Source organism: Bacillus rossius, chromosome 5 (assembly GCF_032445375.1).
Source record: "Bacillus rossius redtenbacheri isolate Brsri chromosome 5, Brsri_v3, whole genome shotgun sequence".
Lineage (NCBI taxonomy): Eukaryota > Metazoa > Arthropoda > Insecta > Phasmatodea > Bacillidae > Bacillus > Bacillus rossius.
Genome location: NC_086333.1, coordinates 66,881,995 through 67,128,256, shown reverse-complemented (window position 1 = coordinate 67,128,256; position 246,262 = coordinate 66,881,995). Strand labels below are relative to the sequence as shown.

Genomic DNA, 246,262 nt, shown 5'->3' with positions numbered 1-246,262 from the left:
AGAAGTAGTTTTTCTGGTGTGTCACACGCACACCACAAAATGTGTGACTACCAAAATAAAGTAAATTTATTTTGACTGAATTGTTGGCCTGATAATAGCTCATGAATTACTTCTCACAATCAATGCAGCTATAAATTATGAGAGCTACTATCTAGCGGGTGGACTCAAAATTCCTTCAAAAATAACACATTATTTTCGTTTACAAACGCTGAACACCACACGAATTTGTTTACAAACACTATTTTACAGAACAACAGCGAGAGAAGGATAAGTAGACCACTGGTACTACTTTTGAAAAATGTCAAATTCGAGACAAGTTACGTGGCACAGTATGAACCTATCTCTTTCAAAGCTGAACACAGCTATTCCGGCCTGCGGGGAAGTTTAATCGATGCAATGGCTAATTATAACTCGCAAAGAGCGACGTTCCTCTTAGCATTTTGGCTGGACTGGTGGACGTGTTCTAAAGTACTGGGTTGTTGGTAGCACTGTTTATTGCCCTTTAACCATGGAGTTAGTAATCTTCATGAGACGGAATGCTGTGACGTGGTTGAAGTCACATTTTTTTCCTCGCCATTGATATATATATATATTATTCCACCCAAAACATTGCGGAAATGGCGCTTGATAACGTCAGATGATGGTTAGTAAGTATGAATTAGAATCTCCTTTGTTAAAAAAGTCATCTTTATAAAAAAAAATAATCTTATAATGTTTCCTTAATTCAAATACCTCACTTCGATCAATGTTTTGAGCGTCTAAACAATATGGCGCAACAATGAGCTGAAGGGGGGGAAAAACAGCTTCACACCGGATTAGGGAAATGTACAGATGGAGCATAAGGTCTGATTCTAGACGAGGGGGGATAAAGCCAAAAGCACATACTAATATGGTGGCCGTTTGTTTACAAATGTATCAGCTGTACCTGTATTGGAGGTTAAATAGGAGAAAAATGTCAACTCACATCATTACATTTGTATTATGAAGATTCGTTTCGGACTTTTAGTATATGTAAACATACTAACCAGTAATATTTTGATCTAATTGTCCTCCGAACAGCTTAACTACAATCATTAACAAAAGCAGGCTAGAACAGCTGATAAAAATATTGAAATAACGTCCGCTATATTGGTATGTGAAAATCAGAATAAAAATGGGGAAAAGAACGGCTTCACATCTGACGGGTAATGCTCCGTCTGTATCATTTCCTAATCTCTGCCTCACACACCGTGTAATCATGCAGATGTGGCCACCCTCTGCCTTTCACCAAAAGGAAGCCAAATATTCATTTGCTCCGATCATTCCCGAAAATATCCGAAGATCTTCGCTTGCTTGTGGAACTTTACGAATGGAATAAAAAAAGGTGTGTGTACTTATGTACGAGCGTTAGAAGTTATACTTCTTTTTGTTTTAAGAATATGAGCTCTTTTGAAATTGATTATTACAATAAATTAATTAAATAAATACTAAGTATTTAATATTAATATTGACATGTTTATAAAATTATTTATAATTTAGTATAATAATCGTAAAAGTTTAAATTAATAATTAAAATGGATATATATGCTGAACGTTTATTCTTATTTATTAATTTTAATTATTTATTAAATAATGTAATAATTTATAATTTAAAATGCAAATTAATTATACATAGGGAACATAAACTCACTTATATAAATACACCTGGAAAATGTAGCCTATATAAACACAATTTATATCACTAATATTCACAATAAATAAATGTTTTTAATTATATGGCCCACTATTCACTATCAATCCCTAAATTTCTAAAAGCGACTCGCGCGTAGTTCCGCACCCGCCGCTAGAATTCGCTACCGGAGCAGCCACGTTGACTATCAAAATATTTGATATGCAGAGCGAAAGGTTTAAACTGTATAATGATTAAACTGTGATTAAAACGAAAAATACTTTTAAAAATTCTAAACCCCGGCTTATACGAGTTTTTTTTACGACGAATTTCATTTAAATATTACCCATCTTGTTAAAATTCATTAAACAATTATAACTAAATCGTTTTCACACACGTTATATGACTATAAATTATTAAGTATTAAAGGATAGTTGTACTGTTATAAAGTTTTATTTTTTATTTCCAATGCGAATTCATGGAAATTAATTTCCTACAAACATAATTAATTTAAAATTACTTTAAGTAAAAATATAGAATAGGCTTACAGGCCTACCTAGTATGAAATAATCAATCCAATGGATTAAGCTATGTATTTAATAATATTATAACAATACTATAAACAATATATTTGCTTAAAGCACTATTTGTATGATGCAGTAATCTGTAATTTAAAAAAGTTAAGAAAATACCATTGTTGGGTTTCGAACCACGGTTCTTTAGCTTGTTAGCAGCGCCTGACTGAAGGTTGCAAGGTGAATGTATATTATAAACATTGTCCTTAGGATTCTTAAACCCGAAATTACTCTACTATTATTATTTTAGTCTAATAAATATATTACAGGGTAGTTTCACTATCATTAGGTTTAATATGGCATACCAATACGTTTGGCATGTCAACTAATTTGTATGAAAGTGAATATATATGGGTTTATGTTCATATATCTGGGTCCACCATCTTCCTGTGAATATTTCGTAGCATAGTTTGTGCGCATCGTAAGAATTCATTCACAATTTCTCCATAAAGGGCCTAAAGAAGTATAATTAAAAAAAAAGAGAATTCATTAATTTCCACGATTTTATATCAACCTATTTTAAATGTCACTGACCCAAACTAAACTACCTTTCATTTTAGTTACGGCCACCTAGAAGTGCAAAACCCTAAATTCCCGCAAATGAAACAATTTTTAACGGGATTTTTGATTAAGTGCTAGTCTTGACATAACCTACATTTTACTCTTACAACAGTAAAAAAGAAAGAAAAGGTGTGCGTATGCGGATTATTCGGGATTTTGATTCGGATTCGATGAATCTTAGGTTTCGTCTGTAACTAAGAGCTATAGCCTCATTTACACTCATTTACATTTAATACTCGCCTGCAAATTCACCCGTTGTGTCCAAATTCGTTCATTGTAATCACGGTGTCTTGTTAACTCGCAGCTCGCCTTGCTCCAGTGAGTAAAGTTGCGTTACGTAAAGTAAAGATGTGAGTTACGTTTATCGCCATTCACTTGCCATGTTATGTTTTTATTGATCGTCTGAGGTATCGAAAATCGGCACGTGTAACTCAGTACACTTGATAGAAGTGAAACTTCTTTGGCAATTCAAACCTCGACTCGTAAGTATATCGTGGGGGTGAAAAACAGCAGAGAGAGAGAGAGAGAGAGAGAGAGAGAGAGAGAGGACAGAAAAAAGACACTTTTATTAATAAATATGAATCAACCAAATTATTACTCACTTCTAAATAACTACTAAGGATAATATTTAATAATCAATAACTATGTTTAATTAAAATAAATATTACTCACTGTTAAAATAAACACACAATTAAGAAAATAAACTGTTTGTGTTATTGTTTCTTCAAACAATTCTGCCATTTGAAACTCGCAACATCTCTGAACGAAATATTAAATTCAAAAGTTGCACTATCTATGCGGGAAATGCAGGGACTGTCTCAGCAGCGCTCTCTACGCTGCTGGTTGAACAAGGAGGAACGCGAGCGCGCTGGTAGCCAATACTAAATTCAAGACACTCACAGCTGACTGTATAGGATACCTATATCTATTTTCTGAAACAAGCGCATACTCACACACTCTGTCTTATTCTTTCATTGATATATATGGGCAACGCATATAGCATAATGTTCTCTATATATCTCTTTGGCCAAGTCCTCTTGCATCAGAAACATTTCATTCGAATTCGGCCTTGAAATTTTACTCTCATCGCGCCTAAAGAAGTTACATTTCAATAACTTTTGAACTATGAAATTTAGAACGTAAGCTATCTGGGATTCTGAGGTGACGTTCGTGAAAATGATGTGCCAGACGTTTCGGTATGCTTTGCTGCAGCCATCCTCAGTTGTAACTTTTCCTTGAGGATGGCTGCAACAAGCCATGCAGAAACATCGGGGACATAATTTTCACATACGTGGCCTCAACTAGTTAACCATGTAACCTCAACTAGTTAACTATGTAACCTCAACTAGTTAACTATGTAACCTCAAGTAGTTAGCTATGAAATAGTTAAAAAAACTATTGTTTTTTAAATTGGAAAGGAAATAAAAAACAAAGTAAAATATGAAACACGGCTATTCAAGAACAAAAACAAACGATATACGAGAGAGTCTTTCGGTTCTCGCCAGAGATGTGAAGTATCTAACTTTAGTAACGAGCAAATTCAAATGTCCTCATGCTGCAAATACATTTTTAATACAAAGCTTGGACACGAAATTCAACGTAGACTTCTTAAAAAATAATGCCGAGCGTGTAAAAAAATATGTAAATTGTGTATTTAACTAAATCACACGAAGTTACCGCACCCGCCGCTGGAATTGTGTTTTAATACGACACACATATACACTTTTATACCTTTCCACCCGAGTGTTAGTAATTTATTCATTGGCTCTTGGAGAGCAAGAGATCAAATTTTACTTTCCAGCATTCTACCTGGGAGCTAAATTGGTTACTCTAGCATATATCGCCAGAGACTCTAAAATTAACGAGCTAGCCGCCATTTTGTCGAAGAAAATTTCAAACATTGCTGGTTGAATTATTTTTGGGGGAGAATACTATAACATACACACACATATATATAAATCTGTGTTTCTGGTCAAATTTCCAATACCCTCATTTCCTTGCCTCTGGGTCCATGCAATACTAAACATTAGAACCGATCCTGAATTACACTATAAAAACAATTCATTGCAAGCACCTATAAACATACTGGGTTATTGAGTGCAATGGACTGTTTTACAAAATAAAATCTCAGCACATGAAAATTAATTTATGAAATGCGCTTCCCATTATTCCTGTATAATGGGGACACACCGTCATGATCACAATACCAGAGTAACTGATTGTGCAAATAACTTAGTAGTTCTTAAGAATACTTAGTAAGTCTCAAGGGAAAACTAACAAATGCTAGTCTTAAATGTGCTTGTGTTTGCTTGTGTGGGACAGGCTATAATTACTTATCGCTAAGGTGGCCTAGAATGAATCGTAACACAGACCTTTCAGCGTTAAAGTGTTCGTAAAATATTGCACACAACACAACACGGATGCTCACTAAGTTATTCAAGACACGTTAAAGAGCGATCGTAAAAAAATATCTGGGACGTCTAGCATAATTTGCATTGCAGGAGTCGTGTCTCATATTTTCCACTGAAATTTCACATTTAACTGTGAGACATGCCGTTTCTCACATAAATTAACTCCAGAATAAAAAAAAAGGAAGTATTTGAAGGTGGAGTCACACCTTGCAAAATCGTTAGCAAAATAAACGAGGTAGAGTCAAAAGAGTCCACAGATAAATTAAAACAGTTAATCGCACACATAAATAACAGTGATTGATAGGATTTGTTTCACGAATACGAATGTATAGTTATTCAAATTTATAGGTTCAAAAAGTTTGTTATAATGTAGGTACAGTCGATTTCTATTTTTATTTATTTTCTTTATTTATTGAGCTTAGTATTACAATTTTAAAACTTTTTTAACACTGTAAAACTATTGGAGAGTTACTAATAAAAAGGAAATCCATAAATGACAAATAAAGAAAGCGAAGAGAATAAGTATATAAACTACGAAAAAGGGTGACTTCTGGCTGCTATATTGGAAAGGGATGGAGTTTTGGAGTTTGGTTGGAGGAAGAGGGGATAAAAAAAGTATTTAGTACCGCATAGGATACAACTGAAGAATTTTAAAACTTCTGTAGGCCTAAGGTAAAATGAGAATAATAACAACAAATTCCAATCTAATTCTGGTGGAAGCATGAATGCTATTTTATATAAAGTTACCTTAGTCAGACTTTTATTTTCTCGTAGTTAAACGCTACTTTAAATTTTATCAATATAATATCTCGTGTTAAAAAAATTAATGTGTTTAATAGCCAAAAAAATAATTTCATGTAAACAGGATGAAAGCAATTTTGTGAGTTCATGACTGGGATTTAATACAATGTTTTTACATACGCCATTGCAATTTTGTATTTTTTAAATATAAAAATTCAAAAATGCAAAATAAGAAATAAAAATGAAAACATAAATTTACAGAGAACAAATCGATGTCGAACTGATGGACACAACGATAAAACTGACGTACGTAAATTTTATACCATTATAGTTGTCCATTTGACGTAATTACAGAACAATGAAAATATTTCATTGCTGCAAAAAATAAAAGCAAACAAATTATCAGAGACTGAAAAATTACGCCGTTTCAGTGACCTTCTGGAAAGACTGAACAGTCTTCCTTTGGTGAATGTCAACGTCACTGAGATTGCTGCAGACTGGGAGGTGTCATAACTTAATAACCCGTGTTTCGATTATTTTCTAGTTGAAGTTTTCTTACGGCCTAAAGTTTTTCCCCGATAATCTGTGTGCCAAAAGTGGAAGCAGCTTAAAGGCACATGCAAACAGCTGATTTAGGCTTGTTCTCTATGAATTTATGTTTTTATTTTCGTTTTTTTTTATTTCGCATTCTTAAAAATTTACCACAACGAGCCAAACTGCAATGGCAAAACTGTATTTAACTAAAATTCCCATTGCATGAATTTAAAGAACACATGACTTAAATGTTAATTTTTTTTTTCAAATTCAATATGTAATGGTTTGTCTGGAAATTTTTGCTTCAAGTTGCCTGTGTACTAATTAATAATATAATTTTAAAAAGTATTTGAAAAAAAATTATTTATATTCCTTAATTCTTGTTCGCCAAATGGGTATATTTGGGAAACATCTAGTTAGCATTATTAATCAGATAAATTAGAGAGTGGAGCAAAACTTGATATGGGTTAATACTTGTTCCTCAGGCGCGGAGTAGGGGAGAAGCTAGTGGAATCGCGGAGTAGACCAGAACTCGCATGATCCCTCTACTAAGTAAACATTCGCGAAGCGAGAGCTTGTGTGTGTGTGCGCGCGCGCGCGGAATTTCGGGAAGGAAAACAACAAAAATGAAGCTTGCTTGCTGTTGGGGGTGACGAAGGGAGGGGAGGGATATCTCACGCTCGCGCTGAGGTGCTCTCGTACGCGAAGAAACGCGAGTGTGTGGGAGTTGGGCTGAAGGTGTGTGGTGAGGCGGGGGAGGGGGTGGGGGGTCGGGTCAAAGGTCGTGTTCGCGTCCCCCTCCGCCCCTCGGCGGCCAGGGATCAGGCGGGATGCCCGGGATGCCCGGGACACCGCGGGGGCGTACCCCCTGACATTTCGCCCCGCGGCGGGAGATGGCGCGCCCAGCGCCCACGCGACTGTCCGCCTCGCTCTCGCACCAGCTCCGTCGGCGGCGACAAGACATTTTACGCCAGTTTCGTTTTTAGATCAGTACATTCCAGCGTTATTTTACGTATACATCAAAGAAATACCACATATTGTAGCCGTTACCATCGTGTGACATTCAGAGAATTTTATATTTTTTTCTCGTTTCATGGTGCACAGAAAACCTAATACTATCGTCAACTCTAAGTTTATATATATATATATATATATATATCACATTTGTATGGAAGCTATAGCTGCCGTAATTATTCACAAATCACTTCCAAACTGATCAATAAAATCTAGTAGTGGAAAATCTGGGTCGAGTTCGTTAATGGGCAATATCCGACCAAAGGAGTAGAAATGGGGAAGGTTTTTTTTTTAATAACAGAACAATCGCTATAAAGCCCGTATAATGACGAATATTACATCAGTCTGAACGTTTTATAGCTCGTAGAAGTAATACCAAGATCCTTTGTCTAAAAAGTCTCAAAAATAATTCATTTAGACTAATAAATGAGGCACTTTTATAAGATAATACTTTACAATATGCATGTCTAACTATTCGTAGCAATAAAAATAAATGAGCAAGTATTTGTGTGTTTAAAAAATGTACCAACGACATAGTTTAAAAATGAGTTACTAATCATAGTTGCAAGAACAAAAAAAGACTCCAATCTATATTAAGTAAATACATTTTTGGTATAATCTACATGATATAAAAATACTGTTTTATTTAATTATATTAATTGCATTTTGGTGCTTTGTGGTGTATTAACTAGGATTTTCGTTTTATATGGCGCATTCGCGTGCTTTGCGATGTTATTTCAGATTTATCGCAATTCATCGTACAGCCTTTTCCCCATCCACATCATGCAGTGAACCAATTTTTAACAGTAGATTTACGATAAATATAACCTTGAAAAAAATAACAAAACATTGAATACCAATATACGCTATTTTATGATTACTTCGAGTATTTTATTCAATCTACTGGCTGAAGTACCCGTCGTTGCCCGGGCTGAACCCTCCAGTGGAGACGTCCCACCAGACGGCAGCCAATGAACAGTTGGCATTTGCCCGTGTGTACAGAGGACTGTAGAGTCTATCCTGGAGGTCATTGGAAACGCGAATTTTCCTGGTCCCTGTCCATAGAATGCTCGTTTGCACGCAGGCTAGCCGCGAGTGCTTCATTTCTCCTGATAAGTAGGCAGCGTCCCTCACTTCAGTGCTGTGAAAAGCGTATACCTCGTCTTGTTACCTTATGGCTTATACCACGATGTTATCGAACTGGTATGATTTATTACTAGAGACCGGAAAAATTCGCGGGTTCATTTCATGATATGCTAAAATTCAAATAATTATACCATTGTGCTGCTTCTGCTATTGGTTCACTGTTAATATGTAGGACTCTTGGCCAATTAGAGACAATAAATCAAAGAGGTATCCAACCACAAGTTGGACTTGAGACGCCTCATAATTCAGTACCCAATAAACGGGCGCCGTTTGCCCAAGTAGGCAGAGGATCGTGGAATCTATCCTGGAGGTCATTGAACTCGCGAATTTTTCCAGTCTCTATTTATTACACATTAATCACCCAATTTAAAACTTTGTACATATAAGCCATTGCTTACTTGCAAAGATTTTCCATAGAGATACCTCAGTAACGGAAAAGGAATGAATATACAAACACAAAGATAACAAGTCAAAATCCACCGATGTCAAAAAGTCAAATGCATAAACGGCACAGAAAATTCCGTAAAAGGAATTAGTCAAAAAAAAAAATACCACAGAAAAAAACGAACACAGTGGGCTGACAACTACAGAAAATTTTCAACAGACGACCTTGTGGACAACACGGCGACGAACAGAGGAACACAACTTTTGTTTTTGTGGGCACTGTCGTCGTTGTTGGCCCACTGGGCTCGCCTGCGCCAAGATAGTTATCTGATTGAGAATTCCTTCCTCGGGATTCTCTGTGCTGTCTATGCATTTAAAGTTTTCGAATCGGTTGATTTTTTCTTCTTTTAAGTTGGGTATTTTATTTGTGTTTGCGTGTTCATCGCTATGGAAAACAGCGTAAATCAGAAATGCCGTATGTTAAAAAAAAGTTTCTAATTCATATTCCCTATTGAAAAAATTATTCAAATTTCGTATCTCAAAACCGTTTTTGTTGGATTACTTCAGACGTATTTATTAGTTCGACAATTAAAATGCATTACTGATGTTAGTTGTATGTAGTAGCAAAGACCGGAGGAATTGGCGTATTTGTTTCGCGAAATCTAATTTTTTATTAAATTTATACGTAAATTAAGTTGCTTCCGCTTTTGGCACACAGACTTTCCCAATTCACACTCTTTGGTCCATTTTACCCATTAGCAAACTCTATTGAGATTTTAGATTTCTTTATTTTATGTATCTGCCTGTAAAGTGTATATAATATAGGCTGTCATAGTGTCTATTAAAAGTGATACATATAGTACCTGATGTATCGTGCTTCATTAGGGCAGTTTACAAGCAGAACTCTCACACTCCCCTTTACACATGCCGCTGCTCGAAATGCTCTAATGAAAACTCAACAAACGTACATAATCGATATAACTAAGATAAACCAAAGACGCCATCTTGGATTCAGCATTTTTAGGGTCATAAAATTCACTTTTATTTAATCAATACTGTGTCAATCAGAAGTCATATATAATTATTACAGGAATACTGGATTAAGATACTGAAATTAATAAAGCTTTTATAATGTAGTAGCCGTTGCCAGGAGATGAAGTAAGCACCAACATAATAAAATCCGCTGCTAGGAGATTATCAGCAAATCTGGACGAAATAAATATATACAAAAAAAACTAATTCCAATTTTGAAGGAAAAAATGCTTCAAGGTGGAAATGGATTACCACCCCCTTATTGTTTTAGGACATTCTACGTGCCAAATTTAACGACTGTAGGCCTCATCGTCTCCGTGCTACGAGAACTACAGACAGAGAAACAATTTCTCTCATTTACCATTGCATAAATACGTTTAAGTTGACGATGGACTTGTGAAATAGGGGGGGGGGGGCAATAAAACTAAAAAAAAAAAAAAAATAGGAAGGCCCATCACGGTAATGAGTACCTAGACTTCCATATATAACGACCTGAATTCTTGTAACACGCATGTGTCACTTTGTTAAACCACCTGATTCTTGAAAATAAAGGAACATCGCGATCTAACGACGCGACGGCCGCACGCGCAGAAGCCAGCCAAGGGCGTGTCTACATCGCCATTACTCTATGGTTCCTCCCCCCGCCTCCACGGCCGCTCGGACCAGCTGAAGGGGTAAAAAAAAAGGGGGGGGGCGGCCTTTCATCGCAGACAGACTGATAACGAGGTGCGGTCCCCCGGCGCCCGACCGACTGTGTAATTACAGGTTACGAGTTTGCAGAGCATGTCGAGGTCGAAGGGTTTTCAAGGGGTTGGGGGGGGGGGGGCAGACGGGCTGGCGCGAGGAGCGTGCTTCGAGTCGACCTTGGCTGGCGCGCGCTGTCTCCGCGCCTCGCCCCTGAGACTAGACTTCGTGCCACGCACCCGCCATATTGCATTAATATGACTAGAGACCGGAAAAATTCGCGGATTCATTTCGCGATAGGCTAGAATCTAAACTAGTTCAACTTCATGCTGCTTCAGTGATCGGACCACAGTTTACCTGAATGACCCTAAGGCCCAGGGGTTGGCAACCTTTTGAGTCGGAAGAGCCAAAAATTAAAATTTACAAAATTTTAATGTTTTTAAAGAGCCACAAAAAATTTTCTTGCCAACAATAAATAGTACCTACTTGCATAAAGAAATTTTTTGATAAAAAAAACTAATCTATTTATTCATAAGAAAAATTTATTCATATATAAGCCTATCTGTTGGGTGGGCCCGTAAGTACTCGGGCGGATGGATAGCTTTAAATGGATAATTTAACTGCTTGATGACATTTTGTTTAGTAAAATATAACAAGCGTGGAAAAAAACGAGACTTGCTACTGGTTTGTAATAAAAAAAGTATTTTCTGTATAAATGACCTGGTGATCCAGTATTTCTGGTACGAAACTAAAGAGCCGCAGTTTCACATCCAAAGAGCCGCATGTGGCTCGCGAGCCGCAGGTTGCCGACCCCTGAGCCAATGAAGCCTACTCAACCAAAAAAAAAAAAAAAAAAAAAAAAAAACAGCTAATCACGAGCATGCCAGTTGACAGGTGTCACGGATTAGTAGCCAATCAGCAAGTGTAATTTGCATAAGTACATGGAGGAACGTGGAGTCTATCCTAGAGGTCATTGAAACCGCGAATTTTTCCAGGCCCTACATATGACACGTATGAAAATGAATGTTTGTTTTTTTCGTTTGTCCCGTATGAGTGTCCCTAAACCATTCATCAGATTACGATGGATTTTGTACACTTGACTTTCGAAAGACGAGGAAGGTCACTGTCCAGGCGAGCTTTCGATGAAAACCAACCCTTATAGAAGAATTTAAGGTGGTGCGCGAGTAGTATAGGATAACTACCAGTAAGTATTTTATGACAGTTCCTCTTTTCTATGGTCCGAATAATAATAATAATAATAATAATTGTGGTGGTGCGGGAGTGTGTATATATAGACAGAACGATAGATAGAGATAGAAGGATATATATGGAGAGTTATTTAGTGATAGAGAGATAGAGATATTAATAGATATAGAGAGATAAGTTAAATGGAGAGTTATATGGCTATGTAAATAGCAGAGATAACTAGAGAGAGATGCATAGGAATATATATATATATTTTTTTTTGAAACATGTTTGTGCAGTTTTGATAAGGAGAATGAAATGGAATATAAAACTGGAAATTGTTTTCAAGTTTAAATTAAATTTTACTGACTACTATGTGGTAGGGTTTAATTATATTCAGAAAAAAAAAGTTTTTTTTTGTACCTTATTAATACCTCAGATTCTTGTTACTGCTGTCTCGTCGTTGTGTCCGTCCGTCTGTGCTGTTAAATGTTTTTGACTAGTTCGCATAGAAGAAGAACACATAAACATTATTTTTTATATACAAGACTAACTAATGCCCGGCATGCGTTGCAATGCTCCTTTCATTTTTTTTGTTATAAGTTTGAAGTAGGTACATACCAAGCATCTCTTTATATATATATATATATATATATATATATATATATATATATATATATATAAAGATTTTTTTTTTCCATTTGTGAAAGTTCAGCCACTCAAAAAGTAGGCAAGTTTAACCTTTGGAACGTACATGTAAAATAACGCCCTTAAACAGAAGGTTGCAGGTGGAGGGTAGGAAGTTAGCCGACGGAAGCCACCCGCTTCGGTCATCGATGGCGGGACCGGCGCGACGTTGCGCCGTCAGAGGGACGTAATTGAGTTACCAGCGAGGCGTGATTGCGTGCGGGCTGGCGCTCTGTTCGCAGGCTTCCTTCGCTGTCCGCCCGACTGCATGTTGCAGTCTGCCTTGCAACTCGAGCACCCACAGACACAAGTTTTGCTCGCTACTAACTGTCCTCTTGTTATCAGAGCTGGTGGGACAACACGATTGTTTAGTATACGTTTGTAAACGTTTGCGAAAAGGTTTTTATTTTCATTCTTTAACAGTGCAAAACTGCAATGGCGTGTGTCCAAAAAATTGTATTTAATCAAGTTTTTTTTATAAATTGGCTTTTATTGATTAAAGGAGCTCGTTCAACACTAATTTAATTTGCTTCTCATAGTTGGTGTTTTTTTTTTTCAAATTTAGAAATAAATTCATAATAAAATCATATTAAAATGTTTGGAATAGTTTTTTAATGTTATATGAACTTAAAGGCAAAATATTACGTCAGTACTAGAACTTACATAACACATTGTTTATTGTTTTGTATTATATGTTCGTATATAGCCTTCGTATTCAAACATTTTATTCTTTAATATATAATTATTTAAATCAGTAAAAAAAATTTTTTCCCAGAACCAAGAAACCTGAGTTTTTCAATGTTTTGTTTATTGATTTGTGAATGCTAATACATGTGGTACCTAATATTCCATTCTGCCAAATATTCTTATACATTCCACGGAATGAGGAAAACGGCCTTACTCGAAAAATTGTAATGTAACTAGCTTCATAGAATTTACATTTTTGCACACTGGAATAATTGAAGTAAATTGTAGATCATTATTTAATGAGTGTAAATCCAACGCAAATATTCAAGGATTTTCTTATGTAATGTTTTCTGTGACTCAACACAAAAAACTCAGTCTTCAAAATGTGTTTTTAAGATTCTGAAATGCGAGAGAAATATTTTTTTGTAGTGTAGTTTGTTGGCACAGGGCAAGCAGCACAGGCGCTCTAGGGGAGATATAGGCTCGTATATTTCGAATGTTGATGGGCTTTGCACATGCTTGCAGTATTTAAGTATTTTCTATATTAGAAAATAAAAAATATTACTATGCGTAGCATATTATCCTGCTTCAGTAAAACTGTCAGATCTAATTGAAATTCAGCTTTTGTGCCTTACAATACCTATAAACTAATTATGGGACATAAAATAACAACTAAAACACATTAACACAAGATATACACTGATACACATCAATGCGACAAAACACGAAACAACACAACACACAGATAGATAAAGATTGATAAAGTTCAGTTAAGCAATTGGTTACTTTGGTTTTCACAAAAATCTTAAACCGTAACTAAAATGGTGTATACAAAATAAATATGTAGATTACAAAAGTTTTACCAATGAACATTTGTAGATTATTCAAAAGGAGTTATAATTTTTTACACATTATATAGTTACTAATGGTTTTAAAAGTGTCACTAATTCTGTAGTTGCATGTTGGAATTATTAATCCAAACCGAGTCATTATGTCGAAACCAACAAAAATGGTAATAAAATGTGTATAATAAAAAGTGCATCACTGATCGAACGTCTAATAAATAGAAAATGCAAATAGGTTATATAGGAATATTAAAAATAATTTAAATGCCTGAAATTTTTAAATATCAAATAAAGTATTATTTCTGCATACTTTCAATTTTTTCTAATTAAAATATTTAGATGCAGAGAAAGTTTTAAATTTAATAAGACCTAAATATCTTCATGTGTTGCTAATAGTATTATCTACATGTTGGTGAAATAAAGCTTGACATCCAATATAACTCGAAGGTCTTAAAAGAGGACACCACGTTAAATGTCATTACTTACTATGTGATAATTCTGATTAATTAAATTAGTTTTTTTACTAAAGGTTAAACAATAAATGCTATCGTAATTCAGATACGTTTGTTATATTGAAAATCAGATCCGGACAACTGAAATATCTTGCTGAATAGTTTCACAAACATATTTCCCAATAATATTTTTTTTTTTCATCAGCATCTTTTCTTGATCAATTCTGATTGCAGTTTGAATATCATTTATTAAATATTAAAGAGTAGTTGAGATAAACTACTACTTTGCGGAACATCTAATACCATGAGATTGCATTTGCAAATTTGACTGCAAAGCTTCTATTTGTGAGATAATTAAAACATATATAGCACGCATTGCTTGACGAGGCCTAAAATTGAAAATTTTTTAATCATAAGATTATGTTGGAAAGTATCAAATGCTTAGCTCATGTTGAAATAAACAGAGTATTTTATTAACATCTGGATTTATACTGGTACAAACACACACACACACATATAAAGCTTGTGTTAAAGACGTTATTCCTGATTGAAAACTATGTTGTTTTACAGAAATAATATTTTTATGAATAAAATTCATGTGCCTATAATTTTTTTTGTCAAAAACTTATAAAATACAATACAATACAAAGGTTTCTGTATAAAATTTAACTTCAAGAAAATATATACCGATTAATGGTTGAACACACTGACTGATGCACACTTAATAAAAATATTTTTGTACAAAAGAATAATTTTTTTTAAATGTTTATTTGAGCTTTATTTATAACATGCTACAGTTACTAAAAACTAAAACGCTGCAAAACTACAAAAAATATTTTTGCAAAACTCCGTTCCCCCGGAGAAACCCCCGGAATGGCCACCGCATGGGGAGCCCAAGAAAAGAAACGGGCTCCCCATTTGGAAGCCACCTGGAAGGTTTTTTTCTGTTCCACCCACCGTTTCTTTGGTAGCCTGACTTGTTACAAGGGATTGTATTCCTACCAGAGAAAATGCCACCATTCTCTCTGGGCAATCCGCCTTGGAGGAGCCGGGGCGCGAACCCGGGTCCTACAAGTCACAAGGCAGGCGCTCTACCCCAGAACCAGAGTGGTAGAGCAAATACTTGCAGTATTCTTAACACTGACATGATGTTATTCCACGAGTTTACTGTAGTTTCGTGTGTCATTAACACGTGCAGTAACATCTAACCTTGGTAACGAACAAATTTATGTGTTCTTATGTTGTTCGTTCAGCATGAATTATGTAATTTCATAACAGTGAAATATAACTTGTATAACTAGTCTGGTAATTTTTTAGTTACTTTCCTGCAAACAAACTTACAATTCCGCTGTACAATAATTATATAGAAATATAGACTAGTAAAAACATAGGTATGCACTGTCGATGGTAAAGTTATTTTGAAATAAATGTTAGATATTAAAAGAGTGTGTTTAGTTAAAATATGCGTGTGCTTACAAGCATGAAGTTATTGTATGAACATTTTATTTACTTGGTTTTAAAGCCACAGAAAAGTTAACTTTTTTATATTACTTTTGGCTTTCTTTTGTTTTATCGTGTTTAACATGCACAGCTAATCCCTAGAAAGCTATTCAAACAACTGTTTGCAAATAATGAAGCCTTCTACGACACCATCATCCAATAGCCATGCCAGAAGCTGAATAGACCAGATCTGTAGCGTGTAGTCTACTTGTACGAGTATTTTCCGTTTAATGCCTAATAAAAACACTCTTGTTTATACTGAAGTGTGTCTATTACTTACCTTTGATACCAAAACAGGTAAAAATTAATCGTTTGACTTAATTTCAATATTAATTTTTAAAAAATCACTTTGGATTACACTAATTTATTGCATAAACCTCCTAGGTGAAAAATTTTCAAAAATTTATAACTCAAAAACTTGAAGGGAAAAAAATTAACAAAATAGATTATTCCAATAGCATGTTCTTGATTTGGTAAAAAAATATTTGAAGGAGACTAGACCTATACTTAAGCTGCAAAACAGTTTTTTTTGACGTGACAACGTCTAATAAATCGATGAACGCCGGCTGCACGCACGAAAAAGTGTCCCACTACGGATGTCCCACTACGGATGTCCCACTACGGATGTGTCCTGTTTGCTCATTGTACGCATGCGTGGCATCTCTCTTCATGCTCATTGTACGCATGCGTGGCATCTCTCTTCCACTCTATTGGAACAACCATCGATTTGACTTTTCAATCCTATTTTCGTCGTTTGAATTATTAATATTATGTAATTTAACGATCGTCCACCGATTTTCAGCACAATAGGTACGGTTATTTAAAAGTAATGTTGAATATTCAAATACGTTTTGAACCAACAATGGTGTTTTACAGTTACACATAATAATTCAAATTACACCCGGGATCTGCTGCACAATGTTTTAAAAAAATATTGTAACACATTATAAATAAGTTTGGTGTATTTGGGATGCGTATTTGTTATCAAATCGTGTTATTAAAACAAAATTATATTATTCCCCTACCCTGAAAAAAAGTTTATAAATATGTATATGTCATTTGAAACTACAAATTTTCATGTATGGCCTCGTGACAGTGCGGTGAGCGTCGCATACTTCCATTCCAACCCTCCCTGATTCTTTAAGTTATTTTGGGTCGTCTTTCGTTATATTCTGTTCCCTTTTTGTTTGCTGTACTCTGGGTTTTTTGTACTTTTTCCTAGAACTTTTAGTGGTGATATTTTGTACGATAGTGTTGTGTTTTTATTGTAATATGTATTTCTTTAAGCGCGAAAGAGCTGAGTTAGCTGGAGCGTGCTCTTTTATTTGCTGTAATGTTCGTTTATAATGTGTATTCATGTGTTGAATAAAAATCAATATAAATCTAAAATCTAAATCCATTCCAAAGGATGTCGGTTCGAATCCTGGTATGAGCAAAAAAATTTTTTTGTACTTGTAAAAATAAATACGGCGCACGCAACATTTCAATAGTAATAAATATATTTGAATTAATGAATGCAAATAAAATAAAATTTATTAATAAAATTGTACATTTCATTTCACTCCTTTGTATCCATACAATATAGTGATAATTAAATAAAAATGATTCAAATTAAAAAAAATTTCTTCCTCAATGAATATAATATTTTAAATGCCTAAATGGTTTGGTTTGCAAAAAGCCTATTACGGCTCAGTCTCAGGCCGAATATGATATTTCCTTTTCTTCTGGATCAATCATTTCATCAATGTTTTGTTATGACGTTGTCACGTTAAACTATCGTCCGTAAACCGACTTTACAGACAACAATTTTTTTTTTAGTTTTCCGAAAGTTGAAAAAAGCGCACTTAGGTGGTTTCTGAAATAAACGATTCAATTATAGATTAATAATTAATCTCACTTAATTAAGCTCACTTAAATCAGGTCTACTTGATTTAATTAAATCAATCTGATCATTTTTTGAAAATATTTATGCTGACAGCTGTCTGGTTATATTTTTATTTTGACACAATAAAAAAAAGTATCAAAATGAATGTCATTTGTTTTTAAGATAGCTTCTATTCTATGAACATAATCAAGTTATATAATACAAATAACAATAAAATATTATTTAAATTATTTGCAAATAAATAACCTATTTCAATTTAATAACTGAAAAACTTTAATATATTTACAAATTACAAAATTAACAATTTAAAAGAAAATAAAATTTCATGTTAAATCAAATAACCAAATATAAACCTACTAATTAAAATTTTTTGACCAATATTTTATAAATAATTTAATTTAGAGCAATTAATAACAAAGGAGACAATAGGTACATTATGACCTCTATAAATTAAATAAAATTTAATTTATTAAATTAATTCTAATTAATTGGTACAATTTATTCTTTTTCTTATGATTTTAATCTTCCGAACTTGAGATTTGCAAATTCAGAGGTTAAATAATAGTCAAAGAACGTAATAAATCGAAAATCGAGCATTGAAAAGGAGAGAAAATAAATGTCATCGTCATCTACGTGCGAAAACTGAACTTCAAGTTCAATTGTTCTATTCTCAGCAATGAAAAGCTACGAATAAGGAAAAAAATATTAGATAAGATATAACTTTGAATTTATAATGTAGTGATAATTATAAAAATTAATACTTGGTTAGCTAAAATCTTCTTAATTTTTTTCAAATACTTAAGACGCTGATTGAAATCAAATGCTAATGAAATTATTGACAAACAAAGAATTGTGGTTATGTTTTTTTACAACGCTTATTCAATTTCTATAACAAAATAATTTCTATAACAAAATAATATTTCGTTAGTTTAGTTTAGTTTAGGTTAGGTTAGGTTAGGTTAGGTCACTTTACAAACAAACCACTGTCAAAAAAATCCTGAAGGGCTGCCCATCCAAGGGGCAACAATTCAGACAACCTTTCAAAAACACTACTGTCAGAAAAATCCTGATGGGCTGCCCTTCCAAGGGGCAAGTTTTCAGGATTATTTAAACACTTAAAGAAACATGTTTTCAGAAATTGAATGGGCTGCCCTTCCAGTCGCTGTAAAAACAAACCATTGCCAGAAAAATCCTGAAGGGCTGCCCTTCCAAGGGGCAGCATTTCAGTCGCCCCAAATATTTAAGTTCTGACGAAAGTTAACCGAATTAGTGGTATTTTTATACACGTCCGCCAGCAACAAAGCATAATAAAGTATATTTCCCAAATATTCAATTTTATCAAATGTAAGGTCTGAAGAAAGAGGGGCGGGTTTGAGTCCTTCAATTTTTACTAGGGTTTTTTTACTACAGTTTACATTATTTTTTTACGATTCATGTACAATAATATATATTTTTCTTACAATTTTTATCCTAATGTACTCATGAGATTTGAATACACGTACAAAACTAGTGTTTATCGTTATACGAACAGAAGCATGCACTGATACAAAAATCAGTCTTAAAGATTTGTTCAAAAATATTTATGTCCCAGTTTTTTTAAAATTATTCTATATAAGTAATTTTAGGCATGTTCAAGATATCGGAGTTAAAAACAATAATACCAACTAAGTTCACGCAGATTTTCTATGTGTTTCAACGTCTCTCTCTCTCTCTCTCTCTCTCTCTCTCTCTCTCTCTCTCAATGTTAACACTCCTCTTGAGCGTGTTCCTGAAATGTTTCTGGATCCTTGTCAGGCGGTTGACATTCATAATCCAGTACCATAATCTTTGGCGGTTATGTATTTTTTTTCTAATTCCAATCTTCTGAGTTCCCACCGTCTGAATGTTAAAGTATTTGAAATATTTTTTGGACTTAATACCCTTGGCAAAGTTAATATTTTCATGACAAAGCATTTATAAGTATTAAAAAAAATTCAAACTTGTATGTCATTATTTGTATGCACCATTAGTCGAAATTGCTATGTGCAATTTCACGTCTGGTTGTACTAGTTTAATCTTACTTTATTGTGATATTTATATGAATCTGCACAGGCACCCTGGCTAAAACACATGTCTACTTGAATCAAGTTATGAAACCTAATTAATCATTACATAAAATTACATTATCATTGGCTTTATTGGTTAACCACTTATTCTTTTGGTTTGTATTAATTTTTATAATTTATATGTACTGCAGTCCCATAATCAAAGAGAAACTAATGTATTCGTGCTTAAAGTATGCTATCCAACGAACCCGCGAAATTTAACGTAAATTAATTTAAATTTGAAATTTAAAGTTTACTCAAGTGTCTGCTAAGAGTTCGATGCGAGAGCAGCTACATCGACAATCGAATCGTTTGATTTGCAGACCGAAATTTCAAACAATATAAAGTAACGGCTTCGATAAATTGAAAAAAAAAAAAAACACTAAACCCCGGATTTGGTCCTGATTTAGACAGTGAATTTGATTAAAAAACATTCCATCCTGTTCAAAATCATTATAAAGTTTGTAAACGATTTCGTTCCGTTTACGAAATTACTCCCACACTGTTAAAATTTTCATCTTCAATTAAAAAAAAAAAAAAAAAAAAGAACGTTTAAAAATCATCCAGAGATCTTCGTAATTTACGACGCCGAGTTAACTTAACTTTGAACTTGAATTCAAAATTATATTCTTGGTATATTAAAAAAAAAACATTTAAAAAAACTGGTTGTCCAAGTGTGTGTTCACCTTTGTTTTACAACTCGGAAGTGGAAATGCGGCGTGGTTATTTGCAGTCGCGGAGAACCCTTGGTTGGCTCGAGGTAAATGCTACGATGGAAACAGTGCACCGAGAGCTGAGAGGTCCCACGTGGAAGCACGTTACGCCGTGGGTGCGGTACTAGGACAGCTACGGTAGAACCTCCTGCGGCGCTGTTCCCCCGCCGGCCGCGGTGGAAATACACCGGGCGCGGTCCGAAATAGCGCCTCTCTCCTGCCCGGGGGTAGCGGGGCGGCGTGGTCGGAAGTCGCCCGCCCAAGGACGCACCCAGGCGCGAGGCCGTGGCGCCACGCATGAGGGTGAGGGAGGGGGGGGGAAGCCAGAGTTTTGCGCCCGTGTTTCAACCGCCACGAGTCATCTCTGGATAAGGTGCTTGTCTGCATGCAGTACTTTACAATATACATGAAGTTAACCATAAAAGAAACAGGAAATACACATTTGTATCTAAAACCGTAGCTACGCCTGAGACGCAGGCACAGTAAAGAGACGTTATGTACGCCGACTGCTCTATCTCACGGCGTGTGTGTGGTTAATTGATTTTAGTAATCCTTTGTCACGCAGCCTAATGGGTCGCGGTGATCACTATCAGGGTTGGTAATTAGATATAACAATCAAGATACATAATTTTGACATCCAACTAGTTTCACGGTCACAAATTTGAAAGAGCAAGCGGGCAACCACGGTGAGGGGTTTCCTTATTCCGGAGAAGCCCGGGTTCCCTTACCGGGATGTACGCCACGTATTCCCAGGGACAGCTCTTTCCTTTTCACGAATGAAACCCAAACGCTCATGCTGCATTGAGCGTACGCTTACACATATTTGAGTCGAAACAACAGCCACCAGTATTATATGAGTGTTATGGTCGAGGTAAATGTAATGTTTAAGGACTGGAAACAATTTCATAGGTTCAGTGACGTCCAGGATGGACTCCACGATCCTCTGCATGCTCGGGCAAACTCCACCTGTTCATTGGCTGCTGACTTGTGAGTCATCTCACCTGAGTATCTTGTGATTCATTACTTCTTTGTCTGAAAGTCTCTATGTGGCTAAAATTCCTCCAGATATACAGCGAATCAATAGCAAATACAGAAAACAATATATATATTTTTAATTTTATCATATCACGATATATATTATATAAATATGACAAGTGTTAATATTTTTCACTGTATCACGATGAAAGTTAAACAGATTGTTAATAGATAGCGCCTCCTACATGTTAAGTAGTTAAATATATTTTCATTAGGAATGCCATTAACAGGTGACATACCTAATGAAAAAATGCTTTTTATTAAAAGTTGTTCAATAAATTTTTAACAAAAACCTTAATTTTAATCTACTTGTCTATTTTTTGTCAATAGCGGGGAACACAAGCCTTAAAATCATTTTTGAATCACTACTTTTGATGAAGAATTAAGGGAGTTGTGGCGTCGGCACAAAAAATAAAACACCTTTGAGAAATTATATTACACTAGATACACTATATGTATATATATACATATATATATATGTATAAATAAATATGCTAATATTTTTCTCTGTACATAATTTTTTAATAATGTGACTTCCAATCAAACTATAATGTTACTTTTGAATTATAATAACAGCATTTCAGTAAACAATTTTACAAATGTTTTAAAGGAAAGTATGTAATAAAAAGTATTCATCAATCATGAAATAGTTGTTGATTGTAATAGATTAAATAAATTAGACAATGTAAGTGATACAAGTCAAGTTGTAATCCTTGATAATTTTAAATACATTCGTCAAAGATAATTGGGCTTCGCACGTGTCTATCTGATGGATATTAAATTTTAAATTAGACGTATAGCGTTTATGTGAATATTTTAGGAGACCTTGGGAAATGTTACGGGTTCCCATGTTTATTTTAATTAAAATTATTTAAAATAAACTTGTAAAACAAAAAAATTGAGTATGGATGTTTGCGGTATTTATAACCACCACTTTAAGATACGTCAAAATGTATGTTACTTAATTTTGGAGCCAAAAATATTTATCTCGAAACAAATAGGTTAACCTGGCAACATTAACGAATGCATTCCTTAATATGTAATATATATATATCTTTATGAAAATAATTTTCTTTTTCCAATGACTATTAACACATTAAAGTTCAGAAACTAGTTTTAGATATCGCACGGGGCAAAACTAAATAACCTTTGCTATATGCCGCGTGGTAGGTAGTGTAAGAACCGCAAGTGGCCCAAAGCTCTCTTCAATTTGTGCTGTTTGGTCGAGCCAGGCGTAAACAATTGTAATGCCAGTGTAAACTTTGTCGATGACTCGGTGGCGCGGCGAACATCGTCTGCGAGACTAGCTGGCATGTTGGGTTGGGGAGGAATTAAAAAAAAAAAAACACACACACATACATATACATGCATACATACATATATATGAGCGAGTTTTTCAGTACTCGCCAGTGATGTGCAACATGTAACCTCGGTAACGAGCAAACTCATGTGTTCTCATGTTTCAAATACACGTGTAATACGAAACTCGGGCCTCGAAAGGCGTGATAATTGTACGCAAATTGTGTTTTCAAATACATTTCTGGACGCGAATCACATGTAGTTTCCGCGCTCGCCGCTAGAATTCGCTGGCGGAGCAGCTACGTCGATTATCGAATCATTCGGTTTGTAAAAGCCAAATTTTTAACTATATAATGAAACGGCCCCTATGTAAGCAAAAAGACTTGAAAAAAAAATATACTAAACCCAGGGTTTTGACCTGATTTTCGACAATAAATTTTATTAAAACATTGCCCATTTTTTTTTAATTAAATAAACAGCTTTCCTTTGGCTTTGAGGACTTTTGTTCGCACCATACACCACAGATTTTCGTTCCTTGACTTCCTTCGCATTCACGAAATTACTCCCATCAAATGTTGTTTACCGAAATAGAAAGGGAGGGGGGAGATAATTTTGGAGGGGGTAGAAAAGTGTGGAGGGAGGGAGAAGATAAGTGAGGAGGGTGGGAAGGAGTTAGCTTGACGAGACAAACGGATCCATAACTACGAAATCGATAAACAAATGACTGGACTAGTTCAAGGGTTCAGCGACCTTTAGGATAGCCTCTGCAGCCTTGTACACTTTCGGGCAAAATCCACCTGCTCATTGGCTTACCGACGTATGAGACCTGTTAACACTGTGCCTATAGGTATGGAAACTTCGCGGATTCATTAGGTCGCAAGCTAGAATGTAAACATTCAGGTTCTTGCACTGGTACGTGTTTGGACCGCATTTATTTGGACACGTCCCTCTACGATAGTGAGCCCAGATAGAAGAAAAGTAAGCGAATCAGGTAGTGCTAACTAACAAGAACAAAAAATGTTCTCGTTAAGAAATCAGCCAATGTAAAAGGAAATGTGAGTAGAGGAATCATAAGGATTTGAATTTTAGCCTAACACCAAATGAATGACCAAAATTTTCGGGGTCTCTAATTCTGCTTGTTATTCGATGTTGGGTTAGCTGGAGTTTTTTTATTTTTATTTTCATTGGTTCAGAGTAATTTTAGATTAACTGTGACGAGAATATCTCGGTCTCTAAATATTCATTTGATCTATTTTCAGGATGTAAATACTACCATAAAACATATTTTATTAGAATACCTAACTATAAAAGAAATACCGTCTTTCCATACTAACGTTTGCTTAAAATTTTATTTCAAATTAATTCCAAACGGTTTATTTATTCTCAAGTTTGTTTTCAGTAAGAATGACTTTGGAATCAACAGAAACATTCGTTGCCTAGGCCTTATATGTCTCGCCTGTGATTAGTATTTGACCACGGGTTACTTTTAACTACAATTAATCACAATGAAATGCAGTCATAGAAAGACCACAAATGGATTTGTTTGGAAAAAAAATAATAATTTTATATATTATAGAGACATTAAGTAATATTTTGAACATTATAAGTCAACAGCCTGTAGAGGTAGGCATGAACTATATTTTTTGTGCGAATTTTTCTTACAATTAAATTGTCTATTACTATTCGGCATAAAAATTGGTACCCTAGAACATTTTAAAGCTATAATTTTGACGCATTAATATTCTCCTGTTGATAATAAAACACGACCACTAGGCATTATCTATATCACAAATAATACTAGAGGAAGACGTAAACCTAGGTTTACCCGAGTTAACTTAGCATTATCAAAAGGTTATAGGGTAACGTCCGAATAATCATTAAAATAAATTTTGAACCTGGCGATTTCCCGTGTACGTACATCTAGGTCTAGCCAACGCTGAATGAGTAATGTTAGGTGTAGGGTAATTTTTGAGCACATTAGGTTAGGCTATTTAATTAAGGAATCATTTAAATAAAGTTATCAATCATTTGTAAGCGTTGGGTAGACCTAGGCGTAATCGGGTAGAAGGAGAATTCATATTTATTTCAGTATTATCCGAAATTTACCCAACAAATTTGGATAATGCTTAGTTAACCCGGGCAAACATAGGTTTACTTATTCTTGTAGCATTACCGGTAACATATGTATTTTAAAAAAATACTCTTTCATTTGCTCAACAGTAAGGCCGTGCGTATATTTCACGATTTTTTTTGTAAATATTCCAAGGGAACTCATTCTCTGAATTATTCAACATGTTTTGCGCATGCATAGTTCTCCTCCAGCAAGACAAACTGCTAAGCAAGTCGTGAACGTCGGATGTTTCCCTCATTTCCTCCCCGCCGTTCCCAGCCGCGCGCGGGAACTCCCCGTTTGTCTCTAGCACCAGGGGCTCGCTCGCTGGCCGATGAAATATTCCCTCGGAAGTCGACGGCGCAGAATGAGTTCCAAGCCCAGAATAAAGCTGCGGCTGCACAGGGCGCTATGCTCGCCATGTTTGCGATGTTCGCTGGGCTTATAGTCTGTTTGTACCTGATGACCATGGCCTTAGGAGACTATAGTCTGTGCCTGATGACCATGGCATTAGGAGACTATAGTCTGTGCCTGATGACCATGGCCTTAGGAGACTATAGTCTGTGCCTGATGACCATGGCCTTAGGAGACTTGTGGGGGGGGGGGGAATCCCCGTGGCCACATTTCAAGACTTTTTAATGCTTAAGTTTATCCTGATAGGTAGAGACCTGAAATATTCGCGGGTACATTTCGTGTTATGCTAAAATTCAAATAATTATACCCTAGTGCTGCTTCTGTCATTTTTTCACTGTTAATCTGGAGGACTGAGGACCAATTAGAGTCCCTCACTCATAGAAGTGTCGAATCACAGGCCACCCAGTCGAGACGACTCACAAGTCAGCAGCCAATGAACAGTTGGCACTTGCCCGAGTGTGTAGAGGATATTAAGGTCTATCCTGGAGGTCATTGAACCCGCGAATTTTTTCCGGTCTCTACTGACAGGATACAAATCACAAGTCTGAAAACCCTAGGTAACTATATAGGCGTAAATATGCCCGAAAAAAAATTATTATAACAGATAATGAGTATGTGTATATATGTATATAAGAAGAGGCTTGGTTATCGCTTGATGGCAGAATGTTAAAAACCTGATAGGACAATGGAAAATCTGCCGGCCACGACAGGTGGTGTGTGAAGGAGACGTTTCAGAATAATGAGCGGAACAACTTTTGTTACAGCCAGTAACTCTGATTTATTTACGCTCCTTGATTTGATTTGTATACCTTGTTAGTTCAGTTTTAACATGTTACAGTGAGTACAGTGCACGCACAGTTGGCGAAGCATAATATAATGTGTGTATTTTTTTCAATCCAGTTTTTTTTTTCTAGTGGGCTTGGAATATTAATTAAAAATTTAAAGAACAAAGTTACAAAACCTTACACAAGGAACAGTGATGTGTATAGCTGAATAATAGGGTAGCTTAAAAATATATATGTTATGTGATATATTAAATATACACAGACTTATTCACAGATCTAGGGGAGGGGGGGGGGATCAAGCACCGTTATGTGATTCACAAGACAAACTCTGCAGCCCCTAAATTGTTGAACAATATATTGCTAATTTACTTCAGAATGTGTGTGGTCCCTCAAGCAAAAAAGATCTTTCAGCGTGCTTAGCAGAATAAAGAATTGCCTTAGATAAACAATGGGTCAACAGAGACTTACTGATCTAGGGACATCATACGTTGAATCAAGAATTATATTATTGAAACGTATGATATGAAAGCATGAAAAACTTATTTTCATGTGTTTTTGGTATTAAGTATGTTGTTTTTTAAGCTATTAAGTATTACGTAAATTGTTTAAGTTAACACGCTTTTATTAGTTTTACTTGTAACTATGTAATAAAATCTTTGAATTAGATTTTTAACCCACTCCTAATTGTAGTATCGATTTGAAACTTTGCAAGTATTTGTAATCCAGATAAAAATACAATAATTTCATGACTATTATCTGAAAATAGAGGGGGGGAGAAGGGTTATAGAGGGGAAAAAACACTACTTTCGAGCAATGGGTAATAACCATGCTTTTTGTCTATCCATGAGGCCAGAGCATGGTAGGAAAATTTTAGTTTTACTTGTAACTATTATAACTAAGTAACCAAACCTTGGAATTTGATTTTAACCTAGCTATAACTTTGCAAGTTTATGTAATCCGGATGAAAATGGACTAATTTTTTTACTTTTACCGGATGAAACATTCTAAATTTGAAAAATCGATTCTCTTTCGATTTGGAATGTTTCCGATCCAAGAGGCTGGAGCATGGTGAAAAATGGGCCCAGGGTTCGACAACCATTCCCCCCCCCCCTAGGTTTAAGTGAGGTCATTCGAAGGTTGATTTTGACGTGCTTTCGAGGCCTTCGGGCACCAATGGACCTCTCTGGAGTTGGGGGGGGGGGGGGGGTCAATTGCCTTGAAATTTCGGGACTGAAAATTGGTTGTGTGGTGTGTTTCGAGGAATTTAAAACAAATGAATTTCAATATGAACTAAACAGTAAAAAAAAAAAAAAAGCATTATATTTTTAAAAATAAAAACTTACTATTATTTTTGTATGAACTAAAAAGTAAAAAAAAAATTAATCTTTAAATTTAAGTAATTTGTTCAACAGCGTCAGAATGAACTACATCTCTGTAAAACGTATTTTTTTAAACTAAGTTTAAAATAAGAATTAAGTAATCAACAAAACAATTAATTATAATTTAAAAAAAAGCGAGGGGTCCTCTCATAGTTCGTTTTCATAATCACTCTGTCTTAACGAATAGTCATTAATGATAAAAAAAATTTACAACTGATGTCAAGCACTCTATGCTTTTTTCATTAAAATGAATTGTTTTGTTTATTACTTGATTGTTCTTTAAAGCTTAGTAGAAAATTTACGTTATACAGAGTTGTAGTACATTCTATCGCCGTTGAACAAATTACTTTAATTTAAAGAATTTTTAAATTTTTATTTCATGAAACAATAAAAGCGTGATTCTTTAGTTTTAAAAAATTGTTTAAAGAAAATTTTTGTCATATATTTGAAAAGATACAAAAGGATAAAAATTATGTTTTATTGAGAGATACATTTTAAAACTTTTATTAAATTTCTGTTAAAAATCACTTAGTGTTGTCCTATTTATACAGCTTTATAATCCATTAAATGTCTACCGTCTTTTTAATTTTGAAATAGCGAGGTTTTTGAAGAGTTGTGTATTAAGAAATAAGGAGGGGTTTGAAGAGTTGTGTATTATGTAATAGGGAGGGGGCCCGATAAAAATTAATTGCCCCCTGTCCCTTAATTTCTCTCTGTGGCCCTGCTGATGACGGCAAAAGATCTCAGTTCCAGAGAAGTCACAGTTGTTTCGTCGCAGAAAGCATGCTGAATTCGTCCATGTTGTCGTCGTTGTGTTGTCTATAATACATGTTTGCTTTCATTGCTTTCACTGCTGGGTTCATCTGTGCGTCTGTGTTCTCGTTGTGTTCTCTAGATTACCATAGTTGGGTCTTTCTGTCTGTCGTTGTGTTCTGCAAGGTGGTTGTATTTACTTTCCTCCTTGTTACTGTCTCGTCGTCGTCAGCCCACTATTTTAGTCTGTACTGCAATTATTATTATTTTCTTTTTACTAACTTCCATGGCAGCCAGTACAAACCAGCAATTGTTTTTTTTTAAATTAATGTTTAGACCTACCGTAAGGGTAGAGTGGCTCAGTTTCTATGTCCCGATGTGTACCACGCCGTCCATGGCCGGTGGGTGATTTGTAATTCGTAATGGCTTGTGGCGTAGATGTAGAGCGCCGGTGGGCAATGTAGATAACACCCTCTCTGTCTGACCCTTCCTCCGACCCTTGCTATCATGACCAGACTTTTACCCTCCCTTCATCCATCCTTCAATAGGAGCTTTGTGGATAATGGTTAGAGCTATTTCGGGAAGAGGGGGAGGAGGAAGGTTATAAATACAGCTGTCTCGGCACAGTAAGGCGCACCTAGATCCTTGGGATAAAGATGTGGGGTAAAAAAAAAACTATTATTTCGTAGCAGTATAAAGTGATAAACAAATCATTTTTATATGGTAATTCACGGCGCATATATAGGGTCGTGCATTTTTCGTGAAAACATATGCACGCTCATTAGACAGTAATAAGATATTATTTTAAAAAAATAAAAAATAAAAATTGGTGTAGGCTTTTTTTCGGGACACGGTTGCAAGGTTTTAACGTGGATACGTCTAGTAAAAAAAAGGCAGTAGTTCGAATCATATGTTTATAATTTCAGTATCGATGTTATTTCTGTTACGGTCTCAAAATATATTGACAATAATGAATTAATAAACTCAAACAGGTCGTCCAGAATCGAACGTTCGAGGAATTTGCCTATAACTCGTGTGTGTTTGTGTGTGTGTGTATATATATATATATATATATATATATATATACACGCACATATGCTCCACACGGATATACTATGCCCGGTTAAAATTTTATAGTGTTTCAATATTTATCCTATTGTCATCATGCTCCACTTTTAAAACTGGCATCCCGATTTATTTACCACGTATTCACGTCTAAAAATTTGACGTTTTGCTTTTCAACATATAAATATATTCAGTCGATATTTTTGTGCCCTGAAAATTGTGACTTAAAAATTAAGCAAAATGGTTTCCAACTAAAAGTTATCAAATATCCTAAGTGGGGTTCGCCTACTCGAAGCACTTAGAGACCCGCAGAGCTTTAGAAATACATGTGATAGGAAAAACTTAGGAGTATTTTGATGTTGGCTCTAGACCCGAATAGCGTTTGAGAAACTTAATTTTGAACTTACGCTGAAAAACAGTTATGTAGCCACCAAAAGTAATTTTGTAAGTATAAACTCTACACTGTAGTTGTTTTTAAATAGAACATAAATATTCATGTAAAATTATAGATATGTGTAAATTTGTACCTTTACATGAAAACAAGTGTATCACTAAACAATCGTGTTCACGGTAATACTGGTTTCCTGATTTTTACACGGGAATTTATGCTTTGTGTTATCCCAGTACCTCCAATAGTTAAAGTTATTTGTAAACCGTTCCGTGTATAGCGTTCCAGTATTAACTGCGAATATTAATAAGCATAATAAAACAATAAAGACAAATTACAAAATGTTCGTTTACCTTTGCCATGGTTTAAATAAATTATGCTTAATTTAAACATATAATTAAAAATGCGCGCAAATTTTTGTAAGGAATACTCGGTATTATCTAGGAAAAAGGTATTTCATGTATGCAAAAACAACCATAGCCATGTGTTGTACAAAGTTATAATATCTTTGTTGTAGTATTACAAACTATTTCTTGGCAACTGGTTTCCAAAGGAACCTTTTGTAAAATTACGGAATATATTCTCGTGTGTGCCAACAGCTTTTGAATTATGAGATGTTCTCAGCAGGATTGCCGAGGATTCGTTTCTTCTTTGTTTCTGACTGGCGTGCAGTCCTCGGCTGCGGCGTGTGTTACTGAGGCAGCACAAAGGTAAAAAATGGTTTCAAGTCTATCCTATTGTTGGAATCACAACCGGTCGACGGACGCGATACTTTGGGCGCAAATATTTTTTCTAGCTAATCACCTTCGACACACCTGCGACGTCAGCGTGACATTTATGACAGACTTCCTGGTTAGAAATATCAGCTGTTGTAATAGGGACAATATGGGAAATGGTAAGAAATACGCGATACAAGTGATGCCAGCGAACCTGGTGGCGTGGAGTGTACCTACAATTTTAAGAGCGTGAAACTGGTATACAGTAGTGGCATCTAGCGGCGCGTAGTGTAAAATAGCTTGAAAGCAATGCAGTCTCGCACTTCGCCAATTCTAATTGGCCAGATTTTCCTATATTGTCTTATTATGTTATTTGGAAATATTTTCTCTTTCCATCGCGTCACGGGAGCGACGTTTCTGTAGAGAGCGTCAGAACTTTGTTTTTATAAATATGGTCGGACTGGTGGATTGGTAATACAATAATTATTCATGTACTGTCAAGGTTTTGTTTGCAAACATTTATCTGTGCAAGCTCTGAAATATGTCCAAGAACAGTGGTTCTTTCCAACTGAATATTACATTTGTAGCCTACTAAACACATTTACATGTCGCATGTTTGGTACGTACGACGTACGTAAAGACAAATTTTTTTTTTAAGTGAAAATTGTTTACGGCTGGTAGAGCAATATCAGAATCACGGGGTAACGGAAGTGAGTAGGTAAAGGATTATGTAAGAATGTATGTAACGAATAGATACATACTCGATGGGGCGGGGGTTAAAAAAAAAAAAGCTTCGCATTTAAACATCTTTACAGCCGGTTACATATATGGAAGTAGCAGCGCATTATTTCTTATACTTTCCATTACTTTTGTAAACATTTACATTCATACTTTTGCATACTTTCGCAACTCGTAGTTCGCAACTATAAACTCTCGACTCTGGGGGATCTGGCGTTCGCATTAGAATTGTGACAATTTGTATAGGCATTTCAAATAAGGTTATGTGTCATACTTAACTATGAAAAATCCAGTAACCAATTCTTAGATCCTATTGAAGACATTGACCGTCACTAGTAAATAAAGGTATATTTTCAACGCTTGATTACGCGAGCTTTTAAATATTCGAGTACACTAAAAGTTTCCTGTCCCTCTTATCTTTGAAGTTTCTCTTCTAACGCGAACCCACATGTTCACATTAACGCGATATTTTTTGACGTGATAACGTCTTATAAATCGATGAACGCCGGCTGCACGCACGAAAAAGCATGTCACGTTCCGCCTAAGCCGAGCGTGCAAGAACCGGCCAACCACCGTGCGAGAAAATCTTCTATAATATCAAACAGGTTAGCTAAGGCGGGCTTTTTAAAAGCAGCAATTTAAAATTTTTTATTTATTTGTCCAATTTCGTCATTTCAAATTAACAATTTATTGACATTGATTTGATTTCAGTTTATTTCTATAACTAATTGTTTGTGATAATATTTAAACAAATAATTTAAATTAAATTTGCAAAAACTGTAAATAATATTTGAAAATTAAAAAAGTATGCAAATTTTTATCAATGTTTTCTTATGACGTTATCACGTAAAATTATCGTCCGTAAACCGACTTTGCAGACAAACACACACCCCTTTTTTTCTCTTTCGCGTCGCAGCCTTCGCGTCGCGCCGTCGCGTTGTTGCGATCACAGCATTACGCGAAACGAATCCACGCATTTCCCCCCTCCCCGCCCCAATCTTCTCACGTCGGCGCTACTTGTTTACGCGCATCCATTTCGGGTCTGGCCTGCTCACGGTGCTTCCCCGTGTCTCGCTTGGCAGCGTTGCCAAATTGCGCCGCTGCGCCCACGCCGCCACACCCAAGCCCGTCTAGTCGCGCCTTTCATCTGGGTCGACCTGCACGCGAGAAATAGCTCAGGCCCCTTTCTACAATGACACGCTTTATTTATAATCTTAAACAGCGTGGTCACATACACTCCTACTCCAAAAAAATTAGGCTGCCTTAAAATTCGCCAAAAACGATCATTAAACGCTCTTCTTTTATGTAAGTATACATATAAATGGATGCAGCTATTGTTTACTATCCCAAAGGTAGGTATATAAAAAAATGTGATTTTGATTTCCTGTCTCCATTTTGATGATGGCATTGATCAATCTATGGGAGGTCAGAGAAAACTCGAACGTATGGACACCACAACAATTTTTTTTTGGGGGTACGAAAAACAAATATTTTTTTCACAATCTTTGAAACCCATTATTATTATTATTAGGTTTATTTTTGTCAAAGTATGGCATATACATGAAGAGTTACTTGCAACGTTTTCAGATAAAGCAAACATATTCAAAGTCATTGTTATTCTATTCTATATTTAAATTGCAAAATAACTAACAGTGAACATTGAGACGAATTTAAATGTTTAAGGGAACAAAAGTAAAATGTAATGTAAAACATTAATATAAATAATTGCAACAATTCTTAACTAGGAAAAGCATATTTGATATTCATACAAATCAAGAATTTGAGTTTTTTAATATATATAGTCCTATTCACTAACAATTGAAAAAAGCACACAGTATTTATCAAATAATTTTTTTTATTTAACAGTTTGAGATGCAAATGCAGCTCATTTGTCATTTATTTATTCGCCAGGATAGGTTGCGTGCAACTATAGGGATGGCAACATTATATCAATAAATCGTAAATATCGATTGTGTATGTTCATTATATCGATAATTTTGTATCGATATTTTAGTGCCGATTATATCGAATTTGAGTATAATCATTGAATATATATAATGTTATATATATTCAATGGTATAATTAGTTTTTTTAAGTAAAATTTTTTTTAAAAAATATCTGTAAATAAATTTGGCAGAAAGATAATAAAAGAATAAAAGCTTAGATAACTGATAAATAAATGCTTCTACGTTTGACAAAAAATATGAATATATTTATGCTAGTTTCAGTTGATTAAAATTACATTACTTATAGCAGGTTTTGCTCTTACCTGCGAAATCAAATACAAATAATTATTTTTTTTAATTTTTATTATTCATTATTTTATTTTCTACTCTTTTTGCTTCTTTTTCGCCTAATATCTTCAGAAGTCTAAAACAATAGCAATCCATAAATATTACTTAAAATTTAAAAAAAATCTGGAGGAAAAACATACCTATATAGAGATTATTAAAAAAAAAATAATGTATTCACTTTGGCTAGACAGAGAATAACTTGCATTAGTAAATTCCATTTATTATCTTAGATAATAATTTTATATTAAGTAAGGCATTCATAAACGTTGGTTTATTAAAATAGACTGATAAATCGATTATATCGATTTTAAAGCGATATTTTATCAGTGTTGATATAATTCTAGCGATATATCGAAATACCGCGATTGTAAACAAAAAATAATAATTTCTAAACGATTCTTTATAACTTGTTAGCTCCATCTAATGTTAGCTTCTAAATTACGTAGCTACTTAACCCAAGTTTTAGTTTTTAAATTAGATACTCAACATCAGATACCAACCTTTATTTATGGTCTCTTTTGACTCTATAAAGCGTTTAATACTCTGCGCGCTATCTAGCTACTGTGTAAAGAACTATATGATGCTTCACGTTCGTATCTACGTCCTGCTTGATACAACAATTTTTAAATTAATTGTTAAGGCTGAGTTAATGTACTCAAGGACGCAAACCACATAAATCGCAAAAAGTCAAATGACAATTTTTTTTAAATATCCGTTTAAAAATAACTCAAATGCAAAAACAAAACTCAACTATCGGGCAACTTTCAATGTCTTGTGTTTCAGGTTGCGTTTCCACCTTTATATTAGAAGTAAAATACTATTCAGAATTTTTTTTTTAATTTTCAGTAGTCATGTGTGTAGGTTACAGTTTTCTTTATTCCACGTATAACCTTTTTTACGTATTGAAATATTTCACAGGGAAAGCAAATTAGGCTTTTAAACACAACTGTTACAAATTTCACAGGTGAGCATTATTTACAAAAAGAAGTCCGATAAAGAAATTTTGTTTCTAGAGTTTTACAGTTTCAAATAATTGGGGTTGGTAATACCCTGGGACCTGCTAGTTTTTATTAGAGTTTTTTTCTTTCTTTTGTTCCGTGTTGCGTTCTTGCGCTTTTTACGTTTCTTGCGAAGTTTAAATGCTTTTAGAAAAAAAACCACAGGGAAACTAAATGCATGGTTAAAAGCATATATGCTTACTTATAATTGAAATATTTATCTATAACCATTGAACACTAATGCTAAATGAAATAACGTAATATGTAAGATCTGAAGTTTAAGTGGTTACAATTCTTAAAATACTTAATACACGCATTTAACTATACATTTTGTCACAAAGGGCATTAGGTGAAAATTACTATTGCAGCTAAATGCATTGTAAAATGTATGCATGCTACCTCATAATGTCATAATATTTATCTTAAACCATTAAAACCAATACATACTTAATGGAATTTCGATATACAATGGGCCTTGTGTAATTAATTTAAGATATATTATTTATGATAATATTGTTACACCCTTAGGGAAGGATGCAACTGTTTTAAGAATAGGTACGCAAGTGGGAGTTCGTTACCAACAAATTTAGTGACATAACTTACAAAACAGAAATATCATAGGTACAATATAAATAGGTACCTAGACCTACTATAAAGAGACTTGAACATTATATCTGGTTCTAAGACGTGACGTCAACCACTTGGTGCTGTGAACATAGGAGGAAACTAAGTAACATAAGCAGATTAACAATTCAAGGACACTCATAAACTCTTTCTGGGCTTGCTGATTTAAAACAATTACATTTAAAACAATTTCTGAGCCTTGCAAAGATATCTTGCTAACGTGACAGTTATAGGCTCATTGTAATAAATACTCTTTAATACAAAGTAGTGTCCTCAGAATAGTTCTCTTAAAAAGGAGCTCCTCATTAAATATTAAAACAAACAATATTAAACGTCACGTTAAAGGAGCAGCAAAAACATGGCGTGCAAATAACACCTGCCTTTAATGGGGTAATACAAAATATGTATACGTAAAGACAACAGGAATTAGCACACCCATTATAAAGTTTGTACGGGTGATGACAGATATGATAAGTTTACAGTTTATCTTTAAATAAACCAAATTACTGTTGAACTCTAAATTAACCACCGCGATACATGCGGTTACATTCGCCGTAGTTGCTCGCCTATTCGAGCGAGTAGTCCACTCGTTCCTGTATCTCCTGTATCGAGTTCCCTGTATCTCCAGGGCCGTCCTCCGACACTGCAGTCCACTCGTTGCCTGAAGACAACTCGGACACCGAGAACTTCCTGTTCCAGAAAGCCATTACAAGACATGTTGAGCAAATTTAACAAAGTGCTATACGATGTGATGTAACAAGTGTAAGCCGCCGGAGTTTTGGATGGATGAAAGAGTAAATAGTATGTTTAAAAAAAAAAGGGGGGGGGGTTATCTGTGAAGTCGGTTTACGGAGGATAATTTTACGTGATAACGTCATAAGAAAACATTAATGAAAAATGCTTACAAACTACATTAACTTTTCACTTCACTTAATAAACAGTTGACAAAACAGTTCACGTGTAGGTTGTGTGCTGCCGCTGTCTCTCTTCTACACGGACGCATCGGCCGATGGAGTGGAAGAGAGATAGATGCGTCACAAACCGATCGTGCCTCTCTATCGCTTGTTGTTATCACGTCAAAAAAAATTAATGGAACCTTAGCAGAATGAATGATCAGGGTAAACGGGGGAGTAACCGAGAAAGGCCACCGGCCGCGGCAACATCCGTCGCGTTCCGCCCGAGCAAAATGTCCTTTTAGACCACGCCGGGAAAGGAATCCGGATCGCCTGGTTGGAGGCGTCATTGCGAGAGATGTTTTTAGAACAGATGATGTAAAGCCGGGCCGTACCGAGTCGGCACTATTTGGCACCGCAGGTCTCCGCCCACTGTTTGTATCTCCTTGTCCGACCCGAGCAACGAGTTTCCATCCAACCACGAAGCCGAGCTCGCCAGACATCAGGTCCGCACTATACATGAAGATTCTCTTGTAGCCTTAAAACCCAAGAGAACAGTAAGGATTAAAGATTTTGAGATGCAAAAAACATATCAAAATAAGACCATCAAGAACAGGTATAGTTTATTAAATAATGTAGAAGCTTTTCCACCATTACAAAAGAAAATGTATGTAAAAGTACCATCCTTAGACAACTGTATGAATACTAAGGTAAGAAGTAAAAAAGTGTTGTTTGCTGACAGCCATGGACGTGATGTAGCAGGAAAAATTCTAAATAATGTTAGTGATTGTACTGTAAACGGTATTGTTAAACCAAATGCTCCTCTGCGTATTGTAACAGAAGGGCTCATACAAAACTGTGAGAAGCTCACTAATAAGGATACTGTCATAATATTAGGTGGTGCAAATGATGTTGCAAAAAATGAAGGTAATGAAGTAATTACCACGTTAAAAAGAAATTTATTTAAATTAGGACATGTCAATGTTATTGTTGTAAACCTACCACATAGATACGATCTTATTGATGACTCTTGTGTAAATGTGGAAACAAAAAAGGTGAACCAAAATATTAGCAAACTTTGTAGTTCTTTTAAGAATGTTACAGTAATTGACGTAAATAACCTGACTCGGGAAAATCATACTCATCATGGCCTCCATTTAAATGGTAGAGGCAAAGATCGCCTTGCTAATGAGATTAGAAAAATTATAATGCATGAACAAAATAGTGCTCAATGCCTTGTAAATCTTAATCCACTTGCCTTGGGTTGGCATCAGTTCCCAAGTCAGGAAAACTTTTAGAGGGCCCCTTGCAATGTATGGATATGAAGGGGCCAACTATGTTAAAACCTATGTTAAAACCTATTTTAAAACCTATGTTTAAACCTATGTTAAAATCTATGTTAAAACCTATGAAATCGCATCTACAAGAATTATCAATATTTCATCAAAATGTATGTAGTATATTTAATAAAAAACATAATTTAGAACATTTGCTATGTCTTTATAAATTTGATATTGTTTGTTTTTCCGAGCACTGACTTGAACATAATGAACTTGACTATTGTCTTTTTTATGGTTATAACTTAGCTTCTTGTTATTACAGAACTATTAGTAAAGGTGGGGGTGTTTGTATTTATACTCTAAAAAATATTGTGAACAAGATCATTGATATATCTGAATACTGCTTTGATAAAATAATTGAATGCTGTTGTATATCTATAAACTCAATACATAGCTGTATTGTTGGTATATACAGACCCCCTGGATTTTGTCATTTTGAATTGTTTTTAAATTATTTTGACTTAATTTTAAAAAAAGTTCTAAGGATACAAAAATATGTGATAATATGTGGTGATTTCAATATAAATTTTAATGAGGAAAATAACACAAACAATATTTTTTTTGTCTACTTAGGCAATATGGTATACATAGAACGATACTTACCCCTATAAGAATTGGCAATACAATTAATACATGTATTGATAATATTCTTACTAATATTAGATGTAGCCCTAGTACTTTGTTTGCAGAAACTATTGATACTGCTATTTCTGATCATTTGGCTCAACATATAATATTAAAATTAAGTGACACTGAACTTAGATCTAATGATGATTCCACTACTCATTTATTGAAAAGATTGTTTAAACTTGATACAATAGATATTTTTTGTAATGAGATCGCACTTGTATTGTGGGAAGAAATCTATAACACTTGCAATCCCAATAAGGCATATAACTTGTTTATAAATACATATTTACTTTATTTTAATCAATACTTTCCCTATTTATGGATAAGCATTAACAATAAGTCCTCTCCTTGGATTAATAGTGATCTTGCCTCTGGATTTGAAATTTTAAATCATTATAAGGAGAAGCTTCTCCGCAACAAAAATTCATACATTCGAGATGATTATAAAAAATTTAAAAAACAATTTAATAAATCTGTTATAGATGCTAAAAAATTTTATATTGAATGTAAACTGTTATCTTCCACCAATAAAAGTAAAACAATGTGGCAAATAATTAATAATGATATGAAATGTTTCAATAATAAACATAACATTTCTTTAATTGATGATGATAAAAATACAATCACTGACAGTTTCCAAATTGCTAATAAGTTTAATGCATATTTTACGGAAATTGCATCCTCTTTAATAAAAAACAATTCAACCATTATAAATACAGGAATATCACCTAGAATACTTGATATTCATTTGCATTTGCATTCAATGTACCTAACACCAGTAGATGAAAATGAAATTACTCAAATAATAAGAGGTATGAAAAATAAAAATTCTGTTGGTCTTGATGATGTTCCTATTTCTGTAATAAAATCATGTGCAGAACACATTAAAAAGCCCCTTGTCTATATATTTAATAAATGTTTAGAAAATGGCATATTTCCTGATAGGCTCAAAATAGCGAAAATTATTCCACTACATAAAAAGGGTGATACAACCTGCATTAATAATTATAGACCAATTGCTTTATTACCAAATTTTTCAAAAATTCTTGAAAAGATTATATTAAAACGGTTGCTTTCATTCTTAAATTGTTATAATATAATTACCAGTAATCAGTATGGTTTTGTTAAAGGCAAGTCAACGGAACAAGCATTGTTCACTTTACTCAATAGTATTTATTCTCATTTAGATAATAAAGTCTTGACAGCTTGCATACTTGTAGATTTAACCAAAGCATTTGATTGTGTAAGCCATGATATTTTATTAGAAAAATTAAGTAAATATGGTATAAGAGGTGTTGCAAACAATATTATAAAATCTTACTTATCAAATCGTTCACAAATTACTAGTATTAATGTGACTTATAATAATATTACCACTACTTCTAGGTCAAAAATTTTGAAAATTGGTATTGGTGTTCCCCAAGGTTCAATTCTCGGTCCACTTTTGTTTTTGCTTTTTATTAATGATTTACCTTTGTTTCTAGATTATGGCCAGACTATCATGTTTGCAGATGATACCTCCATTATAGTAACAGGCCAGACTTTACAGGAACTACAAAAAAGAATTTCCATAACCCTCAACCAAATGCAAACTTGGTTTACTGATAATAGACTGATTCTAAATATTCAAAAATCTTCTATTATATATTTTAACTCTCAAATAAATAGATTAAATAATATTGAAGTGACTATTGGCAATAATATTCTTAATACTGTAAAAACAGCCAAATTACTGGGACTGAATCTTGATGAGAATCTAAATTGGACTAATCATATATCTTTTCTGTGTCGTAGACTTAGTTCTCTTTGTTTTGCCATAAAAACTATTAATACTGTAACTTCACATAAAGCAGTAATGGCTATGTATTATGCAAACATATATTCAATAATGAGATATGGTGTTATTTTTTGGGGAAATTCCTTAAATTGGCTAAAGATATTTAAGCTTCAAAAACGGGTTATTAGAATTATTTATAATCTTAGTAAGACAGATTCTTGTAGGCCTATTTTCCTGAATAACAAACTCTTAACATTTCCAGCCATTTATATATATTCGGTTGTCATTTATGTAATTCAAAATATTAAGTATGTAAAGAATAATGAAATACATAATCACTTTACCAGATCCATTTATAAGAATCATATTCCTTTTCATTCAACAAAAAAATACGAATTGAACCCTTTTTACATGGGCCTTAAACTAATAAATGTTCTACCGATATCCCTGTTAAATACAGCATCCCAATCACATACCATATTTGAACGACATCTCAAAGATTACCTACTACGAATAGCTCCATACTCTGTTAATGAATTCCTCAGTGCATCTACATAAATTGCTGCATTGTTTTTTATTATCATTTTTTATTGTATCATATATTATTGTGTTATAATGTATTTTTTTTATATTGTTTTGTTAGTGTATTATGATGTTGTATTTTATTTATAATGTTATTGACAAAACCTGGACATATGTACTGTCAAATATAGGACGCTAATAAATGAAAATGAAATGAAATGAAATGAAACCAGGGGGGAGGAGCCAGGATTAACTTCTGGATTGGGGGGGGGGGGCGGTTGTCTGGGCCTAGTTTATTACCTGTTTATTACTTCTGAAGTCGTATTATTCAGTATATATTTACCCTTCATGACAAGTGGGGGGGGGGGGGGCACGTGCCCCCGTGCACGCCCTCTAAATCCGCCTCTGCTTAAAATTGTTCGAAGTTAAAAATAATAAGTTTTCTATTATCATTTTGCTTGAATATAAATCACATATGTTTTATGTTAAACAATCGTTTTATAATCCTAACAATCTGCATTTTCCAGTTTTTCCAGAGGGAAATAAGACAACACTCCTTTTTTTTTTTCGCTTTAATTAATCTACTTAAAAAGAAACGTGTTTTACTAAACGAGTTCTAATAAACGATAAATTAAATTATTATATAGGATTAAAATTTTCTACTCTCAGTTAAAAAAAAATATCGTGTTATTCCAGCACTTGCCATGTATGTAATTAAATTAATTGTACGTCGCAATTGTAAATAAATATTGCATGTTTTAAATCAATTATTGCCAACCTTGATTGATAACCACATTGGTAGGACAACAAAGGTCACACCATTATTTACATTTTTTTAAAGTCTTGTTTTACAAAATAAGTTCATCGAAATTTACATTACCTAGACGCTCAGAGTTCTATCTTAAATTTCTTTCTCTGTTATTTGTAATTTAAAAAAATGTTTTCAGCTGAAGCTTGAAAGTTCCGTAACACCGGACGGCACCTAGCGTCAGACATTCGTACTATCTCGGCAAGTCACGCCGCATTCGATTCAAGAAGACGAAAGGGACGCGGGGGAACTCACTTAACAAGGTCGCGGAAAAGCGGTTCGCCAGTGACGCAACAGGCCACGGCAGGAGTGGTCCATTGCTGTTTCTGACAGGAAAACACTGCGTCGCATAGATCCAGGTGAGCGCTACTGCTAAATTATTTTGTCTAAGTGTTCGTGGCAATTGTTTTAAAAAAGTAGTGTTCATTACTATTAATAGACTGTTAAAAGTTTTTGTTGATTTCCAAACCAATTTTGACATAGAACACGTAATTTTGGAGATTTCCTGTCCCGTAGTACCGGACACAAAGTTGTCCCTTAATATCGGAAAGTGATGAGACAAACTAAAAATTATATAAAAAAAAAAATCAAACCTTTCTTACTATCAGATTTATTCGAATTTATTATAAATCATCTTAATATTATCTTAAACCTTGGTCCAGACCAAATTTTTTATACGGCCATGTATATAAAGGAATGGAAAATAGTGTTTAAAGATAAAAAAAAATCCATAACTGACGTAGAAGGCATAATTTGAAATTCGTTCTAAGTTATTAAATGCTGGATGCATTGAGTTAAAAACATTCGAAACATTTTCACTGCGTGGAATATGAGAAAATGTTTCAAAGGTAAGTCTGGAATATTGGAGAACATTTAAAGGATTTTATGTACATTAAGTTCTTAAAATCTTTCCAGGCGTTTATAGAAGTTTCCAGAACATTTTCAGAAGAAATAGGTGCCTTGAAATCTACCTACGCCTGTAAGCTGTTCCGAAAGGGATTTTTGCCTGTGACGGCCCGTGGTGTGGGTAGGGGGGGGGGGATAAGGTGTTATGTCCCGTTCCAGGTCATTATTTTATTCTTACGTTCCACACGGTTAAACTTGCCGACTTTTTGAGTGGCTGAACTTACGCAAAGTGAAAAGAAAAATATAGGTACCTATATAACACATACTTTTTGCATTATGACCTTGCGAAGTTGCTATTTGAACGTTTCTGTGCAGTATGGATAAGGGGAATGGAATGGAATATAAAACTGGAACTTTTTTGGTTGAAATTCAATTTTACTGGCTGCTATGTTCTTTCAGAAAAAAAAAATTAATTTTACCTGCCTTTTAAAATCGTCGGAATTTTAATGATTTTAAAAGACTGAATAAAATTAATATTTTTTTTTTGTGAAATAATTTGAAACCATAACACGCAGTAGCCACCAAAATTGCCCTTGAACCCAAAAATGTCCAGTTATTTATTACGTTTTAGTTCTCATTATCCATACTTCACAAAAACGTTAAAATTGTAATATTGCCAACTAATTATGCTGAAAGTATGTTATATACCTATATGTTTGTCATTTTTTTATGAGCCCGGGAACTCAAAACGGTGTACAAGTTGAACCGTGTCAAACGTAACAATCAAATACTGGCCTGGCACGGGACTTAATTCCGGCCAGCCAATCGCTTCCTTCCACTCCGCAGCTGGGAGGGTATCGAGCGGCAGGACTGGAGCTCGGAGACACTGGACACGACCAGACGAGGCCCATTGGCCCATCTGACCGGCCCGCTTGTTTCTGCCCCTCGGCGCGGGCAGCTGGCTGGTGTCTTGGCGGCGACCGGGTCCTCGCACGAGCGCAGACACGCGAGGCGCGCGTTCCGTTTCCCGGCGCGTGTTAGCAGTGGCGGCCCTGCACTTTGAGGGGCCATGGGGCTAACTACTTTTGCGAGGGCCTAATATTTTCAAAAGTGGTTTTACAGTTTGGGGCAGGGGGGGATAAACTATTCCTGTAATAAATTTTGTAAAACAAAAGCTTTAAATCAATATTTTCAATCCAACCAGAAATTTTTATTTTAACGATGGTTTTGTTAATTTATTTATATCTTAAAACTAAATAAATGAATAACGATTAAAATGAATTTAACGACATTAAGATCCGAATGAATTATATTTACATACTGTAATTAATATTGTTCTTCAATGAAATCAGACTGTAAATACTTCCTACAAACAAACTTTGACCTTATTGAGCTTATTTAACATTATTATTATATAATATGATTATATTATAATGTTAAAAAATAATTGTTTGTCTGTAATGTCAGTTTACGGACCATAGTTTAACCTGACGTCATAACAAAACATTGATGAAATGATTGCATACATTTATGAATAAAATTGAATCATTTTTTATTTAATTATCAATATTTTGTATGGATACAAAGAAGGAGTGAAATGAAATCTACAATTTAATTGATAAATTTACTTTTATTTGTACTCATTAATTCAAATATGTTTATTACTTTAACGAAGAGATTATTTTAACTATAACGTTTAATACGTGTTTCCTATTTAACTTTTTCCAATCTGTTATTCTGTTAATGATAGGACGATGATAGGAAAAGTAGGAAACGAATGGGAGTGTTTCAAGTTTAATGTGCCTCGAAAAAGTCAAAACGATGGTTCTTCCAATCGAGTGGAAGAGAGATAGATGCGGCGCAAGCGTACAATGAGAGTAACGGGACACTGCGTAACGGGACACTGCGTAACGGGACACTGCGTAACGGGACACGTTTCGTGCGTGCAGCCGTGGTTCGTCGATTTATTAGACGTCGTCACGTCAAAAAATACAGTTTAAAAACTTAATCCGAAATCAAAAGTACTTTTCGGCTCTCATTTATGACACAATCATAAGCAGAAGTACATACGCTCATAAGTGTCACGTTTTATTTAAAATTTTCACGTTTTGAAATTTTAGTTTGGGTACTATTGCCACCTACCTGCTTGGACCGTTTTTTGAGCGGTAGGGTGTGATGAAGGGGGAAGTTGCACAATTACACAGCTGTTGCTGGACACATGCTCAATTTTGCTTGATATTTTTTTTGTTTATTTTCTGGGCAATGTGGACGCTATATTGTTTTAAGGGTGATTTATGTTTTTGTGGACAGTACCATTTTCTTTATATATTGTGTGAGAAATGTTAATTATTTAAGATTGTTTAATCATGTTCCAATTTTGTAATGTTAACTACTCAGTTTTAATTCTTTTTTGTACGAGCTAAAACTGTGCAACGATTTGGGGCAATATAATGAAGAACTTTGAAGTTCATCAGATAGCCAAGAATTCGTACTAAACATCGTCTTTTGAAAAGATTTTTTTGAGTATGAACACTGAAACAGCCACTTTTCTGGGAAGGTAAAGGAGGAGGGGGGTAAGCATTTCATACCACTCCCCTCAGATTAAAAAAAATAGTCCTATAGAAAATATGTTTTCGTTATAGCTTCATTTGGCACTCTGTCCTCTGCCGCAAATCCTGGCAACGCCCATGGATAGGCCAGAGCCGTAACCAGGATTTTGTGAAGAAGATGCAGTGTATCCATTATATCATTTTTTATGTTAAGTTTTCTTTATAATTGATTTTTAAAAGAAAATCTTCACACTAAAATCTTAAGGAACAGCAGACTTTTAGAGGTCCAACTTTTCACGTAGAAAATTTAAGTAATTATTTTGCTCGAGGAAAGAACAATGAACAGTTTTTGGGTGTTTTTAATTATTCTTAAAAAAATTAAGAAAATTGATTGATGATTCTGTTAAAACAATTCATAAATTCATATAAATTAATGTTACTAAATACAAGAAACATTAGTGTTAAATTTGTATGAAATACATGCTTGCAAGTAACACGTGTCTTCACTAGGTTTTGTTCTTTTAAATCCTGGAAGGGAAGTAATCGGACCTCCCCTCCCTTCTTAGCAACGCCACCGGATATACCCTTGAAGGTTCCGCCGTTTGCTTTCCGTTGCGGTTCACGCCATGACCCGGAGGGGGGATGGGAAGGGGTGGAGAGGGGGGGGGGGGAATAACCGCAACTGTACAGGAGGAATACAGCCACAAAAATAACTGCGATTGAGAAATGCCAACATAAAAAATTAAGTTTTAAATATAAAGAAAACAATTGTTTTAAACATAATGACAAATAAAAAAAGTAATTCGACAAATAGGCCTATTCTTAGTTCAAAATTTATGGAGTGGGTTATTAACGGAGTGACGTATTGAGTATAATTGCAAAATATTAAACTTTTGGAAACATTTTTTGACAATTTTGAATTAAGTATTTTGACAGCAATTAAATAAGCATGTCTGTCACGTGCACATGTACAGATATGTGCACGCGTGTAATTTTGTGCAATTGAAACTGAAGTTATCATTTTGAACACACACTTTTTGATACGCAGTTTTTTTTTAAGTTTTGAAACCTAAGATAAAGCAATTTAAAATAGTTTTTTTTTGTTCCATATTTGAAAATAGAAAATGTGAAACATTTATTGTGAATATTCCCAGCAACGAACGATAAAAAAAAAAAAAAAAATGGTTTTTCAAGGTAGCCAACATTTTCTTTCTAAAAGTTAACGACTTTTAGGTTGTTAGGTTGCCGATGAAAACCGCGCAGTTGGCTGGTTTACAAAGAAAACAAGAGCGCAAGTTATGGCACTGAGTCGGGAGTTGCTCTGTGGCGGGTCGTTACCACAACCTTTGAATATATATACTGTATAGAAGTCGCCAGTGGATAGGATTTACTCTACGTTTTTCAGAAGCGTATGATGAGCAGCTTGGGAACTTCACCGCTGCAGTGCGCTGCCGTAACGCCCTGTATTGTCTTAGTTCTTATTTACACGTTAGAGCGCAGCACTGTCGCCCGCTGTCATTCCCCGCACCCCCCATCTATCATTCACAGCAGCTCAAGGTCGTTCAACGGGAGGGGGAAGGGGTGTTTGAAGAGTTCGACACTTGTCCGCTAGGGACCACCACAAGTCGATGCCCTAGAGATGGTGGCGATTGCGGCGGTGAATTAACCAACTACCTCAAAACCGTATTAGAAATTTAAACCTGGGCTGGCGACTTCTATACAGTATATATATTCAAAGCCACAACGCCGAAATACCATAACGCCGAATGTCAAAATTGACCACAACGCCGACAGGTAGAAAACTGCTGTGTACCACAACGCCGAAATAACAACTGAATGAATTTGTGTGTGTTTCTTAAATGTACGTTAACGCCGAAATACCACAATCAAACCTAACCTTACCTAACCTAACCTAACCTAGCCTAACCTAACCTAGTCTAACCTAACCTAGTCCAACCTAACCTAGTCTAACCTTACCTAGTCTAACCTAACCTAGTCTAACCTAACCTAGTCTAACCTAACCTAGTCTAACCTAACCTAACCTTTGTGGCAGTCCTGCAATGACTTTTTTCGGCGTTAGTGTATTTCGGCGTTGTGGTAATTCGGCGTTGTGGTAATTCGGCGTTGTGGTAATTCGGCGTTGTGGTACACAGCAGTTTTCTAGCTGTCGGCGTTGTGGTCAATTTGGCATTTCGGCGTTGTGGTACACAGCAGTTTTCTAGCTGTTGGCGTTGTGGTATTTCGGCGCTGTAGTGCGTCCCCCTCTGAGGCCGCGATAGTCGCCCTGGGCGGGCGCGGAGGGCTCGTCGAGAGAGGGATTGAAGGCGTTGGCGGGTGTCGCGGAGGAGAAGGAAGGGAAGACTGGTGACGTCACTTCCCCTGTCGGTAATTGCGCTCCTTCGCGACAGCCCTGCTGCGCGGAGGCGTATGCAGATGAGTCACGAGCGAGCAATTGTCGCCACACGCTCGCCGCCGGCCGTCTTCCGAACTCTTTCCTCGCGCGCGTTGCGTGCGCTCGTCCTGGGAGATGAGTCACTGAAATTGTTTGTTTTATTTATTTTTGACGTTATACTTATTTGGGTGCGTTACGAAAAAAAATGTGTGGATAAATTTTTCCAATGCGCACGGAGCGTGGATAAAAAAAAAGGTTAACATACAAATAAAAATTATATATGTGCTTAAAATTCATAAAACTTAGTGATTATTTAAGTATCACAAAGCTCCCACAGAGAATGATTGAAAGACACGTCAGGAAGTTAAAAATAAAGCGTCTGTAATTTTTAATCATTTTATTTTTTTTATGTGGCTCTCCTTCAGATTTACCGAAACTTGTTACGAAGCAGAGATACCGCGTCATCTGTGAGAAGTCATAAAAACTACAACGTTTTTTATGTTCTTCCAATTTTTTTTATCGATTATCATTGTATGATACCACGAAAGTGGTTGAATTCTCAGGAATTCCCACACCCCCTTTTCCCCATTTCTTTTTTTGATCTCGATACGCCCTTCAGGGCCGGTGCAAGGTAAATTGGCACCCTAGGCGAAACCCTGAATACCCCCCCCCCCCCCCGCCACCCGCTGGACACCACCCCAAAAATTTTTCCTTGCCTCAAAATACATCACGTATGCCTAAGATTTTGTCAACAATAAAATGTAATCAGGCTTGTGTTTTTTTTTACTTTTTTGCTTATTACAAATCATAAACAGGCACCGTGGACTTTAAATAATTACTTATATCAATATAAACATTTTAAACTGTTACAAAAATCAATTTTCATCTAGTTCCAATAATCGTTAAACATATGATATCAGCTGTTATGTGTCGTGCTGCGCCGCCCCCAGCTACTTGGCGCCCTGGGCGGTTGCCTAGTTCGCCTGTGTGGACGCGCCGGCCCTGACGCCCTTGCAACGCGGTAATACACTGTTAAAAACTGTGTCTTATGGAAAACCTTTTTGTGTATTTTAAAGTTTTCTGCTTATTGCATCCATGTTGCATGTAGGCCAAAATATGGGCAGTGTACAACATACAAGTGCCGTATACGGAAATGACGTGTCGGTCAACCTCACTCGCAAAACTCTCGGGCCTCGGGGTCTCTCTTCCCCTCTCCCCACCCCCAAAGGCGGTTCCCCCCACCCATTTTGTGAATCCTACATATTTACGTCCTTGATATCTACACTAGCGTAGGGACAATGCCAATTTCCACAAGGAAACAGTTCTAACTGTTGTTCCTGTAGTAAACTGTTTAATATTATTTGGGTGTATTTTCCTCAACATTACTTTTAAATGATCTAATTTCCACGGGGTTGTGTCTGGTTTATTTCATGACTGGTCATTCGTTCAAACTCATTCGTTTTTTCACACTGGCATAGAAAGTTTGGCAGCTCTGCCTTCAGGGGATGGCCACGCATGGATGCTACGTGAAGTCATTTTTGTCCAGCTGATGGGCGAAATGTCGTGTTTGCATTCTGGAAGCGATTTTTAACTGATTGCATTTAATGACAGCAACGGCGATAATCATAACCGAATCATCAGAAGGGTGAGTTCACAATTAAAAAAAATAACAGTAACAGCAGGTCCTGTGCACAAGATATGACCGCCATGTTTTCTGTCCTGATTCACAACAGCGCATAGGACGGTCGTGTGCACGGGAGGGAAATGAATATATTTTATTTCTGTTACGGATGCATGGTGCAACAGCCAGTGAGAGAAGAGTAGGGTTATATTTTGGCTGGACTTGAGAACAATTTATATTGATTAATAATATTGTGGCGAGAAATTGTCGAGATATTGCAATGTTCAGGCAGTTCCTGATTCAAAAAATAAATTATAGCAATTACTTAGAAAATTTCGTGAGTTACAAATGTAAATAAGAAGAACTAAAGAGAAAGTTTCGTGATTAGAAACGTTATCTAATCATTTTATATAGCCCAAATTAATTTATATGTTGAAATACTGCGTTCACAAATTGATGGTCAATTGCCATGGTATAATCATTTGGTAGTTAATGTAGTTATTTACTAGCACTACCAACAGACGTCAGATATATCGCGAAATTTCATTGGCTGAAATTAACAGTAATTGCGAACCGATTTTGTACAAGTCGTGCGCATGGCCTGCTGCGCACTCGCTTATGTTTTTTTTTTTTTTTTTTTTTCATTCATTGTGGTCCCAACTTCAGCCGTTGCCAAGCGCCATTTCAGCGATGTTTTTGGATGTTGCGATGTCACGCCTCAGCTACGTCACAGCGAGATATCTCCTAACTCCACGGTCTGTGCAAACCTATGATTCAGGCGGCCGTGACTCACTCCAGCTGGGGTCATAGCTTTACCGTCGGTGGTCTGAGTTTACAGTCTTTATCTGCGGAGTCCCAAGTCCTCTTCCATATCGCCAGTGGTACGTGGCTCCGATGTGGCCCGGCAATGGCGAATGTCTGTTAAAAGATATATTTCAGATTATCTAAACAAAAGACTTTATATGCTGCTTGGAATGTAACAATACCAATAAATTACCCACTTTGTGTAATTAAATATAGTCTTGAACGAAAGACACACAGGATACATATTGAGTATATCCTTATTAAGACTTTCAATGAAATTCAATAAAGTATTTTAAATATGCTTTAATCAAAATCGGATGTAATATAACCGTTTAAAAAGTGTATTTTAAAATTATGTTCGTAAACGTACATCACTTTGATATCTTGAAGAGTTTTTAAATAATGTATGTGTTCTTTTTTTCCTAACGCTCCGCACACCGTTTGCGCGCCCCGGGAGGCAAGGCCCAATTTCAAGTCATTATTTAATATCTAAGTTAAAAACTGGTAAACATGTATATTTCTTCAATGGTTCAACTTTCAATAAATGACCAATATATACGTCACATGTACAACAGCAAAAGTCCTGATTCAGAGGGGGGAGAGCGCGGATCTCAGGAGCTGAGCTAACCCCTATCCACTAAAATCGAGACTTTACGTGGGTCATAAGCACTGGTCTTCTTTTTTTTTTTTGGACTTTTTGCATAATTAGCTGCCAACATTACTTTTTTTAAAAACATTTTTGGGCCGGGTGAATAAGGAAAATCAAATGGAAAACAGGATAAAACCTTTTTAGCTTCTCATACTGGCGACTCAAAGAAATGGTTGGAATTGATTATTTAACTTTACCTGGTTTTTCAAATTTTGAGGATTTTGGCAGACAAGCTATATATATATATATATATATATATATATATATATAAAGACAAGATATATATATATAAAACCAACCATTTCACGAAGCAACCAGCAGCATTAACAGTTAAACCTCAATGAAATTCAGTTTTTTAAATCGATATTTCTTCACATTTGTTCGGCCCAAAAAAGTTAAAAATGCATCTTTGGCAGCTAATTATGCAAAAAAGTATGTGATGTGTATATATATATTTTCATTTCGTGAAAGTTAAATAATTTAAAATGCATACAAGTTAGTCTGTTATTAATGTGAATACAACGGGAGGCACCCTCTTGAGGCCCCGCCTACCCGGGCACACACACGGTGCGCAGAGCTTCAGGAAAAACATCTTGGGTTGGAAACAGCTCAAGACAGTGGGGTCTGCTTACGTAAGGAATTTAAGAATTCGCTGAGGGTTTGAAATTAGTTATGATTCCGGGTTAAGTTTCTAAACTGTATTTTTATAAGAGTTAAAATGGCTAAAAGTAGGGTTTTTGGAGTAATATTTAGGCATAAAACAACCGGTGCAGAATCTTGAAAGCACTTAAAGGGACTTGCATTACTCCTTGACCCTCATTTCTACGCCAGATAACGTTAAGGTCACCGCTCAAATTTCACAGTTGTCCTATGCATCGATGAGAAGACTGCGCGCCAGTTCAGAGGCAATACCGCGCTCATCATCCCGCCTCACTGACACAGATACACCCCTGACTGGGCTCGCACATAACCGCGAAATCGCAAAGCCCTGCCTTTTGTCTTCCTCGCCTGCTTCGTTTCCGCTGAAGGGGGCTTCCCCCCCCCCCCTTACCAAACTTTCCACCCACACGAAGGGCCACGCTTCATTGGAGCTCATCAGGCCAATTGCGGGTCTCCTCCCACTCGCTGCAGCGGTAACGAGATTACACTCGCGCAGCGCGCCGGAGACAGCGACCTGCCGTCCGACCCGGGAGACCTAAGATGCACATGAAGTTCTGCCATTCCCGATTACACCCGAACAATTCACCTTCGGCCAACTTCGGGATTTGTTTTATTTCTGCGCAGGAAAAATTAATTCAAATATTACAAGTTGTCGGTTAGGTTAGCTACATTAAAACACTTTAAAACACTATGGACGGTTAGTTAGGTTAGTATAGCTACATTAAAATAAACAGAGAAATATAAATATATATTAAATAAACCCGAGGTTGGCCGAAGGTGAATTGTTCGGGTGTAATCGGGAATGGAAGAACTTAATGTGCATCTTAGGCTTCCCGTACGATCCGCGATCAGACCCGAGCACACCCGAACCTACATCGTGCAGCTTCGCGGTCGAAATAAAAATAATACTAATTGAACCTACTGAATTAGAAGCTGTAGTGTCTATGAGCCAACAACCTCCCGATGTAAGACCACGACTAAAACTAGTCAATGAACAAACTCCTCACATAAATGTCGTTAAATATCTAGGCGCGTGCACGGACAGTTAAAACTACTATGGCGCGATCACAAAGACGCGAAAATAAAATCAGCTTCCACTATGCTCATGACCCTTTACCCAGCGTGAAATAATCAGTTATGTTCTTAGACCGGTTACAGATTGGATGGAACCTGTTAGTGAATAATAATAACATCATTAAATTGTAACAGTAACAAGGTAAAACAATAGTATAGATATATTTTTTCATGCCTTGTCTTGCCAACAATTTGGATAGGTAAATATCTCAAAACTAAAATTATAGCGAAAAAATGAAAAATCCACGATAGCAAGCCTAATGCACCTTTAACTAGTATATGCAAGTGCTCCTTAAAGTTAATTAAGTTATTCAGAGAGCCTTAATTTTTTTGTTTGCCACTACACAAAACATATTGTGGGTATTCACTCAGCAAAATACATAACGGTGGCAAAATAAAATCATTTAGTAAAGATCAGAAAATAATATTTTTTTAAACTACGAAATGTAACTGTGGCTAGCAAAATGGCTACCACAAAGTATGTTTGCAGGGTGAACGCCCAGAAAATATTTTGAAAGGTTACACTTTGTCTATTTAGCTGATATAATTTTGCAAAATACTTTTTTTGCCCAGACGCTTATCGCAGTAACATTTTTAGTACATTTTACAAGCAATTTATTTGGAAAATAATTGCCAAACTATTTTTTAGGGACTACTTATAATTTTAAAAAAAATATTTTAATATTTTCTCACATACTGATGGGGTACTTTGTTACCGATATATTACAATTTTGGGGTACTAATGCCACAGGCGTAATTCGGGGGTGGCCAGGGGTGGCATTTGCCACCCCAGAATTGTCAAACGCAGTATTTAGCCACCCTATTTTGAAGTAAAAATATCAATAATTTTACGAACAATTGTAAAATAATGTTTTACAAGCATAAAAAACTAACCATTTAATGCTATTTTTCAAAACCTCCTTCACGTGGGGACATCCCATACCCCCAGACCCCGATACGCATTGCCACTCCAGTTAAATGTTCAAATTACGTCTCTGACTGCACCCTTATTTATTTGCATATAATAACCATTTGAAGAGACATAAAAAAATTCTTATTATGTTTTTATAAATGGGCTTAGTTGCAAACCGTTATTCAATTTTGACACGCCCCGAACGACCATAAAGTTTGAAATGAACCAAATCATTGGACAGGAAAGAAAAAAACTCACGTTTTCAGTAACCTATAGGATAGACGCCACAGTCCTCGGCATTATCAGACGCATGTCGCAGGTACATTGGCTGCCGGCTGGTGAGACGTCTCGACTGGGTGTCTCGACTTGAGGGTGTCTCGTAGGCCAGGCTGTGTTCCTGATAACGGAATCAGCTTAGATGTTTTTAAATGTTATTCTATTGCAAAATGAATCCGATCCCTACAAATCGCATGCAATCCTGCCGGTACAAGAATACAACGCGAATTTTGCTGGTCTCTAACGATTAGTTTGGTATATTCCATAGAAATGGTATTATTCGATCCATTCTATTTGTGGATTTCCAAGTGAAAAGTAACATTCCCAAGAATGTGTCAGTTTGTTTGTGGAGTGAGCGGGCCCCGTCGGGGCGGCGCCGGGGGTTGGTCGCGGCAGGGGTTGGGGAGGGGGTAGCCGCGGAGTGGTGTGATCCGGCCGAACACCAATAATAGCTCGCGAACCTCGGCACCAACAGCGCAGTGAGCGAGCAGCATCCCGCGGCGAAAGAGCGCTTCGCAGAGGTAAGGGCTCGGCACACTGTTCAAACCAGGGTGTGGCCACTTCTGCGTACATTAGGTACATGGTGAGTGTGCGAGGCCGTTTATTTCCCTTCGGCCAAGTTTTGCGCCGTACATTGGTTAGACACCCAATACATTAGCTGCGGTGTTGTACTTGCATTGTTAAAAAAAAAAAAAAAATGTTAACGACTTTTCTTTGTAGGCGAAATTACAACAGCCCGTCGATCACGTGACCCGCAGCCGATCTGATGAGCCGAAAATTTCTATTTGTCCGTCCGTCAGAAACTTGGCAATCTCTAACTTTTCACGGACGGACGGACGGATGTATTAAATCTATGGTTTTGTACGCAGCAGTCAATTGTTGCCGGAACGTAGACCTGTGGTGTTTGTGCAGGTCGTTCAGATGTCTCGTGTAATAACATTGATGTTCTTCAAAACTCACGTCCGAACAATTTTAATCGCGACTCTGAAATTTTCCTAGTAAATGCAAATACAATACGCACAAAAAATTTTTTTACACGAATAGCAAACACCATCTGTACAAATCTCCAAGATAAAAACGTGGATTGTTGGCAGCACTTATTTGGGAAAATATTCTGACGGACGGATCAATGCAAGTTGTAAATCGCTTGGCAAGATGCGTGGCTTTGACGGACGTAAGAGTGAAGGACGAATTATGGGCGGAGGCGACGGACAATTATAATTCCGCCTTATGAGAGAGGCTGTTTTTAAGAAATTCCCACTTACTAACCATCATCTGACGTATTCAAGCACCATTTCAGCAATTTTTTTTGGCGGAACAATATGGCGATGGCGAGGTAAAAAATTGAATTCAACTACGTCACAGCATTCCCTTTCCTGACAATCCCAAACTTCATGGTTGAAACCTTTTAAACGATTCGCCTTGAATTTACCATGGAGGAAAGATGCGAAGGTGTTGGTTTTATGCAATCTTTGCCATGTTAATTATTCAAGTCAAAATGAAAACGATCACCCTGTTTGGATAGCACAACTTTTCTTATCATACAGTAGTATAATTTATCTTAGTTACAATTAAGTTTATCGCAAACTCCTTGCAGATGTGTTACTGACATATTCATGATGGCATTTTTTTAACGTTTGTTTTTAGCGTGTTCCAATCATGCTATAAAATAAACTTCAATCTTAAGCGTTTATACAGCTACGGTTTGATTCTTCTAACCAAATTGTTAAAGTATCTTTCGAATCTTTGTCTCCAACTATATTTGACAATAGAGAAGGAGGGGTAGCATTGGACACAAAATAGCTTCCAATTTTCTCCATAAAATATATTTGGATAATGACCTCAAAAAATGTTTTAAATAATTTTACACTAGCAAAGTTAATTTTTGGTCTGGGCTATCTCGAACTATTCGATTACAAACTAATTTTAAAATTAATTAATGATCATCATTCTGGATAGAATTTTTTAGACTTGTTATGCTTTATGTGAATTTTTTGACTTTTAAAAATCTGTACATTAAACTCAGTAAAATACTCGTTACACAGCGTTATATTATAAAAATATTTAAAAATTTTAAAAGTTATAACACATAATTCGCTTTTTACATATAGAATTATTTCGCATACGAAATTCGTTTTAACATTATTTTATTGTTTATAACTTTTTAGTCCTCTTTAATACCATGTTTTCTTCGCCATTTTTAATATTTGTGATGGAAACTGTGCTGTGCATTATTTTCTTTGGTTGATTGCATCCATTATATTTTATAACCCGTCATATTTTCAAAACTTGTGGTGGAAACTCAAGTCAACCAATTTGTACATGGCTGTGCTTTTGACGTTTCAGTGACGTCATAAACCTCCAACTTTATCTGAGAAAATCTTATGGACGGTGTTGAAAGCGAAAGTTTAACAGTGTGTCAGGGCCTTACCCAGGGTGATTTCAACTTTAGAAGAGACAAGCACACTCCCTGGACTTTTATCTCCACTAAATTCACCAAGAAAACAGGTTAAAAATTACCCAAGAATCTTGTTTACGGATATAGGCCTATTTGTAAATTTCCAGTTACTGATCGTACTTCCTCTGAACTTGAACTCACAAGATTCGTATTTAATATTAACAAACCTAAAAACAAACGTGTTGATTCTACGGTGAAAAAGTCCCAAACGATCATGTTTACGCTGTTTACAGCGGATCTCGTAACTAGGAGTTCGGGACCCGGTGTGGAATATAAGATCCTGCCATATTGAACAACGAAGTACCTTTTGTTCAACGGGGCGCGCTCTTCGTTGGAAAGCCCGTAATTGGCTGTAGTTTCTAACACTGCGAGCATCTCCAGTCACCTGCTCCGGAACGTATCTCTCAACTCAGGGGATTCCAAATTGTGCGCCGCGGAGTTTTTTTTTTTTGGCACCAAACAATCACTCACTCAATTGTCTGACCTAAATGTTAAAATATATTGTAATATTATTTAAAACTCACATTATATCTAAGGTTTCTGAAGAATCCGAACCAGCAAATTGACCGCACGTTTCAAGTATTCGTGATTTCGTTGATACGTATTTTACATCAGTTAAATATTTTTTTACAGGTTTCTTTTTCTTAATTTTTATTTCTATTTTGCACGTATGAATTTTTCCCAAGACATAAAGTGCAAAAACTGCAGTGGCATATGTCCAAGAAATTGTATTAAATCCTAATTCACCATCGCACGAATCATTTAAAGAACGTGTAAAATGACGCGCTCCTTCGGGAAAACATCCCCGGAAGAGAATATGTTTTTATTTTTATTCTTCGGTAGTACTCGCCGCTCTCGCTAGATGTCGGCTGCTCTTCGCTGAAGAGCGCCGGGAGCTAACGCCCAATTAGCGGCGAGGCAACTGCAGGGTTGGCCTGATCCCGAGTTGCCGGGGGTCAACCAACAGGCCCGAGTCGTCGGCTGCACGTGACCTCTCTGTCGTAGGAGGAGGAGGGGGGGGGGGGGCAAGTTGTGCGACGAGACAGGACTGGTCAAGTGGCGACGAAACTCGACACCTGCTCGTTTCAAGGCGCGCCCACGAGCCTTAATTCTCCCTCGGCGAAACTCGCGATGAATGCACGTTTCGTTCTTCTTCGCGCGCGTCTCACATCCCGTTCTCAAAACTACCCACACACTTGGCCCGGTATTCCAAGGGGCCTAGGTGTTGAATATTGCTAGAGCCCCGGAATTTTCGCGCATTCATTTAGTTGCAAGCTAGAATGCAAACCTCCACACTGTCGCACTGTGTTCATGATTGGACCGCAGTTATCTGGACACGCCCCTCTACGACCGTGAGCCAACGATGTCCAGCTAGGAGAGAAGTAAGCGAATCAGGTAGTGTCAAATAACAAGGATAAAAAGGTTCTCGCTAAGAAATTTAACCAATGGGAAAGTAAACATGGGTCGAGCACACCTATAACTTTGAATTCTATCCTGAGGCCAGAGGAATCCGCGAAATTTCCGGGACTCTAAATATTGCTACAACTGTTCCCTAACCGTATCCCTAGCGGAAACGGCCAGTCCTTTATTTTTAGGGAACAGATTTCGATGTCCTATCCGTAGAGACCGGAAAAATTCGCGATTTCAGTGACCTACAGGATGGACTCCATGATCCTCTATGCACTCGGGCGAATTGCATCTGCTCATTGGTTACTGACCCGCAGCAGCTGTTAACTGGGATGCTCGTTATTCGCTACTTCTTTTGTTTACATTTTTTCATTGGTCCAAAGTCCTTCAGATATACTGTGGCCCAATCACTGAAGCAGGAAAATTGCAACCTTTTTGGATTCTAGCCTATCGTGAAATGAATGCGCGAATTTTTCCGGTCTCTACCTATCCGTGACCTGCGTGTTGCCCAAATTCCGCTCATGCGCAGAGCTCACTTGTCCGTTGATTTCGTCCAGATGGCGGACCCACGTCTGGCGGCCTTAACTCGTATATTGCAATTTTTGTGATCATCGGGGGAACGTACCAAGCGTGTTGTTTGTGCCAAAAGAAACTTTACGATATCGAAACTATCATGGAATATATTTGGTACGCTTTGATGGTCATGACAAGAAATAATCGCAACTTAAAAAGTACTTGAGGAAATTAGAATAATACCGTATAGTTCGTGCGACGGTGCTGCTATCTCTACGATTTTTGCCACAACAATTGTATCTGTGGTTGCCGAACGTCTGCTGGATTGCGTTGGAAACCAGTTTCTAGCCTCGCGCAGGGAAACCGTTCATTAAAACCACTTCCGATCTGTTACCTTGCTGGGATTCCGTTTGGACACGTTCTGGAATACGGCCCGCGAGTTAGGTTACGATCGTATCCCAACAAGGCAATGCTTTATCGCTACTTTACCCGAACGTCTTGGAATACCGCCCTTAACTTTACTACGAAATCGACCTCGCAATACGCGACGCGATGTAACAGCAACTATCGTGTTTTTGTGAAAATTATGTTTTTAACCGCGCGCACTGAAATAAATTTTTGTATATTTTAAAAGGAAAATCCTTGGAAACCCTGTTGCCAAGGATATTACTTGTAAAACTACAAGGCAGAGCTTTGTACCATGTGCGATTTTGCAAGGCCCTGCCTTGTATTTTTGCAAGAAATATCCTTGGCAACAGGGTTTCGAAGAATTTCCCTTGTAAAAGTACAAATTTTTTTTAGAGTGCGGAAAACAATAATAAACGATAGTTTTTATAGCCACTACAAAAGCACCACACATATGACAGCCATCAATATATACGAATTTTTCAAATTACATGTTGGAGAAATACGTTTAATATAATATTTTTAGTTTAAAATTCATTCAAAAAATATCTGTGCGTGAACTCATTTCAAAATTTATAAGCACAACCTTTGAAAATGTACGATTGATAATAATATTACCCACAAAACAGAAAAAAACAACTTTCAAAAATAAAATTTTGAAGCTCATTTCAGTAAGGTCGCGCTCGCGATGCGATGGAAATACAAAAATCTTTCTTATCGGAAAGATTTTCGCGCCTACGAAATTTTATCGCTTTGAAGTCACCGTATGGTTGGACGTGATTTTTAAGGAGTTATTTTATTCGCGCTCATCGCGTCGCACCCGTCACGCTACTGTGATCCTAGCATAACACTTTAGTTCGAAAGTTCTATGAAGCCCATCTAGTCCAAGTAGCCTTTACGTGCCGTAGTTGGCAAGCGTACCTACCTGCCGTGCTTTGCTTTGATGAAGCAGTTGGCAACTGTGTTGCAGGGCGAGTAGACAATAATTGCCCAAATCTTTTAATAATTGCTTCCGCCAGTGGGTGACCACGTCTGCACGATTAATTTGGTACCTAAGTGTGTGAAACCGGTGTGACAATACTCACTTTATGATGGCATTTTTAACTCTTCTGTTTGTGATCAATTAACTGTATTAAAGTTTTAAATGTCTTCACGACATTTTGACACTGAGGTTAAAGAACAGAAGTCGGCATGTTAGACCCGTTCCACAATGACAAGGAAACGGAGACGGGTCACGTAAGACGGATTACACTGAACAAAGTTTCTACAATGACACGCAGACGGAGAGGGACCCGTACGGATAATGCTGAGCTCTTCCGTTTACGTTGCTCCGAGCTGAGTAGTTGGCTGCGGTGATAGCCGTGTTTTTTAAATACGTATAAAATATAAATAAGTTTAAAATACGCTTATATATGTGTGTAAATTCTTCCCGTTCTGTGACTCGAAGCATAATATATATTTTTTAATTAAATAAATATTTTGTAACCTAGAAATACAATTTATTTGGTTGCAATTTGTTATGTTGCCGTGCACTTTGGAAAGAGCAGAAGCCACAGTGAAATGTTCCGAGAGATCCGTTTCCGTTTTTGTGTCATTGCAGAAAGGGCGAAACATAACGAGAAAAAATAATAATAATAATAATAAGATGTGAACCACTACATAATGCAATAAGAAGATTGGAGAGGGAAACTTTTCCCGATTTTTGCAATAACATTTGCACCAGTTGTTCACGATAAAGGACGATAAAGAAAATTACGTCCGACGGTGGCGTGTGTACAGATGATGACGGCGGGCGTGGCGACTTGTGCTGGCCTTGTAGAACCGGGGAAGGACGCTCAAGATGTAGTTAGTGTAATGTGGCTTCACTTTGGTAGTTTTAGGGCCAGTAGGGGGAAAAAAGCAGCCAAAGCCAAGATAGTAAACTGTATGAAAATTTAAAAATTAGGTGTGCCTAAACAAGTTCCTTTAAAGCTTTTAAACAAACTTCTAGCATCAGCCTTCATGCAACTACGTTTCGTTTTGTTAGCCATTTGCTAAACATAGTGATTTCCAACTTAAGCACACTAACTGAATGGCAGCCTGTAGGACGAAGAGTACTGTCACCCGCCGCCAGGTGCGCATGTGTCACTGGTACCAACCCAGACGCGCACAGGCACCAATGCTGGCCGCAAGGTCCAAGCTCCCGACCCCAGCGTGGTTGAGACTTCCTGCCCCGACCAGCTCTTCAGCTGCTGAACCTGCCTGCTCACTGCCTGCACTACTTCACCCCGCATGAATGAACCCGGGGTTTTCCCTGTGTCTGTGCAGGTTTTACCTGACCACAACTTAACTAGCTATAGTCTAGAAAATGGCTGAAAATCAGCATGATTAGACGTACAGGCTTCGGCCTGAAATGCACTTAGTCTTCCCTAATCCAGACCATTCCCAAACAAATAAACTTAGTTTTAGTTAGATTAGGATAATAAAAAAAAAGACACCCACTCCGTAAGTCTACGTGTTTTTGTTTTTTTGTTTTTTGTAATGATAATACTGGAATTACATCAGTTTTCTCAGTTCGATAGCACTTGTCTCTGTGTGCTAAGCGCTTTCTGCCAGACACCATTGACGTCAGACCATTTGACGGGTACTTACGTCCAGAAGCCATTATTTTATTTATGTGGGGTTTCGAGTAGTCCTCACTTTATACTTACTTGTGCTCGTAACATTGCACGAATCCACGACGGGATTTTGTACGATGCAATAGTAAAGACCTGTAAGAATCGCGTCATTGGTTGTAGAGAGGCTGGGATTTCATACCATTATTCTCTTGAACGGCATTCAATAATTTATTTCGCGACAGGATAAATATCTAACATGTATAACTCTAACACAATTCCACTCAACTGTAATTATTTTTTGTAAACGGTACAGTAATAGTCATGTAAAACTACAGCTATTTGTAAATTTGTACATTTACACGGAACAAATTATCACTACAAACTAGTGTCCGCAGGAAACGGATTCTTATCTGGGCATTTGTGCTTTGTGTTTTCCCAGTACCTCCAATGGTTAAAGTTATTTGTAAACCTTTCCCTGAATAGCTTTCCAGTATTAACTACGCAACTTAATTAACAAAATAAACTCAAATTATTTAATATTCGATTATATGTAACCTTAGTTAAAAAATATATGATTCAATGAAATATTATTAAAATATAAAATTTTGTGCCAGTTTTCGTACGAAATACTCAGTATTATCTGAGAAAACTTATTTCATATATGCAAAAATAACCATAGCCATATGTTGTACAAAGTTCCGATTTCTTTTTTGTAGTATTACAAACTATTTCTTGGCAGCTGGTTTCCAAAGGAATCTTTTGCAAAAGTGCAGAATATTTTTCTTATATGTATTGGCTACGATTTTACAGGCAATACTCCTGGGAAATGAGAAACCCTCAACCAGAGAAGTGTTGAATCACAGGCTACCCAGCTGAGACAGCTCATAGTCATAAGTCAGCAACCAATGAACTGGTGTTATCTGCCCAAGTTTACAGATCACTGTGTAGTCTACCCTGAAGGTCATCGAAACCGTGAATTTCTTCAGTTTCTAGATATAAGTAAGTTATATGCGACTCGGAAGAAAATCCAACCAAATTTTTACTAAAGCTGTGTTAGTGTAATAAATAGTTATATTAATTAAAATGTAAAATGCACCGACTGAAAACTTTCTTATAATGTAAATCAGGAAAACAATCTAGTTTAATTGTAATAAAGCTTTTATACATGATTCAAAAAAGGGTAACATTTTGTCTAACATTTAGCAGAGATGATTATAGTTTATGTAAAACTGATGTTAATCATTTACTCACAGTTTATTGTCCATTGTCCTTAAGTTTCTGAGTTTTGCAAAACTCCCACACGTAGAATTATAAGGCAATTTTAGTCTTCTCTTACAATGTGAGGTACAATGATAATGTTTTCACTCTTCACTGACCACACAACAATAAATTAACTGTGGTTTAATGCACTGTAGACAAGCACAGACGTACATATAATGTCCATATTGTTTTTGTACGCCATATAAATAAATTTGAACTGAATTTAGACGAGCACAGAGAGAGAAATCATACTTAATGAAATTTTAATTACAGAACTAAAATATATCCGACATTCTATGTATCCTACAGTACAAATAACAATCTAAATTATTATTTACACAGTATTAATGTGGGTAAATATTGATGCGGCATTTGAGTTTTACTTTGGATTATTTGTAGACAATTTTTCGAATATTTTTAATAAGATTTAAGTTAGTTTGTTGTCATACCTAAAACTTAAGTGCAATTAGATTGTTGCAAATTAAAATTCATACGTAAAATATGAAGAAGACGAATTATTAACTTTGAATGCACATCTCTGGACGGATGCAGTGATACTTGGTGGACATATAGTGTATTTACGTCCACTGCAATTTAACTTTCTACGCTGACTGCGTAAATACTAGGGATAGAACAGGGCTTGCATACAGAAATTCTCTGGTTTCAAAAGAAAATATCAGCTTTTCTCTTTAAGGTGTAGGGTCAAAAATGTGAACAGTGCTAAAATTCGATTCAAACATAGCTTAAGTTGATTAGCCCAAGCTTTCTATAAAAACAAAATATAAAATAAGAAAAAATGTTTAAAGGTATGTGATGCAAGTATAATTTGTACTCTCTCTGTCTCAAAATATGCTAAATGACTATTTACAAAGAATTTGTAATCCTGCCGTATCAAACTTTTCCCCCCCTGCAAATCAGCAAAAAACTGAATAATTAATCTGGTTGCGTCACTGTGTAACGGAATGTCGGCTGAGCCAACATACAAGTTACTACACCGACCTTTGAAATCACACACGTTCATCGTAATTCATATATTACTGCGTGGGACATAAACTGAACTGTAGGAGTGAAGAAATAGGATGTGTGACTCAGCTGGACTGAGTCACGTAATGTCAGTGACAAAGGGATAGGAAAGGTACAATAGGTACCAAGGAGTTAAAATGGAGCAGGCTGTGTGTTTAAGTGGCACTAAGTCACGTAAGGTCAGGTAAAAAGGTTTCGCAAAGTAGTAAGTAGAACTGAGGAGAAGAAAGTAGCAGAATGTGTGACTCGGCGGGACAAAGTCACGTAAAATCAGAGACCAAGCGATGGGAAAGAAACAAGAGGTACCAAGGGGTTCGAGAGAAGAAGGACGTGTGACTCAGCGAGAAGATGTCACATAATGTCAGAGACAAAGAGATGGGAGAGGAACAAGAGGTGCCGAGGGGTTGGAGAGAAGGACGTGTGACTCAGCGGGACGAAGTCACGTAATGTCGGTGACAAAGAGAGGGGAGAGGAACAAGAGGTGCCGAGGGGTTGGAGAGAAGAAGGACGTGTGACTCAGCGGGACGAAGTCACGTAATGTCGGAGACAAAGAGAGGGGAGAGGAACAAGAGGTGCTGAGGGGTTGGAGAGAAGAAGGACGTGTGACTCAGCGGGACAAGGTCACGTAATGTCAGAGACGAAGAGATGGGAGAGGAACAGCAGGTGCCGAGGGGTTGGAGAGAAGAAGGATGTGTGACTCAGCGGGACGAAGTCACGTAATGTCGGTGACAAAAAGAGGGGAGAGGAACAAGAGGTGCCGAGGGTTTGGAGAGAAGAAGGACGTGTGACTCAGCGGGACGAAGTCACGTAATGTCGGTGACAAAGAGAGGGGAGAGGAACAAGAGTTGCCGAGGGGTTGGACAGAAGAATGACGTGTGACTCGGCGGGACGAAGTCACGTAATGTCGGTGACAAAGAGAAAGAGATGGGAAAGGAACAAGAGGTGCCGAGGGGTTGGAGAGAAGGAGGACGTGTGACTCAGCAGGAAGAAGTCACGTAATGTCAGAGACAAAGAGATGGGAGAGGAACAAGAGGTACCGAGGGGTTGGACAGAAGAAGGACTTGTGACTCAGCGGGACGAAGTCACGTAATGTCAGAGACAAGGAGATGGGAGAGGAACAGCAGGTGCCGAGGGGTTGGAGAGGAGCAGCGCGTGTGGCGTCAGGCGGCGAGCGCCGCGACGCCGGCGGCCAGCAGCAGGGACGCGAGCGCCGCCGACGCGGGGGCGGAGCCGGCGCCGCCGCACGTCTGGCGCACGTTGCTGAGGGTCAGCCCGCGCCGCTCCAGCATCTTGTTGACGCCGCGCAGCTCGACTGCGCTCAGCGAGCTCTCCGGGGACAGCACGATGGTCCACAGCTTCTCCTCGGCGGCCGAGCAGAAGGTGAGCACCAGGTGCGAGTAGACGGCCTTCATCACGTGCACATCTCCGGAGAAGTGCACGGCGATGCGCTTGCCGTGGTGGTCCGCCAGGGTCGCTGCCGAGCACACGAACTAGTACTACAAATTGGCATGGGAGAATTATTTGGGGCGCACTGTGCATGGGGTCCCAGCAGACGACAACTAGATGGTGATTGACTGTGGCGCGCTTTCTTTTGGCGCGCTCTCTGTGGCGAGAGTTGGTATTAAAGATGGCGGGCGTTCTCTCTGGCACACTCTGGTGGCGAGAGTTAGTATTAACTATGGCGGCTTATATCCTAGCTAGTTAACGGAGGTGGCGCCCTCTGTGAGTGTATGGCAGCTTATATTATACCTACTACTGTAGCTTATGTTCGTTATTTCTTTCTTTACTCTACAACTAACCTCCTAGTGTTTCAACATTTGCTGGAAATAGATTACTATTCATTCACTTCGAGTCTGTTGACCATACAATCCACTTTAGTATACCTTCGGAATTTTTAGTCATTTTACATATAAACGTAATTCTCGTGAAAACAGAATCAAATAAAACTTGCATTTTGTGTTGTTTTTTTACGGGTTAATGGCTCACTTAACAATTGAGAGTTAGGTGAGCACTACGGGCATTAAATAGGGGATGAGAATTTTGGAAATTCCCTTAGGGCAGATGGCTAGTACAAAATAAGACTTTAACATTATGAAGCCAGGTAGTCTCAATCTGGCAACAGTGTACGCCATTTACTCTGTACTGCAATCGAAGCGTGAGCCAGACCGAGGAGTATAGAAGTAAACAAAGATTTCACTCCCAGGTTAAACATAGTTCCTTTATTTGTTTTTCTGAAACGGTCGCCATCGATTCTGACACCACCAACCACACAGCGTAAAAAAAAACAGGTTTATTCCAGACTTTATCAGGATCTAGGCTGTCAACGAATTCTTAAGGTTCATGATTTAGGACCCATTGATGCATTTATACATTTTAATAAAATATAGTCAAATTTTTTATTTTCATCCCTTGATATTCACGCCGTTAAAATGAAGGCTTTTCATAAGTATTCATTAGAGACAAAACGTGGTGTTAGTTGATGACCTAAAATAATGATAGTTGTTTAACAATACTTAACAACCTTTGAATCGTAAATTTACGAAATTAATTTACAGAAATGCCCCTCTAGTTCAATACACACTAACTGGCTTTATTAAAAGTGGTAGTTATAAACACCGCAAATACGCAAAAAAGAATGTACTGTTAATTAGTATCTTCAAGAAAGAACTGATACATCCAAACACGTATGAGCACACAAAAATTAACATAAATGTTGGTATTTAAACACAAACGTTTATCAAGGTCTCCCGATTCCCTTATATTTAGGCGCTACACATTATTAACACATTTAAACATCCTAATACTAATTTTTTTAATACATGAGACAGGCATATTTAAAACACAGCCCTCTTTTAACGAGCACGATTCAAAAATCCAAGTACACTAACCTGACGGTGTAAAATTTGTTGATTTACAACTTTATTTTAAAAAAAACAGTTCGATTGTTTTGTCAACACTAAAATGTTGTTAGAATCAAAATTAATCATATGAAGAAAGTAAAGTTACCGTTTATTCATAAGTCACGTTTTTAAAAATTACTCATAATTTAGCTCTGAACGTGAATGACATTCTGATGTTGGTACGGACGAATCGTTAGCGTGCAATGAGCGAATCGTAGTCCCTGTCTAGTGACAGTCCCCTGAGACAGACCACCAGCTAGATTTGGTTGCTGGAGCAGACGTTCGATTTTCAGAGCGAAAAATAATGAAACGGCTCCGATAAAAAGCAAGTGGGGGGGGGGGGGGGGGACTTGTAAAAAAACTAAACCCCTTTGCTTCGGACCTGGTTTTCGACAAGAAATTTCATTAAAACACTGGCAATCTTGTGAAAAAAAATTCAATAAACCGTTAACAAAGTTTATCCTTTTGGCTCGGCGAACTTTTTGGTTCGCGCCGTCCGCCTCAGACGAGCAGCGCCCGCGCGGTCGCGCATTTCCGTTTCCGATGCGACTTCCGTTCCCGTTCACGCAATTACTCCCGCCGAGGGCTGAGATCATGTGCCCCCCCTCCCCCACATTCGATTTACAGTCACGTCCTACATTATAATTGCATGGATTATTTCTTACGTACACTCATTTTTAGAATGTTATTATGGATGGTGTTGTGTAAAAATGGGTCAACCCACAAACATTTATAAATCGGTAAATTCAGCTCAAAGTTGAACAGACGAAGGCCAGTATGTGGCAGTGTTGTTGAATGTTTGACCACTAGACGTAACAGTAAATTATTGGTTAAAATTATTTTTTGCTTGATACAGAGTGTAATTTTACCTACACAGCTATATGCCAATAACATTTGTTTTATTACTTTTGTTGGTGAACTCATTTTTGCATAACACCGTCCATTTAAGGGGCCGGCCTACCTGGTCACACAGACGGTGCGCAGAGCTTCAGGAAAAACAACGCGATTTCAAAACCACTCAAGATATCCTAGTGGGGTATGTTCACGAAAAGCATTTAAGAGTTCGCTGAGGCCCGAAAAGTACTTATAATTTTGGATCATGTTTTTAAACTGTATTTCTAGAAGAGTTAAAATGGCTGAAACGCATGTTTTCAGAGTAATTTTCAGGCGTAAAACAACCAGTACAGATTATTAAAAGCACTTAAGGGACTTGCATTACAGCGCTAAAATTTCACGGTTATCCTGTGACGACGAGAAGACTGCGCGCCAGTCCAGAGGCTACACCGCGCTAGAAGCACCAGCGAGCGTCGCGCTTATCATCCCGCCTCACTAACACACATACACCCCTGACGAGGCGGGCCCCTTAACGTGAGAATACAGGGCTGGATGTCCCAACTAAGCTTTGTTTTGCTTTGAGACGACCGCAGCGAGTGCGACAACGAAGAGGGCCGGGAGTCAGATGGAGGAGAGGGGCACTCACAGTTGGGCGAGCCCTCGGCGACCCAGTAGCCGGGCGTGTAGGCGATGGGCAGCCGGAAGTGGTACTCCACCACGCCGGCCGGCTCCTCCCACAGCAGCTTGAGGCGCGTCTCGCCCAGCCGCTGCAGCTGCACCACGGGGCAGCTGTCGATGCGCGAGATGGCGGCGCCGCCCGGCTGCCGGTGCTCCAGCACCTCCACCACGTACCACATCCGCATCAGCTGCGACAACCACACAACCTCCTACAGTACCACACGTGGGGACAGACAGTCCTCCTTGAAACCTAGGTGACACGACAACGGAACCAGCATCTGCCAGTCCAGCTATCGTCGGATCCACCAGTTCACGCGAATAAAACAGGCCGTGTTCTCTGCTCGCGGCGTCTCGCGGCCCTGGGACTCAACCCTAACATACAACATGTCGTATAGGGACCGGAAAAATTCGCGGGTTCAACGACCTGCAGGATGAACTCCATAGTTCTACGTACACTCGGTCAAATGCCAACCCGCTCATTGGCTGCTGTCCTGTGAGACGTCCCAACGTATAGCAGCCTGTGATTTGATAAAGCTTTGGTCCGGGTGTTTCTCATTGGCCCAGAGACATTTCAGGTGAGTTGAGATCCAATGGCAGAGGCAGAACTGAGGTATAACGATTTGTATTTTAGCCTATCGTGAAATGAATTCGCGAATTTTTCCGGTCTCTAAGCATGTGAAATTCCACACGTGGGACAGTCCTCCCTGAAACCTCGTGACACGACAACGGAACCAGCATCTGCCAGTCTAACAATCGTCGGCTCCACCAGTTCACGCGAATTAAACATTCTCTTCATTAATGCGAATAAAAATAAATAAATTAAGAAGTCAATCGACCGACGAAAACTTACAATCGTGCCTAAAATTGAAAATAAGTAGTTACTTGCCTGTCATAGCTAAGATTTCGAAAGCGATCCAACAAAGTAGAGCTCTACGAATGACTACCTTTTTTTTTGTTTACATTTCCTTTTTTTTTCCTTCTTCTCAAAAGCCTTTATTTTTAAGACTTGTATGTTGAATTTGTGAATAAAATACTTTGATTTTATATATTTTTTAACGTCTTAAAATACCATGTTGCGACTCTCTAAAAAGTTGGAGAATATGTTCACTTCATATTTGGCTTGTCTCAATCGAAAGTCTGTCGATCCCTGGACTAGGTACACTGTACTATTTTTTTTTATTTTTTAAATGGAACAGAAATATTCATGTAAAATTACAGATTTTGGAACATTTGTTCATTTACGCGAAAACAACAGTATAACTACAAAAACTGTGTTCGCAGTAGTACTGGGTTCGGATTCTTACCGGAGCATTTAGGACTTGTATTGTCCCAGCACCTCCAGTAGGTAAAACCGTTCCCTGAATAGCTTTCCAGTATTAACTGCGCACATTAATAAGCTTTATACAACAAAATAAAGTCAAATTGTTTGATAATCGCATATACTGATGAGATCTCTGCTTGACTTCATATTCACACCTCATTTCCTGAAACACAGCAAGTCGTGTCTGTAGCGACTGGGCAAGTGGGGGATCAGGAACGTGACCAGGAATCCGAGTGTGGTTATTACTAAATAATTTTTTAAATAATCTTTACAATAACTTTTAGTAAAGTTTTTGATAATGTATGTAAAAAGAAGGTTGTCTGTAAAGTCGGATTACAGACGATAGTTAAACGTGACAACGTCATAACAAAACATTGATGAAATGATTGCATACTTTTATGAATAAAATTGAATCATTTTTATTTAATTATCACTATTTTGTATGGATACAAAGAATGAGTGAAATGAAATCTACAATTTAATTCATAAATTTACTTTTATTTGCACTCATTAATTCAAATATGTTTATTACTTTTACGAAGAGATTATTTTAACTATAACTTTTATACATGTTTGCTATTTAACTTCTTCCAATCTGTGTTATTCTGTTAAGGATAGGACGATCATAGGAAAAGTAGGAAACGAATGGAAGTGTTTCAAGTTTAATGTGCCTCAAAAAAGTCAAATCGATGGTTCTTCCAATCGAGTGGAAGAGAGATAGATGCGGCGCAAGCGTACAATGAGCGTAACGGGACACAGCGAAACGGGAAAATGTGCGTTACGGGACACTTTTTCGTGCGCGCAGCCGGCGTTTATCGATTTATTAGACGTTGTCATGTCAAAAGATATATATGCGTCAAATTTCACATGATATGTCAAGGCCGGGACTCTGCGGCTGTATTTTTGAACAGTTTTACGGACATTTCAAGTCACCCGACCCTCAACCAGTAGCCAGCCCATCTCCTATGGGTCCGCGCTACAATCCCTACTCTCCCAGGGACACCTCAAATTGTCCCAGCTCAGCTCCACTGGCTGGACAATAACAACAACTCTCTCATCTCAAAAACAACACAATAATGCCTTACTGTTCCCCTGGAGTTCATTCCCTGAACACACAAATAAACAAACCTCACACTTTTCTTAGAGCTAATCCATTCTACTGTGTACCTCCTACAATTTTGAAATGCAAAGTTCAAAAAGAAATTAATTATTATTAAAACAAAAATAATTATAATGACAAATAAATAAATAAATAAATTGGCACCACGAGTATGATTGGTCGAGTCTTGTGACGTGACTCCGTCAGACGTCCCGCGTACACCTATACACATAGCAATAAATAACCTATAACATTGGGGGGTGGTTCTGTAGCTCGTTGGTAGGCATGGTACTCAAGACCAAGTCTTCTCCCTATACAGGAAGTGTAGGGTATAATTTATGTACTGAAAAGAAACATGATTAGTTCATTCAAGCACAGATTTTATTTATTAGGATAAATACTAGAAACACGATAAACAAACTCTGAAAAAAAAAGTTTAACACATGAATTAATAACAAATAAGTTAACAAATAGATTCACGAATAAATAAATACATTAAATACACATTAAAGTGAAGTCAGCCGGCAAACAATTATCGCTACAACAACATGGCCGTCGCCGCAGCTCCGCTGAGGAACAGTACACTTCCCAGTTAACACTACATACATGCTTATAACCAGACGTCGATTTTTCCCAAAACCAAATAATAAATAATAGGGATGGAATAATACTACATTATTTCTTAAAAGGTTAATACGAAGATCGTCCAAGAAATGGTCGTGGCGAACGAGCCATGGCCAACCACTTACCCTCTGACTTGAGGCGAAGAAAAGTTGTTTCAAACCGACGTGGACCCGGCTTCCAGAGAGGTCCCCAGGCAAAAAGCCTCGGCCCCTCCCTGGAAGGAGGTTTTAACTACAAAATTAGGCCATACCGGGAAAAAAAAAACACGAACACCGGGAAAACTTAGCCAGGGGGAACTCGCTGTCCCCCCTCTTCCACAAGGAAAAATGAAAAACAAGTGAAGTCAGCCGTTCCTTCTGCGCAGGCGCGAGCGAGTTTCCCCCTCTCCCTCTTGCGCTGCTCGATTGTTTTTTTCAGTCTACGTTTCCAAAGTCGGACGCCAGATGGCAACACTAATCAGGACAGAGTCCTCGAAACGAGTACACAAAAGCCTCGCGTGGCAGAACAAACAAAATCGACGTTACACAGCGGGTTTTTCTGGAACGGCGTGTTGCAACCTCTCAGCGGGCCCTGGCCAGCGACCCGCGAGAATTAGCTAACCACGCAGCCTCGCAAAAGCCCGCGGTGCCTGTAAACTAATGTCGCAGCAACCTATATTCCAAGACCCGCGTGTCGAAATCAACCGGCCGAGCCTGGAAACGTGCACGTACACCAACACGTAAACCTGACGAGAAACAAGTGTAAAATAAATTTAAGAAAAAAAGAATACTGAAATTTCCAGACCGCGACAATATAAATATATACATAATGATTACATTTGGTTTTTTTCCAAACTTTATGGACAGCTAAAGTCATCAAATTCGGCAAGCACATTGGCGCATCCAATTGCCAAATGCGTCCCAAATTTGACGATTCTAGATGCAATGTAAGTGTGGAAAAAAAAAAACCTTTAAGAAAGGTGGAAAATTTAAGCGTAGAAAATAATAAAATATTTTGAAAAATTTTTACAATAAATTTCCCAAGTATCCAAAAATTTAGCTCTATCTGAAGTACAACCGATGGAGATGCGACAAAAACTTTCATGGCCAAGATTGTAGATCTTGTCAAATCCCATACGACGGCGCAGTCTGTTTTTTTAAACGTCTTAATGTTTAGTCATAACAGGCCCCCGAAGAAATTTTTGCACCGACTTTGTAGTTGCGTCACCATTTAAACTTTTTTCAGGGTTGAAAATTGACAATTAACTTTTTTTGTAATTTTTCCGCCAGTTACAGGCTGAAAGCTACAAACTTGTAAGATACCAAATATCCAGCTTGTCTGGAAGTGGATTCGTATTTGTGTGGGAGAGTAGGCAGTTAGTGAGTCAGTGGATCGTAAGGGAGTTGTAAATATATACTAATATTATAAAGAGAAATTGTGGGGTTGTTGGTTTGTCCGAAGTAAACTCTAAAACTACTGGCCGATTTCAACAACCCTTTCACTGTTATAAAGCTGCATTATTCCATATGGACATAGGCTACGTTTAATTTTAAAAATATATTAAAAAAATTGAAAATAAAATACTTCAAAAAGTTAAAAAAAAAAACTTTATAAAAATTTATATCAAGAAGAAATAAATTTATATTAAAGGTAATTGGAAGTGCGGTTATAAAATGAGTATTAAACTTATTTTCGTTTCCTTTTTATTTGTTATAATGTTTCCACGGATGATAAGAAAATGTACAGAGCATATGTCATAAGAATTACAGCGTTTAGGATTTCTCATAGTATTACAACTTCACGGAAAAAATTCCACCCCCTCCTTCCCACTATTTACACAGTGTTCCTATTTCGTGATTTGTTTCTTTTAAAGGTTTAAAATACCAGCAACCAACCTGTTGCAAAAATTTTCAGAAATGTTTTTTTTTTTTTTTTTGCTTCGAAAGGTAGGTTCCCCCTGGATACGCCCATTGGTAAACACACTGATCACTGTTGGACACGCCCGTGGCCTGCACCACTGCAATACTCACTCTGATGTGATGATTGTCGAACGACAGACCTTTGAATGAGTTCCCCCCCCCCCCCCGGCGCACTTGTCGCACTAGGGCCCTCCGCCCTGCGACCCCTGTTGACCTGAGGACCGCTTCCTGCCGCAAGCGTCTCCCTCCTGCGCTAATTAGCCCTTATCTGGGCCAGTTAACCGCCGCATCCGTCCGAATAATAATTCATCGCCGTTTAGTTCGTTAACCGGCAACCCAAGGGGTCGATAAAAGAGCAGCAGCGGACTAGCAGCACTGTACACGAAGATATTCAAACTTCTTCGTGTTTGAAGGTCAGGCCTTATTCCCAAAGCATGACTCATAGTTAAGGTGGTGTCCTAATTCAAGTGCGCAGTTATGTTCTTGCGACCTCACATACGTAGCTAGACCCTGTAGCGTATTAGAGCGCCTCTTTTAACTTTTTTAGCCAGGTAAATAGGTTGTTAAGTTTATAAATAAAAAAAATCAATCCTAGAAAAAAAATTAAAGATGAAAACGGTAAACTTTTACAGTCAATTACAAACGCATGAGTTTATGGCTATCATTGTTTCGCAAGTTACGATCGTAGCTTCGTTCAAAATATTTTATAATATTAATTTTTCTTTGCCTTTTTTTTACCATATATTATTGAAAGGATTTTTAATTCAAAGAGTCCTACAGCGGAATGTTTCTATTCATCCCGCTTTACGGCATATGAACTTGAGTATTGCTGCCACTAACGTGGTCCTACGCCACCATGATATTTTAGCTCCTCAGAAAGGTTTTTCCATTCACGGCTTGAGACTGCCAGCCACGCCCTATGTTGCTTGTCCGGGCATCCTAGGTTAGTGGCGCCGATGAGCGCAAGTACTGTCGTTCCCTAGACCCCTCGCCGGCTGCAGTTAACCTTAGTTGCAGCTACGTCTTGTACGGATGGGTGCAGGGAAAGCGAAATTCGGGATGTTAGCAACACTTAACGAGCAAGTTGCTCCCTGCAAGCTGTCCAGCTAAGGGGCATTTAACGGTCGACCAATTTACAGCAACAATTAAGATGCTGAAGGGGGAGAAAAAAAACCATGGTCGACAATTGAACGTCGCACATAGTACCCAGTGGGAAAACTCTAAGATTCACATACCCAAAGTTAGGCACACGACGTTCGAACGTCTTCGTGTGCGTGTGTTTTTTTTTGTAACTGTAATGGGGAGATTTTTTTTCGCAAGTCTAGATTATCATATAGAAAATAAAATTTGTTTATTTTAGGTCAGTGACATTTAAAATAATCTAAAAATGCTAATAATTATGAGTTCTGACCAAATGATGTTTTTCCTCTTTTTTTCCGATGATCTTAGAATAGGTATTTCCGGAACTAACTGGAGGTCAGTGAATCTTTGGCGCATCGGGCTCGAGTGAGTCACGCCGACTTTGTGCGATGTATTCCCCGCAGATGACGCTTGGAGGCGTGACTCGGCGTGAGGCCTGGGTTCGGTTACCGCGCGGGTCAAGTTGTTTGTCCTTCGTTAAGAACGTGTTGTTTGGACAGTAAGTAGGTCAGTAAGTATGCATAAGGTTATTAGAAGGGTGTACAAAATTCCAGAACCGCCTAGAAGGAAGGAAGGGGAGACGAAATTCGCAGGGTTTGGTCACACGTGAAGGGGTTTTATTTCGAGATATATTTTAATGCGTAACTTTATATTGAAAACTAGCTGACCCGGCAGACTTCGTACTGCCTAATTAAATTGCAATAAAGTCCTGTCAAAACGATTTGTAATATGACATTTTTTTGTTCCTACATATTTTATAGTCGGGGCAAAAAATTATCCTGAACAGAACCGTCACCCTGGTGATAGGGTGTTGTGAATAAGAAATATAATTAAATAAAACATATAAATAAAAAGATAAATAAAAAATAAGTAATCTCTTTATTGTTAATCATGTGAAACATAATAATTTTTATTTTCATTGTAGTGCATGATTAGATCGGTAATTAGCTTGGTTTGTAGCATTTCGGGTTCTTCTACCTAAATTGATTCGTCTAATAGGAAGCATATCTATATTATATACCAATTATTTTGTCACATGCAATAATTAGCGATCATAGGTAAATAAACACTGCACAAAACACTATATAGGTAAGAATTTGTTTCGTGTATAAGTTGACAAAAGCAAACTCATTAGGGTAGGTAGCCTAAAATAAAAATAAAAATTAAAAACAAAAAAAAACACTGACATTGACAGTTTGTTGTTGTTTCAACTTTTTTTAAATTTGATATGACTTGGAGTCAAATCCTTCAAGCCGTATTTAAAATAGGGAAATGAAATAATAAAAACTTAAACTTATGAAATACTTTTGGTAACGCTGGTTTTGTTTGACTGATGTAATGACTTGAAAACTGATGCATTTTAAAGTAAAACAAATGAAATAATATCGCGAAGCCGACCAAATTGAACTATTCGATTTCGGTTTTTTTTTTTGTTTATCTGTGCTCCAACGCACACTGTTTTGATAGATATGATTGAACTTTGTACAGAGGTAATAAAGTGCAAATTGACTCTTTGACGTTAGGAACATACCTACATTGTTTAAACAACAATGAGTGCTCGTTTTAGTTAGAAAACGTTTGTATAGGAAAACGAAAATGACTGGTTTTAGGGTTTTTCCGGAAATTATTCGAATTTTTCTCGCCGTAAAAACCATCTTTGAACTTCAACGAACATTTAAAAAAAAAAAATTGGCCAAATTGGTCCAGGCGTTGTTGAGTTATGCGCTTACCAACACATTTTGCGATTCATTTTTATATTATAGATTACAAGTTGATTGCTGATATAATCCATGGAAACCTTACAAGTCATGCGATACGTGCAGAGTAATGGCCAAAGTTTACAGTCATTAGACATTTTTAAATTGTGGGGTTTGAAAAGTTCTAACTTTCATTGAGTAATGACTGTCCTGACTTCTATTGGTGGCCTCTCCAGAATAAGGAAAACAAAGAAAACCTAGAATAATCATGGAATCACGGGATAAAAATCAGGGAAATAGTCTGAGGTACATATAATATAAGGTCGGAGAATTCGAATCAAATGGCTAGACAAAGGCCCATTCCATATGTCTAAACCTATTAACTAAACCATACGTTTTGGTACGAGTGGGAAAACAGGTTCGAAAGGATAGCCCAATTAATTAGCTACATAGTTTTATATGTTTACTAATATTTACACTATTAATTAAATTATGACCATTTAATTGTCTAGCCACGAATTATTTACTTTTTCTCTCTAAGTCCACAATTCACTCACCTCCCTGGATCTGGGCTCGACAGTGGATCTACAATGCTCGTCTCTCACCGCGCAAATCTATCTCAACACACTACAGCGTACTACTCACTCGTTTCTGGCACATACAACAAGCGCACGAAGTCCATCGCTCGTCGCCCGCTATCGCTCACCAAGGGGTCACCCCCCTCCCCCCAGGATTCGCAAGTATCGCCACCAGATTCCGTCACGCCCTCGCCGGAGGCCGGAGACGTCTTGCGTACTTGAGAAGTCCAGGCCTCGAAAAATCCCTCCGAAGTGTCGCATCATCATAATCCCCGAATTTAACACTCGAAGCTCCAAGAACAATGGCGTTCTAGTTACGCCACTACATGCAGACGGGACTCTGCGAACGTGCCGAACCCCCGAGAGACAGGGAGAGAGGTGTCGCTCCTAATCGGATCACCGCAGAGGGACGGGCGCTACTTGTCCGGGAGATGGGGCCTCCCCTGGACCCCCCGCTGCGCTTGCCGCCTGGCCTGCCTCGTTGCCTCGCCTCTAGCATCCTCGAAACAATGTTGTATTTGGGTTCAGTTTTCGTTGCGTTTCTGTTGTGCCAAGAACATTTTTTGAGCAGGGTTGTATTATTTTTGGCATGGATACCACCTTCAATGGTGCTTTGGAGTGCGATGGAAGAAACATAACTTTGTACATGGTTTTCAGGCTTTTGGGTTCTGTGTAAACAGTTATGACATGACACTGAACAACTCGTTGTGTATACGTTGTGATAATGACAGTTTTAGAAAGTTGTTCAAAAATATATATTGTTTTTTTTCTCTATGGAAATATCACACGTTTTGTTCACAGGAAAATTATGGAAGATCTTAGAGAAGTCAGAAAACTCGTTTTGTGAAGTTTTTCCTGGAAATCTTGTTTGAAGTCGCGTCAGTTAACCGACTCGCTAATGAAAACGTTCTCTCGCAACAGTGTGGCAAAACAGTTTGACTGCTTTATTACCGTGACTCATATTTCGGCACCAAGCAATAAACCACTTATTATTATTATGCACATAGCTTTACTCGATTGAAACATATACCGAAGTGACGTAGTGCAGGGGAGAAATTCTGTAGGATTACCGTGGCGGAGGTGGGAGGGGGGAATTGTGATAACTTCTATCATTCCCATTCTATTTTGCAAGCGAAAGTGCCACCCCCCCTCCCTCAGATATTTTTATTCTAGCCCCCCCCCCCTTCCCCCTTTCGAAGGATCTACGCCCATCTGTAGCGGTAAGAAACTGGAGTTACGCCTCCGGGTCATAATCTCCCCAACAATTCTATGAGTCAGTTTTCTTTACGTTTGAATTTTAAAAGAAAATTTAATGTCACACAAAAATCTCAGAGAATGGTGGACTTTTTGGAACGCCGATGTTTACACACAAAATAAGGGCTTGAAAACTATATATATATATATATATATATATATATATATATATATAAACTTGGTTGGAAAAATATTAAAATCACTTAATATCTCTATAAAAAAACCAAATCTTATAACGATATATATTTTTACCATTGCAGTAAATAAATTTTAAATAAGTTAAAATTAGCTTAAAACTAGCTTAAAACTGACAGGGGGAAGTCTTAACCCACGCTATGCCCAGGCTGACTTCCGTTTCCTGTGACTTCTCTGGAATGCTGGGATATGTCCTGTACCGTCCTCACTTTCCTTGAACTGCGATGGCGTCGTACGTCACGATGATGTAGCTAGCGACTACATAGACGTATAGAATAAAAAAGTAAAACTTTTAAAGGATTACATATATTTATATATTCAAACACGTGTTACGTAATCGCAATAAAATTATAATTGAAAATTTTCAGCGAGGACCATTAAGTAGGGGGAAGGTCAAAGTGACAAAGTTTCTTGTTAGGGACAAATTAAAACACTGGGTCGCAGTTGAGACAAAATGATGGAATTTATATAGGTATATAGAGTTGAAGTTTTAAGAAAATATTTTTGTTTTCATTTTGGACCCTAATCTAATTTTTATCTTGTTTCCTGTTAACCTCAGAAATGGCATATGTGCAATGGCATCAGTGTGAATATTATATTCGCAGACGACAGTATCTCACAATCGACTAGCATGTTGTTACACATGTAACACATGTAACACGTAGGCTCAGAGGCCGCTGTGGTCGTAAACGTGTGAGCGCTACGCGTTAGCATTCACGAGGACAGGGCACTTTCGCACGAGAGGACATAGCGTGAGTGGAATCTCACGCAAGAAAAACGTTAGTAAACGCAAACGCAAACATGTCTGAATAGCGACTACCTACGCAGAATTTTTTTTTTCTCTGTACTCTAACAAAAGATTCGTTGCCAAGAAATAATTTGTAATACTACAAGAAATATATTGTAACTTTGTGCAACACATGGCTATGGTTATTTTTATATACATGAAATACGTTTTTAAAGATATACTGAGTATTTCTTACGAAATTAGCGCATTATTTTATATTTTAATCAAAATTTCATTCAAGCATTTTTTTTTAACAATTAAAAGTATAATCGAATATTCAATAATTTGACTTATTTGTTTTATTATGCTTATTGATGTGCGCAGTTAACACTGTAAAGCTATTCAGGGAACGGTTTATAAATAACTTTAACTATTGGAGGAACTGGGACAACACAGAAACCATTAATGCCCGGGTAATACTCCGAACCCAAGTTTTAATGCGAACACAATTTTGCAGTAATACAGTTGTTTTCATGTGAATGTACAAATTTACAAATATCTGTAATTTTACATGTGTAGTGACTCGATGTTCACTGAATATTAACCATGATGGAAAGTCACAGTCAGTAAAAATAGCTAATGGGCCTATGTTATACACGGTTTTACTTTAAAACAGCTTACTAAATAATCTTAAATTTTTTTATCACACCATCATCTGACATTTTTGAAGGGTTGAAATATTGTTAGTTAGGAGTGAAAAAAATTACTTTAAAAACATTTATAAAGTTGATTCAAAACTAGTAAAAAAAATAAAGAATACACCTAACAAGGTTCCTTTTTTGAAGTGACAACGAATTGTGTCATATTCTGCGCATGGTAACGTATTTTGCCTTCGCGAGCGCTTGATAAGCGCTGACCAGTAGCTGGCGTCGAGCTGTTGACCGGCAATTAAAGCTGAACCCGAAACCGTGTTCACGAAATTATGTGCTCGCTTTGATTGCGGACGAGCAGAGCAAACCTGACGCATATCCGGAGAGACGGAGAGAGATTAATGGCACGTCAACAGAGTGCACACAAACTGGTTCTGAAGTTAAAAAAAAAAGTCTCTATTAACGATGGCAGGCTTTCAGACACAATGGTGATTAGGGAAAGTGTAAAAAAAAAAAGTTATGTACATTAGCTAATGCCCGGCATACCTACATTGCTATTCCTCTTTAATTTTTTTCGAATTTGGTACACACATAGAAATAATCTTTATCTCCCTATCTCTCTACTTATGTCCCTCTATAAATTTCACTACAATCCTATACAAATTCATATCTCTCAATGTATCTATGTTTATATCTATACCTCAGTCTATCTCCCATTCTATATCTCGACATCTCTCTATACATATACATATATCTCTCGTTCTATCTCTCTATATCTGTGTAACTCCCTCTCTGTATCTCTATATACCTCTCTATCGCTATCTCTGAGTCTATATACATTCATATCTATATCTCTAGCTTTATAAAACAGAAGATGAACACACAAACATTCATATATATTGCGTTTTTATCTATATTTTTACCTGACACAGGTGTGAAATAGGTATATAAAAACACGCGCGTATTCTTCGGTGAGGAACTTTCGGAGATTTAAGATTTTGAACCAACGAAAATTTACATTTTTATTTATATAGATTATATTAACTGTGGTACCCGGCTTCACGCGGATATATGATGTTTTTTAACAGAGAGGTTTTATAAAAATACTGTTCCAAATTAATACCGGATGTTCGACCTATCGATGCTCCACCCTATGGTTCGCATATTCACAGTATACATCACTGTTCTTCGCAACGTCTTTTCGGCCTGCTGTCATTGTATAGTCTGCGGATACGGAACAGTATTTCCCGCCCAGGAATGGGGAAACATAATAGACTTTGCCGTAAAGATTTATTACACTTTAAACACTTGTAAAAATAAAAAATAAAAATTTGGTAGTTTTTCTCCATCTTAACTAACAAACATTGATAAATCTTGCAGAATTTTTTTTTCAAATAAAACATAGCGTATGTCCATCTGGAATATTGTAGCTTAGTGACATGGCAAGAATTTTTGAAATAAGTCCATTTTTTTCGAAATTAAGTATTTACAAATAAATCACTAATACAGAAATTCGTGTTGTCCTTATAATAATAGAATATGTATGAATCAATTTTGGAAATTTTTTCAAATAATTTGTAAATGCCAAAATATTTTTTAACTCTTCAAAAAATTTAGATTATGGAGTAATTGAAATTGCAGAATATAATTTTCGTATGTTTTACTCGTAGGACTGTCTATAACGTTGTATTGAACGTGATTATCACTCATAGCTCATATTTAATGAGCATGGAATCGCTATGCAGGTGGTAAACAATATCCCACCCTAGGTCTTTTATGTCTGTGAAAATCATTGGAAACTAATTATAAATACAATTATTCACATTTAAAACTCCTGGCCCACACTGTACTATTATAAATGATTTACACACCAATGTGTTTGGGCTGATATGTATATATAACATTTCCAGTGTTTGATTAGTCGACTCCTGGCTAAAGAGTGAATGATCGCTCATTGTTCAGGTCCGCTGAGCTTCTTCAGTTGCGCATCTGGTCAGCAGAAGGCTGCGCGTAAACTGCTTTAGGATTCGCGACATGTGTGCGAGTCAGTGGCGTGCTAGCTGTGCGACACGTTCCTTCATGCCGAACCTGCCGCTACCTTCACAGAGATAAAAAAAAATTAGAGTTGTAGGAACCAACCCCACGATCAATATAGACCAGCGGTTTCCAAACGGTGGGTCGCGACCCACTAGTGGGTCGCGACTCGATCCTAAAACTATCAGAAACAATCGAATAACCGTCAGAAAAGATAAGGAAAATCGAAACAAACAGAATTGTGTGTAAACACATATCTATTGTTAAATAAATAACTGTTTTGCTACAAAGTGCTTATATTTTTTCAACCATTTTCAAATGAGAACACAAATTGTTTATTAATAATCAATCGGTATCTTAAAAAAATAATCTGTATATTTGCAATATTTGATGATAAATTATATGTACATAAGGAAGGGGTACGATACAAATAAGGTTTTTCACTCCACCATGGAGGTATTCCTATAAGGAAAGGTGGGTCGCAAGCTGAAAAAGTTTGGGAACCACTGATATAGACTGTTCATCTGCGGTTATACAAATACCCAGTTTAGATGTTTTTTAACTGGAGGCATCATCGAAAACACGGACAATACTCGGAGTTTCAAGCATGCAACAAGTTATTTCACTGCTGTCTCGTAAAACAGTAGCGAAAAGAAATAATTCGCATGGATTGTTCAACATACTCACTAGTTGTGGCATTTCAAACATGAAAACAAAATATTACTTGTTTTAGTTTCATCACGCGTACTTGACTATGTCGCGTATGAGGGCAGGAAAAACGTGATATATAATTTAATTTGAAGCATGATAACGGCTTTTTTTAAATTTAAGCCTATTGCAAACCTGTTGCGTTTTCTCAGTGTGTTAAAAATACTTATTCCAATATGCATAATTGATATCGGTGCACGCGGGAAAAACAGTTTCGTGCTACACGGTGGTTTTCGCCTCTATCTACTTCCGCTATAAATAACTAGTTGCAAGAGAAAACTATTATTTTTTTTTAGTTTGTGTAAACGCTATAAGCGTGTATTTTTCGTGAAAAATTACAAGACTAACTCATAATGAGTTAAAACACACTGTATAAATCGCATGTGTTTCGTGATTAGTTGAGTTTCTTCCAAGAATAGGCTAATTGTCAACTGTCAACACACGAATCACATAAATGCATTCACCGCGTTTGAACAGCCTGCAGACGGCTGCCATTACACGGACTTATTTTATTGCAAGCTAAAGAGTGTTCAATTTTTTTCTTGAAATGTATATGTCCCTAAAGATTTTTTTTTTAAATCCCGTGTTGGTTTACGTGCAGCAAATTTTACGCCTGCGTTTCAGGAGTAGTATAGAGTATAAAAATAGCGCGCGCAGTTTAATTTCGTTTGGGCTTATCGGTTGTGAATATCGTGAATAAAAAGAGCAACATAATTCTTGAAAACTGTTATTAAAGTGCGAAAGTATTGAAAAATAACGATGTATATATATATATATATATATATATATATATATATATTCTAAGTTAGTCAAAATGTTTTTTTTGCCGAATGACATGAAAATTCAAATATGTATAAGCTACCAAAAGTAAAACGAATGTAAACGATATAATTAAAAAAATTTATTTAAGAGCTAAAGTAATAAATAAACTGTAAGAAATATATGTTTCGTTTAGTTATTATTTTTTGTGTGGAGTTTAACCTCAATATGCCACGATTTATAAGCTGCCAAAGAGAAGATGAAGTTAATTATGTTTTCAAAATTGAAATGTCAGGCGAAAGCAATCGAAAGTAACGAATTATTATTATTATTATTATTTTCATTTTTCAATATCGGTGAGGCGACGGCGCGCCGCATTTACTCTGTAATGCAATCACGGAGTGAGAGTTCACGACAGATTGACGCGCGCGCTCTCGTTCTTTCTAGTTCATTTCCCGAGAAACCGCAGGAATATTTCGTCGTTCTGAACCCTTTATATTTAAACTCATTCAGGACTCTACTAAATATGTAAGCCATAGAAAACAACTAATTTACGGAGGTGTTATAAAGTTAACCACTGCATTACCAAACCTTAACTTGACGAAGACTTTCAAAGATCTGTTCAGTTGAGAATTTCCAAGACTCGAGTTAAGTTACTCGAGTCCCGCCTAGTCAAGCGGGGTTGTATGTAAGAGCGACACTCGCTGGTGCTTCTAGCTGGAGAAAGAAGATAAAAGGGTGTAATGCCAGTCCCTTAGGTGCATTAGGGGCAGTTCATGTCTAAAAATTAATTCTGAAAACACTCGTTTTAGCATTTTAGACGTTCCTGAAAATACAGTTTAGAAACGAAATAAGGAAACAGAAACACCCATCCGCCCTTGACGCATTATTAAATACTTTTCGTAAACATACACCACTCGGTTATCTTGAGAAGTTTTCAAATCGTGTGTTTTCTTCTGAAACCCATCATTTGTTAAAAATCTAACGTTGGTTATAAATTATCCAGGGATCTTCGTAAATTAACTGGTAATGATTTCACTTACAATGAGCACGAATACAAAAGAATAATCTCAGTATACCACAAAAAAAAAACATTCAGAAACTTGTTCAGTCATCAGCAAGAACACTTGACTGTTCATCCTGTTCACAGCGGATCACGGAACTAGGAAGTTGGAATACAGCGTAGTTTTTACGGATATTCAGTTATCCGAAATTACGAAGAACATTTCTATATTATTCGAGGCAATTACTTCGTTTAAAAGGTCGTAAATTTACTGCAGTTTCTAACACTGCATGTAGGCGGGGGTATAATTTTAATCGATCATCACAAATCAGTAGGCTGTGCTAATTACCGTTCACTACAGCTGAAGTGGTACTTGTATGCTATCAAATAAATAATTTAATCACTGCTAGAAATTTACAGTAATTTAACGGATTTTTCTACAAGGAAAAGGAATGCTCTTCGTAGTTAGGTACATAAAATTGGATCTTCTTAGAAACGACGCTATATTCCGACATCCAAGTTGTGTTTTCCGTTGTTAACAGGCTGAGCATGTGTGTTTTAAGGAACAATAATGTGTTTACTGTGTAATGAACAAGTGTTCGAAGGTTTCGTCACTGCTCCAGATAATTCTTGTTGGTTCGTGTTCAAAATAAGTTAACTCAGAGCCTGTAGTTTTACGAAGATACCCTCAAATCATCGAAGAGCCCTAGATTATGTTTTACCAGTGTATCTTTGTGATTTTAAGGTGAAAACTGTCAAAGATATTGGACCTTCTTTCATGATGTAATATTATTATGAAAACGCATGGTGATCCAGGTCGTATTATATAAGGGGCTCAAGAACATACTAATGTAATTTAAATTATTATTTTTTAACATACATCATTAATCATCCGATGTAAAATTTTAGATAGTAAAGACAGCACAGATAATTCTGTGCACTGTTAGAAGTTACAGTAAATTTTACAGACTTTTCAACGATAATTTAACTCACATAAATGAAGAGTTCTTCGTAATTTCAAATAACTGAATCTTCGTAGAAACTATGACGTATTCCGAGTTCCGAGTTTTATGTTTTGTTCTGAACAAATGTAAACAAACATACATGTGGACAAAAGAAAAGTGTTCTTGCTGTAGACTTAATCAGTTTTTGAATGTTTTGCTAATATATCAAGAATATTCTCTTGGATTTATGTTCAAAGTAAATGAACTCAATGTCCGTAAATTTAAGAAGAAAGCCGTTAATTTACGAAGAGCCCTGGATAATTTGTAACCAGCGTTCTTCGTAAATTGAAGATAAAAAATTTTTTAACAGCGCATGCGCGGTGTCTTGACCTCATTAAAGGTAACTGACTGTGCAGTTTCTAAACATGGAGCTCCTTAAGTCCCAATACATCAAAGTTAGTAAGCTAAATTTAATAGCAACGAAAAGTGTAGACAAACACAAACACACACATACACAACAGTCATAACCTAGTCAAATTTATTAATTAAAACGAAAATAATGTAGCTGGGAATAACTGTTGTAAAAAAACCAAAATATAAGTTTATTTAAAAATAATAAAGTTCATCTTTACACAAATGTAAATAAATTAACTGTTTCTGCATTTTGCATCAATACTTTGTATGATGTTTTGAGGAGATTTCAGTACCAGCCTTTCATTTTTGAGATGCTCTCACACTGCTAACATTAATCTCTGATGACATCATCACAGGGCGCTTGACCTCTTGAGATTAACTGCCAGGAAAGAAACTCGTGATAAGACATTCATTTTGTACTTTTTTTGTTTAACGTCTCGTCGACAGTGACTTCGTGGGAGACTATCAACACACAACTTACAAACTGGGAAGCCTGAACTCCTCAGGGAATAATAAAAATGGTTTGTGCGGCAAAATGTCTTTACGCTGAATAAAATAATGAACATTTTATTTAAAATAGCTATTTACATTATTTAAAACTCAAAAATATATATATATTTTTTTAATTTTTGTCTGTTTGTCCCAGCATCAATTAAAAACTACTTGACGGATTATGATGAGACGTTGCCGAGCACAGTGGCGAATACAGTAACTTATTTCTGGACGGCATTTTTAAAAAATAAGTGAGTGAGTATTTCGGTACTCGCATGAGATGTGTTACATCTCATCTCGGTAACGAGCAAATTCAATTTTGCTAATGTTGCGACTACACTTATAATATGAAAATCTGACACCGAAATATAACGTGGAATGCTTCAAAATAATGCCGAGCGAGGTAAATACACGCAAATTTTGTTTTGAACTACGTTTCTGAATGCGAATCACGCATAGTTTCCGCGCCCGCCGCTAGAATTCGTTGCCGGAGCAGCTACGTCGACTATGAAATCATTCGATTTGCAGAGCGAAAGGTTGACTCGAAAAATTACTACACCCCGGCTTCGGACCTGAATTTCGACAATGAATTGTATAAAAATACTGTCCATCTCGTAAAAAATTCACTAAACGATTTATACTGTGAAGTTTCCCTCAGTTTTTGTGAATTTTGGTTCGCGCCATCCGCCACAGATGGCAGCACCGTGGTTACTAATTTCCGTTCCATGCAACATTCACCTAATTACTCCTACCAAATGCCGTATACCGAGAGTTAAGATGTTACACGTGAAAAAAATAAAGAAGTTTTGTATTTAAAAAAAAAACTTACGTTAACAACAAGGGGTTTTCGAAAGTTACACTATCATTCTCAACCAGGTGTTTTAACAGCTCACATGTCATCACTTAAAATAACTTACTGTCTTCACCGAGATCGCGCTTGCGTTTTTTTTTTTTTTCCGCAGCTTCAGGGGGTGATGTTTTTCCCTTGTATTCCCCCCCACATTCGGGAAGTTGATGTTGGCGCGCCTGACTCAGTGCTCCGTTGGTAAATGCCTTCGCTTCTGGACGGTCCGTTCACGAGCGTAAACTGGGACAGCTGCGCTATCTCTGGTTCGACGTCGCGCGTCGCTGCCGGTAAATATTTGTCGTCGGCGGAGCGAGGAGATACGCCCGCCGCCTGTCTGATCAGAGCGCGGCAAACAAACACTTCGAAGGAACGTGCAGGGTGTTCACAGTTACTACTTTCGTACTAGATCTAGTACTTTTATGTTTTTTTTAGTGGTCTAGCACATTTACGCTCAGATCTAGTACTTTTTTTTTCATTAATCAAATAATATTACAGTAACTCCGATATATTTTATTATTAAGCGTAATTATTTTTAAAAACTATGGAATGTATGTGTGTGTCGTGTGATATTTAAGTTATAGCATTGCAATTTCATTATAACTTCCTAATTTGTTAAAACAATAACAAATTATAATTTAGTACTTTTTTTTCTTTCAAATCTAGTACTTTTTTCTCGCCTAAGTTGGTACGAAATATTTTTTCCTTGTGGACACCCTGGGAACGTGGCTGGCAGCACCGCGCGCACTGTTAAGAAAGTTACAGGAAATGCACGGACTTTTCAACCAAGATTTCAAACTCAAATAATCGAAGAGTTCTTTGCTATACTTCAAATAACTGAATCTTCGTACAAACCACGCCGTATATCGACCTCCGAGTTGTATGTTTCGTTCTAAACAATGGTAAACACACACTTGGACCACTCAAGTGTGTTGTTACTGTCCACTTTAACCAGTTTTTGGATTCAGCGTAATCCTGACCTTCATAAAAAAAAAATGTTTTTTTTTTTTTTTTTTTTACTTATGTATCTGCAAATGAACATTGTACTACACCAAGACTTGGGCCTCACTCGTTAAATTTAACGTATAAATTAATAAAAAATATCATAACAGTTTAAATAAATCGATTTAAAAGACACACAGTCATTTAAACATTCCGTGTGATCCTGGGCGTCATAAAAAAATCGATTTCCACTCGATTCTATCACCAGTCATTAAACACAGACGATCGTACAGTAATTAAACTTTCAGGTAGTCTCGAAATCATTTCTCAAAAATTACATGCCCCAACGGCATCAAAAAAAAAAAAACTGGCAACCCTTTCGGCCCCTCGCTGGGTTCGCAACAGAACGTTTACTCTGCGGACTATGTCTAGTGTTGACTGAAGCTGTTCTCCCTCTCCAAGGACCGGAGTGTGTGTGCTAATGGGGTGTACACACATAGCATGAGCATGCCAGGGACATTTCGTGGGCATTCTATGTCTGAGAAGCGGCCTTCGGTGGTCCCGGGTTCTCTTCCTGGCGGGACCGACCCTCGGATTTTCCGCAAGTGTGGAAACGTGGCGGACGTGTGGTGGTGGTTTTCTTTTTCCAGGAATTCTTGCTTCCTCCCGCCCCCGCCCCCTTTTTTTTGCATTCTGTAACTGCTTCACCCGCATCACTTCGCCTTCTTCTCGTCTCTAATGACTTCGATGTCGGCGAGACTTTTAACCTCAATTAATTAATTAATTAAAAAATAAATTCAGTTAACGCGTACCTGCCTGAGCTGCAAAGAGAAAAAAGTTTTTTTTTAACTCTGCAAAATAATAAATTTTATTTTTTCCCAAGCTTCCTGCGCTTATTGTTCAACTATACTTAATAAAAAATATGCCAGGTGAACACTGTAGTCAAATTGTCAATAACGTATGGTTTTTTTTGCGAAAAGATTTCCAGACCAGCTGTGTGTTTGAAACTTTGTTCAGCATTGTTGGCTGGGCTTATTTCAGGTTACATGAGTATACTGTCGGAATACCAATCACAGCCATCCAGTAACGGAAGCAAAAGCGTCCTGAGTGGCCCGGCCAAGCGGGGCAACGACACACTTGCAGACGGCCGCCAATCACAAGGTTGTAGTCTAATGAGCGACCAGGATTTATTTTTTTTTCTCGCGAAAAAATACGTGCCTGGAGACAGAAAAATTTCGCTGTTTACTCCTCAAATACCGCTACTCCCGCGGCCTGCTTATGAATCTGGCACGGAGTTTACTACTGGCTCGCTGTAGGAAAGGTTTTGACGGAGATTAAAAAACTGACGAAAACTAGATTCTACTGCGCAGCTTAGGTTTTTCCCCATTCCTTCTTTGCGACAGAGAGGGGAGTGACGGAAATCCTCTGTCGCAAAGAAGGGAGGAGGGGGGGGGGATGGAACCTAAGCTGCGCAGTAGAAGCTAGTTTTCGTCAGTTTTTAATCTCAATCAAAACCTTTTTCCTACAGCGAGCTAGTGGTACGTAGGAATTGGAAATACCGCTACCAAAGAAGTAAGTATCCAGTGACTGGAATCTCAGCACGCGGAAGCCCTCGACGGCCCCCCAAGTGCAAGTGACCGGCGGCTCGTACCTCGTCCAGGTCGAAGTTCTTCTGCCACTGCAGCTCGGGGCAGAAGTCCCGGGTCTCGTTGCTGTCGGCGGCGGCGGCGGCGGCGGCGGCGGCGGCGCAGAGGAGCGCGCAGGCCGCGACCCAGGGCCCCACGGCCATGGTGTCTCCTCGAGTAGCGCTCAGCACATCGCCGGAGAGGTCGGCTGCCGCCTCGCTGGTCGACTGAGCCCCTGAGCCGTGGAGAGCCCGCGGCGCCGGAGACGACACAGCCCGTGGGCGCGGCAGGGGGGGGGGGGGGGGCGGAGGGGGCGTGGCGAGGAATTGAGCCAAATTGACAGGAGGCACCGGCGGAGCGGGACGGCGGAGGGGGGGAACAACTGTGCAGGCGACACATGGCCACTGGGAAACAAAGCTGTGCTGTTGAGAAATACCGACTACAAAAAATCAAGTTTTTGAATACGAGGAAAACATAGAATCTTCTCAAACACAAATAATTAAAAATAATAATGTTTACGAACATTCTTAGTTCATATTTTATGGAATGGTGTATTAACGGAGTAGCGTATTGATCATATTGGCAAAATATTTTTTTCTTCCGAAGAATTTTCCAGTGTTAATTTACTTACAGTTAAATAAATTTTCGAACTGTCATAAACATCAGTTATAAAAATAAGATTCTTGATCTTTACTAAGAATTGAAAAGGCTTATACATAACAACTTTAGAACATTTACCATCTTTTAAATGTTTTGTAATTAATTACATTTTTTATCCATCTGACAATTCATTGTGTCTATTTCTTTAGTAAAAATGTTTCGAATTAATAACATACTTTTCTTAAAATGGTGCGATATCAGCAATACCCTTAATTTGCGTGAGCAAAGCCATGGGTTATTACCAAAAAAAAATTATGGTATAAAAATTTTGAAACCAACATTGATTTTTTGGTTCATATCTCTCTCCCCCTTTTCATATTTTCTGCGTGAATGCAAATGGACATTTTCCATATCATAAACATGACATTGTGTCGAGAGAGATCTCACACGACAGGAAAAACCATGTGAATAAAAAAACTCACAGGAAATTCACAAGAAATTCACCTGAGACTAGTAGTCAAAAAGCTACATAACGAATCGTAGATACGAACACAAAATCAAGGTAAACAACTAAATTAACAATTGGTTAAGACGGTAAATTTTTGTCCAAAAAATTAAACAAAAAAAGACAAATGGTAACGCAACAAATGGCGATATTCGTAAAAACAAATCTTGCTAATAAAAAGAATCTTTTTTAAATTTATATTAATATTGTATATAAATATCACGTACAAGTAAATGTCCTCCTTAGAAAAATAATTCAAGTTAAACTGCACTAGATACAATTCAGCTTAAATTTCCCCATTGCAAAGAAACTCTGCTCTTATTTGAGGTTTAATACACGTAAAAAGATATAATATAACACGTAAAACACAAGTAACAGTTTTAAAAATAAGAGTAAGTTATAGTAGTTTTTATCCCAGTGCATGCAAACGGGGTCATCAACAAAGGCATTAAAAGTGTGGAGGGGAGGAAGAGGGAAAGAGAGAGAATTCTAGATAATGACGTCGATAAAACAAGACTGCTGCTAAGTAGATGAATGTAAAACCAACAATACGCAGAAGAATATCCGGACATTGATTTTAGATTATATTTTACGGAGTGAAAGTATTCTAGAAATAGACTAAAGAAGCCAAATAGAAATTGTTTTGATTTTCTTCAGACAATGAATGGTACGCCATTCTCTTGGCACTACTCCCTTGGTTGTAATCAAAAAATAATCTATCACGTCGGTTCTTCCGTTCAGAAGCGGGATAAGACTTCTCTCACGAATTACTCCGTCATCAAATGCTGGCTTATTTCCTGAAATTTACATGGATAGAGCTCTTTTTTTACCCCTGGACTTATTCACTGCGGTATTGTTGAAGGACGAAAATTTGACTGTTTTTTTTTTCCTGTCTGCAACATTTATTTTCTTTTGTGCTCTCATTGGGGATAAAGTTTCTTCCGCACTTGCCTGAGCCAATGTGAACGAAGCTGTTATATTTTGAAACTCCCACGATTCGCCACAATATAGGTAACCACGGCTCACTAAAATAAAATAAAAATGTATTTTTTTAATGAAAAGAGTAACATGAAGTTACAATGTTTTGCAAACAATATCACGTTCTTGGAATGATTATTATAAATAGAGAAAGGAAAAATTCGCAGATTCATTTCGCAATAGGTTAAAATTCAAATACACGTACCCTTGCGCTATTGGCTCACTGTTTATCTGGAAGGCTCTGGGCCAATGAGAAACCCTCGACCAAAGAACAATTCTACAACAGACAGCCCAGTGGAGACTGCTCACAAGTCAGCAACCATCGAACTGGAGTTACCTGCGCGAGTATACAGAGGACTGTGCAGTCTATCCTGAAAGTAACTGAATCCGCGTGTACATTCGTGCTGCTCTCGTCGCCGCGGTGTTCAGAATATGTTTTTTCCATTGCTGGTTTCGTCTGTGCGTTTCTGTGTTTTGGCTGTTAAGTTCCATCGTCGGGTTCGTTTCTTCGTCAATGTGTGGTCCAAGGTCGTTGTTTTTATCCCCTGTATTTTCTGTTCTTGTCTCGTCGTTGTCAGCCCATACTGTGTTCTTCTTTACTGTAATTTTTTCTGGCTATTTTTTTCCCCCACGGAATTATATGTTGCTGTTTGGGCAAGTAACATTTAAAACATCGGCCGATATTGGCTAATTTCTACTTGTGTTTTATGTAGCTATTGCGTTGGCTTTCCTTTCACCGGTGTTGGCTCTGGTCTTTGCGGAGGCCTGGGCCATTTACTTTTGTTGCGGGGCCTTTATATTTTGGAGAGGGGCATTATAGTTGGGGGTGGGGGGTGGGGGGTGGGTGAAAGTGTGTATGAAACAGCCCCTGGAGAAAAATTTTTGTGGAGCCATCCTTCGGAAAATAAATAAATAAACTCTTTAAAAAAAAAACATTTTTAAGCCCGCATGGAACTTAAATTTTAACAATCATCGAAATCATTTAAAAACTGTCTTATCTCAAAACATTCCCGCGGTAAATCTTCATACCTACTAACAAATGCATCCAGTATAATTATTTATAGCTGGTTTGTCGCCCCTCGGTAGCGGCGACGCACAAAGGCACCCCTCATCTTCCAGCCGTCTTCAAAGAGTTCCTGCTGAGCCGCCGGTGATACATGTGGGTGACAGATCGGGCAGACGTCCGCCCTAATCAGACACGGTGACTTAGCGTAAGTCACCGCCGGTGAACCGGTCGGGTCTACGTGAGAGAGCGTCCTTCAGAAGGTCGGAAAGGGGTTGAGGGGTTGACCCGGCTTCTGAGAAACGAGGATAGCGCAAGGTATGCTGACGCAACAGTAAACTTCAAGGTCGGGTTCATAAACTACAAAAAAAAAAAAAAAAAAAAACGGAAGACGCAAAAAAAAAAAAGGTTGCGTATACTTATGTACGCGCGATAGAATTTATACTTACTGTACTTGGCGTAATAAAAAAAACTCACTTTAATTTTGCATTCAATTAATAAACATAAATAAAATAATAGAAGGAATGGGGTGATATTAAATGGTAAATATAAAATTTAAAGTATATTTTCGGTTTCAGTTTTAGTATAAACACTTGTATAAAATCAATTATTGATGGTAGTAAAATAAGAGAAATGAATTTTAATAGTTTATGATAATTCAATAAATATGCTGAATGTTTATTCCAATGTATTAATTTTAGTTATTTATTAAAAACCCTAATATTTTATAATGGAAATAAACTATACATACGGGAACATAACCACACTTATATAAATACACTTGAAAAATTTTGTAAACAAAATTTATATCATTAAATTGAGCTATAAATACATATTTTTTTTTAATTATATGGACCAGCATATTTCTTTTTATGTAGCCATTTATATATAGGTATAGCTGTTTGTTCCTCTTTTCGTTACATGGTGCGCGCGCATTATAAAAATTTATTTTCATAATTTTTTTCATAACGCTCCTAAAGAAGTATAACTTCAGAACTTAAGCAAACGACATTTATAAATTACGCAAGATGTAAAAACCCAACGGAAACATCAGCCAACTTTCAACTTCTTGCATTTCGTCTTGCGTTTTTGCATTTGTATATTTGGCGAACATTCATTATGAAAAGAATTCCGACGTAGAAAATGTTTTCTATATTTTTACAGTTTTAAGTTGTAAAGCTGATGAATAATTGCCAAATTTTTTGTTTTACACACTGTTAAAAATTTTCACCTCAAAATTACGAACAACGCTGGTTTCAAATTATCCAGGGATCTTCGTTAACATGCCGTTTTCTTCATAAATTTACGGGTACTAAGTTTATTGACTTCGAAAATGAATCCACGAAAATTATTTTGGTATACTAGCAAAACATTAAAAACGTATTAAGACTTATGCAAAAACACTCTTTTTCTCCCGTGAGAGTGTTTACCTAAAAAAAAAATTTGGTTGTCTGTAAAGTCGGTTTACGGACGATAGTTTAACGTGACAACTTCATAACAAAACATTAATGGAATGATTGCATACTTTAATGAATAAAATTGAATCATTTTTATTTTAATAATAAAAGAATAAATACTTGAAATTATACTAGTAATCAGATTTTTAAAATGCAAGATTATTAACCTTTATTGCCGAAATTGTTGTAATAAGCAATGTAAACCACATGAACTTTTCACTTCACTTTATAAACAGTCGACGAAACAGTTTACGTGTAGATGACTTGTAATTAATTTTAAAAACTGGCGTTTAGCTATAAAGTTTAAATGTAATTATGAACAAGTTTTCATATAAATAAACTGTAATCAAATATCTAACATAACCTATTATTACTGCACTCGCTGACAGATGCTACTTTTTTTAATAGTAAAAGAATAAATACTTGAAATTATACTAGTAATAAGATTCATTTTCTTACGTAAATTTGACGTAGAAATTATTTCATATTACACATTTATAAACAAAGTTTTAAGTTTTCACTTCTGTCGGTGCGGTGCAAGCGTACAATGTGCGTAACGGGACACAGCGTAACGGAACAATGTGCGTAACGGGACACTTTTTCGTGCGTGCAGCCGGCGTTCATCGATTTATTAGACGTTGTTACGTCAGAAAACAGATCCCGGAAGTCGAAATACGGCGTAGTTTCTACCAAGATTCAGTTATTTGACTACCGTAGTTTCCTTGCGTTATTTGCATGTTGCGTCCTTGCGATCTTATATCTGTTGCTCAGTTCATAAACCCGGCCTTACGCCACTGTGGTCCTCTTCAGGGTTGTTCTGTGTGATTGGCCGTCCTAACATGGCCAGTTACGTGGAAGGAGAACTGGCAACGATGTCTGGTTAACGCGTGGATGAGCGGGCAGAGGGGGGAAAAAAAATCCCTTTCGGCACAGCATACAGGCGTAGGTAGATTTTGAAGTGTCTACTTATTCTGTAATAGATCTAGACACTTACATTAACTTCTGTAACATTTTATAAAATTAATATTTTTTTTCCATATTACATGCGGCGAAAATATTAGGAATGTTTTTAACTCAAAACCTCTAGCATTGAATAGCTTAGAACGATTTTTTCATATTACGTCTACTAAGGTAGCTGTGTACGTGGTACATAAATTATAATTTTTTTTTAATTTCCATCCCTATGTTTATTTCAACCTCTTTCAGGAATGGCTAGTATTATCAAAAATGTTTCAGACAAAAGTTTAGATTCAATTTTTTTAACATTTACAAACAATTTGAATGGATTTGAAAGTGTGCTTACCCCTGTTTATTCCACCCTTTGCAGGTATGGTTGGTTGTATTAAAAAATGTTTTAGGTAAAAGTTTTTGAATATTTTTTTAAGGTTTATAACCAATTTGAACGGATTTAATAGCGTGCCTACTAAGTGAGATGAATATTTTTGTCCTTCATCCGTTGCTTTTTTCCGGATTTCATGTGGGAGGTGGGTACATAATAAACAATAAAAAAAATAGTGGATGAAATATTAATATTTAAAAAATATATATTTAATCAATAGTTTGATAGGATCAGTTACACATTTTCTGTAAGTTCAGGACCTTGATCTACCTCTACCCCCCCTACCCCCCCCCCCCCCCCCGAACTTAACTTCTGGATACCCCCATGGTTGGTACTACTTTCGAGAACTACCAAACTTGATACAAGCTACCCGACACAGACTGTATCACGCACTCACCAGAGCGGCGAGGTGGTAGTACGAGCAGGGTGTCCACAGTTAGTACTTTCGTACTAGATCTAGTACTTTGATAAGTTTTTACGCTCAGATCCAGTACTTTTTTTCTTTAATATAATAATGTTACAGTAACTCCAATATGTTTTATTATTAAGCGTAATTATTTTTAATAACTATGGAATGTATGTGTGTGTGGTGTGATATTTAAGTTAGAGCATTGCAATGTCATAATAACTTCCTAAATTGTTAAAACCATAACAAATTATAATTTAGTGCTTTTTTTTTTTTTTTCAAATCTAGTACTTTTTTCTCGCCTAAATTGGTACGAAATATTTTTTTCCTCGTGGACACCCTGATGTACGAGACGACTGCGGTGTGAGGTTTCCGCAGGGGCTGTGACCGCCTCCGACCCGCCGCTGGAATGCACGCAGTCCCGCCCCCGGCCGCTAGTTAGGCCCCAGAGGGGCGGGTAATTGCGCCCGGGGGCCACTCGGCGCGTGTGCGCATCCGCTGTCGGCCCGCCTTCGTCGCCGTCTCAGGCCCCTTCCCCCCCTCCCCACCCCTGCACGCGTCTACACGCCCGCATACGTATTGCAATGAAATACGAGCTGTGATAAAAAAAAAAATTTGTGTGTAAAGTCGGTTTATGGACGATAGTTTAACGTGACAACGTCATAAAAAAAACATTGATGAAATGATTGCATACGTTTATGAATAAAATTGAATCATTTTTTTATTATTTTAAAATAAAAGAATAAATGCTTGAAATTATACTAGAAATAAGATTTTTAAAAATGCAAGAATAATTGACCTTTATTGCCGAAATTGTTGTAATAAGCAATGAAAACCACATTAACTTTTCACTTCGCTTTATAAACAGTCGAGTGGAAGAGAGATAGATGCGGTGCAAGCGTAACTGGACACACTGTAACGGAACAATGTGCGTAACGGGACACAGCGTAACGGAACAATGTGCGTAACGGGACACTTTTTCGTGCGTGCAGCCGGCGTTAATCGATTTATTAGACGTTGTCACGACAAAAACACAGTTAATGAATTATTTTTCCCAGCAGCAACTGCTGATGCTACATATATTTGAAGTAATAAGCCCGATAACCATAGGCGTGCCTACAGGGGGGGCCAGGTGGGCCATGCCCCCCCCCCCCCTAATGTAATCACTCAGATCGGCATTTTCTCTAATGCGTTCGTTAATATTCGTATATTCCTGGCACTGTGACACTCACACTGTGTTTCAGTGTTGCATCATGCTAATTAACAATATTTTTAAACATTTTATCGTTCTGGAAATACAGCCGCCTTATTTTATTTAAAACATGAGGTCCCTTAAAATGGCCAAGCAAAAAAAATATTTTAAGAGGTTTGTTAAAGTTCTGTTTGAATTGCTGTGTTTGCATTCACTAAAAAGAAGTTCATTTCAAGGTAGATCTGGACCAAGCTATTGAAAATTCGAGGGGGGGAAATGTGTAAGTACCCTTTAAACATTGTCTATGGAAAAAAAACCATATTTTCAAGATTGTTAAAACTATACGGATATAAATATTAACTAGTAAACATATCTCGTTGATACTGCACAAAAATATAAATAAGTCAATGAGTGAATGTATTTAGGCTATTTAACATTCTAAATTCAGCTTCTGATTTAATAATTTAGCAGGGCCCCCCCTAATGGAAATGTCTGGGCACACCTATGCCGATAACCTGATCTGTTGGAGATAGTCAACGTCGAGTTGTGACTTGTCAGTAGTGATGGGCGGAACGATTCAGTTGACCGGAATCGATTCGTCTGAATCAGTTCAGTGTGTTGATTCTTTCAAAAGATTTCGTTCATTTCGTACTGACCACCGACAACGGGATTCGGCACCTCTCAAAAATCATAACTCGTTCAACTGTTCGTTATGTCAAGGCGGTTAACATAACATAACCTCACTTATATGAATACACTTGAAAAAGTTTATAAACAAAATTTATATCACTAATATTAACAATAAATACATGCATTTTAATTATATGGACCAGCGTTAAAATTAATGTCTAAAGTATAAGATTTAAAAGCCCAGATTAATATATTTTGTATGTAGCATTTTTGTATACGGTATGTAGCCTTTTTTTTTTTTTTTTTTCATCTTGTGAAAATTAGGTTGCATGGGGTGCGCTCGTGAGAAATGTCTTATACCTGACGCCGATACGTGCCCAACGGCCCTGGAATATTAGAAGAGGGCATGACTGGAGCTGCCAACCTAAGCTGATCTCTAGGAAGTGGGTTGTCTTGGGAGGATGCTGAGAAAAGCGGTCCCTGTCACGAAGTCGGACACAGTAGGTTATTGTAATCCGGTCGGCTCGGATAGCTGAAATTCGAGATGTCTTACTGTTACAAAATACGCGCTTGAACACAATTAAAAGATCTCACAGATAAATTTAGCAAAAAAAAAAAAAAAAAAAAAACTAGACAATCGTGAATAATAATTATAACGCGATACTTGCTGAGTATCTAACCCCCACTCCCATCCCTTTCCCTTTGATTAGATATCGTTTTGCTCGTGTGAACTCGCGCACGCTCCTATCGTGCTCTAAGAATGCGGTTAGGGCACAGGTGTAGCATGGCCAAAACCTAAGCCCTTATTTTGGTTGTGTTGGAATACCGGCCTCAGTGTCTGGAAGGCCCTGGGTGTGAACAACTGAAACACTCCAACGGCTCCCCGCCAGCTGGCGTGAGTCGGGTCGTGATGTCGCTCAGGCATCCCGTCACGCGACCCCGCAGGCCCGCCATTGTGCTCCTTATTGTCCCATCAGCGAGACTTAGGCTGGGTTCACAATTGAAAAAATAACAGTAACAGTAACAGTAGGTCGTGTGCATAGGATATGAACGCCATGTTTCCTAACCTAACGATTCACAATAGCAGAAAATTGGTCGTGTGCATGGGAGCGAGGTCGTACGCATAGGAGTGAAATGAATATATTTTATTTCGGTCGCGTACGCATGGCACAACAGCCAATGAGAGAAGAGCAGGGTGTTTTTTTGGCGGGACTAGAAATATGTTTATATTTACTAACCATATTGTGGTAAGAAAATGTTGAGATAATAATAGTATTATCGTTATTTTGAAAGTTAATATGTTTATTTACTAACACTGCTAACAGATGTCGCATAGTTCACGAAATTTCATTGGCTGAAATTAACAGTAGGAATTCAATTGTGAACCGATTTCGCAGTTCGCACAGGTCGTGTGCACAGGTCGTGTGCATGGCTTTCTATGCACTCGGTTAATTTTTTTAAATTGTGAACCCAGCCTTAGTCGCGGCGTGTCGGCTCCAAGCTCCAACCGGATCCCTGGCAGGCGTGGAGGTGTTGGTTCTGTCACAACTTAGAAACACACAAGATAGAGTTTAATATAGAGACCGGAAAAAATTCGCGGATTCATTCGGCGATAGGCTAGAAGTCAAATACATATACCTTTCAGATGATTTTGCTATGGGCTTACTGTTCATCTGGACGAATATCAACCAGTTATAAACCCTCAAACCAAAGAAGAAATCGAATCACAGACAAACCAGCTGAGACGACTTACAAGTCAGCAGCCAATGAACTGGCGTTATTTGCCCGAGTGTACAGGGGAATTTTCAGTCTATCCTGAAGGCCGTCGAAACCGCGAATTTTTCCGGTCCCTAATTATGACATTTGTAAGTTGTGTGTTTCTAAGTTGTGATGGTTCTATGTTATAACTTTCTTTGTTACGGCGTTTCTAAATTGTGTGTTTCTAAGAAACGTGTTTCTAAGTCAATGACAGTTATACAGGGCCTGATTAACCCTTAGGCTAATTAGGTTGCAGCCTAGGGCGCGAGGATCCGCGGGGGTTGGGGGGGTGGGGGAGGGATGGCTGAAATCGTGTCTTCGCATGCACTATTAATCTAGCATCATTGCAGCCAATACAAGTCATGCGGCCAAAAACACGACATGAATTTGGTTTTCTACTTGGTAGCCTGCAGTCACTTGTCATTATTTTGGTCGTATAATGCGTGAGGTGCTTTCCCTTTATGTACGGTCAGCTAAAAAAAAAAATGGTTTGCCACCCTAAGGTTGAATGTCGTGCAGATATAAAGACAACGTTAGTTTCGCTTGCAGATCGATCTTAAAATTTTTATTATGTAGTATGAACCATGTTAAAATTTTCACACTAGTAAACAAAGTCAAAACTAATATACTACTTTTTAGGCCGACCGTAACACACACACACACCTGGCGGGGGCCCGTCCTCATAATTAGCCAAGGGCGGTCAGAATTCTTGATCAGTCGCTGCAGTTATAAGTTGTGTGTTTCTAAGTTGTGATAGTTCTAAGTTAAGACTTTCTAAGTTATGATGTTTCTAAGTTGTGTGGCTCGGTGTTGTGTGTTACTAAGTTATGATAGTTCTAATTTATGACAGTTCTAGGTTAAGTGGAAATTTTCCAACAATTCTAAGTTATGAATGTTCTACGTTTTGACTTTCTTAGTTAAGTTATGTGGGGATCCCGTGGACGTGGAATAGACGGCCATCTTCAACTCAGCCTTTTTTCAGGCCGTTAATGCTTGTGTGTCGTTTATTACTGGCTGGGTTCACGAGCCCCGAAAGCTCGGAGGCGTGTTTGGAAGGGGGGAGGGTTAAGGGCGACAATGACTCGCGCATCACACGCTTCTTCGCCTCTACGCGCCAGGCACCGAACAAGCGTGCTGTCTTCGCGTCGGTAATGCGCCTCCGTGGGAATATAAGTGGTGAAATATCATGTTGAATTTATGGTTCAATATTTGAGGGTGTATCTTAGGAATACTTGAAATAAAAAAAATAATAAAATATAATATAGGCTATTGCTATCTAGAAAATCATTGCTTCAGGTAGTGAAATCATTTTCGAAACTCACATTCATTCTTTATAATATGAGTACAGTAAAATGATAACTTCTTACTGGTATGAATACTAGGTACTATATGTGAAATTTTTCATCCCTGCTGTTCATTAACAATACATTTTAAAACTAAATAAACTATGAAACGAAACTACCATAAGAGAGAAAAAGCACTCTTAAATGATTTCCGTAATTTTTAAACGTTTAATATATCTGTGACGGTTTGTAAATGGCTCGTTAAGGCGGATTTGGCCTCGCCATTTTGAATTTTTATGTATTTTGATACCGCTTGCAATAAAGCTGCCGTGCAATTTTTTTTTCTGTTGTTGTTTGACATGGTGTGGGGCATAGCTTTGGCTATACTTGTTGAAGTCAACACCTGTGAACTGTTGTTATTATCATTATAATTGTAGTCGCCCGCATGAAGCATGGAATAATAAGTCGTTTCATCGCTTACAGACTTATGCCCGTTAGTAAGTATGTGGTTGCAACAAAATGTAGAAGGTCTGGGAAATATGATTTATGCCTTGACGTGACCAAAATTGGGATAAATAGTTCAAAGCTAGAATTATAACAAAAGGATGGAAAAATCTAAGATGGCGGGGTCTAATATCCCTTAACACCCGGAGACCTGCACACCGTGTGGCGGCCCAGTCAGGTGGCCACCTTAAGGCATGGCACACAATCAAACGGAATGCTTGAAGTTAATTGGGATTGAGTGCAACATGCATTTTTTTCCTTCTTAAATCATATTGTTACGAACGTGAGCAAGGCCGGGACACGTGCAGGTGCAGAGCTGGCTGGCGGCTGCCGCAACATGATATGCGCCGCGCGCGCCTGGAAGATAACAAGGATTGTCGCTTTCCCCCCTCCTTCTCACCACTCCCCGCACGGCGTCCTGCCTTTGACACGTAACTGACACCGGACAGCTGGGAGTTGCGCGAGCCGCCGACACGTGTTTCGAGAGATTTCTGCCGTCGGGTCGGCGCGGAATGACGCGAATGGCCCCGGTCGCATTCGGGAGTTCTGGAAGGTGACTGGGCCTATATATGTGTGCCCGGGACGCCTGCCGAGAGTTCAGTCTGAGTGAGTAGAGAGAGTTCAGAGTGAAGTCGGGAGCTTTCCCGCGGCGGAGTTTTCGGGTGCGATAGAGTGGCGAAGTCCCTGGACGAAGGTTCCAGAGCGAAGAGTTCAGTTCGGGGGCGATAGTGTCGCGGGCGCGGCGGAGTTCCGAGCGAAGTTCCGAGCGAGGCGTCGAGTGAGATCTCGGCGAAGGGGAAGTGCGACGGCGGCGGCGGAGTGCGGCGACGGAGTCCCGCGGCGGAGACCCACGAGGGGTGCTGCGGCGAGAGTTACGCCAGAGGTGCGGCCCAGCAATCGAATTTAAAAAAATACTGCAACTGTAATAAATACTCTTTGGCTTCTGGGTCGATGTCAAGTGCGTGGGAATGATGGAGTGCCCGACGTTTCGGCGAAACTTGTCGCGGACATTTTAATTCCTGCATAATTTTTTTTTAAACCATTGAAAAGAAAATCAAATATTCAACGATTTAACTTCATTTTGTTGTATAATGCTTATTATGTGAGCAGTTAATACTGGATAGCTATTCATTCAACGTTTTACAAATAACTTTATTTGTTGGAAGCAATGGGACAACACAAACCATACTTAAATGCCCGGGTAGGAATCCGAACCCAGTATAACTGCGAACAATATTTTGTAGCGATACAGTTGTTTTCATGTAAATGTACAAAAAAATTTAATATCTGTAGTTTTACATTAGAGAGAGAAATATACAGTTGTACTTGAAAATACACGTGTTTCACCAGTACCTATACTAAAAATTTGTTAAGCCATCAGTGATTTTCTAGGGATTTGACTTGTATGTACTTTAGCAGAAGGTTACCAAGAAAGGTAAACCTTCCGCGAATACTGCTGTACCAATTTCACGTTGGCCTTATCGCGTTCCCACTGATACGAGGCTGCCACACAATCATCTCTTATCGACCTCTGGCAGGCACTAAGCTCGGGACACTCGAAAGATTGATGTGGAGGTTTTATCACCTCACGTTACTCAGCGGTACCTTGTCACCCGCTGGTTTGTCAGCTGCAGGGAGTCCAGTTCATTCGCCGGCGAAACCTCGCGGGTATACGAGCGCTGTTCGAACATCTCCAGGTAAACATAGATCGTAGACAGTCGCGACCAGTCACTACTACTACTACTACTACTACTACTTTTATCTCTGGGTTGAGGTCGCCTCCGTGTGCAACAATTGCGTGCCCGACGTTTGGGCATGTCTTTTTTTTAGCAGCCATCTTCAAGGGGCGATTAACACAACTGAACGCATAAAATACCGTCCCGAAACACCTGGCCCTCAAGTTTTTATCTCACCCTTGAAAGATGGCTGCACAAACTCATGCCGAAACGTCCGGCACCCCGTGACTACCACGAGCATGGCCTAAATCGAAAGGGAAAAAAAATGCTTTATCTATAGGTAATTATCGCATTTGTCTCAACTTTACGTGTGCGATCTCACAAACGAGCTTAAACTTTGGTGATAACTGGTATTAGAGGTCTACTCAGGATAACCTTACACTGATAATGTGTTTGTCATCAGTGCCCTGGAACAGCAAAATCACTTGAAGGAGAGAAAAAAATAGCATTTAAAAGTTAACATTTCTGTAGTTTACTTTAAATGCTAGCATATACAGCCACCACTGATTGGCTGTACAAATCTCGGAATGCCTTAAATATTTAAAAAATTTGGTTCGCTGTTTGGAGCTACGTTTGGCTGAAAGATGCGTAGGCTACTGGTGGATTTGATTCGCATTCAGATGGATTCCTTCTTCAACGTGACTGTTCAAATCTCCCGCCACTTGACAGAGCTAGCACATTGACGCGCGGGCTATTTAATTGAATTCTTGCGTTAATCGCTTTAAACTGCAAAACCACGTTACCTTAAAAAAAACTAACACGAACAGGTAATTAATTCATTGTGGTATGGAAGTATACCACTGTGGAGTGAGTGTGTGTACTAGGGTTGAAGACGCTTTGGTTAGCAATTTCTTGGCAAAACAAATAGCAGCTTTCGGGGAATCTCTCACATGCTCTATGACACTATGGGGATTTTGCGAACCCCGTATGCGAACATAGTGCCTGTTGACCTTACCACAGACGTGGAAGGTAGCTTCGTCGTTGCGAAATGTCACTTGCATAAGCTGCACGACATGGTTTATCATCTCCGTGTAAAGCCTGCAGTATCTGCGTTTTATACGCATGCATATTCAGTCTCTTGTGCGAAATATTTTTGCACTGTCGATCTGGACATTCCTAGTTCCCGAGAGGCACGACGTGTTGACTTGGTAGGGCTTCGAGTGAAAGTTAGTGTCTTGCACAGCTGCAACAAGCGCTTCCCTGACGGATGGCCGCCCTTTTCGCAGACGGTCTAACACAGAGCCGGTCTCCTTAAATTGTGTGTACCACTATATGATGCTTCTTCTATCAGGTGGTGGTCGTCCACATTCAGTCCGGAAGTTCCGCTGCACACTACGTGGTGACTGTGTCTCATGAAACCACAAGACACACTTGGCTTTCTCTTGGGGACGACGTCATTTTGTGAAGACACAATGTTCTCTATGCAGATTCCACCTGAAACATGAAAAAAAACCGTTAGATATTGGTCTTTATTTTGCCGCAAACAGCACGTTTCTAACTGCAATTATTTTTGTGTTATGATTTTTTGAAATTGTACAAAGACTTTATGGCCATCCTGTATAAAGGCTAATGCTTCAGTTTGTCTCACGCTTAGAGTGCAGTACAGAGCAAATGTCGAACACTGTTGACAGATTATAACCATCCAGCTTGTTAAACATTAAAAATATAATTTTGTACACCACCTTTAGTTATAACAAGTTTTAAATTTTTAAATTTTACTAGTCCTTGATTTTTTTAAAGATATAAATGTCTATTGAAAGTATTCTCACAGTTATAATCAATCAGACAAAAACAGTAATTAAATGCTAATCACCTGTTGTTATTTCACAGACGAAACTATCTGTAGCGGTCAGTAACTATTAATAATAAGGCATGTCACAAAATTGTGTTATGCTCTAAAGTGAAAAAAAAAATTATTACATTTTATAAAATATTCACAAAAACAATTGAAACTAAGATGGTGTCTTTCAATTACGACTCCTTAAAAATAAAAATAAAAAAAGTTCCACGTAGAATTTTTGATGAAATATAACAGGAAAAAATATTTCCAAAAATTATCTTTCCAAATTTTGCTTTACAAAATGCAATGTTTCGGATACATTTTAACAATTTTTTTTTGCGTTACAACGTTGCGTCTAAAAGTTTTTTTTGTTTGATTTATGTATATTTGGCAACAGAGCACACCGAAACAAGCACAGCGCTAGTGGCAGTAATCGTGCATTGGCAAGAGAGAGTAAATGCACATTTAAACGCACGCAGCAATCTCAATATGAGACACACGCTACAGAAGGCGAGCTGGTGCAGTAGCAAGACGTTCGACTCGCATCTCACAGAACCAAGGTTCGAGTCCCAGTTCATCCAAGCAGTGGTAACACTGAACTTACCGGGACCTTGGGCTATTTATTTATGCGGGACCCTAATATTTTTGAGAGGGGCCTTACCGGGATGGAGGGAGATATGGAATAACCCCCAGAGATTTAAAAAAACAGGGGGGGGGGGGGAGGGTGGTTTCGAAAGCCTTCCCTATAGAAAAATTTGAAGAAAAAAAATAATAAAAAAATTTAATAACACAGTTTTAATAATAATTCATTTAAAATATATAGATATATTTAAAGCCAAACTTGACCTTGAATTCCGACGATGGCTTGAATGGATACGTGTGCTTACTCACGCACGTTAGAAGTTATACTTACTTACCTACCGTCATAAAACACTAACTAGTATTTTGCATGCAAACAATTAATATAAATAAAATAAGAAACTGACTGGAATGATCTTATAAATACGGTTGTAAAATATAAATTTCAATCAAATGAAAAAAATTAAATAAGTACTCAGTATTCAATATTAATTTGAAAATTTTTAATTATTTCATTTAGTACAATAATCGAGATAAATTTTAATATATTAAAATTCATCAATACATTATTGTTGAATGTTTATTCTTATTTATTAATTTCATTAATTATTATTAAATAATATTTCATAATTTATAGTGCAAATAAATTATTATTAAAATACACTTAAAAAGTAAACAAACACTAATATTCATCATAAATAAATATTTATAATTATATGAACCAGTATTTAATATCGATCATTAAAATATATGATTAAAAATAACATGTATGTACCCTTTTTTTTTCACACTGTAAAATTTTTTTTTTGTATGTTGCGAGCGCAACGAAAAAAAATATCATTCACGTATTTTTTTTCCTGAACACGCCTAAAGACGTATAACTTAAAAATCAATCGCATTATTGTAGTTTCGCAAGATGCGTGTGCGGACGGCAGGTAGAGAGATAGCGGGCGGAGTGGTTATCAGCAGATACGGCGCGGCGCGGACAGATAAGGCTCGCGACCGCGCCCCAGGGGGGTCGAGCAGTCGTAGTCCCGGACAGAGCACGAGACATGAGGAGCGCAGAGTTCCCGTACGCCGACAGCGAGGTGCGGTACGCGAGGCTGCGCAAGCCGTCGCCCTCCGGAGTCCGCGCGGAGCTGAAGAGCTGCGCGCGGGCCGCCGGCGACTGCGCCAGCGGCCGGCTGCTGCTTCTGCTGGCGCTCGTGGGTGAGTCCCCGACCGCGGCTGCCGACGGCGCAGTTGTAAAAGTCCCCGTCTGGTCGGAGTCTCTGCGGGAAGCCTTCTTTCCACAGACGAGAGAGCCAAACTCCCGATCGTTGGGGGCAGGCATTTTTCGCGAAAAGATCCGAGTGCCTATCAGACTGCAACAAGGTATACCCGTGGCTGTGGTTTCCTTCCTTGTGATTGGCGGCCCTTCTGCGAGAGTTGTCGTTGCCTTATTTGACCGGAGCCACTCAGGACGCGTTTGCTTCCGCACTGAATCACTGTGATTGGTGTTGTTACAATCGATATGTACCTTGGGAGAAACTCGCCCAATCACGAAACACAGACGATGATACAGTGTTTTAACTTTCATCTAGTCTCGAAATCATTTCGCGAAATCTGCATGCCCCTACCGATCGAGCATCTTCGGTTGTTTTTTTTTTTTTTGGTTCATTGTAAATGTGTTGATAAAAGGATACTAATGGTCAATTAGGTTAGGTTAGCAACATTATAAATACTTTAAAACATTTTGGACGGTTGATTTGGTTAGGATAGCTACACATTAAAGATACGGGAGAAAAAAAAAAGCGAGCATGAACTTCGGGGAACTTCGGGTTTTGGCTCTCCCGTCTGTGAAAAGAAGGCTTCCCCGGAGTCTACCTGCGCCGGCGAGGCGGGATGATAAGCGCGATGCTCGCTGGTGCTTCTAGCGCGGTGTCTCCTCTGGACTGGCGCGCAGTCTTCTCGTCGTGCATGGGACAACTTGTGGAACATGAGCGGTGACCGTAACATTATATGGCGGAGAAACGAAAATAAAGGTGTAACGGAAAGGCCCCTAAGTCGAGAATCTGCATCAGTTGTTTTATGCCTAAAAAATTCCTTTAAGTCATTTTTTACTCTTCTAAAAATACAGGGTTAAAAACTTAATCCGGTATCAAAACTACTTTTTCGGGTCTCAGAGAATCCTTAAACGCTTTTCGTAGGCAGACCCCACTCGGATGTCTTGAGTAGTTTTGAATCGTGTTTGTTTTTTCCTGGAGCTATGCGCCCCGTTTGTGTGTTAGGGCAGATGTCGTCCTCAAGGTCGAGTCACACTGACAAAATTTTCGCTTCTAACATCTTCAAATACGTTGTGCCAAATAAACTTTGAGGATTATGACGTCACCGAAGAAGTCACTACCGCAGCCATGTTTGTTTGATAAGTTTGGATGACTTGAGCTGCCATCAAATATGTATATACGTAGAACAGGTTCTGAAATAAGTTGGACATTGGGTGCGATCGGCCTGTCAGAATCATGTCCAGCGTAAACAGAAACTACATCGGTTTCTGTCTCAACGACTCTTTAAATTGGCGAAGAGCACATTGCCGATCAAAGAGGTTAAAATATTAAACAACTGAAATATTTTTTTTATGTGCATATCATATGCAAAAACATTTTGTGGGTAAAAATGAAATTATATATCTATAACTTTAAAAAAATCTCTGTAAATATATTTAATTTTGTAACGAATATTATTGTAATTAAAATTTATTCTTGTGAAAAAAGTTTTTAAAATGCACAAACATAATATTAAGTTTGAAACATGGGTCCAGCGCTTTGATGCATAATTTAATTTCAAAATTGAAAAGTTTGAGGTAGCTCAGACAAAAAAAACTGTTATAGTGTAACATTATTTAAAACATATTTGAAGTTATCCATACAAATATATTTGATGGAGAAAATTGGAAACCTTTTTCCGTCCAATACTTCCCCTCCAATTCTATTTTAAGCTATCATTCCGAAGCTAATCCGAGGGGTAGACACGGATGAATAAATATTAAATTTCATACAATAATTCTGGATGAGTCCCCAACCAGGGCTGCCAACAGTCTAGTTGGAAAAGTTGCTTAGACGGAATGATCGCCAACTTCACTCCTTTAGAGGTACATATATCATTTTTAGAACTAACTTGAAGGGAAGACACATATGAATTAATATTAAATATCTTACAACAATTTTTTAAAATGTATTATTATGTTGAGTAACCAATATGCAATATGTGGCATGTAATTAAGAAACAAAAAAAACAAATCTCTTAAATACCGTATTTACCACAAAAAAAATTGAAAAATATTAAATCAAAACTAAGAAGAATAACAATGAAACAAAATGTTATGGACATAAATATATAAAATATTTTAGAATACCTAGTTCTGTAAGAATATTGCTTCATATCAGTGTCAGCTGACAACATTTTCTACATATGCAAACAAAAAATGCTAATACACGACAATATTTATAATATGATAATATTTCTATGTAGTGGTCCGCCAGTGGGCTACCAATGTCTTATAGCATTCCAGAGAGTCGTAATATTGTCATTAAACTGCCTCTAAACACTTCTAGTAATTTTTTAACACGAAAATGTTTATTTCAATGTTTAACTGTTTTATTTTTCCTATTATATTTTATTCGCAGTAATGATTGTTTTAGGCATGGGGAAAGAAGCCACAACCCCAATCCGAACTGTTCTGAAGATTACCGAAGAAATAATATTAGGTTCGGTCAGTGTAATAAATAATAGTTCTTTATTTTTTTCTCCTGGGAGTGTACGTTAGGTTAGGGTAGGTTATCGTAACTAATATTAAAGGTTGTTTTTTTTTTTGGTTAGGTTAGCGTTATTCAAAATACTTTATGACCGTAAAATATATCAATCCTTGCAATATGGGTTTTTTTTTTCACGATAGATCGGCAAACTTCGGTGAACTTCGGAATCGTTCGAGCGCTGCTTTTATCCTTGTGAAATGTAGGCTTCCCTTCATGCATACCCTTTAATTGGGGGGAAGCCTAAGATGTACATCAAGCTCTGTCCCTGCCCGAACACGCCCGAATATTCACCTTCGGCCAACCTCAGGATTTGTTTTATTTTTGCGCAGGAAAATTGAATTCAAATATTAAAAGTGGTCGGTTAGGTTAGCTACATTAAAGCACTTTAGAACACTATGAACGGTTAGTTAGGTTAGTATAGCGACATTAAAATAAACAGAGAAATATAAATATATATAAATAAACCCGAGGTTGGCCGAAGGTGAATATTCGGGCGTGTTTGGGCAGGGACAGAACTTGATGTACATCTTAGGCTTCCCTCAATGGCTTCTCTTGCAGACGGCCGCCAATAGCAAAGAAGAAACCTCTGATGCGGGCACACCTTACTGCAGTCTGATGAGCGTTCAATTTTTTTTTGAAAAAAAAAAAAAAAAAACGCTCTACGCATTTTTCTTTACTTTTATTGCTAAGCAAAGAGACACTATTCAAGATAGAGCGATTCGTTTCAGGTAGGTGATGCAAGGTACTTTCAGACTTTGATAGCTGAGTATTCTTTTGAATGAAACACAATAGGCATTGATAAGTTATCAGTTTTAAACCTTGTGTTACACGAAACGTTTTTTTTTTGTTTATTACCTTATAATTCGAGAAAAGGTTTTATGGTTTTATTTTTAGTAGGAATTCGTTTTTTAAAACAGAGGATTTCGGTGTTTTGGTATGCTTACTCCACAAAAATAGTAGTAAAATTTACGTGCTGCATTTTTACAATAAAATAATATGTAATAAATTTGTCTAAGACAAATCAATACAGGACAATAAAAATAAATGAACGAGCATTTGTGGTTTAATAAATGATTCAATGAGAGTTGCGCAATAAAACAAATAATTTTTTTTTTATCCATGCACTTTGGCGCAATTTTTTTGTCCGAAAATAACATTATTTGAATGCCAACCATTAAAATATTATATTTTTTTGACGTGACGTCTAATAAATCGATGAACGCCGGCTGCACGCACAAAAAAAGATGACTCATTGTCCCGTTAACGCACATTGTCCCGTTACGCTTTGTCACGTTACGCTCATTGTACGGTTGCGCCGCATCTATCTCTCTTCCACTCGATTGGAACAACCATCGATTTGACTTTTTCGAGGCACATTAAACTTGAAACACTCCCATTCGTTTCCTACTTTTCCTATCATCGTCCTATCCTTAACAGAATAACACAGATTGGAAGAAGTTAAATAGCAAACATGTATAAACTTTATAGTTAAAATAATCTCTTCTATAAAGTAATAAACATATTTGACTTAATGAGTGTAAATAAAAGTAAATTTATCAATTAAATTGTATATTTCATTTCACTCCTTCTTTGTATCCATACAAAATAGTGATAATTCAATAAAAACGATTCAATTTTATTCATAAAAGTATGCAATAATTTTTAATTAATGTTTTGTTATGACGTCACGTTAAACTATCGTCCGTAAACCGACATTACAGACAACCAATTTTTCATAATTTGTATTAAGGTTTGGTTAAATGTTACTTAATTCCATGATATAACTTGCATTTAGGTGTTACGCGGTGTTTTGACATTAATTTCGGTGTTATTTTGGTTTGATCGCAATTTACCGTATACCTAATCTTGTCCCTGCTTATAATATTCGTATATCAGCCGTCGAAGTCTGACTACGCTGAAACACTGCGCCAACGAGATCACATCTGCCGCTCTAGAAAAACGTCCCATGATCCGCAATGTTATGCCGAACACAAATATAATAACCGCGAAATTGAGGGGGGGGGGGGGGGAACTAATGTGTTTTCAGAATAAGCAAACACTTGCGTGATATAGACGTTTGGGATTCGGCATTCATAAGCAACTGAGAATGTTTTTGAAGTGTAACATCTTAGCTCGCGGTATGCGACATTTGGTGTGAGTGATTTCGTGAATGTAACGGAAGTTGCACGAAACGTAAATGTGTATGACTACGATGCTGCAATCTGTGGACGGATGGCGTGAACCAAAGTTCACGCAAAGTGAAACGTTATAGTATTAACTGGTGAATGAATGTTAACAATATGGCCGGTATTTTAATAAAATTATCTGTCGAAAATTGGTCCAAAGCCAGGTTTGTAGTAATATTTCAAGTCTCTCTCCCCCCCCCCCACCCCGCTTTTATCGGAGCCGTTTCATTATATGGTTTAACATTTCAGTCTGCAAATGGAATGAATCGATCGATAGTTTACGTAGCTGCCCCGGCAACGAATTCTAGCGGCGGTTGAGGAAACTACGTGTGATTCGCATCAATAAATGTAGTTGAGAAATCAATTTACGTATTTTAATCACGCTCGGCATTATTTTAAAAGAATTCTGGGTTAAATTCCGTATCCGAGTTTCATATTTTAAGTGTATTTGCAACATGAAATAACACGAATTTGCTTGTTACTGAGGTTAGATGTTACACATCACTGGCGATCAGGTGTTAATGTTATCAGTATAAAGATATTGAGATTAAAGCGAGTTATTTCAAACGAGTTATGCTATGGGGGTTGTATTATACTATACACGCCTGTGGGCACAATTTTATTTATAAAATGTAATATTCTCTCTTTTATTAAACAAAATTACCAGGAATCAGATAGATGTCACAAACAGGTTTCGAGTTGTTGGGGAGGCTGGGAAAGGAATGAGGAAAAGAACAGGTTAGAGCACGTACTGACCTTTCTCAAAAAACAACTTTGGCAGGAGAGAATAGAGCTTCGTTGTCCACAGCGTGCGCTGGCTTTCTCTCGACAGAGAGGTTTTTTTTTTTAAGTTACACTTCTTTAGGGCGCGTTATAAAAAAAAGATGACAGTGAATTTTTACGATGCGCGCGCAGTATGCAACAAATATTTACAGGATGAAAAATGGCTACATAAGTGAGCTTTTAAATCTTATCATAGCTATATAAGTGAGCTTTTAAATCATATATTTTAGTGATTAATATTGAATAATTGTCCCTATGATTAGAAACATTTATTTACTGTAAACATTGGCGATAGAAATTGTGTTTATAAACTTTTTCAAGTTTATTTATATAAGTGAGGTTATGTTGCCGTAAATTATAACATTAATATTTAATAAAAGATTACAATTAATAATTTTAACTTTAAAAATATTTATTTATATCATTAATGCAAATGCATCTCGATTATTTTACTAAGAATAATTAATTTTATGCACGTTTTTGTGTTGATATTGAATATTTAGAATTAATTTATTTCTATAAATTATTTGCTTGCATAATTAAAGTTAGTTCTTTATTACGCCAAGTAAGTATAATTTCAAACGCGTGTACATGAAAGTACACGCACTCATTTTTTTTTCTTTCAGTTTTGAACAAATAACGAAGTTCAATAATGAGCTGCGGAATGTTCGCAAGTGTATTGAATGAGGTCAGTGTCCTGTAATGTCTCGCGGTCGGTGCGGAACGAGGCTAGTCTCGGCTCGTCAGCGGGCGCCGCGGCAGCCAAGTGGCCTAATTGCGGGATTAAGTCTCCCTCCCGCGCCGCTGCCGGGCGCTGAGACGCGGGAACACCACATAACTTAGAAAGTCACAACTTAGAACTGTCATAACTTAGAAAACTTGGAAAAATCCACGTAACTTAGAAACACACAACTTAGAAATATCATAACTTAGAACCACACAAATTAGAAACGTCATAACGTAGAAACTCATAACTTAGAACTATCACGACTTAGAAACACACAACTTAGAACTGTCAACTTATAAATACGTAACTTAGAAACACGCAACGCAGAACCACACAACTTAGAAACGTCATAGCGTAGAAAGTCACAACTTAGAAAATTCTAAGTTGTGTGTTTCTAAGTTATGACAGCACCCCCTGAGACGCCACAGATACGGTCGTCACGTGCCGCCCCGCGGAGCAGAACCAGACCACACGTCACTGTGTGACACGGTGTGCGTCCTAGGACGTAACTACAAGCTACTGTGCCCCGGGCGCCGAATTCAGGGGAGCGCTAAACAGCCAGAGTAACTTTTAGTGTAGATATCTATTTGAATATCGCAGTGTTGGGCAGATGAACGTAATTATTTGTATTGGAAAAATACAAATATGCATAGCGTCAAATATTAAAAAAAAAAATTGTATTTTTCGTGTACTGTCGGAATTAACGATGTAGATATCAAAAATGAAATGACGGCAAATGTTTTATTTATTAATTTACTTATCATCTAAGTTGAACAAAAAAAAATATTTGTGGGGGTGATATGAGGAGTTTTCAGTAAATGTTTTGGTTTGATTTAAAAAAGGAGTTGGGGGGGGGGGGCAGGGGGGCCGCCGAGACGAGTTCTTGTCCCGGATGGAAACTAGTTTATAGTTAGGCTTCTGTGTGCGTCTGGCGTCATCTCGCGATGCCCAGTTTGTAAATAAACTTTACAGGAGTTTCGCGGTGTTTCCGTGTGTCAGGATGAACTGCACACACACCTGCACACGAATAAGTATTTTACGAAAGATTTCTTTGGAAAATGGTTGCCAAGAAATAGTTTGTAATACAAGAAAGATATTGTAACCTTGTATAACACATGGCTATGGTTATTTTTGCATATATGAAATGCGTTTTTGGAGATAATACTGAGTATTTATTTCAGATATTGGTGCATAATATTATATTTTAATTGATTTTTCATTCAGACACAATTTTTTTTAAAAAAAAATCATGGAAAAGATAATCGAATATGATTAGACTTTATGTTGTTTTATTGTGCTTTTTAACATTCTCAGTTAAAATTGGAATGTTATTAAGGGAACGGTTTTTAATAACTTAAACTATTGGAGGTACTGGGACAACACAAAACATAAATGCTCGAGTAAGAATTCGAACCCAGTGTTACTGCGAACACTGTTTTGTAGTGATACAGTTGTTTACATGTAAATGTACAAATGTACAACTATCTTAAACTCTAAATTAGTATTTCTTTTTAAGTTACAAATTACGTAATTAATCGCGTCAGCCACGTTTGCAATTGGCAGACGTGTAACAACCACCGCTCAGTGAACTTGTCCTCGCGAATACGGTAACCGACAAGCACACAACGGAAAGACGGCATGTTAGTCATCTCCGCATTTATCCGAAGCCTTCAAATGAGAGATGCTTTCACAGGAACTCGAGTTGACCGCATTCAAGCAGTCTGGCAGATTTCCTGGCTCGAACCCACACTAATAGTGGCAAAGAACTGATGCATCGTTTCCCGCGTTGAGTACTTACCACACTTCCCTGACCAACCACGCAAGAAACACAAAAAAAAAAATGCAAGACGCAAACTTCTTACGTTTCGGCTTGCGTTTTCTCCTTCTACATTAATTTGGAAGATGCGGACGTTATGTGTATAAAATGCTTCGATTTTCTTTTTATTGTATGCAACATGTTTTTATTTGTTAACATTTCGTAGTGTGAAAGTAAATAACGTACTGAAATAAAATAATTGAGAATTTCACAATTTTTTTTATAAACCTGAATTACCAAACGAAGCCCAAGGAAGAAGGGGTGTTTCTCTAGTTTTTCAATTTCAATATTGTATTAGAGTTGACGTCTTGCAAAATTTTTGTACTTAAAAAAAATAGTTTTTTTTTTTTTTGCGTTATTTGCGTTTTGCGTTCTTTAGCTATTGCATTTCTTGCGAAGTTTATAAACTTGACCTTCAGAAAATAAAAAAATGGAGGTAATGTGTTTTACTAGGAACAGTGTTGCGGTCTTGCAAGTGTACATGTTTATTAAAGGGTATAAATTATTGCGATCAGTTCGTAGAAGGAGAATACTTGCAAAAGAATATAATGATGTATGCAAAGACCCGTAAGTTGAATGTTAATACGACTGGGAATTTTCTCTGGGGGCATGAGTGGATTCATGGAGTATTCCTGAAATCAGTGTTCCTAAATAGTTTATAACGAACGTGACACGGCCAAATTACGTAACTTTCGTCATATTTTTTTTTTAAATTTTTTTTTTTTTTGCAAAGCGCACGATCTTGTGCATTTTTGTGGGATTCCCAATAGTGTTATGATGTCAGTTACCTGGGGGTTTTGAAACTGCACGCAGATGTACGAAGTCAGAGCAAATTTCAAAGTTGGGGAAAAGACGAACACAACTCGATGTTTAGAACAGGATACTGATAGTTAGAGCCACGATTATTTCGCGAATTCATTTCACTCCAGGCTAAACTCAACGCGCTTTGTACGTGATCAAGTCTTTTTTGGAGTGCCCACTGGTCGAAAACAAGGTCACGTCCTTTGGAGGGTCACATGTGATTGTATAACCACATCTTCTCCTTGTTTTCCTTGTTTTCGACTGGCTCTGAGTTTCCCAAGGACATGCCAAGACAACTGTAGTGCGATCATCAACGTGAAGCAAATGTACATATGTGCTTCAAGTATTCTTTGCTACCCAGTGAATCCGCCAAATAATCATGGCTCTACTGATATTCTACCGGAACAGAACCAAGTTTAAACAAATTGTGAGATTACCAAGTGAGCGAGATCAAAGAAATAAAAATTTTAAATTGTGCCATGCAGTAAACAACGTAAATAGTATAACCGCAGTAGCATAACCATTATATCAATTTTTTGAGTAAATTTTCTTTTTAATTGAGTTTTCGGAGAAAATTTTTTTAAATTTTATTAAATTTTTTAATACTTTTTTTTATTCAATTGTTTGGTGTTTTCATTAAAACAAGTCATAAACACACAGACATACATACATACACACACACACACACACACACATATATATATATATATATATATATATATATATATATATATATAAAATCTTTAAACGAGAAATTCTTGTATATAAATTATATAATCTGAATCTCGGAAACGGCTCCAACGATTTTCATGAATTTTAGTATGCAGGGGTTTTCGGGGGCGATAAATCGATCTAGCTAGGATTAATTTTTAGAAAATGTCGTTTTATCCGTGTTTTCAATAATCAACTTTATCGATAATCAACTTAAACATAAATGACTCTTCCTGGCATCTATTGGCGAGTAATAATACCATTTTTTTTTATTTGGGAGCAACTAACTGCTTTAACGACACAACAACACTAAAGCTACTCCAGTAGATGGCGTTGTTAAGCAACATTAAGACAATGAGTGTTTGGTTTGAGGTTAGACCAAGAAAATCAATGGTTTACTTATATTATTAGTGTCTTTTTAACTCATGTGTTCACTTAAAAATGCCTAAACGATCTTTGAAAAAAAAAACGCTTGTAAACAATCTATCTTCACGAAGCCGCAACTCGTCTCAAGAACACTTTGAAGAACATCGTCATCAAACTGGTCAGGTTTCTCAAACTTCACACAGTGAAGACTCATTTCAAGAAAACCTCCATGAAAATATTCAGGTTTCCGCTCGTCCCACACGTGCTGCTAAAGTAAGATGCTTGCAAAACTTAACTAACGTTATACGAGCAGAAAGGTCTTGTGATTTAGATGTTTCACGAGAGCGTACGTCACAACGTGTGGCCGCTGAATTGACGAACAACAAGAGCGACGTCTGCGAGATTTGCGGCACCGCGCGGCACAACGTGTAGCTAATGAAAATTACTAACAACGAGAATACCGATTAGAAGAACAAAGACGTCGAGACGGAAGTAGAACTTAATAATTATTTACCGACTTATAAATGTGCCGTTACTGCAGCTGTGCAATATTACGCCTTGGGACCATTTGAAATTTTGTGTGTCCATTGTGGTGCATTGCATTTCCCTGAGTAACGCGTTTCTATTTGTTTGCATGGAGGAATTTTAATGGAGCAACCAAAATTTTCAAATGAATTAGTACGTCTCTTTTTAAACCGTCACCCACATTCGGAAGAATTACATAAAAAAATAAGAAAAATAAACGCATATTTTGCTCTAGCATCCTTCAATGTAGAAGATGACAGAACAATAAATAGCCATGGCATTTATAGTTTTATTGTTTGCGGACAAGTATATCATAAAATGAATATGACAGCTCACCCGACGCAAAATTATGTTGGTGTCTTTGAACGGCCACTGTACGGGCAACTATATTTTTTAGACCCTGATGAAGCCGTTAATGAAAGAGTTAACCATTCACTTAATTCTGGAATTGCTACCTCAATGATGAAGTAATTGAAGTTCATCATTCGAGCGCAAAATCGTTATGTACAGGGATATATAATGATGCGAGAAGTATAGGACGAAATGAATCGGTTAACTTCTGCCCAAGGGTTACCCCCACCATACGTAAAGCTTTTATTTAGACTTCCAGATCAAGCTGATCGCAGAAGGTTTAATATACCGGCGTGTAATTAGGTGTGTGCAGTTTTTACACTAAATGCTGATCAAAGCTTTCCAGAAAATGAAATGATTGTTCACCAGCGTAATAAAAACATCGTCTCTTTAAGTAATGTTGATAAGTGAGTCGAGCCATTTACTTACCCATTATTTTACCCAGCATGAACGGATGGTTTTAGCCAAAAATAAAAAAATAAAAATACCGAGCAAAGCTCGGTCATCCAGGTACTAGTTATTTAATACATGAAACACAAATGTAAAGTTTATATGAAAGACATGCTTCCAACTAACACGTGTGCAAACCGGCATTAAAGATAGACTTCTTGCAAATAATTCCTGCCGCTTCTGTGTAGGCCTATGGGGTATGCTGGACTAGATGGGATAGGAAATGCATTTATTGCAGCCCACTTTAAGTATTACAATAATCTTTCCAAATAAAGTTCTCTGTAAGCTAAGATGTAGCTAAGTATTATTAATTTTCTTATTCTGTCTTCAATAGATTTGTTCGTTTTTTTTTGTTTAAATCCTGGAAAAGAGTAACCCCCTGGCTACGTCCCTAAGGATATACAGTTATGTGGGTACCATATAACACCTACAAAGGCAATGCGATTCAGGGCAATGGAGAAAACTCACACCCTCTCGTTTGAACGCACATTGGGGAGAGCGATAATGGCTGTGGACTCTGACGCAGTTGTGAGTAGGTAGCTCTAATTCGTGACAGCTCTAGAGCAGTAGGTACTAGATAGAGGGCTTATAATTTGTACATATTTTCATGTAAAAAAAAAAGAGTTAATTTTAAGCCAATCACAACCAAACGTAAAATCAACTCAACTGAAACTCCTTCGTATTTAAAAAGCTTTTAAAAATTCAACTAAACCAAAAATTTGCGCAAACCTTAAGTAAACAATCTTAGTTTTGTGTGTGTGTTAATTTTAGTGTTGTCTTTAAAATGACCAGCTAGTGACTGAAAGGATTAACAGCAGAAAACCTCGAGAAATGAATCCTTTCGAACAAGTAGGCTACTACTTTCCGAAGGACGATAAGGTTTCACATTTCTGAACTAGCGTTAACACGTTTCCTCACTTCCCGGTTCTTCTTCCAATCTAGCAGACTGTTATAAACTCAGTCCCCTTGCGGGCTATTCGCTAACTTTCGCCACTTTAACTACGGTAGCCTTATCTCTCAGTTTCTCGTGGCAACACTATACATTGCTTGGCATTCTCTAGTACCGTTGCTAACGAAGTAAAAGTTAAGATGATAGGACTTGGCCACACACAGTAGCGGACCCAGAGAGGGGGGGGGGGGCTAAGGGGCTCAAGCCCCCTCCAAAAGCATCTGGGTTCACTATTGTTTTAGTGTTTGCCTTGATAAAGCCTAGCCTCAGCTGGGTCAAGCCCCTCCCAAACCAAAATCCTGGATCCGCCACTGGCCACACATCATTATGCCCTCCCCCCCCCTTTTTTTTGTCCTGCCCTTACACTTGTATTTAAATTTATATTATATAATTTGCTCACTAGTGATTCCTTTGTACGCGTTAGAAAGGATTACAAACTACATTTTTAAACATTATTTGTAAATAACCATAATTAAGTGTTGCTTTAAAACTTAAATAGATCTTCAAACATATACACGTAAACAGAAAATAAATAATACTGAAACATTTTGCACTAGCATTTAACTTACATGTGCTAAAAATAAATATACGTCTTGACTTAAAACTTAATGTTGAACATACGCTATTGCTAGTTACCTATCCAACACAATGATTAAATTCAATCTTCCCAATTGAAGGAAGCATCCAAAGAAAGAATATACCTACGATTTATTGTAATTATTCAAGATATTACAAGTTATTATGATTTTGCACTGTTTTAAAGGTATATTGTAATAATTCAAATTATTTACGCATTAATTAAAAAAAATTACAAACATTTGCTGCTCTATTCGTATCTAACGTCTCAAATAACCTCATTGACCATGAACCATAAGAACATTAACTTCGAGAAACGGTCATCTCAAGTTCTCAAATAGTTGCCCTTGGTAGCGCGGCGCACCCGCTCTCAGCACTGTGCTGCTATCTGTTGGCGCAGTTGTAAGTACTACAGTCTTCCCGCTAAGCTGTGTGCACAATTGAAAAAAATAACAGTAACAGTTACCGCCTTATTTCATAGAATCTGTTTACAATACCTATTTTAGTTTTTAATTTTTAAAAATTACTAGCATTACAAATGCGTAGTGATAATTTTGAAAAAATTAATAAAATAAAACAGACGACATAATGTATGCTTAGAAATGACAATACATTTAGGCAAATTACATTTAAAAGAAATTAATTTCGACTGTTACATCACACATAAGGTTCTTGGGCAAGGTCCTTAGTTCGTTCTTGATTGACTACTTTGAATTTTATTACTTATTAATACATCATAATATTTTGCATGTATAATTTTTTTTATGGTGCATCGTCTGCAGGAGCATAACCTACTTATAATTTCATTTCGTTATGAAGAGGGGGGGGGGGGGGGTGAATATACCACTTTTCCCGTTGTTTGCTTTCAAATTCTTTCCATTTTTGATGACAGTGCTGATTTTTTTTTATTTCGGTGGTTGGGGGGGGGGGGGGGGTAGGATGCATCACCCATCTCCTCCCTTGCGTACGCTCCTGATCGCCTGCAACAGTTTACGAAATAAAATTAAGTGAACTAGTGAACTAACACACAGACGTATTCCATCTCGTGTTTCATCCCTCATTCATCTCTAAAGGCTCTGTCAAACTTAAAACACTTACTTCGAACACCTTCCAATAAAGTTGGTCGAAATTTGTTGATAATGCTGGAAAGTTACGGAGACGACACCGCAAATGTCACTAGCACAGTTGGATGACGAGGATTTTCCCTCAGGTATTTTCTATATAGGAAGGATTCTAAAATTTCGTGGATGTTTTACGGATTCACGATAATAAAGAATCCAATGGAAACGGAAATGTTTAACGTTTCCTTCTCAACGAATCTTTAAAGTGGTGGAAAAAAACAAATGATGTGTGTTTAATTTTCAAAAAAAATAGCAAAACGTTTATTTTTCTTTGAAAATAGTGTCAATGTGATTTAAAACTAAAATTATAGTTTTAAATGTTAAGAGATGTATAACAATCATAACATGTTTAAATTTTCCATCCAGCAGAGTGATGAATATTTCAATTTTTAACATGGAGTTAAAATTGAAACGCTTAAGTTGGATTAGTCCAGTAATAAGCTATGGATAGTGTGAAATAAAAAAAAAACTTAAGGTAATCTTTTTAAGTTTATTTGAAGAAGAAAACTAGAAGCCATGTTTGCTCCAATGTCACTCCTGAAACGGTGTTGTAGAGTATGGTTGGAGTCGAAAATTTGACTGTGTGACAGGGCCTTATGGACCTCGATACGTCCAATCAACTATGTATGACGCACGAACTGCACGTTAGGGGGAGCGCTTATTCGTGACGCATTCTTGAGAAAGTAGAAGATAGGATCGCGCGGCCGAGCAGGGTCTGCATTGACCAAGATCCCAATTGACAGCTGACCTCACCGATCTGTCGCATCTACAACCAGTTAAGGGGGGACAAACCACTAGAGTTCCATTATTAAGAGAGCTGTGCTGGCTTCAGAATAATATCAAAAGAAGAACAAAAGAGTCTTCCAGCACTCGCCAGTGAAGTGCAACATGTAACCTCGGTAACTGGCACATTCATCTTTTCTCATGTTGCAAATACACTTACAATACGAAGCTCAGACGCGAGATTTAACGTAGAATTCTTTAAAATAATGAATACCGAGCGTGATAAATAGGGGAGACCGGGGCAAGTTGACGATGTTAAGCTTTGAAATGGCCTTTAACAGATAAATAAGCATATATAATATCTAATTTGGTACCAATACGAAGTACATACTAATTTCTACCTAAATATGTAAAAAGGTTGTATTACTTTGCGTAGTTCCGAAGTTATTGACAAGAAACCAATTAGTTAGCACATTCGTCATCTTGCCCCAGGAGTGGGGTAAGTTGACGAACCTATTGGGGTAAGATGACGAAACCAAAATATATATATTTATGGACAAAGTAAACAATAGTTTTATAGATATCCTACACTAAACAACGTGCAGGATGTAAAGAAGATAAATTGTAACATATTTGAACGACTTTGATATAATTCCTTGACTTCATAATTGGAAAAGTTTTCGTGCCACCACTCAGAACATGTGGAACACTGAATCCAGTCTTCATTTGGAGGTTCCACGTAAACTTCTTCACATGCAGGGCAAGAAACGCTATTTAGGCTTTATGGTTTTGCTACAGAATGATCAGAGCTTTGTTTTTCAGTTTTCTTAGTTTTTCTTTCATTTTTATTCTCTTCATTCTGCTTCTTCTATCTATCTCTTCGTCACTCCAACGCCTCCTTTCCGTTTTCCGCTTATAATATGCCTAGGCATCTACAAAAAAATCAAACAAAATTGTTACGACTATTAACACAGGAACTATTTATAATATTTTATAATTTCATTATTATTTTTATTTTACTTAAATGTTCGTCATATCTGTACATCATTGGTTTAAATAACACATATAATACAAAATAATGCTCACACTGTCATTACCTATGGCAAGTTGACGATTGCAGGGGCAAGATGACGAATTCGTCATCTTGCCCCCGTCAACTTGCCCCAGCAGCCGTATTTTTGCTTTACCAAAATCACGAACAACATTAACAAATTTTCTTCAACAATTTATACACTAAAATACTCCCAAAAGTCAGCATTTAATTTTACATATATAAACATTTAAAACAAATGGACTCTTTTCTCGTAATAGCTTAACATACGTACCTTCAATATTACAACAATGGCTCACGAAACAGACTGCCTCTCAAAACTGCCACATTCAAACTGACTGGAAAATTCCGCTGCACCTGCCTAGTACGTGCAGATGGTGACACACAAGGTCACAGGTGCGCCAACCGTCTATCTGTGTTTCTGGATTAGTTACATACGATTCGTCATCTTACCCCGTTCGCCAACTTACCCCGGTCTCCCCTACACGCAATTTTTTTTTTTTTTTTTTAATATTTTTTGACTTGACAACGTCTAATAAATCGATGAACGCCGGCTGCACGCACGAAAAAGGATGGCTCATTGTCCCGTTACGCTGTGTCCCGTTACGCTCATCGTACGCTTGCGCCGCATCTATCTCTCTTCCACTCGATTGGAACAACCATCGATTTGACTTTTTCGAGGCACATTAAACTTGAAACACTCCCATTCGTTTCCTATTTTTCCTATCATCGTCCTATCCTTAACAGAATAACACAGACTGGAAGAAGTTAAATAGCAAACATGTATAAAAGTTATAGTTAAAATAATCTGTTCGTTAAAGTAATAAACATATTTGAATTAATGAATGCAAATAAAAGTAAATTTATCAATTAAATTGTAGATTTCATTTCACTCCTTCTTTTTATCCATACAAAAAAGTAATAATTCAATAAAAATGATTCAATTTTATTCATAAAAGTATGCAATAATTTCATCAATGTTTTGTTATGACGTTGTCACGTTAAACTATCGTCCGTAAACCGACTTTACAGACAACCAATTTTTTTTAACCACATTTCTGAACGCGAATCACACTTACTTGCTGCACCCACCGCTAGAAATCGCTGCCGCAGCAGCTACGTCGACTATTGAATAATTTGATTAGCAGACCGAAATTTTAAACTACATAATGAAACGGCTCCGATAAAAGCGAAAAAAGACTCGAATTTAATACTAAACGCCGGCTTTGGACCTGATCTTCGACAAGGAATTTTATTAAAATACTGCAAATCTTGTTCAAATTCATCAAACAGTCAAGACTATAGAGTTTTCCTTTGTCTTTGTGAACTTTGGTGCGCGGACGAGAATCACGCGTAGTTTCCGCACCTGCCGCTAGAATTCGTTGCCGGAGCAGTTACGTCGAATATCGAATCATTCGATTAGCAGACCGAAATTTTAAACTATGTATAAAATTTAATGGTTCAGATTAAAGCGAAAAATATTTGAAAAAGACTAAACCCCGGCTTTGGGCCTGATTTTCAACAATGAATTTTTTTCTTAAATACTGCCCATCTTGTTAAAATTCACTAAACAGTTAATACTATAAAGTTTCCTCTTGGCTTTGTGAACTTTAGTTCGCGCCATCCGCCACAGATGGCAGCACCGCGGTTGTTACACATTTGTTTTGACTTCCGTCGCAATCACGCCGTATACCGAGAGTTACACATAAAAATTTCGTACAACTTGTTGGTTCAAATGAGAACAAAAATTGTTTAGCCACTATGCGAATTTTAATCTGAACTGCCTACGCTTAAAAAAAATTAAGTTCTCTATTAGTATGTAGATATAACTCATCAGTAAATATATGAAGAGATTTTAACTAAGTTATTTTTTATCTATTGGGACTATCTATTAGATAACGGGCTTTCCGTTATCAAATTATATGATCGTGTTTGTTGTAAACACATTTTCGCGATCTCTTGAAAATTTAGAAAGCGATTAATTAGTAAAATAAATCCATGAGTTTATATTCTGCGAAGGATTACTTTTTTTTTAACAGGAGGTAGAATCGTAGAGATGTGCCAAATGTGGCGACAGTCTAAGATCTAAACGTGTATATAACTGAAATAGACCTTGTCATTTAATACGCCGTGTAGGACTAGAAACCAATGACAAATACCTATAAAAACATATGGCCGAATCACATGTCATCCTGGGAGGTGAAATGTTGAAGAAGCCTATAGAAAACAAAACATCAACGTGTGTTGAACGCATTTATGGGGTCTGTCCTGGCATCAGAAAATAACGTGAATTTTACACATACCTAGTAGTAAGGTATATATTTTTATTAAACTCCAAGCCATTACTTTTGTTATTAAGCCTTTACGTATCTATTAAGAGAAGTATGGAAATTTCGCGGATTCATTTGGTCGCAAGCTAGAATGCAAACCTGCGTATTCTTGCACTGTGTTCATGATTGACCGCAGTTATTTGGACACGCACCTCTACGGCCATCAGTAGAGACCTGCAAAATTCGCGGATTCATTCGGTAATAGGCTAGATTTCAAACACATATACCTCTTAGATAATTTTGCTATTGGCTTACTGTTCATCTGGACGAATCTCAACCAGTTATAAACCCTCAACCAAAGAAGGGTCGAATCACAGACAAACCAGCTGAGACGACTTACAAGTCGGCAGCCAATGAACTTGCGTTATTTGCGCGAGTGTACAGGGGTATGTGCAGTCTATCCTGAAGGCCATCAAAACCGCGAAATTTGCAAGTCTCTAGCCATCAGTCAACGATGCATAACAAGGAGAGAAGTGAAAGAATCAGTTAGTACCTAGGGGCAAGCATATTTCGCGAAAAGATTCCGAGACCAGTTGAATGTTAAAACACTGTAGCATCATTTGTGTTTCGTGATTGGGTAAGTTTTTTTTTCCTTTCGATTTATGTCGATCGTTTCATAACCAATCACAGTAATTCAGTGCGGAAGCAAACGCGTCCTGAGTGGTTCGGTCAAATATGGCAATGTCTTCTTTCGCAGACGGCGGCCAATCACAAGTAAGAAACCGCTGGTGCGGGTACACCTTTGTGCAGTCTATTATGCGTTCAGATTTTTTTCGCGAAAATGTCTGCCCCTATTAGGACCTATTAATGAGAAAATGGTGAATATAGTTCCTATGGGGACAGGGGCTCGGGGCTGGAGATTCAGGGATTCGCGGCGGCCATCTTGCATTACGTCACTTCCAGTGGCCATCTTGGTTTACGTCATTTCCGTTGGCTATCTTGGACCTGACCTTGACCTTTGACCCTAGCTGCCATTTTGGATTCCACCATTTTGTTTTATAGAACATTAGATGCTCACTCTTAGAAGAAATAAGCTAATGGAAAATCAAACATTTGATAGAGCAAGCATAATACTTTGGAATTTAACGGGAGCCAAACGAAACTGCGAATTTTCCGGGTCTCTGCGTATTAATATTTGGCATTCGCTAACAAATTTCACCTACATTTCAGTACACTCTCTTAAGGTTTTTTTTGCCCCCTGTTGTGGCATTTTCTAATAAAATTAATAGTAATCGCTAGAGACCTGCAAAATTCGCGGATTCATTGACCTCTAGGATAGACTCCACAGTCCTTTAAATACTCGCGGAAATGACACCTGTTCATTGGCTACTGACGTGCGAGACGTCTCAACTAGGCTGTCCGTAATTCGGCACTTTCTTGGTTTAGTGTTTCCCATTGGCTCACAGTTCCCCGGATAAAATATGGGCCAATCGCATAAGCGGTACGAAGGTATAATTGTTTTGATGCTAGCCTATCGCGAAATGAATCCGCGAATTTTGCATGTCTCTAGTAATCGCCTGTGTTTCGTGATTGGTTAAGTTTATTTAAGGTGCATCACTAGAGACCCGTGAATTTCGCGGATTCAATGACCTCCAGGATAGACTCCAATATCCTCTACACACTCGGGCAAATGCCAATTGTTCATTGGCTGTTGACTTGTGAGTCGTCTCGACTGGGTGGCCTGTGATTCGACATTTCTATAAGTGAGGGTCTCTAATTGGCCCTCAGTCCTCCAGATTAACAGAGAACCAATGACAGAAGCAGCACTAAGGTATAATTATTTGAATTTTAGCATAACACGAAATGAATCCGCGAAATTCACGGGTCTCTATGCATCACTGTCGGCACACGAAAGCACGATTATTATTTTCGGAAGCAAACACATTCTGAATGGCCCGGTCAAATAAAGCCATGATTCTCTTGCAAACGCCCACTAATCAGATAGCAGAAATCGCTGTCGCAGAAATACCGTATTGCAGTCTAGTAAACGAACAGATAGTTTCGCGTAAAAAAAAAAAATCACTGCCTCTGGATATCAGTTTTAACGGCTGCAGGTGGGGGACGGATTACATCATTCATTGCGTTACACCGAATGAGCTTTGCCTTGTTCTTTCATCTCCAGGAAAAGAAAAAGAAAAACAAACGTAAAGCGCGGATTCTTTTATTTTTTTATGGCCGTGTATGCATGTGGCCTTGACAGCCGTCAAATACCTCTTCCGCCTTGTTTACAACGGCGGGAAACCAGCTGAACTTTCGAGATAGCACTCTGGGTTTCCCCGCCGGAGACGAGCGTGACGAACACGCAAGCGACCCTCGCTTCGCGCAACTCCAGTGGAGCGCCGCGGGCACCGTTAAGCTGGGCGCACAATTTAAAAAAGAAGTCAGTCACGGCTTTGAATATATATACTGTATAGAAGTCCCCAGCCCAGGTTAAAATTTCTAATACGGTTTTGAGGTAGTTGGTTAATTCACCGCCGCATTCGCCACCATCTCTAGGGCATCGGCTTGTGGTGGTCCCTAGCGGACAAGTGTCGAACTCTTCAAACACCTCTTCCCCCTCCCGTTGAATGACGTTGAGCTGCAGTGAATGATGGATGGGGGGTGCGGGGAATGACAGCGGGCGACAGTGCTGCGCTCTAACGTGTAAATAACAACTAAAACGATACAGGGCGTTACGGCAGCGCACTGCAGCGGTGAAGTTCCCAAGCTGCTCATCATACGCTTCTGAAAAACGTAGAGTAAATCCTATCCACTCGCGACTTCTATACAGTATATATATTCAAAGGTCACGGGGACTGTCGACAGAAGTGAAAACTTAAAATTTTGTTTTTAAATGTGTCATATGAAATCGTTTCTACGTCAAATGTACACAAGAAAATGATTTTGGTATTACATATATCACTAGCATGTCGGTGACGCGAACCCATAAGTTTTGCCCCTACCAATAATAAATAGAGCCTCGGAATTTTCGCGCATTCATTTAGTCGCAAGCTAGAATGCAAACCTCCACACTCTCGCACTGTGTTCATGATTGGACCGCAGTTATCTGGACACGCCCCTCTACGACCGTGAGCCAACGATGTCCAGCTAGGAGAGAAGCAGGCGAATCAGGTAGTGCCAAATAACAAGGATAAAAATGTTCTCGCTAAGAAATCAACCAATGGGAAAGTAAACATGGGTCGAGCACACATATAACTTTGAATTCTATCTTGAGGCCAGAGGAATCCGCGAAATTTCCGGGACTCTAATAATAACTTTAAAACTAGAAGAAATGAAGTTTTTTCATTGAAAGAATAAGAAATTACTAACTTAAATCTACAAATAATCAACATTATATCTAATAAATCAATAACCTGACATTTGAAGGAATTCACATCGTAAATAATTAAATAAATATACAAAAGAAAAAACATAACCTCAACTTAACTACCTACTAAAAAAATATCCAACACTCGCAATATGTACCACACAATAACGTTTAAATTTCCTTGGAAAATAAAGATAAAATTAAAAACTTGTAACTTTAAAAATAGAACAAATTAAGTTTTATCCTTGAAATATAAAAAAAATTAACACGTCACGTGACTATGTCGAAGACGACTTACATGAATTTACTCCTTATCCAAACCTTCCTATAGAAGTTGTCACTTCAAAAAAGAACAGTATCAGTAGGTCGTAGGCACAAGAAGTCGCCGCCGTGTTTTCGAACCTGCTTATTCACAACCGCGCATAGGAAGGTCGTGTGCATGGGAGATAGGTCAAGCGCATAGGAGGGAAATGAATATACTTTATTTCTGTTACGGACACACGACGCAACAACCAATGACAAGAGTAGGAAGCCATTTTTGCGGGACTAGAGAACTGTTTATATTTATCAATCATCTCGTGGCAAGAAATTGTCGAGATAATACAATGCCCAGTTGTGATTCCTGCTTTAAAAAAAAATTATTAATGCTATTATATAACACTAATTTATCTATAAGGTGAAAAACTGTGCAGATATAATATATTTATTTATCGACTTTATTGCTGGCGAATTTAAGGCGATACGCATTTTCTTACATTTAACCGCATTAAACATTTACATTTCTCTAGATTAACATTGCATATTAGAAAATAAAATAATAAATCATAGCAAAATAATACTTGATACAAAACAAACTTGAATGTTAACTGAATATACAAAGACAAAATATAAATATTTGGTATAGTTATTTACTAGCCCCATTGAATATATATATAATGTTATATATATATAGATATATATATATTCAGTGATAATACTGAGAATTTCTTACGAAAATTGGCGCATTATTTTATATTCTAATAGATGTTTCATTAAAGTATAATTTTTTTCAAACCACGGAAAAGATAATCGAAAATTCATAATTTTGTTTTTACTTTGTTTATGTGCTCAGTTAATACTGAAAGCTAATTCTAGGAACGGTTTAAAATAATAACTTTAACGGTTGGAGATACTGGGACGTCAAGAAGTATAAATTCCCGGGTAAGATTCCGAACCCAGTATTACTGCGAACACAATTTTGTAGTGATACAGTTGTTTTCAAAAAATATATAATTTTGCGTTGAAGTTCCAATTGCATGTGCACGGTATAGTCAGTACGCAGACCTTACCTCAGGCGAGAAAAATCCATGTAGATTTTCATTTCGTACACGGCACTGAGTATACCGTGGACAGCCCTGACCTGTATACCCAATGACGAGGGGGGAAGGGTGCGCGCTTACCAACTGATGGGCGATGATGGATACCATGTGTCACGGCGTTGTTGGTGTCGGACCTCTAGAGGGAGAGAGAGTGAGAGGGGGAGTACGGGAGGGACCAAAAAAAAACACAGCGCTCTCACGCGCGTGTTCCTCTACTTGATTGGACCGCTCCGTGTCAAGGTCACTGCGCAGTGCCTCCTGTCACGTGTCGCGGCGCTATAAGGGCGACACTGGCCTCACGCCTTTACGCGTCGGGCTCCGAACTGGAGATCCGGTCTTCGCGTCCATGGGACTTTACGGGTCGTTACCACAACGCCGAAATACCACAACGCCGAACGTACAATAACGCCGAATACCATAACTAGAGACCCGTGAAATTCGCGGGTTCAATGACCTCCAGGATAGAATCCAATATCCTTTACACACTCGGGCAAATGCCAACTGTTCATTGGCTGCTGACTTGTGAGTCGTCTCGACTGGGTGGCCTGTGATTCGACACTTCTATGAGTGAGGGTCTCTAATTGGCCCTCAGTCCTCCAGATTAACAGTGAACCAATGACAGAAGCAACAATAAGGTATAATTATTTGAATTTTAGCATTACACGAAATGAACCCGCGAATTTCACGGGTCTCTAACCATAACGCCGAATGCCAAATTGACCGCAACGCCGACAGCTAGAAAACTGCTGTGTACCACAACGCCGAAATACAGAAAACGCCGAAAAATGTTGCTGCGGGGAGGGGGTCCACAGGAGCAAAATGAAAAACAACTGAATGAATTTGTGTGCTATCCTTACCTAACCTAACCTTTGTGGCAGTCCTGCAATGACATTTTTCGGGGTTAATGTATTTCGGCGTTGTGGTTTTCGGCGTTGTGGTATTTTGGCGTTGTGGTGCGTCCCCGACTTTACGCGGTGACCCTGTAATATTAAGCTGGAATTTTAAAGGATAAAACATATAAAAAAAACTGCCAGAATGTCAGTACACCACTTACAATACTTTTTTTTTTAAATTTTCGTTCCAAAAATGGCCCGCGAAAACATCCGCTTTAACATTTTTCGCTATAAAAAAAACACGTTAATAAAGAAACCATTGAACAAAATTGTATAGCAAGTGCAATGGCGAGGGCCCTGAATTTTTCGTCAAAAAAAGAATCTGAATGCTCGTTACATTGCAATAAGAGGTATTCCCGTGCCATTGGTTTCTTCCTTGTGATTGGCGGCCGTCTGCGAGAGAAGCCGTTGCCTTGTTTGACCGGGCCGCTCAGGACGCTTTTGCTTCCGCGCTGAATAGCTGTGATTGGTGTTGTAACAATCGATATGTACCTGGAAGAAACTCGCCCAATCACGAAACACAGACGATGCTATATTGTTTTAACTTTCATCTTGTCTCAAAATCTTTTCGCGAAATCTGCATGCCCTTACCTGTAGGCCTACCTGAAAAAAAAAAAAGAAAAAAACACAGACGATGCTACAGTGTTTTAACTTTCAGGTAGTCTCGATTTCGCGAAAATTACATGCCCCCAGGAAATGGGGTCTTATATGACTTTTCTAATCAACGCACATTCCAAAAATATTAAACGGTTTGTAGACGGCGCGGTGACATCCAGAGACCTACACGTTGTGGAACCGGCTGAGGGATACGGTGAGCGAATTCCCCCCCTTCACCGCGGGTCAGTCACACACTCGGGGACGTAACTGCGCAGAGAAGTATAGGTTTGGGGGGGGGGGGGGGGGGCAGACGGGGCTTATGGCCCGGGCGCCGCATTTGGGGAGGGCGCTAAACTGGAAGAGTCAATATTATGTACTTGAATATCGCAGTGTTAGAACACAAAAAAAAAAGTTGAATGGCAGACGAACTGAATTATTTGTATTTCAATGACCTCTATGATAGACTCATCAGTCCTCTGTATTCTCGGGCAAATGCCATCTGTTCGTTGGCTGCCGACTGGTGAGACGTCTCTACCTGGTAGCCTGTGGTTCGGTAATTCTTTAGTTGAGTGTTTCTCATTGGTCAGGAGTAGGTATTTATTTCCTGTAAACTGAGTGCCAACAGTGGAATTAGCTTGGAGGTACACTTGTTTGAATCTTATCCTATCACGAAATGAAACCGAGAGTTTTTCCAGTCCCCAGTTATTAGTCCAACTTCATTTTATTTAGACAACTGAAGGATATATTTCGTCCATTACAAACTTTGTTGATGACGAAAAATTCACATCGTGAAAGGGCCTTCAGCAAGAATGTTTGTTTCCTTGTTGTCGGGATTTACCAATGACGAGCCTCGTCTCCAGGAAATCAGGCGCTGACGAGCGAAACGATCTTGCGCCGGTGACTCTTCGCATACGGAGTTATCTCCCGCCTGTCGACTGGCGCGCGCTTATCGCCGCGAGCGGACACAGCATCCACAGCCGGCGCGTGTTCGAGGGGCGTAGCTTCCACTCGCCGAGTCCCTCTGATCTACTCTGATCTACTCTGCTCTACTCTGCTCTACTCCGCTCTACTCCGCTCTACCGGCCCGACACGCAGGGCGCCCCTCACCGCGGAGACCCACTTGCGCTCGCAGAATCGTTGCTGTGAAACACGAGATGATAAACGTAATAGATAGAGACCGGAAAAATTCGCGAATTCATTTCGCGATAGGCTAAAATACAAATAGTTATACCTCAGTGCTGTCTCTGCTATTGGCTCACAACTCACCTGGGATGACGCTGGGCCAAAGAGAAACACCCAACCTAAGGCTTTATCGAATCACAGGCTGCTACGTTGGGACGTCTCACAAGACAGCAGCCAATGAGTGGGTGGCATTTGACCGAGTGTACGCAGAACTATGGAGTTCATCCTGGAGGTCATTGAACCCGCGAATTTTTTCGTTCCCTAGTAATAACAACACTAACACCATCGAATATATATATAATATCGTCAATGCTGACACTGTACCAAGGAAAACTTAATAAACGTAAAAAAGTTTCCCGCTTATTACATGCGTACAGGCCAAGACCGTGCAGTAAATTTTTAACCTAAAGTCTTACGTATCAATAAATTGAACATTGAAACATCCACTCTTCATAGATCCTGATTAATGATTGGTAGAGTCCCGGAAATTTCGCGGATTCCTCTTGCCTCAGGATATAATTCAAAGTTATAGGTGTGCTCGACCCATGTTTACTCACCCATTGTTTGATATCTTAGCGAGAACATTTTTATCCTTGTTATTTGACACTACCTGATTCGCTTACTTCTCTCCTAGCTGGACATCGTTGGCTCACGGTCGTAGAGGGGCGTGTGCAAACAACTGCGGTCCGATCATGAACACAGTGCGATAGTGTGGAGGTTTGCATTCTAGCTTGCGACTAAATGAGTGCGCGAAAATTCCGTGGCTCTAATGATTGGTAGGGATTGGAAAAATTCGCGTGTTCAATGACCTCCAGGATAGACTCCACGATCATCTGCATGATCGGGCAAACTTCACCTGTTCACTGGCTGCTAATTGGTGAGGCATGTCACTTTAGCAACTTGTGATTCATTGTGTCTTTGGCTGAGGATCCACAACTGGCCCAGAGTCCTCCTGATCAACAGCGAACCAATAGCAAATGCAGCAAAAATATGTAATTATTTGAATTTTAACATATCACGAAATGAATCCGTGAATTGTTCCGTTCTCTACCTATTAAACATAAAGTATGAGAAAATTGCGTTTTATACATAACTTTTTTTAATAAGGAACTCACGCACCATGACACAACTTACATATCCAGAGATACTCAAAACCCTTGGGCCGTAGGTTTAGATCATCCCCCCCCCCCCACCTTTTTCTTGTCATCCTCTTGAGAAGATATCAGATTTTCCTCCCCTGCCTCTTTCTTGTGCCCGAAGGTGAACATAAAAGCAAAAGATCCACTAAAAAGAAAATACTTATTACAATTCTAGCTTGTATCCAAGAAATATACTCCCTAATCATACTCGAACCAAACATTTGGTGTGGTAAAGTATTGCTAGGACCATGTATTTTTCGCGAAAAGATTTCGAGACTATCTGAGAGTCAAAACACTGCAGCATCGTTCTGTGTTTCATGATTGGTCGAGTTTTTCTTTCAGGTAAATGTGTACTGTCAGGACATCACATTATTAGAGACCGGGAAAATTCGCCTTTTCATTTTGTGATGAACTAGAATACAAACTCGTTCACATTCGTGTTACTTCAATGTTTGGCTCACAGTTTACTTGAAGGACTCTGAAAGCCAATGAAAATCCCTCAACAAAATAAGTATCATATCACAAGCATTCCAGCAGACAGATGTCACTGGGGAGATAGCCAATGAGCAGGAGTCATTTTGCACGAATAGACAAAGGTTATGGAGACTATCCTAGAGGTCGTTTGAAATCGCGTATTTTTCCTGACCCTTATAACAATTCAACATGGAAGCAAGCGCGTCTGAATGGCCCGGTCAAATAAGGCAATGGCTTCTCTCGCAGACGGCCACCTATTACAAGGGAGAAACCACTACCACGGGCATACCACATTGCAGTTTAAATGGGCGTTATAATTTTTTCGCGAAAAATGCTTTCCCCTAAGCATTGCGTAGTAACTAATAATAAGGAAATTCATTTTGCAAGAAATGCGTCTCTAATTGTTCACAGTGTGGTGCAACAGGTTATAAACTCTTCAGAAAATTATCATATCGCTTCTTGATTTTACTGCTAACAGAACATGACTAGCTGAGTTCGATGTGACTCAAGCTTTCTTCTTAATCCTAGTTGAAGGTCTTTAATCCACCCGGCAGCGTTTTGCCTCGTGTAATCATGATCTGTAAAAAAAAACAACATTATCTGCTTTGATTGAAGCTTGGTGTCTGGTCTGGCAAATCCACGTACTCGTCAGACCAAAAAACTCATGTTTCAAAAAAAGAAATTAGCCTAAAAATAAAACCGCGTTATCTTGCCCTACTTATTACAACTGTTACTAGGTACTGGAAAAAAAAATTCGTGGATTCATTGACCTCCAGGATAGAATCCATGATCCTCTGCATACTTGGGAAACTATTACTTGTTCGTTGGCTACTAACTTGTGAGACGTCTCGAATGGGTAGCTTGTGATTCGATGCTTATTTGGTTGACAAGTCTCTCATTGGTAGAGACCTGAAAAATTCGCGGGTTCATTTCGTGTTATGCTAAAATTCAAATAATTATACCTTAGTGCTGCTTCTGTCATCGGTTCACTGTTAATCTGGAGGACTGAGGGCCAATTAGAGACCCTCACTCATAGAAGTGTCGAATCACAGGCCACCCAGTCGAGACGACTCACAAGTCAGCAGCCAATGAACAGTTGGCATTTGCCCGAGTGTGTATAGGATATTGGAGTCTATCCTGGAGGTCATTGAACTCGCGAATTTTTCCGGTCACTACTCATTGGTATAAAGTCCTCTTAGATAAACTGCGAGCCAACAGCAGAATCAGCCCAAATATAGATATATATTTATTTGAATATTGGCATATCACAAAATTAAATCTGAGAATAGCACCGGTCCCTGCGTATGCCCATACATTAGCTTGGCACATTTTCCCATTGTGTAACTACGAGAGATCGCGTGCGCGACGAACACAGGATGACGAGCAGGGAAGTGAGTCGTGAGGGGGAGGGAGGAGGGGGGGGGATCATCATGAGGGCCGTGTTGCAGTTGCGGTGTCATCCCCGGCAGTGACCCGCGGGGGGAAACCCCCCGTCATTCGGGCGTGCGTGCGGGCGGAGTCGATAGTGGCCCCGAGTCCCGCTGAGGTCACAGGGCTAACCTGTCGTCGTCACCGGGGAACTCCCCAGGCTTAGGCTAGGCGGCGATTCATTCCAGGGTGGGGGTGGAATCAGTTGCGTGTAGGGACCGGAAAAATTCGCGTGTTCAATGACCTGTAGGATGAACCCAATAGTTCTACGTACACTCGGTCAAATGCCACCCACTCATTGGCTGCTGTCTTGTGAGAGACGTCCCAACGTAGCAGCCTGTGATTCGATAAAAAGCTTTGGTTTGCTTGTTTCTCATTGGCCCAGAGTCATCTAGGTGAGCTGTGAGCCAATAACAGAGGCTGCATTGAGGTATAACTATTTGTATTTTAGCCTATCGCGAAATGAACTCGCGAATTATTCCGGTCTCTAGTTGCGTGTCATCAAATTTTGTGCGCGCCCACTGCAGGCGAGGCGAGGCGAAGCGAAGCGAGGAGAAGAGAAGAGAAGAGTCGCGCGTCTCGTGAAGATAGGAATGGTTTGCATCGAGCACGACTGACGAGAATATAAAACACATTAATAGAATCTGAACTACTTCACAGAGTTCGATGAGGTTTTTTTTTTGGTTGGATATTTTCATAACGGAGATCTGTGCAGAAATAGTCAATAAAGTGTATAGCTAAAAAAAAATAGCAAACTGTTTTTCATAAAACAAACTAATGTGAAAAAAATTGACTGTGAAAATATTAAAATCGCATAAGAAAAACGTCCTTAATAACCAAATATTAGCAAAAAATTATATTATAACTGTAAGCTAATTTTAACTTATTCGAATATTCATTTATACAATTATAAAAAGGAAATATTGAAAAATATTTCGTTCTAAGTGCGATGCTATAGGTGTGGTAAAACTTTTTTTTTTAAATTCATTGGTCGACAGGGGTTACACGTGATTGAATAACTACTTCGTGTCCTTGTGTTATTACCAGCTCACAGACATCACGATTACTGTAGTTCAATTATTAATAGAGACCGGAAAAATTCGCTGTTTCATTTTGTGACAGACTAGTTAACATCCATGCTGTTCAGTGATCGGACCACAGTTTATCTGAAGGACTCTTACGCCAATGGAAAAATAAGTATTGAATCACCCAGCTGACAAGGTGTCACGGGGGAGTTACCCAATGAGTAGGTGCCATTTGCACAAGTACCCAGAGGATCGTGGAGTCTATCCAGTGGTCATTGATACTGCAAATTGTTCCAGTCCCTACAGGTTACTATAAGTTTGAGACGTATCACAAGTCGGCAGCCAATGAACAGGTTAACTTTACCTGTTATCTAACATGCATATTTCGCGAAGAGATTCAGAAACTATCTGAACGCTAAAACACTGTAGTATCGTCTGTGTTTCGTGATTGGATACACTTGTCGATTGTTACAACGCCAATCACAGTAATGCAATGCGGAAGCAAACGGTCTATGAGTGGCTCGGTCCAATAAGGCGACGACTTCTCTCGCATACGTCCGCCAATCACAAGAAAGAAACCGCTTGTGCCGTTATACCGTGTTGCAGTCTAATAGGCGTTCAGTTTTTTTTTCTCGCGAAAAATACCTGCCCCTACTGATAACTCAGAGGACTGTGCCATTGAACAGGCAAATGTATACATGGCACATAAGACTACATCTCGAAAGACTCGTTTCTGACCATCAGTTAGGATTCTGAGCAGAAATGGGACAGTTATAAATAAATCAGTACCGCCCAAATAAGAACCGTATATAGAGCGTTATAAACCGCGGTGGTGTTAGTCTGTTATTTTTTGGTCATAGTGTAGGTTGAAAATGTTTTTACAGTTAAGTGATAAATGCTAGAGTTATGGGAACCTTGCGGATTAATTTGGTTGCAAGCTAGAATGCAAACATGCATGCTCTCGCATTGTGTTCATGATTGGGCCGCAGTTATTGGGACACGCCCCTCTAGGAACGCCAGCTTACGATTCCCAGCTGGGAGAGAAGTAAGAGAAACAGATAGTGCCAATTAACAAGATCAAAAAGGTTCTTGATATGAAATCAGCAAATTCAAGAGCAAACTTTGATGGACCAAACATAAGGCTTTGAAATATTAGCCTGGCGACAAATTAATTCGCGAAATTTCCGGGTCTCGATACTCATTGTTAGAGTCCCGGAAATTTCGCGGATTCCTCTGGCCTCAGGATAGAATTCAAAGTTATATGTGTGCTCGACCCATGTTTACTCACCCATTGGTTGATATCTTAGCGAGAACATTTTTATCCTTGTTATTTGGCACTACCTGATTCGCTTACTTCTCTCCTAGCTGGACATCGTTGGCTCACGGTCGTAGAGGGGCGTGTCCAGATAACTGCGGTCCAATCATGAACACAGTGCGATAGTGTGGAGGTTTGCATTCTAGCTTGCGACTAAATGAATGAGCGAAAATTCCGTGGCTCTACTCATTGTCATTGGATCACGAGTTATTTGGCTCGCCACTGAAGAACTGGAGCCAATGACAAACACCTTTAAAAACAACTGACTTAATCATTTGTGAACAGGAGAGGAGGTGAAATGTGGCCAATGTACGCATCGTCTTGAATATGCACACGTCTGTGGAGTACACCCTGAAACCAGAAAATAACACCAAGGTCGCAGGTTCTTACCAACAAATCGCTGCAAAATATTTCAGCATTGCTTAGAGTACCTTAAAAAAACATATTTATTACGCAAGGACCATTGAAGATACGATTATTATTTTTCAGTTATTATTAAGGGCAGGTCTGCGAGAGAAGTCTTTGCCATATTTGACCGAGCCAATCAGGTCACGTTTGTTTCTGCACTGATTAACTGTGATTGGTGTTGTAAAACTCGACATGTACCTGAGAGAATCGCACCCAATCACGAAACACAGACGATGCTACAGTGTTTTAACTTTCAGCTAGTCGCGGAATCTTTTCGCGAAGTATGCATGTCACTAGTTTTTATCTTTTAAATATTGGAAAAGCACTCTACTGGCTAACAAAGTAATCAATTCGGTATCTCTGCGGAGTTTGGGTACGGGTTTGAATTTCCCTGAATGCTCTTATAATGTCTCAACCACTTACGCCATATTTTACAGATATATTTTTTTTCGTGTAAAAGAGTTGAGCATGGACACTTTAAAATTGTAGTTATTTTTGTTTAAGAAGCATAATTTTCAAAATATTTCACTTCAAAGTTGATAATCCAGGGATTTTGTGTACAAATTTTTTTATTAACTATCCATTTTACCCTAAAGAATTGTATTTGATGTTATCTGTACAAAATTCCCAACAAAATAACTTTTCATGAAAGTGATATATCAGTTGCCGAATGTTTCTGTAATCATTAGTGTCGCTTGAATTATGCATTATTATTTTGATAAAAACCAGCAATGGAAAAATTTGCGAGTTTGTTACTTGCTATTTTGAAACTTAACCTGTAAAATAAAATCAGTTTTGATTTTTTAGGTAATTTGCAACACGCTAAAAATATCCAGTTTTGCAACACTGTTTTTGTTATATGTCAGTTTGCCTTCAACATTTTTCTCTTGTACTGAACAGTAGTTGTGCCTGTGTTGCACGCACCCCACTGGCCCACTTTCCATGCTTACATTTACAACAGGAAATCGCCTGAAATAATTCAATGCAGGCAGCTTGAACATTACTCAATAGTCTGAATTACAGAGAGACAAGAGACAGAGAGAGAGAGAGAGAGAGATGGGACAGAGAAACAGCTTCGTTACGCAATCACAGCGGTTGGAACGTGCATCACTGAGCGAAGACACCTGTCGCCCTCGTAGGAACGCCGATGTGGTTGTGAAACCCACTCCCCCATTTCACCCCTCCCCCTTCTGCGGGAAGTAATACCATGTTTCCAACCATAGACTAATGATGGTGTAGATTGATATTCATCTTCCACGCTTGTGAAATGCTTGTTGTTGGTTGTGGTTGGGCTTATACTACGTACTCCAGAGGTAGGAAGTGTACTGTAATGCAATATTAAGTAATGTCCACAGTCATGTACTAAAGATACGCTAACCAATGTAAAGAATGGCGACAGAAAACTCTATCAGATGAAAAGAAAATGGCGGATCAAAGATGGCCGCCACGGCGCCGTACAGTTTGACGTAATATATGTCTTGGTAGTAGTGGTGGGAGGTCAGTCTGCTGGTAGCCTCCGAGGAGGAAGGCGCTGTCAGCCATTTTTAATCGAATGACCTCGTTGGGTTCGAACCGCAGACTCCAATGTGACATAACTGACTTTCGAATTGACCAGTTAAAAGTCATAACCAGCTGATGTAATCAGTGACAGACGCGTTTTATTTTTTTTTATTTTTTTAATATTCCAAAAGATCCTCTTGTTTAAACTGAATTAATAGTACCTCGGGAATTACGCGCACTATTTTAGTCGGAAGGTAGAATGTAAACATGTATGCCTTTGCATTGCTTTGATGATTGCATCACAATATTTTTGGACATTCTCCTATACGACCGTGGGCCATTCAACTACCAGCCAGCACTACCGAATCACATCGGCCCACTTCAAAGACTATGTTCTACATTTTATTATTCATTCTTACATACATTTTGTATACGCTCGTATCTGCGCATATGCAGTAGGTTACAATTTGTATCGATGTGTGAGTCAACGAGTCGCATGTGGTTTTTTTTTTAAATTCGACCATTTTATCGACAAAAAAATGGGGTGTGGCTCTGTCATAGACACGGCCGTGTGTTGTACGTGAATACGTGTACGTAACAGGTAATATTTTCTATACAAAATATAAAATACACTTTTTTTTATTTCAACACCATATATATTCACTGTAACTATTTTACACTAATATTTGACGAGAGCTGACGATTGAAACTCAAACGAACGTCGTAGCTTCTCCGAGTCAAAAGTTATACTAAATGGAAATTACGAAACGCAGCAAAATTACCTCAAAATGGCGGCGCTTCCCCCTCCACCACGCGCGATGCGTCACAGTCCTCACTTAACGTAACGAATTCTTTGATCATTTAGCTACCCAGTAGTGTAATTAAAATTTTGATGGAAATGATAGATATGTAGCTGCAACACCAAACTGTATCCCCCGATTTTGTTATCATTCGGTTTTTCGATTTGCCTCCCACTATGGAAGCATTATTAAAGACGTATTCACGTCAAAAAATATTTCTGCGATGAAAGTCAGGACACGAAAGGTGCTGCAAAATTCATAAACTCAAGTGCGTGCACCACGACCGTTGTTTTTGACAGTCCTATTAACAAATAAGCCGTTAATATTTTTTCTGCGCAGCTTGGGGATGCAATCTACGCCGATATTCACTCTATGCTAACCCTTTTTCGATAGAAAATTAAGTTTGTGGAGTTAACGTGTGAACGGGCAAGGCCGCGCTCGTCAGGGACGTAACTAAAAAAAAAAGGGGGGGGGGGGGGGGGGGGAACTAGACGGGGCTTGTGCCCCGGGCGCCGCATTTTGGAGGTCACTAGACTGAAGGAGTGATTTTTACTATTTTCCGTTCACTCTTAGCTGAGTTTTGAAATAAACAAACACCGTTGTATCACTGCGTCGAGTCAGCACGGGATAGGCTGAATTCATCTTGTGCGCCAAGCACTAGTTGCAACACACACACTTCAGTACAGTCGGTGCTAATAAAATAACGGAGAAGTAATATAACAGGAAGCACCGTAGCACTTTGTTCAGCGTATGTGGTTCATTTGCGAAGAAAAAACTATGCACTTTACGCCTAATAGCCGTCTTCACAAAATAATCACAAGTTTTGATAACAGGATACTCACGTTTCCTTTTCTTCCCGGGAGTTGTTAATGTCCCAGTGTCCTGTAATTCTTTCCTTGCACGAAGCACACTGCTCTTTGAAACACCCGTAAATTCCGCAGTTAAACTCACGATATCGTTCACACGACAATCCGGATATTGTCTGAAAATGTTTTAAAAACATTCAACACAATAGTTTTCTGTGCACTTTTAAAAGGCTTTCCCGTTCTGTGCTTTACAAAACTCGATCCGGCATCAGCCATAACAAACCGTGCGCGCGCGAATCCGAAATACAACTGTTACGCCGGGCATCAATTGTACACTGTTACACGGCGTCTGCTAACATAATTGTAAGTAAATACTTGCTGACACATTAAACTATATTGAATATTAATGGTGAAACGTTATAATGCTATATAACAACAATTGTTATAAAAAAAGGCACTGTAAAAATACTTACAAATGGTACGTAACCAAGGGACTATTTCTTGCGCACGAATAATGTGCGTGGCGGCTGGCAGCCAATGAAAATGTTTGTTTACAAGAGGCTTTGTTTATTCCAAAACTCAGGTAAGAGTGAACTGAGAATATAGATATTTACTTGAATATCGTGTAGTTAGAACACAAAAAAAATTGTTGCAGGGCAGATTAACTGAATTATTTTTATTGACGGATTCACGTAGGCTATATAATCAAATATTTGAAAACCGGTATTTTTCGTGTACTATCCCACTTGCGATGTGTTGAAAATAAAATGACTGCAAATAAATAAATTTATATTTACCATCTAAATTGAATCACAAATATTATTAATAGAGACCGGAAAAATTCCCGGGTTCAATTAACTTCAGGATAGACTCCAATATCCTCTACACACTCGGGCAAATGTCAACTATACATTGGCTGCTGACTTGTGAGTCGTCTCGACTGGGTAACCTGTGATTCGACACTTCTACGAGTGAGGGTCTCTAATTGGCCCTTATTACTCCAGATTAACAGTGAACCAATGGCAGAAGCCGCACTAAGGTATAATTATTTGAATTTTAGCATAACACGAAATGAACCCGCGAATTTTTCTGGTCTCTAATTATTAGAGCCATTCATTTAGTCGCAAGCTAGAATGCAAACCTCCACACTCTCGCACTGTGTTCATGATCGGACCGCAGTTATCTGGACACGCCCGTCTACGACCGTGAGCCAACGATGTCCAGCTAGGAGAGAAGCAGGCGAATCAGGTAGTGCCAAATAACAAGGATAAAAATGTTCTCGCTAAGAAATCAACCAATGGGAAAGTAAACATCGGTCGAGCACACATATAACTTTGAATTCTATCTTGAGGCCAGAGGAATCCGCGAAAGTTCCGGGACTCTAACAATTATTAATAATGAAATTAATATGTGGTGGCGAGATGAGGTGTCGCCGGGAAAAGTTTTGTTTTGTTTGGTTCGAAAAAAGGTGTTTTTTTGGAGGGGGGGGGGGGGGCACCAATATGAGTTCTTGCCCCGGGAGAAAACTAGTCTGGCTCTCGGGGCACGCCAGAACCTCACTCTGAGGTGCGAAGGTGGCGTGTTCGATCCCCAGCACTCCGGCATTAATTTAATTTGACGACCACCGAGTGTTTTCTGATTGAGCTCAACTGTTATTTAGGTCCGTGCGAACCGTAATTCTTAAATAGGGATGGACCAATCAAATCCTCGAATACCATCAAATCCTTAGCATTGAAAAGATTCTGTACTCAATGAGAAATATTCGAAGGAAAATATTAAAGGAAATAAAGTAAATAAAAAATGCAACACTGATACTGCAATAACCTTTGAAGTTTACTAAGTCAATTTTCTTTTCCGTTACAGATATTCTGTTACCATTATATAAAAAAAATGACAGTAGGTATGGTTTCTGAAAATTTAATTTATGAAACAACCATTAAAAGGGTAAATGTTTCAGTATCATAGTTAAGGTTTCTCGTTTATTGTAAAAAAATTTTTACTCTTGACAACTAGATTCGGATTCGAGAAGTTTATTCGAGGTACTCTATAGAATTCTAATTCGAAATTCGACTTACAAAAAAATTAGGATTTGACCCAACACTATTCTTAAACGATCAGATTTTGAAACCGCTGTGATCCAGGTAGCTTTCCGTCATTAATTTGTAATGTCATATTTGTAAATTCTGTAGTAAAGTAGTACCAACGGTACACATATCCTTCTGCCATTGTCGTTCTGTCAAACAGTTGTTTGTAAACGGCTTCGTGTAATGGTCACTGTTCGTAAACAAACATCGTGCGTTGCTTTGCAAGTACCGTTTGGAATATGAGTACCACTCGTACTACTTTTGAGAAGCGTCAAATTTGAGACTACAGTTACGTCACGTACTCTATACGTAATGACTAGGGCCATATATTTTTCGCAGAAAAGATTTCCAGATAGCTGTGTGTTAAAACTCTGTACACTCTTAAAAAATTACAGTAAATTTCTCAGCAAAGAATTTAACTCAGTTAAACGAAGAGTTCTTCATAATTTCAAATAACTGAATCTTCGTAGAAACTACGACCTATTTTGACTTCCGAGTCATACGTTTCGTTCTAAACAAAAAAAGGTAAACATACACTTGGACAAAAGAAGAGTGAGTGTTCTTACTACAGACTTAACCAGTTTTTGGAATGTTTTCGTAGTACCTAAACCAGGAATATTCTTTTGGATTCACGTTCAAAATAAGTGAATTCAGTGTCCGTAAAATTTACGCAGATTCCTGGATAATTTGTAACCGGGGTTCTTCGTAAATTGAAGGTGAAAATTTTTAACGGTGTAGCGTTGTCTGTGTTTCGCGGTTGGCTGGGTTTATTTCAGTTACGTGTCTACTGTAAGCACAACAAATCATAGCCATTCGCGAATTAATACATGGACTATATATTATTGAAATATTTTAAGATTATAATTTCTGTAGTTTGTTGAATTAAGTATGCGTTTCAATATTTATGATGTGCTCAACAATGGCTTAACAACCCTACCTCAGAGAGAGATTGACAAGGGGGAGAGGGAGATGGAGAGAGAGAGAGAGAGAGAGAGAGAGAGGAAGGCCAGTATCGACGGCGCAGCGTCACACCTGGCGGCGGCCAATGGCGTGCCTCTCTTCCCCCCCTCCACAACATGCTTCGCGAAGTGCCGAACGTCGCGGCGGCTGAAGCCAGGTGCGCGCTCCAGTCTCCGCTATCGACCGCGAGGGGAGCTAGCGTCTGCCGCCAGTCCGCTCCTCGCTGTGCCGTGTGCGCGTGTGTGCGTGTGTGCGTCTGTGCGTCTGTGCGTCTGTGCGTGTTCGCGTGTCGCGATGTCTCGCTTCTCGGCGGCAGGTGAGTCCAACAACAACCAAAGCCGGTCGGCCTTGGCATGTCCAAGGCCTTACCACCTCCCTCCTCCCCCCCCCCTTTTCCCATATTACCTTTTTTCCCGACCGCCGCAAGTTTACACTCGTACTTCCGGCACATCATGGGAAAGGGGGGGGGGGAGGGGGTAAACATAACGAATGGCTCGTCACCAGTTGTGAGTAGACAGCGGAAAAGTTCGCGCTTTGACTTCGTGAAGGTCTGTTATTAGCGGTAGGTATTTTTTTTTTATTCGCGATCAAATCTGACCGCTCATTTAGACTGAAACTTCCTTGAACTTGGCAGCCGTCCGCAAGAGAACCCAATTGCTTTATTTGTAGGGATCTGATGAAACATTCGCGGATTATTTTCGCGATGGGCTAGAATCAAAATACGTTTGCATTTTTCCCGCTTCAGTGATTGGGCCAATGAAGAACCTTCCAACAAAAGAAGAAGCGAATCACGAGCATCCCAGTTAACAGGCGTTGAGTCGGTAACCAATGAGTAGATGTAATTTTCCCTAGGGCTTATAGGATCATGGAGTCTATCCTGTAGGTCCTTGAAATCTCGAATTTTTCCGGTCACTTCTTATTTGCAAAGACACGAAAAATTTTCATTGATTCGAAAGGTAGACTGCAAACATGTGCATATATCTTTGAATTACTTTGCTTACTGGACACTCCCCTTTACGACTGTGGGCCACTCAACTGCTGTAAAAAATTCAGCCAGTTGAAAATAACTAGACACATGTATTTCGCGATTTCATTTCATGTCAAGGTATTTCACAAAACACTGTAGCTCTTTCTAAGAGTCATGGCAAATTGTGAGGGTGCAGCAGTACGGTGACCACATTCTCATTGGCCCCGTCAAGAGCGGGACGACACCTCACCGACCTCAGCCAATAACCACAGGAGAAAAGCTACAGTATTTTGTGAAATGCCTTGACACGAAATGTATTCGCGAAATACAGGTGTCCCTAAAAATAACACATGAGTAGAGTGAACGTAGTACTGTAAATTATAGACCGACCCCAAATGAATCCGCGAAATTTCCTGGTCTTTACTTATTTGTAGGGGCAGGGATTTTTCGCGAATAAATATGAACGCCTGTTATATTGCAACAAGGTACACCCGCATCAGCGGTTTCTTCTTTTTGATTGGCGGCCGTCTGCGAGAGAAGTCGTTTCCTTGTTTGACCGAGCCACTCAGGACGCGTTTGCTTCCCCACACACTTATTATGATTGGTGTTGTAACAATCGACATGCGCCTGAAAGAAACTCACCCAATCACGAAACACAGACGATGCTGCAGTTTTTTAACTTATAACTAGAGACCGGAATAATTCGCGAGTTCATTTCACGCTAGGCTAAAATACAAATAGTTATACCTCAATGCAGCCTCTGTTATTGGCTCACAACTCACCTAGATTACTCTGGGCCAATGAGAAACATCCAACCAAAGCTGTATCGAATCACAGGCTGCTACGTTGGGACGTCTCACAAGACAGCAGCCAAAGAGTGGGTCACATTTGACCTAGTGTACGTAGAACTATGGGGTTCATCCTACAGGTCACTGAACCCGCGAATTTTTCCGGTCCCTACTTATAACTAATCTCGGAATCTTTTCGCGAAATATTCATGGCCCTACTTAATGGCATTCATGACGCTTTTGATTCCGCACTAAATGGCTGTGATTCGTGTGTCAACAATAGCCATGCAACTGAAGGAAACGAAACCATTCACGAAACACAAACGATGTTGCAGTATTTTAACATCCTGCTTGTCTCGAAACATTTTTGCGAAAAATACATGCACGTATTCTTTAATTCAACTACGTTTACGCTGAGTTGCTTCTGTGATTGGGACACAGTATTTCATAAGGATTGTTAAGCCAATGGGAACCTGAGAATTTTCTGCAGTGTCTCTGGAGTTATTTGTAGGGAACTGAAAAAATTCGCGTTATTGTTTGTCGATAGTCTTAGATTGCAAACGTTTGTACGCTTGAATCACCCTTGTCATCGAGTCATGGACAAAGCCGGTAATTGCAATAGTCCTTCGCCTCCGCCCTTTCGTCATCCGTCCGTCAATCACGTTACTTGCCCAATCAGTTGGCCCGAAGAATTATATTCGTCCGTCCGTCAGTCAAAAGATTGATGGGGATAAAATAATTGTAACCTCTACATATCCTCAAAGATTTATATTATTGGAAGGATTCTGAAGTTTGTTTAATTGTTTAGTTTCTTGCATAATTATTTTAAAAATTTGCTTTACAAAATTAAAAGTTTTTATTTAACAAAAATCGTCCGAGAGACATGTTTAATTATACCTAACTACGCATGGAAAATGTTCAAATAAATACCATAATAAAAAAATTAAATTTAAAATGTCATACGTGTATAGCTTACATGATTGTCAAACTATATTAATTATACAATAAAAGTTTTCTCAAAAGTTTAAGTTTCTCAACAGTTGGCAGCGCTGAAATGAAAAGAAAAATATATTTTGATGGACGTACGGACGCTGGCGGAAGCTGTTAGCTATATATATGTATATGTATGTATATGTATATATATATATATATATATACACCGCCCGAAGTATATATGTACGTATACGTATATATACATATATAAACGGAAATTTTGATTTTTAACCCCCGATAATATATGTATATATTATAATATATGTCTATATATATATATATCGTTCGGCGGCTGACAGACGAAGGGATGACGGACGAACGGACACGACGATATATTGTAGTTCCGGCTTTACCCGACACGCCCCGAAGAACCAGAAGCCATTGACGGACACCTAATCATCGGACCGAATCAAGCGCGACCGGGAGAGAAAGTGAAAGGCGGCCGCAGCCAATTGAATATCACGAAATCGACTTGATTACTCGAATGTTCGTGGGATCTAAAAAAAAAATTATATCATTATATATATTTTTATTTGTTGAGTTATGAGACCATTTTTTAAATATTTTACACTCTAGAAGACCTCGACCCAAGAGTGACAATGCTCTCGGACGGGTGAATTACGAGAAGAAAATAAATTGTAGCAGACAGAAGGGATGATATGCTAAGAAAACCCGTGACAAAACGTATAGGGTCAGCTATTTCCTTTTTTGCGAAAGTAATTGTGTTTCATGATTGGTATAGAGATCCAGGTACATGTCTATTGTTCAACGCACGAATCACCTACAGTGCGGAATCCAAGTAACGTAATGACTCCTCTTGCAGACATGTCCCTAAATATTTTCACTTCCGTGTATTCTTGTTTTCAGTCGGAACACACGCAGAGCCCACTTGAGTCACGTTTCTACGAACAGCGCAGCGCTACCATTAGTTGGACCATAGATAACTCTTATCTACGCCTGACGAGCTCAAATAACAAATAGTCGTCGAAAGGAAAGCATATACAGTTCTATATATACACATATAGTTACGAGCAGAAAACGTCCGGAAAGGATAGCCCAGAAAACCACGAGCAGATAATAGCGGCTAGGATTATGGGAGACCCTAGGGGCAACATGAGCTACTTGATAGAGGCGGATATGACGTTAGGATTGAAGAAGCTCCTGGTTACCCGAAGCATTGCAAGGTTCGGCGAGGTTGTACCAGTCAGGGTGGCTAACCTCGATTAGCGAACAAGGGTTCTAAAACTGGGAGAACCAATAGCTAGCTATGAACCAGCCTCTTGGGTGGGCCAGTGTGAATCTTCCCAACCTATTAGATATGCCGAGCAATCTCTGAACCCGAATCTAGATCATCTACTAAGGCAGTGCCGAAATAATCTTAACAGATGGAGAAATATAAGAAGTCACAGCTTTTTCTGGTAAGCAACCAGGATGTACCTATTTTCCTTAGCGGGATACTGACCTTGGGAGAACAAGCCTGGTCTACCATCGCATCAACACAGGTGATGCAGAGCCGATCCGACAGGCACCACGACGGCTGCCTCTAGAAAAACAGGAATTAGCAGCAAAATTGATTGCGGGTATGATGGAGGGTGTTGTAATGGAACCATCAGCGAGCCCTTGGGTTTCCCCAGTCGTTCTAGTGGCGAAGAAGGAATGGTCCACTGAGGTTCTGTGTGGACCACCGGAAGCTGAACGACATCACCAAGAAGGACAGCTACCCCCCTCCCACGTATCGATGACACACTTGATACACTCTCTGGCACCAGCTGGTTCTCTACACTGGACCTGAAGAGTGGTTACTGGCAAGTGGAGCTGCACCCAGTGGATAAGGAGAAGACTGCTTTCACGACAGGTAGTGGGCTGTTCCAGTTCACTGTGTTATGTAATGTTCCTGTAACTTTTGAGAGATTGATGGAACTTGTCCTGAGTGGCTTGACTTGGAAAACATTGGTCATCGTCGCGGATTCCGGCAGCATGGCGGCGTGTGGGTCAACGGCGGTCAAGGCGGCGGCGAGACGTCCTTCTGTGTTTTCACTACTTATCTGCTTCTTCTTGCTGTGGGCCCGCGGAGGGGTATATGTACCCAGCAGCTCGGCCCCCAGAACTAACCAGAACGACCGCTAAGCGAGCGGAAGCATCACTCCGCATCCAGGGTTAGGCGGAGGGATCGCGAACTACTTGCTGGTCACACGACTCGATCACACGACCCGGTCACATGACTGGTTCAGAACCTCTTACTCTGGTAGTTAGGCAACTGGAAAAGCTTCGATGTGTTGCGGGTGGTAAGCACTTAAGGGTTAACACGATACAAAGTCGGGAAGGACGGAAAAACGTCGCGGGCGGCAAAGTTACACCCAAAATTATATTTTACTTTATTAAAATGTTAGTGCCTGCCACCAGTCAAAGCCTTAAAGAGAGATGTACTTAACAAATAATACAGTAAACTAAACCAACAAACTCTATTCTAGCACAGGAATGTAACACAAACATAAATCGCAGAACAGGGACAAACAAAGGACTGAAAGACACAAAGACAACAATACAGAAAAAAAAATATTGTGTATATTACTAAAAATATGGTTTATTGTTGTTTCTTCACCATATATTAGAATTTATACTGCCTGTAATTTAAATGTTTCATTGATCAAAAGGACCCAAATTTTTTACACAATCATTAAAACTTTATGTAGAGCATTTTTTCAGCTCGTGGCTTCTATAAATTGTTCGGAAGAGCCGAGTTTTTCTGTGCTGAACAAGAGGAACTCCCTAAGTCACAATTTTGTTTTTAAAGTTCTGAGTTCTGACAACACCTGAAAAACAATTTGTTGCAAAAAAAAACAGCATCTATAACTTTTTCTTCTAACCTGCAATGTACCTATGTGTGTTCAAGGTTTCAAGGTCGTAGTCATAATTTAATTGCTCTGAATATTTATTAACTGGGTGTTTATTAGAAAAAAAGTATTTTGAAAAATAATAACAATACTTATGTCCAAGTCTGTACACCTTTCGAAAAACAAAATTCTGACGCTCATTTGAGTAACTTCGCGCCCGCCTTGCGATGGAAACAGATAATATTGTCGCGTGGCAGAATGATGGGTTAAAGATTATCATTATTTTATCAATTTTTTTGTTATTACTGTTTAAAAAAAATTTATCTCTTGGTTGGGACTTGGTTTCCCTCAAGAGAAAGATTTAAATTATTTTTTCAACAGTAATAAAATAATTGATAAAATAATGATAATCTTTGAACCCGTGACAATATTTCTAATAGTAAAGTCTGTCGAGCCTGTGAATTTGTTGCGCTGGCGTGTCGAACGTGATCGATTTTGAATTAAAAATAATATCTATATGTTCGTATCGCGTTGATTGCGTTGCGCCTTTGCGACACCAGCATGACGCGCGCGTTTTTCCATCTAGTCGCATCGGGGCGCGCACGGGAGGAAAAACCTTCACGTCACTCGCAGGAGAAATCCCATCGCCCCAGCCACGTCGGAGTTCCAGGAAGGTGAAGTGTGGCGAAGCTACGCGACGCCGTTATCGCTAATTTCACTGGCTTCTTTCTTTTAATACACCTCCTCAAGGGCGAAGTCAAGGAGGGACAGGGTGGTGCAATAACGACCGCCCACCCCCAGGAACCCCAGTGTTTCTCAATAATGACGTAGGAACCACAGTGTTTCTCAATAACGACGTAGTAACCACAGTGTTTCTCAGTAATGACGTAGGCACCACAGTGTTTCTCAATAATGACATAGGAACCATAGTGTTTCTCAATAACGACGTAGTAACCACAGCGTTTCTCAGTAATGACGTAGGAACCACAGTGTTTCTCAGTAACGACGTAGGAACCACAGTGTTTCTCAATAATGACGTAGGAACCACAGTGTTTCTCAGTAACGACGTAGTAACCACAGTGTTTCTCAGTAACGACGTAGTAACCACAGTGTTTCTCAGTAATGATGTAGGAACCACAGTGTTTCTCAGTAACGACGTAGCAACCACAGTGTTTCACAATAATGACGTACGAACCACAGTGTTTCTCAGTAACGACGTAGCAACCACAGTGTTTCTCAGTAATGACGCTACTCATTTACCAGCTTCAAATGAGTCAAGTATGGCTCTATTTTTGGTAACTGAATATGCGAAATGAGAGAGTAACCGTGTCATTGAACACGAATTAGGACTTTAAAGCCACAAGCAGTGGCACATAGCGTAAAGGTCATCCATCTTTAGTGAGTGTACATTTTTAATCCCCGACGCAAACAGAGGGGTGTTATACGTGTGTGTATATGTGTATCGGTTTGTAGCATCGTAGCTCCCAAACGAACCAACCGAATTTGATTCAGTTTTTTTGTTTGGAAGGTGACTTGATCGAGAGTGTTCTTGGCTCTGATACAAGAAAATCTGTTCAGCAGGTTGAATATAATCAGCTCTTTTCTAGTTGATGAAGGGATGTGAGCAACTTTCACAGATCTGATCGATTCGAAATTTGGTATCTTGTTACTTCAAATATATTGCAAGAACATGGTAACCTTGACCTGATGCAGTATAGTATGGATGGTGTGGTATGGCACATACGACAAAAAACAAAACAATGTTAAAATACGATGGTCGTGTTTAATACATTTTAATTACTAACAGTAGCTTCAAGTGAGAATTGCAAAGTCGTATTTTTTAATTGAGTTTGGTTTTATCATTATCTAAGAACTTCAGGTATCGAATAAGCACTGAGGGTTAATCAGATATAAAAATAATATGTTTCAAGCATCACCCCCCGCACTCCACTGTGATCCCCAGAAACAGGTTTAGCCGAAATATATTCTTATTAACTAACTTCGGCCCCTCTTTTCATTGGAACTTGGCTACGCCCATGTACCTCCTCACGTAATCTACTTCCTCACGTTATCTGCCTTATCTGCAAGTCTCTTTTGTCTCATCCTTGGAGCTTCTGCGTCTCCCAGCCGCAAGTCTCTCTTTGTCTCATCCTTGGAGCTTTTTCGTCTCCTAGCCGCAAGTCTCTCTTTGTCTCATCCTTGGAGCTTCTTCGTTTCCAAGCCGCAAGTCTCTCTTTGTCTCATCCTTGGAGCTTCTTCGTCTCCCAGCCGCAAGTCTCTCTTTGTCTCATCCTTGGAGCTTCTTCGTTTCCCAGCCGCAAGTCTCTCTTTGTCTCATCCTTGGAGCTTCTTCGTCTCCCAGCCGCAAGTCTCTCTTTGACTCATCCTTGGAGCTTCTTCGTTTCCCAGCCGCAAGTCTCTCTTTGTCTCATCCTTGGAGCGTCTTCGTTTCCCAGCCGCAAGTCTATCTTTGTCTCCATCTTGGAGCTTCTTCGTCTCCCAGCCGCAAGTCTCTCTTTGACTCATCCTTGGAGCTTCTTCGTTTCCCAGCCGCAAGTCTCTCTTTGTCTCATCCTTGGAGCGTCTTCGTTTCCCAGCCGCAAGTCTATCTTTGTCTCCATCTTGGAGCTTCTTCGTCTCCCAGCCGCAAAACTCTCTTTGTCTCCATCTTGGATCTTCTTCGTCTCCCAGCCGCAAGTCTCTCTTTGTCTCATCCTTGGAGCCTTTTCGTTTCCCAGCCGCAAATCTCTCTTTGTCTCCATCTTGGAGCTTCTTCGTCTCCCAGCCGCAAGTCTCTCTTTGTCTCATCCTTGAAGCTTCTTCGTTTTCCAGCCGCAAAACTCTCTTTGTCTCCATCTTGGAGATTCGTCTTCCTGCCGCAAGTCTCTCTTTGTCTCATCCTTGGAGCTTCTTCATCTCCCAGCTGCATATGCATTGTTTCCTTCGAAAAAAGAAATCTGAACACTTGTTAGACTGCAATAAGGTAAGCCCGCTCCAGCGGTTTCTTCCTTTTAATTGGCGGTCGTCTCTAAGAGAAGCCATTGCCTTATTTGGCCAGCTTCCGCACGAATGGTTGTGATTCGTGAGCCGTCAGAAGACCTGTACCAGAAAGAAACTCGACAAATCACGATACACTAGCCGTGCTTTAACATACATTCTCTAAATGATTTCGCGAATAATAATTTATGGCCCTATGGTTAGGGATCGGAAAAAATCGCGGATTCATTTCGTGGTAGGATAAAATTAAAATATTTATACCTCCAAACTAATTCAGATATTGGCACACAGTTGAGCCAATTAGAAACCCTCAACTAAAGAATTACCGAACCACAAGCTACCCAACTGAGACGTCTCACCAGTCGACAGCCAATGAACAGGCGACATTTGTCGTTTGCCTGAGTATTATAGTGGTCCGTGGGGTCTATACCAGAGGCAATTGAACCCGTGATTTTGTTTTCAGTCCCTGCTCACGAGGCGTAATAAAAAAAACGGTGAATTAATTTTTATAGCAGCAGCTGCTGACGCTACATCTGTTTGAAGTAATAAGCCCTATAGCCTGATCCGTTGTGAGAGTTAGTGTCAAGTTTGAACAAGTCGTGACTTGTCAGTCGGCTTCCAGAGCCGGAAGAGCGAGGTCGTGTTTACCGTGTCTGTCGCGCGTCATGGATAGAGACCCGGATATTTTCCGGATTCGTCTGGCCTCGGGTTAGAGAATTCAAAGTCATGGGTGTGCTCAACCAACGTTTGCTGTCCCATTGTTTGATGTCTTAGCGAGAACATTTTTATCCTTTTTAATTGGCACTACCTGGTTACTTACTTCGCTCCTAGTTAGACATCGTTGGCTCACTGTCGTAGAGAGGCGTGTCCAATAAATGCGGTCCAATCAGGAACACAGAGCGATAGTGTGAATGTTTTGCATTATAACAAATGAATACTGTATGCGATATTTCCGTATATCTATCCATGAATTTCGAGCAACGCGGTAACACTATGTTTTGTTTGCGAAATGAAGACCAAGAAATGGGCCGTGCTAAAAGGTAAATGTTTTGACACCATTACCAACATTTTGAGCGCCACGACGGAGCAGCTGAAAGCCCTTCCGAAAAACCTTCCAGAAGTGCTTCCGATTTTGGAATCAAATTATGATAAGTGCGCAGCGCAAACCAAAGAGAGTATTTGGAAGGAGATTAGTTCAAATTTGACGTAAACTTATTGTTTTATCACACCTTGTAGAGTCACTAAAGGGTATGTCAGAAGAACCTGTGGCCAGATTGTCTGAGTAACGTGAAATAATTACATTCTGGTTGTCATCTCAGAAGCCAAATGTATATCAAAACAATCCCGAACCTCTTGCCATGCAAAAGTAGGAATATTTCATTAGATCAAGCTATCGGGCTTATTACTTAAAATACATGTAGCGTCAGCATTTGCTGTTATAAAAATTCGTTCACCGTATTTTTTTCATCACACATTGTAAAAGGGGAACTGGGGAAGATGTGGTGGCGCAGGGCGGTTGTGCGATCAGATCCAGGGTGTGGCCACTGGTAACCGAGTGAAGCGTTTTTTTTTCAGCTCATGGTTACGCCATTTTGGTGGGACGCCCAACACATTGGCTGGAGTGTAGTGTTTGCACCGTGGAAACAATCTTCAAATGACTTTAGTTTATGATAAGCGGCCGTGCGTACGACGGAGATTCCAACTCATACTCACTAACCATCATCAGATGTGGTCAGTCACCGTTTCCGCATTGTTTTTGGGCGTTACGATATGGCGACGGTGAGGCAAAAAAAACCGACTACTTCATAGCATCTGACAATCTGTAACTCCGTGTTCAGATCACTCGGATCTTGCCAAGAGGGGAAAAAAACGCGGCGAACATTACCGTAATGTGGCGGAACTTCTGTTTACCCTCTTCTTCCTCCAAACTGAGTCCCGACGAAGCTTCTCGTCATCGTTTCGACTTCGATGTCGACGATAGGTTCAAACCTAGCTCTATAATACAGTATGTCCATAAAAGTGTCGTAGAGGGATTTTCGGGTCGGCGTAAATAGAGGTCCTGGGCGCCACCACGTGGATGGGCACATGGTATAAACTCTAAACTCTGTCCCTGGGCCGTGACGTGGCCCATGGGGAGCTAGACTCGATTTCCCCCCTTCCCCCTGCGCGGATACACTGGAACTTACCGGCCCGATCTATGTTATCGGCGAAGACGACTGCCAGTGGGATCTTGAGGTGCCCCACACACCTCAGTCTCTGTACTGGGAAGCTCGTGGTCGAGAGATCAATGCGAACGAGTCAGGGTGAACATTCGGTTTAATTGACGCCGGCACGTACATGGACAACACTCTGAGTAATCACACAATGAGGAGTTGTTACGTATAAAATAGTTAATATTGCCAACGGCAAGTAGTCCAGCTCAGATGCTGACCAGACCGCGTGACCTGGCTGGCCCCGAAAGTACAAAGATCGTCGTGCTACTTAAAACGCTCCGGGGAGCTTTAAACAATTACGTAAAACAAGTCTACCGCCGAGGGTAGGCCTCGAAGATGAATAGAAAGATACTTTACGAAAAAACGGATGTTGACAGATCAGTAACGAGCAACAGGTCGAAGTCGAAGAGGTGCGGAGATGCCTCCTGACCCGGACGGCGAACGGTAAGAGACTGCACATTGGCCAGGGTGTCATGGCCGCAGGAAGTACTTAATTTACCGTTAGTCGATTAATATAGCAAAGCAGATATACATAACATGTAAAAACCCTTCAAAAATCACACGTTAATTTAGGATTAATTATTACGTATTACAATTATTTTTTTATTAAGTTCGTTATTTTTAAAGGGGAAATCTTCGCCGCTCAACCGAGCATGTGCGCCAAAAGGGGTCGCGCACGGCGCTGCTTCGTCCTCATAATTAGCTGAAAACAATTACCCTGTGAGAAAATAGAAATAGTAAAAGAAAAACATACTTAATAATTTGACTATTTTTTTAAATGGTATGAGGCCGTAACAAGTCTCTAACATAACGCCTCTTGACGGGTGGCCGAACACAGACACACACGCACACACACGCACACTCGTTGGCGGGAGGTTTGAAACAGATGGTGTCGGTGGGACACGCGACAGTGGCGTGAGGCACATGGGGTTTAGGGAGGGCATAGTCCTGGTCGTCGTCAAAAGAATGTCCCAGTTATAAATTTTAATCGTGTCAACTGTAAGCGTTGTAGAATTTTGGTTCAAGGTCACAATTAAAAAAGTAACTCAAACTGTTTTTAGATAAGCGCATGTGCGAGTACTGCTTTGTTGTTTTTTTCGCTTGCAGCGCCACCTACGCAAAAATGGCGACTCCTGAGCGTAAAGCGTTTTGTGTTCTGCAATTTGCTAAGAGTGAATCTGTAATTTCAGTTCAACGTGCGTTTCGTTTAAAGTTTAATTGTCGAAGTCCCTGACCGTTTGGATTGGCATAAAAAAAATCGTGTCTACGTCCCGCGCCGCCACCTAATGATTTGCCAGAGTTGAGACACAGAATTGAAGAGGCTATTGCTTCCATTACTCCGGACGTGTTAACCAAAGTGTGTGTGTGTGTGTGTGGGGGGGGGGGGGGGGTGTTTGGACTTCAGGTTGGGCGTGGTTGTACAACTAAGAAAGAAAAAATAACTAGGTCATTTAAGCTTCAATTTGAAGTATGATTTGTTGTAAATAGTCGCAAACTGTTGTTATATACCATTGAAACTGGGACATTCGTTTATGGACAGCCTCCATTTAGTATTTGAAATAAATACATAAATAAGTAAAATTCCTTTGTTTGCGCATGGGGAACCACTGCAGCCGAGCATAAACATCATTTTAGTTGTTTGTGTTTATCGGGTACGCCGTCTGACCTTGGCGTCGTGTTTTCCCCACAACGCAACAAGGGTCGCGCACTGCTTGGGCCTTATCTCGGCTGTGCGCCGCTCGGATATGAGTGAGAGAAACAAATATACTTCCCCGCGTCTGGGAATAACCATAGACTCATTGACCCCGAGTCAGACGTCAGAATAATTCACGTTTGTGCTCTTCAGTTATTTTGCCGCTGTAAAAAAAATGTAGGTTAGGTAGGTCTGCCATATATACATACACACACACACACACACACACATATATATATATATATATATATAATCATCGAGTAAATTTATTCATATTTATGTTTCGGGAAGGCAGGTTTTCTCAAGTCTAGGTGTTCGTAACTGAAATTAAAGGCTGGTTGTGTTAGGTAAGTGACATCTATTATACTCAAAAATGCGCAACGATTTGGGTTTGAAGTAAAACATTCCCGGGTGAGTTAGAAGTAAAATTTCAAGGCCGAATTTTTAATGCAACGTTTTCATTGCAATTTTTTTTCCTAACCTAACTAAAACTAAGTGTATTTTGTTTGGGAGGGTCTGGGTTAGGGAAGACTCTAGGTGCGTCCCATTCCCATTACGCCTATTCATGCTGGGTTTAAGCCAAGCCATGCATTGTTGTAAAATGATTTCTGGCGCTAAACGGTTGCGGACGGTGCAGAGAACTTGTCGGGCCATGACACCGCCGAGACTCGGTGGTGTTGGCCATGATGCCTTGAGCGAGCTCCACGTGGCGGCGTGCGGCTCAGGTTGAACCCCGCCATGCTGCAGGGATAGGCGGGTCGCGGCGGTAGGGACCCGCCTGCGCCTGACGCCACCCGACTTGCTGGCATCTAGTAAGGGAGTATTTGGGCAGAGGGAAAATAACGGGGTTTGAGCTTATTTTCACCGTGCCACGGGCCATATTCGCAAGAAAATCGTGTTCTTTCAAGTACGTTTCATTTTAATTACTTGTGTAAATCAGTATTGTTAAACAGTGTTAAGCATTGTTTTAGCGGTGTAACTAAATATTTTTCAGCTGGTATAAAGATTTCACCCTTTTGTTTAGCAGGGTAATTATTTGTCACGAATTATTATTTGATTAACTAAATCACACGTATTATAATTATAAGCCCACTACTGTGTAAATATATTAAAAGTCTAATTAAGAATATGGTATGGTAGTTAAAAAAAAGTCTAAACACATCCCGTGCGTGGAATATTAATAGTTTTAATTATTATTTTATTCAATTTTCTAATAAATACAAAAATAGAAAAGGTTAGCATTCTTAAATACCTGAAAAGGAAATGAGAGCAAATAACCCCGCGCTGTGTTATTTTTAGAAACTGGTCTTCTTTCTCTCTTTGCCGTTTTACCCCTTTACCATATAATTTATTATTATGCTTGCGAGTCGAGGTTTGAATTGCCAAAGAAGTTTCATTTCTATCACGTGAATTGAGTTACATGCGTTCTAGTTACAAAAAAAAAAAACCGAACGCGAAGTTGCTGGAGCGAGTGGCCGTTGGACTTCGGATACGTTCGGAACTGATCGGGGGCCAATGAATCTTTCAGGTTTCCCCGCTTCCGGGCGGTCTGTCCCGTAACGTCAGCAGTTGAGATATACTTATATGCGCGTTCGTGCTGCTAACGAGCAGTAGTGCGTGTCGGTACGTTAAGAGTGAGTGTTCAGTGTGTATTCTGTGTGTGTCGCGCGTGCAACTTGCGAAGACCCGAGGGCAGCAACATGGCGGCGCTAGCGGGTGAGATCTTTAGAAACCAACAACTTTCCTCCTCGCAGACTAAGCCCATTGGCGGACCCAGATTCGCTTTACCCGCCTAATGGGTAGGAACCATGCTGCCTTCTACCAACTGATAGGCACAAAACTTGTTGGTTAAACAGTACCGACCAGTATGCATAAAATAAATAACTATATAACATACATACATCAACCTGTCTTAAAATATGTAAATCTATGTTGTTAATGAGGGGGGCGGGGGGAAAGGAATCTTTCCCGTAAAAAATACGTGGTTGTATTTTTCCATGGAATTTTCGGTACTGAAAATTTCTCTCGAAATAATTTCTCACTCACATTTCTAATGGTTATAATAGCGATAATGAGCCTCGTGATACGTACGTATTCTTTGCCGGGCATCGAACTAAGGTCCCCAGGAGACGGAATGCCGCCCACTATTTATTTAGTTTGAAGAACAGATCAAAGACTTATTATTAATAATTTTCGCAGGCTTTCACGGCCATTGTCTGAAGTAGCTTGGCTTCTGGGTTCTAGCCGCGTCCTTGGCGAATAATTCACCGACGTTTCGGCCGACATTGAAGTCGCCATCATCAGGTAGCAGTTACGTAATCACAGTAGTTACCTACCTACAGAAGGTAACTGCTCTCTGATGATGGCGACTGCAATGTCGACCGAAACGTTGGTGAATTATTCGCCAAGGACGCGTCTAAAACCCAGAAGCCAAGCTGCTTCATTTAAAATCTTATTTTGTGTACCATCGTTTCTTATGTTTTAATATTTTTTAATTTTATGATTGTTTTATATTTTTATTAAACCATAAAATAGTGTATATTGACAGTATTGTTACAGTTCTAGTGATTCTGGAAAAAATAAACCCTTAACACCAATTAGGTATTATTTCACAGGAGAAACTATCTGGAGAAGTCGGTCACTATTAATAACAATGGATTTCATTATATTATGTGCTACGCTGAAACAGATCCAACATTTTGAATATTGAATTATATAAAAATATTTGGTGAAAATACGTTTGAAACCAAGGTGGAGTGTTTCAGTTACGTCTTATTAGCAGTAAAAACTTAATATCTTCAGATGATGGTCTGGATGTAATGCAGTAAGAAAATGTATTTATAAAATTTCTCGTTCCGAATTTTCTGTAACAAAATACAATGTTTCATATACATTAAATTTTATTTTCTATTGATTTATAAAGTTGTGTCCAATACATTGTGCTCTATTGCGTATATACGGCAACAGAGCACACATAAACAAGGGTAGTGCTATGGCAGAAATCGTGTATTAGAAAGAAAGAGTAAGTGCCCATTAAAATTCACATTGCTTCACTAAGCGGACGGGTCACGCCAAGGAGGATAGAAGTTGCCACACCTTACTATATGCATGGAGTTAGGAACGTGGCTAGTCATAGATTTGTTAGTTTTATTCTACCATTTATCGTAATAGGATATTCACACATTTGATACTACCTCAAGACCTAAGAAAACCATGATATTTATTCTGAAGAAACCAGCATGTGTCCGTGAGTAATAACGGACAAAAGTAATTAGGAGATTCTATAAGCTAGCAATTCTGTAGAACAACGTCTAATAGTTTTGAGATTACTCATTCCAGTTGGAGATATAATATTGTTGACACACGTTCCTTTCCTATTTTTTTTTTTTTTTTTCGCTGAACGTTCTACATCGTTATACATAACTGCAAATAAATTAGCAAAACATTTTATTCGAACGTTTTTATTTTTGTTTAGTTTCTTTGGCCCTCATAAAAACACGATTTAGATATTAATTTTAAACACTTTGTAAAGCCGTGTGTAATATTTATCACTCTTAAAGTTCGTGAGAGGTATAATGGCGGGGAAAGTCAAGGACAGATAGATAGATAGATAGATAGATAGAGAGAGAGAGAGAGAGAGAGAGAGAGAGAGAGAGAGAGAGAGAAACCGGTAATCAGCAACAAATGTTTTTCGCCATTTTTCCCCCTGAAAATTCGTTTTATTTGGTGTAACTTGGGATGAGAAGTAGAGAGGGAGAAAGGGTTTTAGCCCCTTACGGCTTATCCCCCCCCCCCCCCCGAGAATATCTTTCACCCGTAGATCATTGTATGCGAAAAATATTTCGAACATTGTAGAATGGCAAGAAGTAGCAAATTTCGCGGATTCATTTCGCGATAGGCCAGATTTAAAATATTCGTATATCACAGCTGCTGGCGCATAGTTTATCAAGAAGACGTTTGGTGAACGAACGGATACACGGAAATTTCGCGTATTATTTTGGTGTAGATTGCAAACATGCATACCTTATGATCACTGTGATGATTGGATCGCAGTTCTCTTGCTCCCGCCACGACTGTTGGCCAATCAACTACCAGCCAGAAGTAGCGAGGCCGAATAACTACCTATGTCGGTAGAGTACACGTAGGAATGTGAATTTTAGCCTTCAACTGCAGTCGCGATGTCACGTCCGAACCACACGACACGACAAATCCGAGTATACGTCGTACATCGTTCCAGCACGACAGAGTTGATAGCGTAGGGTCACAATACCACGTCAACATAACACGACGAACTCTAATAGGGCTGTCGGCAAATCTTCCCGTGCCAAACGCGTCTGTAAAATTCAGTCTAGAATACGCCAAAACAGCGTAGGCCCTATATAAATCTTTTTATTTCGTATTGATCATTGAAGTGCATGACAATATAACATTTTGTCGTCTCTGGGAATAAGCGACATTAAGTTTATTTTAGATACAAAGACCAAGAAGCCAGTTATAGCTATGTTTAATAGGGGACAGAAAAATAATTCCGCTATTAGCTATGCGAAGAATTAGAAATAAATGTAAGAAACGGTTAAAATAATACTACGAATGCGAAAGTGTACTCAAACGTAAAAAGGAATTTCGGTTTTCAGCATAAAGATTTGTCAAGTAAATATTTTAGGTATATTTTTTTGAAGTTTTGTTTTGTAAGGTTTCCGTTAAATTTTCCGTCGTGCGGCCCGACATGACGATAGAAATAAAATATACCTGCTTCTTTCGGGACGTCGCGTTGGGGCGCGTATTTCGTCGTGTTGACGTCACGGTGACCTTGTATTTCATTGGCTGCTGAGCGTGTCGGACCTGTCGTGTCGTGTCCGTCGTGGCATTGCGACTCCAGTTTTACGCCATTTGAATCTGATGAAATTACCGGGTCTGTGTCAATTGGAAGCCCTCAACAAAGAATAACTACCGGATCACAAGCTCCCCTTGTGAAACATCTTACCGGTCGACGACAAAATAACTTATGGCATTTACTAGGGTTTGCAGAGGACTGTGGAATTTTTTCTTAGAGGTCATTGAACCCGTGAATTTTTCCAGTCCCTATTTATGCAATGTATTTTATTTATTTTTTAAATGGAACAGAACTATTCATGTAAAATACAGATATTTGTAAATTTGTACAATTACACGAAAACAACTGTATCACTTCAAAATAGTCTCCGCAGAAATACTGGATTCGGATTCCTACCCGGGTATTTATGCTTTGTGTTTTCCCAGTACCTCCAATAGTTACAGTTATTTGGAAACCGTATAGCTTTCCAGTGTTAATTGCGCATATCAATAAGCATAATAAAACAATAAAGACAAATTATTGAATATTCGATTACCTTTGTCATGGGTTAAAAAAAAAGCTTGAATGAAACATCAATTAAAATATAAAATCATGCACCAATTTTTCGTAACAAACGCTATTATCTCGGAAAAAAATGATTTTTCATACATGCAATAATAACCATAGCCACGTGTTGTTACAAAGTTACAATATCTTTCTTGTTGTATTGGAAACTATTTCTTGGCAACTGGTTTCCTAAGGTATCGTTTGTTAAAGTTCAGAATTTTTTTTTCTGTGTGAGAGACTGTGGGGAAGGGGGGGGGGGGGGAAATCGAGGAAGGGGGAGGAGGAATGGGAGGGGGTGTCGATGTGTGGATGGTTCGTGGCTCCCGGTCCCAAAGGTGTGCGGGGCCCTGGACAATTTACTTTCGAGGGGCCCTAATATCTTTACCAGGAGGGGCATTACCGTAGGCCTGAGAAGGGGGAAGGAATAGCCCACAGAGAAAATGACGATCAGGGGCTCCACCAAGGAAGAACTGAAAACTAAACTCTTTGAAACAACATTTTTAAGCTAAGCTGAAACTCAAATGTTTTTTTTTCTTTTCTAATTTGTCTTAAGAAATTTACAAATTCTTTCCTGATAAATTATACTCAGGTTAGTTTATTTTTTCAAACGTAAACGATCAAACTCTGTCGAAATCGCGTCATTACATGAGGCAATAAAATGTTTGAAAGTTTTTTTTTTTTGTTCTTTCTTGTACGCAGTCATGGATACCGAATTGAACTCGAAAGGTATTGACCAGCACTTACAATTACACGCTAGTTGCAGTTTAATCGTTACTTTTTCTCATAATTGTGCACTTTTTTTTTCCACGGAAAGCTTGACAAACGAGGAAAATGAAAATGAAAGAGGCCGGCGCAGGGACCCTGGATCCGCCCATGAATCTCATTGGCAGTCGCGGGGGCCCCTGGAATGAAACTATACCTATCACGAAACACTTGACACACAGTTAGGCCTAGGCATATTAAAAGCATTGCGGTCAACTTGCAAATGGCTTTTCGATTTTCACACGAAAATCCCGTTCAGCTGAGCACAGCTCCGGAAATAATTAAATTAAAAAAAAAAAAAAAGAGGCGAGGTTGAGCGCAATCGTGTTCACGACCCCGGGCACAGAGCGCAAGATAACACCAAATTATTTCCGGCCCCCTTGCGCTTATCAGCGGCAGCATTCGGCGGTGCGCAGTGGACGTAGGGTTAGGACCTCATGCAGTTGGCTTCGTGGAGCAGTCGCCTCTCTCCGCGCGCACGCCTCGCTGACACGTACGTAAACGACAAGACACGCACGGTTATCTTCGTCCGACGCTGGGGGTCACAGCAGCGCCACAGCGGCGACGCGAAGAGTTACAACTATTACCGTTCTGCACATCCATGACGCCAGCGCGACAAAAATGGCGGACGCGACACACTTTCCGATTAGAAATGTTTTCTATTTCTATCGCGTCACGGGCGCGGCGTTACACAGAAATATTTTCTGCACTTTTACAAAAGATTCCTTTGGAAACCAGTTGCCAAGAAATAGTTTGTAATACTACAATATAGATATTGTAACTTTGTTCAACAATTGGCTATGGCTATTTTTGCATATATGATGAAATACTTAAAAAAAAAAAAAAAAAAACTGAGTATTTCTTACGAAAATCAGCACATAATTTTATATTTTAATTGATGTTTCATTCAAGCATATTTTTTTAAACCATGGAAAGGATGAGAATATTCAACAATTTTATTTTATTTGGTTTTATTGTGTTTACTAATGTAAATCTATTCACGGAACGGCTTACAAATAACTTTAACTATAGTAAGTACTGGGACAACAGAAAGCTAAATGCCAGGGTTAGAATCCGAACCCAGTATTACCGCGAACACTATTTTGTAGCGATACATAAGTTTTTTTATTATGTAAATGTACAAATTTACACATATCTGTAATGTTACATTAATATTTATATTCCATTTACAAAAAATTATTTACTAAATTTGTCTGTGAAATCTTTGGAATGTGTTTACCCACAGAGATTTTTACAATTGAATGTTAAATTTATATTAAACAAATTACTATCAAACATAGCGGTTAAAAAATACCTGCAAGCGTTGTTGGCTGCCGTGTGTTTGGCAAGAAATAATTTACATACAGTCGTTTATTTTTGGTTGTCGCGCGTTTGAAAACCATGCGTTCAAAATAATAAAATAGTATAGCAAAATAAATATAATATTATGATTCCAGCATTTAAATTTGACAATGCGGTTTTATCGGCGCCACACATACAACAGCCGTCAATGCGTGAAGATAGGTCAAATATTTCAAATTTAAAATTAGTAAACAAAACCTTGAAAATCACACGAATAATAATAGAATTACCAATAAATCAGTTTTGTTTCGAAAACAAATTTTTGATGCTCTCTTCAATAACTATGCCTCCGCGATGAGATGAACATAGAAAATTTTCCAAATCGGGAAGTCTGTCGCTTTCGCCAATTGTGTCGCTTCGGCGCCACAGATGTGTTGTCAGTGACTGATTAGAAAAAAATATATTGTTTCGACCTATGTGGGGGGAACTGGATTCGTAAGGGATAGCCCAATTAAGTTTTATTAATAATATTTATATTACTAATAAATAATTGTACTTAAAAATGTCCGATCACCAACCACTGACACTTAAAAATATTTTCAAGTCTCTCAATGTCTGTCAAGTTCCACAGTTCGCACTCCTCACTGGAGCTAGGCTCGACAGTGGTTCGCCCCTTACCTCGCGTCTGTCCACACACACGCAGTTTCGCGCCACTCAGTCGCACTCTCACGGTCCCGTCGCTGCGCGTCGTGCCACTCTCGAGATGTTGCACTTCCCTTCACTCTCGGAACTTGCCCGGATATCTCGCAGCACTCCCGCGGACGCCAGCGTCGCTGCTTAAGTACCTGAGGTTTCCTTCTCGAGCCGACGAGAGCTGCTGTGACGTGTCGCGTCATCCCGGGCCGAACCGACGCACAGTGTGATATTTTCATAATCTGGCTGGCCAAAAGTATTGAAGCTTAACAATATGAGTGAAATGTGCAGAAACATGTTTAAAATTTGTATTTAAAGGCACTGTCATTGTATAAAACATAATATATTCTATTATGAAATAAGTTACACTTACCAAATATTACATTTTTGAGATTCTATAAACAAAATAAAATGTTTTTGTGTGAAAAAAAAAAGCTATTTAAACACAATACAAAGTTTAGCGACTCAGTTAAAATCGCTGTTATGTTCATCGGAATCATTGCTATCACATTCTTCGGAATCGATATTAGGTTGTGGAGATTGGATGTCACTATATTAAATTTCTGGAGCTTTTAGAAGCTGGCATACTTCATGACTTAATTTGCTATGCTTTTTCTTTTTTTTTTTCGTAGGAGCACGTAAGCTTGCAATGAATGGGTGTGAAAAGTTACCAATTGGAAGAACACAAGAAGCAATTATGTCTTTTCCGTGAAAAAGAATTTTATGAACGCTTACGGGAAACAAATACCGTGAATACTCCTTAATGTGCAATTATCTTGTGGCCTTTCGCGTATTCTTGGATTTATCGAGGTTGATGGGAAATCCGCTATTAATACACTGGAAGTGCTTAATAAGTTCAAGATTGACACCAGTAATTTCGGCAGACTTTTCAGCGTTCCGAAAAAAAAATATTACGGGCCGTGTTCCCGTCATTAGTGTATCCTGTCTGTTGTTTTGACATATCTACTAGTAAACCCAACTCACTTCTGAACTTTTCTTGTACTAGCTTCTTCTTTTCTTTTAGTTTCTTTTTATTCTCAGCTCCTCGCGCCTGCCATGATTTGATATTGAGACGATAAGAAATATGCAAAATGCATTCAAAAAATCGTATCCATGCATGCAGAGGTGAGAGGTCCAGATAAAAAAAAAAAATCGCTATCTACAGTTTTACCTAAGATGAGTCTTTCATTGTTCATTTCTCTGGGCTTGGCACCACATAAATAGCATGTCTGTGTGGGACGCACATGCATCTAGGGCATTGAAATTTTTTCCATCGATCATGCACAAAATCATTGTTGCCTTTACTAAGACTTCTGTGTCATATATTATTATTTTAGTGGTTGTCAGTGAAGCTACTTGTTCTATTTTATCAACATCACTTCTAATATGATCCACTGTTTCCTTGACAAACACAAACTTGATGGGACGACAATATCTTGTCGATGATGGCGAAGGGTTCTGCCACATAATATTTTTATTGACTTGGTCATAACTTTGAATATATATACTGTATAGAAGTCGCGAGTGGATAGGATTTACTCTACGTTTTTTAGAAGCGTATGAGAGCAGCTTGGGAACTTCACCGCTGCAGTGCGCTGCCGTAACGCCCTGTATCGTCTTAGTTGTTATTTACACATTAGAGCGCAGCCCTGTCGCCCGCTGTCATTCCCCGCACCCCTCATCCATCATTCACTGCAGCTCAAGGTCGTTCAACGGGAGGGGGAAGGGGTGTTGGAAGAGTTCGACAATTGTCCGCTAGGGACCACCACAAGTCGATGCCCTAGAGATGGTGGCGATTGCGGCGGTGAATTAACCAACTACCTCAAAACCGTATTAGAAATTTTAACCTGGGCTGGCGACTTCTATACAGTATATATATTCAAAGGTCATAATCTGAAACCATTTGAATAGGCACCACTGATATGCTGAATACATTTTCGTCACTGCATTGTTCTCCCGAAAAGTTTTGTTTGTACCGATTTTGCTCCGCTCCATCACAACCCCATTTTACAAATAAATTTAAAGTTCCCAAATCAGTAATTGGTTTCATGGTCTCTTCTTGAGCTTTGCGTAATATTGTTACAGTGTGGTCCATTAAAGACTGCAGCTTAATTTCGGCGTGCGTTTCAGTCACATCAATGTCGTTAGGGTAGCAAAGCTGTTTTGCCGCTTTAACTTTGTAATATGGTGAATACAGCTTGCTGCCAACATTTTTTGCTTGCTAGCCTATTACATTATATTGATGTGTCGTCAAATTTGCATCGACCATTAATGCTAGAGCTTGATCTTCTGACAAGCCAACATTTATGCGCTTTCTATATGGAAGTACCTCTTTTAGGCGATGAAAGACAGAGTTCTTTAACAATAGCTGCTGAATCTCTTTTTCCTTCTCTTCGAAGCTGGGCTTCGGTTGCCATCGATAATTCTTCCTGACTCGATGTTTCAAGGACATGTTTGATTCACCTTCTTTTTGTTCTTTTGCTGAAGCTTTCAAAGTTTTTTCGTGGTCTTCCGGTCCGATTATTCGTTGAAGGAAGTGTGACATCTTCGATAGCGCTATTGACGTCAGGAAGTGATATATTTTCTTCCAACCACAATGAATTTGCGTTCAAAAACAGTTCTCAATGTCTTCCTGACTTTGACCACTTTTGTTCAATTTTTTGACAAACACTTCGAATACTAACTTTCAAAGTCTTTAAAATGTCTTCCGAAACAGACGGGTTACCTAGCTCTTGCAGTATATGGCATAATAAAGCGTCTGCCCTGGTTTCTTTTGCGTTAGCAAACCAAACGTCGAACATTTTTTGACGCGAAAGATACTAAGTCATTAAAAAAACCCATCGCAATCATTCGCAAACAAACAGGTGTGTTTTGAATAGATCATGAGTAACTCTTTCCAAATAATACATTACAATGCCTGTATAATGCGATATAATATACTAAAACTCAAGTACAAGCTAACTTACAAATTTCTTTAGTCATATTTAAACACTATCTATTCTAATGTTCCTCACGGTTGAATTCAATAACATAGAAAATAAGAAAATGTTTACAAACTTACCTCCAAACTCACGAAAACAATTATCCAACACACTTTCACTGCTAGCAGTAGAGACACGAGTGTAGTCATCGAGCAAACTCAGACGAATGATGGAGTCGCTCGGTAAACCCGATCTGCGAAACTCAGGTAGTCGGCTGTTTTGACCTTTTTTCCCTATTGTTTGACGCGACTTCTTAGAAAACAAATAATACACCGTGGAAGTATGGTCTATGTACTTAAAAAAAAGCAACTGGTTTGTCTGAATAGGCAGGTATGAAAAATTACTTTTGGCCAGCCAGATTATAAAAATATCACACTCTGTGCGACGCCCGAAAAGTCAAGAAAGGCGGCGCTCATTCACGCCACTCCGCGCGGCGGCCCGCGGAATTACCAAGGCCGCTCAGCGATAGATAACAGCTCCGAGGAAGGACGATGCGCAAAGATTGGAGGGGGGAGGGGGTAGCGACGACCCTTGTAATCTGGCCAGTCACGCGTGGCATGCTTTACTTCATTGGACAGCTCGTGACACGGCGCGTGACGCCAGTGGCCGTGCAGGGCCGCCAGCCAGCTCCGAACTTGGCATCGTGGCTTTCGTAACAGTATATTCGCGTTCAATGCATCGCGCCCATCGCGCCATTGCGATTTCAGCATCAGACTGCAATAAGAAATGCCCGCACCTGAGGTTTCGTCCTTGTGATTGGCGGCCGTCTGCAAGAGAATGCACTGCCTCATTTGACCGGGCCACTCAGGACGCGTTTGCTACCGCACTGGATGGCTGTTATTGGTGTGGCGACAGTAGGCATGTACCTGTAAGAAACTCTACCAATTACGAAACACATACGATGCTACATTATTTCGCGAAAAATACATGTTCCAACCAACCAGCAACAAATAAGGAAACTGATAATTCTCCCTCCCCCTCCCTTCCATGAAAAAAATAAGTGCAACGACACTCCATTTCATTTATATTTGAAACTATTTTAAAACTAATCATTTCATGTTACATTCGAATTTCATCAAAAGGAAATAGATATAACAAACACAAAAAAAAAATCACAAACTCGTTTTTTGACTCATTTAATTTTATTTATTATAATTGCCAAACTAGGGAAAAACCAGTGTTTGGCCTTCTCAGTGACGTAAGCATATCTTGGTATAACGCACAGAGACCTAAATTCGCTTTACATAGCGCGACAAACTTATTTACTAGCTAATCACGTTCAACACGTTGTGACGTCAGTGCAACCAAATTATCGAGCGTGACAGACTTTCTGATTGGAAATATTTTCGTAATTTTAATCGAGCCGCTCGCGGGGACTCGAATTTAGTGACATGCGTGAAAGATTTTATCTGTGAAATCTTTAAAATGTTCCCGCATAATGATTTATACGAATGAACAATAAATTTGGATTGATCGATCTCTCTCTCTCTCTCTCTAAAAGTTTATTTTTGTCACTCGGTTCTAAAAATCGCATTTTCACAATTACGCGATATTTTGCCGTCTCATCGCGTCGTACCCTTTGCTTTATTTTGATGATTCAAGCATCATTTGACGGACTCAAGGGCGTATTCCAAATCAAAACGGTTATTTTCGGGCGTGGTATCGCATATTATAGGTGCGAGACTGTTAACATGCACTCAGCAACATCTCGGTATTTCCTATTTTTATTTTGGGTTCGTCTCGGCAACGGCGACGCCATTAGAGACGATAACAGCGCGATAACACAGAACAGAGGAAGCAATCGGCCATGACACATGCCACTGTTAAGGTTCGGTCTCACACGCCATATTATTATATATTTTTTTAATATGTAAACATATTAGCTTTCGGTAAACGGTATTTGATAGGAGTAATATCGTGAAAATGGAACGGAAGTCGATGAACGGAAATGTGACACAATGATGGCGGACCCACGTGTAGCAAATAAACCCGTATATAGTCACTTTCGTATGTGTTAGGGTACATGCCAAACGTATTGGTGTGCCAAATGAAACTTTATGATAGTTAAACTACCCGGGAATATTTTCGGTAAACTAAAATAGTCATAGTGAAAAGTAATCTGAAGTTTTGAAATACCTACCCAGGAAAACTGGCACAATGATTATAATACATATTCTCCTTGAAAAACCTCAATAGGTTCAGTTGCACAGCGGTAGAACGCGCCTGTTAACCTCAAGGTACGTGGTTAGAATCTCGTCAATATAAATATTTTTGTTTTAATTTTTTAATGATAGCCTACACTAATATTACATAATAATGTTGAATAAGCTTAATAAGGTTAAGGTTTGTCTGTAGGAACTTTTTAGAGGCTAATTTCAGTCGTTTTAGTATAAAAAAAATACAACCATATACTTATTGTTATAATATGAGATATCCTCATTTGATAATTTTTCTTAATTATCTTTCGTCCGTTCAGAGCACATGGCTCTGGCAGCTGTTTCAAATCCCCTACAGTCAGTCAGTCATTTATTACTATACTTTTTTCCCTACAGTTTGTAAAAGTCTCTACAGTGGTGAATAGCGTCTCGCCAAAGTGTCCACAGTGATTTGTCACAAAAACGTATTATTTTATTGGACAATGAAAAAAATATAGTGTTTATTCTAAATAATAAATAAAAACCTGAGTAGATAATTACTTGCTAAAATTTTTGTAAATGTTTATTTTATTCAAAATTCTCACCTAATTGTGTAATTTAACTTTTTAAACATATATTAATTCTGTAATGATAAGTTTACTTTTGCGAGAAAGAAAAAAAAATGAAACTGTAAAAAGAAGTCCTAGTGGGTTTCAATCTCTGTGCCGGCAGATTGCCAGCCTTTGCATTTAATCACTACACCACGCCATTGACTTAACATTGAGAGAAAAAATATATGTAAATAAAGTCGTCGTTAGATTAAATATAATTATTGGATTAAAAATCACATTTTAAAGAATGACGCTTGAATATAAAAATATATAGCAGACAAATATGTTTTATTCAAATACGCACTTAACATTTAAAACATGATTTCTTGTGGAAGATCCCAGTTTGTTTGGGATCCGCATTATTCAGCACCAGTCGATTAGTTGAAGTTAACTGCGAGTGTCGACCCTCGAGCAGTCGATAGTAGGGATGCAACATCGCTCTTAAAAACATCGATATCACGAACATCGATGTTCAAACGAAAAAGCATCGATGTCAAAAAACATCGTTCTGACAACCGATACATCGATATTTTAACCGATGTTTTTAAATATCAGGAAAAACATGCCAAAATTATTTAAATTATAGTATGTAGCCAGAAACCATACTTTCTACAGGTTCCTGACCACAATATCCACAACCCATTTACAGTCTTGTCTCATGCAGAACAAAACATGTATTAAAAGCAAAGTCTGCTACCAAAAACTTAAAAAACCGCATGAACTACTTGACCAGCTCTCAGTAAACTTCAAAGAGTTGTGGACAAATTTAAATTACGTTTTTTCCCAGTATTTTAAGAAGTCTTAAATCATTTAAAAAATAACTATTTTTTTACACAATTTTTTTTTTGAAAAAAAAAAAAATAGGGAAAAAGCATGAAGTGTATGTGCAGGTTTAAAATGTAACATTAATTTTCTCGATAGAGCTAGCGAGTCCGTTTCGGTACCAATCAATAGCTGGTATGTACAACAAACTATGAAATTGTCCATAAAGTCTCGCTGCTTTTTCCTTATATTTTTCCAAATTTAAAAGAAAATTCTTATGTAAACAATTTTTTTTAACTGTATTTATTTTTTCCAAATGAATTCACACATCTTAAAGTACTCGAAAAAAAAAAGATACTGAAATCAACCAAATAGTTCAGTATTTACAACATTTTTGATGGTTTTTATAGCAAGTTAAGTATAGACAGTTAAAAAAATTGTATCTTAAAAACTAAATGTCGTATCGTAATGTTTTTTTATATATTCAATAAATATTCATGAAATGATAGCCAAAATATTATAAAAAAAACTAGGGTAATTTTAATGATGAATGATGTCAATGTTTTTTGGACTTTTTCGTTGATGCATCGGCGATGTATCGCTTCTTCAAAACATCGATGCTAACATCGATGTTTCATGAACGATACATCGATGTTTTGAAAACATCGATGTATCGTTTGCATCCCTAGTCGATAGTGGGCGGGGACACGTCATACGTCACGGACGAATACCGGTTTTGTGAGTCACGCAGTTATTTATAAACAGTTTGGTTGTCAGAGTTGTCAGTTTGGTGGGTGCCGGGTTGAGAGTTGTGTAGGTCGTGGTTACGTATTTGGTATGTGTTTAGTGATGTACTCGCATAGCATTTGTAGTTATTATATCGGAGTTGTTTTTCTACCACACGCTTTCTGAATGACAATTTTTTTGTGTCGAGTATCTACCAATAGAATAATGTATTTCAGAAAAGCCGCAAAATTCCACAAATACGTAAATAATTATTTTTGCGGTTAAAAAAAATATCGAAGTAATATACTGCCATTGCATTATGCATTGTGGTGTAACTCAATCACGAAGTTTACAAAAAAATTTTACTGAATCAGTTCGGAACTTTGAAAGGGAGGGTGGATGTATTAAGACAACTACTGTTTTGTGTAGTGACATGTATCTTTTATTTTTGTTTCAGTTGTTGGTGTGTTGGTTCTGGTGATAACACTCAGCATGTCTGACCCGTCAGCACAAGATGTAGTGGCTCCTAACCCAAAGGCTCTCGAACAAGTTGCAAAAGGCAGTTCTGATTTTGCAATCTCCTTGTACAAGGTAAACAAGCGAAACTTTTATGATGGATATTTGGAGGAAGTTAAGAGCATGCACCCCAACTTAATCCCTGAGAATAATTTTTGAGTCACAGAATTGGAGGGTGAGGACTGCCTGCAACCTTTGGTGTTTCATGTTTTCCCAGCAAATTGGGAGTATGCCAATATAGCCTTCCAGCTCACAGCAACTTTTGCCATGCATCTCTCTTGGGAATTGAAGACAAATTGCCTGGATGATAGGCATTGGTAAAAGTTCTATATCACGTTTCCAAGTTTATCCCTTTATCCTAATGGCATGATCTGGTATTAATTGATTATGTGGTATATGATGCTTGCAGTTATAATTTAGTACATTGAAAGATCCTGGGGATGACAAAAACTTGCGCTATAACAATGAATTACGATCGTAAGTTGAATACAAAAGAAAATATTCAGTGAGACCTGTTATAGTGTGTTTGTTTTGTGGTAGTTGAGTCTTTGTTTGGCCTGGATATCTTTCGAGGTACTTTAGTAAAACAGCAAGCATTGTGTACCGCAGGATCAATATATGCACAATCATGCCTTCAGGATCCAGGGTTAAACGTGAATACATGATTCAGAACAAATACCGTGGTTGCGTACTTTGTGCATGGAATTTTTTTTTTTTTTTTTTTTTTTTTTAAATTTCAAGTTTCTTGGATGAAATGTTAAGGCTTGGCATATACATATGAATCTTGAACATTGAACCCCAATTCAACCTCCATAGGGGTAGACTTTTGTCAAATCCCTTGACATAGTGGATGCCTACATTACATTTTACATTTTGCTTGCATTTAGTTTTCTGGAATTTCACTTCAGTTCATAGTCTCACATTAATTGTAAATATAAATAGTTAGAGACTGTCCACTTGCATTTTTGTAAATAGTGGCTTACCACTGCACCATAACACTAATAGTTAGGGAAGTGTAGGACTTCCCCGGGGAGGGGGGGGGGGGGTGGGTGTTTGCAGATTAAGTTATGAGTTTTATTTAATGCGTGATTTTACCCTGATAGGGAAAAAAAATTATAGGTACCTAATACTCTGACAGAGCGGCTTTTTAAAACGGAAAGAAAAAATCGGAACACATGATTTTCACGCTTTATACACATCACTAAATTTACTCTGAAGGGATGGTTTCGTAATTCCTACTAATTTGTTAAAAAAATTAAATATTTATTATACCTGGGCTTTTACGTTACTAGTGCAATTCATTGTTTACTCGCGAAAAATAGGAACATTTGTTTTCCATATTCTAGAGATGTTCCTGAATTAACCCTGAAAGGAAAGTTTCTTAATCCCTCCTGGTTTGTGTAAAAATAACAGTTTACAGCTTAAATTACAATACGTATTTATTCATGCAATTGCCTTATGTATACTATTTTGAATCACGTTGTAATGGTCGATTCTAATGAGAGGCAAAAATTAGAATAAAATTGTTAACATTGTTCATTTTCTTTGAGGAATACTTGCTGTGTACTGAATTGGCTGACACATTGAATTTTGGAGTCTTTCCATGGAATTCTTTGATCAAAGCCTTCATTAATCTGTGTTTGATATGGCTGGTGTTTCATGTATCCCAGTTATAGGGGCGCAACAACTGAATTTCCAAAGGGGGGGCAATATACCTTTTTATAAATAATCATTGATCCCCCCTATTGAAGCGGGGCGTCCGGGGGTCCTCCCCCGAGAAAATTTGTATTTCAAGGTGGAAAATGGTGCTATTTAAGCAGTTTTATTATCTAAAAATTGATTACACAGCACTTTCTTTGCCCCCGTTTGCCCCTACTTCAAAGTTTCAGAGGGGGGGGGGGAATACCCTTGCCCCCCCCCACCCCCTGTTGTTGCGCCCCTGCCCAGTTTATCCCTGGATCCTGAAGACTTGATTCTGACGGCATGATCCTGTGGTACATGATTCTTGCTGTTTTCAGTAGGAATTAAGAAACCATGTTTTCAGGGTAAATTTAGGGATGTCTGTAGTACATGAAAAACATATTTTCCGTTTTTATTTACTTTTAGTTTCGTGAAGCCGCGACGTCCGATGCTAGTATGGTAAGGTAACCTATAAACTATTGTTTTTTCACAAACTATTAGGAATTAAGAAACCATCCCTTCAGGGTAAATTCATCGAAGAGTGTTCTAAAAAGCCACTCTGTCCAAGTATTAACAAATTACAAGTAATGTTTTCCAGTCTTTAGAAAAAATTTTATCTGACATGAAAAGTTGCACATGAAGTAACGGGGGAAGGGACCGGGAACAGAAATGTCGGCCCCAGGGGACCTTGGTTTCCGTCGTCGCCTCGTGCGAGTGCTTGACGCTGCGACGGATGTCTGCAGGCGGTGCGGGCGCAGGAGAGCGGGAACATCGTGGTGTCCCCGCTGAGTGTGCAGACGATCCTGGCCCTGGTGTACCACGGCGCTGGCGGGCGCACCGCTGACCAGCTGGCGACCGCTCTCAAGCTCCCGGAGGACCGCGGCCTGGTGGCGCCCGGCTTCTACACCCTCCTGTCCTCCCTCAAGGTGAGCACCTTTGAATATATATACTGTATACAAGTCGCCAGCCCAGGTTAAAATATTTCTAATACGGTTTCGAGGTAGTTGGTTAATTCACCGCCGCAATCGCCACCACCTCTAGGGCATCGGCTTGTGGTGGTCCCTAGCGGACAAGTGTCGAACTCTTCAAACACCCCTTTCCCCCCTCCCGTCGAACGACCTTGAGCTGCAGTGAATGATGGGTGTGGGGTGCAGGGGAATGACAGCGGGCGACAATGCTGCGCTCTCACGTGCGAATGACAACCTAAGACGATACAGGGCGTTACGGCAGCGCACTGCAGCGGTGAAGTTCCCAAGTTGCTCATCATACGCTTCTGAAAAACGTAGAGTAAATCCTATCCACTCGCGACTTCTATACAGTATATATATTCAAAGCCCCCACCCACCCACCGTCGCTGGCCTCCGGGGAGGAGGGACTCTTAGAGTCCCTCTAGAAAATTGTGTTCACTTTTAACTTAAACCCCTGGGCATTCATTGGGTTGTGGTAAAATTCATTTACAAATGAGTTTAAAAAAAATTAAATCAAATATCTGATACAATATTATATGGTGAATTGCAATAAAACTAAAATGATACAGAATAGCACGTCACTGAAATACAAGTAATGTACCATTTGTCAATGAAATGCAACTAAAATCATACAATTTATATGTTCAAAAATTAAATGACAAATATACGTACTCTTTTATATAGTTAATTATATTTTTATGTAATTTATTTAGCAGGAAGTTTGAACTTAAATGTATGTAGTAAACAGATTGGAAAATTTTTTATGTCTTTTGATTTGCAACTGTTATTAGCAACCAAATTTTACATTACATCATTGGTAAATATTTCACACACACACACATACTTGCAAATATATTTTTACTGTCCCGTGTGGTTAATCATGCTTATTAAAAATTATTGTATTGTAATGATGCAATAAATATTAGTTGAAATCCTTTAAATGTCATATTTGTTCAATAATATGCTATATTTATAAATTAACAGAATTCATAAAAAAAACAAAAAAACATTGAAATAACCTATTTTACAAATGTAGTTAGCCTAAAAATTTACCCATATAATATTGTCCCTATCCATATCCATTTGTAGTCATGCTACAAATTGAATGTTAAAATTTAGAGATTGTAACTCCAGTGGAAGGTCTTTAATTCTGCTTTCTATGATTCAGTACATTCTAAAACTCAGCACAAGTTGAGCTGTTCACATTCATGTTTCTTCGGTTGTATTCAGGCTGTTTCCAGTTTGCTTTACTGTACAGTCGGCATTTTTAGTTCTCTGAGAGAAAGTCAATTAAATTTTCATAGTTAAATTTTTTGCCTGACTAATTGCATCACTAGTAGTTCATTTTATATGTTTATTCAAATAGGTGACATGCACAAATTTGCTTCTGTGGTCTCATTTTCATAAATTTTCTAATAAAAATCGCCACAAAAAATCAACATGGTGAGTGAAGCTCTGACCTTAATGTGGAGAGTTACACCTCATGGTCATTATTTCCATTTTCTCATTATTATTAATTAAGGTCTATATCTGTAAATTTATAACTTGACTTTTGTTGAATTTGTGGTTCTGTAACAAATATTTTCAACCGATATTCTCTTAAGTGTAGTATGATTGGATTCTTCATAATTATGTGTTATCACTTGCACGACATTTTTAAACATTAGTAAAATATTTGTGACAGCAAGATATGCAACAGAGGTCTAGTGATAAATTTACAGAAATAGCCCTTTATTTTAAGAAATTACTTGAAAAATGAAGAGAGAGAGAAAAAAATCATCATGGCATATGAGACTCCGCCTTAAGAAATCTGATGGTGTCGCACGTTTTCCTTGACACGAAGTGTCTCGTGTTCCCCCCTGACAGAGCGATGAGAACATCACGCTGGAGGTCGCCAACAAGGTGTTCGCCCAGGCGGGCTTCGGCATAAAGCCAGAGTTCAGTGACGTCGCCAGGAGGCACTACCTCTCCGAGGCACAGGAGGTGAACTTCGGCGATGCGGCCGCCTCGGCCCAGACCATCAACCAGTGGGTGGAGGAGCGCACCCGCAACAAGATCAAGAACCTCATCTCCGCAGGTGAGCAGTCCTTACCGTTACCGTTACAGTCTTCCCGACCAAGATTATCAATTTCCATTCAAACTGGCAAATAAAGCATTAGCAGTATCCTATACCCGATACTGATATTGTCACAGGTATCAAAGGTATCTGAAAAAAAAATTTTTTTCAACTTTCATTTTTTTTTTTAAATTCCGGTTGGGTTTTGTCATAGTTATATTATTTTTTTTAAATCTTTATGATCTATTTTAACAACAATTTTTAAAAGTAAATCGTTAGAATAATCAACTTAGGCACCGTTTAATTACAAGTAAATAGATATGAAGATATTTACCTAATAAGTGACGCACTATTTTCAACACACTTGCTTTGAATTTAGATTAAACTGCTATCCATTATAATGAAATTCTTCTTCGATTAGTTTAAAAAATATATATATTAAATTTAAAATTATTACTGCACTCCCTGGATATGCCCATGTCAGTTAATATTACCTTCAAAAAAATTCTTTTATCGTGTGCATGAATACACAACATAACTTAAATAACAAATTAATTTGTCATTAAATTTTTTTTTTGGATAGTAAAACTTATTTTTAATTTTATTAACTGATAAAGAAAACAACTTTTACACTGGCCAAAATTTTTTTGATGGTTCAGTATTAAATATAATTAGTTTTGGTTTGTGTGCATATTAAAGATTTGTTGACAACTGTCGAATGAAGGTATTTATTTATGGCACGCAATTGTAAGAAAAAATGTGTTTGGTTAAGGTGGAGTGTTTTGATTTCTTCCCAGACATGTTGGATGCGCTGACGCGATTGGTGCTCGTGAACGCCGTGTACTTCAAGGGGAACTGGCATTCCAAGTTCGACCCAGAGGCCACCACCACGCAGCCGTTCTACGAGACTCCGACGCAGAAGACGGACGTGCAGATGATGCACATCAAGAAGAAGTTTCGCTACGGGGACGTTGCCGAACTGGACGCCCAGGCGCTCGTGTTGCCGTACGAGGTGAGCGCCCCAGATCCTCGACTGCTTCAATAAAGTTTAGTCAGCCAAAATTGCTGTTAGTATGATTGCTGGGAATGGTTGACAACCAACTGAATTGGGTGAAAGTATTTTGCTACCAAGGATGAAACAAAATTGTACTGCAAAATTTTACTTTGCACTGGCTGACTTCTGGTCACAGAAAGGAAACTAAATGTGGTTAATTAGTTGGTAAAGTAGGAAGGTGAGAGAGGATGGTTTTGAGGTTTTCTTAGTGTAGTTAAATATCAATATCCTAAGTCCTGCTGAATTTCCACAGTATATATACTTGTTTTTAGTCCGTACTGAAGAGCTACATTATGTTAGGGCGGAATTCATAGTGGTGATATAAGCAATACTTGAAAAAAGTACTGCTTATATGCATGCTTAAGTATGGCATTAAATTCATAGCGAACAAAAATAGCACTGCTTATTAGGACTACTTAAAGTAATACTTCACGAAGCACTGCGTCAAACAAGTACTGCTCAATATGAATTCACAGTCATGAAATAAGTTTGCCTTGTTCGCAAGTATTCATAATCAAATAAGCCATGCCTATTCATTGATATAAGTAATACTTCATGAAGTCGGCTATCTAGGTGACTCAAGTACGGGTACAGATTTGTTTGTTGTAAGGAATAGGTTAAGTAAGGTATTAATTCCCGTTAATTTTTTTCATATATTAAATTAAAATTAAGAGAGTAAACAAATTGAATTTTGGGAAAAGAAACGAAACAAATCGTTGCCGCTTAGTTTTGTAAACAATACAGGCTACGTACATACCTAACCTCTTCGGCAGCTAGCGTGATAGATTTTGGTAGGTGGGATGATTTTGAACAACTTGCGGATGAAGTTTACGAGGACCATGTCAATGTACGGACACCAAAGCGCTACATATGAGATGCATTAAACCCTTTTGAATGGTATAGTGATTCTGAGTTCAAGCTACGTTTCAAATTCAGCAAGAACACAGTCATCCAAATTATCATGCCGTTAATTGAACCTGAACTGAGGAAAGAAACTACTGCTTTGTATTTTAAGACCAACTTATTAAACAAAATTCTTTCCGAATCAGTATAATGTTTTCCTCTCTTTTCTTTTTCACTAGTCATCACGAATCACGAAAGTTGTTTCGCTACCACGTGGTTAACTTCACCCGCTTTTAGATCACAGACACAAGATGGCCAACATAATTTAACAACACAAACATTCAAAACATATTTATGTAGTTGTAAATTTGTTTTTAATACATGTTCATATTTATGTTATTCAAGTTCACTATCAAATAAAGTATAAATATCATTTTACGTATTAATTTCATTATTTTAATTGCATATATGGTTTGAAACGTGGGCATTTTTATTTTCAAACAGGTAAACTATGTATTTACAGCGGTATATTTGCTTGCGTTATGTTGACACAAAATTTGTCCTTTACTTTTTGAGCTACTTCATCAAGTACAGCATGACCAATATAAGTAGTGCTTGTTGAAGTATTAATTAGTCAAGTAAAGGTTTATGAATTCATTGTTGGAATAAATACTACTTGAAGAATAAGCACTACTTTATAAAGTATTACTTATTCGCCAAACAAGCCTTCGACAATGAATCCCGCCCTTAATTTCAAACAAGCATAAATTTGCAACAAAGTATGTGTCCTAAAAATAATTTTTTAAATCTGTGTAAGTTCTTCTTACAGAGTCGAAGAAAAAACACACACACATGCATAAAAAACTTTATTTCTTAATAAAATAAAAAATAAAAAAAAGTTATTTTTAAAATATATGTACATATTGTTTTGTTACAAATGTATATTTCAGTTCTTCAATGTCTCACTTTGATTTTAGTATGTATCTGTTTAGATTTGCAGATGGTAAATATTACACTGATTGATTCATGTACAACTGACTTGTTCCATAGCAATATGTTACCTACCATAATGTAAGACCCAATGGAATAAATAAATAAAAAATAAACTAAACTCAAAGGCCTATAAAAGTAAAAAAAAAAAATCTCTTCTTTTTGCTTATTACAGAACATTGCACTTCAGAAACTGGACTTACCAACTTTTCCAAGAACCCCACAAATTTTCAATGTTTTGGTATATTTACTTTTTTTTTCTCTCTGCCACAACCCTGGTTTAAAATTCCTTGACCATGTCTGTCCTATTTTCTTTGTTCTTTCCTAGTCATCATCTTGCTTATAATTGTTTCATTATTTAATGTATTATGGTTTCTTTCTTTTGACTGTGCGTACCTGTTTCATAGCTTCAACTTTATGTTCTTTCTTATCTTCATTATCTTTGCCTTTGCTTTGCAAGATACTTATTGCATATTACATAGTAGCTTTCCAATACATATTGCTATATTTATTTCATATGATAAAAATATATAAATGTATATATTTCACAGTTATAAATAATCATCACATACATAGTTCACAGAGCCAAAGTTGTTTACTACAAATAACTCTAACATAATAACACACCCAACAGCCAGTCACAGTATGAAACATCACTTCGTTCTGCCGTGTTTACCATTATGGACAGATAACTGATGTAAACAAGATGGGAAACACCCCAAGACAAACGTGACTGATGGTGGCGAGGGCTGTTGCAGGGAGACAAGGTCAGCATGCTGATCCTGCTGCCCCGCAAGAAGGACGGGTTGGCAGACCTGGAGGCCAAGCTGTCGGACGTCTCCATCTCGGACATCATGAACAACATGTACTCGACGGAGGTCAACGTGTCCTTGCCGCGGTTCAAGCTGGAGAAGTCCATGGACCTGAACCCAATTTTGAAAGCGGTATGTTTGGCTATTCAATTTGAAAACCATTTATGTGCATACTTTTTTTTGGAGACAAAGCTGGAACTTTAAAAAAAACCTACCCTGTTTCATCACATAATCGTCAACCTATATTTTAGGACGTCAAAATTTGGATAAAAAAACCTCTCACGTAAACGTCGCATGATGTTTTTGGTCCTGCTATTAGATTCCGAGTGCTTTGTTTAGGTATCTTTTCCGTATAAAATGATGTGTTTTAAAGTAGAAATCTAATATTTATTTGGTCATTACCACATAATTATTTAATTAACGGAAATACGAAGTTATCTGATGTGTAAATTTTCTTTTGAAGACGTTTTTAAACGTAATAACCTTTATCTGTTTGTCTGCGTCACCGCGATGTAACGCTTATAAAAATGTAGCCAGCGTTAGTTGGCATCATTCGTGTTTGGTTATGGTTATGTTGCTTCCCGTATAGAGCGCGCGCACGTAGTCGAATATCGATACTGACATCTCGCCGATTGCATCCAATGCGCGCTCTCTGTTGAGAGCCGAGTTAACTACATGTGTTGGCCCGCACTGTTTCATGGTGTGTACACTACGATAGTTATGCGTCAGTTCAGGCTCGCATTCACATTTTGTTTTTCTATTTAAAGTTGAAAAAAAGGTATTTGTTGCAAGACTTATTAATTTAAATTGTTCGGCGTGCTTTTATATACTCCACTTTTTAAATAAATCTACTTTCCATGAATGGGTTTTGTTTTTGTGAATAACTTTACCTAAAATTTTTTTTTTTTTTTTTCATAAACGTTGCACCCCTACTTTTTAAACTTTATTTTAGTATGAAATGTCTGACGATTATGCGATAAAACACGGTAGCAGATTATATAAATAAACTTGCCTTTGTAGGTAGAGTTTTTAGAGAGTGTTAGTCGTTCCCTTCAAGCCGCGTGCTTACCGTGGTTGTTCCGTCCCGCAGCTGGGCATAGTGGACATGTTCGAGGACACGGCCAACTTCTCGGGCATCTCGGCAAAGGAGGGCGATTCCCTGAAGGTGAGCCAAGTGGTGCAGAAGGCGTTCATCGAGGTGAATGAAGAGGGGAGCGAGGCCGCCGCAGCGACCGGTGAGTTTTGCCCCGCCCGCTTCCTGCCGTTTGTCCGCGCTTCAAACTAGCACAGGCAGCACGCCCCGCGATCTGGATGTCGGGTTTACATCGGGTAACATGTCTGCTAGTCACTACAGACGTGAAATTTTAAAAAAAAATAATAATAACCTGGGCCCAGAAATGCTTTTAATTTAATCGTTAAAATTTTCTTTTACCAAGTAATATCGACCACAGATTAAAACATGTTCACTCGTGAGCAAAATTTTAGAAGTTAAAATTTTTTTTTACCACTAAGCATACATTATTTTTTTTTGGTTTGGATTTTTAAAAAAAACTGGCCAATATATCTTGATCTCACACATCATGTTGATTTTTTTTTTTTTTCATCATTACTTTTTTTTAAGGTGTTGTTATAGAATTTTAATTCAATACTTCCCTTGCATTTTTGTATAATATCTTGGGTGTTAAAAGTTGCAAGTGATGATGATTGCGAAGACTTGCGCACCTTTTTACACCCATGATGCCGTGATACTACACTCGGTGTGGCAGACCAACAAATGCAATGGAGTTATCAATTTAAAATTGTAGTAATAGCCATTAATTAAAAGTGAAAACGAAAAACCTTGATGGTGTGTGGGCCCGAGCGTTAAGGATTTCAATTAAGGTTAAAATCAAGACACAGTCTTTGTTACATTGTTTTTGTTTAGTAAATATGTAAATACTTGACATAGTGACTGCAGGTCATCAGAGATAGAAATATAAACTCAAGAATTTACTAGGAGTGATGTAGAGAAACTCTGGAATATCTAAGTTTATTGGCCGGACTGGGATTTGAATTATCTGGCAAAGTTGAATTTTTAACATTTTTGTGCAGTATGGATAAGGAGAACCAAATGCAATAAAAACATGAATAATTTTGGGTGTAAAGGCAGTGCTGTTGGCTACTGCATACATTGGTTTAAAAAAATTTAAGAAAAATGTATGGTTTTTTTTTTTTTTAATTATAAATATTCTGATAATTTTATAAAGCCAGATAAAAATTAATTTTTTTTCTGAAAGAAAATAATCCATATCTCGTAATAGTCAGTAAAATTGACTTCAAACCTAAAATGTTCCAAATTTATATTCCACTAGTGGAACCCAGCAGGAATTTTCCTGCCTACTATTTATATTTATTTTATTTTCAAATAATTGCTAGTACATATTTAATGTTTATTGACAGGTAACAGATAGGATGTCCAATGATAGTTTAATTGCATTTGTTAAAAATGTAATTTTCCTGCAATTAAAAGAATAATAGTTACGTATTCATATAGCACTTACCGTATTTACTCGCATATAGGTCGCGGCAATTTTACCAGTTTTGATGGGGAAAAAATTAAGTGCGACCTATATGTGAAGAAAAATTTTTTAAAATTTTTGAGGAATTTTTTTTGCAATAAAGTAGAATCCCGCCGATGCGACCCCCCCTCTGATCCGTCCATTCCGTTTATACGGCCGTTTTTTGAGAAACCGTGAAAAATTTGAGCAGAGAAAGTCGAAAATTTGAGTAAAATCTGCTGAAAAACAAGTCTGTTACACTTTGTTGGGCGCTACGTGTTCATGTTTATCTTGGCGAGAGCTGTACTGTAAGCAGGCAGGCATACAAAAGATGACTAAAAATAGATACCACCCCTCTAGACTGTCCACGCGGCAGTGTCTAGCCGAGCTCGGCGCGTCCACTATCGGCACGAAAAGCCGTCTCAGCTGTCATGTTATCTTACCCGCCGGCATGAAAAGCCACTGTGGTAGCTTACCTTCCGCGTGAGAAACTGTCAGCATCCTCCTCTCCTCCCACACCACGTGCGGCAAAAGCCAGGTTGTATAGTCCATTCTCGGTAAAATAAATATTTTTATGGGCTTATACGACTGTCCTTCGCCGTTAATAAATACTTTATAAGTTATTATGATACAATTTGTTTATTAGTCACACAGCAGTTTCTGCTGAAAAATCACTAATACCTCAAATTTTATTGATTAGAAAAATTTAGCAGGGCCATAAATATATTTGTTTTACTGCATAGTTACTTTTCCAACTGCATTCCAAGATGTTTTTATTAATTTTTTTTACGCTGCGAAGGGACGTGGAAAAGATAATTGCTTGAGCTGTCAAAATAAACATCGCTGACGGCAAGGGCGGGAGCGCATCCTGTCAGACTGTCGCTGTCATTATCTACTCCAAAAACATGTCACAGCATATCAGGATAGCATTGTTCTTATATCTTAATTAACCAAGCGAATTTTCATAACAATAAATCAAACACACAAAAAAAATTAAAGGCAACAAAGACAACGAAAGATTTAAATGACATCATCGAAGAAGGGGGAAAAAGCTTTTGAAAATGTTCACGCAGTAAACACAAAAAAAATGGTAAACGAAGGGCGATGTTGCACCTGGATGGCAAACAAGTAGAAAAAGGGAAGGGGAGAGGCAATGATTTCCCCAGCCACTATCTTATCTGTGTCGGGAACTTCCTCACGCGTCAGACCAATCACACGTTTAAAACGAAAACCGCTGTAGATATAAAAAATCATAACAGGCCTTTTTTATTCGTAATGAAATTTACTACAACTTTTATTCTGTGCATTTTTTCAATACAAAGCACTGTTTTCGAGTTATAGTCTACAATTAAGACAATTTAAGAAGTTAGGAATCTAACTTGACTTCAATTTTCTATATTCGGTTATTACGAGTACTTGTTACAACGATTTATCACGCCATTATCAGCTCTCGTAGTAGCGGAGTTTTACAGTACCCGTTAACTCTTTCGTGCACGGCGCGCCGGCCATTCGCGTCATTAAATTACTGGTGCGATCTATATGGGGGGAATCTTAAATACCAAATTCAAGACCTCAAATTATGGGTGCGATCTATATGCGATGGCGACCTATATGCGAGTAAATACGGTATATTTTATACTTGCTTACCAATTATTAATCAAAATCACAATCACTATTTGTTATTATTAACTTATCAATTATTACTAATCACAGTTACAATCAGTACTGATATTATTTGTTGCTATGTGTTCTTTGAGTTATAGCAAAATACATATCTTATAAATATTGACATATAAGACTTCCAAAGATAGTTTAGTTGGGTGTGATATAAAAAATATTTAATGTTTATTGAAAGATAAGATGTCCAAAGATAGTTTAATGTCATTTGCCTACAAATAAAAGAATAATAGTTATTCATAGCTGCATTGTACGGTGTAGCAATATATCACAGTTTGGTGGACATAGAGAAATGACACTCAAATACTGTTTGTATGTCTACGACCTATGATTTTCGCTTACCCATAGTGGTCTATTGAACGTTTTAGAAGTTGATCCGCTGCAATGCCATCTAGCGGTGAGTTACAAAAAAAATGGTTAGCATAAAAACCTTATTCTTGAAAAAAACAGTTCAATATGCCAACGACATAGCGATTGGTCAAGTGGTGTCAGTTTATCGATGTCATACATACCAACATTCAATTTTGTATTTATAGATTTTATTCTTCTCATCCATACTGCACGAAAACGTTAAAAATGCTACTTTGCGAGCTAGTTGTGGAAAAAGTGTGCAATACATATATTTTTTTCATTTTGTGAAAGTTCAGCCACTCAATCAAGTAAATATAATAGTTGACCTGGAACGGAACATACATCCTTAACTTGGCAGAAAGTTCATGTCAAGCACCTACACAGTAGCAATTAACTTTACAAGTATCGTTAGCTCGTAATGTACTGAAGCTTCCAGTATTATTTATGCATAACTGTGTACAGTTATCCTACTGTGATGTTATTCCTGCTGAGAATAAAGCCAAGAGGCCAAAACTTAAACTTCTAATGTGCAACTGAAGCGTGCACAATGACTGCACCTGCTGGGCCCATTGAGTGGTTTTGCGAGGTGATATGTGATTGTGATTGTTATTGTACTGGCTCATTTACAGTCTTGTCAGGAACTGTTGTTTTCCCGTGGATACTTCCTATGCAGGCAGTGTGCCTGTGCTAGTTTCTAGCTGGTATCCTAAGTATTCTCTTGGTGCCATATTTCTTTACCTTCATATTGATTGAAGTTTATCCTCCTGAAACAAACACAAGAAACTTAAGATATTACATTGTTGGTAAATTTAAACTGTTATTTAAATGCAAAGCTAATAAATAACATAATTTATATGTAAGTTCATGTTGTATTGGATTCAATTATCATTTAGTTTAAAGTAATCACTTAATTTTTTTAAGTTTGGTCCTCAAACCTGTTACAGAGCGTCAGTACAGTAGACTCCCAATTATCTGGGGTTGAGACTAGCAAGGGGTCTACGAGTAACCAAAAAACACGATTAAAGCAATGTTGAAGGAAATCTGTATATTTAAAAAAAAAATTTTGTCCCGAATATCTAGACAAACAGTGTATAAGTTTGTATGTAATAGGTAATTAAGTTTTTGATGTAATTTATAGAAATATTTTCAGTATACATCAGTAAAACATAGCAGTATTTTAAGTCGATTTAAAATTTTTGTTGGATGTCAAGTACTACCAGTTTGCATTTAGTATGCGACATTACTGTCTAAATAATATGTCAGAAAAAAGTACTGCTGCATTGCGACTGCTGCCTTGAAACTATGAAGGCCAGTTATAGTTGGCGTGAGTCACGAACAACTGTGCCGTGCCGTGCCGTGCCAGTTTTACTTGAGCACGGTTCACAAGGGCACGTGGCACACAAGAGTGCATGGCTTACAAGGTTGCGGTTATAATTTGCTCTAGCAGTTTTGAAGTTCATGATGCATTCTAACACTTACCAACTGTACCAACTATGTATGCACTATGTTTGGCAGCATTTTTCGTCTTGAATCCCAGCATTAATTGCTCTTGGCACATCAACAGATCACAAAAATAAAAATAAAAAAAATAAAATTCTTAAAAATTATTTTTGTGTTTATGGAAGTGAAATATGGCACAATTAACCTGCAAACCAGTAAACCAGATAAACTGCACCCGGATAATCGGGAATCTACTGTAGTTTAAATTTTCTGTTCATTGTGTTTTATGAGTACATTAAAAATTAAATTAATTTTATTATATCTGATATGTGAATCATTTAAAATATAATTTGGTTTTTAGTGTAATAAAGTGGTATTTTTTATTTTGCTTTTCATGTACAGTTTTTGTGCCATCTTAATTTTCCCCTCCAAAAATTTTTTTTTGTTACTTTGAATGTTGTGTTAACAGCACTTTATTGGATAGTAGATACTACGTAAAACACAAAAATTGTTGATACACATACTTGTTGTTCTTTCTGTTGTACTTATACCTCTTTATCCTGCATGTAAAACATTTGTCTCCTGTTGCCATCATGCTTATTAGTGCTGTACTTATCGTGAATGTGATGGGTTGGTATTATTGCTTGCTGATTGATATGGCTTTGATGAGAACCTGGCATTTTCCAAGCATGCTAATAGCTGGTAGCTATGCTTACGGATGTTGAGTTAACGATGTGCAGAATTCATCCATGAAATACAAAATGTTGTCTACGTGGTTATGCATCCTATTCTATACGTTTGCATTTGAAAAGTAAAGAACCAAATGTTAATTTTGTGTGCCAAGTTATCATTTGTCATTTAATTTTAATGTTTGGTACTCTATGCTTTTAAGCTCAGAATTTTTTTGCTGTGTAAGTTAGTTTACAATATTTCAAGTTAAAAAACAATTGTGTGAATGCCAACACAAAAAAATCTTTGGTTGAACAGACTGAAAATTTTACAACTTTCAGATTTTTAATTTATGGTTACAAGTACAGTTAAGGTTTTTTTACCCAGTCTACTTGGTTTATAGACAGTGTTAAACATAAAGACTACAATGTGTTTGATTGACATTGGACTCTTGAGAAGTACGCATTTAGATCAGTATCGCCCAAAATGTGCAACTTTTTTATTTTTAATTTTATTTTTAAGTATGCATTCTGGTTCCACGTTTTCCCTAGCAGTTCCTTGAAATTTGTTCACAACATACCGACCAAATCTTGGCCCCCAGCTAATTCAAAAGTATAAAAATTTCCAAAAAAATTATATTGGCTATAACCATAACAAATGGGAACTAGAGTTATTGAGAAAAAGTAAGTAGGTAGTAAAATATTAAGCATCATAAATGACAATAGTGCACTAATTTATGATTAATTTTTTTCATGTGTCAATATGAAATACAGTTTATTCCATTATTTTTCTTGAATACATTTTATTGCTCAAATATGTTTAGCCAAAAGCATATTTGCAGCATCAGTGTTTGAACAGTCTCCGTTGCTGTCAAAAATTCTAAGAAAATAATTTTTATGATATCTCTCTAAAATCATATACAGTTAGTTATTGTAAGCAGGGGCGCGCAAATGTGTAGGATTCTCAAGGGGTCCGCTGCGAAAATTTGTGTGGGGGGGGGGGGGGGGAGAGAGATATTCAACCAACGTAAGCTATATCTGGATAGGGTGTGTATTCTGCCAAAATTTTGGCCTGTATGTGTACATACAATAAGCAGAAAACTTTTAAATATACAGAAAGTTTTCCATAAAACATAGTTTTGACATTTACGTTTATCTACCCCATTTCACAGCCATGATTTTGCAAGAGGCAAGTGGGTCCCCTCAGTGAGGGGCTTCTTACTTCCGGGGGGGGGGGGGGGGGATCTATGCCCATGTTTACTGTTTGCTGTAAATTTAATTAATTGAATTTGTTTGAATTGAGTAGGTATACTGTTTCAAAATGTTAAAAAAAAATTTCCGCTTTGATTGCATGCACTAATAAAATTCATTTGGCTGTTGTATCTTTCCTTCCTGTTGCATATTGTATTCTGTTCAATCTCAACCCAATACAACAGTTTCAAAGTTAGCGTTCATTTTCTGCCCCTTCAGATCTGTGAATGAACTGCTATTGAGTAATTTTCTATTGGTAGTATTTTTTAATAAACTTAATGTTGACTATATTAGGTAATTGGGGTTTTAAAAATAGCAGCTGTAAGTCATTTTTATTATTTTAAACCATTGACAAACATTCATACTTAATCATGACTAACTATTTGGGAAAAAATAATCTATATAGGTATTATGATTTGCTGACTTGAGCAGCTTTAATTTGCTTTATAATTTTATATTCAACCTGAACAGTTAAGTTAAAACCCATTTCTAAAATATCTCTTCTTTGCAAGATGATTCTGTATTTTTTGTAACTATGTCTAATGAAAGGGAAGCTTTTTCCATAAATGTTACAATCAACTTTACTTTATTAACCAAGTAATTCTGTGCATGGGAAAGGATTACTTCAGACATCATTCTTTATAGATGGCACAAGAAAGAGTGTTGTGAATTCACCATGATTACTTTTTTTTTGTACAAGATAATCTTATATTGTATTAACTGTATTTTAATGTTTTAATACCTAAGTATTATATATATATATATATATATATATATATATATATATATATATATATATATATATATATATATATATATTAGTATTTTTTTATTGGCAAAAACATTTACCCAATTTAAAAAAAAATCAAAGTCTATCTATTTTGTAGGCCACCCTTTTTTTTGGGACCTGAATCATGGGTTTATTTATTCGCTAGAAGTGATAAAAAATTGGAATATTTTTTTTTATACAAATGTGCATTATGTATCTCTCCTACCAGTAATTTATAAGTATGTAGTTACTTCATTATCTGTTTTTTTCTTTTATCTCTTTTGTAAATACATACTTCTTCTGTATGTGTATTACTATTTGTTAGCAGATACATTTTTTTTAAAATTTCAAGCATTCAATTTTTATTAAAAATTATGTTGAAGGATTGCTTTGCCGCACTAATGTTTTCCTTTGGCATTAATTTTATAGGCTGTTTTATTATTTTTCCCCTTCCTTCATCCACCATGACTAGTGTAGTGCTTGAAGCAGGACCTCTTCACAAGTAGTTGCTCGGCACTGAATGGTAACATGCTACCTTCGAGACCTCATCGTTGTTGATTCAGCTCGCCAGAGAGTTTCGCGGCGACTGCCCATGCGTGTTTCTGTGGGTTGTTGCGAGCTGCAAGAACTTTATGTTCCCGGTGAAGACTGGCTGAGTTTGGAGTTGAAGAAGGGAGTGCACGATGAGATCTGAGCATCGTATTTTCCTTTCCGTGGTGCGAGAAGTGTGCGAGCGAGTCTTGTAAAGGTCTGGGGTCGATGGAGTTCGTGTGTCGATGGTTTGTAACCTTGTCCGTAAATGATTATGGATAATGTGCAACCGATTGGTTGTTTGCTTCAAGGAGTTTTCATTTTCAGGGCGTAGATGGGTAATTGCAGTAAAGAAAGTAATGAAAAAAATAACCAGACTGAAGAACTGATCTAAAAAAAAGTCGCAACCAAGCTGCAAAATAGAAGAGTAATGGTTCTGGAATTCATGAAACTTCTGTCAGCCTTTTCCTAACCTGCATTTTATATATATTTTTTTTAATTTTTCACTTCAGTTTTAGGTTGCACATCAAATATAATAATTTGGACTGTCCACTTAAATCCTAAAAATGACTTGTTTACCCATGCATAGATCGCACATTTTATGCATATTTGTGTGTTTTCTATAGGCAACATCTTAAAATGGAAAAAATAATAAAAATAAATTTAACATATATCTTATTATTGGCGGGAACAAAACATTTGACTGTATTGAACACAAAATTGTTGTAATGGTAATTACTGTGCTGTCTAGGTGAGATTCTGATAAAATCCATTCCTTAACAGAATTTTTATATTATTGATAAAATTTCATCATTGCATTGATAACTCATCGTTCATTCGATCTCTATGAATTTTTGTGCATTTGACCTTTGAAACCATGGAGTTATTAGTCTATGGAATGATTTTATGTTCTGAAGTACCTGATATAGTAGCTGTATAAAGGCTAATATGCTATAAATTTGTTTAATAGCTTTAAATAATTCGTTAGGAAGAATCATAAATATGATGCCATGTAGTGAATGTTGCTAAAGAAACATAATACACACACTTGCAAGAAATTAGGGTTATAATTCATTGTAACAAAAAAAATATTTAGCTATGCCAAAGCAAAAAAAAAAAAAATGTTAGAGGTCATTCTCATTTTGACTTCAAGTATTAAAATGGCAAAGATTGTATACACCAACTCCCTTACTTCTTACCTCCATGTAGTATTGGATAACAACACATGTCATTTCCTCTTTTCTATGGTCCAAATAATAATGCTGGCGTGTGAGTTAAGATGGAGAGAGAGAGAGAGAGCGCAAGAGAGATAAATAGAGATAGATATAGAGAAAGTGAAAGAAAGAGAGGCAGTGTGACAGAGTAAGATAGAAAGGGATAGAGAAAATTATAGAGAAATACAGAGTGATGGAGAGATATAGATATACAGAGAGGTATAGAGCTACAGAGATAGTTATATATATATATTAAGAAAATATAACTATATCTACATAGAGGAGATAGATACATAAAGAGATAAAAATAGTGTTAGAGATATAGAGATATATGAATTTACATATGGAGATAGAATGATATGGATATATAAAGTGAGATTTAGAGATATGGAGAGATATAAAAATATATATAGAGTTACAGAGAGATAAAGAGCTGGATAGAGAGAGATGCATTTAAAGGTTGCTAAGCATTCAGATGTACTGCACCTTCTGTCAATAACTGAACAGTAAAGAAAATAAATTGGCTTGGATACGTATTTGATATATTTCAGTTATGTACAATATATATTTTTTTAAGTGGACTTATCTTAATCAGAAATGTCATGAATGTATGCCCTTGAAATATTTTACCTACAGTTACACATTGTTTCCATACACATCCCTCCTGCTTGTAATTTGTAATGGTTTCAGAATCTTTATTTTTTTTTAGTTAATACATTCTTTACACATAATGTAACTGTCACTACCCAAAAAAAAAATTTAAATCTTATTTACTGACTAGATTTAACCACTGTTTAGAATTTTGGCCTTTAACTGAGCTAGAGAGAAGTTCTTCACACTAAAATTATTGACTGCTGAACCTTGCTTTGATTCAGAATTGGCAATGTCCATCCACTGTGACAAGTGCGTAATGTTCGTTACAAGCAACAGCTTCGGTGAAGACTCTTCAGTATAACATGCAAAGAAGTTAGAACTTGGATAAGCAAGAAACATGGAACGCACACGAGCGAGACTGGAAGCGACAGTTTGGGAGACGAGAGCAAACGCTGGCGCAGTAGAGAAATCATGTAGGGAAGGAAAACAAATCTTTATAATGTCAGAATATTTGAAATTAATACCGAACGACTTGTGTGTTAATGAGGTTTGATTGAATAATCAAGTCATTTACCTGTAAATAATAATTTTGTATTTAATTGTAAATCAAGAATTTAATACTTAGTATTTTTATATTTTGGCTTGTCACTTTTTATATAGTAGTTTTATCATTATATCATTACTTTCTTTTGGTGGATTTAATGTTTTTTGAACTTCACTTATCTTACCTATAATGCTACTTTTGGACACAGTACTAGTATTTTCCCTTACCTGCTACTACCACGACTAGTGTAGTGCTTGAAGTAGGGTCTCTTCACATATGCACAGTTTCTCGGCTCTGAATGGTCTAACATGTCTCTGTGCCTTCGTGCTTAGCTGCTGCGGTGCGCCGAAAAAGGTCAGCCCAGATCGCCAAAGAATTCCACGCAGACCGCCCGTGCTTGTTTCTGTTGGTTGTTGCAAGCTGCAAGCAAGTCTTGTTCCTGGGAAGACTGGCCTCCTTAGGAGCTGAGAAGAGTGTGCACGATGAACTCTGAGCATTGTGTGTTGTCTTTCCTGTTCGTGGCGCAATTAAAATGTGGTCTATGGAGTTTGTTGATGTTTGTAAACTTCGTCAGTTGTATGGATAATGTGCTTGGTTAAACGCTTATTTTTATGTTTTTTCATTGCTTTATTAGCTGAATGTTTGAATTTGGTAAAGTCTTTATTGTTTAAAATTTAATTAGTAATGTTGGTTTGATGCGTGTCGGGGTCTAATCGTATCGTAAGGTATGTTTATAATTGATTCCAATGGGTGTCACCACATGAGGGGGCATTTACACCCAGCAGAGGCTATCTCAAGTCATTGTATTTTTCATACATAACAAAGAAAGGAATTGCCATCACTGACATCAATCCCGAAAGGGCGTCCACAGCTTGGTAGCACTTGTCAGGGTCATCCAATGGAACCTCTCAACCTTTAGTGTCTTTATACTTCTCAGTCAGCTGTTATTTTTGTTGATCTTTCTTCCTTTTATTTTTTTTTCCCATTCAGTTGACCCTAAATATTTTGCATTGTGTTGGACTAACATGCGTTTGTTTATTTAAGTAAAGCATTAATAATATTTATTCAACAGATAGCTTCCATACTTATTACACCTTCAGTTGAAAGAAGTTATTGTTTTAGTTTTCAATTATAATTTCTTGTAATTTATTAAAATTATATCATCTTCAAAATTGATTTCATACTGCTAGAAGATTTTTACAAATTTTTCTGGAATGTAATATCTTACATAGTATATTTATATTTAAAAAAAAATAATGTAATTCATCTATTTGGACATTTACACCTAGTATAGTTTAAAATTTAATTTACCTTAACTCTATGGTTGAAACAGTAATTCCTGAAATCAATTTTACGATTTAGCACTTTATGACAATTTTGAGATCTCATATGAAACTTTTGGGTGCATTTTGCAATATTTATGGATGAGTTCTTATGTTATCTATAGAAGATGCTTAATTAGCAAAAAATTACAAAGAACTTTTGAAACATTTTGTTCAAGAAAGGCAGAGATAGCCACTGAAGATTGTGTAATACATAAAATTTAGATTTCTTTAAACTTTGTGACCAGGAAACTAGGTGAAAAAATTAATAAGTAGTGTAAAACTTTAATGAATAGTAAATAAAAATTTAATTCATGAATCGTATTGTGTTTATACACGTACAAAGTTATTCATGAGGGCCGTGTATCTGAGCCCATATCTGTATGTTCAGAAGAGTGTGTCAGGTTGTATTCTGTCACCAACCATGTTCATGGATGTGATTGACGCGGGAATGAGGAATGTGATGCAAATTGCAAAAATGGTATCCGATGGCGATTAGCCGATAGGTTGTTAGATTTGGAATTTGCTGACGATTTGTGTCTCCTGTCTGAGGCACATGGTGAAATGCAAGCAAAGCTTGAAGATCTGGTAGAAGAAGGGCAAAGGTGGGGATAAAAATCAAATCAAAGAAAACCAAGGTCCAAAGGACTAACACTAACAAGTCCTCAGTGGGTGATTCCTTGAAGGATGTGAATGACTTCATTTGGTGTGGTTGGTAAGGACCTAGTAACTGCACGGGATGTTTCGCAACACATTCAGAAAGCAAATGGTGGTTTTGTCCGACTATCCAGCATGGAAGAAAAACAGGATCTCTATTAGAACCAAACTCAGTTTCTTCAAAAGTAGTGTGAAACTTTGGAAGTGACTAAAGTAATTTCCTCCAGGTTGAAGGACTATGAGAGATTCTCGAAATCTGTTGGCCGGAAGTAATCTCCAACCTTGAGCTACGGAGGAGGACGGGAGTGACCAAGATGGCCGTACAGATAAAGCAGCAGAAATGGAACTGGATCGGCCATACGCTGAGCAAGGGAAATGGAGCTATTGAGAGAGAGACGCTGGTCTAGAATCCACAAGCAAGCAATGGAAGAAGGCAAGACCCGAAGAGAGTTGAAGTTGATGACTGAAAACAGGAAAAGATGGAGATGCTCTGTTGATGCCCAATGTCCCACATGGGACAACAGGAATCAAGTCAAAGGAAGTCAGTCAGCAGAACGGGAAATAATGTACAATATTTGTTAACAAGTGATGTGATTATATGGAGGAAAAAGTTAAAGGATGTTACAGGATTGGACAGCTATGTGGTAATAGGATGTGTTCAAAGTGTCTAGTAAAATAGTTTTTATGAAGTAACAAAATATTGTTCTTGTTATAAAATAGTCAAAACTTGTAGGACATAGTGCAGAGCTGCCAACCTCAAATCACACCTATCAGTAATGGCAATTAGGTATATGAAAAAAGTACGCGTAAATCATGCACGATAAATTTTTCCTGGGGCATTATAACACACACTCAAGATAAAACAAGGACAATAATATGCAAAAGAAAAAGAAAAATATGAATACAATGCAAATTAATGAATAAAAAAAATATATTTGAACAATACAATCATCTGAATATGTAAGAAATATTAATAATTTTACTGGATATTTTGAATCTTCAATTCAAAGTTAAACTTTAAAGCAACTGTCTTTTTATTTGCTTTTTTTTATCCTGGTTGGATAAGAAATGTCATGTAAACAAACAAGACAAACACAAGGACTTGTAAACAATAACTGCGTTCGTTACTTTCGTTTCTTCAGATGTAGCGAAAAAACGAAGATATAGTAGATTTATTGCTCGTCACGGCTTTAAAATGTTCTGCATGTTTCTATGATTCAATATGCCGTCTACAGTCATCCCTTCCACCATGTGCAATCGAAAAGTCACACGTGCATACATTACAAAACCGTGGCGTTCCAAACATTTGAAAACGACAAGCATGGCCATTCTTTTGAATATTTAAGTCGAAAGCTCTGAAGACTTGCGTGTTTTTTTTTTTTTTCCAGATACACATTATTCTGTCACACGCTTCATTTCTAAAACCGGCACTGAAGAACACAACACTATCGAAAAACATAAAAAAATTTCACGTCTGTAGACACGACAAAAACACTATTATGAAAAAAAAAATGGCTTTCAAGAAATAAATTAACAACACAGGTTAGCCAAAGTACCGTACAAAAATTATCGTGATTTAAGTAGCCTTCAAACGATAAGTCTGAGAATATGTACTAGTTGTATCGTACAACGGACGTAATACCATCCCATTATTATTTGTAAACACGAGAATTAATTTACTTATTTCGACAGTACATCGTACATGCGCACACTTACTAGTTCCGTTATTTGTGCAACCAAGCGATGTATTCAAACTGCGTTCACGAAACAAGCACAGCAGAAACGGAATTTTCTCCGTTACCTCGCAGCACAAAGCCTCGTTTCCGTAATAAACCAGCGATGTTCCGTAATTCCGTAATTCGGGGTTAAAATCCGTAATAATTACGGAAAATCCGTAATGGTTGGCAGCTCTGCATAGTGTGTGCTTGTGGGAGAAAAATAAGAAACAAAATATGTTGTGTTGGTTTTACCAGTTTTTTAGCCATTATAATTTTCTCATCAAAAATTCAAAATTTTGTTTCATTAAGGCATAGTATATAATTAAGTCAATAGTGAAGTCAATAGTGAATGACTGCTACAAATGGTTTTCCCTATGATATCATAGACATTATTTATTTAGTTCATACATGGGATTGAAATGACTTACAGTAATGGTGCTTACTATAGGATTTTCACATTTTAAATTAAAATCTATAAAACCCAATGATAATTTTGTATCTTCCAAATGTCCTTTGTAACAACCCGAATTGCCCTTGAAAATATTACTTCTTTCTTGTCCTACTTTTATTCCAGTTTTTTTTCATTTGCCTTCATCTTTGTTTAGGCACTGGATACTCATAAAATATAATGAAATTACTGTATTAAAATTTAAAATTTGTTATTATGTCATCGGGTAAAAATTTGAAGCATCCCATGACAAAGAAATTATTTATAAACTTGATTATTACAGTATGATATAGAAAAGATGATTTATAATTTAATTGCTAAAATTAGTTTTCTTTTTCAAAATACAAAACGCTTCAGTGTATTTTATTATTTTAAAAGGCCTTAACACAAAGTGCAGGGTAGGAACTTTATGGTAATGTTAATCTTCACATGCATACAAAGTTGTTACATATATAATTATGAGATGGTTTCAGTCTCCCTATTAATATATATAAAGTATTTATAATACATTTAATTCTTGTTTTTATGGAAGCAATTATCTGCTCTTTAACTATTGTAGTTAAGTTTGTTTGGGAATTTGCACCGGAAACTTTCCAGTAATCTGCATTAATTAGCTTTCTTTAGATTTGAAACAAGAGCACACCGTATTTTGCATCAATATTTAAAAATGTATTTTTTTTTAATCTTTTGTTTGATGTATTTATCAGAATTTGTGATCTGATCCATATTAAATGATTCCGTAATGCTTTGCCCATTTTGATCAGTTGGTGTTGGCTCTTGTCTTCAGGCGTGATCCTGATGAAAATGTGTCTTATGATGAACGAAGAATCTCCCCGAGAGTTTGTTGCTGACCACCCTTTCATGTTTTATTTGCGAGACGAAGTGTCGGACGTCCCGTTGTTCTTGGGGCGCTACGTAAGGGCCTAGGTAGGCTCTGCACTTCACTAAACGTTGTATGGTCTGCAATGTCACAACTCTCTGTGGAATGGTTGCTGTTTTCTGCATGCTGCACCTAATGTAATTTTGCAGTTGCTTCAAAGATACGCTGGTTTTTGTGATTGTGTCTGAAATTTTAACATACATGCATAATTAATTTTATTTTATACAGTTATTACCTAATTCTTCAGTCATACAAATGTTGTATTTGGTAAGCAGTATATGGAGCACTACATTAACTTTGAGAGATGGAAGTTAAATTTTTGATTTTCGTAGACAGTATTTGCATAGTCTTATAAAAATAATGTTTTATGTTACATTTATAATGGAATGCTGTATATTTCAAAATTAAAATTTCAATGGAATAAATATGTATTGTTGTATTGTAAATAAGGCTAAATAAATCAACTGTAATTTTTTGACAGCCTTGTAGAGATCTTTTTGCTTTTAAGTAGAATTAGTAGAATAAAAGATTTAATATTTTTATTTAACTGCAGAAGCCAATCTTTTATTACTACAAAGATGTCAGTTCTATAACCTCTTGCAAGAACACTTTAGGCAGCTTTTTTTGTGATATTCATGTGATTTCCTAAGTGGTCATCGTACGCATTATAAAGATACTGACTCTTTATGGTCAAGATCTTAAGAATATATTAAGTACAGCTCTGTAAACTCTGTAAGAAAGTGTGATATCTGTCTACAAAGGATGTTTTGTATTTGTGGTGGTATATTTGTTTCTCGTGTTGGTTGACTGGTAATTAATCACCGTTGTTTATGTAGGTCACTGAAATAGTTTTTAATCTTGCACGTTAATTTTCAGTATTATCCCTGAAGAACTGAATAGCATACCCTCGTTATGTTTTATTTTTTTGAATACATATTACCTTCTTAATATTCGATGGAATTTAAGTCAAACATTTTTGGTCTAGAAGGTAGCAAGTAGTTCATTGGTTGTATTTGTGTTATGACTCTTTACAGCATCAATTTTTTTTTAAATTTACCCAGTTGAGTTTGATGTGTGAATTTAAGAAGCACTGTAATAAAATTCAAAAACTGGATTAAAAAACAATTTAATAGGTGACTTGGAAAGGCTTTCACACACCTTTCAATTACTTTTCATTTTTTATCTGAATATATTATTTTAAAAACTTTATTAATTTTGGTATATTTTGAGGGGAAAATTGCATTTAAACTCCTTTTTGATCTTAGAAATAAGTATAGTTAGGTATTTATTCTTAGATTTCTGTTAATTATTATCTTATAAATGTAGGTTAAAATCATTATAGAACATTAATTTAAATATTTTGGGACACATTTGTTTGTAGCAGAATCATTAGAGCCATTATAACATTGATAGAGGGATAGTATGGTTCAAGAAAATGTAGAGAGTATTCTAAAAAAAAATGTTTTTGAATATCAAAATGTAAGTGGCTATGTGTGTTTAGTAAAAACATAGGTGGTGTTAGTTGTCTTCTTTCTTGTGTTAGGCCTGGAACTCTGAATCATCTTCTGTTGGTAACCCTAGGTTCTTTACCTTCATTGGTCGGCATTGTGTCTGTGGTAGGATTGCTAGATGGTGAATTTGAAACCAATTTGGATGCCACTTTAGTTAGTGCTCTCTGGGCTATGTAGCGATTTGTATGGGCCATAATGTGAAGTTTAAATTGCAACTGGCACATAGAAGTAATCCCGTGTATGCACTTAAACACCTAACGGTGAATTTTTGGCCTCACAGATACTGTTATTACAGTTTTTGTAAAAGCATTGCTCTGAGACGTAGTGTCACATGATTGCTTCAAACACACAATGTGTGGTTTATATTAGAAATTGTTATGTTTCTCCAATATGATTTATCAAGCATCATATATTTTTTTAAATTTGGTTTTAATTGATACTCACACAGTTAAAATTGTGTATAGATAGTTGCATATTTTGTAGGCATTAGTTTGTTCCATTTATTGTATATATTTGATCTTAAAATTTTTCTATAAAGTAAAGTATTTAACGAGTGCGGGTTTTCTAAAATGGACGACTGAGAGCTTATTTAAATGCTTATTTTCTTAGTGATAATCGAGTTTTAGATTTGCTGTTTTTGCTTTAATTTTTTTTTTTTTGATAGAACTTTGATGGCTGCTCTTATTTTTTATATTTATTATTTTCTTTTGAATTATTTGGTCTCTGTTTATGTAGTTACTTTTGTTATTGTAGTGATACGTTGTGATTTGTGATCTAACTGTGTAACAATGTTCATATCATGCTGTTTGTGTTTTGGTAATAAATGTGTGCCCTTGAAATATCTTACCTGCAGTTAAACACATTTGTTTGCATACACATCCCTTCTACTTGTAATTTGTAGTGGCTTCAGAATCCTGATATTTTATTTTTTTGTTAATACATTCATTGCACATAACGTACCTGTGTCACAACTCAAAAAAATTTTATTTCATCTAACTTACTGACTACATTTAACCACTGTTTAGTCATGTGGTCTTTAACTGAACTAGAGAAAAGTGTTTCGCACTAATAAAAATTGTCTGCTGAAACTTGCTTTAATTCAGTATTGGCAATGTGCATCCACTGTGACAAGAGCGCTATGTTCGTCAAACGCAACAGCTTCGGCGAAGACTCTTCAGTATAACATGCAAAGAAGTAAGAACTTGGATAAGCAAGAAACATGGAACGCACACGAGCGAGACTGGAAGCGACAGTTTGGGAGACGAGAGCAAACGCTGGCGCAGTACAGAAATCCTGTATGGAAGGAAAACAAATCTTTATAATGTCAGAATATTTGAAATTAATACCGTATGACTTGTGTTTAAATAAGGTTAGATTGAATAATCAAGTAATTTACCTGTAAATAATAATTTTGTATTTAATTGTAAATCAAGAATTTAATACTTAGTATTTTTATATTTTGGCTTGTCACTTTTTATGTAGTAGTTTTATCATTTTATCATTACTTTCTTTTGGTGGATTTAATGTTCTTTGAAATTCACTTATCTTCCCTATAATGTTACTTTTGGACACAGTACTAGTATTTTCCCTTACCTGATGCTACCACGACTAGTGTAGTGCTTGAAGTAGGGCCTCTTCACATATGCACAGTTTCTCGGCTCTGAATGGTCTAACATGTCACTGTGCCTTCGTGCTTAGCTGTTGAGGTGCGCCGGATGAGGTTAATCCAGCTCGCCAAAAAATTCCACGCAGACCGCCCGTGCTTGTTTCTGTTGGTTGTTGCAAGCTGCAAGCAAGTCTTGTTCCTGGGAAGACTGGCCTCCTTAGGAGCTGAGAAGAGTGTGCGCGATGAACTCTGAGCATTGTGTGTTGTCTTTCCTGTTCGTGGCGCAAGAAGTGCGTGAGCATTTGCAAAATACATCATTAAAATTGTGGTCTGTGGAGTTTTTTGTGTTTGTAAACTTCTTCGTCGGTTGTGTGGATAATGTGCTTGGTTAAATGCCTATTTCAATGATTTTTTCATTTCTTTATTAGCTAAATGTTTGAATTTGGTAAATTCCTTATTGTTTAAAATTTAATTAGTAAATGTTGATTATATGTGCGTCGGAATCTAATCGTATTGTAAGATACCGTGTTTTCTCGCATAATTGACACACTTTTTATTCTAAAATCAAGTTTGAAAAGTTGGGGTGCGACAATTATGCGGAAGAAAATTTTTTCAAAATAAAGTTATTCATAAAAATAAAACCAATTCATGGAAAGTAAGTTTATTTATAACGTGAAATATAAAAGTGGATGCCAAACAATTTAAATTAAAAGTCATGCAACAAAAACCTTTCAACTTCAAATAGTAAAATAAAATCTGTGATCCAAATGCAAGCCAAACGAACGCGTAACTATCGCCGTATACAAACCAGGAAAGAGTATGTGCTATCAGATGTAGTTAACTTGGCACTTAACAGAGAGCGCGCGCGGCATGCACTCAGCGAGATATCGATATTGGGCTACGTGTGCGCGCTCTATACATGAAGCAACATAACCAAACATTTTGATTGGAACGTGCGCTGGCTGCATTTTTGTAAGCGGTACACCGCAGTGACGCAAGCGAAAAGATTAACATTAAACGTTTAAAAACGTTTTTAAAAGAAAATTTACCCATCAGACAACTACGTATTTCCGTTAATTAAATAAGTAAGAGGTAATGTCCGATTAAATATTAGATTTATATTTTAAAATACATTGTTTTATAAGGAGAAAATAACCACACAAAGCATTCTGAATCTAATAGCGGAACCAAAACCATCATGCGACGTTTACGGGAGAGGTTTTTTTAATCCAAATTTTGACGCCTAAAAATATGGGTTTGACGATTATGCGATAAAAGAGGGTATTTTAATAATAGATTCCGTTGGGTGTCACCACATGAGGGGGCATTTAGACCCAGCAGAGGCTATCTCAAGTCACTGTATTTTTACATTCATAACAAAGAAAGGAAAAAATATGTAGTCCATGGTGAATTGCCATCACTGACATCAATCCCGAAAGGGCGTCCACAGCTTGGTAGCACTTGTCAGGGTCATCCAATGGAACCTCTCAACCTTTAGTGTCTTTATACTTCTCAGTCAGCTGTTATTTTTGTTGATCTTTCTTTTTTTTGCCCTTCTTACACCTTCAGTTGCAAGAAGTTATTGGGTTTTTTTTTTTTTCCAAGTTTTAAAATATGATTTCTGGTAATTTATTTTAGTGATATCATCTTTGAAATTGATTTCATACTGCTGGAAGATTTTTATAAATTTGTCAGGATTGTAGTATATTTAAATTGAAAATACTAAAATAATGTAATTCATCTATTTGGACATTTACACATTTACACCAACTATGGTTTAGAATTGCATTTACCTGAACGCTATAGTTGGAACAGTAATTCCTGAACATTTAATGCCTTTTGAAATCAAATTTACGATTTAGCATTTGGTGACAATTTTGAGAGCTTATATGGTACCTTTGGGTGCATTTTGCAATGTTTTTGGATGAGTTCTTATGTTATCTATAGAAGAGGCTTAGTTAGCAAGAAATTACAAAGAACTTTTGAAACATTTTGTTCAAGAAAAGCAGAGATAGCTAATGAAGATTTTGTACTACAGAAAATTAAGATTTCTTTAAACTATGTGACAAGAAAACTAGGTGAAACAATTACTAAGCCGTGTAAAAGTACATTACACCTTCTGAACTGTTTAAAGTGCTAGTGGTATATCTTGTTACATGTACGGTTAAATATTTTGATGAGATAAAAGGAGAAAGATAGGTGGAAACATTATTATTAGAATAAAACTGAAACAGACCTGCTGCTACAAGGCAAAGTATTGAAAGTAGATGTGCATTAGGTAAAGTGTATGGATTTAGTGGTAAAAGCTACAAAGGTTAAAGAAAGGAAATAAAAAAAAGGTTAGAAAAAGTACAATAAAAAGTAGTCTAGAATGTACTTTAGTACCGTCAAACGGGGTGACTTGATACACTTTTAGACTTCAGTGCAAAATTGCATTAATATGGTGTTTTTAAATCCCTACTTTTTTTATGCCAAAAGTTTAGTCTTAGTCCCTACTTGAATAATAGTAACATAGATTTCACATAATATATCAGTGCTGATATATATAGTGCAAAATGTGTGTGTATCATTTCACCCCAGTTGGTGGGGTGACTTGTTACACATACATGTTTGAAGCACTGTATAATGATATATTGTTGTAGGGGTGAAATGATACAATACATTTTTTAATAAATGAATCATACTTATATAATAATTATTAACAAGCAAAACAAGGGCCATAATAACGAACTATTTTAAAAATTTAAATTTATATTACATACAAATTGTGAGAGCAAAAAAAGACAATTGGGCAATCCTAATATGTGGTTACATTAATTTTTGTGCTTAACAGAATTATATTTTCAATGGAAATCTTAACAATCCATATCTCAATTCTTCAGGTTGTGGCAATAGACACCTCACTTCATGTGGATATATGAAACTCACGTCTTCAATTTGGGGCCACACAAACGTGTCTTCACTTCTTTTGTACCTGCGTAAAAATTTTACTTCTACACTTCTAGATGCACCTGTTGAATTCCCAGAAATACACATAACTTTCCCAACAAATTGTTTAGTTACTTTGTTGCTTTTTTTGGAACCATCATTACAAGAGAGTTCAATGATGAGGTAATCACTTTCTTGTATTTCATCATATGACACATGTTTCTTCTGTTGCTGTTCCTTCTGTCTAGATGATTCTTCCAGCTGGTGATGATTTACATTGGGACATTCCAGACTTGAACTGATACTTACATTATCTTCCAAACCAGACAAGTTGTTCACATTGTCGGCAGCATCTGAATCTGACGCCTCAGACTCAATATTAGTCGCACTTTTACCTGGTGGTATATTCAGTTTCCTTTTCCTTCTTAAAAATGTACCATTTTCACCATATCTTAGTGATTTCAGCAGTTCTGAAAGGGATCCTTTCATTGCATGATTAATAGAACTTGTATCACTAGGAGTAGGGAGCTGTGCCAAAACCTTTTGACGGTTCAGTGGAATCAGCACATTTTTCAAAACCATATTTTATTGTTGCTGGTGCTCAGCATTACTGGAAACTGATCTTTTGGCAATGAGCCTCTATTTCCTTTCATTTTCCACTCGGTAAGAATTTGTCTCCAGTATCGTTTGAATGGGGCAAAAAAAGAAACGTCAAGTGGTTGACACATATGAGTAGAATTTTTTGGAAGGCAAATTAATTTTATGTCTTCCTCTTTGCATTTGCTTATCACTAACTGAGATAAGTGAGACGACAAGTTGTCACCTATTAATGCTCGGGGAGCGTCCTGTTTCATGAGGTAAGGGAGTGCCGTAGAAAGAAACCATTCCTCGAAAGTCTTCTGATCCATCCACCCTGACTTTGTATGTCCATAACGAGTTCCTTTAGGACCACCACTAGTCCAACTGTCCCAGAGGTTAAGTGAGCGATAAATCACAAATGGAGGAAGAAGTGAACCATCTCCAGTACAAGCCATCATGATTGAAGTAGAAGCCTTTGACGAATGAAGTATTAAATCAGGATATTTACAGCCTCTTTTTACTACAACATGTTTTCTTCCAGGATCGTCACATAGATTGGTTTCATCGTAGTTTATAATTGATTTAGGGTCAATTCCTTGAAGTGTTACTTCCACATTGTCGAAATATTTGTTAATGACTTCTGGAGACACTTCTGCACGACAGTGTTTAATGTTATTGGCAAGTCTCACAGAAAGAGCACACTTGTAACGCTTCAGAAAGGACTTCATCCAATCTTTGCCTGGTAAATTGTTGCGAAAGGGTTTTACCTTCTTTCCTTGCCTATCTAAGTAACTTTTAACCAACAATCGTATATCATATTCAGTCAGAGGGAAACCCCACTGACTGGCTGTCAGCAGATTCTGAACTAGAGCAGTTTCCTCTTCATTTGACAAAACAGTCTGTCCACCTGGCTTCTTCTGATGTTTGCCATTAATGAGGCGAGATAGTTTCATTTTGTCAATCCCATACTTTTCAGCAGCACTACGAATGCTAATTCTACCACTTTTTATTTCTGCCAGTGCTGCATCTAAGTTTTGCAGCGAACTGCTCCCATACCGTCTGGCATCAGGTCTTCTTTTATATGTTCTTGGCATATTCTGTAACCAATTTGCATGTTGTTACCAAAATGTGAGGTTAGGTTATTGTTGAAACACATTTAAAAGCATGGTTTTATAAAACTAACATTCTAATTTTATTCAAAACTTCTATACAAAACAATCTAATGATACTTTGCTGTTTGCCATTATATGTATCAAGTCACCCCACATTATTTAGAAAATACAGTTCAATTTATATTAAATTAAGTTTGTATATTAATACTTTGTTCATTATAAGTGTTAATCAATAAAGAATTAAGATACTTACCACAAAAAAAAAACATTCGGCTATTATTTTCAATAGTTTTTGCAACACAAAGTTTTAAACAATTTTTTGTGTACACCTTTTCGCACTTTGTTTACATCTGACTCAGTAGTACCAACTTACATTTTGTACAAAGGAATTTAGCCCATAAAGAAAGTTTTACATATGCATTATATGTTTCATATATAACAAATTATAAATTAATAATATTGTATTAAAAAATTAATGCATTTAAAAATTATTACTTACTGTATCAAGTCACCCTGTTGTATCGTCACCCCGTTTGACGGTACTCGAAAAAAAAGCTTCATAAAAAATTGGATACTAATAGTCAGATACATGAAGCTAAAGACATAAGATAAAAATAGAGAAGAATGGTGATACTAAAACTTCAGTCAAGGAGCATGAAAAACCTATCCATAGAGGAACAAGCTAACAAGAATGCTTTGAAAGTGTTTGGATGTATTAAGATTTTGGAGAAAATCTGGATTTATATATTCTGAAGGTGGTTTTTAAGTGAAACAAATGACATGTTCGCAGACAGGAATGATATCTGTCATCAGGAAGCAGTGTGTAAAATAGGGCAAGAAATTTGCCACAGTCTGGAAAAGACAGTGTTAGATGAAAGGAAACTAGCAATGGTTTACATTGTACAGTTGTTATGTCTACACATAATCTTTGAGCACCCCATGGGTTGTGATTCTCAAACATTGCAGTTTGTTTACTGCACAAGCAACATCATAACCTCTCACACTTCCAACCTCCCACCCATTGTCATGGTTGCCAACCTACATATTTTTTACCACAATTACTACATTACAACAATCAAATCAATAATAAAACTTTTTGATGTTTGGGAGATTTACTGACAACATATTTTGGGTATTGAGAGGAAAGATGTTTCATTAAAGGAGAAAAATACTGAAGATTATTTACTAATGGTAATAGAACATTAAACTGAAAAAACAACGTAATGACACGTTATGCCTGTCACTTTAATGAATAGTGGATAAAAATTTCATTCAAGAAACGGACTGTGTGATTACACTTGAAAAGTTATTCTTGACGGCAGTGTATCTGAGCTCTATCTTATGTTCAGGAGAGTGTATCAAGGATGTATTCTGTCACCAACCTCGTTCCTCGTTGTGATTGATGCGGGATTGAGGAATGTGATCCAAAGTGCAATACATGGTATCCAATTTTGCATCAATATTAAAAAATTTTTGTTTGTATCATTTTTTTAATGTTAATTATCATAATTTGTGATCTGATCTATATGAAATACTTCCCATTTTGATCAGTTGGTGTTGGCTCTTGTCTTCAGGCGTAGTGGAGGATGACATGTCTCTTATCATGGAAGAAGAATCTCCCCGAGAGTTTGTTGCTGACCACCCTTTCATGTTTTATTTGCGAGACAATGTGTGGAACGTGCCATTGTTCTTAGGTAGCTTCGTAAGGGCCTAGGTAGGCTCTGCAGTTCACTAAATGTTGTATGGTCTGCAATGTCACAACTCTCTGTGGAATGGTTGCTGTTTTCTGCATGCTGCACCTAATGTAATTTTGCAGAGGTTTCAAAGATACGCTGGTTTTTGTGTTTGTGTCCGTACTTTTAACATACAATCTTAATTTTATTTTATACAGTTATTATCTAATTATTCAGTCATGCAAATGTTGTATTTGGTAAGCAGTATATGTCACTACATTAACTTGAGAGATGGAAGTTAAATTTTGGATTTTCATAGACAATATTTGCATAGTCTTATAAAAATAATGTTTTATGTTACATTTATAATGGAATGCTGTATATTTTAAAATTTCAATGGAATTGATATGTATTGTTGTATTGTAACTCAGGCTAAATTTATCAACTGTAATTTTTATGATAGCCTTGTAGAGAGCTTTTTCCTTTTAGGTAGGATTAAAGATGTAATATTTTGATTTAACTGCAGAAGCCAATCTTTTATTAGGTACTACAAAGATTGCCAGATCTATAACCTCTTGCAAGAACACTTTAAGGCAGATTTTCCTGTGATAATATGTGGTTATCTAAGTGGTCATTGTACACATTAGAAAAATACTGAATTTTTTATGTTCAAGATCTTAAGAATATATTAAGTACAGCTATGTAAACTCTGTAAGAAAGTGCGATATCTGTCTACAAGGGTGTTTTGTATTTGTGGTAGTATATTTGTTTCTCGTGTTGGTTGACTGGTAATTAATCACCGTTGTTTATGTTGGTCATTGAAATAGTTTTAAAATCTTGCACGTTAATTTCCAGTATTATGCTTAAAGAACTGAATAGTATACCCTTGCTATGTTTTATTATTTTGTATACATATTACCTTCTTACTAATCAGTGAAATTTCAGTCAAACATTTGTGGTCTTGAAGGTAGCAAGTAGTTTATTGGTTATGGCTTTTTACAGCTTCAAATACTTTTTTTTAAATTTACCCGATTGACTTTGATGTGTAAATTTAGGAAACACTACAATAAGCTTCAAAGACTGGAATCAATAACAATTAAAAATTATACTTGAAAGGCTTTCACACACCTTTCAATTACTTATCATTTTTTATCTAAATATATTATTTTCAAAACTTTATTCATTTTAGTATATTCTGAAGGAAAAATTGCATTTAAACTCCTTTTTGATCTTAAAAATAAGTATAGGTAGGTATTTATTCTTAGATTTCTGTTAATCATCTTATAAATGTAGGTTAAAATCATTCTAGAAAATTAATTTAAACAATTTTGGGACATATTTATTTGCAGCAGAATCATTATAGCCATTATAAAATTGATAGACAGATATTATGATTCAAGAAAATGTAGAGAATAATCTAAAAAAAGTTTTCTATTATCAAAATGTAAGTGGCTATGAATGTTTAGTAAAAACATAGGTTGTGTTAGTTGTCTTCTTAATTGTCTTAGGCCTGGAACTCTGAATCATCTTCTGTTGGTAACCCTAGGTTCTTTTCCTTCGTCGCTACATCATTGTGTCTGTGGTAGGATTGAAAGATGGTGAATTTGAAACCAATTTGGATGCTACTTTAGTTAAAGCTTTCTGGGCTATGTAGCGATTTGTGTGGGCCATAGTGTGTAGTTTAAATCGCAACTGATACATAGAAGTAATTCCGTGTATGCACTTAAACACCCAACTGTGAATTGTTGGCCTCACAGATACTGTTATTACAGTGTTTGTAAAAGCATGGCTCTAAGACGGAGTGTCACATGAATGCTGTTGCATTATAGATTTTTTATGCTTCAAACACACAATGGTGTGGTTTATATTAGATATTGTCATGTTTCTCCAATATGATTTATCAAGCATTATATTTTTTTTTATTTGGTTTTCATTGATACACACATAGTTAAAATTGTGTATAGGTAGATAGTTGCATGTTTTGTAGGCATTAGTTTGTTGGATTTATTGTATATTTTTTATTTTAAAATTTGGCATTAAAGTAAAGTATATTACGAGTGCGGGTTTTCTAAAACAGATGACTGAGAGCTTGTTTGAATGCTTATATTCTTAGCGATTATAGATTTGTAGTGTTGCTGTATTTGCTGTTATTTTTTCTGTGATGGAACATTGATGGAATATTGATGGCTGCTTTATTATTTTTTATATTTATTATTTTTCTTTTGAATTATTTAGTCTCTGTTTATGTAGTTACTTTTGTTATTGTACGTGATACTTTGTGATTTGTGGTTTAACTGTGTAACAATGTTCATATCATGCTGTTTGTGTTTTGGTAATAAATGTGTGCCCTTGAAATATCAGGGTGTCTACAGGCAACAGAAAAATTAATTTGGTGACCTTTTGGTGACCTTTTCAAGAAAAGTTGATACTTCGAATTACAAGTTTCATTTTTAGGTAAAAAGTTTTCAGAAACGTTTCACATTATACCACACAGAAAAAAGAAATATTTTTAATGCAACTTATTGACTATGTAATAACATACACTATTGAAAATAACGAAAAAGCAACAAAATATACTAAAAAATATTACACAGTTTTATGTGCTTACCTTTTAATAGTCCCGGGTGTTAGCAGTTGTTATACAAGACCACAATTTCAACACTGGCCAAAAAACACTGACAGTTAATATTTAAATTTGTAGGCCTATGTGTTTCTGCACTGTGGATATGGATAGAAACATAATTCATAATTTTAAGCCTGCTTTTTCAAAAATGTTATCCTATCCTCCATGCTGGTCATTTCCTCCTTATGCATTTCTAACATCCTGCGTTTTGTAGCTTGCAGTTCCTTCAGTTCTGACTTGGCTTTCCTCTTTGCTTCTACTTCCTCATCTTTCTTCATGTTTTTCATCCTGAGTGCTTCCTGTCTCCTGGCAGATGCATTCCTTACAGAATGGATCATTTTTTTAGTGATTTGGACATTTTTAACTCCACCTTCTGAATGAACAGAATCATACACACATCTCTGTGCTATCAAAGAGGCTTCCGACAAGTTTTCTACCAGACATTCTCTGTTCACTGAAAAACCCCTCTCAACTGCAGCATTGTCATGAAACATAACTAAAATCTTCTTGCAAAACTGAATCAGGGCAGCATTGTCCACCTTCGCCATAGAAATTAATTCCAAAACAAGGGCATCCAATTTTTGAGACCTCCAATCATATGTCTCTATAGCATCTTTAACAGCTGCATTGTCACAAACAATCAAGTAATCTCGTTTGATGCAGTCTGCTACATGTGGAGCCATGTGTCCATTTGACACAAAAATGTCTAATGCAGTGGTAATGCGTGAGTTTCTTAATAGACTACTTCTGATGACTTCAGGCGATAAACAGGATGCTCCTTTAACAATTTTACTTTTGAGTGGAGACTTCACAGTAAACTTTGAAAATATATGTTGTAAGTAACACCTGCATTCATTTCTAAACAACAAGACTACAACCTCTTTAAGGTCTTTGCATGCTGCTTTGGCACCAAATCCTATATCTATATTGCTCACAGCTTTCAAGACATCTGAATTGTATACATCAACATTTGTCAGCTGAACACCCGATTTGATGTCTTCTACCACATTTTTCTTCAAGATGCGAGTGCCAATGCCTATCAAGAGAGACAACGTATCTTGATAGAGCAGCGGAAATAAAGCATCATTGGACTGGAATTTCGTTAGAAAAGGCTCTAGCTGCAATGAAACTGATAGAAGAAATTCCAACTTTGCAAACAATAGCTTATCTTTCAAGGCTTCTTTCACTCTTACATAACACTGAGAATTCGGGGGATTTTTCTCTACTGCACTGACATATTTCACAAGTGATGGAAACATCTCAATGGCTCTTTGAAGTACTCTTGAATTTTCAACCCTTCTAACTTGGCAGAACTTGAGTGGGAAAACTTCAGAAGCAGTCTTCAGAGTGTATTCAGCTCTTCTAACCGGAAAATCCCTGAACAGATAGTACACAGATCGCAAAAATTCATGTATTTTCCATCCTACTGTAGTGTGTGCTGTTTTATAAGCCCCTTGCACAACATGTAAAGGGCATGTTCCAGTATCAAAAGGCTTTCCATTTCCATCCAGCTCGTTACCAATACTGTCTTGCAAGTCACGTAAAAACTTTAAGTTCACGTTAGGCCCATCAACAGATACTTGCAAAATGTGATTTAGGGGCAAACCTAGATTGGCCATAGTAGTTGTGAAAGTTTCCAACAAATCTTTTGCTGTTGCTCGTTGAAGAAATGTTGATGTCTGGTACTTGGTCACAACTGCATTGCAATCTTCATCCCAGAAACGTACAATCAGATCCATTTGACCTTTCTGACTAATTTTATTTAAACTTTCATCGAGGGAAATAGCAAAAAAATTTGCATTTTTTACTTCATCTACAAGTTTACTTTGAAAATAAGGTCCAAGACCATAAGTAATAACATAGGACAATTTGTCCTTTTGCATCATGAAATTTTTTGCAATCAAACTATCGGGGAACATGTACGGAAACAGTTCAGAACCTGATCCTGAGCCACGTGAAGACCCATGAGTAACTACTTTATTTAAAGCCCAAACAATTTCTGCCTTTGCTACGTCATCCTTCAAAATGAAATTGCCTAGGCCTATGCCAGAAGTACCTGCACATTCAGTTATTTTAGTATCACTATTAGTTGTTCCGCTAGAACAGTCATTCTGTGTTTCAGTGTTCATTGGTGAAGTGCCTGTTGCCAACACAGATGGAGCATCATTTTTCTTAGAAAATTGCAGTAATGTTTGCTTACCTTTAGAGATTTCCAGGAGTTTAGGAACATGTTTTTTCCCCTTTTCATGAACTTTAACACAGTATACACCACCATGGGAAATACCAAAGTCGCTTCTACAAATAGTGCAATAAGCTTTGTATTGTGACTTTTCTACAGGCCTAAGCCAAGCAGTCCAATTTCCTTCTATTGCGCAAGGCATTTTGAACCACTGATCTTGGAAACTGCACTTTCCAGGCATTTCTTTTATATTTCACACATATAAATACATAAACACGTGAAGACGTGTCAATCAGAATTTCCAGAACTTAAGTAAATAATTAACTGTAACTTTTTGTTACAACAAACTCTTCCATGTTCCTAAATAGCACATGATACATAAAAGTCAAGAAATATTTTGCACCAATTACAGAAAACACCTTTTGGCCGATCTATATTTAGTACCACGTGCTAAAACGTTGCAGTGGCGATTAATTAGAAAAGCACACATCGATTTACTGGTAAATAACGCACGGAACGTTTTTACTATAAACTCAGTTAACTGGCACACAAACGAAAACGTTTTCTTTCCGGTTTTATATTCACAAGAATTACAACTACATGACGTTATAATTAGTAAAATCCACGCCACTTTACACAACACAAGTCGGCAGCCATTACAAATCTACGTACAAATCCAAACATCCGTGTTTCGAAGACGAAGGAAACAGCAAACAGGAAAGCACTATCGATTAGAAGATATCAACGTCTGCTTCCGCGAGACTATCGATGCGCATATGTCGATTTCTACACCCGCAAACTATCGATTTGTATCGAAATGTTACGTACGACGGGTAAATAAACATTAATCCGTGACTTCCACAACAATTGCGCCACTTTTTCAGTACTTCCGTGATCAGCGCTTCATTTTAGTTACTTTTTGGTGACTTCCGTGACTTCCGTGACCTGTAGACACCCTGAATATCTTACCTGCAGTTAAATACATTTGTTTGCATACACATCCCTTCTACTTGTAATTTGTAGTGGCTTCAGAATCCTGATTTTTTATTTTTTTTGTTAATAAATTCATTGCACATAACATACCTGTGTCAATACCCAAAATTTTTTTATTTCATCTACTTAACTGACTACATTTAACCACTGTTTAGTCACTTGGTTTTTAACTGAGCTAGAGAAAAAAATTTTGCACTAAAAAAATTGTCAGCTGAACCTTTCTTTGATTCAGAATTGGCAATGTACATCCACTGTGACAAGTGCGTAATGTTCGTCACAAGCAACAGCTTCTGCGAAGACTTTTCAGTATAACATGCAAAGAAGTTAGAACTTGGATTAGCAAGAAACATGGAACACACACGAGTGAGACTGGAAGCGACAGTTTGGGAGACGAGAGTAAACGCTGGTGCAGTAGAGAAATCATGTAGGGAAGGAAAACAAATCTTTATAATGTCAGAATATTTGAAATTAATACTGAACGACTTGTGTGTAAATGAGGTTAGATTTAATAATCAAAAAAATTAACCGTTAAAATCCATTTTTGTATTTGATTGTAGATCAAGAATTTAATACTTAGTAATTTTTTTTTTATTTCAGCTTGTCACTTTTTATATAGTAGTTTTATCCTTATATCATTACTTTCTTTAGGTGGATTTAATGTTTTTTGAACTTCACTTATCTTCCCTATAATGTTACTTTTGTGCACGGTACTAGTATTTTCCCTTTCCTGCTACTGCCACTAGTGTAGTGCTTGAAGTAGAGCCTCTTTACATATGCACAGTTTCTCGCCTCAGAATGATCTAACATGTCTCTTTGCCTTCGTGCTTAGCTGTTGAGAAGTGCCGGATGAGGTTAATCCAGCTTGCCAAAAAATTCCACGCAGACTGCCCGGGCTTGTTTCTGTTGGTTGTTGCAAGCTGCAAGCAAGTCTTGTTCCTGGGAAGACTGGCCTCCTTAGGAGCTGAGAAGAGTGTGCGCGATGAACTCTGAGCATTGTGTGTTGTCTTTCCTGTTATGTTTGAATTTGGTAAAGTCTTTATTGTTTAAAATTTAATTAGTAAATGTTGATTTGATGTGCGTCGGGGTCTAATCGTATTGTAAGATACCGTGTTTTCTCGCATAATCATCACACTTTTTATTTTAAAATCAAGTTTGAAAAGTAGGGGTGCGACAATTATGTGGAAGAAAAATTTTTTTTAGATAAAGTTAATCTTAAAAACAAAACCAATTCATGGAAAGTAAGTTTATTTAAAACGTGAAATATAAAAGAGCATGCCAAACAGTTTAAATTAAAAGTTATGCAACAAAAACCATTCAACTTCAAATAGAAAAATAAAATCTGTGATCCAAATGCAGGCCAAACGAACGCGTAACTATCGCCGTATATACACCACGAAAGAGTGCGGACTATCAGATGTAGCTAACTCGGCACTTGACAGAGAGCGCGCGTGGCATTCACTCAGCGTGATATTGATATTGGGCTACGTGTGCGCGCTCTATACGTGAAGCAACATAACCAAACATTGCTGATTGCAACGTGTGCTGGCTACATTTAGGTAAGCGGTACACCGCGGCGACACAAGCGAAAAGATGAACTTTATAACGTTTAAAAACATTTTTAAAAGAAAATTTACCCATCAGACAACTACGTATTTCCGTTAATTAAATAAGTAAGAGGTAATGTCCGATTAAATATTAGAATTATATTTTAAAATACATTGTTTTATAAGGAGAAAATAACCACACAAAGCGTTCTGAATCTAATAGCGGAACCAAAAACATAATGCGACGTTTACGGGAGAGGTTTTTTAAATCCAAATTTTGACGCCTAAAAATATGGGTTCGACGATTATGCGATAAAAGAGGGTATTTTAATAATAGATTCCGTTGGGTGTCACCACGTGAGGGGCATTTAGACCCAGCAGAGGCTATCTCAAGTCACTGTATTTTTACATTCATAACAAAGAAAGGAAAAAATATGTAGTCCATGGTGAATTGCCATCACTGACATCAATCCCGAAAGGGCGTCCACAGCTTGGTAGCACTTGTCAGGGTCATCCAATGGAACCTCTCAACCTTTAGTGTCTTTATACTTCTCAGTCAGCTGTTATTTTTGTTGATCTTTCTTTTTTTTGCCCTTCTTACACCTTCAGTTGCAAGAAGTTATTGTTTTTTTTATTTTTTTTATTTTCCAAGTTTTAAAATATGATTTCTGGTAATTTATTTTAGTGATATCATCTTTGAAATTGATTTCATACTGCTGGAAGATTTAAAATACTAAAATAATGTAATTCATCTATTTGGACATTTACACATTTACACCAACTATGGTTTAGAATTGCATTTACCTTAACTCTATAGTTGGAACAGTAATTCCTGAGCATTTAATGCCTTTTGAAATCAAATTTACGATTTAGCATTTGGTGACAATTTTGAGAGCTTATATGGTACCTTTGGGTGCATTTTGCAATGTTTTTGGATGAGTTCTTATTTTATCTATAGAAGAGGCTTAGTTAGCAAGAAATTACGAAGAACTTTTGAAACATTTTGTTCAAGAAAGGCAGAGATAGCTACTGAAGATTTTGTACTACCATTACACCTTCTGAACTGTTTAAGGTGCTAGTGGTATATCTTGTGACATGAATGGTTAAATATTTGGTTGATCAAAGGAGAAAGATAGGAGGAAAGATTATTAGAATAAAACTGAAATAGACCTGCTACAAGGCAAAGTATTGAAAGTAGATGTGCATTAGGTAAAGTGTAAGGATTTAGTGGTAAAAGCTACAAAGGTTAAAGAAAGGAAATAAAAAAAGTTAGAAAAAAGACATTAAGAAATAAAAAAGTTAGAAAAAAGACATTAAAAAGTATTCTAGAATGTACTTTAGTACTCGAAAAAAATGCTTCATAGAAAATTGGATACTAATAGTCAGATACATGAAGCTAAAGACATAAGATAAAAATAGAGAAGAATGGTGATACTAAAACTTCAGTCAAGGAGCATGAAAAACCTATCCATAGAGGAACAAGCTAACAAGAATGCTTTGAAAGTTTTTGGATGTATTAAGATATTGGAGAAAATCAGGATTTATATATTCTGAAGGTGGTTTTTAAGTGAAACAAATGACATTTTCGCAGACAGGAATGATATCTGTCATCAGGAAGCAGTTTGTAAAATAGGGCAAGAAATTTGCCACAGTACTGAAAAAGACAGTAAAGTGTAAGATGAAAGGAAACCAGCAATGGTTTACATTGTACAGTTGTTATGTCTGCACATAATCTTTGAGCACCCCATGCAGGGGCGTAGCCAGGGGGAGGGTTTTAGGGGTTCAAACCCCCCCCGAAATATTCAAAATATCTCATTAATATATACTGAAATATTAACACTTGTTCCACGGTAATTGCTCACTATTACAACAATGTTTTGAACATGCCGCGCTGCCGCCGCACGCCGCCGATTATCCAATGACACTGCCCGCATCATCGTATTCGTTTGGTAACCTTAGACTTGATTTCGTGTTGTAACCCGCGCCGCGCATGCATCCGTTGCGTGCAATCAGCTCGGCTATCGCCAGTCTCCACCGATCCCTTGCCACCGATCACTGAATCTGTGTACCGTGTACTGTGAAGTGTGGACAATTGGACATAGTTATTTGTGTGATCATTGCTCTGGCTGTGATTTCACGTCGAGTAACTTAAGTGGCCACTGGCCATATTACAGGAGTAAGTAAATTGTAATCTTCTTTACTTACTATAAAATTAATTCGCTTCCCGCTTTTGTCTGGTTGTCTCTATAGCTGTTAGTTTGCAACTCTGTACGCCTAGATCTTCTAAACTACTCAACTTATGTTAAGGCTGTAAGGGTATATTATCGTAATATACATATACACCTTTAGAGAAATTCGAAACTTCATTCGGTGAACAGTTCCAGTCGCCGAGAAGCCATCGTGGATTAGAAAGTTGTTTTGTTTACATCAAATTTTTATTTTTTTTTTGTTTGCTGATTTCGCTTAGAAAACTTTGCTAATTCTATTTTAATATTAATTATATAAGAGTAAAATTACGTTTTTTATAACCTTGTGTTTTGTAAAACTATGAATCAGTAACGGCTTTGTTTGGAGTTTCGGGCTCGCTGCATGTGACTGGTCCTCGTCGCGGCGGGCGGCATTTCAAATGTTTGAATAAAGCTGGAATCACAATACCACGACGGCTCCGACACGACAGGTCCGACAAGCTCAATAGCCAATGAAATGCAATGTCACCGTGACGTCACTCCGTCAGAAAACGCACCCCGACGGCCCGCAACGAATAGATTTTATTTCTAATTCCGTCGTGTCGTACGGCCCGACAGAAAACAAAACGGCAACGGAAAGGAAACAGTACGGAACTAAATTTCAAAAATATTTACCTACTTCGTAATTTTGTTTAACATGCGAGTGAGTTTTATATCTTGCCTTCATCTGTTTGTACAAATTTAATCGTGTTTATGGTTAAAGTTGTTATTGTAGATTGGTGAAGTTTGAATTTAATAATGAATGAGTTTAGCGAATAACTAAATATTAATAAAGTTAAGGCTGAATCTATTTTGTAAGGCATTAGGTTGAAAAACTGCCATAATTATCCTAACAAATAGCGAGAAAAAAGCATGGGCTGTAATAGCATCATCTGTTTCTCTTTCAATTATTTTTTTAAACGTCAGATATACTTTATTTTATGAAAATAATTTGTTTGGAACGATTTGCCGACAGCCAAATCAGAAATCGTCGGGTTGAATATTGTCGTGGCATTGTGACCCTAGGCTATTAAATCTGTCGTGCTGCAATGCTGTACGACGGTTTGTCGGGCCTGTCGTGTCGGACCCGTCGTGGCATTGTGATTCCAGCTTAATAGTGCCGCGGCCCATGGCATGCTGAGACTTTAAAACATCAAAAAGTTTTGATTTGTTCCTTTGAAACTTTTAGCGTCTCCCGCATTAGGGGAAGCTTAATTTTGAACAAATAATATGTGAAAAGTGGTTTGTTATGCCAAAATACAGTAAAACAGTGCGGGTTAAGTGAAATTTGGCTGCACAAATTAATGCAAGAAATTTCATGATTCGGTGACGTAAATATTTGTAAGCTATATTTGGCCGTATTATACATGCATATTATAGTAGAGAAAATTCTAGAAAGATTTGTAATGATGTCGTAAAAAAAGTTTCTTTTTTTTTCCATATTGAATGTTAATTAATAGTATACATAGCAAATGCAATGTTCTTTAATGTTATTTCTGACGTGATAATGTCTTATACCTCGATGAACGCTGGCTGCACGAACGAAAAAGTGTCCCATTCCGTTTGAGCCGAGTGTTTCCATTGTCGTGGTTTACATTGTTTATTACAAAAATAAAAAAACCTTAAAATTAACGAGTGCGAATAAATGTTACATTTATCGAAAAAAATGTAATTTACAACTTACTCCTTCTTTGTATTATACAAAATAATGATAATTCAGTGATATAATAATTCAATTCAGTTCATAAAAGTATGCAATTTTTCATCAATGTTTTCTTATGACATTATCACGTAAAATTACCGTCCATAAACTGACATTACAGACAACCATTTAATTGGGTAATAATTTATATATTTTTTTACTATTATGATTACACATGAATGGATGAGAGACATCACTTTATTTTATTTTCCTCCCTAAAGACGACTCGCGCGGTTAGCACATAGCACTGTTGCTGTAATGTACTTAATGAATAATTTCAGTTACATTAATTTTAATATTAACTCTTATTATTTAGTTGTAATTTTTATTTTTCTTTCTAGGTACGAGTTTCATGTTGTCGAGAAATGGAGGGAAAAAAAAGAAAAGGCGATAAGTTTAAGGGTATGGACTACTGGAAAAAGTGGTGTGGTCAAGCGGTTTCCAGTAAGGAAACACATTTGGCTACTGAAACTACAACAAGCTTGCGCGCTGCTGGTAATGAGACTGTGGTGGCAAGTGAGCCTTCGACCTCAGTTACAGAATCGAACGACAAAGTCGAGTCAGTGGCACCTGTGACCTCAGTTACAGTATCTAACGACGAATTCGAGTCAGTGGTGCCTGCAGCCTGTTTAATGGGTACGACCAACCAGCCTACGTTTATTCAGGAACCGACCAGCTTGCCTGTTTCATCATCATCTCATCCTGTAGCTAAACTGGACGTTGGTTTTTATTCGAATCAAGATGAAATGATGAATGAATATATAAAAGTCCAAATTTTAAAAGTCCCTTGGACCCCACCCAAAGATTATAAGTTTCCCATTTCCACAAAACGAAATTTGCGCTTTCAACTTAAATGGATAGAGAGATTCCCCTGGTTGTCATATTCTGAATATAAAAGTGGAGCATTCTGCAGAATTTGTGTTGTAATGGGACGTTCACTTGAAGGTAAAGGCAGCCATCAGCGAATTGGCCAGCTTGTAACCGAGCCATTCTGCAAGTGGAAAAATGCATTAGAAATATTTGAAACTCATGCAAAAACAGGATATCACAAGAGAAATTTGGAACTTGCAGAAAACTTTCTTAAAGTAACATCTTTGCAGGCTTTTTCAGTCAGTGAGCAGTTGTCTTCTGAGAGAAAGAGGCAGCAAGAAGAAAACCGAAAGAAATTAATCCCTATCGTAAAAGGAATAATTTTTTGCGGTAAACAAGGCATCCCATTAAGAGGTAAAATAGATTCTGGGCGGATTGTACCAGAGCCTGATCAACCACTGCAGAATGATGGTAATTTTCGGGCACTGTTGCGGTACGGAGCTGAGTCTGGGGATAAAGATCTTTCTGAGCATTTGGCCACTTCTCAGAAGAATGCTCTTTACACAAGCCCTCAGATCCAAAATGAAATAATAGACATTTGTGGTGAAATAATTCAACATAAGATAATCGAAGAAGTAAAGAAAGCCCGATTATTTGCTATTCTCGCTGACGAAACTACTGACATCTCGCGTGTGGAGCAAGTCTCGCTGTGTTTGCGATATGTTGATTTGAAGGATGTTGAACATCATAAAGTTAAGGAGATGTTTCTCGAGTACATTCCTACTGTTGATGTCACAGGATCCGGCCTAGCAAATCTAATTATTACAGCTCTGAAAAAGCATGGGCTTGAGTGTTCTCATGTGGTTGGTCAAGGTTACGATGGGGCTGCAGCTATGAGTGGGTATTTGCACGGGGCCCAAGCTTATGTTCGTCGAGAATGTGCTCTTGCTCTTTATGTACACTGTAGTGCACACTCTCTCAACCTTGCAATTGCTGACTCATGTTCACAAGCAGATATCCGAAATTGTGTTGGGATTGTACAGTCTGTCGGTTCGTATTTCAGACATTCCGCTCAACGCACTGCTGTTTTGAAAGACAAAATTCGAGAGTTGTTACCCGCCGATCACCAAAAAAGCCTGCTTGTAATGTGCGAAACACGGTGGGTCAACAAGCATGAAGCTGTCATGAGATTCAAAGAAATTTATCCAGCGATTGTCAATGCTCTCGAAGAACTCCAATCTAGCCATAATAAGGAAACATCACAACAAGCCGTCCAAATGCTTAACACACTTCGATCTTCGAATTTTGTGATGTCCTTAGTGATTCTTGAGAAAGTCATGAGCTATACATTGTCGTTATCCAAACAGCTGCAAACAGCTAACACCGACCTGATTACAGCATTCAGCCATGTGGATGATGTTATTAATACCTTGCAACTTCTGAGGAATAAAGTTGATGACGAGTATCCTCATATTTTTGAAGAAGCAAAGGTTTTGCTCGAAGAAAATGGCGGTATACTGCAGATGCCACGCATAGTCGGAAGGCAGTTGAACCGCTCAAACATTCCTGCGTCTGATACATGCTCGCATTACAAAATAAATTTCTTCATCCCATTCCTTGACCATACCATTCAACAATTGAACGAAAGGTTTACGAAGCACCGTAAAGTAGTGACTGCACTTTCTGGTATCTTGCCATCAAATTTCGCAGCCAGTTCTGAAATTGAAGAGGCAGTTTGTATGTACTCTTCAGTGCTTCCCGAAAGAAGTACATCTGTAGTCAAAGCAGAACTAGATGTGTGGAAAGCAGTGATGACAAACACCTCCCCTACTCCAAAATCTGCTTTGGAATGCCTAGATAAGTGCGATCAAAAACTATATCCAAATGTTTACACATTGCTACAAATTTTGGCTACCATACCTGTTTCCACTGCTACCCCAGAAAGGACGTTTTCAAGCCTAAGGAGACTGAAAAACTACTTACGCAACACAACCAGTGAAAACAGACTGAACGGTTTGGCTCTTATGAATATACACTATGGGGCAGAAATAGATGCGGATGAAGTAGTGGACATATTCAAAATGAAAAACAGAAGAATAATTCTATAAGTGTAATTGTGTATGCAGTATGCACTTTCTATTCACGTGTATATTAATGTTGCATTGTTTTGTCATTTTATTTTGTAAACCCCCCCCAAAACTGAAATCTGGCTACGCCCATGACCCCATGGGTTGCGATTCTCGAACGTTGCAGTTTGTTTACTGCACAAGCAACATCATAACCTCTCACACTTCCAACCTCCCACCCATTGTCATGGTTGCCAACCTACATATTTTGTACCACAATTACATACATTACAACAATAAAATCAATAATAATGAACCTTTTTGATTTTTGGGAGATTTACTGGCAACATATTTTGGGTATTGAGAAGAAAAATGTTTCATTAAAGGAGAAAAATACTGAAGATTATTTACTAATGGTAATAAAACATTAAACTAAAAACAACTTATGACACGAGTCATGGCTGTCACTTTAATAAATGGTGGATAAATTTTTCATTCAAGAAACGTACTGTATGATTACACATGCAAAGTTATTCTTGAGGGCCATGTATGTGAGCTCATAATTGTATGTTCAGGAGAGTGTGTCAAGGTTGTATTCTGTCACCAACCTTTTTCCTTGTTGTGATTGATGCGGGAATGAGGAAGTGCAAAACATGGTATCCAATTATGCATCAATATTTAAATTTTTTTGTTTGTATATTTTATTTTGTTAATTATCATAATTTGTGATCTGATCTATATGAAATACTTCCCATTTTGATCAGTTGGTGTTGGCTCTTGTCTTCAGGCGTGATGATGGCGTACATGTCTCTTATCATGGAAGAAGAGTCTCCCCGAGAGTTTGTTGCTGACCACCCTTTCATGTTTTATTTGCGAGACAATGTGTGGAACGTGCCATTGTTCTTAGGTAGCTTCGTAAGGGCCTAGGTAGGCTCTGCAGTTCACTAAATGTTGTATGGTCTGCAATGTCACAACTCTCTGTGGAATGGTTGCTGTTTTCTGCATGCTGCACCTAATGTAATTTTGCAGAGGTTTCAAAGATACGCTGGTTTTTGTGTTTGTGTCCGGACTTTTAACATACAATCTTAATTTTATTTTATACAGTTATTACCTAATTCTTCAGTCATGCAAATGTTGTATTTGGTAAGCAGTATATGGCACTACATTAACTTTGAGAGATGGAAGTTAAATTTTGGATTTTCATGAACAGTATATTCAATGTCTTATTTAAATAGTGTTTTATGTTACATATATAATGGAATGCTGTATATTCAAAATTAAAATTTAAATGGAATTGACGTGTATTGTAACTCAGGCTTTATTTAATCAACCGTTATTTTTTTGATAGCAGTGTACAGAGCTTTTTGCTTCTAGGTCGAATTAAAGATTTAATATTTTGATTTAACTGAAGAAGTGAATCTTTTATTACTACACAGAGATACCAGTTAGATAACCTCTTGCAAGATCACTTTAAGGCAGCTTTTCCGTGTTATTCGTGTGGTTACCTAAGTGGTCATCATACAGATTAGAAAGATATTATCTCTTTATATTCAGGATCTTATGAATACCTATATTAAGTACAGCTTTGTAAACTTAGTAAGAAAGTGTGATATTTGTCTACAAAGGATGTTTTGTGTTTGTGAAAGTCTATTTGTTTCATCTGTTGGTTGACTGGTAATTAATCACAGGTGATTATGTTAGTCATTCTAACAGTTTTTGAATCTTACACGTTAATTTCCAGGATTATGCTTGAAAAACTGAATAGCATACCCTCGCTATGTTTTATTTTTTTTCTATACATATTACCTTCTTACTACTTAATTAGTGGAATTTCAGTCGAACATTTGTGGTCTTGAAGGTAGCAAGTAGTTTATTGGTTATGGCTTTTTACAGCATCATATAATTTTTTTTAATTTACTCGGTTGATTTTGATGTGTAAATTTAGAGAACACTATAAAGACTGGATTCAATAACAATTAAAAAATATACTTGAAATACTTTTACATGCTTTTCAGTTATCATTTTTTTTTTTCAAAACTTTATTCATTGTTGTATATTCTGAAGGAAAAATTGCATTTAAACTACTTTTTTATTATTTAAAATAAGTATAGTTAGGTAGTTATTCTTGATTTCAGTTAATAATCTTATAAATTTTGGTTAAAAACATTCTAGAAAATTAATTTAAATATTTTGGGACACTTTTGTTTGTAGCAGAATCATTAGAACCATTATAAAATTGTTAGAGGGATAGTTTGATTCAAGAAAATGTAGAGAATATTCTAACAATTATTTTTGAATATCAAGATGGAAGTGGCCATGAATGTTTAGTAAAAACATAAGTGGTGTTAGTTGTCTTCTTTCTTGTCTTAGGCCTGGAACTCTGATCTTCTGTTGGTAACCCTAGGTTCTTTTCCTTCGTCGCTATGGTGTTTTTCCCTTTGGTAGGATTAAAAGATGGTGAATTTGAAACCAATTTGGATGCCACTTTAGTTAGTGCTCTCTGGGCTATGTAGTGATTTGTGTGGGCCATAGTGTGTAGTTTCAAATTGCAACTGATTCATAGAAGTAATTCCGTGTATGCACTTAAACACCCAATTGTGAATTGTTAGCCTCACAGATACTGTTATTACAGTGTTTGTAAAAGCATGGCTCTAAGACGTAGTGTCACATGATTGCTGTTGCATTATAGATTTTTTATGCTTCAAACACACAATGTGTGGTTTGTATTAGAAATTGTTATGTTTCTCCAATATGATTTATCAAGCATCATATAGTTTTTTTTCTTTGGTTTTCATTGATACATACATAGTTAAAATTGTGTATAGATAGTTACATATTTTGTAGGCATTAGTTTGTTCCATTTATTGTATATTTTTGATCTGAAAATTTGGCATTTAAGTAAAGTATTTTACGAGTGCTGGTCTTCTAAAACAGATGACTGAGAGCTTGTTTGAATGCTTATATTCTTAGCTATTATTGATTTTTAGTGTTGCTGTATTTGCTTTTATTTTTTCTGTGATGGTACATTGATGGCTGCTTTATTATTTTTTTATTTTTCTTATTTTTCTTTTGAATTATTTGGTCTTGGTTTATGTAGTTACGTTTGCTTTGTGATTTGTGGTGTAACCATGTAACATTGTTGATATCATGCTGTCTATGTTTTGGTTGTCTGTAGTACAGCAGTTCCCCATTTTTTTTCGGCCAGGCAAACCTATGATAGACTTTTCTTTTGGCGGAACCCTAACTCCTTCAAAGAAAGTTATTTGACAATAATTGTGCCTGCTATATATGGCATTTGTCCTGACTCACAGACCTGTGACCCTGCGAATCACATTTTGGGAACCATTTACTAGACCGCTGGTCTTGTAGATGTTTCTGCTTTTATCGCTGCAACTGTCTCGTTTTTTTTTTTTTTTTATTCTTAGGGTTATTATATCGGTGTAGCTACTTCATATATAAATCATATATGAATTTTAATAAAATTATAATGAAGTCCAATTTTTTTGTCTGGGCCAAAATTCTTGTGTGGGTGAACATTTGCAGGGCAGGGAATAAAACCTCCAATGTGGTTTCCAGTCAATATTTTTGGTTTTGCCTGGATACAGTCAAGCCCTCACGAATGTCAGTTACAGTTATCATTTTGAGCACCAAGAGCTAGACAATTGTCAGGACACCTGGCTTGAAAAGTAACGTGGTAAGCATTTAATTGAAAGTAAATTAAAAAATTCCTATTTTCGCTATTTGATTTTTTTTCATGTTCCCTAATTTGCAATTTCATAGTGGCATGAAGGGTTGACTTTAAATATTTTCTCCCAAAATATAAAAAAAATATGTTATGGTAGTGAGTTTAAAGACTACTTAAATACTCAATTTATCAGATGGCTGTTCAATTGTTCAATTGACTTCAGTTTTAACAGACTGCTATTGTTCAAAAAATATTGTTTCAATGGCTTAGGCTATACCAAGACTCTGATAGCTTCCTTGTCGGTTGCCTTGCTGGCGGTCTTGTTGCTCAAGCAAATAAAATAAACAGCATCTCACGTGAAACAGTCACAGAGATTGCAGTTTGAGTTGTGACCTAACATGTACTTTTAGTATCCGCTCCCCCCCCCCCCCCCCTTCCCTCCTACCCGAGGGTTTGTTGATTCCCATCAGTGGGTGTTGTGGCAGATGTGTTTTTGGGTGGAATGGTTATAGAGTCAAGGTCATAAATGTTGATTCAATGCTGTGCTTGTAGGTGTCTTAATGATGACTCGCACTGTCTTAATTCCTCATCCCCCGGAGACATTCACCGCTGACCACCCGTTTCTCGTGGTGCTGCTTGAGAAGATGTCTAGAGCGATTTTGTTTGTGGCGAGCCTAAGCAAGCCGTGAGCGGTGCCACAGCCGCAGTGGCTAGGGTGGCATTACTTAGACATGTTGCGTGTTTTGCTTACAATAACCACATTTCTACTTGCTGTATACCATAAGAACAAGGAAAAAAAATATTTACCTGAAACATGGACAAAACATCACATTCGCTTACAGTTATATAAACATCACGTGATTCTGCTTTGTGAATTAGGTATCGCAGACAATAATATTTTTATGCATTAAAAAAATAGGAAAATCGGAATGAGATGCTTTTGTATCGCCTTAACAAAGTTTGGTTTTTTTTATAAACTAGTGCAAAGTGCACATAATAAAAGTTTCTCTTGATGTAGTAAATAATATTGTATTTTATAGTATTGTGTGTACTTGTTAGGGACAAGATTGCACATTGAATTGCAATAGAGCCAAAATAACTTCGAAAAGCATGTCAATAATACACCATATAAAACCAAGTGCAACAAAAAATCATGAAATTAAACAGCATATTTGATTAAAAGTCAACTCATTAAAAAAATGCATTCTTTTAGTATATTAAATTCAGTGAATGTAAATTATTTAGCATGAAGTTAGTACCAACATGTATGTACTAAATAGATTGGAAATTTTTTTTTATATTGCAACTTGTTAGTAATTAATTTTTACATTACAACATTGGAACATTTTACAAATGCACATATACTTGCTGATTTATTTGTGTTGTTACCAGTAGTTAGACATGCTTATTAAAAAATTATTATACTGTAAAAGTGCATCATGTGACAGTCAAAAGACACTGTTTTGGTGAAGTAAGTATCGTTGAACAAGCAAGTGTCGTATTTGTTGCAAATATTGCTATTTTTATGAATAAACAAAGTTCATAAAAAATAAAAACAATAACCTAATGACCTAAAAAGAAAATCATGAAATCTTGTCTATAGCAATTGTTAGGTAAATTGATAGCTATTAAAAATAATATGCTTGTATTCAGGAGCATGTACTTTAATACAGAATTAGAAGTTATTGTGTATTTTTCTATGATATGATTTTGTAACTCTTATAAATGAAGTTGCATTTAGTTTGCTATTTTGTGATCAGGTGAGAAATGTTGTGGCTGGCAGGATAGTAAAAACTATAATTGAGGAAAACCTGGAAGTATGTGATGCAAGTGAATAAGTCTTACGTAAATTACAAAGTACTCATTTATTGTGGGAGAATAAAATTAGTGCAGGAAGAACTAAGAGCTACTAATTGATAAATAGTTGTCAGGATTAGTTGAGTGTTTTTGGCACAGCTCTGTTGGGAAAAATTATTATGTTATATGAAATATGATTATTGAACATGCTTTAATCCGTAGACACTGTGATTATTTATCCAGGGTGATTCTCAGCTCCAGGTAAAAAAATATACATGGGGGTGTAGAGTAGGGTTTTAAAAGCTATGTCATGTGTTATATAAGTTAACTTGGTCTATAAAGTAATATCATTTTTATCTAAAAAATTTTTGTTATTCCATGTCTATATGTTTTGTCTATGACTTAATGTGTATAATTTCAGGCCACTATTTTTTCTCTAATCTTTTGTTTTGAAGAATGACAAAAATTTTAATTTTTACAAAATAAAAATTTTAATTTTAACTAATTAGGCAATGGTGGGTGCCATTTACTCTGTACTTCAATTTAAGCGTGAGAAATACTGTAGCATATGTCTTGTGGCAAAATATGCTTAAAAAAATTCAAATTTTAATACTTCAGAAATGGAACATGTGGATAAATCATCCTGGGTGAATAATAACCAAGCATAGCGGGTGATTCAGTATGTTGAGGGGAGTTACGCACCCTTAAATTAATATTTTGAGTGATTTATTACAAAATACCTAGATGAAAACTTCTTCACAGAAAAAATGCATTGATTTTAGGAATAGCATTGTTTTGGATTAAAAACTGCAATTTATTAAAATTTATGGGTCATATAATTTAAATTCAATAAGAACATTCTAGGAATGCATTGTGGTACAAAATAATGTAATCTTGCATGAGGAATCAGCACTCTACATTGTAACCTGGAGTTCAGAGTTACTCTTTATATGAGCAAAGTAGTTAGTTTTGATCTAGTCTATTTTCGACAATCAAGCAGCATTTTTTGGTCATAATTATGCATGTGCTGATGTCGATGAAAGAAATTTTTGATAATGTTGTTTACATACTGTTGTTAAACAAAAACTTTGTTAGTTTTATTATATTCTTAATTTTTGGGTAATGGTTTCATAGGTTTAACATTTTATTACATTCAAAAGTACTTGCTATGGGCCACACTAGTACATTTGTGCTGTGATGCTCTTTATTCTTTATGCTTGTTTCAGCAAAAAAAAACTATTGCCAACATATTTACTTTATAAGCATTTGGTAGACATTAAACCTGTTCTTAAATTTCAAAGTATATAACTATTAATCTATCTTTTCATACAATTTTATGGATGATATGTTCTTTATGTACAAAAAAAAATTTCTAGCTAAATGAATTTTAGTTTTTACAGTGAAGCTAATACTGTCCTGGGATGGTCAGAATGACTGATTGTAGTAGAATTCTAAACATATGAATACTTACTGGTAGAGAATAACTATATGTGCTATTTGTACAGTCTAGTGAATACCATTTTATGCCATGGAGTTATATATAATGTTTATCTGTCTAAACAATTTTTTTGTAGTTCTGTAAGTTGTATATAAACACTATATTTGTATATTTAAATTTGCATTTATTTAAATATTATCAAAGTGTGTGCTTTTCATACAAGTTTTAATAACGGTTATAAAAATTAGCAAAGACAACTAGCATTTTAAGATGGAAAAGAAGCTTTTTTTTTGTAAGTAAATTCTTGGATGAATCGTAATATATTTTCTGTTGGTATTATAATTTTTAATATTTAATTTATTAATTTACCGGCATATTGTTTTACTTTATGTTAATGTTTGATATACATAACTTTGTAAAAAAGCAGAATGTGATAGATTATCATTACATGGGCCATGTAGAATGAAGCCATTGAGTATATAGGTATGTAGAAAGTCTCTCTTAGCACAAAAATAGTTATTTTTTGATAGTGAAAGTTACACAATATGGAGAACTTATTTTTAATTAATGTATTTTGCTATATTTATTTTATTGATGTTTGTTGCATAACATAAAATTTACTTTACCTGTTTTTATATTAATGTTTGAAAATTTAAGTAGTATTAATTGATCTTACACAATGTTTCTTAAAAGATCAATTAAGTAAAATTCTATTATTTTTTTTTAAGTTTACATCAAGTAATTTTTACACAAAATTAATTATATAAAACTGCTGCCCATGAACATGAAATCAAAGGAAGAAACAAGTAATAACTATGAAAATCAAAAAGTAATGTATAAAAAATAAATATACTGTATGTGAAATATTTAGTCATAATAATAAAATTGTATGCACAACAGTTTATTTGTATGTATTTCTAGGAGGTGGTGATGATATAATTCATGTATATTTTACAAATAAAAATGGTTTCTAGTTTTTGTTGTGTTTAAATTCTGTAGTATTAGCAGTGAACTTCCTCATGAGTTTATAATTACTGCAGCTCTTGTTCTGGTATTTGTTGGATCGCTCAGTCACTAGTCCACAGTTCCAGGGGCAGATATAGGGTCCTCTCGTTCTCTCTGCCTTCTTTCAGTTCCTCCGTAGTCTTGGTTCTGGTGTTGCTTTGCTCTCAATCAAACATCTCTGTAAATTCTTCAAGCTGGCAATGAGTGATGGAATCACAAAAGCTCTGCTGGTGCAATGCCTTGAAAAGTTTAAGTTGAAATTTGTCGTCAGGGAATTTACTGAAAAAGTCATTGAAATTACTTGATAATAGTAATTTAGGGAGGGGGGGGACTGTATTTTTTTATTTCTTTCAGAAAATTGCAAAATAGATAAAACTTTTTTTGAAGATTAGTCAGGGAAATTTGTATTTTGAGTAGTCGGGGAAATTATATTACAGATTTGTGTGGACACCAGGAAATAATTTCCTATCTGTGAAGCGACAAAATCTGCAGGTGTAACAGACGTTCTAATAAGATTTTTCCATCTTATTATGCGCACAACATACTGAAATGAGCATCAGAATGTGACTATCAAGATATGGTTTTTATTTGGTGCATTGGTATTGCTATTATAAGTGTATTTTTTAAGGTTTTATTTCATTTATTTGTGAAATATTTTAATTTGGTTCCTGTGCAGTGATTTTTCTGAATGAATGTTAAATTTGAATATATAAACATTAATGACTGTCATGTGTTTGGTGTGTGTGTAATAGTAAAAGATATTTTATAATATATAATAGTTAATTTTTGTGCGTGGGTAAAAACCACATGTTCATTATATAAATGCAATATTTTGTTGTGTCATTGCAGCCTTGTCGTCGCACTATTGTGATTCCAGCATGATGGCTATGTATCTTGCAGGAAGGGCATCCAACTCATTTGTGCCAACTTCCATCCATAGTAACCTTGTCTTTCGCAAGACTGCCTCGATGCTATCGTCTAATATTCTGTAATGCTTCCAGTTGTTTACACAATAACTGCCATCATACATTAACAGAGTTTATGATAACTTCCATCTTATTTCTATATTTATTTCAAATACTTTTCTGTTTGTGGACTTTCTAACAATTTAAACATTTTGTACATAAAATTTTTCTTTTTTTTCAAATTTCCAGCATAGTTATACCAGTTTTCTGATTATGATATAGGAATAACAACAACAAAAAAATCCTTTGTCAAATTGAAACAATTGGCATAAAAAGTTATTGCATAAGGGTTTTAAAGAAACCATTGGCATATTTTCATGTAAAAATTTTCCCAATAAAATTTTTTAAAGTACCTGCATATACTTCTAAATAGCCAATAAAATCATATATTAGACCATAATGCTTCAGTTTTGAAAGGCAGTGGTTAGTATTTCTTATTTTTACTACTAACTGGGGGATGGCTTAAGCTTAGCAAGCTGGTTAAGTGTATTTACTAGCAAACCTGCCTCAAAAAAATACTCTTATTTTTGTTAATTTTTCTGCAGGCTGCATTTCCACTTTCCCCATCATCAACCGGTGATTTAAGACAAAGCATAATTTTTTTTTCCTTTGGTGACAACCTCTTATTTTGGTTGTGTGTGTTCAGGTTTCCAGTGTTTCACGCTTTTTTTAACTGATACATGTTTGTTTGCTTTCAGTAGCACTACACTACTTAGAGCTGCTTTGTCCTCTTGTTCCATTGTTGTCTATTTTACAAATGTGTTTCTACCCTAGTCATTCGTTTCAGTTGGTTGACCTAAAGTCATGGATCAGTGTCACCTGTAAAGGTTACTCTACATCTGCTTATAAATTAGTTTAGCGAGTGCATTTTATTCTTATCATTAATTTATTGTGAAAAGTGTCATTTAATTTTTTTTTATTACATAATAGTATAGTGTTTTCTTTTATGGACCTTTTTACTTCCTGTTAGATAAGAACTAAATATAAGTTTAAAGTTAAGTTTTTATTTGGGGGGGGGGGGGGAGGGGGTTGTGAACACAATACTACATATATACTTAAGCTCAGTGTTGCATGCTGCCTTTGGCATAAGCCCTGGTTCAGTTCCACATCACATCACATCACCTTTGCATTTTATAAACTATAATTGGATAAGTTTAATGGCAAGTCCTGCTGCCACAACAATTTTTTTTTTCCTAAGCTTACATATGAGCAAGAAATTTAACTATTGAAAATGTTGTTAAATCAACTTATTTTATTTGAAGAATAGTTACTTGAAAATTCTCATAAATGCTTGTAAAAATAAACCACAAGTAGATGATGAATCATGAATGCTTAATTTTGTGTTTGAGCTTGTTCCTGGGGCCTGCATGACACTAACAGTTTGCATGCGTGACACTTCTCTCTTCCCGAACCAGGCATCGTTATGGAGGCCATGAGCTTGCAGCTGCCTCGGCCTTGTAAGCAGTTTCTTGTAGATCACCCTTTCCTTTTCTTCCTGCGGCTCGCCACGTCCCGCCAGGCTCTCTTCATGGGGCGCGTCGCTCGCCTTCGCTAGCCGGCGCGTGGCGACCAAGGTAAGGCGTGCTTCCTCCGGGGCTTGCAGCGACGTCTCGGGGGCCCCCCACACACACGTGATCAGTCGGAGCTGATGGACCGACAAGCTGGTGGCTTCCCATCAGATCTGACCGTGGGCTCGAGAATTTGTTTTCCTGTTCTAAAAGTGTAAATGTAATTGCAACATTCAAAAGTTTCTTCCATATTCCACGATGAAACGATACATCCAACAGCAACAGCAACTGCAGTTCAAACTGTCAGTTCGGACTGTTCGGTACCCTGACTGATGTGAGTGCAGAGGGCCTCAGTTCAATCCACAGTCAGTCAAAATTGGGAGCTGGACTGATCATGTGTGGGGGGGCCTTTAGGGCATCTTCATACTAATAACAAATTGAGTATGATGAGATTTTGTTGGTACTTGGTTGTAAATATATATAATAAAAAAAATCTAATACAAACTTGTTTTGCATGTAAAATCACATTACGCGAATGGTTGTTAATTTTACTTTTACTGACTAAGACTGATGCAAAGTAAGTTACAGGTGCTGTCCATAAGCTTTTGTATAATATATGTAACTTATGTATTGATTGCCTGCCTCTTAACTGTTTCCTAACACCTGCTTGGGTGCCAGCAGTTGCAATTTTACTTCTAAACAAAAGAATTGACTTCAAACCAGTGTCGTAATTATTACAATTTTTATTAATTACTTTGGCAACAAAAATTGTGACCATAAATTTGTTTTTGACAAATCCATGTGCTCTAAATTTTATAGAAATGATTCACTTTATGGGGTTATAGGTTCTCATGGAGATATATATATGATTGTATTTATGCTTCCCCATACATCTGCGGGGAGGGGGGGGGGGGGGGCTACACACACAGACAGATGGAGAGAGAGATGGAGGGAGACATAGATGCACACTACTACTAATATGACTACTACTACAGGTAACACAATCTAACAAGTAAAAATATCTTTTGAATTCCTGTCTGTGGGATTATCAAAAGTCTGCTGATGGAATAAATTTGTCTCTCGGTTAAGTTGCCTTTTGGCAATTTTGGAAAACTCTTATTTGCAATAGAATAATGGCATGTCTATAGTTCCCCAAGACTATGTGATAGTCTGGTTAGAAGCTAAACATATTCACAACTAGGAATTTTTGCTATGAAGAGTTGGGTAATCACAGTCAATGAAAATAACCTTTAGGGCGAGATTGACAATCATAATGTACAATAATTATTCATTGACAAAACATGCTTGCAAATTTTTTTTAAAAATGTATTTGCACTTTTCAAATTATTTAATACGTTTATTATCTATAAAATATAAACAAATATTTTAGCTTTCAAAACACATATAGCCATGCCCGAAACCAGCATGGGTCTTGACTAACAAAATGTGTGTAGCATGAGCTAATTGTCAAGTATGTGAGGATGGATCAATGTTGCAGTACACATTTTTTTACTGGTTGAGAAAATTGGAACTGGCAGACCTACCCCATCTAACCCCTGTTCAGTTACACCTTGTGAGTGCCATCTCTGTTTTCTCAAGCTAGGCAAGAGGCATTTATATGGTGTGGTACTGCAGAGGACCAATGTAACACAGGCAGACTTCAACAAAACAGGAGACCAAATGATTGAACCATGTTTGCATGTCAACTAATTGCAGTTTACATTGATTGCCTGCAGTAGTTTTTGAGTCCTACTCATCTCTCCTAGTAGGTTTCTGTAGGCTTGTTGTCAGTGCCATAGAGAGAAACCAATTCAATGCACAACTTTTCAAACCTCTCCTAAAGACTGTAAACATTACCTTTGCATATTGAAAAAGTTGTAGGGCTTCCAATGAATTCTATTGGCAATTGATTTCGTAATTTTCGACCTCATCAGGGTGAACTTCTGCATGAAAAGTCTTGAAACTTAACCGGACCCTTCTTTTTTCGCACTAGAATCCTTCCCCCCACCCTTGATGGTTCTACTTGTTGCTTGACAGCTCCTGGACTTTTGCTCCCAGAACTCTCGTCCCACCATTGCTCATAACTAGCTCAGTCGATGTATCTTGTTTTCAGCGATGCTTTCTGCTCGTGCTTGCGTAAACTCTGACCTTAATTACACTTCTACAATTTTCTTGTAGATTATACGGCATCATAATCCTATTTACTCACGTGGAGTGCCTGCTTTCTCTGCCTGACCCACCGGGAATTAAAACACATCAGAACATTTGTCTTATTTACACATCAACAAATATCCTTATGATTAACTGCTGTTTTTTTTCTGGATTCTTGGTATCGGTGGATAGTTCAACTTGCATTTATTCAAATATCTCAGTTGAGTTATAGTGTGAAATATTGTAAAACCAACTATTCTTCACATGTCTAAGACATTTGCGTGCAAAGATTTTTAAAAAGTTTTTTTTTTGTCTTTTACTGTGTTGGAAAATCAAGTATACTGGGTGTAGGAGTCAGCCTAAATTTTTTTTTGGGTGTTCAATATTTTTTTTTACAAATTACTGCATTTTCAACATAAATATAATCAACAGTAATCTATCATTTAATTCTACCAAATAAGCAAACCTAGTAATTTCTCACCAAATGTTATTTAAAAAAAAAAAATATATATATATATATATATATAGGTTTTGTAACTATATTAAGATCAACCTGATTGAAACTAACACATAACCCCATTACATATTTTAAAAAAACTTAGTGTTTGGTTTATTGTGCTCTGTTGTTGGCTATACATCTTTAAAAATAATGCTTTGGAGTCTTTTTTTTTTTTTGCACAAGCTTATGCATAGCCTATGTCACTACTTGTTGCTTTTTAGACACGTTGGCTTCCTTATGTTCTTCCTTCAAACAAACTGTCATTCTGTACCTGTTTTTGTGCAGAATAGGTTCTTTCCACATATTTCATTGAGCAGTATTTGTGGTTGTGTTTCACTCAGGACTCGTAATGGTCTTAAAGTCCATGCCACGGCCCCCAAAGCAGTTTCTGGCTGATCACCCGTTCATGTTCCTTGTATGGAATGAGGCATTGCAGGTTGCAATGTTCCTAGGACGACATGCGAAACTGCAGTGAGTTATGGTAAGATTGCGTGCAATGAGAAATTCTTGTTTTGTAGAGTAGTATTATTCTATGGTTTTTTCTTGCCATTACCTTTATGATCTGGCCAGCCATTTATCATTCCTGACATACCAAAAAATTGTTTCCTGTGTTCTCTGGACCAACCCCTCAGGTTTAATATCTTTTGTCTCTTTCACCGACCCATTTTTTTACAACAAAACTGCGGTACAAGATAACCTACAAAGCACCACCATACCTGCCAGAAATGCAAAAACTGTGCATAATATGATTATAGGTATTTGTTTTGCCAATGTAAACATTATCATTGTAACTTATAAATTAAGCACATACATACAATCACATATAAACACAGTGAACACGCTGAAACGAATAAAAGTAAATATAGTCGAACCTCGCTAGTTCAAACATGTTATTTGGATTGGAGAAAATTTTGAATTACTTGGCTTAATTCACTGTTAAATATTTGTAAGCCCAAATATGGCAGAAAATTGTATATTAATTAAAGTACTGTATTACATTGCATATTACATTACCCATATATTACATATACCCATTAATATTATGGGCAATAATTTTTGTGTGTGGTTATTTGAATCAATAACACTTACAACATGTAGGCCCCTAACTGCTTTATTCTTCACGTATCTGTAAAATATACTATGTATTTAAAAAAACTGTATGAGTTTGTCATTGATATTTACTCACCAGTACATTTTTCATTTTTGCCTATTTTTTCAGATTAGTCGGGTTTTCGGACTAGCAGGGTATGGACCAACAAGGTTCAATGTAATTCTGAAGTTATAAATTTAATGTGGAAAATTTTTTACAAAAATCCAAAGTTTCCATGCAAAAAATTGTTTGCAAACATAGAATTATATTAAGCTACTCCAAACAAAATATGGGGTTTGAAGAGTGAAATACTGAAATATATCCCTTGATTTAAAAAAAAATACAAGTAAGCCTATCATGCTCAATTTCAAGTTCTGGCAAAACAGCACAAATTTTTTTCATTTTCCCATCAAAGTACTGTAAAGTCAACTCCTAGTAACTGTCCGTGCCAGACGTGATCACGGCCCAGGGTCAAATAACTTTATCAGGTCCCCCCCCACCATTAATTAATGTACAATTTTTCAAAATCCACAGTTCAAATAAAAATGTAACGATAGTAAATGTTACCGTAACCATTTTCTGTGCACTTGTTGCATGATTCGTCATGTTTCCAATGAACTTGATTAGCGATACTCTTGTAATTATTGTCCTATGATGCACTACAAAAAAAAAAAATCTCAAAACCAAACTGGACATCTCTGGTGCCCTAAAGACTTTGCCCCCCTTCCCTCTGTCCCACTCTCTTGATGGCCATGGCTCTGGCCATGGTTACTTCCCTTTCAAAAACCCAACACATGCAGTTGAACTACAATAGCCTTTCATATCTGTTGCTGATAAACGTTTAACAAAGTTCTTTTATTCAGGACTATTCATAGCAGTTAAAGAGAAGTGTGGAAAAAGGTCTGTTATTGACCTTACTGATTCGTACAACTAGGACCCTTTGATTTAATTGATATTTACACGTATGAATTTCAGTTCAGATAAAGTTTTATCGTTTTATGAACACGAAAGACAGTAAATAAATCACAATTTAAAAACAAAAACCTTATTTACCTGCATCTTATTAAGAAATAGAAATACAAATACATAATAAAAATGAGGTGAGAGAGTCTTTCAGTACTTGCCAGTAATGTTTAACATCTAACCTCGGTAATGGGCAAAATCCCAGTTACGTTGAGTAGAGTTATGAGCAACCTTTTTTTTGCTCTACACCTCCAGTTTGCAATTTTTCCTCTCACAATTACTTTAATTACTTACTGTAAATTCAAAAATGAATAATATCTTATGAATTCAGAAATAATATTATTAAAGAAATTATTTGTTTTAATATTAATTTGTTAATTTCTTTTGTACCATTTTCAAAAGGATTACAAACATGGCTTTAAAGCGAATAAACCTCAAATTTTAAAATTTAAAAACCTCATATTTCAATTACAGTGTATTAATACTCACTTTATACAAATAACTTTCAGGACTGAAATTGTATTACAAACTATGTATTAACACATGTGTATTAATAACACAATTATATTACTGGATTTTTTTTAAAAGTATTGTACATTTTTATTTCACACCGTGTTTACAATGTATTAGAAAAGCCACATGGCAATGTTGTGCTGTTCAAGACTACTGTTGGCGGAACAGCCGTCTCTTCTTTCACTTTCTCCCCTTTCTCCCTTTTTTCAAATACCATGGAAATGTTTTCGCTCACTGACAAGCTTCAGCACAAAAGCGCCAACTGTATGTAGGCTGCACCGAAAAATTGAATGGCACACGCTTCTCCCTACTTCCTGTTACACATTTCCGTAGCATTCATGAAATTAATCTCACCTAATGCAGTTTACCGAGAGCTAAAATGTTACAAATCAAAATACATGCTATGTTTGGTAGAGCAGGTGAGCCAACCCTTCCTCTCCCTTTACCATGAACTGGCCCAGGGGCGACTTCAGGGCAGGGCCCTGTGCCGGTGTTTTTTCATTTTTATTTCCCTTATTTATCTAGTGTCCTGCTAAAAATAAGAACATTAATGAGAAATTGAAAATTAAAATTTCACCAGCACGTAAACTTAAAGTTCTGGTCAATACAAATTTCTATTCATGACTTGGTACTAGAAAAACTTGTAAAGTGTTTAGTGCCACGTATAATTACGCAATTCCACTGGAATTTGATTGTAACCATTTATAAAACTTATCCTAGGATAATTTATCAGGAAAGGATATCAAAATTTTTTAAAGATAAATTGGCAAAATCATTGTCAAAATTTTAAGTTCCATGTTGACTTAAAATTTTGTTTTAGAGAGTGAATTATTCAAATTTTCCAGGTTTCCATTTAAATAAATAGCCCGGGGCCCTGCTAAGCCCAGGACCACCACTGAACTGAACACTGCATGTGTAAACACCCAGCCTAACCCTTCGTAACGGTTTTAGCTGTTTTCTGTTGGGGCCGGAGCCAGGATTTTGTGGAAGCAGTCTAGTAAAACCTTTATATCAATTTTTTTATGAGTAAGTTTTATATATAATTGAGTATTAAAAGAATATTGATGAATGTACTAAAATCTCAGGGAATGGTAGGCTTTTAGAACTTATATACATAGAAATTTAGGAAATGATTTTGCTTGAGAAAAGGAAGTTGATAATTTTATTCAATGGTTTTTATGTAATTTTTTTAATAACTGACTATAGTATCAAGTGTGTAAATAGTCATTAAATATAGACTTTTGGAAAAAATAATTCCTGACACTTCTGAGTGTGAGACATTTTGGGCTCTAATGGGGAGGAAATACATTATTGTAGTCCACTAGATATTACAACAATCCTTCCACAATAATATATTTGTAATCTTATGTAGCTAAATGGCTATAATTTCATTATTCTGTCTTTTTTTTTTTTTTTTTTTTTAAATCCTGGAAGGGACGGGTCTGGACCCCACAGACCTCCCCCTGGCTACATCACTGTAGCTGTTACTGATTCTTCCTACTGCAGCACCCAAGCCTTGCTTGGTGATGATACTGTAGGATTAGGGAACTTCAGTTCCACTTCATTTGGGCCAACATCAGCTGTAATAGGACAGGAGACCTGACACAACATGCATCTGCTTGTATTTCCACATATCTGTCGTTAAGACTGGTACCTACTCTTAAACCCAGCGAGGTTGCAGGGCCCTGAAACAACTCGGCATGTTTTCTTAGTAAAGAACGCTAAACTGTCCCCTTTTCAATGTGAAGGCAACGAATCTGCCTTACAATTATTGTCATCCCCGATGGATGACGGCAATCATTCATAAAAGGGGAGGGGGGGGATGGGGCCTTCTTGGTTTGACATTGCTTCTATCCTAATATTGTCCCACTACCACACATGGCGACATCTCATCCGGGGATTTGATCTTAAAATGGGCATTTTGAGGCACTGTTAAACAGTCCAATTATGGCCAGGCCTAAGTGTTAAAAACAATTTTAACTAACCATAACTTTTTAATTTTTTTTTGAGGGTAATTAGTTTTTTCTAGGTATGTATGAAGCCAAAGGTTTTGCCATCACCCGTGGTTTCGTTGTCAAAACCAGGGGTGGGCTTAGTGCTGGATGGCTGAATTCATCCAGGAGTGTGCCAGGCTATCTGTTGTGTGGGTCGACGGCCCCAGCTTATCATTAGGGTCAAAGACAAGCATTTAACTTAACACAGAAGTACAATCCCTGGCCAGCATAATGCATGATTCCTAACTATGCTTAATGGAAAACTTGTAAATGACAGATGGTTTTTGGAGCACTTGAGTTTCATTAGGTGCTATTAGTCTACACTCTACATTAAGGTGGTTCTGGTAACAAACTGCGCTGTTACTTCTTAAATACGTTACACTAATCACACCTAGCTTTAATTACTATGTCTTAGCGGCAGTCTTGCTAGAGGATGGTTTTGATTGGAGAAAGCCAAACATATATGTTGAATCAGACTCAGCTTTTAGAGCCGTTAATCTACATACTTTAAAGCTGATTTAAACGCCTTTGTTTTTGCCAGCAGCCGCATGCATGACTTATAAATAAAAACGTCTCTCCAGTCGGCATTTCCCATAAGCTGTTGACCTCGCGGTGTAGTTAAGTTGTAAGACTGTCGGGATAGGCCCTGCACTGAAAAACGAACCAGGGACGCATGGGAATAATAGTTACCACACTGAAAAGATCATAGGCACAAGTTCAATGATCCCTGCAGATCAACCGTATCGTATCCACCCTGTGCCATGGCCTGATGAATACTGCCGGAAGTAAAAACTCGTTGGAGGGGCACAAAAAAAACCGTACATAATAGAAAAACATTACATTTAAACAATATTAACTGGCACACTCGCCTTAATAAAACAATTTATGAAATGACTTTAGACCCTTTTAAAATTACTTTATTTTATAATTGCGCTAAAGTTTTAAACATTGAGTCAAGCACGTGACTATTGAGTAGGGGAAGCCTAAGTTCCACATAGAGTTGAGGACCTACCCGAACACGCCCGAAGACTTCACCTTCGGCCTACTTCGGGACTTTGTTTTTCTTAAACAAGACGCGCGGGAATTTTGATTAGTGAAGGCCCACGACAGAGACTATTCCTATCTTGCAGAATCTCGTTACTGTTCAACTATGTAACAGAACTTAACTGAATTCAACATGTTTCAGGATAATGATATTTTTGTATCTATAGCATGTTTAAATTGTTTTTCATGGAAAATTCAAAATCAGCTTTACATATTTACAGCTTAAAAATTTTATTTTCTTTACGGGAGGGTGCCAGGCTAACTTATGCAGCTGTTGGGTGGGTCGTCGGCCCCAGCTTTGTTCACTAGGATCATGGTGATGGTTGAATTACTAACTAGAGAAGTCGTATCACACTCCTCAGGCAGCATGGTTGGCTGATGCCTAACTTAGGTAAGGGGGCACTGGAAATCACTGTCAATTTGTTCTCGCATTTATTGGCATGCTATGCGTTGGGGTGTTACACTATGCGTTATACCTTATACTTTACCCTGACAAAAGTTTCTGATTGCTGCATTACGTGCTTACGTTACATCTAACAGCAGTCTTATTGGGGATTTGCATGGAGTTGGCCATACCCGTAAGTTTTTGAATTACGGCTCGAACAGGCTCTGTGAGTGCTTTAATGTCTTTGTTGGGGCCAGCAGTCATATGCACGGCTACATTAAATTAAAACGCTTACCTCTGGAGTCAGCCAGTTCCGTAATTGTTGACCCTGCGGCGTGGTCATGTGGCAGGGTTAAACCTAAGGCGGTTGGGATAAGCCCGGCTCCGCAAAGATGACCAAGGGATGTGTGGGTAACGAGAGAAAATAGATTTAGTGGTGAGAAAGTCTATAAAACATTTATCACAATATTTCAAGACGCGTGTGAAAATGCTGAGTGTTAATATTGTGGTCATTCACTAAAAACTGATTTTATATATTTGTGAGGTTCATACTGTGCAGATATACTGCATGACTATTAAGTGAATATTGTATGTATTGTGTTGGAGTGTACGTCAGAGCTGCCAACCTCCAATCAATCACACCCATCAGTAATGACAATTATATGAAAAAAGAATGCGTAAATCATGCACAATAAATTTTTCCTGAGGCATTATGACTCACTAACAAGATAAAACAAGGACAATAATATGCAAAAAAAATAGCAAATTAATGAATCGAAAAAATATATACTTTTTGAACAATAGAATCATCTGAAAATGTAAGAAATGTCAATAATTTTAGTGGAAATTTTGAATCTTCAATTCAAAGTATTCAAAGTTAAACTTTAGAACAACTGTCTTTTTATTTGCTTTTATCCTGGTTGGATAAGAACTGTCATGTAAACAAACAACAAAAGATAAGCACAAGGACTTGTAAACAATAACTCTGCGTTCGTTACTTTGGTTTCTTCAGATGTAGCGAAAAATAGGGATGTGCATGCTGAAAATACATCGATGTTTTTTTCAATGTGATACATCGTAATGTGGCATCGATGTTTTCCGATGTATCAAACAAAAACATCGATGTTTTCGATGCATCATAAAGAAACATTGGCATAAATAAGTTATATATTTATAAACTATCTAGTAAACATTTTGCTAAGACATATTAAAAATTTTCAGGAAATTCACTCTACCAGATGACTTAAAAATTTCAGCTAGAGATAATTATAATAATGTTATTAACATATCTGTGCCACCGATTACGGAGAGTTTGATTAGGTGGGTCATTAAGAAACTGAAGTCAAATAAAGCTACTGGATCTGACAGTATCCTTAATTTGATAATAATTAAAGAATGTAGAGAGACATATACACTCAATTATTAACACTAGCCTCAGTAATGCCTCTTATCCCTATACCTACATGGAAAAACACAATTGTGATATCAGTATTTAAAAATGGGGGGAAAATCAATTCATAACAAATTACAGACCTATTTCTTTATTATGTAGTTTTTAAAAAAATTTCGAAAAAATTATTTTAACACATCAATTTTCATTTGAAAAATAAGATTACTGAAAATCAACATGGATTTCAATCTGGAAGTTCCACTCTCACAAATTTATTTAGTTATGTAAATGATCTTTATAGTAAAATAACATCCAGATCCAGACAGCAAACTGATGCTGTCTTTTTTTGATATGAACAAAGCATTTAATACATACATGCCAACATAATCTTATTCTTAAAACAATGATGCATTTTAGGTATTGACAAACAGTACTTAAGACTGGTTGCCGAACTATCTGTCTAATAGAAATTATCAGTCAGAGTTGCTAATGCATTATCATCGTACTTTAACATTACGTCGGGTGTCCCTCAAGACACTGTCTTGAAGACAGTAATCTATCTCCACTACTATTTAATGTCTTTATGAATTACATTACAAGATCAATAAAAACTGAAAGATTCTACTATATGCTGATGACATTAAATTGTACAAAAAGATAAACCTTATGGGTAAACGATATAATACCCTGTACTTGTAAAATAACAAAACACGTTATAAAAATCGAACCTTTTCACACTGTTCGTACAGAAAATACAGTTGCCCACGAGAAATAAACATTATCAAGCCCAATGAACACTCAAAAATTTTTATAAGGTGCATATTAATTTAAAAGTAGTAAATTATTTAAAGCTCTTATGTTCATACCATGGAAACAAATAAGTTTTAGTTTCTATGGCCTATGAGCTAACCTACGTCAAATCGCTTAATTTTAATCTAAATATAGGACTCTTGTCACATTATTTCTCTATATTCACAATGGTCCAGCGAGGTTGAATAACCTTATTTAGCTTACATTCAAACAACGATCGAAAATGGTCTAGTACAAAACCAGTGATCAAAACATCTTAATCACTTAATCCCTCCAATTTAGCAACGAAACTTACATCATGCGATAGGGCCATTAATTAATACCTACTACAATTCACCTGCACTCAGGTTTGGTTTGTAATTTATTTTCATAATTCGCAGTTGAAGTAATAGAATCGTAACTATTGCTTGTATTTGATCTATTACAGAGAGACAAATATAAACAAACTTCATAGAATATTCCTTCCTAGTCCGAAACCGTTCTTTTAATGTAAAAAAAAAACGTATTTTTCGATGTATCGAAAGAAATACATCGATACATTGTTAAACATCGAAAGTCATCGATGCATCAAATAGAAAACATCGATGTTTTCGATGCATCGATGTATATCGAACATCCCTAGCGAAAAAACGACGATATAGATTTATTGCTCATCATGGCTATAAAATGACCCGCATGTTTCTTTGATTCAATATGCTGTCTACAGTCATCCCTTTCACCATGTGCAATCGAAAAGTCACACGTGCATACATTACAATAAGTCGAAAGTTCTGAAGAATTGCGTGTTAATATATCATGCTTTATAGATTACAACAGATTCACCTACAACACTCAAAAACCAAATTAACGATGTATAAATTAACAAACTTTCAACTACTCGCAATGTAATCAAATAGCAAAATCAACGATGTTATTCACTAAACTTCCCCCTCACCTTTCCCACCAAAATTCAAACCCCTCATCTAAACGATGTGTTTATGTTCCATCTGGTCAATTTTCTTATCTCTGAGGTTCACAAATTTAAAAAAAAATAACCTAAGTGTGAAGCAGGTTAACAATTAAAATATTACTGTTAATCTCAGCCAATGAACTTTTGCGATGTATGCGACATCTGTCGTTAGCTTTAGTAAATAACTATATTAACTAGCAAAGATTAGCCCATGACATCTGACCAGCGATTTATGAACATATTTTTTTTTCTTTCAAAATGTAAAATAACTTGGGTTATGCCTAATTTTTAGTATACCATTCTACCAACGAAACATATTGTTATAATTGACTTAAATTAATCTAGTGATTTGAAAAGGAATAGCAATAATTAATTTTTAAAGTAGGAATTACATACACCTGATCATTCTCATATCTGGAAAATTTCTTGCAACTGTAGTTGTTAATTATAAACAGTTATCGAGTCTCTACAAAACTTGATTCCTACTCTATTCTCATTGGCTGTGGTGCCATGCATTCATAACAAAATTTAATTTATTCGTTTCCCTCCTATGCACATGGACAGTCACACGCACACGCACACTATTGTCACATGTGCTATTGTGAATCAGTAGGTTTGAAATAATGGTGGTCAAATCTGGTGCGCACAATCTATTGTTACTGTAATTTTAGGGAAGCCTATGATGTACATTCTATATTGCATAGACCCGAATACTCACGTTGGCAAGCCTTCTTTTCACAGACGAGAGAGCCAAACGCCCTATCGTGCATCTTCGGTTTTATTTTTGTTCATTATAAATATACAACTCATGATAACTAATGATCAATTAGGTTAGGTTAGCTACATTATAAATACTTTAAAACATTGTGGACGGTTGATTTGGTTAGGATAGCTACATTAAAGATACTGTGAAATCATGTAAACGGTTTCCTAGCCCTGGATAGCTACATATTAAAAAGTTATTTGCTAAGCAACCATAAAATGCTTTTACAGTATTTTTAATTTAGCTATACTTACCTAATATAACCAACCTTCCACGATGTTTTAAAGTATTTATAATGTAGCTAACCTATCCTAATCGACCGCAAAATTTAATGCCACACCGGTTTATACAAAGAGAGAGAACGGGAAAAAAAAAGCGAGCATGAACTTCGGGGAACTTCAGGTTTGGCTCTCTCGTCTGTGAAAAGAAGGCTTGCCAACATGAGTATTCGGGTCTGTGCAATATAGAATGTACGTCATAGGCTTCCCGTAATTTTATCAATTGTGCATACAGCTTTAAGCTTTAATTGATAAACTTTTATGAAAGGTTTTGAATGCAAATAAAACACGGATAAAATGGCATAGACAATCATGTTAATACTCTGTTCATAACACAAAACTATGCGGTGGTATGATTTAATAGAAAGTCACTATTTAATGACAGTAAATCATATACAAAATTAAACTGCTAGAGATGTCTACATCTTTTTTTCCCCCCCTCAAAACATTACATTTTTGTTTATATTTGATATAAATATTGTCATCTTGATTATTAATTATGGTTTTATAATGAAACATACCGTCAAAAACTTTGTTAAATGTAGCAGAATTTACCAGACCGTTTCAATTGTTCAGATTTGAAATATTAACCTTGACACGAACCCCGCTACCTCCGTGTGAATTTAGTAGTATTATGTTCTGTCCGGAATCTCGGGGTAGGTTCGGCCGTGTGGCGGGAGGCAGAGGTTCGACGTAGCAGGGCCCCCCGAGCTGTTAAGGCCACTCGGGACGCCTGATAAGTCCAAGAAAACACCGTGTTATAACGTATTAATTTAATCCGGCACAGCCCTTTAGAAGGTGCTACCCCTCCTGGCGGTAACGGTTGTCCCAAAACGAATTGTCACACGCGCAGCCACTCTCTCAGTGGCGGCTCGTGAATTTAATACCCGGTAAGGTCATTCAGTTCTGACACGACACGACGATTACATATACGCACTCTAAACATAACACAACTAGAACCCTAAGCAAGATCACACTTCACTATAACATTACGTATTACACTAGGCTAGGATCGTGTAGGCCCGCTACTCCGGTGACGCTACATGAGTCCTGGAACTGTCCCAGATACTGATGCGTTAGAAAGTTGATTACGTAGTACCTACTGGCTGCCTCGTGCAGGCTAAAACTAAGTAGCCGACTGGCAGTCCTTACACAGTACTTACATATGACGTAGCATGCTCATCTTGGAGCACTAATTAATTAAGTTACATACCACACGATAAATCGAGACCGACCAAGGGACTGAAGGAAAAGGTTTTAAAAATTGATTAATTATGGTAAATTACATGTCGGTGAAAATAAAGAAAATGCTGGTCCCGTGACGCGCGGAGGCTGCCGGCCTGTGTGAGCTCAGGAAGAATACTGCCGCCCTCACCGCGCGCGACCCCCCCTCCCCGCCGGCCCTCCCGCGGAAAACGCGTGATTTTCGCGGGAAACTGAACCGGCCAGGTTCGGGACAAGTCGCACGATGAAACATAATTTTGGAAAATATAAAGTGTTAAACATTGAAAATAAAGTCTAATGTGTTCCTGTGGAAAAAAAATACATAAACACTCTTATAGTTCGGCAGAGGGATATGCCACACCCGGCCGGTCTCCTCCAACGATGTGGCACTAATTGCATGGCGTTCGCTCCCTTGCACTTCCTACACTCTGGTGTGCGCCCGAGCGTGTTCGGTGCACACGCTTTCGTGAGACGTTGATGAGGCATAGCGGTCTATGTGAATAGAGGAGCATTGGCGGTCGGCGTCAACTTATTTTATTTTATTGTAAAATTCAATCGTCTTATATCCTCATACACAAGTGCGATATGTCATTTGTGATATATATCCCAGCAAAATTCTCCAAACTTGATCCTTTCATGTATTCTCAGATAATAAAAGCGACAATTGTTTGCTTGGCAATTGAGTCCTTGCGAAATTTAGTTTAGTTTATTGCATCCATTAGATCATTTTTGTGTGTACTAGTTAAGTAATATTATAAATAAAATGATTATAAATTAAATTAAATAATCTAATATTAATTTTAATGTTTAAATTGATTTTTAAGCGTAACACTCTACCTAGGGAAGAACTGTTCACATTCTGATTTGTCTGGAAATATATTCCTTTCTAAATTATTTCAATATGAAAATGGACATTTGCACATTAAAAAGTAGCGAATTATGAAATTTATGGGATAGAAGAAATAAAATCTCTCATAAAAGCACTATTTACATCAAATGAAAATCCCACAAAAATTAGATTGAGAAAAAGAGTGACTAATTATGTACATTTTTGTTAAGATTTATATTTTTTAGTCAGCCTGACAACACTTCTGTATTCAGTATAATAATTTTTGTAATTATCTCCCTAGATAAATACTTTCAACTAAAAAATATATATATGTAGTACTTTATCTTTTAAAAGGTCGTTAAATATGTTCAAGTTAAATTTCAAAAATCTGCATTTTTATTGCCTTACTTTAGAATTCAGCCACACATTTGTATGTGATGTTTAATGTCCCACTAGTGTGTTGCTAACTTCTTGCGAATGTGTGATTCCCAGGTATTGTGTTCGTGGCATTTAGCTTGCCTCCACCACCCAGGAAGTTCGAGGCTGACCACCCTTTCGTCTTTGTTCTCTGGCATCGGGCAGCGAGAAATCCTCTCTTCTTGGGGGCCTATGCAAAGCCCTAACTGCGAGACATGCTGAGTGACATTCAGGAACTTTTATTATTTTATACTGTACTTAATACGTCTATCTAATTAGGGGCACTTTTCTGCTCAAACTGTACACAGTTAAAAAGTGAGAAGTTTTCTTTGCCAGTGTCTGTTGTAATAACTTGTTTATATATTTAGTGAATTTTTCTTATTAAAGTGTTACGAACACAGTGTTGAAACCCAATTATAATGTTAATTGCTTGCCAGAAATGTAACATGGATGAAATAAATTCTTATTGCTGTTAAAAAGTAGGATGTTTTAAGATTTGGTTTTACTCCACACTTTTCCTTGATAAATGCATGCTAGTTCTAAATCATTAATTTTGTTTCTGACTGCCTTCTCTGACGGATACCTGGGATTTGACAACATATGGTAGGTATGGAGTGGTAAGTTTGCATTGTGTGGTGGCCAATGTCTATGGCCACACTACAGATCAGAAGCCTTAAATTCTTTTATATTAAAATATTGACAATATGTTGAAACTTGTATATCTTCAAAACTCAAGTGTCAATGTTTAATTTAAAACATTTAAAAAAAATTACCAGACTTAAGGTGAAGTCGTACCTCCCACGGCAGGAAATCCTGATCCAACACCCACCCCCCCTCCCCAATAAGGCTAAACAAGACCTCACTGGCGGAACGCACCCCTAGGCATCACCCCGAGTCAAAGACATAACTATGCCGACATGAAAGGGAAGTAACCATTGTTTCCCCCCTACAGCTAAGGGCCTATCTTAATTCGTAATGCTGTTCACACCATAGTAATTTTAAACCCATTTTAATATATTTATGGAGCAGTTCAAGGCAAACATTGACAGTATCTAACTTAACTAGCAATTGTAACTTTAATCATACTGTAATATTTAATACCAACTTTTTTTGTGACTTCAGCCGACTTAATTTGTCATAAGAATTTTTATTCAAGGGATTTGTGAAGTGTCTAGTTATAAAGTTTGACGTCCCTCGGCTTTAGGTCCCTGATTCCCCGTTTACGTGA

General features: G+C 37.2%; 2 protein-coding genes across 24 annotated transcripts; one reads left to right on the top strand and one right to left on the bottom strand.

The window, feature by feature from the left end:
- Window positions 1–61,640: 61,640 nt before the first annotated feature.
- LOC134531934 (uncharacterized) lies at window positions 61,641–88,365 on the bottom strand. The gene is made up of 3 exons (XM_063367989.1): window positions 88,170–88,365; window positions 67,164–67,383; window positions 61,641–64,257 (listed from the first exon to the last, which is right to left on the bottom strand). Exons 1-3 carry the CDS (start codon window positions 88,305–88,307, stop codon window positions 63,944–63,946), a joined length of 672 nt encoding a protein of 223 aa, XP_063224059.1. The 5' UTR covers window positions 88,308–88,365; the 3' UTR covers window positions 61,641–63,943.
- Window positions 88,366–104,913: 16,548 nt separating this feature from the next.
- On the top strand, window positions 104,914–245,516 carry LOC134531945 (leukocyte elastase inhibitor-like). Of its 23 annotated transcripts, none has more exons than XM_063368011.1 (9): window positions 104,930–105,102; window positions 170,724–170,857; window positions 173,206–173,388; window positions 175,297–175,507; window positions 176,284–176,498; window positions 179,132–179,317; window positions 180,276–180,420; window positions 229,643–229,801; window positions 245,110–245,247. In XM_063368011.1, the coding sequence occupies exons 1-8, from the start codon at window positions 104,946–104,948 to the stop codon at window positions 229,780–229,782; spliced, it is 1,371 nt and encodes a 456-aa protein (XP_063224081.1). In that variant the 5' UTR covers window positions 104,930–104,945; the 3' UTR covers window positions 229,783–229,801; window positions 245,110–245,247. The 23 variants fall into 23 exon arrangements, with proteins under 23 accessions (XP_063224083.1, XP_063224085.1, XP_063224081.1 ...); XM_063368016.1 differs by lacking the exon at window positions 104,930–105,102 and adding an exon at window positions 142,599–142,745; XM_063368020.1 differs by lacking the exon at window positions 104,930–105,102 and adding an exon at window positions 156,486–156,630.
- Window positions 245,517–246,262: the final 746 nt, after the last annotated feature.

Coding starts and splice junctions, on each gene's coding strand:
- LOC134531934 (XM_063367989.1), bottom strand. CDS start 88,307: ATGGCCGTGGGGCCCTGGGTCGCGGCCTGCGCGCTCCTCTGCGCCGCC. Junction 67,384..88,169: donor AGAACTTCGACCTGGACGAG/GTACGAGCCGCC, acceptor TGGTTGTCGCAG/CTGATGCGGATGTGGTACGT. Junction 64,258..67,163: donor CGCCGAGGGCTCGCCCAACT/GTGAGTGCCCCT, acceptor TGTGCTCGGCAG/CGACCCTGGCGGACCACCAC.
- LOC134531945 (XM_063368011.1), top strand. CDS start 104,946: ATGAGGAGCGCAGAGTTCCCGTACGCCGACAGCGAGGTGCGGTACGCG. Junction 105,103..170,723: donor GCTTCTGCTGGCGCTCGTGG/GTGAGTCCCCGA, acceptor TTTTTGTTTCAG/TTGTTGGTGTGTTGGTTCTG. Junction 176,499..179,131: donor CGCTCGTGTTGCCGTACGAG/GTGAGCGCCCCA, acceptor GGGCTGTTGCAG/GGAGACAAGGTCAGCATGCT.